Source organism: Euprymna scolopes, chromosome 16 (assembly GCF_053919585.1).
Source record: "Euprymna scolopes isolate OS-2025 chromosome 16, ASM5391958v1, whole genome shotgun sequence".
In the NCBI taxonomy this organism is placed as follows: Eukaryota; Metazoa; Mollusca; class Cephalopoda; order Sepiida; family Sepiolidae; genus Euprymna; species Euprymna scolopes.
The window spans coordinates 20,884,631-21,155,600 of record NC_136497.1 but is presented as its reverse complement, the minus strand read 5'-3'; the positions used below and the strand labels follow the sequence as shown (position 1 = coordinate 21,155,600).

Here is a 270,970-nt window from a genome sequence, read left to right as displayed (position 1 = left end):
GGAAACGAGCTTAGTCTTGGCAGCATTGGACGTTACTATCCATTTTTGACCCCATTTCACTGCAGACAGAGGGCCTTCTTCTAGGATTTCCGCCATTGCCCTGGATATGTGTGCATTTGTTACTAGAAAGTACTTCATTTAAACTCCTCGGCTTAAAGTAAACAGGAGTTAGAACAAATACATCGAGAGCATTGTCAAGGCTGCTGCAAAAACTGAGCTCTCTCTCTGCCGCGCTAGAAAGTTAATGTGTGCCTGTTATAGAACGTGGTGTCATCAGCAAATATACCCGTTTCAGATACTATTTTATCAGGGAGGTCATTTATGAATATCAGGAATAATAAAGGTCCAAGGATCGACCCCAGAGGTACACCCACACTAAATCACCGTCGCCCTCCCTGCTGTTCCTGTTGTGAAGTAAAACAGAACCAATATTAACATCATTCATTCATTTTTAATATATCAGATTATTATTGTTGGCATTCGTTTCCCTAGTATCTTTCTAGTTAGATTTCTTTCTAGAAAGAGATCGAGAATTTATTGGAGGACAAAGTGAAGGTTACTAACATTCCTAAGTGAAAGTGTCTTTGTGGAACGAACTGGATTCGAACTCATAAAGCCCAAGTTATCAAACGTTGCCGTTAACTACTTACTCGCCGTCACTTCCCTGTTATTGTATTCGTTAGTAATTATAACTTTTAAGTGATAGACGTTCAAAATTGGCAAAATTGAAACTTGATAGGCGAATACATTCATACGTTTAACTGCGTTATTTTTTTTTTTAGTTTTAATATCCATGTGTCATTAGATTAGATGATAACGATTCTAGCTAATGGAACCCATCATATTTTCATTTCTTTTTTACCATTTGAAATCGTTACTGTATATTGGGTATAATATGATAATCAATAGAGAATTGACTCTAAAAAAATAAATACAAAATCTGCACGAATTAAAATATATTTAAGCGTATTTTACGATCGGGCAACGCCGAGCGGCCTTCTAGTATAAAACAAATATATATTATAAAAATTATTATACAAAAACATACGTATCTAACTTGAGGAATCCACGTGAAACGGGTGCAAGATTGTAAGGAGTTCGGGTAAGCCTCGTGTTTATTCTGACCTAAACCCGCTCCAGCTCTCAAACAAAGAAACTCCCCTGAACATCATGTATGTTTTTAGACTGATTTTGATTCCTTGAATACATTTTTCTCTTCATCTTTTGCTGCATTTTTAAGGCGATTACCTTGTAAAAATTCGCTGTATGAAACTGATGTGTGTTAAGGGATGGTGATCCTTTCCCAACCTGACAATATGGTCTCACTAATGGAACTACTGACTCGAACCAAAACGGCATTTACTCTAAGCAGGCTGAACCAACTTCCTCCGAAGCAAGAAGTTCCATGGGAATATAAAATTCTCAAACGGTCCCCAGTCACATGTATATCCCCCATCAGAGGAAGTTTTGGGGGTTCTTGTAGGAAGGTATTGAGATCTTCCTTCATACGGCGGTGGTATTCCCAAGTGGCCACCCATCTGGTACTGACCAAATTCAACGTTGCTTAACTTCGGTGATCTAATGATGGCCGGTATGTCAACGTAATTGTGCCGTATACCACTAATGGAATTTCATTATTATCATAAACAATGGAACTGATGTTTTATAAACACACGTTCAAATATTTTGGTCATTGAACAGGACTAATTTTTAGGATCTTTCCAAGCTGTTCTTCAACCAAGCTGTTCTTCAACCAAGCTGTTCCTCACGCTTTCAAATTTCCGGAAACTTTTATTCTATAGGAACCGTTTTCGATATGTACAAAAACAAGACGCGGCGTTAAAGCAGCTTGTAATACTTGAAATGTGATCTTTCGGATGGCAAACATTTTTAATGAGTTACAAAAAATCAATACTTGTTGCGTAGATTGTTTTCTTCGTGTAATAATTAGTCACTTATTACATCATGACGAGCTCGTCTAATCAGTTAGAGGGTGGAGTCAGATGTTGCCAAAGTCTAGAAGCAAGTAAATATTTCGGTATCAACCAGTGAAACATTAACAATCCGTTAGAGTCTTCTGTTTATTCTATATTGAAATCCTCACCCTTAAACACAATATAGCGTATTTCAAGAGCATCATTACGTATTTAAATCAAAATGCAATTTATGCTAACATATTCACATTTATTTCATTAAAATACAAACAATTTATTCTGCCATTGCAAAAAGATGTTTTAAAACTTTAAATATTCTGCTATTAAGAACTTTTAAGCTACAACATTATTTATGAGGGATGTCAATGTATTTCATGGGTGAAAATAAAAGTATGTGTGTATGAGTGTGTGTGGGTGTGTGTGCACATTATCAATGAAGCCACGCAATAAGCAATTATATATATATATATCTACAATTATAACAAATGTGACTTGATCAACTTGGCAATTTCACTATATACATTGATAACATTGTACATGCTAAAATATACTTCAGTTTTGGGATTTACTGATCTGTTTAAATTTTTCTAATTCGTCTTAATTTTTTTTATTTTATTAAGTTACTTGTATCCTATTAACTATTTAAATAATATTTCTTTTAATTTGTCTGTTTGTCTACCTGCCCGTTTCACATTTCTAGGAAATACTGAACCGATCTAGCTGAAAATTTTACGGACCTTTATTATGATAAGGTGCATTGATCTCAGTATTGTGATGTCCGTTCGATGCATAATTAGGGGTTAATAAAGATGAAAACGAATTAGTATGTAATGAAAAGATTAACACATATTTAATCATATTCAATCATAATCAATCATATTCAAAATTAATCAATCATAAGCAATCATAATCAAACATAATCAAACATATTCAAACATATTCAATCATCTATTTTGCATAAAGATTTCATTTGAAGTCAACGGGCTTTAAATTTTGTCCGTTTTTAACTGGCTAAAAGTTCTAGTATATGTGTGTGTGTGTGTGTGTGTGTGTGTGTGTATAGGTATGTATGTATATATATATACATATATATATATGATAAAACAATCATTTGAAAATAAATGTTTAAGTTTCAACTGCACTTCTCGCGGTTAACGTTGGTCGAATTGATTTGGTCATTGCTAATAGAGTCAGAGATGGCTTCGTTTCCGGTTCGAATCTATCGACCGGTGTTAATCGTGACACCCTGCACTAATGAAATAGTAATGTCTGTAGGCATTTAATGATGCAACTTATGTCTCCGATAGTAGCTTCCTACTTCAAAGGAACTGTACCTTGTTTGGGAGGGATGAAAATTGAATATATATATTATTTTTTTTATTATTTTAATAAATAATATATATATATATATATATATATATATATATATATATATATGCGTGCGTGCGCGCGCATAACATGAGTTAAGTGATTCCAACCAGTGAAAAAATGTATATTTAAATAAGTGGAGTAACCAACAATTGTAATCTTCTTTTATTATTTGAAATTTTCATTTTTTTATAATATCGAAAAAAATTATTTGAAAAAATTATTTTCAAGAAAAAAGGAAGACTATAAAAAGGAGAGAGGACGATTAAGAAGACGATCACGTTACAGACGTGGATGACGTTCGAGAACACGTTCGAGAAGATGATCATATGAGAGACGTCACAGCCGTAACAAGAAGTCACACGTAGGGGAAAAATGAGGGAAATAAATGACGTTGTACAACAGAAAAGGCGAGTTGAAGTTCTTTCCTATTCTCTGTCTACGTTGTGAATGAGGCTACAACGTTTTGGGCAACGTTACAGTTGAAGAGATTCATAAAAAACATGAAATTCTCTCAAAACAAAAGCTTCAAGTACATACAAAGCAAGTGCTCGAAATGCTAGTTGTTGTTGTTGTTATTATTATTATTATTATTATTATTATTATTATTATTATTATTATGTTATATTTATTATAAGTCACTTTGTGTGATAGAAAGAAAGTTAATTGTCTATTGACTCCAAAACGGCTTAGCCGATTTTTTTAACAATTTCATACAAATATACTTGATGTGTCTGAGAGTGTTCTTAGATAGGTTTTGTATTGGAATACCTCGGAGAAGTATCGAAAATCGATAATCGAAAAACTCTGATTAAACATTCCTATTTTAACCAAGTTAACACCTTATACAACCTAACATCACAAGTGCATTTAATAAGTTTTATAACAGCACAAGTAGAAAAGTCCAGCGTATAAAATCAACAATATGTTCTTTAATAAAACAGGGCCACGTTATAAATGCATGTTTCTGTTTAGAGCCAAACTGAATAATGATAATTTTTTATTGTATTTTAAACTTTAATTCAATCCATTATGTAAAAATAATTTCATAAAATCAATGGTAGGTTCTTTAATAAGACAGAGGCGCATTCGAAATGAATGTTTCTGTTTAGAACACAATTAAATCATGATTCTTAACTTTTGCATTTTAAACTTTAATTCAAGCCATCTATAATATAAATCTCACCTGTCTGTTTTAATGTACGTACGTACGTACGTATGTACGTATGTATGTATTTATGTATGTATGTATGTAGTTATGCCTAAAACTTTCGACAGAGGCGACTGGTTTTCACGAGAACGGTATCTTGAAGATCGGCGTCTCGGACGACAAATATCGAAAAATTGGCTATAAACATTAATTTCTTTAACCTCAACCGGGCAGTTTTCTACAAGGAGGGATCGATTTTTTTGCGAGCCATTTTTCAATTCATCGTATCGGTAGGATTGACTTTGCTTAATTTTTACGTTCTGAACTTCCGGTCTCGTCATGGAGTAGCAATAAGACGTTAGATTTTCTATCACTTTCTTCTTCCGCCTTCGCGTCACGAGTTCGAGCCTGCCTGCCTACTACCACTTTTTTTTTTTTTTTGCTTAACACACTCATCACAACACCCCGGCAACGCCGGGAACCCAAGCTAGTATATTATATAAACTTCACCTGTCTGTTTAAATGTATGTATGTATGTATGTATGTATGTATGTATGCATGCAGTATGTATGTATGCATATGTATGTATGTATGTATGTATGTATGACTGCCTAAAACTTTCAACATAGGCGATGGATTTTCACGAGATCATATCGTTTTGAAACTCGCATCTTCGGACAACAAATATCGAAAAATTGGCTCAAAACATCAATTCCTTTACCCTCAACTGGGCAGTTTTCTCAAGGAGGTTTTTTTTTTTCGCCAATATTTTCGAAAGTCATCCCCTCTTTTCGATTGACTAGCTTTTATTTAAACCTTCGCCACTTCCGGTTTGACGATGGACGGAATGGCAAAGACGTCAAGTTTTTTCACGTTCTTTTCCTCCTTTGCTGTACGGGTTCGAGCCTGCCTGCCTTTTTTTTTTTTTTTTTTTGCTCAACACACACCTCCAAACACCCAGGCAACACCGGAAACCAGGCTAGTTATATATAAAATAATTTTATAAAATTATCAGTAGTTTCTCTACAATGCAATGTAGACTACAATGTATTATGAAATATCACTGCAGGAGGCATCTCAAGCTTTCTCCAAGTGCACCGCGGTGGGTCCCCGACTAGATTGAAAAGTGGGCGGTTTCATGATTTCGATGATAATAAAAATATTGGATGATTATAACATTCATTGATCCTCATTTAATCCTGGACAATGTCAGATCTTCCTGGTAGTAATTTCTTCTTCTTCTAATAATAATAATAATAATAATAATAATAATAATAATAATAATAATAATAATAATAATAATAAAAACAAAATGGTTTATTATTTCTAGTTATGCAAGAAGAGTGCCTAATATATATATTACATTTTATAAATTTTCGAATGACACCAAATGACAATAAATATGATAATGTTTGTGACCCAACGGATCACGGATATTCTAGTATTTTATACAATTTCTGATGTATGAGAAGGACAAACTGCTTAAAATACATTTTTGACAAGGAATCACTTATGTTATCGATAATGAAGAATAAGCATTGTCTTTCTTTATTAGATGTTTTTACACGTTGAAGAAAAAAAAATCCTTTCTTATATCTTGAACTCTTGCGTATTTGGACACCTTCCATTGAAAACTTGGTAAAAAGAGCTAAGAAAATGTTAGTGTCAAAATCCGAGAAGACATTTTCTGGCGTTGTCTTATCTTGTGATTTCACTTTTTGATAAATAATACATGCCTGTAGTGATCCAAGGAGTTCTATTATCATAAAAAATTACTCATTTTAAAATTGATTGTGTCTTCTGATATATTTTACTCGTCCATGGAATCAGCAGCTCTATCCTCAATTCACTCGACTTCTTTTAAAAGATCTAACATACGGATATTCCTGCCTGGCACAAGAAATGTATATATCTATAAAAGTGAGAATGTGTGTGTGTGTGTGTGTGTGTGTGTGTGTGTGTGGACACTTCTCAGCCTATATACTTAACGATTTTTTTATCTACAGACTTGAAATTTGGTATATAGGGTATTCAGACATGTGGAAATTTTTTAAATCGGTTTTCATCTGGAAAAAAAGTGATGCTAAGCGGTCAAAATTGAAAAATTGGCACGTAGGGGGGTCGTCGGATTTTTATCTGTTTGTTAACTGTTTCATGACTGCGCATCCTCGAATAGTTCACATTATGTTAAGAATGAGAAGATTTGAAAACATTTTTCAAGTATCCTGCACAAGCTTGCCTAATGGTTATCGTACTTTATTCACTGTCTTTAGGTTTCAGTCTCATCTCCCGTACTTTTTTTTTCCTTGCAAGAAGTGAACTGGTTAGAAAAAAAAATACTTGTATGACCATGTCTCTGTTTCATTTTTTTTTTTTTTTTTTTTTTTCATTTTTTAAGGAATTTAACCTCACGTTTAATACCGGACAATGCCGGGTACACTTTCTAATATATTTATAAAAGTGAGAATATGTGCGTGACGACACTTCTCAACCTATATACTCAACGGATTTTTGATCTACAGAATTGAAATTTGGTATATAGGATATTCAGACATGTGGGAAACTTCTTAATCGGTTTTCGTCCGAAAAAACGGGCTGCTAAGGAGGCAAAATTGAAAAATTGTTACGTGGGGGTCGTCGGATTTTTATATGTTTGCTAACTGTTTCAGAAATGCCCATGCGTGAATGGTCCACATAACAAGTTCATTATGTTAAAAATAAGTACAATTTGAAAACACTTTTAAAGATCATGTCAAACCGGCCTAATGGCTGTCGTACTAGATTCCCTGTCTTTAGATTTTGGTTTCGATCTCAGCCCGAGTTTGTTTGTTTTTTTGTTTTTTCTTTTTTTTACTCCCAAAAAGTTAACTGCTTAGAAAATACCTAATACTTGCATGCACATGTCTTGGTTTCTGTATGAATTGAAATATAATATTTATACGTATTTTATGACCGGGCAACAACAAACAGCCTGCTAGTAAAGGAATATTTTTGTTTACTGATCATTTTATTTTCGGTACTTGTGATATGTCATTTTACATGAAGGTAAACCCCAGATAAAAATGCTATCCATGGAATCGTTAATAAAGTTCACAATCCATTTTGCAATCCAACCATATTTGGTACAAATAAACTTCAGTCTATTCTTGAATTATCCACCAACTTTTAGCCATAAATATCCAACATTTTTTATCAGTTCAGTGACATGCTCCAAATATGCACTGCTTAGATCAATATTGAGCACTATCTGGTGGCCAATAAACTATTTTTTGACATTTTACAGCGGAAGGCGTGTTGTGAGAAATGAATAGACGTATTAACAGAATAGGTCAACTTTCCACACTTCCAACGACTTATTTCAACGGGAAAACTTTGATGATAGTATCATCAGTAATGTGTGATCCTGAACGGACTTCATATTATCATGCTGTGTATCTGTGATATTACCACAAGGTGTCTATCAAAAACATGTCTCCACTATTCTCAAACTGAAGAGTGTCACAACAGCCGGAATGAAGACGATGTCAAGTGAAGACTGTGCCAAAGTTATTAACGATTTTGAATCTCGTTGTTCGATGATAACATCGAACAACGATTAAACAAAGATTGTTGAAGCTTCATGACGCAACATTAATGGGCGAGTCAACATTGCACTGAAATTTATTTGAACTAGCGGGACCTGTGGCAATTCCACAGAGGCATCTTTCATATGTAATATATTGCTGCTGGGCATTTTGTGGATGTCCAGCGTGAATGGAGATCCCGCGATATTATTGTTGCCCTTTAAAAGTATTTATCTAAGTAATCTGGTTAATGTAGTATCAGAATATATTTGCTTATTACGGTTTATTTCCAATGTTCTTATAAAAGTGACATATTTCCATTGTATGAAATGGAAACTCCACGATATTATTATACCATCTTTAAACAGAACAGATACTACCCTTGAATCCAAGTCATAAAACCAAGAAGTGATATTTTAGTTTCACATACGGCCGCAAAACGACATCATTTATATTTATTTATTTATCATTTTTACATCGTATCTTTTTTATTTATTAAAAAGGATATTAGGAGGTAATAATATACTATGAATATTAAATTAGTGTATCTATATATTAATTTAATGTTCATATTTTATCACCTTCTATCCTACTATTTAATGAATAGGATCTCATGATTGAATGAATCATAACTTGGCAACTGTGACACACGTACGTACGTTAAAAATACTACGGTATTAATAGATCAAGAAAACATGGTTGCATTGCAGAAAAGAATAAAACTGTATCAACAATTAAATGGCTGGCATTTGGAGGGAGATTCATCCTGTATAATCATTAAAATAATTAACTACAGAGTCAAAATTATTTACACGCCTATTTTTTTTTTTTTAATATACATGTTTAAAAGAAAAGTGCGCTTGTCCTTCTATAAACTTCACTGTTTAAGCAGTTCTTTAATATAGTTCATATTAAAGAATGCGCGTACAACTAAACTACTCAGAATTTAATTAATATTATATTTCTCTTTGTGTGTCTGTCCCTTCAACTTTTCTCGGAAACTACTAACGCAATTTGGCTGAAACTTTGTATAGCTCTTTGCTATGACAAGGAGCAACGATCTAATTATTATGGTATTCTTTTGATGCACAGTTAGCGATTAGTAACCACAATACCACATTTATATTAGAAGTAGTGTCGGAAACTACCGGATCGATGTGGCTGAAATTGTGTACAGACCTTTGTTATAATAAGGTGCAGCGAAGTAAGTACTATGGTATTCGTTTGATGCAAAGTTAAGGATTCATACAGACTAGTCACTCAAAATACCACATTTACGCTAGAGGTATGGTCGGAAACAATAGGGTCAATCTGACTGAAATTGTGTATGGACATTTGTTATGATAAGGTGCAGCGAACTAAATATTATAGTATCTGTTCGATGCGCAGTTAAGGATTAATAGGGATTAATAGGTATTAGTATTTAATGCAATAATGGTCACAAATTTAACCATATTCAGCCATCAATTTGGCATAAAGCACTCATTTTAAACCAACGGACTATAACTTTTGTTCGTCTTTGATAAGTGTGTAAGTATATATATTAAAAAGATTAAAATAGTTGTTATAATCTAGTTGTATTAGTTCTGCTGATTGTTTAGCGAATCAAACTTGTTTACAGTCCACGGCGTTTGTCTCTCAGGGTTGTTTGGTTTTCATTATTGCCCGTAGCTATTCATGAGACCTGTAAGATTGCAAAATTCATCTCTGTAATGGTTGTGTAAAGTGGGGAATGCGTCATTCCAGCTCGTTAATGATCAAAAATGGTTGCTCCAATGTCCTTGCTATATATAACCATCAGAGGAGATCACCAATGGTTGCTTCCTATTCAAGGGAGATTACCCCTGATTACTTCCTGTTCAGGGGATATCGTCCTTGGTTACTTCTTGTTCAGGGAAGATCACCTTCGGTAACTTCCTGTTCAGAGGAAATCATCCTTGGTTACTTCCTGTTCAGAGGACAGACAACTCATATCTATATAACCTTAAAATACCGAGGACAGCTAGAATCAGCTATTGCATACGACATTCTGGGTATGTTTGACTCAAAACACCCTAATAAATGGTGGTTGCACATACGGCCAAGCAACGTTGTTATCCTCGATTCATGGATTTGCGAGTCTTCGCCTGAAACATCTTTGCTTGCAAAACGTGAAAGGACAGTAGCAACATGGTAGTGTCAGATCTATACGGTGTGGAACTCTATTTCAAGGTCACTCATAGCGAACATATCTGGAACTCAGCTGCCTTAGAGCTTCAAACCGACTAACAGGCCACTGGTGAATATCAAGGAAGAATCGATATTAGGATCTCTCGTTCACTGGTCGTGTCAGATGAATGCTTGACGTGTCCGTCGTGGGTGGCCCTGTCAAGAACTAAAGTTTCGGATAACACAACTTGGCACTACTCCGTTGCTACCTTGTAATCAAGATAGTAGGTTTGAATAAGCCAAATACCTGTTAAAATTATTAACTTGAAGCTATTTGCGAATGATTACAGAATTCGGTGGTTTATTTTTGTTTTAAACATATCTGATGTAATTTCAACGATGCAAATGTGAGTTTAGTTTTTTTCCCATGGCTTTTAGCTAAACTATTCGCGTGGAAATGTTTTTTGTGTGCGTCTGTAAAAAGAAAAAAGTGCTTGTAGAGAAGCAGGCTTTAGTACGTCAATCTTGCAGTTGTGAAAAAAAAAGGTTTTTGATTGCACGTGGATATTCTGTGAGTAGTGTGAAACCCGTTGTAAGCGTGGAACGGTCTTGTTGTGCGTAGTGAGGGTCAGATGGGAAAAATGGCCATCAATTGTGTGCGATCATCGCTATTTATGGCATGTTGTTTGTATTCAATGGACATGGCTGATGGGACACGACTTTTACCACGAAAACCAGAACAACCAGTTTCAAAAAGAAAAAAAAAAAAGGAAATAGAAGAAAATGGGAAAATTTACGAACGCGAGCCTGAATAATTTATACATAATTAAAACATAAAAAAAAAGAATAAGATTTTAGTGGCGTGGTTTCTGTTGGTCTTGAAACAGGGACTTTTTTCGATGGGTCTACTTTACATCCAAGACCACGGACACCCAGTTTGCTAACACCGAAAAAATAACACCCCACTCGACCCTTTCATTAGACCTCCCCCATGCAAATAGTGCACTGATAAAATGAGTCAATTCTCTACGCGGATAATGATGCCGGATACCCAACTGATTGTCTACATCGTTACGGCCATGGTGATTGTAAGTAAATCAATTGTTTTCATATAAATGAGTTTCAGAAAAATGTTTTTACAATGGAATTGACAGAAAAAGTCTGTCTACCGATTTAATCATAATTTTTAATAACATTTTGACCTGTCTGTTATATTCAAGTTTAAAATAGCATTTTTGTTTGTCTGTCATTTTTAAGGTTTAAAGTAATATTTTTAGTTTGTCATTCATCGTTATTTTCGTAGCTGGCGCTCGACCGAACTTCAATTTTTGCCACCCATGCACTAGTGTAAAACATTCTTATCAAACACTCATCTAGCTGCAACAACTGTCACTAATTTCTCTTACTCTCTGTCTATGTAAAAGTAAGCGAAAATTCCATGAACAAAGTTTCTTTCTTAGAACTGCCCGTCTGTGGAACACAATACCGCAGGACAGCTTCTTAGCTGATTATAACATGGTCACTCACTTTCCATCATTAATAATTTTCACAACGTTGTTTACCGGTCATATGACACCCATTTACTCTTATCCTCCAGTGGCATTTGGGTCTTGATAAGTGGTAATCTTACTGTAAAAAAATAAACAAAAGCAATATAATTTTTTATTGTCTGTCACGATTAAAGTCACAAAATAACATGTTTTTTGGTCTGTCACTTATAAACTAAAAAAGTATTTTTATCGGTCTGTAACTCGCCAGGTTGCAATGTCAGTCTTTTCATCAGTGTTCATAAATCTATAGTAAAAATGTTTGTTGTCAGTTTACGCTTAAGTTAGTCTGTCATGCGTAAGTTTGATATATGATGTTAGTTGGTTTGTCATGCTTAAATTAAAAATACCATTTTCATTGGTCTGTCATACTTCAGTTTAAAATACCATTTCCGTTAGTCTGTCATGCTTAATTTTTAATATCATTTTCATTGGTTTGTCATGCTTAAGTTTAAAATATTTTCATTACTCTGCCATGCTTAAGTTTAAAATATCATTTTCATTGGTCTGACATGCTTACATTTGAAATATCATTTTCATTGGTCTGTCATACTTTAGTATGAAATATCATTTTCGTTGATCTTAACTTTTAAATATCATTTTAATTCGTCTGAGGTGCTTACGTTTTAAATATTTTCGTTTGTGTGTCATTCTGAAGTTTTAAATATCATTTTTGTTTGTTTGTCATACTTAAGTTTGAGATGCTATTATTGTTACTCAGTTATGCTTAATTTCAAAATATCATTTTCGTTAGTCTGTCATACTTAAGTTTGAAATATCATTTTTGTTGCTTCGTCATGCATAACTTTTAAACATCATTTTCGTTGGTCTATCATACTAAAGTTTTCAATAGCATTATCGTTGGTCTTTCATACTTACATTTTCATTATCATTTTCGTTAGTTTCTCATGCTTAAGTTTATATCATTTTCATTAGTCTGAGATGCTTAAGTTAAAATATCATTTTCGTTAATCTGTCATGCCTAAGTTTTAAATATTATTATTGTTGGTCTGTTATGGTTAAGTTAAAAATATCATGTTCGCTAGTATGTTATGCTTAAATTTCAAATATCATTTTCATTGATCTCTCATGCTTACGTTTAAAATATCATTCTAGTTAGTCTGTCATGCTTAAGTTTAAAATATAATTTTTGTTGGTCTGTCTTGCTTAAGTTTAAAATATCATTCTTGTTAGTCTGTCATGATTAAGTTTAAAATATAATTCTAATTAGTCTGTCATGCTTAAGTTTAAAATACCATTCTCGTTGGTCCGTCATGCTTAAGTTTGAAATATCATTTCGTTGGTCAGTCATACTTAAGTTTGAAATATAATTTTCATTGGTCGGTCATACTTATGTTTGAAATATTATTCTCGTTGGTCTGTCATACTTAAGTTTAAAATATTATTCTCGTTGGTCTGTCAGGCTTAACTTTTCAATATCATTTTGTTGGTTTATTACGCTTACGTTTAAAATACAGTTTTCGTTGGTCTCTCACTTTCATTTTCATCGCTAAACGCACAGTTCGAATGGACGCATCGTAACCACAGATTGAATGGACGCATCTTAAGAAGCTGCTCTCTTGTTTTCTCTTTTGTTTTGCTTTTAATGATTGTCGGCGCGCAAACACCAAACATTCTGGAAACTAAACTCAAAATTAGCGTTTCAACATGATTAATTTGATTAATCGAATCAGGTTTCCCGTCCGGCCAGAAATGAGGTCGGCAATTAATTAAGCATACATAACGAATAATGAATCTTTACATGGGAAAATGGGAATTTGCGTCAAGCGGAAGATTATGTTAGAAAGTATTTTACCTTCATTTCAAGTTAATCTCTATTCTAATAAAATTGTGTGCCAATTTCTCATGAGCCTATATATGCGTTTCTCGCATTTCCGCGACTTATAAATTATTATTATTATTATTAGTAGTAGTAGTAGTAGTAGTAGTAGTAGTAGTAGGAGGAGGAGGAGGAGGAGGAGGAGTCACACAAGTTATCATCAAAGATTTCCCTTTCAGTACAACTTGTGGTTTTCATCTGGAGTCTGCTTGACAACATCTCCTCAGATTTCCAGTGTTCTTCACCGCTTTCGATAACCTTTACAGATGAATTAGCGTTTTCGCAACGGCCGCTTACCATTGCATCTCATTGGTAGCGACCATTATTCTTCACTGGAATTTGGGTGGTAATAAGCCACCCCTAAGGTCACAGTCCTCTTTGTAATCATCCAGCAGATTTTTGGCTAGTGTTTTCTCTCCTCAATCTTTCCATTATTATTATTATTATTATTATTATTATTATTATTATTGGCTCACAAGGCGCTTTCACACAGGCCATAAATGATTTCTCCTTGAGAACAACCTTTTGTATTCCCTGGAAGCTGAGTGACAACAAGTCTCCTCAGATTTCCAGTTCTGCCCACCTCTTTCGATAATATTTGCAGATGAATTTGCATTATCGCAACAGCCGATTACCATTGATTTCTCATTAGCAGCGGTCTCCACTGGAGTTTGAGTCGCAATAAGCCTCTCCAAGGTACCAGTTCTCTTGGCATCTGTCCAGCGTGGGGGGGGGTCTGCTCAGCGCTCTCTCCTCAGTCTTACCATGCTCCATTTTTTTTTTTACTATTTTGCCATATTTGTTCAAAATTTTCTGTATATATTTATTTAGCAGTTGTGCATGGCGCTGAAATCAAATTTAGATATGTTAAGGCCATGAGGACTTTGGGGGCTAAATGGGGGGAGGCAAATGATGGACTTAGTTATTTCTTTTTTTTTTTTTTTTTTGCATAGTGCAGAACTCAAATTTACATATGTTAAGGCCTAAAACTGTACCGTTTGTTCATTTTCACCAGGATTTGACATCCCCTGAGGACTTTGGGAGCTAAATGGAGGGTAGGGTAGATGCTGAATTTAGTCATTTTTTATTCCTTGTTTACTGTGCAAGCACGTGGCATGTGTGCTTCACTTGTTCCTTTTTGGTTTCAAAGTCTTAAAATTCTATCCAGTAAGACAATGGCAGCTACTTTATACTAGACTATTTGGTGTTGGCCGAAAGTCTCAATTTACTTACCTCCCTACAACAGCAGAATTAGATATAAGGCCACCTTTATGTGGTGAAAATCCAACTCCCCACAAAGTACGTTTCCAGGCTTTTTGTACATGCATTCTAAATAGTCGTATACTCTTGAAAATTCAGTATGTTATTTCTATACATCTTATGAAATGACTGACCAATTTTATGATTTTAGGTTCAAGTAAACAGCTATAGCAGGAATTGGAATACACCCTTCTAAAGCCTGATTGTCACATCTAGTGAATTTCAAAATGCAATCTGGACACGAGAACATTTTAGAAGAACAATATGCAATAAATTTCTGTTTTAAACTTGGAAAAGTGATACAGAAATATATAGAATTCTTCAGACTGATTTTGGGCCATCTTGCATGAATGGAGCATCAGTTTTTAAAAAAACGTAAGAGATTCAAGGAAGGCCGGGAGTCTGTGCGGGATGATACGAGGCGTGGGAAAGATAAGGAAGTTAGACCACTAGACTTGATTGGCGAATTAAAGAATTTCATGGATAAGGACCGTCGTGTATCTACAAAAAGAATAAGTGCACAGTTTGTTGTCAGTGTGGGAACTGTGCACACAATTATTCACACAGAACTATAGATGGGGAAAATTAGCGTGGAGTTTTTCGCAAGAATTATTAGAGAAGATCAGAAAGAAATACGTTGTTATGACTGAAGGATGGACATCAAGACAGTTCCTCACCCTCCCTATAATCCAGCCCTTGCTCCCTGTGACTTTTGCTTATTCCCTAAGCTTAAGGAAAACCTTAGAGGCTGTTGTTGTGAGACAATTGAGGACATGAAAAAAGTTGTGACGACAGTCCTTCTAGACGTTGTTCGAACGGCACAGCAAGTGCATTGCAGCCGGAGGAGATAACTTCGAAGGGGACTAAAGTTTTATGCGTGTACTCCCAATAAAAGCGCCTATACGAAAAAGGTCTGGAAAATTATAGAAGGCACCTCGTATGACTCTGTATTGGGACAATATTCAAAATTACTTCAGTCTAGAAGGATTTCTCATTCACTGGCTGAGATCAGAAAAAATAAAGTGTAAGTACAGAACAGGTACTTCACTTTTCTCCTAGGCTAATAAGCTTGCCCGGAAATTTCTCAACTATAATCTTAGTTTGGACCTTTTTAGCGAGACACTGAAAGTTAAATTTAATTATTGGTCATTAAATTATGAATTGAATCGATTTTTTTTTTTGTAAAACTATAAGTAATTTTGTTAAACGAATAACATTTAATCTCATTTTATAAAATTATTGAACGTTCAAAAATAACCATTTCATCTCATTTTGTAAAATTATTGAACGTTCAAAAATAGCCATTTAATCTCATTTTATAAAATTATTGAACGTTCAAAAATAACCATTTAATCGCATTTTATAAAATTATTGAACGTTTAAAATCTTTTAATAAATTCCAAAACTAGAAATAACTTCCAATGTGACTGTTTAGATGCTTGTAAATGCCTTTCAAATTTCTGAGAGTCACGAAATAATAATTTTTTTGTTTTTGGAATTATTAAAAATATAATGGCTAAATTGTTTACGAAGAAATCCAAATTATTTTCGTAAGTGCATTTTTTTTAAATAGCATTTAAAAGTTTTATTTTACCATATTTTATTGTTTAATTTCAATAAATAATCGATTAAGATAAAGTCGAATATCATAAGGATGTGTACGCTATATACTAGCGAAGGAATACACACGTATAGAGATATATGCGATGATGATGATGATGATGATGATGATGATGATGATGATGATGAAGAAGAAGAAGAAGGAACACACACGTATAGAGATATGCGATGATGATGATCATTGTCATATCGTTTCGCTCCATCCCAGGATCCATCGCCGTGCAGTCCGAGGCATTCTACAGGGTCACATCGGAGCATGTGTTGCTTAGGGGGCAGTCTGAGGATGTGTGAAATAGTCTGTACGTCGGTGCCGCAGGGACACCAACCGTCCTGTACATATATCCATATGTGCAGGTTGTGTCGTGCTTTGGTAACCTTCGCACGAACCGGGTTGAGTTTTACCACTTTTCCCGGTGGATTTCAAAACCTGCTGGGAGACTTTCTTTTGGTGCCGGAAAAGCCCCGTTGTTGTTGTCTGTAATTTATTCTACCAACGCATGCAGAAGGACACTGATCTTATTCGTTCGAGGCCTGTGATAGTGGCAAAGCTTTTGCGAGATGATAGTCGCTGTGGCACCTTTTGGTGCCCAAATAAGGGGATGGCAATTGTCGTTGTTCTGCTTGTCACACCCTGCCTTCGCTATCGCCTTTTGACAGATTTGCGATAGAGCGATTCCTGACATCCTATAGACAGATAGCAGGTTGGTCGATTTTAGGTTGCCGGTAATCGTCCTGCATGACTTGTTGAGCCATGTGATACGGAAGAGATATAGAATAACTCTTAAATAAATAGCCATAAGTTAAGAGCCACCTGTACGGAATAAGTAAACGGGCCGTATAGGACATTACTAATCATGTGACGAATGCAGAGATGAGGGACTAGACACTGCTTATGGCTTGGAGTGCGAGAAATAAGAAAACAAAAAGAAAGTAAATACCACGTTCTCTTTCTATCTCTCTCTTTATCTTTCCCCCTCTCTCTCTTACACTCTTTCCTCGTCTCAAGAGATGAGGAAATCTCTCCTCCCTCTCTCTCATCCACCCTCCCTCATCCGCTCTTTCCTCTCTCTTCCTCTCCCTTCCCTCCCTCTTTCTATGTTGTGTAGCAGTGAATATTCTTGGCTCACTTCACTACGCTATTTTTGAAAATAGGACTTTATTATTTATAATTTATTTCAGTATAAATAATCCATTAGTAATAAATAATCAAAATAATGATGTATAAGTTACGTAAATACGAGAAACAGGCACACACATACAAACACACGAGAAGTTGTCTTATAACTGTATTAATATAGAAATTATTAATACATTCCAAAATGATTTTAATATTTGCTATCATGGTTGTTTCTTATTCCAATATGATTTTAAGACAAAAGTGTCGGATAAACACTATTTATGGCTAAAGTCAAATATTATGGTTCTATTGAGAGGGGATGGTGGTTCAGCAGTTAACGACACACACTGATGACCTGGATGTCCCTGAGTTCGAATCCAGTTCGTTCCACAAAAATCATTGCTCAAGTTCTGATTATGAGTTCCATAAGGAACGAAGGGACACGGTAACATCAAGTATGTTATCGGACTTTACTAAAATGAAGGGTGACGGTAGTTCAGTGGTTAACGACACGAACTAGTGACCTGGGTGTCCTAGGTTCGTTCCTCAAAATCACTTTCACTTTGGATGTTGGCAACCTTCACGTGGTCCCTCCCGTAAGTATCTGATGTGTTTCTAGAAATAATTTTGAACAGAAAAATATCGAGGGAAAGCATTGCCAACAATAGAATGTTCGGATTCATACAACATGATGATGATTCTATCATGCTCCCAAACTGAAGGGAAACTAATCTGCTGAGTTAATCAACGTGAATTTCCATAAGGCTTTTTCTTATATATATTTTATCGCGCAAAATATATGTTAAAATACATTTATCAGTTTTCAAATAGAATTATGTTGCGAAAAATGTAATTGTTTAAATTAGTTGTAATGTGTAGTTAACTCAACGAGTGGGCCACTTCTTACTGTTTCTGACTTTCGCGCTGTGTATTGTGTTAGCTTTATTCTTGTTTTATGTTGTAATTGTCGTCTTTTCTCTCGCTCTCCCTTTCTTTAGCTATCTTTTCTCTCCCATCTCTCTCTCTCTCTCTCTCTCTCTCTCTCTCTCTCTCTTCCGATGCCTCCGTTCAGTCTCGAAACAAAGGATACCCTCTGTAGGGGCAGCTGCGGATGTAATTGTGAAGCAAGAGTTGCGCAACCACACCTCTTCTGAATCAGCACTGTTTAAGTCCAGTGGCAAGGAGAAGTCATAGACTGGAAACAATGCCGAAATAAGCGGAGAGCACATTCAGCACCTGGAAATCCTAAATGGACACCCATTTAGTACTGATCAGGTTCAACGTTGCTTAAAAATGTTCATTAACAGTCAAAAATAATAGAACTCAAAATTAGAATCATCAATTCTAATACAAAAGGAAATATAACCACAAGGCGTATTATTATTGAACCCATATTTTGTAAGGGAAAGACAGAAATTTGAGGGAGAGTGATGTTTTTGACCACCTAATGCCAAACACTCTCTAATATTGGTTAATTTCTCTGTTAGCATTAAGAAGAATGGGTATCTTTTTTTCAATGTTGCTTTTTTAATTGCTTATATCTATTTTACAGAGGGTGTGCATGCATACCATAAACACATATACAAAATAGATAGCAAAACAATAAGTCTCCTTATTTCTGAATGATCCTTATGCATAATGTAGAAGTAAAAAGACTTTTTTCAAAAGTAAAGAGACTTAGTATTTTAGCTATACAATAAGAATGCCTTTGTCGCAGTTTGTGAATTTTACAAGTTCATCAAAATAGAATAAATAGTGGTTATCATCCAACTGGCCATTCATACATTGGTAAGCGTATGTGTTTTGATGTAAGGACAGTGAAATTCTACGCGAATATGTGTTGTGTCAGGCCCGACAAATTAAGTCACGCAAACCAACTTCTAACGCATATATATAGAGCTGTATTTTCTCCTCTTTGATGAGTTTCGAAGTGTCATGGCACAAAGAGATTCTTTTTCCTTTTTCCCCTCTTCCTTCCTTGTTGATTTGATGATATAATAAAGTTCTATGCAACTTTTATTGCCCATCTTTTATCATATATATATATATATATATATATATATTATATTTATTATATATATATATATATATAAACCACAAAAATAGATCAAGGAACAATAATAGAATAAATAATACGTAAAATAGTAATAATAACAGAACTAATGAGTTGTACTATAATATATATATATATATGTGTAAGTGTGTGTTGTTGTTGTTGAAATATTTGGCCAATATTATTGTTTATTTAGGAAAAAGTAAAAGGGTTGTACGTAGGTAGGGCAAATAGGGTTAATATCTTTCAATAACTTGGCCAAAAAGATGACCCTCCATTATCTAAATGCATATGATTTCTAAAAAGTAGCAATAGGATACTTGCACTTGAATTTAGCGTTCTGAAGAGGGTTTCAACTCCCGCGTAAAACACCCCAATAATAAGTAGCGTGTCTGCTACGTCTTAATAAAAAATAACTATTATAAAGCTTCATAAAAGAGATATGTTGTTGAATCAAGGAGATGAAGTGCCAATTAGCTATAGATATTTCACACAGTTTAGTAACAATTAAGAGAATGTACTATGACAAAAAGGTTCTGATAAGCAATCATTAGTTATTATAAAAATGTTATGAGCTGACTATAACAATATAACCTCACAAATACCATTCTAACTCATTAAATAAGTGTAATTAATATTGAATTTATAATTAGGTAAATAGTTTAATAAATAATTTTTGTCAACCATCCGTCTCGGGAGAGGATAGTGCAACGATGGAGCTACGTAGCCTGGGCAGTGTAATGTGGAAGGATAGCCCGTGCATCAGTTCTCACTCACCACGAAGCCAGAGGATCCATGCAATTTGGCTCTAACTGCGTCGCAGGAGTTGCCGGTGATGACAATATAAAGTCATGCCATCTTAGGGACTACGTCTCCAAATTTTCTGCTGGGGGTGGGGGTACTCCCTTATCCTTTCATCTGCTAAGGTAATCCCACAAGGCAGCGGAAGGTTTTGAGTCAGAAATGCCTTCTCCTATGTGAGCTACCATTTAAAGTTGACGAGCCCGAGCTGCCCAGAAGGCGACAAATAAATAATAAAGCTACATTAATTATATAGAATATATGCTTGTTAAAGGCTGATCATATTTAGCAAATAATTAAATAAATAGGAAAACAAATAAAAAGTCCGTAGAAAATAAGTTTAATTGAATAGAATTTCACTGAAATCAGTTTTACTATTATGATAACATGCACAAGTATATGTTAATATATATATATATATATATATATATATATATATATATATATATATATATATATATATATATATATAAGCATTTTTGAAGTTTTCAATACCGTTTTGTTTGTTTTGTGGTTTCATTTCCGCGATTGTGAGCTTACATATATATGTTTATATATTTTACAATTATGGTTATGGAATACGCTTACTTATTTAATACGCTTATTTATTTATTTATTTATTTATTTATTTATTTATTTAATACGCTTACTTATTTACTTATTTAATGCGCTTACTTATTTATTTATTTAATACGCTTACTTATTTAATTTTAATTTTATTTTTACATACTTTTATATGTGGCGATTGGATCTCTCCGGTGTATGCTTCTGCAATAATATGATTATTTGAATTATGGATGTTAACAATAAAACTATTATTTCAATCACACGATTTAAATAATGAATATTGGTCAATGAATGAAATAGCTAGGTTTGGGATACTATTCTGAATTTACTAGTGAATACAGTTAATATAAATTAAATAAATAAGCAACAGCTAAACGCTATGAATGGATAAATATAATGTAATGAGGAGATGATGTTGTATAGTTAATTTTAAGTAAACGAAGAAAAGTTCCGTCTAATTTTTATGACTATTTTTGTTGCTGAAATATCTTTAATTATATATTATCTAAGTTATTATGTATTGAAGTCTTTGTAAGCGTAGTTATCGCTCTTTATATATCTGTTTATATCTGATGTGTGTTCGCCTATCAACCCTCTGGATCTGTATAATATAGTGAGTTTATGAGTGTCTTATCATATTAACATTCTTGATAGGTTTAATTTGTGGGTTGGCCATGTCGTGTGTATGTATGTGAGATTTTAAACAGCGATTTGGTTTGCGTGTGTTTTATCGTTTGTATGTTTAAATATACAATCTGTTATGCATGTGTATTATTTGCGTTCATATGATCGCTCTGATATAGAAGTTATTATGAACGAAGAGTAGCTTTAAATTTTAATATTTGTGGTTAACAAAACAAATGGCGCGTCTTTCCAGTGTTATGATTTTAAGCCAAATAAATGTGTTTGCATGTCGCGTAAAAACTGCTGCTGATTGTGAATATTCCGGTTATCAGATTCTTCAACATCAGACAAATCTACTACGGACATCTCCAGTCGACATATCTTTACTTTTATATAAAAGGAACTTTGTTTCTGTGTGTGTGTGTGGGCGTATTCGTTCCCTATGGATTCGAAAACGGCTGGGCCGATTTTATTAAAATTTTACATGAAGATACTTGGTCGTGTTCTTAGGTAGATTTTGTATCGAACCGCGTACGATAAGTATCAAAATTCGATAATCCAAAATCTGATTAAAAAAAGAAGTCCGATTTTGATCCAAATCAACACTTTTATATAATCTTACATCACAAGTGCATTTGAGAAGTTTCATCACCGCACAAGCAGCAAGGTCAAACCTATAAAATCAACTGTAGATTCTCTTTTAATACACGGGTGCGTTTCTTTTTAGAGCACAATTAAACCATGATACTTGACTTTTGTACGTATAACTTTAAGTGATGTAAAAATAATTTGATTTTTCTTTGATAAGACAGCGGCTCGTTCGAAATGAATGTTGATACTCGATTTTTGCATTTTAAACTTGTGAAGTGAAGCCATTATTTATAGATAAATTTTTAAAAATAAACAGTAGATTCTCTACAGAGCAATGTAGACTACAATGTATAGTGGACTAAGTTACTGTTGGGAGGCATTTAGTTTACTCTCTGTACACCGCGGTGGGTCCCCAGCTAGAGCAGCCAATCAATCCATTTGATTAAAAAATGGGCGATTTTACCGATTTCGATGACAATAAAAGTATGGGAGGGTGGAACATTTGTTGATTATCATTCAATCCCGGACAACGTCGGGTCTTCTTTCTAGTTTTCTAATAAATATGTTATAAATAGGCTCATCCAAACTTTAGTGAATATTCTTTAATTGTAAATTTGAAATTCCAAGTACTAATCTTAATAAAATTTAACGATTATACAGCTTCCTAAAAGAGATAAATTGTTGAATCAAAGAGATGAAGTGCCAATTAGCTGTAGACATTTCAGACAGTTTAGTAACAATTAAGAGAATGTACTATAACATTTTAAGAAAAGGTTCTGATAAGCAATAATTAGTTATTATAAAAATGTTATCAGGTTAATACAACAATATAACCTCACAAATACCATTCTAACTCATTAAATAAGTGTAATTGATATTAAATTTATAATTAGGTAAATAGTTTAATAAATAATTTTTGTCGACCGTCCATCTCGAGAGACGATAGTGCAACGATGGAACTACGTAGCAGTAGGTGATATGGGAGGATAGCTGTTGTCCGTGCATCAGTCCTCACTCACCACGAAACCAGAGGATCAAAGGGAAAGACAGTGTCAATACAACTTGGCTCTAACTGCGTCGCCGGAGTTGCCGGTGATAACAATATAAAGTCAAATAAATTCAGTATTCTTAAGACCATTCTCTCATTGGATCGGACGTATTTTTTTTTGGGGGGGGGTGGTATTATTCTTTCTTTCTATTTCCCCCTCTATTGTTTTGCTCTCTCCGCTCATCCATTTACCATTCCCTCCAACTCCATCTTTCTCATCTGTTGTCGATCCCCCCCCTCTCTCTCTCTCTCTCTCTCTCTCTCTCTCTCTCTCTCTCTCTTGGTTTAATGTGTTGAAAATTTTCAAGTTCATTTACCTAAGCTATTCATTTCAAATGAAATACTGCAGTTTCATATTTATTGCCCCTGGACAACACAGAGTAAAACAAAACTCAATGGCATTATTGATCCTGGAGACTTTTATTTCCCTACCCCACCAGCTTTTACTGTAAAATGAAGAAAAATGGTGTCTAGAAGGAAAATAGTCAAAAGAGATTTTAATGTGATACAGTAATTAGCATATATTGCTCTCGGACAACTCCTAATAAAAGAAATAAGAGATGATATATATTTGGAGAAAGCGGCGTATTCTGTGGGAGGATCAGCTTTTAATGCTTTCAAGGTTTTGAATTTTCTATCTTAAGTATCCCTTTTATTTTGCCTACTTGTGGCAATCATAAAAAGATGTCTGTTGCTTCTGATGAGTTGTATGATGGCACAATGGACTATTGTTTCTATTAGCTCAACAAAAAATGTGTAGGGCATTTTTGGAAAAATGCAGGCATCCGCTTATAAATAAAATAACAAATAATAATAAGAAGAAATGATTGTAAATTGGTTCTTTTCCTTGGCCATTAAAATGTAACTCACATGTATACATATCTATCTATCTATCTATCTATCTCTATCTATCTACCTATCTATCTCTCTCTCTCTCTCTCTCTCTATATATATATATATATATATATATATATATATATAATTTATGGATCCACATAAACTTTCATAAGGAGATATATTTCATGCATCGATTTTCAGTATTAGCTCCAACAGTGCTCATATACGTGAGTAAAGCTACACAGTAAGTTATGAATATATATATGGCGATATATTCTCATAATTTACCATACATATATGTGTGTGTGTGTGTGTGTGTGTGTGTGTGTGTGTGTGTGTGTGTGTGTGTGTGTGTGTGTGTGTGTGTGTGTGCGTGTGTGTGTAAAAATGAGATGGAATCGTGAAGGAGATTTCAAATTCAAAAACTACGAAGATATGCTAAATATGATTAAAAGGAGAAAACACATTTTTTCTGTTGTAGAAATAGTTTCCTTTTGCTGTTTTCTTTCCATTCTATTTTCCCTTTTCGGAAATCTTTTTCTACAATTGTATTTTTTTTATATAAAAAAGATAAGATCCTTCGTTATATTATTATTATTACAAAGTTATTTTAATATTAAAACCGGAAGATCAAAATCTCACCGTACCAGTTAATTTGATTATTCGATTGACTTTTTTTTTAAATCAGAATTTGCACAAATTTCTTTTTGAATTTACATCTTAACATAGTAAAGTGTTTTTTCCGTAACAAATTAGTTTTCTGTATGAGAACAAATTCCAGCCCTAAAATTCAATGCTTTTTATATTTTTTATCTTCAACTTTGCGTTAAATCCGGAAACTTTATTAATGTTTATCGTATATAACACTCATTTGTTTTATGACAATGTGCAAAGTGTAGTATCTGTTCTGATGATACTACATTCTATTTGTATCATTGTTCAATGAAGAGGAAATCTTTCTAGATTGAGATACTCTTATTTTTGTCTTTATCCAGATTGCCCCTTTTGGGGAGCTCTATTTTACCCTGACTAAAAACAGACCTTGTGTCTAACTCTGTCCTCATAGGGAGACAAGTAAATAGGAAAAATCCAGTAAAATGCAGATAACAAACAGATGGTTATAAGTAATATTTTCCCCATCACGTGCTACGATATTAGCCGTAGTGTATCCGTTATACACTAGCATTGAGTGTTCGGATAGAGAAATTATAGATGAAATACTCGCGAAATGTAATATTATATACAAAATACAAGAATATTTAAGTACAAAATATAACGTGTAAATATCATAATACAAGTGAAATACATATGATCCACAGACTAAAACAGAAAAGTTGCAGTTTTAATTAATTTTAATTTATTTTAAGCTACAAGAAAAGAAACCTTATTTAATCAAATAAATACATTTCGAGAAGTTTTAATTTTATTTGAAATACAAATCGATCCACTTAAGAGTAGTCTAGTCTCGTGTCATAACCAAAAACGTTATGGAGGAAACGCGATAGGAATCTAATGTGTAAATTTTACGTATTACACCCTCCGTCTGCTCATATCATATTAATCACTATCGGCAATTATGCGTTTAATTATAAAAAAACTTTATGAAGTTACTCATTCAGATTTTGAATAATGCACAAACATCAACAAGCTTCGTCATTAGAATATGTATAACGATACATCATCTACAATTCTTTGTTTTCACTGCATATTTAATAACTACAGTGTATTATTTTTCACTTCCGTTTGTCACACATGCGATTTTAAGTTCTTGGTCCAGTTACTGAGTAAAGAGAAAGATTGTCTATTTATAATGATCTGCTTCCTTTTAAATTTAACAATTTTAGTCGCAGTCCGCTCTTAGGAGCCTCACTACAGACTGGTATCTTCTTTCCTACTACTTTTTTAATTGGTTTGACTAGAATTTTTGGTCGCCCTCTATTCTTTTTCAACCAATCTACACCCGATTGACAAAACAGCAATCCTTCCTTCTTTCTCAGAAACATTGCTCATGGAATGTGAGGATTAAAGGACAAAATAAGGAAAGAGAGAGGACATTTTGGTGATCGTCTCATCAGTAGAAGATGTGAGCTTGAATGAGCTTCACACTCTTCAGATTTTTATTTGTGAGGATTAGGTTATCTAAAAAATATTTAGCAAAACAATTCCAAAACTATTTCTGGACTTTACCAAGGGAGGAGTGTGTCAGAGTTATTGATAAATTTGCACATTGTATTCCCATTGTGTCTGTCATTGAATGATGATAAACAAAGACTGTTGGACATTCATGTCTGAAACTTGGTGGACAAATCACACATATACTGAAGACTATTGTTATTTCTTTTATGGAAATCGCTCCAGACAAAGCATTAAATCACTTGATGTAAAGAGTAAAAAACAAAAACAAAAAAAAAGCACCTTTTCAAGATCAAAAACTTACCAACACTCCACTTTAGGGACTATTTTACCATATTTGTCCAAAATTTTCTGTGTATGTCTACTTTTTGTAAATCAGAATTTGCACAAATTTCTTTTTGAATTTACATCTTAATATAGAAAGTGTTTTTTCCGTAACAAATTAGTTTTATGTATGAGAACAAATTCCAGCCGTAAAATTCAATGCTTTTTGTAGTTTTTTATCTTCAGCTTTGCGTTAAATCCGGAAACTTTCTTAAAGTTTATCGTATATAACACTCATTTGTTTTATGGCAATGGACAAAGTGTAGTATCTGTTCTGATGATACTACATTCTATTTGTATCATTGTTCAATGAAGGGGAAATCTTTCTAGATTGAGATACTCTTATTTTTGTCTTTATCCAGATTGCCCCTTTTGGGGAGCTCTATTTTACCCTGACTAAAAACAGACCTTGTGTCTAACTCTGTCCTCATAGGGAGACAAGTAAATAGGAACAATCCAATAAAATGCAGATAACAAGCAGATGGTTATAGGTTAGATTTTTCTCCGTACCCACATGCTACGATATTAGCCGTAATGTATCCGTTATACACTAGCATTGGGTGTACGGGTAGAGAAATTAAAGACGAAATACTCGCGAAATGTAATTTTATATACAAAATACAAGAATATTCAAGTACAAAATATAACGTGTAAATATCATAATACAACTGAAATACATATGATCAACAGACTAAAACAGAAAATATATTTAAGCGTATTTTAAGACCGGGAAACGCCCAGCGGCTCCCGCTACTCTAAGAATAATTTTAAACCAACAACGGTTAAAATAAAGAGAACCAGGGAAAATCGACATTTACGTGAAGATGTTGCCCTGCTTGAACTTTATAGAGTGAGATAATTTCTTAGAGCCTTCTATTATTTTCATTTGCTGCTGTTGATGTGGTATGAACCACTTTCAGGCTCACTCCTTTCTTGATTGAAAATGCGCCGAGAGAATCTCTTGAATATCTGGTTGCTTTTATTTATTTGTGCTGTAAGAATTTCTCAGGGTCGAATCCTGCGTCTTGACGAAACTTTTAAAACAAGATTCAACGGTCAGTCGCGGATATTACCTATCATGGTATCATAGTAGTTAATTAATCAGCAAATATGGTTCCCATGCGGCTAGATAACGCATCCTCGATTCGTCTAGTATTGTTTTCGTTTTATCTTTCACTTCCTGTTAAAGTTAACTTTTAATGGTAAATTATTGTCATTTCTTGTCAAGGTCAATTTTAACGGCAGGTTATTGTTACTTCCTGTCAAGATCAAGTTGTAACGGCAGGTTTTGTAACTTCCTGCTAAGGTCAAGTTCTAAAGGTAGATTATTGTCACTTCCTGTCAAGATCAAGTTTCAACGGCATATGCTTGTCATTTCCTGTTAAAGTCAAGTTTCAATGGTAGATCATTGTCACTTCCTGTTAAAGTCAAGTTTTAACGGCAGATTATGTAACTTCCTGTTAAGGTCAAGAATGTTGTATTTATTTTACAGTTAATCAATCAATTGCGATATGAAAATAACTTTTTTTTTATAGTCGTAACTCAACAAATATCTGGATTTGCAAATGTGGGAAATCATTAAAATATTATATACTCTGGCTCCAGATCGTTAATCACGATGGGATGGGAATACTGAGTCTCTTAACTGTTCCCTCAGTATTACTACCTTTCATAGTTGTTGTCTCGCCACATTATGATCAAATAATTATCTGGCTTGCTTTGGGTAGGATTGAAACCGCTATCCTCAAATAACACTCACCTGGAACCGTAAAGGTTAACCACCTGAAGAAGGCCAGAGGAATAGTTGGGCAAAACGTGGTAAAACAACAACAACAACAACTATGAAGATGATGATAACAGTTCATAAATATGCAAATTACTCATCTTAAAGGATTCTAATAATAAAATAAATTATTTAATGTTTTGAGACATATAAATCTTTTAATGTTATTATTTAAATGGAAATAACTTTGATTTTTTCTTACGCTGACTAGAGTTATGTAGTTATATGAATTTATTTTATAATTTCAGTTCACTCGTGTTCATCATGTTGGTGTTTATTATGTCTTTTTTTTATTTTGTTGCAACTTCCACGTGAAGGGTCAGCGTTCATAGTGTATGTGAGTTGGTTTCATCATTCGAAGATTGTTCTAAAAATTTCAGCTGTTTCATCATTGCTGTCCTTTATCTAGTCTAAGAGTCCTTAGAGCAACAGCAGTCGCACTCTGCTAAAATGCCACAGAATATTACGCTCCAGCATGGTCTCGGAGTAACACGCAAAATCAATTGACAAAACACTCCGAGAAACCATGCATCCCTTCAGGATGTCTGAAAGTTAACCCCAACACAATGGCTACTATTAGCAAACTCAATCGCACTACCCAACATAAGAACGGCAGAGACCACAAAAATAGATTTCAAACGTCTTGGAGAACATCAGGGACTTACCAATCCAGCAAATTTTAAAAGGTGGCCCAGATAGCTCCAGACTCAAGTCACGAAAGCCCTTCCACAACTCAAAAATAAAAAAGTTCGGCCCAGTTGAAACATGGAAAGAGAAATGGAGAAACAATACTCCCTATCAGATTTTACGACAAATAGTAGGAAGCAGTGAGTAGCCGTAAACCGGATCAGAACAAGACAGGTCTGCAGTTACAAACACAAATCGAAACAAATAGACTCTCCAATATGCTCAAAGTGCAATGAAGCCCCCAGGGCAAACCACCTGGTCTTACACTGTCCAGTCACTCGACTGGAAGAAGGCTATGCGACAGCCCATCTATTTTAAGACAATTCTTCAAACTGGCTACAAAATTGCTGTATAGAGGTCTAACCCATACGGTACTACTAATAATAATTTTCCTCTTAATTTAAATTTCTCCAAGTCTTTTCCCATGTATTTCGGGATTGTTTCTAGCAATTATTGATATTATGTTGACTTTTTTCGAATTCCATATCTAGTTATTAGTCTGTAGTTGACTGGGGTCGTACCAATTTCGGTGTCTTTTGTATTAACAAAGTTCTTCATTTGCTTATCCATTCTGGTGTGTCTGTTTAGTTAATGGTCTTTGCGTTAATATTTCATGTAGGGTCGTATATTTTAAAACCGGTATAAATTATTCCAGCGTGGTCGGGTGCTTTCCAGTTTGCCATTTTTCCTAGTGTTATCTTGGGTGTTTCTTCAGTAATTTCAGTTTCTATTCCTTCTTCAAATTTATAAATTTCTTCTTTCGTATCTTTTTTCAGCCATTCAATATTTCTATTTTAGCTTTGTTGCGTTTTTTTTTCTAATATCTTGCTCCAGAATTGTTTTATTTCTGTTGGGTTTAGTTTGTCTGTTCTTTTTCACCCGTGTATGTTTTAATAAAACTGGCTTTCATTATTTTTAAACGTCTTATTTTGTTTCTATTGTTCGAATTTGTATATGTATCGTCACAGTCTTCTCTCATGTGCTGCTATACGTTGTTTTAGTTCTTCATGTTTCTTATTTAATCCTTTTTTTATGAATCATATTTAACCTCTGCCATTGTTTTCTGTTCTCTTTCCTCCTATTTACCGTTTTACTTTCTTTTTTTTTTAGGGGGGGGGGCTACCAAAAAGAAGGGTGGACCTGAAAATTAACCCTTGTTCGTTCGTCTGTCTGCACTTTTCCCAAAAACTACGACTTGGAATTAAAAAAAAAATTGGACAAAAATTAAACATGAGTAAAAAATTAGAGAACGGATTTTCCAGGCTGACTTTCGGGTTAAAAGTGCTAAAATTTACACTTTTGTGCTTATTAAAAAAAAATTAATGCCTTGGATTTTTATAAAACTTTCTAAAAAGTTGTAACCAACTTTTTTGTAACCAACTGATGTGTGTGTGTGTGTGTGTGTGTGTGTGTGTGTGTGTGTGTGTGTGTGTGTGGTCACGAATAGGCTCCTATTTGGTTGACTATTTTAAAAAAACTGATTACATATAATGACAGATGTACCGAGGATCAGGAATGGGTATGTTTGATCAGGCAGAACGGTGGTTCATAAAAATTGTGGGTGTCTGCGTTCGCGCCTGGCCCCAAAGAATGGAAATAAAAAATGAAAAAAAAAAACGTGTACAAGGGTTTTTGATATATATGTACATAAGAATACTTTGATAAGTATGTTTCAACTTAAATAGGGATGGTATAATAAAATTGTGATGTCTGCATTCGCGCCTGTACTCCATGGAAATATGGAACAAACTTTAACAAAGACTTTTCATATCTATTTGAGTAAGTATACTTTGATAATTATGTTTCAGTTTGAAGAAATAGGGTATAATAAAATTATTGAGTGTTCGTTCGCGCCTGACCTCCATAGAATGTAAATATGTCACAAAGTTTAACAAGGTTTCTTAAAACGGGTGAGGGTCCACAATAACACCTTAACTTTAATCTTAATTCACGTTAGCTTTTATTTATTTTTTTGAGTTGAATCATATTGTGTCGAATAAATTCACATTCTTATTAAAGTGAAAGCCCCCCCCCCCCAAAGTCGGAACTTTAGACAATTCTCGACACAAATTTTGCATAACTCTATTTATTTCCTTCTCCACTTGCACGTGGCACTCTTTCCAAAATAGATAAATAGATAAATAATAAAAAATAAGAACGTTACTTGTTATCGTGTAAAAAGTAGGAAAATCATTTACATAACCTTTTTATTTTTATTTATATATCTGTTTAAGCTTTTCTTGTCAGTGTACTAGAAGGAATTCAGTTGATTACAACCTTTTCTATGTGTTCTTTACATTACAATAGTACAAACCTGAACCACACGGCGCAATACTACACCGTTCAATACTGTAAAACTGAAACGAAGCTGTTCTGCTTGAAAAGGGCGCCATTTTCTTCTTATTCATATTTATATCGATTCTTTGCTTTAAAAAGCTAGAGTAATTACGTATTTACTTTTTAATATCCCATTTTGCTGTTTCGGATTATTTTACTAAAGTAAGTAAAGCTTCATTATTTTTCAAAACTGTTTTTGTTTCTTTGTTTTTCGATATTTCGTCGATATTATTTAGTAAGAATGTTTAGCAGAAAAGCCAACAAACGACTACCCGAAAAAATAAATATACACGAAATAAATGTTACCACAGTCAATAAAAGTTAATTGAATGTTTGTTTTTTTTAAGTAGTTTTTAATGCTCGTTACTTGAAATAATTTCAGCGAACCGAAATTAAAACGAAATTTGAGGCGATAACTACTTAACTGAATTTTTATATAAATTACACATGCCATAATCAAATATTCCTCAAGCACAAAATAACGGAAAACATTAAAATATGTTTAAAAATATTCCTTACGTTGACGGAACTCTCTTAAATTGTTAACACAGAATGCTCAGGTGCCCCTCCTTCAAATTGAAAACGGGACCCTCCATTTCAAAGTCACTGCCATTTTGATTTTTTTTTAACCGGTTCGTGAATTAAAAAAAAAAATTTTTACAAAATACAAACCAATGAACTTTTCTACCATAAAAGTAACTTTTATTGACTATGGTAACATATATTTCTTGTATATTTATATTATTATATATATAACATTTTCTCTTTGTAAGGAAACATTATTTTGTTGGTCACTCTTGGCTACAAATGGAAACAAAGTTGATATAAAAAAATATATATTTTCGCGAAAGTTATCTTTATTTCATCATATTTTGCTTAGGGTAAAATTTTTGAGTATCAAAACCTATCTCTTTACAGCCCCTCCTTTTCATAACCTATGATACTTTCATCAATCACAGTTCATTTTCTGCGTATATATACATATATACATATATATATATATATATATATATATATATATATATATTATACTTCGCTATAACTCTTAAGTGTACCCCAGGGGCTCTTTAAGGCTAATTTTATTGATCTATCTATCTATCTATCTATCTATCTATCTATCTATATATATATATATATATATAATTTATGGATCTACATAAAATTTCATAAAGAGAATATTTTATGCATCGATTTTCAGTATTGGTTCCAACAGTCCTCAATACGTGAGTAGAGCTACGTAGTAAGGTGTGAAAATATATGGCAATATATTTTCATAATTTACCATATATATATGTGTGTGTGTGTGTGTGTGTGTGTGTGTGTGTGTGTGTGTGCGTGCGGATGTGTGTGTATGTGCGTGTGTGTAAAAATGAGATGGAATCGTGAAGGAGATTTCAAATTCAAAAACTACGAAGATATGCTAAAAAGGGGAAAACGCATTTTTTCTGTTGTAGAAATATTTCCCTTAAAAATAAAAATCAATCGCTAACTTTTTGCTCTTTTCCTTCCATTCTATTTTCCCTTTTCGAACATCTTTCTCTACAATTGTATTTTTTATATAAAAAAAACAAGATTCTTCGTTATATTATTATTATTATTATTATTATTATTATTATTATTATTATTATTATTATTATTATTACAAAGTTATTTTAATATTAAAACCGGAAGATCAAAATCTCACCGTACGTGTTAATTTGATTATTCGATTGACTTTTTGTAAATCAGAATTTGCACAAATTTCTTTTTGAATTTACATCTTAACATAGTAAAGTGTTTTTTCCGTAACAAATTAGTTTTATGTATGAGAACAAATTCCAGCCGTAAAATTCAATGCTTTTTATATTTTTTATCTTCAACTTTGCGTTAAATCCGGAAACTTTATTAATGTTTATCGTATATAACACTCATTTGTTTTATGATAATGTGCAAAGTGTAGTATCTGTTCTGATGATACTACATTCTATTTGTATCATTGTTCAATGAAGGGGAAATCTTTCTAGATTGAGATACTCTTATTTTTGTCTTTATCCAGATTGCCCCTTTTGGGGAGCTCTATTTTACCCTGACTAAAAACAGACCTTGTGTCTAACTCTGTCCTCATAAGGAGACAAGTAAATAGGAAAAATCCAGTAAAATGCAGATAACAAACAGATGGTTATAAGTAATATTTTCCCCATCACGTGCTACGATATTAGCCGTAGTGTATCCGTTATACACTAGCATTGAGTGTTCGGATAGAGAAATTATAGATGAAATACTCGCGAAATGTAATATTATATACAAAATACAAGAATATTTAAGTACAAAATATAACGTGTAAATATCATAATACAAGTGAAATACATATGATCCACAGACTAAAACAGAAAAGTTGCAGTTTTAATTAATTTTAATTTATTTTAAGCTACAAGAAAAGAAACCTTATTTAATCAAATAAATACATTTCGAGAAGTTTTAATTTTATTTGAAATACAAATCGATCCACTTAAGAGTAGTCTAGTCTCGTGTCATAACCAAAAACGTTATGGAGGAAACGCGATAGGAATCTAATGTGTAAATTTTACGTATTACACCCTCCGTCTGCTCATATCATATTAATCACTATCGGCAATTATGCGTTTAATTATAAAAAACTTTATAAAGTTACTCATTCAGATTTTGAATAATGCACAAACATCAACAAGCTTCGTCATTAGAATATGTATAACGATACATCATCTACAATTCTTTGTTTTCACTGCATATTTAATAACTACAGTGTATTATTTTTCACTTCCGTTTGTCACACATGTGATTTTAAGTTCTTGGTCCAGTTACTGAGTAAAGAGAAAGATTGTCTATTTATAATGATCTGCTTCCTTTTAAATTTAACAATTTTTGTCGCAGTCCGCTCTTAGGAGCCTCACTACAGACTGGTATCTTCTTTCCTACTACTTTTTTAATTGGTTTGACTAGAATTTTTGGTCGCCCTCTATTCTTTTTCAACCAATCTACACCCTATTGACAAAACAGCAATCCTTCCTTCTTTCTCAGAAACATTGCTCATGGAATGTGAGGATTAAAGGACAAAATAAGGAAAGAGAGAGGACATTTTGGTGATCGTCTCATCAGTAGAAGATGTGAGCTTGAATGAGCTTCACACTCTTCAGATTTTTATTTGTGAGGATTAGTTTATCTAAAAAATATTTAGCAAAACAATTCCAAAACTATTTCTGGACTTTACCAAGGAAGGAGTGTGTCAGAGTTATTGATAAATTTGCACATTGTATTCCCATTGTGTCTGTCATTGAATAATGATAAACAAAGACTGTTGGACATTCATGTCTGAAACTTGGTGGACAAATCACACATATACTGAAGACTATTGTTATTTCTTTTATGGAAATCGCTCCAGACAAAGCATTAAATCACTTGATGTAAAGAGTAAAAAACAAAAACAAAAAAAAAACACCTTTTCAAGATCAAAAACTTACCAACATTCCACTTTAGGGACTATTTTACCATATTTGTCCAAAATTTTCTGTGTATGTCTATTTACCAGTTTTGCATGGTGTTGAACTCGAAAGATACTACGTGAAGGCTACCAACATCCCTAAGTGAAAGCATTTTTGTAGAACAAACTGGATTCAAACTTGTCACTAAAAAAATTTTTCAAGCATATTTAAATCCCAAAACTAAAATACGTTTTAGCATATACTAGTAAGGAGACACGGTTGGCAGTCTATGCACATTATGACGGTGTTGAAAAAGAATCGCGCTTTTTCTAAATATTCAATTAACTCAGTATGAAAGGAGGTGAGAGAAATGAGAAATATATATAGATAAAGATATAGATAGGTAGAAATATATATATATATATATATATATATATATATATATATATATATATATATATATATAAATGCACTTTCGTAAATAATTGAATTCATTCAAAACGTATCGCAAAAACAAAAGCAAACAACATCTAAGTAAATCGCGATATATCCAAACAGTCGTGCGAGATGGGTGAGCGGTAAGCGTGGGGTCCCGATTTCGGGTCTCGCTAGATGCAGCCACTCAATGGGTCGTAGACGACGAAACACGTGTCGGTGGATAATTATATTTTAAAAATGATATATATGCCGCACCCCATGTGGGGGTACTAAATTGGTTAAAGGGAAAATTATTCCCAACTCGCATTTAGGTAAAAACGTACTTTCGTAAATAATTGAATTCATTCAAAACGTATCGCAAAAGCAAAAACAAACCAATATCTCTCTCTCTTTCTGTTTGTCTGTCTGTCTGTCTGTCTCTCTCTCTCTCTCTCTCTCTCTCTCTCTCTCTCTCTCTCTATATATATATATATATATATATATATATATATATATATATATATATATATATATATATATATATATATAGCATAACATGCCTTCCTTCGGTGACCTATTCCACAATACATTGTAATCTACAGTGCAATGTAGAGAGCCTACTGCTAATTTTATAAAATCATTTTTATATAATCACTGGAATTAATGTTTCAAATGAAAAAAGTCAATAATCATGGTTCAATTGTGCTCTAAACAGAAAAATTCATTATTCATATCAAAGTACTTACTGCTTATTTTCTCTGCCGGGACTATCTGTTTGTGCGATTATAAAACTTCTTAAAGGCACTTGTGATGTTAGGCTGTATATAGGTGTTAACTTTGTTTACAATTAGACTGTTCCTTCTTTAATTGGATGTTTTCCATAATCAATTTTCTATCTTGATACAAAACCTATCTAAAAGACTCTCAGTCACATGAAGTATATTTGTGTGGATTTTTAAAAAAATTTGGCCAGCCGTTTCGGAATCCACAGGAATAAACTCTCTCTCTCTCTCTCTCTATCTATCTATCTATCTATCTATCTCTATCACTATCTCTCTTACACACACAGACTCAGACACACAACATGTCCTATATATATATATATGCTTTGAATCGACCTGTTACGCACACCATTTGAAAAGGGAAAATTTTCCGAAATTAATAATGGAATACGTCGCATGGACTTACAAGTAAGACATTTTACCATACAACTGAATATATATATATATATATATATATATATATATATATATATATATATATATATAAATATATATATATGTATGTACTTATTGATTTGTAAATCGCCACTTGTTCTCGTCTCCTCTTACCAACAGCGACTATAATTCATTCCTCGCATTGTGACAGCCTTCTAAATCTCTTTTACATATATATATATATATATATATATATATATATATATATATATAGAGAGAGAGAGAGAGAGAGAGAGAGAGAGAGAGAGAGAGAGAAAGAGAGAGAGAGAGAGATTTTGTGCTATTAAAGTATACGTGCAAAAGCTTTAGGGAAGAAGTGTTGATCACCTCATATTTAAGATAACCATTTTCTTCGTGTATTGGGTCTGTTTTCACAGATATCAATGACCATGGCTCATCAGTCCCCTCTACATTCAGACCGTTTCACCATGATGTCCTTTGTAATATAATATCTAATAGTAAGTTGCAATTACTTGTTATATGTGCAGTGCTCATACAGAGTGGGTAGATCTAACGATTGTACCCTAATTAGTAACATTTCCCTAAGAATGAAGAGTTGGCCAATCCTGGAAAAAAAACATCAAGTTATTAAGAGTTTATTCATCAACTGCCTGTAGTGACTTCACGTATCCTGATTCGAGGTGGGGGTACTAAGTGGATATTCGACCTAGCCTAAGGGCCTCCAATTGTATAGCAGAGGAAAGGAGGTGCATTATTGCTCCTGCTGGTGGAATTGTTTCCACCCCGTCACCCTATACAACGCCTAGTATTCTCAAATGGTCACTCATCTGGTATTAACCAGGCTCATCGTTGCTTAACTTCGGTGATCTGGCAAGAACCAGTGCATCAAGGTGAATATGCCGTATACTACTACTACTACTACTAATAATAATAATAATAATACTAATACTACTACTAATAATAATAATAATAGGACTATCATGTGCTTACCCACTATGTGGAAAATACTAACAGCACAACTGAGGGAACAAATCTATCGCTCGTTGTATAATCGGGAACTTCTCCCCGAGGAACAGAAAGGATGCCAGAAAGGAAAAATAGGAACGCATGATTTGCTATATATAGACCAAAACATCCTAAAGGAGGCAAAAAGAAGAAGAAATTAGCCATGGCATGGATCGACTACAAAAAGGCGTACGACTGGATCCCTCAAGCATGGATAATAGAATGCTTAAAAATGTATAAAATAAGCAGGATAATCAACGTGATTGAAAATGCAATGAAAACATGGAGACTGAAACTGACTACTGATGGACAACATATAACAAAAATCGACCTACAAAGAGATATCTTCTAAGGAGATTCACTATCACCATTATTGTTCATCATAGCCATGATGCCCCTGAATATTATACTAGGAAAGTGCCAAGCCGGATACAAGTTCTTTAACACAGAGGAAAAAATGAACCACCTAATGTACATGGACGATCTGAAACTCGCAAGAACCAAAAATGAACTAGAGACATTAATAAATACCACCAGGATCTTCAGCCAGGATATCCAAATGGAGTTTGGTATGAAAAAGTGCACACTACTAGTTATAAGAAAGGGAAACTTAGAGACGACAGAAGGCATGGGACCACCCAACCAAACGGAAATGAGGGCACTAGGGCAACAAGACGCCTATAATTACCTAGAAGTACTGGAAGCAGACACCATCAAAGCAACAGAAATGAAAGAGAGAATTGGAAAGGAATACCTCAGAAGAACAAGAAAACTTCTCGATACCAAATTATACAGCAGAAATCTAATAAAAGACATAAATTCATGGACAGTATCACTATTAAGATAGTCTGTACCGTTCATAGGATGGGCTAAAGAAGAACTGAGACAACTAGATCAGGAGACCAGGAAACTCATGACCATGCACAATGCAATACATTCGAAGGACGATGTTGACCGACTCTATGTGAAAAGGAAAGATGGCAGAAGGGGACTGGTTAATATAGGAGACTGTGTGAATGACAGCAAAAAAAGAACTAGAAAAATACTGAATACAAAACACTGAAAGAATAATCATAGCAGCGAGAGACACGGAAAAGATCAGTAAAAAAGAAAACGGAGAGACAAAGGATAAAACAGGAAAAGAAATGTGGAAAGAGAAACAACTACACAGAAGATTCATAAGGATGACAAATGATGAAAATAACGAAAACACTTGGACATAGATGCGAAAAGGACACATAAGCCGAGAAACTGAATCACTAATAACTGCAGCACAAGACAACTCGAAAAGAACAAACTACATCAAAACAAAGATCGACAAAACACAAGAAAACAGAAAATGCAAACTCTGTGGACGAAGAAACGAGACGATAAACCATATAATAAGTGAATGCAGCAAACTGGCCCAAAACGAATACAAGAAGAGACACGACGAAGTGGGAAGGGTAGTACACTGAGAATTATGCAAACAACTGCATTTCGAACGCACAGTCAAGTGGCACAAACATAAACCGGTAACAGTACTTGAAAACGAGAATCACAACGTCCTATGGGGCATGGACATACAAACTGATAAACCCATTCAAGCAAGAATATTTCATAATAATTAACAAGAAAGAAAAATCCTGTCAAATCGTAGACTTTGCTGTTTCAGCTGACCATAGGATGAATATCAAAGAAAAGGAGATACGGTGCAAATACACAGAGCTAGCCAGAGAGCTGAAAGGAATATGGAAGATGAAGAAAATCACAATAATACCTATAATAGTAGGAGCACTAGGAAAAATCCTCAAAAACTTTGAAAAAAGAATAGGAGAAATTGGAATCAAAGGAATGATTGGAGAAATACAACGAACAACAATCATGAAAATAGCTGAAACATTATTAAGAAAAATTATTCAATGTGGAAACTAACACACAGGAACAAAAAGTGAGGGCCAGACAAACTGCTGCAAAGGCAAAACATGAAACACAACATGGAACCGCACATGCATAAGTTCTCTAGCCCAACCCTACTCCCATTGCCACATCACTGCCCCCCCAAAAGCAAGACTAAATGACCAAGCAGAGTCAAGGAGGAAGGAAAGACCGATAAACTGACCAGACCTCAGCCGAATAAGTGCAAAGAGTACATGGACCGTGGGGAGGCTTATTGCCACTCAAATCCCCAAAAAGATCGATAGCTGCTGCCAAAGAGAAATCAATGGAAAGCAGCTATCGTGTTAATGAAAATTTATTTACAAATGTTATCGAAAAATGTGGAGAGTACTGGAAAGCTGGGGAGACTTGTTGTCACTCAGCTTCCAGGAAAGGCCACAGGTAGTTTCCAGGGAAAGGTCTCTGATGACCTGTGCGAAAGCTCCCTGTGAGCCAATAATAATAGATTTATTATTTCCAACGTTTTAACTATTTAACGATTATTTTTAATGTGATGTACAATGAAGGATGCCATCAAATGAAAAGTGATTGGTAAAAGTACACGTTGAATTCAAAAGTTTATGATACTAAAGTTGACCTTCTTTTTCAGTTTTGAAAGACAATGGATACTCTCTGTAGAAATACCTGTTCGATGTGTCTATAGTGAAGCAAGTGTGAAATAATTAGCAATCGCAGCTTACATCAACCTGCTTTCTCTTTATTCCAGAGAGAAAAAAAAAGAAAAAAAATTCAGGCCGACCGGAAACAATGGAATCTGAAAGGATTCGCTTTGAATGATTTTTGCATTTCCTTTGGATGTACTGGAAGTGAAAACGCGACAAAAATGCGTAAATGGGATCGTAAAAGATTTTTAAGATCAAAGAATTCCTCGGTACTATTTAAATACATAAATAATTTCGTCCTTGGCAAAAAAGATTTTACGATTCAAAAGAGAATTGGATTTTACTTACAAATGTAGAGGGGAAGGATGCGTATTCAATCGCGTCTGATATATATATATATATATATATATATATATATATATACATATATATATATATATATATATATATATATATATATATATATATATATATATATATATATATGAGGGAGGGTGAGAAGGAGGTAGAGGAAACGAGGCGTCATCTTTACCACTCTCATTATACACTCTGCTTTGAAGGCTTCGTCGGTATAATTTTCTTTTTGTATATATATATAACGTTCATTTAACTTAACTTCCTTGAAAAGTAGTAAACATGATAATTTTAAGAAAGGTTTTAGCAGTTTATCCATTTTTATTAAACTACTTTAATTAATTACTATTTATATTAACAAAACTATTGCGTATATATATATATATATATATATATATATATATATATATATATATATATATATATATATATATATATAGGAAATTTATTACTGTGAGTCCAGAATGAGTTTACAAATTGTTTCAGCAAGAGGAAAATCCTCAAAGAGGAAAAATCCAACTAGCATCGTCAGAATTCATAGATGGACTAATAATAATTACTATTTATATTAACAAAACTATTGCGTATATATATATATATATATATATATATATATATATATATATATATATATATATATATATATATATATATGAATTCTGACCATGCTAATTGGATTTTTCCTCGTTGAGGATTTTCCTCTAGCTGAAACAATTTGTAAACTCATTCTGGACTCACAGTAATAAATTTCCTATATACTGCTCTGACTACACATTGAGCACTCTAGTCCGAGACTACACATTGAGCACTCTAGTCTAGAGAGAGAGGGAGAGAGAGAGATATAGAGAAAGACAGCTGAGAAAGCAACAGACCAAGTTATATGTTCATCAATATTTCGTCCTAATTTCAAGACTTTCTCCGAATGATTAAATTGAAGAGAATAAAATACTAGTACAGTGTTTGAAAATTTCCGTTGTGAAAATTATGTTTTTGTTCTATTTCAGAACGAAAAAGTTGTTGGCATATCAGTATGTGTATAGTGTGGATTGTGTGAGATTTTTTAACATCATATAGCCGTTTAGATATTTTAAAATATATGGTGCAATTTTTTTTTGTAATAAATATCGCCGTCATAAGTCAAACGTGGATGTGTAAATAGAACTAAAATTAGTGTGCCCTTGTTTTGTTTTTTATTGACTGATTATATATATGTGTGTGTGTGTGTGTGTGTGTGTGTGTGTGTGTGTGTGTGTGTGTGTGTGTGTGTGTGTGTGTGTGTGTGTGTGTGTGGATTAAACAGCATTCCGTGCGAAATTCCTTGCAGATTTTCGAGTTCGACATAGCAATTCCTGAATTCGGCGATGCCACTGAAGATGATCAGACGTTACATTGATGTCAACGTTGTAAAAATAATGCTCAAAATGAGAACAGTAGTCCGGAGAATCCAAATATACGAAGACCGCCATATTATTTTGAACTAAAGCAAAGTACATGTCCTTAGTTCGAACCTTGACACGACAGGTTGTTCGTCTCTCGAACTATTTCTTCCGGTTATTTCAAATAGAGGCGTTCTTATTCTTGCAGATGTCCTCACTCACTGCTATTCAAGTAATATTCTATTATGACCTGACGGACATCTTTACATTATGAGAAAATGATTTGTCACAGACGATAAAATTCACATAATTATTTATATTTGGAACAACTTGTAAGTTGATTTTCATAAGAAACTTTTGATCTTGATAAGCTAATGAGAATGTCTAGAAGAATGTTTTCTTACATTAAAAAACAATGAGATGAAATTATGCACGACTTGAAACATATTTTTAGATGTAAGTGTTGTGCATATTTATCTGATATATTTAATGGAGATAAGCGAGGTTGTTCTTCAAATTTTACTTTGTTTTTGCAATCACTTCGTATGTACATATGTATATGTGCATATATATATATATATATATATATATATATATATATATATATATATATATACGAGCAAACAGTTAATAAAACATGTTAAAAAAACACTTTGAAAAAGAGTTAAAAACATATTTAATCTGAAAAGGAAACACTTGATAAGTGGATAGTCCTTAATTCGCGGAGTTTCCTTTTCATCAGAGGGTAGGAATTAGCAAAATGCAGGATCGGATTTTGCATGCAAAAGTATTTGATGAAACAACGAGTCTAAGATCTTCTTTTTTTGTTATCAAGTAAGATCTTTGACTTACTTGTTGTTTCATCAAATACTTTTGTATGCAAAATCCGATCCTGCATTTTGCTAATTCCTACCCTCTGATGAGAAGGAAAGTATTTCTTCGAAACTCCGCGAATTAAGGACTATCCACTTATCAAGTGTCTCCTTTTCAGATTAAATATGTTTTTAACTCTTTTTCAAAGTGTTTTTTAACATGTTTTATTAACTGTTTGCTCGTATTATAAGCTCTATCTCCTATTTGGTTTTATCGAACTTTTACATCTGGCTGAGATAACTTTATAAATATTAATTCTTTAATATTTATATTATACTTTAATTTTACCATCTTGGAACATTTTGGTAAATTTAATTGTAATTTTTATTTTATATATATGTGTGTGTGTGTGTGTGTGTGTGTGTGTGTGTGTGTGTGTGTGTGTGTGCATATTTATAGATTTATGTATGTTTCATTAAATACTTTGCAAGCAAAATCTGATTCCGTATTTTTCTAATTTCTACCCACTGATGAGAAGGAAAGTATTTCTTTCGAAACTCTGCAGATTAAGGACAATCCACTTAATTTGTGTCTCTTTTTTGAAAATTAAATATGTTTTTAACTCTTGTTAAAGTGTTTTTAACATGTGTTATAAATTCTTTGTTCTTGTGTATATATGTATATGTGTATATGTATATATAAACGTATATAGGTATATGAATATATGCATATGTATATATAAGTATATAGGTATATACAAGTGTATATATATATATTTATATGTATATATGCATGTATAAATATATATGTATGTATGTGTATATGTACGTATCTATGTATCTGCGAATGATACAGTTACCAGTTACCTTGCATTTGCTTGTCGTTGGATGCTGAGAGAGTGATACTTGTGTCGTACAAGCATTTATTATTGAGATCATTTTGTTCAGATATCTCTTCTTTACAAGTCCTGTGGCGATAGAAGCAAAGCGACGTGTACAGACCTAACAAGTTGGAAGTATGTAGTCACAAATTTGAACACAGACGACTTATCTTAACATCTCTGTTAGTTTTGAGGGGAAGGAATAAGTTTAGGTGGGTCTTTTTGTGACTGAACTGCTTTTGTAAGGGACAGCGCTGCTCACCCAGATCATAGAAGATGTCTAGAAAAGGTGACTTAAAAATCAACTGTTTCTATTTTTAGCTGGTCAGTTACCCGCGGCTGACGGTTGTTGATTTCTGCAGGGGAAGCAAAATAAAAAAAAATATATGATTTATTCTAAAAAGAAACTACACTGAATACTGCTACCTGGGGCGTAAGGGCACTTGATATGAAAGAGTCTGTTAATCCAGAGCGAAGAACAGCTATTGTTACCAAAGTATTAATTAGATACAACGTGGATATTGCTGCTCTATCTGAAACCCGTTTTAGTGATGAAGATCAATTTACTGAAAAAGGTGCAGAGTATACATTTTTCTGGAAAGGCAAACCCAATGTAGTAAAAAAGGAAGGAGGAATTGGTTTTGTTGTCAGGACAAAGATCACATCTCGGTTAGAAAAACCTTGTTGAATTAGTGATAGAATCATATTGCTGAGGGTGCCTTTATCTTGTGATCGTTACGTGTCAGTTATCTCAGTATATGCCTCTAGTTTGGATAGTATGCAGGGTATCCAAATGGGGTTTATCAAGACCTAGGAAATTGTATCAAAGGGAGACCAAAAGCAGATAAGATTTTGTTGCTTGGAGACTTTAATGCACGGTTGGAAGTGATCATGACACCTCAACATAATCTTGCAGTATGTAACATCTTCTATAAGAAAAACCTATTCACAAAGTAACTTGGATACACCGTATATCAAAACATGGTCATATTCTTGATTATTTCATCATACACAAGCGTGATCTTCAGGATATGTGTTCGTGCTAAGCTTAAATTGTGTATAAGGAAAAACGTCAGAGCCAATCGAGTAAAAGTGCATAAACGCATCGATGTCTCCAAGTTACAAAACAAGGAAGCAAGTGAAACTCTTATGGCCTCATTTATTAATATCTCATTTGACGGAACTTGGGAACGATTCAAGTCGCAAGTATATAGCAAAGGAGCTGAAATTTTTGGCTTTACGAAAACCAAACATGTGTTCTTTGGTTTGGTGAAAATGATTCTAAAATCAGCAATCTTTTGGAAGAGAAGAAAAAGGCTCACGAGACAAGTTTGTGTTCTAATGGATCAGCTAAACAAATGCAGAAAAAGTGTATAAAGAAACAAAATTAAAAGTACGGCGTGAGACATTCCGTATACAGAACAAGTAGCGGGCCAAGTTGTCTGCAGACATCCAGACAGATTATGACCGCAAAAATTCAAAAGTATTACAAAATCAGACAAGCTTTTGGACCGCAGCCTTCAACATTGATACTTGTGAAATCCAAAGATGGTTCTGCTCTTTTCAGCAATAAGAACCCAAGTTTGCCCAGCTGGGCAAACTTGGGTCCTTGTACCGGAAAAATATCCAGTAAACGTTGTTTAGTAAATCGTTAGGTTTTGCATTTTTTTTTTTTTTTTTGCATATCCATACACCAAACATGGATATAAATATCACTAAAACATCCGCGGGGTCATAAGCTTAATTTCGGTACCTTACTTGTCTGTGTGGGTTTTCGGTAGGCTGATATAAACCACGTCACACACACAGACACACACAGACACACACACACACACACACACACACACATACAAACGCATATTAAATTGAACTTACTAATGGGAGATAATAACTTCCGGTGAATACCGGAAAAATATCCAGTAAATAAAACGTTTAGTAAATCGTTATTTTTTTGGCATTTCCATACACCAAACATGGATATAAATATCACTAAAACATCCGCTGGGTCATAAGCTCCATTTAGGTACCTTACTTGCCTGGGTGGATTGCCTGTAGGCTGAGATAAACCGCGTCACACACACAGAAATTAGGAAAATTTATAATAAGATGTGGAGGGAATCATGGAACAATGGACAGAATATTTTCCAGATCTTCTGATAATTCATCCGAAGTAAATAATATAGTTATTGATAATCTCTCTCAAAAGGAGGTTGTTGATGAGATGATGACTGACCCCGGCATTGATAAGACCAAACGAATATTAAAGAACATTAGCACCCGGACTTGATGGTATATCTGTTGAATTATTACTATTGGAGGTTATAGCGTTATCAACGCAGTCCATACACTCATCTCTGCTGTTTGGCATCGTAATGCTGTCCTTCAAGATTGAATTCATGCAATATTGGCCCAATTTATAAAAGGAAGGGGTCAGACTCTGACTGTGGTGATTATCTTGCTTGAAGCAGTGGGAAAGGTTTTAGCGAAGATGTTGTTAAATCGTTTACTGAAATGGATTTGTCCCTCTAATCATCACAGAGAATCTATGTGGTCTTAGATCTAACCGCTGCACAATAGACATGATATTCTCTACGTGACAGCTAATGAAAAAATGTATAGAGCAGCGAGTGTCGTTATATCAAGTTTTTGTCGATCTTACAAAAAGCTTTTGATACTATCAATCGCAATGCACTCTGGGAGATTCTTAGGAAACTAGTTGCTTGAAGCTACACCATAATATGAAAGCACTGAGTGAACTTTAATGGATCTCTCTCTGATCCAATTTCAGTTGAAAACAGTGTGAAACAAGGTGATATACTTGCTCCTACATTATTTTCCATATATTTTGCTGTGATGCTGGGGCATGCTTATAACAATTGCGATATTGAGGTGAAATTATGGTTTCGCACATCAGGTAAACCTTAGATGTCTCGACGCAGAGGGTAGGAATTAGCAAAATGCGGAATATGGCTTCTGGACTGTGTCAAGTACACTTATCTGAAATAAAAAGGTAAACTCACTAAAAAACCTAAGATACGGAACAATCTTCCTTTTCAGTGTGCCATTCGACCCTCCGTATTTTATAAAGTGCATTGCGTGCTATGCAAGCTGAATTCCACTGTAAAGTTTACCTTTTTTCCGTGTATTTGATCCTTGATACACGAAAGTACACAACGAAAAAAACATTTTCGAAGGGTGGTAACAATGTAAACCGTGAACACACACACACACACACACACACACATAAGCCTGAATAGTCCTAGAGTTGATGAAACGCGGAATATTCAGTGTAGCTTAATCGCCATATATATTTTATAACTTACTAACTAGCTCTACCTACGTATTTAGCACTTTTGAAGTAAATACTTAAAGTTTACGCTTAAATTTATACTTTCGTATATTAATTTTATGTGAGTAAATGAAGTAGTTATATATATATATATATATATATATATATATATATATATATATATAGTGTAATATAATAATTCTTCAAATTCCAAGTATCAAGTTTTCTTAGTTGGTCATTTATTACTTTTCAAAAGGTAGCCATGAAAATATTGCTTCGTATAGTGACTAAGAAGTCTGCAAAATTATGTATTTTTATGCATATTTAATCACGCACTCATCAGATGTTTACCTTAATATATATATACGTAAAACTTTTGAATTAGACTGGCCGCCGTGCCATTATTAATTGTTGAGTGTTTACGTTTTTAATAGTTTAACCATATATTATTAAAGAAGAAAAATTTAACAAAGAAACCAAAATACACATCTAAATTTTTTCTTTATGCCTTTTTTTTCTTTTTAGCTCTAATTCAATTTGTTTCAAACATAAATTTGAAAATAGGGGTAAATATGGAGTCGCCTACAAAAAAACAACTATCGAAGAAACATCGTTTTAAAACGTGATCTAAAGACCATAAAGCGATGTAGAAAAATTAGTATGGAGGAAAATAGAAAAGGAAATAATCTCAACGAACACCCATGAGTTCCAAATTATGGGTATGTTCTTTTGTTTACACAGAGAAGGTTGGCGCAAATTAATAGATACCGGCTCGAGAATTTTTAAGTGAATTCTCGAGCGTGATCTGTGCAAGATCACGCCTGTATGTTGGCCATTTTTTGTGCTTACGTATCGAAGGGGAACATGTTAGGAAATTCTAAACCCCAAACACTGAATGGTATTCGCTACGTAGTCAGCCTTACACTGACTGTTAAAACCATAAACCACCATATTGTATTTAGTGGTAGGGATACCATCCTTTCGAAAGAAGTGGAAAGCATTTCTCGTCTCAAACACCGTTCGAACCTTGGTGACAAAATAGGGACGTAAAACGGCTGTAGAAATTTTATGTGAAAACCGGCTGTTAACACCAATCTACGGAAGCTCTACATATACGGAACATTTTTGAGGACCCACAAAAGTTCCACCTGTAAACGCCAGGATTTTATCCTTTACACATTTTTAAAATACATATAAAGGCTAACCATTGGCCAAAAGCATCTGAGTGATGCTTTGGAGTTCCGCATCTAGTTTAATATTAGAGCAGATCAACAGAGCCCGATGGACTAAGGTTTTAATCAGATTTATTTTTCTAATTTTAGGGGAGAATGAAACCCAGCTAACGTATTGTTCTGTAAACGTAGGTTGTCTATATACGTTAGTAATACAACTCATACCAGATTTTTCAACGACAACATCTAAGAATTGTAATGCGCCATTAACCCCACTCTCCATAGTAAACGTCAATGTAGGGTGAAGTAATTTTAATTGTTCTAACAACCCCTCAGCTTCCGTACAAGAAAAACACTTGACAAAAATGTCATCCACATAACGGAAATAGCAGATTGGTTTCAGAAAATAAACAAAAAGTAGTTGCTCCTAAAATACAACAAAAATATTGGCTAATATTGGACCCAAGGAACTTTCCATTACTACACCATCAACTTGACAATACATATTTCTGTCAAAACTTAGATCAACTGACTTAGTAGCTAAACTCATGAACTCAACAAACATATGCTCAGGAAATGAAGGTTTTACTAGGGAACTACGATAATGAAAACTATCGGCACAAATCCCGATAGTTTCATCGAAAAGCACATTGGTGTGCAAACTGGATATGCCATGGACAAATATATATTCACGTTATCATTAACATCATGAATAAATTCTGCAAACCGAATCGATATAATATGGTGGTTTATCGTTTAATGGTCAGTGCGAGGCTGATTACATGGGGCACACCATTCAGCGTTTGGAGGTTAGAATTCCCAACATGTCTCCCCCTTCAATATACGGGCGTGTACAGGTTCATAAGTCGGCCATCGTTAAACATTTATTGCAGTGCTGGATCTGTACTAGAGGATACACAGATGAAACTTTATCTTACAAAGAGCACGCTTGAGAATTCGCTTAAAAATTCTCGAGGAGATATCTATTAATTTGCGCCAACAGTCTCTGTATAAACAAAGAAATATACCCATAATTTGGAACACATGGGTGGTTGTTGAGATTATTTCCTTTTCTCCTTTCCTCATGCAAATTTTTTTCTACCCTCGCTAATAATTTATGATCTTTAGACCACGTTTTAAAACGATGTTTTACTCCCACCCCCGTTGCCGACGTTCATTTTGAAAAGTGTCGGCCGAAAGACGCCTCCATAGAGTCCTTCTTCCATTCCACCTCTTATTTACCCTTTTTGTCTAATTTATGGTTTTTAAAGGAGAAAAGAAAAAATTAGAAGTGTATTTTGGTTTTCTTTCTTTGTTAAACTTTTCTTCTTTAATAATATATGGTTATGCTATTAATAAAATCAAACTATCAACAATTAATAATGGCACTGCGCCCAGTGTTATTCAAATGTTTTATAAAATTATGTACCCATAAAAATTGTTTTATATATACGTACAACATATATATATATATATATATATATATATATATATATATATATATATATATCACTGATAAACGATTACAGATCAAATTAAATCCTCTCAAGGATCAGGATTAACGAGATGGCTATACTGACAGCTTAATGATGAAGAAGATTACGAGAGGATTGAAAAAGTTCACTCTACTCACTCAAGTCAAAAGCTGATTCGAAAAGCAGCTGAACGTATCTCCATTTGTCAGAAAATGGAAATAAAAGACAAAATAGGGAATGGGAGTTACACGGCTGTCGAGAGTTAACTGATGTTTATGTTGAATACTTTGGGGTGAAAAGAAATACTCCCCCATACCACCTATTAAAAGAACAACAGGCGTAGAAAGCAATTTTTCCTCCTTTGTCAGCTACGATACTACCGAATACAAACCCATAGAACTGACTTGTTCTCCAGGTGGCATTCACCCAGGATGAGTTGAGTAGTCTCCTCCCATAAAGCACACGGTGTCCCGGATGAAAGCAGATCATGCTCGACGGTCCGCAGCGGCCGAGATAGTGATGGACAACTCACGCTGAGACCAGCGGAAACACCATAGATCTGTTTGCCGGAGCTAAGTTCGACGTTTGGTTTGATGGTGTGCAACGACATCTTCTGCTGGCCTCCCGGGCGTCTTCGTTGACTTTAGAATGGTTCTGAAAAACCGAAGAAAGCAAAAAGAGAATAATAACGCTGCGGTTACATTAACAACTTTTGGGGTGATCGCATAGGTCGACCCAACAGCTGATATATAAGGATATCGTTCAAAGAGAAAACCATGCTAATAACCTTTAAGTCAGATGTTAGGGTTGACAATCTCAAAAGTAACGCCAAATTCTAATAATACATATTTCCATTTAGTTTTTGTATCATTGAATTGAAATATGTACAAAAGAAAATAGTTTTCTCGACCTTCATATTAACTAATAATCAAACGTCTCTTGGGAAAATAAGCTGACGTTTTCGAAATATGAATAGTTGTGAGAATTTAATCACTTGGGATAAACGATTTTCTCATGGGGTACAAGTCTTGTATAGATTTATTTCGAGGAATATACAAACTGCTCGAGAAAAATTTGATACTTTTTTGCAATAGAAATAAAATGTCATATCTTGGCCAATAATTGATGAATTCTCAAAATTTAAACGTCTTTTGCCGAAAACAGCTCACTCGGCGTTCATCACATTATGGAGATTTTAGGGCGAATCCAGAAGGAACCTCAGCCTGGCGCATGCAACCTTCATGGGGTCTTTCGATTAACGTCTGACCAGCTTGATATTGGCAATGAGCGTGTCCTTGGTATTGCAGGCGGTACACTGGTATCTTTCTCAACTAATATGATCACCAATTGAGTTACAATCAGTCGAGTAAGGGCACCAGATCTTGGGTCATGTGAAGTCGTGAAATTTCTCAAACAGCCATAGTTTTCCCTAAAATGCGATACAGAGCTGAGTCCACAATTATAGCTTTCCAGCAGTCACCCTCTCCACCTAATGTTAAGAATAGTGGACAGAACTCAATATAGCTATCATATGAACAAAGTTTGAGTCTATTTTCTGAAGATGCGAGGCAGCATGATGTGGTGATGATTATCACGGACGAGACTTTCTCAGAACTGTACACTAGTCACCTCTTGTTCTGCACGTTAAGAAAATTGTCTTGAAAAAAAAAAACGGAATCTTCGATTTGATGGGGTTTTGATCATATTGACCGAATTTCTTAGCATTTGTAAGGTGATCCTCTTTGGCTTGGTCGTAAGTAATTACTCGTTACAACTCTTGTGCGAGGAATATCGAAGACCCTTATTAACTGATTTTTCATAATCGCCACTCCACCATCATCTCTCTCGCCAAGGACAGCATTGCTGGATTCTATCACACTCTTCTCGCAGTGAGTATGCAGAACATCTGCCATGACCCTTCTTGCTAACCACTGAATCTACACCCCGTCACAATTCTCTAACTTATATCTTAAGATCTTCACGATATTCAAGTAGAACTGAACTGCAGCTAAGATTTTCAATATGTTTTTAATCCAGCATGAATCATCCAATATTCTTGTGCCCATCAGTCCTTTATGATCCCCAGATGCCAAACCCACCGATAGTACACAGAAACATCCCTTGCATTTCTATCGTTATTAACTTCTTTAAATGAAATGACAGAATATATTTAAAAATTCTATCAAATTTGTCACGAGCACCTTGTAGAAGATAATTTGCTTGATTAAATTCAGAAAGCAAACAGCGAGGCAGTTTAATGATTTAGATTATCATAAATAGCTTTCACCATGAGAGGCCGCTTAGGATAATTATGGCTTGCAAAAGTCTAAAAGAAATGAAATCTAATTATTCACGAAATCGAGACTATGTTAAGTGAGTTCCCATACTCCAAAAGTCATGCAATCTTGAGCGATATACAAGCCATTCTCCCCAGGGGAGCTACACATGGGAGAAGTCCATTAACAAAGTTATGTCAAGTATTATGATAATGATTGACGTAGATGATCTTTAATCGGATTTTATCTTAAAACTCGTTATCTTAAAAGTGAAACTATAGTACCGAACAGCCACTTGTTATTGTGAGTTTATTACTAATAACTGTTCTTCTCGTCATTTAAAAGAATTATAATTTGATCTCAATACCACTCCTACTTACAAATGCAAGGCAGTGTAACAAATAACTTAGAGCTTATCGAGATTTATTGTCTTTATTTTAATCGCGTATTAACGATTATTGATGCAATTAGGATTTCTATTATTTGCTTTTAATTGAATATTTCTAGTCGAATAAATATCTTCTATATTTCTAGTATTTGGATTATTCGGTCTATCATTCTCATCTTGGTTGTTATTTACTCAACGTTTCGACCGATGTAATCTCCTACCTCCTTCGGTGCATAATTTTGAACTTAGTAATATTTATGTTGAACTCGGGAATATACACGGAATTTCCAATTTCGGGAGTATATTGTTCTTCTTCCGTTAACCATAACCGGGTAGAAATAGTAATACTCTGTATTTCATTCATAATAATTTGTTAATTATTAATTAGATTTTATTTCCTCTATTTATTCTGGAATCATACGAAAAATTTAAAAACATGTACTTGCTTGATTCTCGCTAAACACTCAGTATTATAAGATGGCACGCTCTCCTACATCTCAGTGCAGTAGCCTATGCAAATGACTCCTTCATGTCACCCTCGACTACTGCCGGTTTATTTTTTATTCAATTTAAAACGAACTCCGTATTTATGTGTAATATTTATTGACAAACACTGTTTACTGTATTACTATGTTTTTTATTTTTTCTGGGCTGTTTATTTTTTTATATTTATCGTACATTCCTAGTGTATCTCATTAATATCAACGCATTTTAGGATAAAAAAAAAATAGAAAATCTTAGAAATCTATAATATAAATCTCACCTGTCTGCTTAAATGTATGTATTTATTTTTGTTTGTGTGTCTGCCTAAAACTTTCGACAGGAGCGTCGGATTTTCACCAGATCGGTATCGTTTTGAAGCACGATCCTTCAAACGACAAATATCGAAAAAATGGCTAAAAATATTAATTTCTTCACCCTCAACTGGGCAGTTTCTACAGGGAGGGATCGGTCTTTACCGATATTTTCGAAAGTTATCCCCCGCTTTTCGATTGACTAGTCTTAATTTAAACCTTCGCCACTTCCGGTTTGGCGATGGACGCAACGACACTTTTTTCACGTTCTTTTCCTCCTTCACGGCACGGGTTCGTGCCTGCCTGCCTCCAACAATTTCTGCTTTTTTTTATTTGCTCAACACCCCCCCCCCAAACCCGGGAAACGCCAGACACTCAGGCTAGTCTAAAATAAATCCTACCAGCTGGCATACTTCTTTCTTAGCACTGGCTTAATTTTGACTGTGTAGATGGTCTCCAAGTCAGGAACAGTTTGGAAATTCTTTTGATAGACATTATATTTTAGATAACTCAATTAATACGAATCTGGAGGATAACGCGCCAATAAATGTGATCAAGATCTATGAGACGATCACCAAAATGTACTCACTGTCATTCCAACGAGTTATTTGAAGTACAGATAGTATCCCGATTCTATTGAAAACACTGTTCATCCCTTATAATCACTCTTTGTCTTCTGTTTCGTCTGACCAACCTTCTTAACGACTAGTAGGTAGCGTTCAGAGTTAATCAACGCCGAGGTTCAACTTTAAACATTACATCATTGAACGACAATATGAGAAAGAATTAAAAATTTCATGACTGAAACTCCGTGAGGAGACCAGACTTAAATAAAGTTCACTTCTATCAAACATTGCAGAAAAGTATTGTGAATTTAATCTACCATGTCAGGATAAAAACTACTACCAGGACAGTAGCAGAAACTCGCCATGAATCAAGCGAACAACAGAAGATGTGTTTGAAAGAAACAGCTTACCTTAGGCTTGTATATAATGATGTTTATCAGCGCTGTTTTCATTTGTGAATTAATCCTTTTCGGATAAAGTTAATGTCAAGAGAGAAAACGCGCCTTTCTAAGGCTTTCCTCATCTAAGTTTTTTGTATAGGATGGTGTTTTTTTTTTGGGGGGGACGGTGATTTCACTACATATCTTAGTTTTTTTTTTGGGGGGGGGTTCACACGTAAACTTTATATAGTCATATTTTGGGGGTATTTCATCTTACAGATAATATCGAGTCATCAGGAGAGAAAACACACCGTTTCGGGACCTTTAAAATAAGTCAGAAAAGGAGGACATCCTGTATGGTTTATTTCAAATATCTTATTTCAGTTCAATAAATAAAACAATTTCAATATTATATAAAAAGAAATATGATTTTTGTAAACTTTTTTGTATAAGATTTTCATCGAGCAAGAAAAGGACGAATAATAAAAGAAAGCCAATAACTTATATATATTTCAATTTTCCATTGTTATTTTTAATCATTTCTTCTACGGAAAAAGAAATCTGAAGAATATTTGTATCTAAATTTCTTTCAATCAGTTTCATACCCTTAAATAAATTTTCATTGTTTTAATGTTTCTTATTACATATTATTTTTTATTTAACAATTACATAAGTTAATATTGTTATTAACAACAATAGAATTAGTGCAATTATTACTGTTACTACTATTATTTATTTATTTCATATTTTCAATGAAACAATAACTAAGTTTTATGCCGTTTCTTCTGATAATTTAATATTGCTAATTGTTTTCTTCGAAATGTTTCTTCTCCTTCTTCTCCTTCTTCTTCTTCTTCTTCTTCTTATTCTTATTCTTCTTCTTATTATTATTATACACTAGGAGTTTTCACACATGCCACCATCATACTGAGAATAAAATGTGGTGGTACTTGAAGTCTGAGTGATAATAAGTATCTTTAGGTTTCATGTACCCTCCACCTCTTCCTATACCCTTTATCGCAACAGTCATTTATTATTTATTTCTCCTTAACAGCGACCATTTGTATTAACTGAAATTTAAGTTGCAATAAGCCCCCCAAAGCACCGATGTTTTTTCGCACCTATCCAATGGAGGTCTGGTTATCGCTTTCCCCCCATCCTCCTTGGCCTTCGAGGACTATTCGGTGTGACGCCAATTAATGCCTAAACTTTTGGGGGCGGGGGTTAACTTACAATTATATAGTTTCAGTTTTCTTATTACATGTAGTATTTCTTCATGTTTCATTTCTGTAACAGTTTTTATATGTCCGGTTAGCGCCTATAGTTCATATGTATTAGTTTTCCTCAATATTTCAGCTGTTTTCATTATTGTTATCCGTTGTGTCTTCTCGGTCATCCATCATCAGCTTTTTTTTTTTCAAAGTTTTTCGGGATTATACCTAGTGCTCCTACGATTTTTGTGTTATCTTGATTTTCTTCATCTTCCATATCTCAGCTCTCTGGCCAGTTCCGTTTATCCATCGCCTTGATATTCATCCTGTGGTGTGCTGGAACGGCGAAATCTGTAATCTAGCAGGACTTTTCCTTCTTATTAACTCTTTATTTATTATTATTCTTATTATTATTAGTAATTATTATTATTATTTAATATTATTATTATTATTATTAATATTATTATTATTATTATTAGTAGTAGTAGTAGTAGTAGTAGTAGTAGTAATTATTCTACAAATAAGAAAATGGCAGTACCAAATTATACCATTTGAAAATTTAAATGTTTCAGATCCATATTTGATATGATTCATGATAAACATATATCATTAAAACAAGATTCTTTGACTTTCAATTTGTTTTTTGAAAATTGCTTAATCTTTAAACTTGGGCATTTCAATATCATGTAATGAATATCGATCAAAATAATTAGAATAAGAATTATAGACGACGTAAACAAATTCTTGATGAGCCGTTCTCCTTAAGTAATCCAATTTACCAAATTCCCACTAACGATTACTACGATATTGCCCCATTGACTACTGTACACTCTTTAACCCTTATCCTCGAGTGGCCTCTGGGCCTTGATAAGTAGTGAATCCTATGTAAAAAATAAGGTTTAATAGCATTATATGCTGATATTAGTTTCGTAAAGGCACATAGAAGTGGTGCAAAACTCTTCTATTTTGGGAGTAGATTGTTCTCGTTCCGTCAAATTATTAAATTAATTTTATCAATCCTGACATTCGTTATTACCTGCAACTCCGGTGAAAATTCTAATCCAATAAAGAAGTGAAATATTAGTTTATGGTTTTGTCATGTGATGCTCGTCTTTTATATGTCGTTGCTTGTCCCTTTCCTATCTTATATTAATTTTCCTTTTCACAGTTCTATTGGTATTGGTCTATTCAATTATTTAATGTATGCTTTAATATTTCATTATTTCGTTTGCAGACAGTGAAGATTTGCTGGGCAAGTCATAATGAAACACTCGGCCAGTTAAGCTTTGATTGTCCACATGGTAAGTAGTCACATCTACATTATTCAAGCATATAAATATCACAAATTAATTCATTATCATGTTATTCTTCGAATATTATTGACGTAAAATTTATCTATTTGCATTTCCTTTTTTCTTTTTCACGAAACTTGCTGTAGCAATATGACTTTTTTAATCGGTCAAATTTCCAAACCCATTTGATCTGAATATCCATCCGGGCATTTGTGTAGGGAAATCATACTTAAAAATTACAAATGGCGCAAATGTTTTGTGATGTTCGTCCAGCTTTTATGACTACTGACACAGGCAAACAATGACAGATTCTTCTTAGAGTGCACCCATCTTTGTTTGTGTTTTCCACAGAGCCAAAGTGTTAATACAATTAAACACGTGAGTTTTGTTGATGATGACCTTTGGTTCGACTTCTTGTGTTTGAGAACCTATGTTTAAAGATGTCATGCCGAACAACGTAAAAGTGATGCCTTCCGATTACATACCTGTGGACAAGTAGTAATATATATTTAAACTTCGTATTATTTCATTACCACGATAGCACTTTCTCGCAGTAAGTTACTTACGTATAAGCGATGCAGTCCACTATATTAAGATAAAGTGATCCCCTATATTAAGGTTAAGCAATCCACTCTATTAATATCAAGAAGTTCACTATATTAACATGAAGCCGATTACTATATGAAGATAAAATGGTCTACAATATTAAGATCAAGCAGTTCACCACGGTAAGATATAGTGGTCCACTATATTAAGATAAAGTGGTCCATTATATTAAGATCAAGCAATTCACTAAAATAAGTTCAAGCAGTGAGCTGTATTTAGATCAGGTAGGCCACTATATTAAGATAAAGTGGTTCACTATATTACAATTAAGAAGTCTACTATATTAAAATCAAGCAGTTCATTACATTAAAAGAACGCAGTCCACTATATTAAGGTATAGCGATTCAAAAATTAGGAACAAGCAGGCCACTATATTAAAATCAAACAGTTCACTAAAGTAAGATTAAGTAGTCCATTAATATATTAAGATCAAAAAGTTAACTAAATTAAGTTCAAGCAGTACATTATATTAAAATATAGTGATCTATTATAATGAGATCGGGTGGGTAATCTTTTGTATAACGAATTTAATCGTATTAATCAAGGACACACAACATTATATTAATCTACCTGGCCATGTACTTGCAGAGCACCAAAAGGAAATTCTTAATTTTGGATCTAATTGGCACCTTTCCAATAGATTCACCAATCAAAATAAAATGCAGAAATAGAATTACTATATGAAAATATAACAAAACTAGAAACAGAAAATAAAATTATTACACAACCCGACTTACGCAATGTACTAAAAACAGAAGAGATAAAAATTCGACAATTAATAATTGGCCATTATTTTCTAATAAAAGCTGCTAATGATCTCCGCAACTATCATATCATTACAAAAAAGGAGAATAAAACATACATATTTGTAGTATTTTATGAATATGACAATCCTATAAACTTCAAACAATTCTTGATGGCCACACTAATTTTTTTAAAAATACAACAATACTACTAATATATTAAATACATACATTAAACGACAAATCACTGCCAGCAACGCACAAATTAATAATTAACAACTTCCCAAAATAATTAGACCCGGCTATTTATATGGGAAACCCGCTTATTTATACGGGACAGTTAAAATATATCAACATAATTTTGATCTCCGATCAATCATATCAAAAGAATTATTAAAAATCCAAAAGACAAAACAACCGAACTATAAAATCATTGCCCCCTTTAACATAGAAAGCTTATTTACTAATGTTCCTGTCAAAAAAGCAAAAAACAAAACAAAAAATTTAAAAAAAACACAATTCATATAATAATCAATAATATATATACTAGCAGAGAGACCGACGTTTCCCGGGATTGAATAAGAATCCACAAATATTCCGCACTTCCAATACTTTTATTGTCATCGAAATCAGTGAGATCGTCCATTTTTCAATCAAATCAATTGGTTGCCTGCTCTAGTCGGGGACACACCGCGGTGCACCAGGTAAACGCTTTAGATACCTCCAGGCAGTAACTTAATCCACAATACCATGCAGTCTACATTGCACTGCAGCGAACCCATGGTTGATTTTATAAAAATCATTTTTGTATAATGGATTTAATTAAAGTTTATGTGGCAAAAGTCAAATATCATGGTTTAATTGTGTTCAAAGCAGAAACATTCATTTAGAACGCGACCCTTTCGTATCAAAGAACTTACTGTTGATTTTATATGCTGGGCCCGTTTATTTGTGCGGTGATAAAACTTCTTAAATGCATTTGTGATGTTAGGCTGTATGCTAACGTTGATCAAAATTGGACTGTTTTTTCTTTAATCAGATACTTTCGATCATCAATTTTCTTGATTATTTATCGGAGGCATTCCGATACAAAACCTATCTAAGAATACTGTCGGGCGCATAAGGTACATTTGTGTAAAATAAAAAAAAAGATCTGTCCAGCCGTTTTAGAGGCCATAGGGAAAAACCCACTCACACACACATACACACACTTAAAGTGTAATTTATATATATTTGGAAATAACTCGTCTCTTCTTCCACTTAAAATTTTTAAAAACTACTAAAAATGTTACTATGAATTTGCACTACTAAGAGAACCTTTTAATACACGGTGTTCAATAATTAACGTTTCAAATTTTTGGGGCCCATATTTATAAAATATATTAAACAATACAGATCACCAAAACTTAAATGCATACAATAGTATTACTAGATTCAAAATATCCAAACTTTATACAATGTAATCGCCATGTGCATCAATAACTTGCTGCAAACGCTTGGTGAATGCGCTACACGAGTCACGAATGATTCCTCATTTAATTTTTTTTACAGATTTTTTCGAAAAATTTATATGCTGGGAGGCTAAGACTATACTCTCCAATAATCTTTATATCACCAATTGATTTAAAACGTTATAGTGCTCTCCACATAAACATTCGGTTCATATTTAAGGTCTTTGTAATGTCTCCTGCAGATTTTCTGGATTTGAATAACTTTACAATGGCAATTCGTTTCGCTAAATTATGTGGCGTATTATCAAAAGTAATCTTTAAGTTATACTTTATCCATATACCAATGAAAAAGATTTTAAAAAATCATGAAAATTCACTAAATATATTTAATCATAGAAAGTTGTGACAATAAATATTGAACACCTTATATTCAGTGAAACATGTACACTCAAATTGTTGAAGTTTCTATGGGTTCGGTTCTTTAGCGATTTCTACACAATTGATCTTAAAAATAAGATATTTAGTAACACTATTATACCCTTTATTTATGTAAGCTACCTCGATATTATTCTTGTGCAAGCCGAAAATAAAAAAATAAAATACAAAAACGTTTCTGAATTTTTGAGACGAGGATTGGTTATTCGTATTATTTGGATTCATCGGACTACTAGTGTGATTTTGTCCGCAAGGACCCGTGACGCAATGGTTAAAGTACTTAGAAAAATCAATTGTAAAAGTGATATTCTTCTGGAGGTTGAAGGTTCAATCCTCAGTGTGGGCGACCTAAAAATACAATTGCGAACCTCTATCCAATCATGGGTGACGGAATAAGAGCATGCTACCTCTGTGGAGTAAATAAATGATTCCGCTCAAAATTCCGTCCAAATTCCCGAGTTTGACAGAAACATTCCCTAGTTCGATAAGATACACCTGAAGAAGGTCGGAGGTTATAACCACCGAAACGTTATGACAATCACACTCAGGATGAGAACAGTAGTTCGATAAATCCAAATAATACAAATACAAAAACACTAGGGACTTTTCCAAAATAATTCACTAAATAATAAAATCCCATTAATTAATGTTCTTAATGCTCTCACATTTATAAAATAGACATTTATAACAAAAACTACTAAACCGTGTAAAACTGATCTCTTTCGCTAAAAACCATTACTCCTTGAACTAAAAAATATCAAACAAGTTCTTATCAATAACAGATTCCCAAATTATATCATCGATGAAGAAATAAACTTAATATTTAAAAACTTAAAAATTGCCCATTTTTTTTCTTTTTTTTCTTTTTTTTTAAATTTCCTTTCCTTGCTCGATGATGATACGACGAAGTACCGAAAACGTTCATGACACCTATTGAACTTACATTATATTTTCGGATTTTTGTACAAAAAAAGATAAGTTGACAATTCGAAAAATTAAAAAGATATCATTAAACAGGATTTTTCTGTTATTTCTAACAATATTTGCTCTCTATATATACTAGCAGTTCAGTTCGACTTTACTCGGGCCCTATATACTGTTCATAACTTGATGTGCATTGAAAATTTTGACTCATGTCCAGGTAACCTACATCTAAAATTTAAAGTAAGTTTGGTAGAGGCTGCAAAAGTCAACTCTTCAACTTTACCATCTTGGCAGCCGAATTTTGGTCCCAAAACTGATTAAAATACTTGCCGCATGTCTGAATACTCTTTATGAAAAATATCAAATGTTTTAAACTTAAAATTTACTGAATAGTTTGCTAGAGACCGAAAAGGTCAAATCTTTTTAACTTTGACACCTTGGCAGCCAAACGATTAAAAAGTTTGTCCTATATCTCAATACACGTTATGTAAAATTTCAAATGTTTAGACCAAAAATTGGCTGAGTAATTTGATAGAGACTGCAGAGGTCAAATTTTTTAAAACTTTGACCCTTTAACATTTATTGTTTTGGGCTCAAATCAAATTAAAAAGTTTGATCCATATCCAAGTAACGTACATCTACAATTTCAAGTGTTTAGACCCAAAATTGGCAAAGGAGTTTGGTAGAGATTTCAAAGGCCAAATCGTTGAACGTTGATACGTTGACAGCTAAATTTCTACCCGGAAACCGATTAAAAAGATTTTCCCAAATCGCAATACCCCTTATGTCAAATCGCGAGTCTGTAGACTGAACATTGACAGAATAGTTTGGTAGGAAAATATAAACACACAGAGACAGACAATTTCACTATATATATATATATATATATATATATATATATATATATATATATATATATAAAAGTGAAAGTGTCTGTCTGTCTCTGTGTGTGTCTGTGTGTGTACATTTCCATACGCAATAACTCTGTTACTTTTTAGTCTACAGACTCGAAATTTGATATACAGAGTACTGAGATTTGGGAAAATCGATGTGACCGAATTTCAGCCAGAAATTTGGCGAGTAAGGGGTCAAAGTTCAACGATTTGACTTTTGAGAAATCTACCAAACTCCTCCGACAATTTTTGATCTACACACTTGAAATTTTATATATAGGTTACTTGGACATGGATCTAACTTAATAACTTGATTTGAGCCCAAAACAATAAAAAAATTTTGGCGGAGGGGGGGTTATAATAGGGGTCAAAGTTTTTAAAGAATTGACCGCTTTTTTTTTTTTTGCTCAACATATACCTGCAAATACCCGGGCAACGCCGGGCTGAAATGCTGGTATATCTATAAAAGTTAAAGTGTATGTCTGTCTGTGTGTGTACATTTCTTTACGCAATAACTTTGTCAATTTTTAGTCTACAGACTCGAAATTTGATATACAGGGTACTGAGATTTGGAAAAATCGATGTGATTGGTTTGCGGCCAGAAATTTTGCGAGTAAGAGGTCAAAGTTCAACGATTGGACCTTTGAGAACTCTACCAAACTCTCCCGACAATTCTTGGTCTACACACTTGAAATTTTAGATATAGGTTCCTTGGACATGGATCTAACTTAATAACTTGATTTGAGCCCAAAACAATAAAATTTAAGGGGTCATAATAGGGGTCAAAAATTTGTAAAAAAATGACCTTTTTGTTTGTTTTTTGTTTTTTTGCTCAGCATACACCTCAAAACTACCGGGCAACGCTATATATATATATATATATATATATATATATATATATATATATATATATATATATATATATATATATCCAAGCACGTCTGATTGAACACGACTTTTTCCGATTTTTAAATTTTCTTTTTGGATATCTTTTCAATTCGCCAAGCGGTCTTTTTTTTTTATTTGAGCTGCATGTTGTATTTTGTGGCGTCAAAAAGTTATTATTCAGCTATATTCTTCTCAAACGCTTTTGGGCGCCATAATATGCAACATGCAAGCTGAAATAAAAAAGACCGCTCGGCGAATTAAAAAGATATAAAAATAATCGGGAAAAAATAACTCTGTCGTGTTCAATCAGACTTGCTTAAATAATTTCTTGCTGCCAATATATATATATATATATATTGGCAGCAAGAAATATATATATATATATATATATATATATATTGGCAGCAAGAAATTATTTAAGCAAGTCTGATTGAACACGACAGAGTTATTTTTTTTCCGATTATTTTTATATCTTTTTAATTCGCCGAGCGGTCTTTTTTATTTCAGCTTGCATGTTGCATATTATGGCGCCCAAAAGCGTTTGAGAAGAATATAGCTGAATAATAACTTTTTGACGCTACAAAATACAACATGCAGCTGAAAAAAAAAAGACCACTTGGCGAATTGAAAAGATATCCAAAAAGAAAATTTAAAAATCGGAAAAAAGAATAACTCTGTCGTGTTCAATCAGACGTGTTTGGATATATATATATATATATATATATATATATATATATATATATATATATATATATATATATTGAGACTTAATCATCGTGTAATTATAAGGTCGATTGGATGGTTGATATATTAAAATATAGCGACAGTCATATATTTGTTATTATTCATTTATATAACAAATAAAGTTTTATAACAATGAACATAAAAGGAAATTCTTAATTTTGGATCTAATTGGCACCTTTCCAATAGATTCACCTATCAAAACAAAAATGCAGAAATAGAATTACTATATGAAAATATAACAAAACTAGAAACAGAAAATAGAATTATTACACAACCCGACTTATGCAATGTACTAAAAACAGAAGAGATAAAAATTCGACAATTAATAATTGGCCATTATTTTCTAATAAAAGCTGCTAATGATCTCCGCAACTATCATATCATTACAAAAAAGGAGAATAAAACATACATGTTTGCAGTATTTTATGAATATGACAATCCCATAAACTTCAAACAATTCTTGATGGCCACACTAAATTTAAAAAAAATACATTCTTTAGGTAAAAAGAGAGACATATTATCAAATAGGAAAAGAAAACAACTGAAAATAAGAATGATCAATTTAGGAAATAGGGTAAAGTTTGTTACTGTATGGCAAACTACGGTTATATTTTTTGTATAAATTTTTTAGAAAAAAAAATCTTCCATTGTTTGACTGGCTTCACTGTTTACATCAAATTAAAGCCGCCTGATTTCTATTGCTGCATCATGTTCAACTGTAAATGAAAAAATAATAAATAAATCATTGTTTCGTATTTTAATAAATTTTCACACTTGTAAACTTGGATCACTTTTGATTTGTTTCAGGCTGGTTCGCCAAATTCGGAAATTGCTATTTAATTTGGTCGGAACAAGTTACGTGGGAAGAAGCAAATGAATTCTGCATCCGGTAAGATCTCGTGATCATGGATGAAATCCCAATGATTATTGTCAACACTTTTTTACGTCACAAATTTTAGGCAGAAAATGATTATCTATTAAAGTGCAAATATAACAACACAATGTTCCAAAGTTTATCCTTTTAAGAAATTCATAGATTTAAATTATAGCGTCCTTCAACTTTTCAGTCAGAGTAAAAAATCGACCACTACAGGAATAAAACCCACGGATATTTGTCATCAAAGTCAGACATCTTAATAACGAAAGGTGAAAAGAGCCTATTATACATGCACGCACGCACACAACACACACACATACACACACACACACATGTGAAAATTTGAGGGGGGGGTATAAAATTTAATTATGGCTAAATACAGACGAATTAACATAATGATTAAAAAAATAAAAAACATGAAACTAACCAGGTTTTGTTCCTCGTTCAACAGACCTAAATCGAGAAAAATACGATTAAAAAATAATACTCATGAATATGGCGGGTGAGAGAAAAAAACAAAACAAAAAAAAAAAACGAAAAATTAACCGGGAAAAGAAATAGGTAAAAGTTAAATTAAGTCCTAAAAGATTTTCTTTTTGCTATCAAAGAGAAGGTCTAAAGGACTTAATAATTTTCTCCCCGCCATAATAATTCTATTATTTATCTATTCATTCAAATGTAGTTGCAGCGCGTACTACGTTGGGCGGACTCGCAAAGATTGGATTTTCGTTTTAAACAACACGTACCAGATTCGTTACGCAAATTTTTCACCTTCCGATGTTCTGAGTAATACGTATCGTTCTTCGATTTGCGAGCACCTTATAAATAACCATGCGTGTGCCATAAATTTCAGTGCTGACATGTTTACGAGTCGCACTCACCTTTCATCTTAAAATTCTAGAAACTATTTTTATTAAGTCCTTAAGACCTTCTCTTTGCAAGCAAAAAGAAAATCTCTTAGGACTTAATTTAATTTCCATGTAATTTTTCCCCAGCTTATTTTTCATTTTATTTTTTATTTTCTCACTCTCCAGCCATATTCATGGCGATTTTTTAAAAATCGTATTAATCGTATTAATTGCGAAAAAAATTCGTTTTATTTTTCGTTATTTTTTCTTAGCGATTGTTGTACTATTTTGCTTTGCACTACTATGGTTTATTTTCATATATTTTCTATACAAATAATAATAATAATAATAATAATAATAATAATAATAATAATAATAATCATATTTCTCGAAAAATATCGAATTTAATTTTGACTGTTAGTCACATACGTAAAAAGGCTTTTTTACCTTCACACTCTGTTCCTATTTACTTGCCTCCCCACGAGGACAGACTTAGACACAAGGTCGGTTTTTAATGTGTGGAAAATCCAGCTTCCGTAAAGGCGATACTCTTGATAGGAACAAAAATTAACATTGCCTCAGTCCAGAAGGATTTCTCCTCTACTAATCGAGGAGAAAAACAGTGAAGTGTAGTTCGCTCTCTGTTTCTCTTTCTCTCTTTCCATCAATCTATCCTTCTCTATACCTCCCTAACTCTCTATCTTTCTCTTTCTATCACCCTCTCCATCTCTCTTTGAGCCCCTTTCTCTCTCTCTCTTTCTCTCTCACTCCCTCTATATCTGTGCCCCTCTTCCTCTTTCTCTCTCTTTCTCTCTTCCTCTGTCTCTCTTCCTTTATGTCTCTAACTCTCTCTCTTCTCTCCCTCTCTGTCTCTCTCTCAATTCCTCTATCTCTCTATTTCTCTGTATTTCACACTTTTTCTCTCTTTCCCTCTCTCTTTTTCTTTTTCCATCTCGATCTCTCTATCTTTCTCTCTATCTATTCCTCTCTAATCCCTCATCCTATTTTAGTCTCTTAAATTACAGTAAATAAGGTATTGTCAAAACATGAATAAATCCTATTTTAGTCACCTAAATTATTTACAGTGATTAAGACATTGTCAAAACATGAATAAATCCTATTTTAGTCACCTAAATTATTTACAGCGATTAAGACATTGTCAAAACATAAATAAATCCTATTTTAGTCACCTAAAGTATTTACAGTGATTAAGACATTGTCAAAACATTAATAAATCCTATTTTAGTCACCTAAATTATTTATAGTGATTAAGACATTGTCAAAACATGGGTAAATTCTATTTTAGTCATCTGCTATACTTACTGTGAGCAAGGCATTGTCAAAACATGAAACAATCCTATTTTAGTCACCTAAATTACTTACAGTGAATAAGGTATTGCAAAACCTGGATAAATCCTATTTTAGTCACTTAAATTACTTACAGTGAAAATAAAAAGTTATTTAAAAATTACTGCTAATAAAAACCGCACTAGGAGGAACTGGTAAAACCTTTCTAATTAAATTGATTTTGGTAGCCATTCGATCACAAAATAATATAGCTTTAGTTCTTGCTTTACCGCAGAATAGCTTTGACCTTACAACCAGATAGAAGAATTGTTCATTCAGCTTTGAAATTACTATTAAACATTCAATTTTTAAAAACTCCCATGTTCAATACCTCCAAAAAATCCAGCATCGGAAAAATATTGCAGAAATGCAAACTTTTTTTTTTAATTTTTTTTTTTTACACAGTGATCACCACTTATCAAGGCCCGGAAGCCACTCAGGGATAAGGGTTATTGCAAGTACATTACGTTAGTGTGGAGATTTGATGAAGTGTTTACTTAAGGGGGCGATTCATCAGGAACTTGTTAACGTTGGACTTGAACACATCCAAGTTGTAGTACGGTGGGAAGCAGGCAGACGGAACAGAGTTCCACAGGCGTGCAGTTCTAAGAAAGAAGCTTTGTTCATGGAATCCGCGTTTTGATTTAGGCACAGATATAGAGTGGGGGAAATTTTTCACAGTGGATTCAGCTAGACGGGTGTTTTTCGTGAAAGATTGGCGAGGGGGGACCAGAGATTGGAGTTCAGACGAGCACCTGCCATGGAAATAACGATAAAACAAGGATAGGCTCGCAACGTCTCTTCTGTGGGAGAGAGGTTGCAGGGTAGAGAAAAGGGCATCCCCCACTAAGCCACGAAGTCTATTTTGAACTCTGTCAAGGCAGGATAGGCTGTTTTTAGCAGCTCCTGCTCAGATATGGCAACAGTATTCCATCCTTGGACGTACTTGGCTTTTATATAGATAGAGAATTGAATCAGTAGTGAGATATCTTCTGAAGCGGTAGAAGGATCCCACCATATTATTTAGGATGAATGCACACTGGCACACAAAAAATCACTTGAGTGATATCATGAAAATAAGCGATTATTTTTCGCTCCAAAATTTATTTTGCTCAAAATTATGTTGGATCCATAAGTTTCTTTAGCGCACGCTTTCAATAGGAATACTTTTATCATTCTCAGGCATATTGCGTTATAAAAATGATGTTTTTAATTATATGTCTATATATCTATAAAAGTGAAAGTGTCGGTCTGATTGTGTGTGTATCTGTGTATCTGTGTGTCTGTGTGTGTACATTTTCCTACGTAATAACTCTGTCAATTTTAAGTCTACAGACTTGAAATTTGATATACATGGTACTGAGATTTGGAAAAACCAATCACATCGATTTATATATATATCACGGTCACATGGTGGCTAATTACGAGTTAGGTGCGCGGACATTTTTTATGTACATATATACATATTTAAAATTTTAAATTTACTACTCTGAGCATTTTAGAATATTTCGATTATTTTGCCTTAATATACAACGCTTCAAGTATTGAAATCTATTAATATTATTTTCGCTTTGTAAGACCTTAGTGTTTTCAAGAATGATTCTTCGGAATTCAGAATGATGACAGCCATGTTTTCCCAAATGTTGTGTCATTAAACTAGAGGTGGGGGGAGGGTAGTCTCCACGTGTTTGTAGTATAGCCTATATATGTAGTAGTAGTAGTAGTAGTATTAGTAGTAGTAGAGATACACTCTGCTAATGGGCAGTTAAATTGGTAAACTACATTGTATTTTTTCTGACAAGTCATTTGTCTTCGAAATGTTTTTGATTACGAGGCTAGTCGTCTGTAGTTTTTTTATAACAGAGAATTAATTTAATTTAATTTAATTTTTTTTTTTTTTTGTTATCGTTGGGAACTACGTATCGACGGATTATTTTTTTGTTGTTGTTATCGTTGGGAACTACGTATCGACGGATTATTTTTTAGAATACTTTCATCAGCTTTGAAGTTCTTGTGTAGCTGGTTACTATAATATATATATAAATAGGTTGATAATGTTCTTGTTTGATACTATTAGTTTGATTCAAGTTGTTGATAGTTTTATTTGTTTGGAAATTGGTTATTAACTAAAAGCTGTTTTATATTTTTTAATTCGTTACAGAATATGTTTTTGTTTGAGGAAATCACTTCCGCACGATGTATAATTTTTTTTTTTATTATAGCAGTTTTATAGTTCAAATGCAGGAATTTAACGGATGCAGATTTTTTTAAAAAATTGAGGTAATAAATTCATCGGTACTAGAATCAATGAGAACGTGTAAAAACGAGATTTTATTAGCAACACTTAGTTCGTATGTGAAGTTAAGGACGGAATTATTTTGAAACGTACCTTTTAAATCTTCTATTTCTTTAATGCTATCAGCAAGAATTAATATATCATCAACATACCGAACATAAATGGAAAGTTTCTCTATTGAATTAATTATTTTGTTTTCCAGATTGGCCATATAAAAGTTATTAAATGTTGGTCCCAGTATGGAACCCATAGCTACGCCACCCACCTGTGTGTGTATATTTCGACTGCACTCGTAATTAAAACTATTTATCTGAGGCTTTTTTGCCTTAATATATAATGCTTCAAGTATTTTTAATCTATTAATATTATTTTCGATTTTCAAGACCTTAGCATTCTTAACCATGATTCTTCGGGATTCAGAATGATGGCAGCCATGTTTTCCTAAATGTTGCGATATTGAACTAGAGTCGCGACAACGGGTTTGTAGTATAGCCTATGTAATTAGTAGTATTAGAGATACACTATCCTAATGGGCAGTTAAATTAGTAAACTACATTGTTTTTTTCTAACAAGTTATTTTTATGCGAAATGTTGTTTTTGATTACGAGGTTAGTCGTCTGCAATTTTTTTATAATAGATAATGAATTTTATTTATTTATTTATTTTTGTTATAATTGGGAACTACGTATCGACGTATTATATTTTTTAGAATACTTTCTTTAGTTTTGGAGTTCTTGTGTAGCTGGTTACGGTAATATATATGAACAGGTTGAGAATTTTCTTCTTGGATATTATTAGTTTGATTCAAGTTGCTGATAGTTTTATTTGTTTATCTACAAGAGAGTTTGGGAATTGGTTATTGGCTAAAACCTGTTTTATATTTTTTTTTAATTCGTTAAAGAATATTTTTTGTTTGAGGAAATCACCTTCGCACGATGTATAAGATCTTTTTATTATAGCGGTTTTATAATGGAACGGATATTCACTTTCAAAATTTTAAATGCAGGAATTAACGGATGTAAGCTTTTTAAAAACGGAGGAGATAAATTCATCGCTACTAGAATCAATGAAAATGTCTAAAAAACAAGATTTTATTATCAGCACTTAGTTCGTATGTGAAGTTAAGGACGGAATTATTTTGAAACGTACCTTTTAAATCTTCTATTTCTTTTATGCTGTCAAAAATTAATATCACCAACATACCGAACATTAATGGAAGGTTTCTTTATTGAATTAAATATTTTGTTTTCCAGATTGGCCATGTGAAAGTTACTAACCGTTGGTCCCAATACGGAACCCATAGCTACGCCATCCACCTGTGTGTATATATTTCCCAGATGATCATAAAATGGAACCTTAGTTGTGCACATTATTAATAGTTTTTTTTTTAGGATTGTTGAACTCATTTTAAGTGAAGGAATGGTTGGATTATTATATATATTTTTTCAATGATAATGTAAATTGTTTCATTTACTGGTACATTTGTAAAAAGATTTTCGATATATAGAGAGGCGGTGATTTTATTGCTGATTTTAGTGGCTTGAAGAATCTGCATAAGTTTTTCTGTGAATTTTACGCTGTATCGGCAAGTTAAATACGGTGTTATTAGTTCATCGGTTTTTGTAGTTAAATTATATATTGGGGTTGTCACCTGTGAGATTATGGAATGAAGTGGGAAAATAGGTTTATGGGTTTTTACATTGCCATATAACTATCCGGGTTTACAATCTCCAATTATTAGGAGGAGTTTTAGATTGTCTATTACAGCATTATTCGTTGTGATAAGTTTATTTACTTGAGTTTTTAAATCATTAACAGAGCTTTTTTTTTAACTTTCTTAAATTTCCAAGGATCGTCAAAAATGGACTGAAGTTTGCAAGAATATTCAATTTTATTAAGTACTGTATACATGTTGGTTTTATCTCCTTTTCAAACAATTAAGTTTGGATGGTTTCTTAGTTCATTTGTACCATTTTTTAAGTTATCGGTTAAAATAGTATAAGACTTTTGGAATCTATTTTTCATGGCCTCATCCTTAAGTATATCTTTAATTCCTGGATGTGTAGTGATTTTCTGTTCTTTTTCTAAGGTAAAAAGATTTTCATATAAAAGTTCGATTTCGGCCTTTTTATTTTGGTGGTTGTAAGTGCTAAATAAATGAAAATTGGGTCCGAGTGCTAGAAATTCTTTTTGATGCTCAGTTAGTTCTTGGTTGGAAAGATTAATATAACTTTGCGTTTGTTGAGGGAGTAATATATTATCTTAATATAGGGCATTAAGTTTCTTTTGTAAAGTTGTCCTGTGTGTGAGTTCAAATTGATTTAGGATTTCCGAGAGACTGTGTTCGATACAGGTAAATTGATCAGCGGTAATCATATTTTTAATTGGTTTTCTAGATCGACGACTTCAGGGTTATATTTGTTGATAGTTTTGTGAGCAATGGCAATTTGCCGCTTGATTAAGTTAACTCTGAAATTCCAAGTGTTGGTTTCATTTTGAGCGGCTGCGTCGTGCAGTTTAAATTGGGTATATTAAGGAAGCATGTTCTCATTAAGACAAGTGTAATTAAAAAGCACGGAATTCTTCTGTCAACAACTTGGATTAAACTAATAATATCTTACAAGAAAATTCTAAACATATTTATATATATTATCGTAACCAGCTGCACAAGAACTCCAACAACTGCTGAAACTATTCTAAAAAATATAATCCGCCGATACGTAGTTCCAGATGATAACAAAAAAAAATTAAATTAATTATCTGTTATAAAAACTGCAGACGACTAGCCTCGTAATCGAAAACAACATTTCGCATAAAATAACTTGTTAGAAAAAAAATGTAGTTTAGCAATTTAACTGTCCATTAGAGGAATGTATCTCTAATACTACTACATACATAGGCTATACTACACATACGTTGTCGAGAAGACTAACTCTCTACCTCTCCGACTCTAGTTCAATATCACAACATCTGAGAAAACATGGCTGCCATCATTCTGCATTCCGAAGAATCATGGTTGAAAACACTAAGCTCTTACAAAGTGAAAATAATATGAATAGATTAAAAATACTTGAAGCGTTGCATATTAAGACAAAGAAGCTTTAGGTAAATAGTGTTAATTATGAGTGCAGTCGAAATAATCCTAGGGTAGTAAATTTTAAATTTTAAATATGTATGTATGTACATAAAAAAAAATTGTCCGCCTACCTAACTCGTAATATGCCACAATCTGACGGTGACAAATCTTTTTTTATATATCTATATAATTAAAAACATAATTTTTATAACGCAATATGCCTGAGAATGATGAAAGTATTCCTATCGAAAGCGCTCGCTGAAGAAACTTATGGATCGAATTTAAACAATTTTGAGAAAAAAGCAAAAAAAGAAAAAAAAAATTCAGAGATTTGAGAAAGTAAAAAAGAGTTCCGTGTTTTTAATAACACTAGTCTCAATATATATCAATATATATATATATATATATATATATATATATATATATATATATATATATATATATATATATATATTGAGATATATATATTGAGATATATATATTGAGACATATATATATTATTGTCTCAATATATATATATATATATATATATATATATATATATATATATATATTGAGACAAGTGTTATCCGTACATGTATCTTGATATCTATATGTATGTGTATGTGCGGGTATGATTGGGTCTATGCATATATCCTTATGTGTGTTTATGTATATGTTTCTATGTGTGCGTGTATGGATGTATGTCCTCATGGGTCATGTGTATATACATGAATATATATTTGTATATCTATATCTATGTGCACATGTATGTGTAGCGTGCATCTGGGTGTTAGTGTCTGTATATATATATATATATATATATATATATATATATATGTATGTATGTATGCATGGGTGAACGTATGTATACAGATATAGCTGTATCTGAGTTTATATGCATGTATGTGTTTGTATTTATATATATGCCTATATCCACAATATATTAACACCAAAAATAAAGTTAAGCAAACCACTGTCCAAAGCACCATGTAGGAGCCCACCCCATATATATATATATATATATATATATATATATATTCGTCCTAAACACTATTCGAACTTAAGTTGCAAAATAGCAACGTGGAATGGCTGTAGAAATTTTATGTGGAAACTCTTATATATATATATATATATATATATATATATATATATATATATATATATATATATATATACTAGCAAAGATACCTTTGCGGATACCCAAGAGTACAGAAAAATCCTGACTTTAGCATTTGACTTTGACCTTTAAAGGTAGTATTCACCATTTCTAGGTCAGAGACCATTATCATGTCAGGTTTTTTCATGACCAGTTCAGTGGTGTGGGCTGTAGGAGATATATATATATATATATATATATATATATATATATATATATATATATATATATATATGCAATGACCTTGACCTTTGACCTTAACCTTGAAAAATTATGTGCACTATTCCTTAGTTTGAGAGCATCATCATGGCAGATTTTGTCATGATCGGTATAGTGGTTTGGGATGTAAGAGAGTACTCATACACATACACATACACACACACACACACACACGGATGCTACTGCTTTATATATATATATATATATATATATATATATATATATATATATATGTGTGTGTGTGTGTGTGGAGGGGGTGAGGACACTTCTCAACCTATATACTCAACGATTTTTTATCTACAGAATCGAATTGTATATATAGAGTATTCAGATATGTGGAAAACTTTTTGATCAGTTTTCATTTGGAGGATAGGGCTGCTAAGTTGTCAAAATTGAAAAATTGCACCGTGGGAATGATTGGATTTTTACCTGTTTATTATTTGTTTATTATCTGTTTGTATTATATTAAAAATAAGTAGGTTTTAAAAGTTTTTTTAAGGATAGTGTCAAGCTGGCCTAATGGTTGTCTTACTTTTTTTAGGTTTCGGTTTCGATCTTAGCTTGAGCATTTTTTTTTTTTTACTTACAGGAAGTGAACTTTTTAGAAAAACATAATAATTGCATGGCCATATCACAGTTTCATTTTTGTTTTTTCATTTTTTTAAGAAATTTAACGTTATGTTATGTTAAATACCAGGAAACGCTGGGTATTTCTAGTATAAAATTAATTTCACACGCGCGCGCGCACACACACACACACACGTGTGTGTTCTTGTATGTGTATGTCTGCGTGCATATATATGTGTATGCTTGTGTGTATATATGTATATGTATATGTGTATACATGTAGTTAGATGCACAGATGTATACATACACACATATATATATACACATATAAATATACATATGTAAATATACATACATATGCATGAACATATATATATATATATATATATATATATATATATATATATATACATACGTATATATTTTCTTATAATTGCCAGTACTGGATATGACCTTAAACTATATCCGATGGTGAGGCCCCAGCTTGCGGGCTTTGGGGAGTGTGGAGATATCCTTTAATTGCCATTGCTCCCAGGTCCACTCTGACCCGGAGTTGTAATACATGTTAGGACCCCAACTATGGGTTAAATAGAAACCAACTTAATATATATATATATATATATATATATATATATATATATATATATATATATTCTTTTAAAGAAATTTTCTTCAAAATCACTAGATTCGGCATTAAATAACCTGAAAAGAGTTGATATGCCGTAAAATAAAAAACAAAAACAAACAACAAACATCTTAGAATTGCCGGTGTCAAATGAGCTAATCACATCTTTATTTAGATATAATGTAAAATACTAATTAACAACCTCATCCAATCTTAGAGAAGTATTTTATTTTTATAGAATATCAGATTTCCGTACAAAATCATTACGTTTTGGCGTTAACTGTCTTCTCGCATGATTATAGCAAAAACATCTGTTCAAAGTGATACGGATCTTGTTACGAAATGTAGAGTATTGTTTTAAGAAATAATTAAATAATCTGATGCGAGAAGGTGCAAAATTGCTGGCAACAAATTATCCAAATGAATGACACAAGAAAACGTTCGATTGACATTTAACATATCTTTTTATTATCAGTTAAATCTTCGACTACGTTTGGAAACTATTGGAATATCGCAGTTGAATTTCCTGTGGACACGCTAACCATCGCTGATATGACCAATGACATTTTTTTTTACTCTTTTCCACCCCAAATAACGAATGGGGCTACTCTTTTGGACTATATCTACAGAACACTGTGTAAGACGTTGAGCAGCAAGATGTTTGTTTACATTACATTTAAATTATTGCATGTCACTAAAATCAGAAAAACAGAAAACCGAGAGAGAATCCCAAAGTCAAGCAGTTCGAGGGGAGAAAATATTAGAGTAAATATCTTACCGGTATCTAGAGACCTCTGAAGCGAAGGTGTGGGATGTTGATGTTTGTCAGGTTAGTCGGGATGTGTACGTCGAGGAGGCACAATTACAATGAGTTCATTAGAGTATATTTCATGAAAATACTTGTAAAATTTGCAATGTTGCGACGATGGAATAGATTTTCTCAATCGAATCTTTATAAAAACTAAAAAAATGAAAAATGAAAAGTAAAACGATTTTTAAGAAAATATCGATTATTAAGAAAAACCCGCAAGTATTAAAAACAAAAAAAATATATTTATTGAATTTTAAAATAGTACACAATATCAATATTTACTTTAATAATTTTAATCAAACACATATTTTAAGTAAAATAATCGAAAAAGAGGTCAAATTTGAAGGGCAAATTAGTTTTATAAAAGCACCCCCTCAAAAAAAAAAAAAAAAAAAAAAAAACGAGAAAGTTAGAGATAGGTAGATATATCGATATGAAGGAAATAGAGATAGATAGAGAGAGAGAAAGAGAGAGAGAGAAAGAGAGAGATAGTAGATGAATAGCTAGAATATAGGTAAAGATAGATAAAAAGATAGAGAGAGGGGGGTGGAGAATGCGCAAAATATAGGATTAGAGGAATCGATAGATAGATAGATAGATAGATAGATAGATAGATAGATAGATAGATAGATAAATAGAAGTAGAGATGGAGATCGATAAATAGAGAGATGTGTATAAAGAGAGTGGGTGGAGAGTGAGTAAAATGTAGGGTGAGACGAAGAGAAATATATCTGTTATGGACTTAGGCAACGTGTGTGGAGCTAAATGAACTTGCTGACTTTCCTACATTAAACAGTACATACATAAAACGTGGTACATAAACATGATAACAGATTAATAGAAACAACAACAAACACATTCATAAAACAGAACTTTCCATTGTATAAAACTAAAATCAACTTGGAACTCTTTAATATTTTATTATATGAGTTTTTCGAGTGCTCTAACGAGCATCCTTTCTACCGGTGTAATAACGAAAATTTCCAATTCAGTGTTTTTATTTCCTTCCGAATATTTCTCTAGCCATTCTCAAAAAATCAGTACTAATAACCGAATTCATCAAAAATATAAGTAATTCTAATGTAAATGCAATAAACTATCGATCAAACACAGTCAAAATATTTTTAATTGTTTTAAATGAAAACAAGCAAAGTATATTTATAAGCAGTAAATGTACTAATCAGTAAAATAAGTGATTTTTTTCGCATGCGTTTTTGTTGATATTTTCTTATATGTTTTTATTAATGTTTTCTGAAATGTTTTTATTAATGTTTTCTGAAATGTTTTTATTAATGTTTTCTGAAATGTTTTTATTAATGTTTTCTGAAATGTTTTTATTAATGTTTTCTTTCTTGAAATGTTCCTGTAAACTTGTATCGATTATTTCTTTATCAAGAAACGGAGCCGAACTTATAAATCCGGTCGATGAAGTGGAGCAAGAGTTCATTAAGCAAACAATCACATCGTTAAGTCGAAAGAAATGGTCGTGGACAGGTAAGTTAACTTCGCATGAAATTTTGCTTCATTTTATAATTTGCCCTAAAACAGCTGTAAACAATTTTAATACTTTTGTATATTCTTTATTTTGGAATATGATTTGAAAGTTCTTGTTTTTGCTCGTATTTATACTGTAGATTTTTTTATAAGCCAGATGGAAAAAAATTTAAACAGATGATCATTCCCTTTTTTTTTTTTTTTTTTTACCAATGTATTTTGAATTGTAGGTGTACACATCAGTGGACGCGCAGATTCCGGATTTTATGGCCTCTGGGGTTTGAACCAACCTGATAACTCTAAAGGTCAATGTGTTGCTATTAGTCACAATGATGAATTCACATTCAAACCTTGTAAAAGTTTGGCTGCTGTAGCTTGTCAAGCACCTGCGTGTCTCTCGGGTATGTTTAAGTGTTTTCATTGTTTTGGTGAATTTTTAGCAAACTGTTTACACACACGTACACACACGCGCGCGCACACACACATACACACACACACGCATATATATTATTTATAATTTATATATATATAAATATAAATATATTATTTATATATATATATATATATATATATATATATATATAATTATTTTATACTTACAGACACTAGTGTTTTATGCTTTCGCAAACATCGGTGCAGGAAGTGACGATTGCCGCTGGTCGCCACGAAGCCACCTTAGACCCCATTAGCAAGGAACTTAACTCCTCATCCATCGTCAACCGACACAATGAAGGGAAATTTTAGCATTAATAAAGCTTAATGTTGATTCGAACAATCTATAGTGATCGAGCGACAGAAGGTCTGCTGACCGACTTTTTTATTTCCCAGGCAGTGCTCAACTTTTAAGAATTTATTCTTCAAAAGGCGAAATTATTATAAATAATTACTTTTTATACCTACAGGCACTATTGGTTCATGCTTTCGCAACCATCAGTGCAGGCAGTGACAATTGCCGTTAATCGAAGGATTCGAACCCTGTCATGAAGCCATTTTAGAATCCATTAGCAAGGAACTTAACTCCTAGTGCACCGTCAACTTCAACAGAATGAAGGAAAATTTTAATATTAATAAAGCTCAACGTTAATTCAGACGATCTATAGTGATCGAGCGACAGGAAGTCGCCATCTTGCAACAAGGCCAGCTGACCGATTTTTTTATTTCCTATATATTGCTTAACTTTTAAAACTTATTTCTTAAAAGGGTGAAATAATGATAAATTATAAATAATTATTTTTTTGTATCTACAGATACTATATAGTTATAACAACTTGTATCTTCTAATGTATAAAGTAGGCGATGTTATAAAAGTTGGAACTAGATAGCATTTAAGCTGAGAGATCCAACTTTGATTATAGCTATCCAACTTTCATTTGTCACCTTAAATGAGACATAAGCTAAATGACTCTTATTAGTTGGGTAGCTATAATCAAAGTTTGATTATAGCTACCCAACTTTCATTTGTCGTCGTCGTCGTCGTCGTCGTTGTTGTTGTTGTTCGTGGTGGTGACGGTAGTGATGGTGAGCACCAATGAATCAGATGATTATTGTTGGCATTGAGAGTGTTTCGGTGAAACGAACTAAACTCGAAATTAGCATACTAGACTATCAGTTCGTGTTGCAAACCAATTAGTCACCACCACCTGCCTGTTATTGGTATAGCACGTTGTTGAAACAAAAGCAACGTACTTTACAACAGACGAAGGCACTTTGCTGCAATTTAATAAATGCATAGTCAATATGATCAGGAAGTTTTCTAATGAACTAATTCTTTAATAGTCACCTTAAATGAAACATAAACTAAATTACTCTTATTCTTAAAGTAAGAATTATTTATGTTATATGCTTTTTGTGAATCCCGAGCAACACCGGATCGGTACAGTTAGTATGGATTTTAAAAAAATCGTAGCTGATGCTTGAAATATTTTACCCCTATTTTTTCATTTTCTAACGCTTTTTTTTTAATGTTTTGTTGCGTTTTATTTTTTCTTGTAGGTTATTTTCGGTGCGCAAACGGAAAGTGTCTGCATACGGATTGGGTGTGCGATGATCAAAATGATTGTGGTGATGGATCAGACGAACAATACTGTGGTACGTATCACTTGTTTAACGATAAATAGCCTTCTTGAGATGTGGGCTATTTTTGTTTAAGACAAGTAGTAGTATCGCATGTGTTAAACCTCTATGCCACTACTTTTTAGCCAGTCTGAGAAATTGTTTTCAGGTAAATGGGCTGTCGTAAACTCCTTCCAGTCAGGTGACTGGAGATTATAAGATCAGGTTGTCTATGTCCTGGTGGGCCTCCCTTGCACTTTGGACAGATTGGGAACTATTTGTCTCCACCTGTGTTTGTTTACTGCAATCCTACAGTGTCTTGTTCTGATCTAGTTTACAAATACCCACTACTTCCTACTATTTGTAGCAAAACCTGGGAGGCGCAAAGTTGGGTCGTCAATGATGCGCCCTTCTTTGGGAGTATGGTTTCTCCATTTCTCTTTCATATCTCGACTGGGTCGAAATGATTGATTTTTGAGTTGTAGTTGGGCTTTCGGGACTTGAGTCTGGAGGTATCCGAGACATATTTTAAAATGTGTTGGATTGGTAAGTCCCTGGTGTCCTCCTTGGCGTTTTGAATCCATTTTTGTTGTCTCTTCCCTTCTTATGTGGGTTGGTGCGATTGAGTTTTCTACTGGTAGCCATTGTGTTTGAGTTGAGATCATAAATCCTGAGGTAGTTTTTTGTCAATTGATCTCTCTTAGAAGAGAAGACAAATGTTGTTGCAAACAAAATGGCCGTATCAATCCAAAGAAGCTTTGAATTGTAAAGCTTGCAGACGCAAGAGTTTCCGGTAGATAGTCGATCCGAAAGAAGTCTTCAATTGTAGAAGCTTACAAATGAAGAGAAGAGTTCCTTCCCGTGTGGAGACAAAACGTTACGTGCAGGCATTCTGAACGCGGTATATTTTATGAAGTGATTCCGGTTTCTGATTGGTTGATAACGGAACATGGTTCCAATCTGACTGTTCAGTTCTTATCACCCTGTCGATAAATAAAACCTTCAGTTTTTTTGTAATCATATCCTCATAAGAATGTTAAAATATTGCTACAGTTCTTACCAAAAAGAAATGTTTATTCATAAATCTACGATATATTTGTTTCACAAATATTTTATGAAAGTTCTTTCTAAACTTTTACGATTTAAGAACCTTTATTACCCCCAAAGCATAATGGGCTACTGCGATAGGGACCAGAGTAATAATGAAAGCATGAGTAGTTACTTATGCAGTAAGATGTTTGTTCATATTACATTTACATTAATGTATTTATGTAAAGTCAGAGAAACAGAGAGTAGGAAGGGAATTCCAAAAGCTGCAGTTAGAAGAAAGAATCTATTAGAGCACAAAATTTTCCGGCATATAGGAACCCTTACAGTAAAGGGGCTAGATTTTTCTGTTAGTTGAGTGCGGCAGGGCTATTTACGTTGCGTAGGGTACAAATATAGTACAGTCTGTAGTGTAATAGGAACAAAAATTGATGATCATATTTAATGCTGCCAACTTTAATAATTACAAGAAACCTTATCAACCAATAGGTGGAACGGATACATCGAGGGCATTGCCAAAGCTGCTGCAAAGAAGTGGGGGCTCTCTCTACCGTGCTAGAAAGTTACTTACGCCTGAAAGTATTCTGTATCTCTACAAGGCCACCATTCGTTGATATATGGAGTATTGTTGACACATTTGGGCTGGTGCATCTGCTACTAATCTCTCACTCTTAGACGGGATCCAAAAAAGAGTCGCCAACCTAATAGGTCCCGCACTGTCAGTTAGACTTCAACCGCTGTCCCATCGACAAAATGTTTCATCCCTCTGTCTGTTTTGCGAGTATTTTAATACAGGGTGACACCAGAAAACTCTAATTAGGCCCCGTTTCTTAGTGTTTTGTTCGAATGAAATGAAAATTTGGTCATAACTAGTTTATTATATTCAAAACCTCACATCAAAACACTAGGGTCTTTGGCCTTTTTTTCTCTGTTCTACAGCATATGTTCTAGATGGCCTCCATTTAGGTTTTTTTTTCAGTCACCCTGTAGTAGATGCTCCGACGAACTACAAGCCCTTGTGTTCCCTTTACGTAAATACCCCTGACAAACCCGACAAGCAGCAAAATTCCACCCATACACGGTAGAGATACCCAGATGCCAGAAGGCCTTCTACTCTAATAGATTCTTCCATAGGACTGCTAGACTTTGGAATCCCCTTCCGATCTCCTGCTTTCCATACTGACATGCAGAAGTTCCAGTGTAATGTAAACAGTAAACAGACACCATGCTGCTCAACTCCCTACATTAGTATTCTAGCAAACTATACCTCAGATAGTAGCCACCTACATCAAATGTGCCACTGTGCCTTGTTTGGGGTGAAAATGTAAAAAAAAAATCGAGTACATTCAATGAAAGTACTTGTAAAACAAGATTATGGGTGAAATGCTGTGACGGTGCGACTGAACTGAAGCTAATCAGGTTACTAGAATTGACGACCATTTTTTACCCTAAAACATTTGTTCGTGTAACAGTTAGAAACGTGGACTGTATTCTCAGTATGCGGTGTTTACGTTTCAATAGTAGAGAGTAAACTTGACTTTAAATCCTTGGTTGAGAATTTACTAACATCCGCTGCAAGACGTGGCACAAAGGCTAGATCAAAAAGCAAGGAACTCTTTCAGGGCTACAATTTAGTTGTGCATAAAATAACCGAGTACAAACCTGTGGCCACTTCCCGGTAGCAGTATATCAGATGATCGGCAACAGACCTCTCTTCCTGAAAGCGGAAGCAGTGGGAAGAAGCACCTGTTAACATTGAGCCGAAACATAACTCATTCCGATAAAGAAGGCTTCGATTACGGTAGAAGCTGCCCCTAGGTTGCCAGAATAATCATAAAGCGAACCCAAGTTGGTATGAAAAGGCGGCAGTATAACTAATCTAGAAGAAGACAATTCCAGTCTTATTTGCTTGTTCCCAGTCGTCCTGGACTTATGCTACCACTGGATTTAAGCAATTCCGGTTCAAGAGACTTGCTGTAGTGGATTGAGCTATATTGATGGCAACAGCTCCTTGATAGAAAGAAAACCAACAGTATATATTAATTTAACAATGATAAGTAATACAGAATGATGTACAATAGAAAATAGTAACTTATACAGAACAATGGGCTATTACGAATATGTACTTTCGCGGGAAGTTACCTCAGTAAACATTAGGTACCAATGTTGCACGCTAGCTGCTAAAAACATGGCTCTTTTCGTAGCGGAAGGAATGGCTTTTGTCTGAGAACTGCCTGCTGGAGATTGTGGCACAATGTCGTCAGCTAACTGGGGTAACTGGAAAAAAGGAGTGCTATCTCCAACAGTTTTCTGTAGGTCCTGTTGCAATTCAATGAAATCATAGTGCAAGATGAAAGGGTAATTAGGAAATGGATGAAAACACATTGGATGAGAATGTGTTTGAGTTTATATAGGCGGAATTCGATGACCCTAAGGGAGCATCGATTGGGTTACCGTTTAGCCAGTTCATGGGAACCATTAAGACAAGTAAGAAAATTACTGACTAAACAATGAATGCCTTATTAATATCATTTTTTTTTTTTCAAAGTTTCAGTTTTTATAGGATTGCAGCAATATCTGCATCTTAAACATTCGTCTGGCTGAAAACACTATCAATAGTTTCCTCCACTCTTTATCTGTGCCTGGACCTAAACATAGAGTCCATGAACTACACACCTGTCGAACTGTCTTCTGTTTTCCTGCTTTCCAGCTGACTACAATATGGTCGTCTTCAAGTCCAATGTAAACAAGTTCTTGATGAGCCGCTCCCTTTAAGTAATCCAATTTACCAAATTTTCACTACTAACGATTACTATGATATTGTCCCATTGACTACTGTACACTCTTTAACCCTTATCCTCGAGTGACATCTTGGCCTTGATAAGTGGTGACTCCTATGTATTTTTTTTTAAATATCCACATATTAATTAAAATATTGTTTGATCACAGCTACTTCAGTTCTCAAGTTTATTAATTTGTTTTTTTCCCCCCAAAATTGTAGATTTAGTGTTTCTATGTATTTCTTAATTTTACTTAGACTATATCGATTAAAACTATAAATGCATCGTAGAAAAATATACCAGTCGGGTCATCCGATGAGTTCAGATTAAAGTATCTAAATGAGGTGAAAAGTCAGTTAAATATAAAAAATAAGATGAAATCTAAAATTAGGACGAATGAAGGAAAGTTTCTATAGTTGACAGAATTGGGAAATAGAATAGGCACAATAAAGAAAGAAAAATATTGCTTTAAGGAGCAGTGGGATAAGGTAGACACGAATACCTCACCCAAGAGTGTCCGAGATAGTTTACTGTTGTGTCTAGGAAATATTCAATTTAATTTAAAAATCAGACTTAAGGTGGGTACAAATACTCCGGATTAGAGAGTACATTGAAGTAATGGCAACTAAAGGGCTGCCTCAACTCCCCTTTCTGATGTATTTTGAGGTCATACCGAACAGAGTAAATGATTCGCTTTTACTTCTTTTTTTACAGATGAAAAATGTCGGTATTTTTTTCGACAAGATAGTGGTCGGCTTTTTGGCTCTGCGGAGCAATACACCAGCAACACTGACTGCCTTTGGACTATTGAAGTACAGCTTGGAACTCACGTTAAACTTATAGTAAGTGCACATGGGAAACACGTTTTTATGGTTGGGATAAATTAGCTTTTTATATGACTAAAATGATATTTTAATGCAACTAGAGAGATTCGTTTGGTGCTACAATGTTAAATCATTATCATTTTTATTCGTAATTAATTTTCACGTTATATTTATTTACTTGTATTTCTCTATTTCTTCCTTTTTTCTTCTCCATCGCCACCGTCTCTTCCCCCCCTCTCTCTCTCTCTCTCTCTCTCTCTTTAGGTATTGAATGTGTGTGTATATATAATTGAAACATATTTTATTGGTTTGAAAATATAAGTTTTTTTTTTACCAATTGGCATAAAATTTTAACTATAGAATAGTATTATAATCTTAAAAAAGGTCTACAAATTTTCATGTAGTTTCGTTCCATAGAATCAAAGATATGAGCATTTCAATATTCAGATTGGCTACCACTATAAATATATCCACACACACACACACACACACACACACACATATATATATATATATATATATATATATATATATATATATATATATATATATATATATATATACACACCTCCTTTTTGCAATTTTATGTTCAAAATCTCATCGACGATTAATCAGAATTTAACAAAGGAATGCTTGTTGGGAAGGTAATAACATTAATTGTGCTATGTGAAATTTGCCTTTATGGTCGCATATTTTTTAAATTGTATTTTCACCCCAAACAAGGAACAGTGTCACTTTTATGTAGGGGACTATTATCTGGTGGATAATTACAGGGACACTATGTAGGGAGTTTAGCAGCAAGATGACTGTTGCGCTTGAATTTCTGCATGTCAGTACAGTCGGGGAAACAGGAACCCGGAAGTGAATTCTCAAGTCTAGCAGTTCTGGGGAAGAAACTATTGGAGTAGAAGGCTTTCTGGTATCCGGGAATCTCTAATGTGTAGGCATGGAATTATAACTAAGGCAATCAACTAGCGTCTATGCAACGTTCAGGACTTCTAAATTACCTATTGTACTCGTCCGAATTCGGCGTTTAATAGTTCTTAATTTCCTTCATTCCCGTCGAAATTGTATGGTGGTCCTGAGATAGAGGCAAGTGGAGCAAAAGTTGGCCTGGTTCGAATCTCAAGATCAGCAAGAATTGTTATCTTACACTAATGATTGCGTAAGCATGGAACACTTGTTTCTGTAGGTAAAAATGAATATTTTCTTATATATATATATATATATATATATATATATATATATATATAATCAACCAACTTTAATGATCGTAAATGTTTTCTATTGACCTTAAACTCTACACGTGTATTGATTATCATTTATAATACAACGGTTGGTTTAAGTTACTAACTAAAACGCATCTGATGTTTATAAAGCAGATGGGAAATTTAAATTACTTTTATTTTAATATAAAAATTTTACTCTGCTTTGCTACAACTCTCCCTTTTGAGAGTCCAATTAAAATCTTGCGTGACTTATATATTTTTTCTCTCTTGTAAACTTAGTTTTATTAGAATATATTTTATTAGTCCCCGACAAAAGGAGGTGGACCTGTAAATTCACCCTTGTCCATTCGTCTGTTCGTCCGTTCGTCTGTTCGTCCGTTTGCCCGTCTGCACTTTTCTTAATAACTACGCCTTGGAATATTTGGAAATTTTGCACAAACATTATGATTTGAATAAAATAGTAAGAGAACGAATTTTCTGGGAAAATTCCGGTTGCTCCTCTAGAGGTGCTTTTTGGGTTAAGATGGCTAAAATTGACACTTTTGTGTTTATTAAAAAAATTGATGCCTTGGATTTTTATGGAACTTTCTGAAAAGTTGTAACTGACTCATTTCTATATGATTTTATTTGTCTATACTTCGCGATAACTTTTGGGTGTGTCCTAGGGGCTCTATTACGGCTAATAAAAGCACTCCATTTGTGGGACTGTTGTACCATATTTGTCCAAAATGTTCTGTGTATGTCTGTTTAGCAGTTTTACATGGTGCTGAACTGGGGACTTTTAGGGCTAAATGGAAAGGGGGCAAATGATGGACAGTCGTTTCTTTTTTTTTTTTTTTTTGCGTGGTGCAGAACTCAAATTTACACATGTTAAGGCCGAAAACTGCACCGTTTGTTCATTTTCACCATGATTTGACGTCCCCAGGGGACTTTTGGGATTGAATCGGGGAAGGGGCAAGTGCTGAACTTAGTCATTTTTTTATGCCTCGTTCACTGTGCACTCACGGGAGACCATGCATGTTTCACTTGTTTTTTTTATGATGTTTTTATGTGTATAAACTTTGTTCTCGCCCTTTATCTCGAATATTTTTCAAAAAATTATAATGTAAAATGGCAACATAAACTCTCTCTCTCTTTCTCTCTCTCTCTCTCTCTCTCTCTCTCTCTCTCTCTCTCTCTCGCACGCGCACATATATATGTTGTTTTGGTAGAATATGTTTTTTCAATCATATTTTACTCTTTGCGTATACAAATCCTTTTTGCTTAGAAGCTCAATATATGTTAAATATAACAACAGAGCATATATAAAAGAATGACAATGTAGTTACATTCTAAGATGCAAATATTTATTTCATGCAAAACAGCCCCATCGTGCATGTTAAGATATCAGATATGTTTCGTTATTCAGAAACAAACGGTTATTAATATGTAAATACCGTCCCTTTTGATGATATAATACTATATATATATATATATATATATATATATATATATATATATATATATATATATATATCATCAAAAGAGACTGTACACGCTGCCTTTCTCTATATATACTTATAATTAATCGTTATTGAGCATTTTACATTTTGACTCTTGAAAAAAGCCCGCAACAAACGGGCGAAACGTCGTCGAGTCTTTCCACCTCTGTTTTTATCATATCCTTGGATTTTGTATCCTATTTTATTCATACCGTCAGTCTTAGAGCCATTTCTATAAGAAAAAGCTGCGAAAATATATACTAGCACACTAATCGCAGCCCACTCCAACACGAACAGGAGAAACTTTTTATTGAAATGCATTGACGAGAAAGTTATACCCAAGAGTACTAATAAATCCCTACAACTCTCATCATATTTTCCCCACACGTCGAGCAATTCGTTTCTAATCCCAAAGAACAAAGCCACTTACTTAAAAACCATGGCTAATTCACTGGTGGATAATCTACACGCAAATCACTCTTATTTTAGGAACACTATATCTAACATCAAACGACGGATCAAACCCTTTATTTTTACACATAAAAAATGAATAATAAATTATCCAACCTAATCACTAATAATAAGTGGTGCTCCATTGGACGACCTGAACTCATCCAAAATCGTACAGATCGATCATTATCGAACGCTGAAATGGAAGTCTTGAGTTTCGGACTAAAATTTGCAGCAAGATTTTACCCCGAAATAGCAACTAATATGATTGCCCGAAACTACAAACATGAAGACACAGATTTTATGAAAGGCTTCGTTCGTTTGATTTTGAAAATGCAACAATTCTAACAAGCATACACAATATATCTACACGTCGTTTGTTGGAACCCGCCCTCATCTCCAACTCTCCCAATGTAATCAAACAAATGGAAAGGATTCTTTTTTAATTTCTCTGCACGTATGTAAAATAATTATCCATGAAAATAATTTAGACACCGGTTATTTTTTTAAGCACATATTGTATATACCAATGTAAATATGTATGCTATACTTCCCCCCGCCTCCCTCGATATATACTCTTAATTAATCTTCTCGACGGAACACATTTTACATTTTTACTTTTGAAAAAGCCCGCATTAAACGGACGAAACGTCGTCGAGTTTTTAGGTCTTTCCACCTCCATTTTTATCATATATATATATATATATATTTGTACTTTTTACTTTTTTTCATCTAGTTTGATTCGATTGATATCGAAGAGAATGCAGATTATCTGGAAGTATTTTCTGGTGCATCGACACTGAAGGATAGTGTTTTAATCCGCCGACTCACAGGAAAACACAAAGACGTGACGATATACAGTCAAAACAATTTCATCATGATCCGCCTCTATTCCGATCATAGCATCACATCATCTGGTTTTCAAGTTGAATGGACAAACGGTAAGATTATGACCCGCACACTTTTCTAACAAACCGTTCATCCAACTATCTGATAGGCATTTAATAACCAAACCTTGTAATAAAAACGTCTTGTGTTCTACGGCATGCGTTCCAAAAGTAATGTGTACTATTTTTTTCATTCTGCCTAATTGGATCAGAGAGGATTGCAAATTGCATTGTTATGATGATTGAACTTATGCACTCATGATCTGAAAGTTTTTCTCTCTATGTTAGATATCGACGGTGTGAGACTCTAAGAAAACACTATCATAGATGTGTGTCATTTATTGAGATTGTCGGATTGACTTCCTCATCTTGGTTGTTATAGTCACAACGTTTCGGCCGTTTTGACCCCCGACCTTCATCAGGTGTTTTGTATCGAACTCGAGAACCGTTTGTTAGGAGTCTCGAACCCAACCCTTTATTATTATTACGGGGGTACCGTGTTCGGAAACCAGCTAGGCTCTGGGACATAGTTGCTGATTCTCTGTTTTGAATGTTACTTTTCATTGCTTTCGTTCAGGATTGAACTCAGCACCTTTGGGTAACTGTAAACTTTGATACAACGTCTAGGACCACTCGGCCACATGGTTCCCAGTTCGATACAAAACACCTGATGAAGGCTGGAAGGCAAAACGGCCGAAATGTTGTGAATATAACAACCAAGATGAGGAAATCAGTCCGACAATCTCAATAAATGAAAACACCTCATATTAAAAATACAGACAATTACTATAGATGTGTGTCATAAGTAAAAATGCGTCATTAAACTCCACACAGAAAAAATCGGACCGGTCAACATTCATCGGCGTCTGTTGAATGCGTACGGAGTCGATCCAGTTGATGTAAGCAGAGTTAGCAGATGAACTCGTCGATTTTAGAGTGGCGACAGAGCTGTGAGTGACAAAGCTCGTTCCAGACGCCCATACATAGCCACCAACCTATCGCTGGCAAAAAAGTGCAAGTGCATTGAGAATGGTGGTGACTATGTAGAAAATAGAACACAGAAGGTCGCCCGTTTTAATGGTACCACTCCCATCTTCGTAACTCTTCAACTTTTTTAGTTAAAAATAGGATGCATTACTTTTGGAACGTCTCTCTTACTTTATTCAAGCAGCCATTTTTCAACTGAAAAGATCCAACTTTTGATCCTGAAGGTAGAAAGTCCGACTCTAACACTTACACAACAACTCCTTCAAAAGCTGCATACTCCCAGCTTCCGACTTCAGATTTAACACCTACGTTTACTTCCATTTCTAATCATAAAAACCATTGTTTCCACAAAAAAGCAATTTATTATTTCAACTAATGAAAATAAATTGGATAATAAACTGGAAATATAACGAAATGTAATAAATGTTGTCCTTGTGTCATACACGTAGCAACTAAGTTGCCCTGTTTATTTCAGAAACATTAAAGTTTTCAAGATCATACATTGTTTTCTCTACAGATATCAAAGGACTTGGACCACGAACAATCCATTTACAAGCAGACAACAACGTAAAGACTCTTCTCTCCCCTCTTTACCCAGTACTCTTAGCCAACAATGTCCAATGTTGGCATATCGAGGCTGTTACAGCTCCAGTAATTACGATAGAAGTAAGTATTCAATACATTTCATTCGAATGATAATATTTTCAATTTATCTGTATCATTTGGACTGCTATTGCAATCGTTGAATTCAATATGTATTACGTGTACAGAATATAATCACCCGAAAAAAATCGAATTTAAGAACTTTTATCGTTATAATAGATATAAGTTATTTCCCTTTATAAGAATTCTTCCTTGATGAAAAAGGAACGTATCAGAGTCCTGTAAAACACAACTAATAAAAGCATAAAATGAACACCACGTGATATTTCTTTACTCATTGCTTATTTCCTTGTTCCAATATAGTTAGTTATTAGCAACATCCGTTATATTTAAAAGCAGACGATAAACAAAAGTGTTATTAAAGAGCTTCTACCGATAAATACTAACATTAACAAACTAATAATTTTGGTCTTAAACACAGATAAATCTAATTTGATAATACATATTACCTGATAACTAGATATGTGGGATGACGATGGCTAAGTGATTAGCGACACGGAATGAAAAACTGTGTGTGCCAAGTTCGACTCCAATTCGTTCCATCGAAACACTTTCATCAAACTCACGCGTGACCTAGTGTCTAACCTTTAAGAAAAAGGGTAAATAAAATAGATCAAATTATTAGTATCTAAGCTACTTAAATAACGATTTGGCTGTATTATCTGGATTTATCAGACAAATGTTTTCATCTTGAGTGTGATTTTCGCAACGTTTCGGTCGATGGAACCTCCGACCTTCTTCAGGTGTATCGTTGAACTCGGAAATGTTTCTACCGAACTCGGGAATTTAGACGGAATTTCAAACGCATTCCTTTATTTACTTCACGGAGGTAGAATGCTCTTGTTCCGTCAGACATGGCTGAATAGAGGTCCTAAGTATCCGATCATTGTGGACGGGACGAGAGCACGTGGATAAAAAAGGTCCTGTTCGAAATTCAGTGCAGATTCCCGAGTTCAACAAAAAGATTACCGTGTTCGATACGATACACCTGAAAAAAAAGTCGGAGGTTACGTTGTGAAAAAATAACCAAGGTGAGAACAATAGTCCAAACAATCCAAATAATACAAAAAATAATGAATCCTCATCTAAAAAAAATCCGAGATATAACATCAAACATTTATTATTTTTTTATAAATGGTTGTAATTTCTTCGTATCGAATCTGTCTGCAGATTATGTTCCTGGAATTGGAAGAGGGGAAATCAGGCCACTTGGAGATCAGTTACAACACACTCACCAACGTCATAGCCAATTTGACGCTTTCAAAAGTGCCAATGGCTCTGATCTCAAATAGTAAACATGTTTATATTTGTCTTCATACGACGACACACTCAACGAAAGGTGGATTTGGAATTCAGTTTCAAGAAGGTAAGTAAAATATATTATCTTATCATGATATAGATATCCAACTGATTCCCAGTTAGAAATGAAACATGCCTGAAGATGTGTAGCCAAATTACTTGTATAAATAAAATATATACTAACTAATACACTAAATAAATAGCCCTAGTGAGCACTTTTATATAAATGCAGTAAGGATTCGCTGGATTAATGCTTATGAACAAAACTGCACTGAAATTATGATTATTATAATCACTCAGTTTTTGAACAAGTTACTATGTGTGTCTACAACACTCTCCAGATTTCCAGCACTCTCCGCATCTTTTGATAAACGTTTCAAATAAATTTGCGCTATTGCAGCTGCAATTTACCATTAATTTATCGATGGCTATGACTGCTGGTTTTATGTGGAATTTGTATTGCAATAAACTTCCCCAAGTTACCAGTACCCTCCGAATCCCTTCTATAATGATATTATAGGTATTATCTTTTCTCATTGTTTCCATCCTTCTTGACCCTTCATGGTCATATTTGGTGCTCTAGCTATGTCTACTGCAAACATATGTGCGCGTACCTTTGTTTTGAGGCTTAGGTTACTTTCTTGAAATATATTAAAATGCTGTCCCTTTTATGGAACCCTTATTATGCATGTGAGCCTTCACGCAAAATTTCGACCCATAATAGTTTATTATTATTTACTCACTAGTAGTTACACAGGCCATCATCAAAGATTTCTCTTTAAGAACAACTTGTGGTATTCTCTGGGAGTGACTAAAAGTCTCCTCAGATTTCCAGTGCTCTCCAGCTTTTTCGATAACCTTTGCAAAAGAATTTGCGTTATTGCAATAGCCGCTTACCATTAATTTCTCGTTGGCAGCGACCATTGATCTTCACTGGAATTTGGGTGGCAATAAGCCTCCCTATTGTCCTAGACCTCTTTGCGCATCCAGCGGGTGTCTGGCTAATGCTTTCCCTCTTCGGTCTTTCCATCCTCTTTAATTATTCTCACTTATTTGGTGGGGCGCCAGTTTATTTTGACACCCACCCGCTCAAATAATAGGGTGGAGCAGGTTCCCTACATTTATACAGTTGCATTTTTTATGATTTTATGTGATGTTTCTTTCACATCTGTAGCAGTTTCTCCATGTCCGATTTGTGTATTTAGCTCGCATGTGTTAGTCTCTGCATTCAAGAGTTTTCCTTAATATTTCAGCCATTTTTATTATTGTTATACGTTATACCTTCTCAGTCATCCCTCTGATTCGAGTTTCTCTCATTCTTTTTCAAAGATTTTTGGTATTTTTCCTAATGCACCTACTATTAGTGTTGCTATCTTGACTTTTTTTATGTTCCGTATTTCTTTGAGCTCTCTGGTCAGTTCCGTGTATTTGCTTCGTTTCTCTGTCTTTTTGATCTTCACTCTCTCGTCTGCAAAAATCTGGCAGGACTCTTCCTTCTTGTTAACTCTTATGACATCCGGTCTTCTTACTTGGACAGGTTTATCCGTTTGTATATCCATATCCCATAGGATTTTGTGGTTTTCATTTTCAAGTATTGCTGTCGGTTAGTGCTTGTACTATTTTTCAGGGTATTTAATGCCTACATATTTCCCATTGTATGGCCTTCCCCACTTGATCGTGTCTATTTTTATATTATTTTTTGGTTAATTATTATTATTATTATTATTATTATTATTATTATTATTATTATTATTATTATTATTATTATGTTCGTTAACTTCACAGCGTTGTGATCTTTTACAGCGTTTTTTTTGTTTGTTTTTTGTTTGTTTTTTTCTTTTTTTGTTTTTTTGTTTGTTTGTTTTTTTTTTGTTTGTTTTTTTTTGTTTGTTTTTTGTTTGTTTTGTTTTTTGTTTTTTTACTCAATGGCAGGCTTTTTCACCAAAGCTAGTGAGCATAGTCAAAAGGTCAATTAGATAGAAAAAAACTGACATAGGATGTTTGATGTGCTAAGCAGAACTGACTTATTGAATATCGTGATGTTGTACTTGATTTCGAAGGGTTTCAACTGTTTCTCAAGATCATCTGGAATTGAGCCAAGCACACCTATGATGATTGGTACTATGGAAGTTTCCTTATTCCACAACCTAGAAATCTCCTCCCTCACTTTCTGATAGTCCCGTAGTTTCTCATTCTTTTTACATGTTAAGTTTATGTCGTTTGGGCAAGCCACATCAATAATTTGGCGTTCATTGGTCTTTTGTTCACAATATCTGGTTTCCTGTGAGTCATCTCTCCGTCAAACTGAACCATGATATCCCAGAGAATCTTAACGTCCCTATTTTCCACTACCGTATTCTAGGTGGTGTTGTAACCACTTGTCCGTCACTTGGATTCTAATATTTTCGCACAAACTCCAATGCAGATTGGAACATATTTTATCATGGCGTCATTTGTACTCTTGTTTAGCAAGTGTAGAATACGCACTTACAATGTGTGAAACTATTTCAAGAGTTCTACGAAACAAGCTGCCCTTATAAAAACAGCCATTCCCAAAAATGTTTCTATTGATGGCATTTATATTTAGTGCCTGTTCCTAAGCATCAAATATAATTTTCTGTCTCTCTTTTCAAGTCACCTTTAAACAAAATATTCCACGTGTCTTGAGATTTCAGTGCCGTAGTATCTCGCTTAAACTGACCATGAAGTTTCACTCTTACCAACCCAGTCAACTTTTCAACTTCGATTCTTTCCTTGTACTTCTGCTTACGTTCCAGTAATTCTTTATCTAGTTCTTCCTCTTCCACCACTGCTGCAAGTAACACTTCATGACCTTTAGTCAAGTAGTGGTGCACATAGTAGTAGTAGTAGTATTGACCGTAAAAATAATATAGAATCAGTATTAAAATATCCATCTCATATTATATCTTTTGGGTTCTTCATATTAAATTCGATGCAATATTTTATTCATATTCATATTATTGTCATTATTATTATTAGTAGTAGTAGTAGTAGTAGCAGTAGTAGTAGTAGTAGTAGTAGTTGCACTATAATTCTGATCCTACAATACATCTGAAATGCTGATAATGATTCCTGCAAAATTTGTTGCAATTTTGTCGCCTACAAGCCTACAAGTGTTGATTGTTTTTAGTATCAGAAATAGCCGCATTAGTAATATTAATCTTTGCTCTTCCTATGTTGCACCTACAACCCCAAAGATGCTTCATGCCAAATGTGATTCGATTCGGTCTTGTACTTGACCAATTGTTGAATAATTCGTACTGACATTTCCTATCGGTCACATTATACCTTGATAGTTTCGTTTTAATAGCCCTCTTGAATGTGGGAGAACTGCTGGAAAAGTTGGAAGTAAAATCATTTGAAGTAAGCCTTTATCTCCCTCCCCCCCTCTCTCTCTCTCTCTTTCTCTCTCTCTTTCTGTCCCTCTCTTTCCCTTCTCTCTCACTCACTCTCACTCTCTCCCTCACTTTCTCTCATTCACTTGTTCGCTCTTCCTCTTTCTGCGAAAACTCAATTGTACTTCGAAATCAATTCGAACATTTGTTGTTTGAAAGTTGTTATTTCATTTCGGGTTTTGTATACAGCCGACACAGTGAGTGGAGAGAAAGAGAGAATCATACTTACAGCCGGTTACAAACCGATAGTAATACGTTAGTGCGACTATTTCTTTGTTGATGACTCTATATCCGCCAGACAGCGCGTTTTTGCAGTAAAATCAAACGGAAAAAGAACACAATTTAAAACTAGATAAAATTGTGACATCATGCAGTCACCTGCTCGTTGTGTGCCGTGGTCTTCTTCTCCTTTCTTCTTATGACCTTGTCGTTGTCTCTCACATTGGTTAGTGTTTAGGTTGTGCACAAGGGTTCACAAGTGCACATAAAATACACAACACAACTACAAAGGGAAACACATAATCCGATACTTCTTGTACATATTGAATAGGTTCAGGGTGCACGTGTTACGCCGTTGTGGGAGGAACTACCCTCAAAGCGCTAAGGATAACATCTGAATATACAGTCGAGTCGTCATCGGCTCACCTCGATCTCCAAAAACTCTCTCGACCTAGTCCAAACCACGATCTGCCTTTGACCTGCGTCCAACTGCCACTGTCGTCCAATTCGTCAAACTGGTTACTCCTAACTGTCGTCAACTGAACTCGTAAAACCCCTTGCCAATCCTAAATATATAGCAAGTCCTTTTATTCCTGTCATCTGTCACATTTTAATTAAAACCGCACCTAAAAAACGTCAATACACTCCAAAATACATTGACCCATCCCCGGTCTAGTCTTTGTCCTAAAATAACTGCTCTACATTGTTTTAAAATACCATTTCAGTCACTCCAGCGCTTGGGAGCAGAAGAATGTCGATAGTATTACAAAATATTTGACATTCAATATCTTACATAGCAGACAATACAAAGAATTCATTAATTGTAAATTTTATAAGTAATACAAAGTGTCAAGCTGAACATCATAGCTGTTACAAAAATAGCGTCCGTGTAATAGAATTTAAAATAAGCACACATGGATAGTTTTCTTTTTACATAGGCATCACCACTTATCAAGGCCCAGAGGCCACTCAAGGATAAGGGTTAAAGAGTGTACAGTAGTCAATTGGACGATATAGTAATCTTTAGTAATGAAAATTCGGTAAATTCGTTAACTTAAGTCAAGAACTTGTTTACATTGGACTTGAAGACAACCATATTATAGTCAGCTGGAAAGCACGCAAATGGAAGACAGTTTCACAGGCGTGTAGTTTTAAGAAAGAAACTTTGTTCATGAAATCTACGTTTAGGTTTAGGCACAGATAAAGAGCGCGGGAAACTATTGATAGTGTTTTCAGATAGACGAGTGTTTCTTGTGAAAGTTTGGCGAGGGAGGACCATAGATTGGAGCTCAGATTTTGGACTAGATATTGTTACATTTAGGAGACATTTTTATGTAAATTTTTCGACAACGTTTTATGTAAGGTGACAGTAACTAAAATGAAGAAGGTCTCCAGAACATTCTTGAAACTATTCATTCAGGACCCCGGGTAAAGCAGGCAATTCAGGGGTAAGTAGCACCGTTTCTGAATGTAATTGTTCTGATATGATTATTTATCCAAGTCAAATAATATGTAATAATATCTTATTTGCTATTTAATGAATGAGTTGGTTACGTTTAAGATTAATAAAATAACTTTACTTACCTTGCAATTAATTCATGTTCTTCTATTTCTCTTCTTTCTAGGTTGTGACATTACAATGGTGTCACCATTTAGCAACATTACGTCCCCAGGTTACAATTTCTTAAATCCAAGTGAAAGCCGCTACCCGAACGATATTAAATGCGAGTGGAAATTGACTACGAAGGAGCCAAACGATCCGCCCATCCATATTTTTTTCACTGATTTTGCTTTAGAACAAGCTGATTTTGTCCAGGTTCGTAATACTCTTTTAATATAAGTTGACCTTATTAATTTTCACTATTAAAAAATGCAATATTTTTTTTTTGTTCTTGACACTAAAAAAACATTCCATTATATTTGAAATGGAAAACGACAGACCCTGTGTGTTACCCATGTTTCCAACGTTAAAATTTTCTACGTGTGAAAGAGAAAGAGAGAACGGGAACATTTCCGTTGTTTATATATATTTGTGGCATGACGTCATCTTATAGTGAGATTGAAATACAGTTCGGACGAACACTAAAAAAAAGCAAAGAGTTTGAATAGCTACCTCTTTATTTTTCCGCTTCGTTAGAGTTCGCTCTCGATTCCACTTCACAAAAGCATGTTAATTTTCACATGAACGTGTTAACAAAATATTTTCAACTAATGCGAATCGTTTAAAACTCCAAAACAATTCTGTTTCAAAAAAAAAAAAAAAAAAAAAAAACGAAGCCAATGAAAATAGTGACTTAGTCAACAAAATAAGATTTCTCCAGGTTTCTTAAGTCGGTGCATCGAAGAACACAAGAATATATGCTATACACGCCTCCTCCGTGCTGAGGCAGAAAGGAATCTTCAATGACGAATTGCTACTCACGTACTAACAAGAACAAGGTAAACCAACACACATACATAATGTCACACTGCGTATCACATTGCTAACCCTAACCCACATTGCTATTACACATATTATTCACGCTATGAAACTATTGACATGCATATCTATGTAATTTGAGATTACTTCCTCAAATTTCTTCGCCAATGAACGAGAGCATGCTACCTACATATATGTAATAAAAAAATTCCGTTCGAAATTCCATACAGATTCTTCAGTTCGACATCAAGATTCCCAGATTCAACAAGTACGCACCTGAAAAAGGTCGGAGGTTACATCGGTTAAAAATGTGTAAGAATAGCAACCAAGATGGAAATAGTAGTCCGAATTATCCAAATAATACAAATTATCAAAAGTAATCTTTAAAATGCCGATAATTAAAGGCCTTTATTCGGAACATTAGAAAATTTCAACAGATATCCTAGAACTGCTCGCCTGTGGAACACTGCTCCACTGCCCTGCTTCCTGGTCGACTACAGTATGATAGCCTACAAGTCTAATGAAAATAAATTCTTGTTGAACCGTTCCCTTAAATAATTAAATTTTACCCGACTTAAACCATTAACGATTACTACACTACCACCTTACATTCATTAACCTATATCCTCGAGTAGCCTTCGGATCTAGATAAGTGGTAACTTTCTTGTAAAAAATATAGTATGCTTTTTTCTGCAATATACAAATAAAAAAAACACGTTTTTGGGTGTCGGGAAAAGGTATTGTGGAAGCGTTTGAATGCCAATTTTTAAAAAAAAACTTTAAAAATAAACGATGAGCAATAATTCATCGTAGAATTGTGATTTGTCTTTTGTAATTTTTAATTAATTTTACTTCTTATGCAGGTAACAGATGGTAATGGAATGCTGGGGACGCACAGTGGCCACCATATGCCACCAATGTCAACTTCAGTCAATGGTTTGCTGGTGCTTAAATTTCAAGCAAGCATTATTTTACACAACCGAGGGTTCAGTGCTACCGTCACTCAAGGTAAGCGGGAATGCTTCAGCATGTTACATTTTCACAGATAATTTAATTGCTCGTCGCCAATAGTTTTTTTTTTTTTTCACAATTTAATCAATTATAAATTATGCCTACTTAATTGATTCTCCCGTCAATTTTAAGGCATGAGGTTCACACAATAATTACGTTATCTGATAATACACACAGATGTTATGTTTATAGTGAAGGTTGTGGTAGAACCATCCACACAACTGCTAATCTCAGTCGGTGCAATTGAATTCCACGGACAGAGCAGACGGTAGACATCAAGTTTTATATCAGTTTTCTTTCTCTTAAATGCATGTTTTAACGAAAACTGAGAGTGCATCTCTCTCACATGTTTTAAGCGTGTCTTCATCTACAAATTTGGGCATGTCTTCATCCCGGCGCAGTACATCCAGCGCCTAGCACTCCCAAATGGTCACCCATCTGGTACTGGCCAGGCCCAACGTTGTTTAACTTCGGTGACCTAACGAGAACCGGTGTGTCAACGTTATTATGTTGTATAATATGGCCGATCAAAACAATTAAAACAGAATTATTTTCAAGCATAATGCAATTTTAGTACAATTATTTATTTTATTGTAACACGAATTTTATGTGATACTAGCCTGGGTGCCCGGTTTTTGGAGGTGTGTGTTTAGCAAAAAAAAAAAAAAAGTGGTAGTAAGCAGGCTCGAACCCGTACCGCTAAGGAGGAAAAGAACGTAAAAAGAAGGTGACATCTTTGCTGTTGCGCCCATTGAAAAGAGGGGATGACTTTCTAAAACATCGGCGAAAAAATCAACCCCTCCCTGTAGAAAAGTGTCCAGTTGAGGGTAAAGAATGACTGTTTTTAGCCAATTTTTCGATATTTGTCGTCCGAAGGGGCGAGCTTCAACAAGATACCGATCTCGTGAAAACCCGCCACCTTTGTCGAAAGTTTTAGGTAGACATGCATACATGCATACATACATACACTAAAACAGACAGGTGAGATTTATATTAAAGAGGATGATATATAAGAAAAAGCTTCAGAGAAACAAACGTTGATTAAATATTGATTATTTAGTAGAACAATTTTAATTTGTCCTATCAGATAAGACTATCTACAGATACCGACTTTCTTACCTAACATTTATGTTATTGGTTTTTTTTTGTTTGTTTTGTTTTGTTTCTTTCTCTTTGCAAAAAGTCATGTTCTACAAAACCAAAACCAAAAACAACAATGTTCTTCTACAAAACAACCCAACTCCATCAATAAATACTTGAAGGTATAATAACCAAAATAAACAAAATACTGGATTCAGTATTGAATAACACGAAAAGAGTTGATATGCCGTAAAGAAACCACACCAAACCAAATAAAATGTTACTTTATTTTAATTTATAACTTAAAAATAAAAATAAAAATCTTAATATAAGTTTTGGGACTGAGGGCTATAAGTACATAAGGTTCCGCGTTCAGTTCCGGATAATGCCGGCTTGGTAGCTTTTTGCTAGTCCCTAATAAGCATTACACATAATGTTATGTGTTAATAACATCTGTTTTTATATACAATTGGTGCGTACAGGGATAGTGACATGTGTATTAATATTAAAATAATAAAAGAATGCTTCGTATTTTAAAACAATATTTGAGAACGTGACGTCATATATTTTTTTAAATGTGTAGTAAATTTGATTACAAAATTTTAACACAGCGAATCCTTTATAATACTATTTCAAACGTTTCAACTACTAGTAACCTCTCGTGTGCACTTTAAATGACGCCTTATTGTACTCAGATATGTTGGATTTTAAAGCTTCCCTAGTAATTAATTCTAACCATTACATAATACGTACGAGTTCTAAAAAAACTTTATTTTTACTCTTTTTTTTGTACAAAGAACTCTTTTTGTAAACTCTTACGATTGTATGTTACGTCTAAGTTTACGACGTTTCTTTTTTTAACAATTTCCCACCAAAAATGGAGCAACTCTGCAATTAGTTATTCAACACTACAGTGAGATATATCCGACTTGTTTTGCTACCTTTTCTCCAGTTATTTATGTTGATGATTGGCAAGCGTCATTTTATGGCGACTCTAAACGATCTTTAGTTTTACGAAGTAATTAAAATCAGATCATCATCATCATCAGCAGCAGCAGCAGCAGAACAGCAGCAGCAGGAGGATCTGTTTTCTTCGTCCTTTACAGACTATGATTTATCGTGTCTTTCCATACTTTGTCTTTCCATACTCTGTTTAGCTAATTCACCTGGAAATCCAGAGACACACGTTTTCACATCATTTTATCAAAGGTGTACCTCTTTTATGCACCCTTCCACCATTCTTTCTAGACATTCTTTTCTCACACCGATTGCTTATCTCTTTGTATAGTCCTAACATTTTCCATGTAACTATGAGCGCGAATTTCAGCTTTACTAATGTGATCCGTTAACCTCACACCACACATTGTTCATTTCATGTAATATTGAAATCAGTTGGTTCTAATGTTCCTATTAACTTGCCTCCCCACGAGGGCATAGTTAGACACAAGCTCGGCTTTTAATGTGGGGGAAAATACAGCTCCACAAAAGGGAGCACTCTGGATAGGAACAAAAATTAATATTGTCTTGATCATGAAGGATTTCTCCTTCACTGACTGAGGACAGAAAAGATAAAGTGTGGCATCAGAACAGATACTACACTGTGATCTTGTCCCGATATTGTTCTTACCATTTCACATATTCAAGATAATACGACAGTACTTGTTGTAAAGTACTAATAATATTGGCTTTCATCCGATATGTTACGTCCTATGTCTAGTGGGTACTTATTTTGCCTTTTTGGTTCAACTATGAATAAAATAGTGCAAATGAAATGCATTAATATGTTAAAAACTTCATTTATAAACCAGCACCATATCGTATTGAATTCGAAGATTCTATTATTGGCATTGGTTTCCCCGATACTTTTCTATTCAGAATTCTTTCTGGAAAAACATAGGGTACTTACGAGAAGGACTACGTGAAGCTTGCCAACGCCCAAAGTGAAAGTGATTTTTGTAAAACGAACTGGATTCGAACTCAGGTTGCCAGTCCGCGTCGTTAATCATTGAACCATCGTAACTTCTCATACTCAAGATATTATGACACTACTTGTGGTAAAGTACTATTTCACCCGATATGATATGTGGCTTCAAGTGAAAATTAGTTTGTTTTTGTTGAAGCCACCCACTCGCGAGCTTTGTGGTGCTGTAATGTTTTATAATACATCTTCATAGCATATATCATATGCTAAGTAATCACAAGTATTCATCTGTGAGTTTCTTTATCATTAATTTTGCTTCTGTTGGATTTTTCTGTGATCGAGTATTTCGCAATAGAACAGTTTATTTCCAAACCTATTTCGTTGCTTTCGTATGCGATTATTCATCGATCTATTATTGTTTATTTTTTTTTTTTTACATAGGCATCACCACATTATCAAGGCCAAGAGGCCACTCAAGGATAAGGGTTAAAGAATGTACAGTAGAAATTGAACAATATAGTAATCATTAGTAATGAAAATTTGGTAAATTTGATAACTTATATGGAACGGCTCATCAAGAACTTATTTACGTTAGACTTGAAGACAACCATATTATAGTCAGCCGGAAAGCAGGAAAACGGAAGACAATTCCACAGGCGTGCAGTTCTAAGAAAGAAGCGTTGTTCATGGAATCTACGTTTAGGTTTAGGCACAGATAAAGAGTGGGGGGAATTATTGATAGTGTTTACAGCTAGACGAGTGTTTCTTGTGAAAGTTTGGCAAGGGGGGACCATAGATTGAAGCTCAGTCGAACACTTTCCATGAAAATAACGATACATCATAGACAAACTCGCAACATCTCTTCTGTGAGATAGAGGTTGCAAGGAAGAGAAAAGGACATCTCCTACGAGGCTATGAAGTCTATTTTGAACTCTATCAAGGCAGGACAAGTCCTTTCTAGCAGCTCCTGCCCAGATGTGGCAACAGTATTCCATCCTTGGACGTACCTGGCTCTTATATAGATAGAGAATAGCATCAGCAGTGAGATATCTACCGGATCGATAGAAAGATCCCACCATTTTTCCAGCGGCCTTGGCAACAGACTTGATTTACGTGTTCCATTTAAGATCAGGAGTAATGGTCAAGCCAAGAAGCTTGTCAAAACTTGAGGCCTCCTGAAGACGAGAGCCATTCATTTCAATTGATGCCAGATGTGGATCAGAATGTTGATGATGTAAAGAGAGAAGCTTGGTTTTAGATGCATTAAAAATAACCAGCCACTCCTTACCCCATTGTACTACGTGCTCAAGATCAGAGGAGAGAGAATTGGAGAGAACTTGGTCGTTTACTGTCTTAGATGTGCTACCATAAATGGTAGTGTCGTCAGCATAAATGTCTACAAATGATGTAAGGATGTGATTTGGACGATAATTAATGTAGATCAGGAAAAGAGTTGGGCCCAGGATGGACCCCTGAGGGACACCGGCATTAATACTGTGAGCTTCTGATTTTTGCCCCTCAACTACTACTCTTATGAACCTATCAGAAAGAAATGATTTAATAATTGAGAAGACATTTCCAGCTATACCAAAGCTAGAGATCTTGTGAAGTAAACCTTTATGCCATACCCTATCAAAGGCCTTTGATATGTCAAGAGCAATTGCCCTACAAAGGTTGCCTCCGTCGAGAGATTTATTATTGATTGAACATTCGATTTAATCAAAAACTAATCTAAAGTGTCCAGATTGCATTTTTGAAATTCATCAGCTGTGACAATCAGTCTTTAGTAGGATGTATTCCAATTTCTGTTGTGGCTGTTCATTTGAATCTGAAATCATAAAACTTAGTCAGTCATCTCATAAGATGTATAGCAATAACATACTGAATTTTCAAGAGTATGCGATAATGTTAAATGCCTGTACAAAAAAGTCTGGAAACTTATTTACAGCACCTCGTATATAGACAATTAGAAATCACATTCAGGTATGAAATTCGCCACAAAGTCGTCAAACGTAGAGGCTATCAGGGAAGAGGAATCTGTCCTACAGAACACAATGCTGCAATATCAGTTGAAGAATTAGAAATGAAGATATACTAAAACTATTCAACTATTCTTCGTCATTTTCAACACTTTCGAACGTCCATCAACCTTGAAAAATGGGTGCGCATGAATTTTCTGGAGACAGTTGTAAATCGCGAGTTAAAATCTACAGAGAATTCATAATTCACCCATTTTCCAAGCCAATGAGCTTCCAGTCAGAAAGAGATAATCTTATATTCGATACATGTTTTGTCGTTACATGTTTCAATCCATATCCATCATCTTGGTCGTTTATTTATTCATACATATTTTGGTATTTTCGACAATCTTCCGGTGCATTCTGGCGTCGTTGGTAAACTCGAGAATTTCTAAATGAACCATTTCATTTCCATATCATCTATAGTATTAGGTTATTATGTTTTTGTACTTAACTCAAAAATAATTGCTTGAGTATCCAAACACCAAAGGACGTGGAATGATAACAGTCTATTACATTTAGATTAAATAAAAGGTTAAAGTGAAAGGTTACTTGCTACAACAGATTTGGAGAATTTGGCAATGATATTAATTACGATACTAATGATAGTTTGTGGTATATGTGTGTTTGGAGTCAGGAGGAATACACTGAACAAAATCTAGGTCAATTTTGGAATTTAGTGAAGAATGCGTTGTTATAATTCAACTATGTTGTGACAATATTGTGAGTTATTTGTTGATTTAGTTGTGAAGTTATCAAAACAAACAATTCGGATAGATACTAATCGGGGAATCGAAAACGTCAGATCGCATTTAATCACTAGGTAAAGAACAGGTCTTCAGTGTTTGCTGTTAGTAAGAATATCACTCCCGACCCGCACGGTACATAAAATAGAACAGCGCGAGGATAAGATGGCGTCAACCTTATAGCATAAAATAAGCGAATGAAAATCCCTTCTGTGTTTTCAGAGTTTTCTTGTGTGTGTGTGTGTGTGTGTGTGTGTGTGTGTGTGTGTGTGTGTGTGTGTGTGTGTGTGTGTGTGTGTAAACATATCCGCAAAGAATCGATATGCCAACCTATTAATAAAAAAATCACGCGAAATGTTATGAAGTGTACAACGGCTAAAGCGTTATGAACATGAGGTCAACCAACATGTGATTAACGTTCCAAAGCTTGAAAATAACGATTTGAAATTCATCATATTTTAATTTAATTAATTCGATGATCTATAGCTTTCTGTACAATCTGATAATATTTCCTTTCCTTGTAGACTGTCCGATGCTGGAAGGAGATGGTCTGTTAATCGAGACAATATCAACAGTTAACAGATTCGCAGGTTCAAAAATGTTTTCTCGGCAAGTGCGAGTCTCATGCGACGAAGGTTATGAATTCCAAGAATCATATTTTAACATGAAAGTTGTCCCCATGAAATGCCTTTTAGGTGGCAACTGGAACATTACTTGGATACCTCGATGTTCACGTAAGTTTCTGGATCCTTCCATGGATTTGCACAAAACGAATGTCTTCTCCCATTTTTTGATCATCATCACCATATTTTTCTCCTCCTCCTCCTCCTCCTCCTCCTCCTCCTCTCCTTCTTCTTCTTCTTCTTCTTCTTCTTCTTCTTATTATTATTATTATTATTATCTAAATAATAATTTACTTTTCTGTACATACAGTGTCACAAAAAAGCATCATCATTGCAAACATTAATGAGGAACGAATTAGCTCCGTTATTGTTACTCTTCATCAGTTAAAAATCATTAACACCATTTCCTCTGCAAAAATGTAAAAAAAAAAAGCATGGCTGTCTGTTTACGGCTTCAAATATGTTATTTTATTTTATAATTTAAAAAATAGTCATGTTGAGAGGAGACTGTAATTTTTTTTATTATAGTTTCTTTTTAAAATAAAAAAAAATGCAAGTGAATTGACATCTGTTCCTTCACAATTTATATAAAAATTATTCAGAAAAAACGAAACAAAACAATCTGCTGTATGTTGAACTTTCATTGAAAAAAAATCTGTTTTTTTTAATCAATTCTTTTTAGCTTTAAAAGTTTTTAAAAAATTGCTAAAATATTGTTTCAGATTTGTCGTTATTTATTTTATTTTATTCTTTATTCATTTTGTTTATAATATGTTTTCAAAATATCAACTAGCGTGAAATTTTCACGAATTCTGCTATTATTTATTATTGTTATTTTTATTTTGATTCCGTCCCTTTTACGCTGACTTTTCCGTTGTTGTCATCTTCTCTCCTCACAACAATAAAGTTCGACATGAAATCGATTTAGCATGAGAGTCAGGGGATCAAACTCCATCTAGAAAAGTACTCTGGAAAAGTACAGAAAATAGCCAAAACAGATCGTCAGAATTTGTTGAAGAGGTACCTGGGATAGAACTTGAACACGGCATCGCTATCGCCACAGATCACGAAGCTATGAATGGGCTACATCATATCTAATCCCGCCAAAGAAAGAAAATGATCGTTCAAGACTGCCTCGAACTTACTAGAATTTTTACGTTGATTAATTACGGTGATCTTACGAGAACCGGTGTGTCAATATTATGATGTGAATCGATTCATACCTTTTCCAATTAGTATTAGTGTGTTAATGAGTATGATAGAGTCGATAGAAATTGAACCCGGCATCGCCATCACCACAGATCACGAAGTTATTATGTCATTTACACACACTTATATAAAACATAAGTTTATTTTACAACTCAATACATGGACCTTGAATATGCGCATACCTTGGTTAGTAGTAAATTAATATCAATGTTCAAAACTAAAAATATGAAAATATAAAATATGTGACAACTGCGTGATAATTTTGCTTTCAGACATGCATACATAAAATTTCTATTTTTCCTTATTCATTTTAATATCTAAAATGTCATGTTGTTAAAGAAGTTTTTGTAAATGTTCGGAAACTCGCTACAAAAAAATGCGATTTTACTACATGAAAGAAAAGAGTATTTCATTAATCTTCTTATCTCTCTTTCTTTATTGAGAAAGAAACTTTGTTTACATTCCTTCAATCGCTAATTCAAGATATATGTACACAATAAGAAACATTGACTTATCCATCGATTTGTCCCGATTTCTCTTTTTATTTCCAGTCTCTGATAGATGAATCCGTCCGGTTATTTATCTTCAGACACTAACCAATGAGATTGAAATATTTTATTTCGCACCAACTCTGTAAACTGTAAATTTGATCAGTTACTCAAGCCAACAAAAGTAATATTGCATTGAGTAGTTTATTTACTCCGTGAACTGGTGATGAATATAACGAAATGATTTTCTTTTATGTTAAAATGTATATTATCCATATTTTATCATGTCTTATTTCTTATTTGAATTTTCCTCATTATTTTACTGGATAATGATAACAAACGTTTTATTTCGCCCCAGATGTATGATGGCACTTCCGTCTGATGGTTAATAAAGAGCGGTAATATATAAGCGTTATAAAAAATAAACTTACTTTTAAATGAATTATGTCAACGCTGTTTCCATAATTTTGTAATGTGTATTCTTATTTACAGCTGTTTCATGCGGAAGTCCTCCAGCTTTGCCAAACGGATTCGTGTTGGTATCAAACGGCGTCTCGTACAAATCTCATGTCACATATCATTGTGACAATGGTTTCAGCTTGGAAGGAGCAAACACCACTTGTCAAGCTAATGGAACATGGTCTCAACTTCCAACGTGCACAAGTAAGTACAGACACAATAACGTTATGCAATGTTTCATGTTCTATTTAGAAGGAAGTTGAAATTTGGTAAGTTTGTATAACACCAAACTGAAGATGTCAAAGTTTCGGTTTCAAATCATTGCACCCGCTTAATTTGTTGGGGATTTTTTTTATTTACTATTAAAGCAATATGATCCATTTCTGTGGTTGGCAAGCTAATATCTATCAAAAACTTATTTTGATCTCAAAACCTCTTGCGTTTCTAAAAGATTAGCTTTGTTTTATTTTGAACTTTAAACTTGAAGTATTTACAATTATTTATTTCAACTATTTAAATTTATTTACATTTCATTGTTTCGATTCTTATTTTATATCTATCTGGCCCAGCTATGCAAATTGCGTAGTTAAACCAGCTAACGTACCTGAGTCTTTCCATCGCAAAGGTCTAATCTATTACAAAAACAGTTAAGATTTCTGATATATTTCAAAATGGAAAGCACTGCAATGAATTTATTACGCTTTAAAATTGTGACTGATAGACAGACAGACAGACTGACAGACGGACGAAAGTTGTATTTATAAGATACAATTAAAACCTAAAACAATGCTCAAGTAAAAGTAGAATTTAGATTTCAATATTTTTTAATTTAAATAACCGATTCATTTATCATATATTTGTCTACTCTTATGAAATCGCTACAGTATTTTTTCTTAATGCATGCATGATATCAACGGAAATGAGAATCTCTTTTTTTTTTCGTACAATAACACCTCAGCATCTTGGAGAGAATTGAGAAAATATTTTAGACTTTGAAGTGGAGATTCACTTTGCTAGATAAATTGAACGCAAAATGATCACACAGAGTTTGGCCACATATCGTAAAACAGAATGAGTTACGATTTCTATTGATATTGCAAAAATTGCAACCATTTTGAAAATTCAAAAATGCTTACTCGCTTTTCCCTACACTATATAGTCAAATATTAGATCATCAATAACGCTTTCCGATCAGGAAGTTGTTGATCATTTTACATTATATTTATATAGTAAAATTGAAATCCCACTCAGAAGTTTCAAATATTTATTTAAATTTTTGTTTTGATTTTTACAAATATTTCCATGCAAATGGAAATAAAGAGAATATCGTGGGGACGAAGTGTAAAATGTTACGTTAACTGTCGATAAAAATGTTATTACGTATTTTCCCAGAGAATACTACCTTATCTTACCATCTGTTTTACTATATTTATATATATATATATATATATATATATATATATATATATATATATATATATATATATATATATATATAACATCAATTCATGTAACAATTTAATTCGATCAGTAAATAATAGAGGAAAAATCGCTGATTGCTTTTTAATTAATTACTTTCTGAATAGAGAAGTATTTGCGGTTATTTCCACGGTGCGAAAATAAAACACATATAAAACTGAATTTAAAGTAAGGAAATAAGAAATAAAGTAATTTCTTTTAACGTATTATTTAACTATTAAGGTTGAAAAGTTCTTACATGAGGATATCTGTTTCTATTTAATAGGAGAATAATGTAATAATCAGAATCATTCAAATATTCCAATGATTAAAATAATTTAAATAGTTTAAATAATATAAATGATTTAAATATTCAAATAATTTAAATATTTAAAATAATTAAAAATATTTCAAACAATCAAAATGATTCAAATGATTCAAATAATTAAAATAATTCAAATGATTAAAACAATCTCAATGATAAAAATAAAATAATTCAAATAATTCAAATAATAAATATATAATAAATAAATAATTGAAATAATCTCAATACTTGAAATAATTAAAATTATTTTAATAAATTAAATAATTTAAATAATTCAAATAATTTTAATAGTTAAAATAATCAAAAGTATTAAAATAAATTAAATAATTTTACTAATCAAAATAATTCAAATAATACAAATAATTTAAATAATTTAAATAATTCAAATAATTCAAATAATTCAAATAATTTAAATTATTCAAATAATTCAAATAATTCAAATAATTCAAATAATTTAAATTATTCAAATAATTCAAATAATTCAAATAATTTAAATAATCTAAATAATTCAAATAATTCAAATAATTTAAATAGTTAAAATAATCAAAATTATTAAAATAATCCAAATAATTCAAATATTTTTAATAATCTAAATAATTCCAATAATTCAAAAAATTTTAATAATTTTAATAATCAAAATAATTCAAATATTTCAAATAGTTAATATAATCAAAATTATTAAAATAGTTAAAATAATCCAAAAAATGAAAAGAATTTAAAGAATTTAAGTAATTGTAATATTTCCAATAATTTAAATAATTTAAATAATTCAAATATTAAAATGATTTAAATGATTTAATAATTCAAATAATTTGAATAATTTAAATAATTAAAATAATCAGAATAATTTAAATAATCCAAATGATTTAACTAATTCAAATGATCCCAATAATTACAATAATTAGAATAATATGATTTATTCAAATAAGTTAAATAATCCAAATAATTAAATAATCCAAATAAAAAAAAATAATCCAAATACAAAAATAATGCAAATAATAAAATAATCAAATAATAAAATAACCAAATAATAAAAATAATCCAAATAATAAAAATAATCCAAATAATCAAATGATGCAAATAATAAAAATAATCCAAATAATAAAAATAATCCAAATAATCAAATAATCCAAATATTAAAAATAATCCAAATGGTAAAAATAATCCAAATAATAAAATAATCCAAATAATGAAAATAATCCAAATAATAAAAATAATCCAAATAATAAAAATAATCAAAATAATAAAATAATCCAAATAATAAAAATAATCCAAATAATAAAAATAATCGAAATAATAAAATAATCCAAATAATAAAAATAATCCAAATAAAAAATAATCCAAATAATAAAATAATCCAAATAATAAAATAATGCAAATAATAAAATAATCCAAATAATAAAATAATCCAAATAATGAAATAATCCAAATAATTAAATAATCCAAATAAAACATAATCCAAATAATAAAATAATCCAAATAATAAAAATAATCCAAATAATAAACATAATCCAAATAATAAAATAATCCAAATAATAAAAATAATCAAAATAATAAAATAATCCAAATAATAAACTAATCCAAATAATAAAATAATCCAAATAATAAAAATAATCCAAATAATCAAATAAACCAAATAATAAAAATAATGCAAATAATAAAAAAAATGTAAATAATAAAATAATCAAAAAAATAAAATGATCCAAATAATAAAAAAATGCAATTAATAAAATAATCCAAATAATAAAATACTCCAAATAATAAAATAATGCAAATAATAAAATAATCCAAAAAATAAAAATAATGTAAATAAGAAAATAATCAAAAAAATAAAAATAATGCAAATAATAAAATAATCTCAACAATAAAAATAATGCAAATAATAAAAAAAATCGAAATAATAAAAATAATGCTAATAATAAAAACAATCCAAATAATAAAAATAATGCAAATAATAAAATAATTCAAAAAATAAACATAATCCAAATAATAAAAAAATCCAAATAATAAAATAATAAAAATAATAAAAATAATCCAAATAAAAAAAATACTCCAAATAATAAAAATAATCCAAATAATAAAAATAATCCAAATAATAAAAATAATCCAAATAATAAAATAATCCAAATAATAAAAATAATCCAAATAATAAAAAAATCTAAATAATTAAAATAATCCAAATAATAAAAATAATCCAAATAATAAAAATAATGCAAATAATAAAAATAATGCAAATAATAAAATAATCCAAATAATAAGAATAATCCAAATAATAAAAATAATGCAAATAATAAAAATAATCCAAATAAAAAATAATGCAAATAATAAAATAATGCAAATAATAAAAATAATCCAAAAAATAAAAATAATGCAAATAATAAAAATAATGCAAATAATAAAAATAATCCAAATAATAAAAATAATCCAAATAATAAAAATAATTCAAATAATAACAATAATTCAAATAATAAAAATAATCCAAGGAATAAAAATAATCCAAATAATAAAAATAATCCAAATAATAAAATAATCCAAATAATAAAAATAATCCAAATAATAAACAATAATGCAAATAATAAAAATAATCCAAGTAATAAAATAATCCAAATAATAAAAATAATCCAAATAATAAAATAATCCAAATAATAAAAATAATCCAAATAATAAAATAATCCAAATAATAAAAATAATCTCAATAATAAAAATAATCCCAATAATAAAATAATAACAATAATAAAAATAATCCAAATAATATAAATAATCACAATAATAAAAATAATGAAAATAATAAAAATAATAAAAATAATCCAAATAATAAAAAAAATCCAAATAATAAAATAAACCAAATAATAAAAATAATCCAAATAATGAAAATAATCCAAATAATAAAATCATCCAAATAATAAAAATAATCCAAATAATAAAATAATCCAAATAATAAAAATAATCCAAATAATAAAAATAATCCAAATAATAAAAATAATGCAAATAATAAAAATAATGCAAATAATAAAAATTATCCAAATAATAAAATAATCCAAATAATAAAAATAATCCAAATAATAAAAATAATCCAAATAATAAAATAATCAAAATAATAAAATAATCCAAATAATAAAAATCATCTAAATAATAAATTAATCCAAATAATAAAAAATAACTCAAATAATAAAAATAATCCAAAAAATAAAATAATCAAATAATAAAAATAATGCAAATAATAATAATAATGCAAATAATAAAATAATCCAAATGATAAAAATAATCAAAATAATAAAAATAATCCAAATAATAAAATAATCAAAATAATAAAAATAATTCAAATAATAAAATAATCCAAATAATAGAAATAATCCAAATAATTAAATAATCCAAATAATAAAAATAATCCAAATAATAAAATAATCCAAATACTAAAATAATAAAAATACTAAAAATAATACAAATAATAGAAATACTCCAAATAATTAAATAATCCAAATAATAAAAATAATCCAAATAATAAAAATAATCCAAATAATAAAAATAATCCAAATAATAAAAATAATCCAAATAATAAAAATAATGCAAATTATAAAATAATCCAAATAATAAAAATAATCCAAATAATAAAAAAATCTAAATAATTAAAATAATCCAAATAATAAAAATAATCCAAATAATAAAATAATCCAAATAATAAAAATAATGCAAATAATAAAAATAATGCAAATAATAAAATAATCCAAATAATAAAAATAATCCAAATAATAAAAATAATGCAAATAATAAAAATAATCCAAATAATAAAAATAATGCAAATAATAAAATAATGCAAATAATAAAAATAATCCAAAAAATAAAAATAATGCAAATAATAAAAATAATGCAAATAATAAAAATAATCCAAATAATAAAAATAATCCAAACACCAAAAATAATTCAAATAATAAAAATAATTCAAAAAATAAAATAATCCAAGTAATAAAAATAATCCAAATAATAAAAATAATCCAAATAATAAAATAATGCAAATAATAAAAATAATCCAAATAATATAAATAATCCAAATAATAAAATAATCCAAATAATAAAAATAATCCAAATAATAAAATAATCAAAATAATAAAAATAATCCAAATAATAAAATAATCCAAATAATAAAAATAATCCAAATAATAAAAACAATCCAAATAATAAAATAATCAAAATAATAAAAACAATCCAAATAATATAAATAATCCAAATAATAAAAATAATGAAAATAATAAAAATAATCCAAATAATAAAAATAATCGAAATAATAAAAATAATCCAAATAATAAAATAAACCAAATAATAAAAATAATCCAAATAATGAAAATAATCCAAATAATAAAATAATCCAAATAATAAAAATAATCCAAATAATAAAATAATCCAAATAATAAAATAATAAAAAGAATAAAAATAATGCAAATAATAAAAAATAATGCAAATAATAAAAATAATCCAAATAATAAAATAATCCAAATGATAAAAATAATCCAAATAATAAAAATAATCCAAATAATACAAATAGTCCAAATAATAAAAATAATCCAAATAATAAAAATAATCCAAATAATAAAAATAATGCAAATAATAAAAATAATCTAAATAATAAAAATAATCCAAATAATAAAAATAATCCAAATAATAAAAATAATGCAAATAATAAAAATAATGCAAATAATAAAAATTATCCAAATAATAAAATAATCCAAATAATAAAAACAATCCAAATAATAAAAATAATCCAAATAATAAAAATAATCTAAATAATAAAAATAATCCAAATAATAAAATAATCCAAATAATAAAATAATCCAAATAATAAAAATAATCTAAATAATAAATTAATCCAAATAATAAAAATAACTCAAATAATAAAAATAATCCAAATAATAAAATAATCAAATAATAAAAATAATGCAAATAATAAAAATAATGCAAATAATAAAATAATCCAAATGATAAAAATAATGCAAATAATAAAAATAATGCAAATAATAAAAATTATCCAAATAATAAAATAATCCAAATAATAAAAATAATCCAAATAATAAAAATAATCCAAATAATACAAATAATCTAAATAATAAAAATAATCCAAATAATAAAATAATCCAAATAATAAAATAATCCAAATAATAAAAAAAATCTAAATAATAAATTAATCCAAATAATAAAAATAACTCAAATAATAAAAATAATCCAAATAATAAAATAATCAAAATAATAATAATAATTCAAATAATAAAATAATCCAAATAATAAAAATAATCCAAATAATTAAATAATCCAAATAATAAAAATAATCCAAATAATAAAAATAATCCAAATAATAAAATAATCCAAATAATAAAAGTAATCCAAATAAAAAAATAATCCAAAGAATAAAAATTATCAAAATAATAACATAATCCAAATAATAAAATAATCCAAATAATAAAAATAATCCAAATAATAAAAATAATTCAAATAATAAAAATAATCCAAATAATAAAAATAATCACAATAATAAAAATAATCCAAATAATAAAAATAATCCAAATAATAAAATAATCCAAATAATAAAAATAATCCAAATAATGAAAATAATCCAAATAATAAAAATAATCCAAATAATAAAAATAATGCAAATAATAAAAATAATCTAAATAATAAAAATAATCCAAATAATAAAATAATCCAAATAATAAAAATAATGCAAATAATAAAAATAATGCAAATAATAAAAATTATCCAAATAATAAAATAATCCAAATAATAAAAATAATCCAAATAATAAAAATAATCCAAATAATACAAATAATCTCAATAATAAAAATAATCCAAATAATAAAATAATCCAAATAATAAAATAATCCAAATAATAAAAATAATCTAAATAATAAATTAATCCAAATAATAAAAATAACTCAAATAATAAAAATAATCCAAATAATAAAATAATCAAATAATAAAAATAATGCAAATAATAAAAATAATGCAAATAATAAAATAAACCAAATGATAAAAATAATCAAAATAATAAAAATAATCCAAATAATTAAATAATCCAAATAATAAAAATAATCCAAATAATGAAAATAATCCAAATAATAAAATAATCCAAATAATAAAAATAATGCAAATAATAAAAATAATCCAAATAATAAAAATAATCCAAATAATAAAATAATCCAAATAATAAAAAAAATGCAAAAAAAAAAATAATCCAAATAATAAAAATAATCCAAATAATAAAAATAATCCAAATAATAAAAATAATCCAAATAATAAAAAAATCCAAATAATAAAAATAATGATAATAATAAAAATAATCCAAATAATAAAATAATCCAAATAATAAAAATAATCCAAATAATAAAAATAATGCAAATAATAAAAATAATCCAAATAATAAAATAATCCAAATAATAAAAATAATCCAAATAATAAAAATAATCCAAATAATAAAAATAATCCAAATAATAAAAATAATCCAAATAATAAAAGTAATCCAAATAATCAAAATAATAAAAATAATCCAAATAATAAAAATAATCCAAATAATAAAATAATCCAAATAATAAAAATAATCCAAATAATAAAAATAATCCAAATAATAAAAATAATCCAAATAATAAAAGTAATCCAAATAATCAAAATAATAAAAATAATCCAAATAATAAAAAAATCCAAATAATAAAATAATCCAAATAATAAAAATAATCAAAATAATGAAAATAATCCAAATAATAAAATAATCCAAATAATAAAAATAATGCAAATAATAAAAATAATCCAAATAATAAAAATAATCCAAATAATAAAATAATCCAAATAATAAAAATAATGCAAATAATAAAAATTATCCAAATAATAAAATAATCCAAATAATAAAAATAATGCAAATAATAAAAATAATCCAAATAATAAAAATAATGCAAATAATAAAATAATCCAAATAATAAAAATAATCCAAATAATAAAAATAATCCAAATAATAAAAATAATCCAAATAATAAAAATAATCCAAATAATAAAAGTAATCCAAATAATCAAAATAATAAAAATAATCCAAAAAATAAAAATAATCCAAATAATAAAATAATCCAAATAATAAAAATAATCCAAATAAAAAAAATAATCCAAATAATAAAAATAATCAAAATAATAAAAATAATCCAAATAATAAAAATAATCCAAATAATAAAAATAATCCAAATAATAAAAATAATCCAAATAATAAAAATAATCAAAATAATAAAAATAATCCAAATAATAAAAATAATCCAAATAATAAAAATAATCCAAATAATAAAAATAATCCAAATAATAACAATAATGCAAATAATAAAAGTAATCCAAATAATAAAAATTATCCAAATAATAAAATAATCCAAATTATAAAAATAATCCAAATAATAAAAATAATCCAAATAATAAAAATAATCCAAATAATAAAAATAATCCAAATAATAAAAATAATCCAAATAATAACAATAATGCAAATAATAAAAGTAATCCAAATAATAAAAATTATCCAAATAATAAAATAATCCAAATAATAAAAATAATGCAAATAATAAAAATAATGCAAATAATAAAATAATCCAAATGATAAAAATAATCCAAATATAAAATTAATCCAAATAATAAAAATAATGCAAATAATAAAAATAATGCAAATAATAAAAATAATCCAAATGATAAAAATAATCCAAATAATAAAAATAATGCAAATAATAAAAATAATGCAAATAATAAAAATAATGCAAATAATAAAATAATCCAAATAATAAAAATAATCCAAATAATAAAAATAATCCAAATAATAAAAGTAATACAAATAATAAAATAATCCAAATAATAAAAATAATCCAAATAATAAAAATAATCCAAATAATAAAATAATCAAAATAATAAAAATAATGCAAATAATAAAAATAATCCAAATAATAAAAATAATCCAAATAATAAACATAATCCAAATAATAAAATAATCAAAATAATCCAAATAATAAAAATAATCCAAATAATAAAATAATCCAGATAATAAAAATAATCCAAATAATAAAAATAATCCAAATAATAAAAATAATCCAAATAATAAAAATAATCCAAATAATAAAATAATCCAAATGATAAAAATAATATAAATAATAAAAATAATCCAAATAATAAAAATAATCCAAATAATAAAAATAATCCAAATAATAAAAATAATGCAAATAATAAAATAATCCAAATGATAAAAATAATCCAAATAATAAAAATAATCCAAATAATAAAAATAATCACAATAATAAAAATAATCCAAATAATAAAAATAATCCAAATAATAAAAAATAATCCAAATAATAAAAATAATCCAAATAATAAAAATAATCCAAATAATAAAAATAATCCAAATAATAAAATAATCCAAATAATTAAAATAATGCAAATAATAAAAATAATGCAAATAATAAAATAATCCAAATGATAAAAATAATCCAAATAATAAAAATAATGCAAATAATAAAAATAATGCAAATAATAAAAATAATGCAAATAATAAAATAATCCAAATAATAAAAATAATCCAAATAATAAAAATAATAAAAATAATAAAAATAATCCAAATAATAAAAATAATCCAAATAATAAAAGTAATCCAAATAATAAAATAATCCAAATAATAAAAATAATCCAAATAATAAAAATAATCCAAATAATAAAAATAATCCAAATAATAAAAATAATCCAAATAATAAAAATAATCCAAATAATAAAAATAATCCAAATAATAAAAATAATCCAAATAATAAAATAATCCAAATAATAAAAATAATCCAAATAATGAAAATAATCCAAATAATAAAATAATCCAAATAATCCAAATAATAAAATAATCCAAATAATTAAATAATCCAAATAATAAAAATAATGCAAATAATAAAAATAATCCAAATAATAAAAATAATCCAAATAATAAAAATAATCCAAATAATAAAATAATCCAAATAATAAAAATAATCCAAATAATGAAAATAATCCAAATAATAAAATAATCCAAATAATAAAAATAATGCAAATAATAAAAATAATCCAAATAATAAAAATAATCCAAATTATAAAAATAATGCAAATAATAAAAATAATCCAAATAATAAAAATAATGCAAATAATAAAAATAATGCAAATAATAAAAATAATCAGAATGAAACTCATATGCTAAATTTCTTTTAATTGAATTCTATTATTTGTTTCAATATGGCTTTTTTATTGTGAATTGCTTTCTTACAGAAATGATGTGCCTAAAGCTGATGCCGACTTCAATGCTCAACATGCTGGAGAGCGACGCTAATAATTATGGTTCCATCGTGACCTTCTCCTGCCAGAAAGGTTTTCATTTGATTGGCGCGGAAACCATTATTTGTAATGCATCTTCTTCGTGGTCGTCACCGCCGCCGGTCTGTGAAAGTATGTACAAAAAAAAATATCGGTTATCATCGACGTTTCTCTCTCTTTTTTTTTTTTTTTTTTTTGAATTTAAACCATTTATTCATATATTCAAATGGTGTTCTGTCTAATACAGGCAGTGACATGTATGACTTCCCATCTGTCTATCTCCTTCGAGCCATTCATGAATTCATTGTTGCTCATCATTCAGAAACTTATTCACGCTGTTTCTCGAAAGTGTTTGATGCATAGCTGTAGCTTTCTCTTGCAGTTATACAAACAGTAGGCTGTAGTTCTTTCTGTCCGACCAGTGCTCATACTGGGCGATTGTCCTGACCATTGTAACCAAAGGAATATTCTGCTCAGCACAACGAGATATGAGACCATGATTCCTGATTGCTTATGTATTACGTCAGTCACCTTCTTTCCACGAATTCACCTCACCTTGATCGGAGAGCTCTAGTGGGTTCTCGGCTTGCCCAAGGGCTTCCTAGAGACTAACGGAGTGAAGGAGGTGCCTTACTTTTCTTTTGACAGTAGCGCCATTCAGCTGCACTATATAGCGCCTAGTATTCATAAATGGGTTACCCATCTGGTACTGGCCAGGCTCATTGTAACTTAACTTCAGTGATCTGACAAGAACGGTGTGTTAACCTGATTATCCCGTATTACTCAACTATTTATAAACATTTTAAATTCAAAAGTTTGTCTTAAATAAGAAAATCATAAATATTATTTATTTATAGTCACTGGATTATTTTATGCCAGTTATGGGATAAGCTTATCCAGGCATTTAAAGAACAATGGATTTACTAAGAGTTACTCATATAATTACGTCTAAACGTCGTGGGGCTATTCATGGAAGTGATGGCCTCAGAATCATGACGTATACTTCTATAACATACCTTTATGAATACATTTTTTTGTTAATTATTTTATCTATTTCCTCTCATCCTTTTTCTTCTATATCATTATTATACTCACTAGGAGCATTCACACATGTCATCTTCAAAGATTTATCAATACATTTTGTGTTAATTATTTTATTTATCTTCTTTTGGGGAGGTTAGACACATGGTTTTTATGACATTCTTTTTACATAACTATAATTAGTAAGTCATTTTATTATTATTATTATTATTATTATTATTATTATTATTATTATTATTATTATTATTATTATTATTATTATTATTATTTCTTATGTAGAATTCCAGAGATTTATTATCTTACTATCTAATTTACATAGTTTTTTGTGGTATATACAAATATATCACGGACCACAGGCTTTCATAAAAACTGACCTCGGTTCAACCACTCCGTAAACATAAAAAAGGGCATGTAGCAATCCTGTTCTGTTTTGCACTAACTGCTGTTACACTTAAGACAGAAGTGACCTTCCAATGCGGTTTTTCTATAGGTGGATAAATCCTCTCCAACTTCTACTACGCTGATGACATCACTCTTGTTAATAAATGCATGCATAAGCTTCAAGTTTTTGTTAATGTATTAGCAAAAGATTGCAAAGGAGTAAGGATTAGAAATAAACCTAGAGAAAACAGAATGTATGTCTACAGCTAAATCACAGTTTAATCTACATATGACTATTCACAGTAAACCCATCAAAAAGATCACCCAATTAATATATTTAAAGACATAAACTGCCTTTCTCCAGTAATCACGGAACGACATTGAAACACAGAATCGGGCTGGCTGGGTCGGGCGGCTTTCCAACAATACAGCACCATTCGAAAATCAGAAAAGGGTGCCGATAACAGTTAATGTAAAAGTTTACTTAATTAAAGTCCGCCCAGTAGTTTTATATGGCCTTTATTGCATCACATGGACAAAACAACTAGCCAATCGCATTGAGGTGTTTCAAAATCACGCAATGCGTTGCATTACAGGACATCGCCTGATCGAAAAAAAATTAAAAAAATATCCACCCTTCGTCAAACTACTTTCCTACCCTCTCTATTTGATAAAATCAAAAGTAAAACTCTTAAACCTTTTGGCCATGGCGATCAAGCACTAGCTTGTCGAAGTTATGCTTTGGGAGTATGTTAGAAGGCAAAAGAGGCAAAAGAAAGCCAAGGAGAAAGTCGAGAGGAAATTATTTTGATTGGACATCTCTTAACAGTTGGGCGTCCATCAACCAACTTGCCCTGGATCGGAAGGAATGGCAAAAAAATAAGTCACGTGAGTTCGCAATCTGCACCAAGCGGAAGATGCAACTCATGATGATGAAAAACATATCTATGTAAATTAAATGACCACGCTGAGAAAAAAGAGAGTCACTCTTTCTCTAAATATTCACAAAAACATTAGGTAATACTAGAGAGTACTTTAGTCGATAGAGAGTGAGAGGGGCGAAAGAAATGCATTAATAATCCAAAGAGAGGTTGGTGAATTGTTCAGTTATTTATAAATTACTAGCGGGATCTGTGGAAATTGCACAGGGGACTCATTCATGTGTAATAGATTGATGCTGGCATTCTATAGTTGTTCAGTGTAAATGGAGACGCTCTGATATAATTATAGCTTTTTTGTTAAAACTGTAAACGTATCTAAGCTAGCACGAACACCAGGCAAAGCCCAGTCATAAAGTACGCTTAAATATGATATGTTAATTCTTGCAGATTTTGTATATATTATTATAGAGTTAATGTTCTGTCGATTTTTATATATTATAAAGTTGCGATTTCAAAAAAAAAAAAAGTATATCCATATGACTTGGATGCATTAGCTTCTATTGAAATCGAAATTATAACTAATATATATATATACATTTATATATATATATATATATATATATATATATATAACTGGAATTCCTTCAGCCATAATCGAAACTGAAACCAAACCTTATAAAGAATTCTTGATAAAATTATTTATAAAAAAATAGTTTACAGTAGTGCCATCAGTTATAATCGAAGCCGAAACCAAAAATTCTTGATAAATTAGTCATAAAAGAAAATAGATGACTTAAGCGCCATCAGCTACAATCGAAACTGAAACCAAAACTTATGAAGAATTCTTAGTAAAATTATTTATGACAAGAAATGGAAGTACATAACAATTAAACGACCCGGATGTAAGCATGACACAGAAAATAACACACACGCTATCTTATTAATATATAGATGATTAACTATAACAAATCAAACGGAGTTTTTTTTTTTAAAACATAACCCAATTCCAGACTTAAGATATATTTTGGCATTTATTTTGTGATATAAAAGTGTGTAAAAAAGTTTTACTGAAACGAACTTTTACTGACACAGTTTTAGTGTATTAGTGTTGTGTTGTTGTATCAAAAAGGGGATCGTGTGTGATCGTCTAGTGGTCAGTCTATCAAATGATATGTTTATATGCCGATGTGTGCGTGTGTGTTACATGTATTTTCGGACATACTTTCTGCGTCGTCGATGTTAGTCTATCTGGATTCATCTCGTGTCTTGGAGGGAAACTGGTACCTGTTTGGACGAAGATTCAATCACTCCAAAACGATGGATTGGTTTTATAGTTTATTCACTTTCCAGATTCTCGCAGAAGGATGGAAAGCGAATTTCTGGCTTGCATGGTTTCTCTTGGTCTCATTTCTACACACATCAGCCCCCCCCCCCCAGTGAAGGGGAGGAGACGTCTGTGAAGCCGTCCGTCGCCTTCTAAGTCCAAACCAAATCTCCTCGATTCAGCTAACCTGATCACGTGACTCACACGCAATCCGGTCAGATGATCCTGACTTCCAGTCAACGTGTCTACAATATAATTTACCACCCCCCTCTCTCTCTCTCTCTATCCATTCTCTAACATTAGTAGATTGCGAATGTATGATGCTGAAAAAATATTCTTTAAATCATTTTAAATTAAAATAATTCTTGTTTTATCTTTGCAGCCAAAAAGTGTTCTTTGCCAAGTATTGCCAACGCTGACGTTAAATCATCGGGTCCGGTTTATTATAGTCAGTCCGTTAATGTCTCTTGCCATCCCGGCTATTTCATTCGAGGAACTCAGTTCAAATTCGGGCAACAACTCACCTGCAATCACGATGGTCATTTTGACGACATCCCTCACTGTGACGGTAACTATGGAAACCATAATATTTATTCAATACTGATCCAATAAAAACATTGCATTTCAGAAAAAAAAATTAACCCAAATAATTACATTTGTTTGGGGATAAACATACGTTGCGAACAAGGAGATAACAGTTACTATATTATATAAGCTATTCTATCTTCTATTTCTCATAGATCTTTCTATGCTCGTTCAGCCTACTCTTTCCTTGTCACTTTTGTATCAAGAGAAATGGGATGTGCTCAAATCAATAGCTTTGTCAAACGTCCGCCACCGAAACAAATATATATATATATATATATATATATATATATATATATATATATATATATATATATATTCTTTCTTATATATCATTATAGAGGTCGTCATTTAAAAACTAAAACAAAAGTATTTCGATGCTATCAGTTAGAATTGAAATCGAAGACAAAACTTTAGCATTCAAAGCTGGTGACGTTACCACTGTAACCACGGTGGAATCCCAATTCAAACAGATCACTTAATCAGGCCACGCCCCTTCTTTGAGCTGATGAAGTGGTCTCTTTGAATTAGGATTCCACTGAAACATGTATGCAACCAATAATGTAACCAATAATGTTTGTGTAATAAACATACTATATACCAGCTCTGTCTTTCATTGAGCACTCTTGAAAATCACGCGGGTTTCATTGGATGCACATCTAGGAAACCAATTTATACAACCATTATACACACACACACGCGCACACACACACGCACACACGCACACACACATGTATATATATATATATATATATATATATATATATATATATATATACATGCATTTTTAATGTTTGATTTAACGATTAAGTGAAGAGGGTTTTTTTTTACATGGAGTTCACCACTTATCAAGGCCCAATGGCCACTCAGGGATAAGGGTTATTGTGTGTACAGTAATCAAAGGGATAGTGTAGCAATAGTATTGGAGAATTGGTAAGGTGTCATTACTTAGGGGGGGGGCGGTTCATCAGGAATTTGTTTGTGTTGGACTTAAAGACATCCAGGTTGAAGTCGGGAGGGAAACAGGCAAGCGGGTTTTTTTTCATATGCGATATATATATATATATATATATATATATATATATATATATATATATATATATATATATATATATATATATATATGAGGTGATGCGTTGAGGATAATGTCTACAGTAGATGAGCGAAGGTAGACTCAAGGAACGCATTAATGTTTATCATTTATTTGGTGAGAAAATAATGAGAAATCGAAAATAATATAATCAACGTACAAACAAACAACAACAAAAAAAAAGGAAGTGTAGCGAATGGTTTTAGCTGAAGTGTGTGCGATTTAATAGAAATCCATCCATTATTTGAAGGTGTTTTTAATCGACTCAGTAGTTTTTTTTTACACGAATGGGTTTTGATTAATGTAAACTGTACACAGAGATATACAAAATAAATAGAACCTATAATGATGTCTAAATGTCATTCATGTTTCTGCAATAGATATAAAGGAATGATTTATTTTTTTACAGATGAAAACGAATGTTTGAAAATGCCGTGTCATTTGAATCAGGTGTGTGTCAATACAGTTGGCAGTTATAAATGTAACTGCAACAGCGGATTCAAAAAGGAAGGAGATATTTGTGTCGGTAAGTATAACGTTATAAATTTTGGAATGAAATATCAGTAAACTGAATTAAATATCAGTAAAATACATATAACCGGCGTTGCCAGGCTGAAACATATTGGTGTGCGGAGGGTTTAGTCATGTACTATTTAGGATACAGCAAATATCCAAACTTCTCACGATTTTCCCGTTAAATTAAACGGGAAATGACTCTTATGTTTTAAAGGGGAAATAACTCTTACAACTTGAATAAATAAACTTACTTCCGTTTTTAAAGGCAATCGGAGTCGTCGAATAATAATTGAAAATGGATTAAATTAAAAATAAATTAAACTAATTAACTTTGAATTATATTAGAACAATTAAAACAATTTTATTAGAAGAAACAATTATTAAAATGCAAATAACTATCAAAATAGATTTTTTTATGTATTATGTAAATGAGGTTACTTTAGGAATGTAGATTTTCTTTTGAATAAATAGTATATATATATATATATATATATATATATATATATATATATATATATATAAATTCCCGTTCACATACACCTTTCAAGATAAAGCTAGAACCCAGAACTAGATAGAATCGAGCAATTGCATCGACAACGGACAACGCCAGATCCAAAGTTTATATATCTATCTATAATCTCCTCTTAATGTCTAATATATATATATATATATATATATATATATATATATATATATATATATATATATATATATATATATATATATATATATAAGTCATGCTGGAATGGAAGTGTGTAAACGTCTGTTTTCAGTATGAAATTTAATTTGTGAAACTGTACCTTTTGTACATATTAATGAAATTGTGAACAAACAGACAAACAGACAGGAATAGGACTTTATTATAATACGTAAGCTACACTGGGTGATCAGAATTCGCCCATATTCTAATTTGTTTCATATTCTTAATCAATTATTATGAATTAAATATGTAAACACGTGATTCAAATATAATAATATCGAAAAAAATAAACTTTTTTTTTATCTAATTAAACGCTTTATAAGAATTTCGGTAATTTTATAAAATTACTTCCGTCTCCAATCAGTTGGTGTTTTTAAGATTAGGCTTCGTGTTATAAACGATTCTCAGAAAATAGCATAAAACCATAAAAAACACCTGATTGGAATTGGAGTTGATTCTATAAACTTTATGAAACTTCAAGTCACGTGATCATGTATGCCTCGTTGTGCATGAGTGTTTATTAATTAAAACTCAACTTCAAAATCATCAGTTTAATACGTTAGGAACATGAACGTGCGCAAATAATCACCTAACAGCATATTTCATTTCCAAAAATTGTCCTTATAGATAATCAATTTTTTATTCGGTCCATTATTTTCAATCTTCTCATAATATACTTCAACATTCAACTGACAGTCCACACATCTTTTTAACCTTTATTCTCGAGTAGCTTTTGGACTTTATAGGTGATTAGTACAAAAATATTACAGGGCAATAAACAAGAGGAAAGCTGTCTCAATCGATAAAGCTTTAAACAAAAAAGAAGAAGAACGTCTTAATCTGGAAAGTTCTGACAAAGAAAAATCGTATCAATCTGTATAGAAAGAAGGCATAAAAGAAAGCGTCTCATCATGATTATAAAGTGACGGAGGATGAAGTATTTATTTACTGTTTGCTTTCCTGTTTACCCGAAGCACTTGAAATGGTGTCGTCCGACAGTTTATTACTCGCTAACTTTTTCATGACTGAATAAATATTGATATAGATACAAAAGTAAGACACGTTAGACTTTATTATAGAGTGCATGATAGTCAGTTCATATATTTTAAGTATTCCATTTTCATTACAGATATAAATGAATGCGCAGACAGAAATGCTGGTTGCCATCAAACCTGCATCAATACCCAAGGCAGTTATTACTGCGCATGTTCCGAAGGATTTTGGCTTTACCCACGAAACCTCACGGAAATTTCGCGAATGTCAATTCTGATACCATCCAATATTCAATCGATTGGATACATTCCCCAACATGATTGTATAAGTAAGTATATGTTTCTATCCCAAGTTTTCTCAACCTTTTTATTTTCGTGGAAACCTTCCAATATTAGCGACGTCCCCAGGAACCACTACATGAGGCAATAAATTACAATCTTATTTATTTCTCTTTCATAATGCAAGCAATGTTTTTAATTAGCTTAGTTAAAATATATATAGATATATATTTCTTAAATTTATTGGCAATTTTGAAATAAGTTAACATATTTTTCTAACCACTAGTTAAAACACATAACTGATCATTTTTCCAGTTTATTTATAACTACAAGTTCCGCCCGGCTTTGCTCGGGCATTATATATTCTTCATAACTTACCCCACGTGTGAATATACTTTATGTAAGATTTCAAATGTCTAGACCTAAAATTGTCTCAGTAATTTCGTAGAAACCGCAGACGTCAATTTTTTAAAAACTTTGACCCAAATTTTGACCTCTTAACATTTATTATTTTGGTCTCAAATCATAATACAAAGTTTTACCCATGTCCAAGTTACCTACATCTAAATTTTAAAGTGTTTGGACCTAAAATTGGCGGAGAAATTTGATAGAATCTGCAAAGGTCAACTCTTTCAACTTTGACCTTTTGGCAGTCAAATTTTCGCCCCAAAACTGATAAAAATGCTTGCAGCATGTCTGAATACCCGTTATGTATAAATTTCAAATATTTAGACCCAAAATTGGCTGAGTAGTTTGCTAGACACCGCAAACATCAAATCTTTTCATCTTTGACCCCCTTGGCAGCTCAAAGTTTCGACCCAAACCGATTAAAAAGCTTGCTCTATTTCTGAATACCCGTTATGTAAAATTTCAAATGTTTAGACCAAAAATTGAGTAATTTGGTAGAGACCGCAGATGTCAATTTTTTTTAACTTTGACCCCAATTTGGACCGCTTAACATTTATTTTTTGGGCTCAAATCAAATTAAAAAGTTTGATCCATGCCCAAGTAACCTACATTTAAAATTTCAAGTATTAGCGCAGGAGTTTGGTAGAGTTTTCTAAGGTCAAATCATTGAACTCTGAGCCCTGGACAATCAAATTTCTGGCCGAAAACCGATTAAAAAGATTTTCCCAAATCTCAATACCCTTTATGTCAAATCTCGAGTCTGTAGACTGAAAATTGACATAGCAGTTTGGTAGTAAAATGTACAGACACACACACACACACACACACACATTTTCACTTTTATAAATATAGATTAATTAATTTTATAAGAAAATTACTTTCGAATAAAAATAAGTGAAAATGCATGCGTCAATTACAAAGAGATGAAGAGTTACAGAAAAAAAGTCAAAGACAAGGGGATGCACGTGTGTATAAAAGAGAGAGAAAGAGAGAGAGGGAGAGAGAGAGCGACAGGCGGATAGTTCCACTACAAGTAGATAGATTATGCGTACCTGCCCCTATAGAGAACAATACCTCGAATTCTTCTGCTCTGCTTAAAGCGTCGCCAGACAATCAAAAGACAGCAAATCCCCGCTCTGAAGTCACGTTGTTTCGAAACTTCATAGCGGAGTTCCCCGGATGCCGGCGGGCTTTCTACTCTTATTGTTTTCATTTTTCAAACTGCTAGTCTTTTGAATTACCTTCTTGCTTCCTGTTTTTCCTCACTGTATCAACATGCAGAAGTTTAAATATAATATAAATAAAACATTTCGCAGCCCAATTCCTCACTTTATGTCTCAGTCACATTGTATCTCGTTTGAGCTAAGCGAACGTTTAAAAAAATGTATATAAAACGGGATGCAATAATATGATCCTTTATAGAACGAATAATACAATTTATTTGTTGTACATAAACATTTACAAGTCTTTTAGGAACGAAGCTTGCTTTAAATTATGAGGCTTGTTTTATAATCAAATATCAATCGAAAATAAAGTAGACTTAACAGAATAATAACATATGCATAAATCAATTATGTCAACCGGATTATACTTTCTTATACCAAGAAATCAACTTTAATATCGGACAATAAAAAGCAAAAAAATAAAATAAACATTTTGCTTTAACAAAGAAAATGTCAATTTTGAAAGTTCAGATTGAAATAAATTTTATTTTAACAAACACATTTTCATGTTTTTTTTAAAACACACACACACGCACACACATATATATTTGTGTGTGTGTATGTGTGTGTTTGATGATTCAAATAATTTTCAAACCATGTCGCAAATACAGAGTATGTACAAAGTTATTAAAGTCGTTTACAGCTGTTTCCATGCAATGTTTATTTTAAGTCATGTCATACGGCATAAAAAAATAAAAAAGAAATCTAATCTTATATGAACCGAATCCTGTGGATACTGAGAAAATAAACCCCAACAATATCCGAAAAAGTTCAATGTCCACTAAAACAAAGTAGAAAAATCACAAGAATAGATAAATTATAAAATATGTCGGTAAAATACTATATTATTTAGATGCCATTGTATATATTTTGTAACCAATGAGAAACCTATCCATTTATAACTGTGACCGAGCAGCCCTATTTAGGGATAGCGCTGCTCACCCATTGTATGGGATGGTGTAAGAAAAGGTATGCTAAAAATTGCCTATCGGAACCAAGCTTATTAGCTTACTGCGGCTAACGGCGATTCACTACAGCAGGAATAACAAATAAGAAATTTACAGGAACTAAGATGAACCCGAACATAAGCTGTTGGAACGTCAGAACTCTTCTTGATCTGGAAAAAATGCACGTTCAGAGCGACAAACGGCACTGATTATGAATGAGCTACAAAGTTTAACCATCGATATAGCAGCTTTGTCTGAAACGCATCTGTCAAGCGAGAACCAATGAATGTAAGGTGGTATTTTAGCAATCGTAAATGGTTTAAATTGGAAAATTTTGATTATTTATGGGGACTGCTCAACAAGAACTTGTTTATATTGGAGTTGAAGGCTACCAATTGCATTCAATCAGGAAGCAAGATAGCGGAACAGTATTCCAAACGCAGGCAGTTCTTAGAAAAAAAAGCTTTGTTCATGGAATCTGTATTTAGATTTAAGCACAGATAGAGTGTGGGGGGAATCATGCATAGTGGCTGTAGTTAGTTGAGTGGGATATCCATATTTATTATACCGTTTTTTATTTATTTATTTATGTGAACCACGACACAATGTATGCGATACAATATATACGGCACAATCATGTTGACACACCGGTTCTCGCCAGATCACCGAAGTTAAGCAACGATGAACCTGCTCACTACCAGATGGGTGACCATTTGAGAGGGTTAGGCGCTGTATGTACCGCGCCGAGTCGTATAAATTTCCAGGTTGGTATCTGGAGGGCGCATTTAACTCATGAGGAGAGATGCGCCCCGAATCAAGACGGAAAGCAAAGGGAGACTACCGCCTTTACTTGTCTTTCCGAGGTTACAACTGTTCTACAAGTTGGAGAGCCGTGGTCGCTAACGCTGTTAAAACAGCAGGGTCGCTGCATGAATCACGAAAGAACCCTTTTTGGTGGTTTATATTTTTTTGCTGTTTAATTGTGAACCTCGCTTTTTTTTTTGTAATTGTGATTATAATTTATTTATTTATTTTACATAGGAGTCACCCAGAGGCAATTCAAGCATAAGGTTTAGTGAGTGTACGGTAGTCAATGGTACAATATCGTAGTAATCGTTAGTAGTAGGAATTTGGTAAATTGGATTACTTAATGGGATGGCAGATCAAGAATTTTTTTAAGTTGGACTTGAAGACGACCATATTGTTGTCGGCTGGAAAGCAGGGAACCGATAGAGAGTTCCACTGGCGTGCAGTTCTAAGAAAGAAGCTTTATTCATGGAATCTACGTTTAGGTTTAGGCACAGATAAAGAGTGGGGGAAATTATTGATAGTGGTTTCAACTAGACGAGTGTTTTTCGTGAAAGTTTGGCAAGAGGGGGGGCATAGTTGCGTGCAAGACACAAAAAGGATCGCATGCCATATTTGCTCTTTTTTTTAAATTTCTGAATCCAAGAAAAAAAAACAACGAATGTCGATCTATTGATTAATATAATTGTTATGTTTTTTGTTTGTTTGTTTGTTTTTTTTCATACGCTTCTTAGCATTGATTAATATATTTTATTTGTTGTTATTTTGCAGAGGTCCTGTGTCCCGCGCCGGCCGTGCATGCTAATTCACTGTTGATGACTTCCGCAAAAAGTTTTTACTACGGATCAGTGGCAGAGTACACGTGCGAAATAGGTTATCGCCTCGTCGGACGGCACAGACTGACCTGCTTAGCCAGTGGTCAATGGGATTATGAAGCACCTTCATGTGAACGTGAGTCAAGCAGAATCTTTTTTTACAAGAGAGTCAGCACTTATCTAGGCCTGAAGGCCACTCGAAGATAAGGGTTCATGAATATACAGTGGTCAGTGTTATGATCGGTAGTGGTGGAAATTTAGAAGAATTTGATTATTTAAGGGAACAACTCAACAAGAACTTTGTACTTAAAGATGACCATGTTGTAGCTAGCTGGGAAGTAGATGAGCGAAACAGGGTTCCAAATAATTTGTAACATTAGATAAGGAATTCTTTTGACCTTAATAGATTGTCGGTTAATATAAACAGCTGTTGTCTTGTTGACACGTTGTGGGTAGTCGGCTCAATTAGCTGTGATGTCTGTCTGTGGAATAGTTGTCGTAGTAATGTTGATATATTTCTTTTCTCTTTTTTTTAGTTGTAATAAGTGAAGCAGTTTTGAAAAATAAATTCCATTATTTTCTGTGAGCTGCGTATTATTTTGTTGCTGCTTTACAGCAAGTTCATCTAGATTGTTGTGCCTTCCTGGCTATTCGTGTATCAGTTGTGGAAGAGCCTAAAAAGTACGTCTGTTGACTTCAATGTTCAACACTCACGAGGCTGGATCCATCTGGCTCCTTTTCCTACTTCGTCTTCCTGCAAACGTTGGTTAAACTTACAATTTAACTTCCAATGGAGATTTCTTTTTACTTTTTTTTACGGTTGTTTATGTTTTGTTTTGCTTTGCGGCATATAAACTAGCGATGGGATGATTCTAACATGTTTCCCGATTCCGATACAATTACCGATTCCGTACGAAATTCCCGATTCCGATACAATTATCGATTTCAATTCTTTATAAATCTCTAAATATTTAACAATAAAGTTATCATTTTTTCTAGATTACCGTAAAAAAAAAAAACATGTTAAATAAATGTATGACATTTTCTCCAACGTAAAAATACATTTGTGGGGTGGGGGAGATCTTTAGTGGTAGTTTGAGATCAATAAATATTTATTATTTAATTATTACTACCAGCAGTAGAATGTTTTGCTTCAAACAAAATCAAATAGAAAAAAATAATTAAAGGAATCGTTTTTGGCATCGAAAAATATGCACAAATTTTTACGGTACCGATTCCGATACTCTAAAAAGTTCCGATTTTTCCGATTCCTTATTTGGATTCCGATTAATCGTCCTCACATTAATATCAAATCCGGTAATTTTGGTAAAAGTTTTTATGCTTCAAGTTAAATATCTTCAAATATTTAATTGTGATTAATGGTTTGATTGTTTTGTAGAGGAAAATGTTTTTGTTTTTGACTATGGAGAACATGACTCAGTTTTGCAAAGTAAAAAGAAAAAAAACATTATTCAGGAAACAGTTCCACAAAACGATACCCGAGTTCAACACAATGCACTTGAAAAAGGTCGGGGGTTACATCGGCCGAAACATTGTAAGAATAACATCCAAGATGAGAACAGTAATCCGAATAATCCAAATGACTTTTTGCATTTCTGTCAATTTGACGGCCGTTGTTTTTTTTTTTTTTTTTTTTTTTTTGTTGTTGTTGTTGTTGTTGTTGTTGTTTCTTAAATATTACTTGATTCATTGCAGTGTGTTATTTTGTTTTACTTCAACTATTTCTCAGAAATCAAGAAGCCCCCTTCTAAGCGTAATATTTGATCTCTGTATGAGATACGTAAATTTCGGAATCTTTAATCAAAATTCTCATCTACCTCTTAAATGTTCGAAATAGAATAGAGGTAAAAAACATTGCCTTTGCTCTCCAAAATTGACCAGTAAAATATTTCATATGAGGGTCGTTCCAAAAGTAATACCTCCTATTTTTTCAAACTCAAAACAGCTACGAAGACGGGAATAGTACAGTTAAAACGAGTGATCATTTGCGTTCCAGAATTTATTTTGACATAGTTACCACCATTTTCAATGCACTTTTGCCAGCCTCTTTTGATGCGTCGATTATAAAGTTCGGAATACGCTTGGTCACTCACATCTCTGTCGCCACTTTGAAATTGACGAACCCATCCCCTAATTGAGTTGACATTAACTGCATCGACTTCGTAAACGTTTAATAACCGCCGTTGAATGTTGATCGCTCGATTTTTTCTACATGAAGCGAATTCGTCTCTTCTTCTGGCGCATGTCCATGACAGGAGTTGTTTTCTTAAGGTTTTACGCCGTCAATATCTGCAACAGAAAGATGAAACTTTCGAGTCATGAATGCATAAGTTCAGTCATCATAACAATGCAATTTTGAGTCCCCTCTGATCCATTCAGGCGTAATAAAAAAAATAGGGGGTATTATTTTTTGACACTTAAGAATTGTATCTACTAGGTAATTCAAACTCTCCGCTACTAGGTTGGGTTTTTTTTCTGCGTGTGTGTGTGTGTGTGTGTGTGTGTGTGTGTGTGTGTGTGTGTGTGTGTGTGTGTGTGTGTGTGTGCGTGTACATGTGTAACAGTTCAAACAGTTCGTGAGTCGGAACGAGGAAGACCATTTGACCGTCCTAAAGATAATGTGCTGGGAGCTTGTTTAAAGTGAAGCTGATTTGCGCAAAGCCAGTCTCACTCTCTCTCCTCCCAACCAGTTTTATCCAGCGGCAGGACAGGATCGAGACAGATAGAGGCCAGTAGGACGCAGGAGCTCTAGGAATTGTCCTCTTACATACAGCGCCTGGTATTCTCAATTAGTTACCTACCTGATACTGACCAAGTTAAACCTTGCTTCGGTCATCTAACGAGAAATGATGTGTAAACATGATTGTGTGTGTGTGTGTGTGTGTGTGTGTGTGTGTGTGTGTGTGTGTGTGTAAATATATTCGTGGGTATGTGTAGCAATTATATAAAAATAGCGTTAAACAAGCCGGCATGATTATACGTATGTGTATTTTCAATGTCATATTGGAATCTTTTACTACTAAATGTGTACTTTTGTTACTTATTCATCATTACCGTCTTTTGTAATATATCAGTTCTTCATCAATATGAAGGGAGACGAAAAGCAACGCTACTGTAAAAGAGGTATTGTGTTGATTTAAACATTAAAATAAGATTTACGTTTTGTATTTTTTCTGTTGAAACATTTTCCAACTTTTTCTTTTTCTTTTCAGTGGAATACTGTTCCAACGTGAAAACGGTGGTGAAGGGCAGATCAAATCTGCAATCGATCGAACCGTCAACGGATTTGGTTCCCTATGGAAGTAAAGTGACCATCTCTTGCAATTATACTTATTCATATGTACTCATCAGAAGAGAACTTTTCTGTACTTATGATCACAAGAAAAGGGTATACCGTCTGTTGGGTGACGCACCCGAATGTCCAGGTAATAACATTAAAAAATGCTTATAAACTTTTTGAGAACGACGTCTCTTTTTAGAAACAGAAATCAAATACAAAACTTTATAGATCGACTAACTGTACACACACGGTGTTGTCTGGGAGTAATTATAATTTTTCTTTTGTTTTTTTCCATGATCCCCACCCCCACCCCCACCGTCTTTTTTTAATCTCATAATTTTTTTTTTTTTTGCAAAAATATTTACATTTTTGCAAAGTAAATTCAAGGAATAAATATATACTATTTAAAACAAATCGATTGAACCCTTTAAACCTCATAAATACTTTCGATGCCGTTTGTTAACAAAATTAATTTTCTTGTGATTTTGATATTTAAATTTATTTAATTATATTATGTTTTCATTTGCCAGTGTGTGTACAAACGGATTTACACGTGCATCGTTGTCGTCGTCGGAAACTTAGGTTATTGATTGTCTCTAGATGCAATCACTTGGACGCCGATGTTTAGGTTTTAATACAGGACCATTACTATTACATCGTCGATTGGACAACACTACACAGATGTAAGATCTAGACTCAATTTATTCCATTACGTATAATAATAGAAATTGTGTATCGGATAACAGCAACTGGTAAGTTGACAAGTAAATCACGAAGTGTTCACCTTCCAACTGTCAGCGCCAACTGACTCCAGCCAGTTTCCCTCTTGTTAAACACCCGGGACCCACAATCACGTGTTCGAGCAACGTCACGTACAAGAGATGAACAGCCACAGAAAAAGTCAAAGACACTGATATGTGTGAGTGTGTGTGTGCGCGCGTATGTGTGTGTGCACGTATGTGTGTGTGTGTGCAGGCTTGCTTGTGCGAGAAAAAGATAGAGGGAGGAAGAGAGAGAGTAAGAGAGAGAGAATGAGTGAGAGAGAGAGAGAACGGCAGACGGATAGCCTTGTTATACGTAGATTCGTTTGTTTTTTTTTTAATTTTCTTCCTTTGAAGATTGTAACGTTGGGTATAGGGCAGCCAAACCAGCTGCTAACATTGCCCTACTTTTTATTTAAACCAACCGAGAGCACTTTTTAGTATCCTCGTTTTTCCCTTAAGTGCAATTGTCTGGATCTCTTTTGCACTTGGTTCACCAGGAATATTAATAAAGTAGGACTTCAGGTTCTTCATAAGCCCTGTGGCACCTATAATAACTGGTATGATTGATATCTCCCTAAGATTCCAGTTTCTTTTCATATCATACATGAGACCTTGATATTTGGTCTGTTTCTCCCTTTCAGCTCTGTTCATGCCTCCATCATTAGAAACACTCACTTCAACTACGGTTGCAACTCTCTCTAACTTATTCTATATAACTATGGCAGGCTTGTCAGCAATATTTTAAAGGTAGGTGGCTGTAGGGAGTACATGGTCATAATATATGGTATATTAGTAATTTCACACTGTCTTATATACCATACATTACGATAATGTAATCCCTACAGTCACCTAACTTGAAAATGATGCTTTGTCTGTTCTAGGGTCACTTCTGACTTTTAAGGAGTCACTTAAACTCTTTTATTCAAGTAATTGGTCTCTTTATGTAACATTAGAAAATGATTCTTTATAAAACTAAAATCAATAATGTTTCTTGTCTAGAAAGATCGATAAATCGAAGTGAAAACAATTTATTTTAATATCGACAGGCAACCTCGTAGAGAGAGAGAGAGAGAGAGAGAGAGAGAGAGAGAGAGAGAGAGAGGGGTTAAGTGAGGAATAAAAGAATGAGTAAACTGACTGAATGATGTTTTAGACGAGGACAGGAAAGCATTTACGAAACCGAAATGCATTCTGATGAATTTAATTTCGTAATTAAACTATTTTTCAAGTAGGTTTTTAGAAGTTTCGTTTTATTTTACAGAATAGCATTTTTATTTCAACAAATAGTTAATTAACCAGGAATAATAAAAAAAAATCAATGTGTAATTATCAAAGTTATGTTGATGCAAGAAGTACACATAGTCTTATAATTTTGAAGGTAAAAAAAGATAATATTGTAATATCATTTCGGCATTTGTAAAATGACGTTAGACAAAAAAGTAAAACTTTTGCAAGCTTAAAATTTGAATTTTGGCAATACTAATCTGAACAGAAGACACGTGATATGTTTATTTCAATGATTAATTAAATTGCAAATAGTTTATTTTAGATTTATACATTAGTTGCGAAATGGTAAATGCTTATATTTTCCGATAAACTTATATTGATATAATTGATATATTATTTTATTAACCACTAATATCATTTTACACACGCACAATGCCGAGTAACCATGTTAGTTCAGTGCAGTGGCGTAGCGACTGTTTTTGCCCCCCCCCCTCCTACGCTGGCTGTTAATAATCCGCTAATCTTCAAAATTCCAGAATATCTTCAAAATATGTATTTTCATGGAATTACAATCAAGGTTCTAATGTCCGTTTAAAAACACAATTAAACATATAAAGCATAAAAACATCTTACGGCCTTAAAACTCATTTTGGTCTAAAATTACATATTTTTTGTTAGCTTTTTATTGTTTTAATTTTTTCTATTTTGTATATTTACCCCCTTAAAATGCCACCCTCTGAAACGTGCCGCCCGGGGCGGCTCGCTCTTCTCGCTCTCCCCTCCTTTGCTACGCCACTGGTTCAATATGTATAATAATACATTCAATCACAGGTTTACATATGTTATCGCCTTTCACGTCCATTTTAAAAATAAGATATTTCTATCGCCAAAGATTTTATACCATTAAAAACAATAACAAAAAAAGTCGCTTCTACAGAATTGGAACAAGAATTCATAATCGATAAATGGAGTTTTCAGATAAAAAAAAAAACAATGGTAGGTTCCAAATTATGCAGTCGAAATTACCTCAATATTGCTGCATTATTAAGCAAAACAACTTTAATCGTGTTAGCAGGTAAAAAATTGCCGCCATCTTATTTAAATCAAAACAGAAAATTACCCCCTCCCCTTTTAAACTGTCCTGTGTCTTATGATCGTTTTCATCAAATTCTATTTTTTATTTTCTTAATAAATAATTTTTTACCTCATTAATTTTCGTAATTTTTTTATATAATCCTCTTTAAAATGCGAGGAATACATAGATACCATTGTTTTCATGTGAAATTCAGTTTTCATGTGAAATTCAGATTTCGTCCCAATAGTGTAGAAGCGCCCCAAAAATGACTATGGATTAATGCATGAATTGTTTCAAACTCAAATTCTGTGGTTCTGTCGACTTAGCTAGATTAGAAACTGATTCTTCGCTTTATTTTATATTTTTTTGTGTAATTTTAATGCATCTAATTATTTTATATTTTTTGTGTAATTTTAATGCATCTAATTATTTTATATTTTGATTTCATTGCTAATGGCAATTGGATTTGTTGTTTAAATCGCATGTTGTTTTCTTTCGTTGCAGTTGTTGATTGTGGTATTCCCGCTCTGCATCCATCTGTGGTCATGCCATCTAATTTGACTACGACACAAAACACAATCTTTCTCTTTGTTTGCAAACCGGGTTTTGTGCGAAGGGGTGTCAGTCCAGATAATAACACGTTCGTCCGTTGTAATGATGAAGGAATGTGGGGTTTTGGCAGTCTTTATTGTGAAGGTTAGTTATTTATTTCACACACACACACACACACACACACACACACGCACACATATGTATATATATATATACCGTAATTTGGGGTCTGGGGTAATTGTGCCAACTAGCTAAAAGTGTCTTTTGGCAACCACGCATATAAAGAGCAAATTTTTTTTTAGTTGGCGCAATTATCCCCGGATTTGGCGCAAATATCCCAAAGTACGGTATATATATATTTTTGTGTGTGTGTGTGTTCATGCACCTTTCTTTTTGGCTACAGATATTTACTTAAATAATTTGAACAATGTTTATCTACATTTTTTTTAGCGATTGAATTGCTTGAACAGTCTTTAGTGAGAACTGACTGATAAATTCACAATCGTTACAGCAATTTGTATATTTACTTGAGTAAATTTCGAGGAAGAATTATGTAATTTGGAATGGCATGATTATTGGTATTAAGATCGCAATTACAGACAATCTGGTGCATTAAAAATTAAATGTATATTTTAATGTTTTCGATATTCGAGTAAATCGAACGTACACATATCCAAGACAATGGCTTACTTAATCTTTCGAAACATATTTTTATTTAGTAGAATAGGGCTATAATTGATTCTATTCAATGCACGTAGGCAACGGTTTTTTGCCTTAAAAACTTACAAGAAATATTTGTGTAAATGAGATTTAGAAGGCTGTCACAATGCGAGGAATGAATTATAGTCGCTGTTGGTAAGAGGAGACGAGAACAAGTGGCGATTTACAAATCAGTTAGTACATACATATATATATATATTTTATATATATATTTATTCAGTTGTATGGTAAAATGTCTTACTTGTAAGTCTATGCGACGTATTCCATTATTAATTTCGGAAAAATTTTCCCTTTTCAAATGGTGTGCGTAACAGGTCGATTCAAAGCATGCTGGATGAAGGGCCGGAAGAAATATTTATACCTAGCGATTGCAATGGTTGATAGCATTTTTTGTAGTTTAAATGTTCAAGCTTTTCAGTGTAACATTCACAGGACATATGCATTTAAATAAATATGTATAGGATACTGCCAAGTTTGCTGCAAAGTGGATGGGGTCCCTCTACCATAGTAAAAAAATTTTCACAGTTTTCTTTTAAGTTTATAAACCTACTATTTGTCCATGCATGGAGCATCGTTGCCACATCTGAGTTGGTGCAGCAACCACTAATCTCTCCCAATTAGACAGAGTGCAAAAAGGAGTTTCTAACATGTGCTGTCTACCTGAAAAGTGACATTTCCTGTACTTGTTTGAAAGTATTTCCACAGAATGTGCTCCGGAGATCTTACTGCACTTGTAACCCGTAAGGTAAATACTCCCAACCAGCATAATTACCAGCAAAATCTAATTTTTCACGGCAGAGGTTATAAGATGCAGAAAAAGTCTATTCGGATAGCTTCTTTCCTCGAACCGCTTGCATTTGAAAATCCATCCCTGTTCCCTTTATCTCCGACTGCATCAACCTGCGAAAATTTCACTGTAATGTGAATAAACGTCTTGCTGCACAACTCCCTATTTTGAGTGTCATCATAAATATGGTCCTTAAATTACATTAGCCCATTATGTCTCACTAGCAATATTACTTGTTTGGTGAGAAATAACATTTTAGTATCAGTCCTCGCTTGCAAGGCAAATAGGACTTCGCATACCATAGAGCATCTGGTTTTCTCAAATAAGGTACTACATGTTTATTATTCTATTTTTAATATTTTTTATTTAATTTAATTTTATTTTATTTGTGAACAATATCCGAGCAGTCTCGAAGGAATCCTGAAAGGCAGCTAGCAATATACAATATTCTCCAGTCGAGGACAAGGTCCTCGATATGACCTTAAACTATATCAAGTGGTGAGGCCCCAGCTTGTGGGCTTTGGGGAGTGTGGAGCCACCCTTTAATTACCATTGCTCCCAGGTCCACTCTGACCCGGAGTGGTAGTACCTGTTAGGGTCCCAACTATTGGTTAAATAGAAACCGACTTGAAAACAACAAATATATTCTATCAAAAGAATTTTCTTCAAAATCTTTGGATTCGGCATTAAATAACTTGAAAAGGGTTGATATGCCGTAAAACAAAACCAACCAACCAACCAACGAGACGAAAACTAATCTGGCGCATATTCACATAGATCACTAAACATGTTTATTTTTATTTGGGGCACTGCTGTAGTCATCGTAAAAACATAGAAAGAGTCTAAGATGAGGTAAAAAAGACAACTGGCATAGTACTTTTTTTTTCTATTCTTCCGTTTAAAAAAAAGTTCTGCGAACTGACAATCTAAAATGAGAGTAACTTTTTAAAAAAACCCAAAATTTGTTGAAGTAGCCGTTCAAAGTAAAGTAGAAAGTGCAGGTAGTTAATCTATTTTAACCCTTAAATGCCCTTTCTTACTCTACCCCCAAATTATTGTGATAAAAAATGAAGACGTTTATTATTTTCTCTCTCTTTTTTTCTCCAGAACTAAAATGTCCGGATCCTGGGACTCCTCCTGACGGATCCCAACTTCCAGCGAATTACAAACTTGGAGATAGTGTAGCTTTCAATTGCTCAAAACCAGGATATTTACCGATGCCGGTTTCGCAGCTGACCTGTATTCAAAAAGGAGAAAATGTTATGTGGGACGGAGAATTACCCGTTTGCAAAGGTAACGGAAGACTAAGACCACAATCGTGCGATATATCATCATTATCATAATTATTATTGCTATCATCATTATCATAATTATTTATTATCATCATTATCATAATTATTATTACTATCATCATTATCAAGATTATTTATTATCATCATTATCATAATTATTATTACTATCATCATTATCAAGATTATTATCATCATTATCATAATTATTATTACTATCATCATTATCAAGATCATTTATTATCATCATTATCATAATTATTATTACTATCATCATTATCAAGATCATTTATTATCATCATTATCATAATTATTATTACTATCATCATTATCAAGATCATTTATTATCATCATTATCATAATTATTATTACTATCATCATTATCAAGATTATTTATCATCATTATCATAATTATTATGACTATCATCATTATCAAGATTATTTATCATCATTATCATAATTATTATGACTATCATCATTATCAAGATTATTTATCATCATTATCATAATTATTATTGCTATCATCATTATCAAGATTATTTATTATCATCATTATCATCACTATCATCATTATTATAATTCTCATTATTACCATCATTATCATCGTATTATTCTATCATTCTTAACCATCATATTATGATTATTATCATTATGATCATTACATTACGGTCATTATCATTATGGTCATTATCATTATGATCATTACATTATGATTATTTTCGTTATTATTTTTATCATTATCATCGAGGTCATCGTTATTTTCTTTCGTTATTCTTTACAAAAACTGAGTTTTACCGCATTCTTTGTTTATATTTCTATGTCGTTCCAACAATGCTCCTGCTTAGTATCCCCTGAACATTTTGAATACTGAAGTAATGAAACAACTTCCTTATTCCCCTGATTTTACTTCATGTGACTTTTTTATTTTCGCTGTTTTCTACATTTTGAAAGTGTTGAAGGCAGCCATAACGATAGAACTAAAAGGCGTCCAAGGAGATTCCATCTAGCAGTTTTTAGAATTCTGGTATAAAAGGGATATTTGTGCAGTTTACGAACCATGTTATTATTTTAGATAAGAGTTTTAAGTTAAATTTAATTTTTACGGTAAATTTTGCTTATTAAACTGCTAGGTGGATGCATACAATAATTAAAAAGCCACCTCCCATGTTAAGAATAGCTTTCTAAATAAGTGTTATTGCTTCAGCACGTTCCGTAGACTGCATAAGTACCTAAAAAGATGGGAAATTGCATGTGGATGAAGAGAAAACCATTTTGTTAATTGGAATTGAAATTGAAATCAATTTCTTGTGACACTAAATCTCACGTTAGGGTTAGGCTAAGGGTTAGAGTATCTTAGGTATCTTTTATAAATTCTATGAAAAATTTAATATGTTTTTTTTTTTAATTTTCTGATTTGTTATACTCCCGTTCATTCTTTTGCGGACTGTTACCCTCATATTTATAGGTATCGTTGTTTCACCACATTTCGGCCAACTTATCCTCTGGCCTTTTCAGGTGATTAACTGTCGAGATAGGAATATTGAGTCTTGTAACTGCATCCTCAGTAATTACTGCTTTCCATAGTTGTTGTCTCGCTACGTTTTGGCCAACTGATCTTCTGGCCGGGTTTGAGTAGGATTGAAATCGCTATGTTCAGACAATGCTCAACTGGAACCAAAGCGACTCAACGCCTCTATCCACTGCGCCTCTGAAACGTTGTGAAAGATGAGGATAACAGTCCGCAAAAAAATAAATACACAAATTATGAAGCCTCATCTCAAGGAATTCGAAAAAATAAAAAAATATACTTTCATTTCTATAATCGACTTAGTTTTTTGCATTTCCATTTTCCAATAAATTTTAAAATAAAACTAATCCGCTTTTATAATGTCCGTTAATAAACCTTTCGTTCTGTGGTTTAATTTCAGATGTAACGAGTCCCATTTTTGACATATGTCCGACGCAGCCCATCGAAGTTGAAATGTACCATTCAGCCAGAGTGCCGGAAATGCAGGCTTCTGATAACTCAGGCCTTTTACGGGCTATTTATTCCAACAACTTTGTCGATGGACAGATAATATCTCGAGACATTGATGCCACCTTCATTGCGGAGGATTTATCTGGAAATAAAGCAACGTGTACAGTTATAATAAAGGCCATAGGTAAAACATTGTTTATTTCTACTTTGAAAAGAAATTCACGCTTCATCTCAATGGTATACAAGATTTTAATGGCGACATGTCTTTAAGCCAACGCTTAATTTCTCCAAAAATTGTTTACATTTTTTTTTTTTTTTTTTTTTTTTTTTACATTTTCACCCCAAACAAGGCAAATTGCCACTTTGGTGTAGGGGGCTACTATCAGGGGCAACAACTACTGGGGTACTATGTAGGGATTTGGGCAGCAAGGTGTCGGTTCACGTTACACTTGAACTTCTGCACGTCAGTACTGTTGGGGAAGCAGGGACCTGGAATGGAATTCCAGAATCTTGCGGTTCTGGGGAAGAAACTATTGGAGTAAAAAGATCTTTTACATCTAGGGACCTCTACAGTGTGGGGGTGGGGTCTAGTAGCCTGTCGGGTTTGTCGAGGGTGCTCGCGTCGTGGGGGCACAAGTGATTGCAGTTCGTCAGAGCATTCACCACTAAAATACTTGTAGAAAAGGCAGAGGGATGCAACATTTCGTCGATGGGACAGAGGCTGAAGCTTAGATGCCAGTTCAGGGCCTATCAGGTTTGCGACTCTCTTTTGAACCTTGTCAAGGAGCGAGAGACTAGTAGCAGATGCACCAGCCCAGATGTGGCAGCAATACTCCATACATGGGCGAATGGTGGCCTTATAGAGGTACAGGATACTTTCGGGTGTTAGTAGTTTTCTAGCACGGTAGAGAGAGCCTACCTTTCTTGCAGCGGCCCTGGCAATGCCTTCAATGTAATTGTTCCAACTCATGTTTCCTGTGAACGTTAGGCCAAGGAGTTTGAAAGATGGACTCTCAGATAAAGAGTCGTTGGCCATTGCTATGGGTGGTAGAGAGGGTTTCTTGTAATTATTGAATGAAACTAGTTTAGTCTTGGCAGCATTGAACGCGACCAACCACTTTTGTCCCCATTCCACTACAGATTGGAGGTCTTCCTCTAGTGTTTCTGCCATTTCTTTAGAAATGTGTTCATTCGTCTTCCTGTCGTGTCTGCCATAGAGTGTAGTGTCATCAGCATATATACCCATCTCAGAGGCAATGTTGTCGGGGAGGTCATTTATGAATATCAGGAACAATAGAGGTCCAAGGATAGAACCCTGGGGCACTCCCGCATTTATATCATATTGTTTAGATGTGCAACCGTCGAGGACTACCTGGATTTTTCTCTTATCTAAGAAGGATTTAATTATGTTAAGTATTCTACCAGTGATACCGTATGATCTGATTTTACTGAGGAGACCCTCATGCCATACCCTGTCAAAAGCCTTAGATATATCTAGAGCTACCGCTCTGCCTTCCCCCGCTTTGTCCAGTGAATGGTATATACGTTCAGAGATCACAGTGAGGATGTCTGCTGTGGAACGGGCTTGTCTAAATCCATATTGTTTGTCAGTCAGTAGTTTAGCATCTGTAAGATGATGGACTAGAGCATGGTTAATTATGGTCTCAAATATTTTGGCAAAAAGTGGGAGGAGGCTAATGGGGCGATAACTTGATGGGTCTGTCCTTTCGCCAGAATTCTTGAATACTGGTACAACAGAAGCAGTTTTCCAACAGCCCGGAAAGCAAGCTTCATTAAGACATTTGTTGTAGAGTTTGGAGAGAACTGGAGCTACTTCGGCTGAGCACTTTTTTAATAGCACAGCTGGGATAAGATCGGCTCCACATGCTTTTGAGGTGTCAAGGTTTTTTATGATAGCATGCACCTGAGCAGGGGTGGTTTTCAGATCGTCTAGTGTGGCGTCTGTCCGCATAGGAAAGTCAGGTAGGGGGTAGTTGGAAGGGTCCAGTGTGGAGTTTGAGGCAAACCGACTGGCAAGCATGTTAGCCTTGTCGGTTGCTGAGGAGACAACCTCGTGATTGTTGGTTAGTGGGGGAATTGTTGATTGCCCATTATTTACTACACTGTTGTAGATTTTCCAGAAGTCTCGAGTTCCTAGTTTTTGTGCTTCGATGCGCTTTTTAGTGGTTTTCGTAAATTCTCTCTTAGCTGTCGCTATTTCTTTCTTAACGTTATTTCTAGCTTCTATATACTTCAGTCTGTTTGAACTGGACTTATGTCGGTAAATCTGCGGTATGCATGCTGCTTTTGAGTAATGGCAGTTGCACAAGTCGACGTAAACCATTGGGGAGAGTGGGGCTTACTATAAAATTTCCGCATGGGAACATGCGCTTCGATTGCAGTTTTGAACCAGTCAGTGGTCTCGTTTGCACATTGTTCAGCAGGGAGAGAGAAAATATTTTTCCATGGAGCATCTCTAATTAGTTCCCTGATGGCTTCCCAGTCAGCCTTATTATAATATCTCGTTGTTTTGAGCACTGGCTCTTCAGTTTTGGGTCTAGAGTTTAGGGCGATTTCAACCATTATCACTGCATGATCAGCGTTCCCGAGTGGGCTGTGGGCCTTCGTTATGCAGTCATCGGGAACTGTGGTCAAAAACAGATCTAGAAGTGATGCGTGTTGTTCTTCCTGGTCAGGGAAACGGGTTGGAAACGTAACAATTTGTGATAGGGAGTGAGATATAGCGAAGCTATGGGTTGTGCTGCCCGCTGCATCTGTGTGAGTAGAGAATCCAAGCCAGTTTTTGTGGTGGACATTAAAGTCACCAAACACATGTATTTGTGCGCTAGTGTCGAGGGACAGTGCCGTGTCTATGCTGTCAGATACTTTGTTTATTATGGAGCAGTCCTGAGTCGAGGGAGAGCGGTAGAGAAAATAATAGTAGCTAATACTGTGTTGCACGTTTAGTCTAAAGCACATAAAGGCTTGATCATCTGTTTCTAGGTTTGTTTCTCTAGTCAAGGGAAGGGTATTACGAATGTAAACTCCAAGTCCGTGCATATGTCTGTCAGAGTCCTTACGGCAGAGTGGGAGATATCCAGGCATGTTAAAGTGGTTAGAGGGAATGGAGGAGTGTAGGTTAGTCTCACTTAGTGCTAAGATATCCGGGGTATTTGTTAAGAGAAATGCTTCAACATCAGCTAAGTTAGTTCTAAGCCCACGGATATTTGTGAATGAGAGCCTCAAGGGAGGAGGCAAGTTGAATTTGTTTGTCCCTAATCCTGGTTTAAGCTTATTTTTAGATTGTACTGTCGTCATATTTTTTTTTAAGAGTTTCGGTAAGGGGGAGCTAAACAAGAGGTTATGCGGAGCTTCAGACATGCATCACAAGTAGACCATCAGCTGATCTTTCTCCAATTAGGATTGTGGCCTCAGGAAAGCCCACCGGGGATGAGTGCAGGGTCCCTTTCCATGCGCGTCATGGCACTGCAAACAACCCGATATTATTCAACTGTTGATGGAGCAGCCGCTCTAAGCGCTACCAAAGAGTTAGGGTGCCTGTACTACCAGTCGGGAACAGCAGCCAGGAACTGTCAATCCGGTACCCTCAACCCTTTAGAAGAAGGTCAACCCAATCTAATCGCTCAGGCATATCTTATACTCAAGCACTCCCAAATGTTCAGTTTTAGGGGTGGGGCATGCTGGGAATGGGGAAGAACGGCGTTCATTGCCCTAGCCAGGAAACAAGATCTACCGCTGGGTGTTTCTGTCGAATCACTGAGATAGTGTCTCTGCGCTTGACTAATAGGCAAAGAAGGAGTATGGAAGCCGGGCGATAGACAGAGCCTATCTACTCCTTAAGCAATTTAGGTTTGCAAACCGGTGAATTTGTTTGAGTCACCAGCTCTAGGAAGGTTGTCATCCAAGACTGAAGAGGCCTCTCTCCCCTTTGGTTTAGTTTCAGAGTTTTCCTTCTCCTAGACGGATGATCTGGGAAGCCCTACTGGGTCCGTCAGCCCTGAGAGGGTTTTCTCCGCGCCTAGGTTCTAATCCAGGTATTTCTGCGACCCCGCGTTGTTAGTGCTACTGGGTTAGTTTGTGGGGGATTATATCTCTACTGATTAGTTACACTCCTCAAAGTGATTTAGGGACATGCTATTTACTTGTTAATGGATAAAGGGGGTGGGTGAAGTTCATGCAGTGTAAGCGTCTATGTTTGTAAGAGGGCTTGTTAGGGAGGAGATAATGTGATTTTAGTCTTACCCTTTTTTTATTTTATTAATGTTAGCTTAGGTCTAGTATAGTGTTACAGTATGAGTAGGTATTAAGAATTGAGCTACGAGTTGTGCCCGAGCTATTTTAGATGATAGGAGGGTTAAGATGTAAGTGCAATATAGCATGGATAAGACAGCAAGTTTTGAGTCATGCGTAATTAGGTGAATAGATATATATATGGGCAGGTTTTCAGTAGGTGCGAATAGAGTTGAAGTTGTAGGTATTTTTTAGTAAGAGTCATGGGGCGTTTTGCATAACAAGGAGTGTCGTTTCAATAACGTAATTAATCGTTGCAAAACTCGAGGAGACAGTTGTGTAGTGCATATCGCTTTGTTTCTGGGTACTTTGGCTGTTAAGTACCTGCCTTTGTGTGCATAGGCTGTTAAGTCCCTTACTGGATAGAAATGAGCTGTAATGCATGCCTTAGAGGTAGAAATGTATAGATGTTTAGTGATGGCTATTAAAACAGTTTGCATGTGAGGGATTAGGGGCTGGAAGTTAGCGATTCCACTACAGATGCGGAGCAATGTGGGAGTTTAGTGGCGGATAGGTTGGAAGGAGTAGATTGTTAGCGTTCAAGAGAAGAGGGGTTATTTATTTACAGATGGATTTCCATTAGGATTTTTAAGTTACAGGTAAGGTTTAGTTTGAAGAAGGGAGGAATTTTTTTTTTTTTTATGCATGCAGGTAAGACAAACGCAATCGTCTTGGAGGTAAAATGTATAAGATTTCGTAGCTAGCTATTAGGTTTTTCCCTCCCAGTTATAGGGACAGCTAGTTCGTTGGGATTTGGAATTGTAGTCATTAAGGTCAGGCGCAGAGTGTTGCATCTATTCAGAAAATTAGCCCTAGTATCACAGTATTATGTATATTGCAGTTACAAATATAGTGCCAGTCAAATTATGAGCCACGTGCAGTGGTTTGGTATGGTATGGGAATCATGGAGGACACTTAAATACAAGCAAGCGTACGGTGATTGCATATATTAAGTATACTACTTAATAAAGTTCTTCTGTCTTCTATAGTAGAAAGAAAGGTGGTCCTAGCTCTTCTATATTCTTGCATAGGCTATTCGTTATCGAGTAGAGTTCTTCTGACCATAAAAACGGCTCGCGTGGAACTAAGTGTTAGAGACCATTTTTACGCATATGTAATTAAAATGCATTAAATAAATACATTTAAAGAGAAGGTATACACAGTTGGTAAAAGCAAAAAGAGAAATAAATAAACAAAGTGAATAAATAAATAAAAAATAAAGTAATAGAAGAAACGACTCGCATGGAAGCAAAGAGTTAAAGACAATATATGCGCATATAGTTAAATACATTAGTCAAAATTAAGAAAAAAAAAGCAGTTGCCATTTTGGTAATATTAGGATTTGTTAAATTAACTTAGCTTATATTGTTTGCCCATCTTCAAAATTGTCGCGTCTGTCAGCGAGCGTAACCCTGTTCTTAGTGTGACGGCTTCACTTCCTTTCCCCGGATTTTATATCTATTTATAGTTTATAGTGCGCACATGTGTATGGTAATTTTACTTTTTTCTTTTTTTCTTTTATTCTTTATTTTTTTTTTTTAGGTTAAACTTCTGTCTTCTATAGTAGAAAGAAAGGTGGTCCTAGCTCTTCTATATTCTTGCATAGGCTATTCGTTATCGAGTAGAGTTCTTCTGACCATAAAAACGGCTCGCGTGGAACTAAGTGTTAGAGACCATTTTTACGCATATGTAATTAAAATGCATTAAATAAATACATTTAAAGAGAAGGTATACACAGTTGGTAAAAGCAAAAAGAGAAATAAATAAACAAAGTGAATAAATAAATAAAAAATAAAGTAATAGAAGAAACGACTCGCATGGAAGCAAAGAGTTAAAGACAATATATGCGCATATAGTTAAAATACATTAGTCAAAATTAAGAAAAAAAAAAAAAAAGCAGTTGCCATTTTGGTAATATTAGGATTTGTTAAATTAACTTAGCTTATATTGTTTGCCCATCTTCAAAATTGTCGCGTCTGTCAGCGAGCGTACCCCTGTTAGTGTGACGGCTTCACTTCCTTTCCCCGGATTAATCTCACATCAATTTAAAGTTAATACAATTACACGGTGTTCCCTGTGTTGTACATTTTTAATGTTATAAAAGGATTTAGTTTTAGTTTTTATTGTTTGATTCTAATAATTGTCAATAGAAAAGTTCGATTAAAAGTAAAAACGAGTAGTAAAGTAAAACAAATATAACAGTAATGTGTATATAAAACATATACATAGAAAAATATACGTAGAAACATATACATAGAAACATATACATATAAAAATATACGTAGGAACATATACATAGAAACATATACATATAAAAATATACGTAGGAACATATACGTAGGAACATATACGCAGAAAACTATACGTATAAACATATACGTAGAAAAATATGCGTAGAAATATATACGTAGAAACATATACGATGAAACATATACGTAGGAGCATATACGTAGGAACATATATGTAGAAACACATATGTAGCAACATATACATAGAAACATATACGTAGAAACATATATGTAGAAACATATACATAGGAATATATACGTAGAAACATATACGTAGAAACATATACGTAGATACATATACGTCGGAATATATACGTAGAAACATATACGTAGAAAAATATACGTAGGAATATATACATAGAAACATATACGTAGAAACATATACGTAGAAACATATACGTAAGAACATATACATAGAAACATATAGATAGAAAAATATACGTAGAAACATATACGTAGAAAAATATACGTAGGAATATATACATAGAAACATATGTATAGAAACATATACGTAGAAACATATACGTAGAAACATATACGTAAGAACATATACATAGAAACATATACATAGAAAAATATACGTAGAAACATATACATAGAAAAATATACGTAGAAACATACGTAGAAATATATACATAGAAACATATAGTGTAGAAACACATACATAGACACATATAAATAGAAAAATATACGTAGAAACATATACGTAGAAATATATACATAGAAAAATATACGTAGAAACATATACGTAGAAACATATATATAGAAACATATGCATAGAAAAATATACGTAGAAACATATACGTAGAAACATAGAAAAATATACGTAGAAACATATACATAGAAACATATACATAGAAAAATATACGTAGAAACATATACAGAGAAACATATACATAGAAAAATATACGTAGAAACATATACGTAGAAACATAGAAAAATATACGTAGAAACATATACATAGAAACATATACATAGAAACATATACATATAAAAATATACGTAGAAACATATACGTAGGAATATATACATAGAAACATATGTATAGAATCATATACTTAGGAAAATATACGTAGAAACATATACGTTGGAACATATATGTTGAAACATATACGCAGAAACATATACGTAGAAACATATACGTAGGAATATATACATAGAAACATATGTATAGAATAATATACGTAGAAAAATATACGTAGAAACATATACGTTGGAACATATACATATATGTATGTAGAAACATATACGCAGAAACATATACGTAGAAACATATACGTATAAACATATATGTAGAAACATATACGTAGAAACATATACGTATAAACATATACATAGAAACATATACGTAGGAATATATACGTAGAAACATATGCGTAGAAATATATACCTAGAAACATATACGCAGAAACATATACGTAGAAAAATATATGTAGACACATATGCGTATAAACATGTATAGAAGCATATACATAGGAACATATATATGGAAACATATACATAGAAACATATACGTAGAAATATATACGTAGAAACATATACGTAGAAACATATACATAGAAACATATACGTAGAAACATATATGTAGGAATATATACGTAGAAACATATACGTAGAAACATATACATAGAAACATGTACATAGAAACATATATGTAGGAATATATACGTAGAAACATATATGTAGAAACATATACGTAGAAACATATACGTAGAAACATATATGTAGAAACATATACGTAGAAACATATACGTAGAAACATATACATAGAAACATATACGTAGAAACATATATGTAGGAATATATACGTAGAAACATATACGTAGAAACATATACGTAGAAACATATACATAGAAACATATATGTAGGAATATATACGTAGAAACATATACATAGAAAAATATACGTAGAAACATATACGTAGAAACATATACGTCGGAGCATATACGTAGAAACATATGTATAGAAACATATGTATAGAAACATATACGTAGAAACATATACATAGAAACATATACATAGAAACATATACGTAGAAACATATACGTAGAAACATATATGTAGAAACATATACGTAGAAACATATACATAGAAACATATACGTAGAAACATATACGTAGAAACATATACATAGAAACATATACATAGAAACATATGTATAGAAACATATGTATAGAAACATATACGTAGAAACATATACGTAGAAACATATATGTAGAAACATATACGTAGGAATATATACGTAGAAACATATACGTAGAAACATATACGTTGAAACATATACGTAGGAATATATACGTAGAAACATATACGTAGAAAATTATACGTAGGAATATATACATAGAAACATATACGTAGAAACATATACGTAGAAACATATACGTAAGAACATATACATAGAAACATATACATAGAAAAATATACGTAGAAACATATACGTAGAAAAATATACGTAGGAATATATACATAGAAACATATACGTAGAAACATATACGTAGAAACATATACGTAAGAACATATACATAGAAACATATACATAGAAAAATATACGTAGAAACATATACATAGAAAAATATACGTAGAAACATACGTAGAAATATATACATAGAAACATATACGTAGAAACACATACATAGACACATATAAATAGAAAAATATACGTAGAAACATATACGTAGAAATATATACATAGAAAAATATACGTAGAAACATATACGTAGAAATATATATATAGAAACATATGCATAGAAAAATATACGTAGAAACATATACGTAGAAACATAGAAAAATATACGTAGAAACATATACATAGAAACATATACATAGAAAAATATACGTAGAAACATATACAGAGAAACATATACATAGAAAAATATACGTAGAAACATATACGTAGAAACATAGAAAAATATACGTAGAAACATATACGTAGAAACATATACATAGAAAAATATACGTAGAAACATATACAGAGAAACATATACATAGAAAAATATACGTAGAAACATATACGTAGAAACATAGAAAAATATACGTAGAAACATATACATAGAAACATATACATAGAAACATATACATATAAAAATATACGTAGAAACATATACGTAGGAATATATACATAGAAACATATGTATAGAATCATATACTTAGGAAAATATACGTAGAAACATATACGTTGGAACATATATGTTGAAACATATACGCAGAAACATATACGTAGAAACATATACGTAAGAATATATACATAGAAACATATACGTAGAAACATATACGTAGAAACATATACGTAGGAATATATACACAGAAACATATGTATAGAATCATATACGTAGGAAAATATACGTAGAAACATATACGTTGGAATATATACATATATGTATGTAGAAACATATACGCAGAAACATATACGTAGAAACATATACGTATAAACATATATGTAGAAACATATACGTAGAAACATATACGTATAAACATATACATAGAAACATATACGTAGGAATATATACGTAGAAACATATGCGTAGAAATATATACCTAGAAACATATACGCAGAAACATATACGTAGAAACATATATGTAGACACATATGCGTATAAACATATGTATAGAAGCATATATATAGGAACATATATATGGAAACATATACATAGAAACATATACGTAGAAATATATACGTAGAAACATATACGTAGAAACATATACATAGAAACATATACGTAGAAACATATATGTAGGAATATATACGTAGAAACATATACGTAGAAACATATACATAGAAACATATACATAGAAACATATATGTAGGAATATATACGTAGAAACATATATGTAGAAACATATACGTAGAAACATATACTTAGAAACATATATGTAGAAACATATACGTAGAAACATATACGTAGAAACATATACATAGAAACATATACGTAGAAACATATATGTAGGAATATATACGTAGAAACATATACGTAGAAACATATACGTTGAAACATATACATAGAAACATATACGTAGAATCATATATGTAGGAATATATACGTAGAAACATATACGTAGAAACATATACGTCGGAGCATATACGTAGAAACATATGTATAGAAACATATGTATAGAAACATATACGTGGAAACATATACATAGAAACATATACATAGAAACATATACGTAGAAACATATACGTAGAAACATATATGTAGAAACATATACGTAGAAACATATACATAGAAACATATACATAGAAACATATACGTAGAAACATATACATAGAAACATATACATAGAAACATATGTATAGAAACATATACGTAGAAACATATACGTAGAAACATATATGTAGAAACATATACGTAGAAACATATATGTCGAAACATATACATAGAAACATATACGTAGAAACATATACGTAGAAACATATACATAGAAACATATACATAGAAACATATGTATAGAAACATATGTATAGAAACATATGTATAGAAATATATACGTAGAAACATATACGTAGAAACATATATGTAGAAACATATACGTAGAAACATATACGTAGAAACATATACATAGAAACATATACGTAGAAACATATGTATAGAAACATATACGTAGAAACATATACGTAGAAACATATGTATAGAAACATATACGTAGAAACATATACGTAGAAACATATGTATAGAAACATATGTATAGAAACATATACATAGAAACATATACGTAGGAACATATACGTAGAAACATATGTATAGAAACATATGGATAGAAACATATGTATAGAAACATATATGTAGGAACATATATGTAGAAACACGCGAAGTCGTCACAACATTTTCTTAAAATTGAGAAGACATTGAAAAAGGGAAGAAAAGAGAAAAGGAAATGAAAAATATTCAATATCAGTAATATTTTTAGCTGTAAAAATTCATTTGTATAAACTGTCATCATTGTCATAATCTTCCTAGTCGGATTTTTTCGTTTGTGTTTAAATAAACTAAAACCTAAAATATTGTTGGCATTGTTAAGAGAACATGTATCATCATCAGCCTCCTCCTTCTCCTCCTCGTCATCATCATCATCATCATCATCATCATCATCATCATCATCATACACCAAACCTAAACAAATTGCAATGAATTATCAGAACGAGTTTTCTCTCATCAAAATCCAGATTTAAGTTTTATGTAAAAGAATTCAAAATGAACTTAAAACTTAATGTAGAAAAATCAAAATTAGAACAGATTCATTAATAACAGCCATTTTAATGATTTTGCAAGTTTTTATAGCAAGATATTGAGTGATACTCAATAAAGACGATAAAAAAATAAAGAAGGTTCACAATATTCTTCCGGTATTTCGGTATAAACTGTTATTCGTAGCTAATTAGGTTATCTTCGTAATATTTTTAAAACTTTTAGAAACAGGCGAACATATACAGCGCTGGTTTCAGTATAGAACGCAGACGCTCAGCTTCAATATCAATTTCACTATGTTAAATGGTAATATAGATACTAAAAGCAGCATTGTAATCGTTCGGCTGTTTTGGTAATTTTCCCGAAATTACACGAAGATACCCGAGTCGGTAATGGATAATGCAAATACCATAGTTTCTATAAGGCGGTTATGTAAATCTTAGCGTGACACAGTATTATTAAGGACTGAATTGACTACACAGCTGTAATCCTATAGTGGGATTAATTTTATATATATATATATATATATATATATATATATATATATATATATATATATATATATATATATATATATTTACTTGATAAGTCATCGTCCTATCGAAATACAATATCGGATTAAAATTTAAAAAAAAAAACAGCTGCGTATCAAAGGAAATTATCTGAAAGCAAAGAGGCTTGTTCCTTCAACTAATTTTAATAATTTGTTTTTGCTTTACTTTTAATTGTAGCATTTCTTCCCGTGGAAATTACGTGTCCAAATTACATTGAAAAGTCGTTGGCGGCATTTGGAGAAAGTATAGAGCTGACTCCGATGGTTTCTTCTCAAAACAGTGTAAGAACGACCGTGACTCCGGAACGAATTATTCCAACCCTTCAGGATATTAACCGACACTTTCATGTTCAGGCTGAAGCGATTGGTAAAACTGGTGATTCTGTTAACTGCTCTTTCTATGTCCATGTTACACGTAGGTACTCCTTACTTACCTCCCCTTGTTTTTTTTTACATTTATTGTGCTAATTGAATGTGGAGATTTCTTTTAAAATTTGGACGTTTTAAAACCAGAAAGATTTACTAAAAAAACAGTAGTTTTAGTTCAACAGTTCCGAAAACTATTAATGTAGATTAGCGATCTTAAAAACAAAATCCAAATGATTAAAAAGTTCAGTTTAGTAATGTTACTTTAAATCTTGTTCCCATACGATGATCTGTCAAACCAGAATGTTCCACTCGAAGATCTGCCATTCTTCGATAAAATCGAAGGTGATGAATTTTTAACCAATCATTTTTTATGGAAATCGCTCCAGGCAAGTTATGAAGCCCTTTGCTGTAAAGGGCTAAAAATATACTACTTCAAAGTCAAAAACAATAAGCGTAGACTTTGACATAGAAGAGTAATACTTCCTATTTTGTCAAAAACATCGCGCATAGAATGTGAGGTCTAAATGATAAAATAAAAAAGTGAGAGTTGCGAAGCTGTCAAAAGTAACCATAAGATTTACTACTTTCGTACTCTCCTACTAAGTGAGTTTTTGGTGTGCTGTACATGATTGTAGGTGGTAGTAGGACTGAGTGTGAGAGTGAAAACTCCCTATACTTCTTTATGTATGAAAAGCTTAAAAAGAATGTCGAACCGGACTAAATATTAAAATCGAACAATGTAAACTAAACAAAAATGTTGTTTCTAACAATTTGACGAATATGTGACAACATTACTGAAACGGTCTATGTATGTGGGTTTTGTTACCAAATCTGTTGAACACTCATATCGGAGACGAGGACTAGTCTGAATTTGTAAGTAAGATTTTAGTTTTAACAAATAAAAATTCGCTCGCAATTTGTTAAAACCTTCATTGTTGTTTTTATTATTATTTCTTCATATAATCCTATAAGAATCAATAAGACGAATTGGCATGATTTTTTATTTGGTCCATTGCTACCATATAATAAAACTGTACAGAAATTATCATTTTTTATTATACGATTATTCTGCTTATGCGTACGGTTATCATGAAGCAATGCATATTTATTAGAGCCACGTGATCTCTTGAATTTAATATGGTCAAAAAATGATAACTAAATGCTGAATTGTCGGACAGATGTTTTAGAGAAAGAATGTTTCAACGGAACTGAATATTTTATTTTTGCTATTTTTAATATCCATTTAGTGTTTAAAACATTCCACGAGGAAGGATTAAGGTTAATTCATTGCATCTTAAATGTAATAACTTTTTTTTTAAATATGCACACATAGGAATAAATGAATGGGACAGCTTCCGTACATTTATATCTGATCTACCTCTGCATTCCATGTTTAGAAAGGATGTGTCCTCTATAGTATCAGACTTGACCGAATGGTTAATTGTAGGCATAGACCAATTCATACCATCCAAAATATTCCAACAAAAACCTAACAGCCAGCCATGGTTCTTCCCAGAATGTGCTACTGCCATCACGCACAGAAATCACTTTTTCCATAGCTACCAACGTAATAGATGTACTGAGACTAAAGCTGCTTTCAGGACTGCCAACAACCACTGTAAAAGAGACATAAAAAATGCAAGAGAGTCATATGCTCAGTCCGTTTAATCAAAAGTAGCTGAACAATGTCTTGGTTCCCACCAGTTTTGGCTAATAGCAAACAGGGTCCTGAACGGAAGCGTGCGTTCTATCCCAACCATCATCAATGGACCTGAGGTCCTCTCATCAGCATCGGACAAGGCCAAACTATTTGCCAAGAACTTTGCAGCTAATTCTACCCTATGCGACGAAGGCCATTAACTCCCCATATTTCCTCCTATAACAGAAAACACACTATGCAACATACAAATGTCTGTGCGTGAGGTCGCCAAGCTAATCAAGAATCTTGATTCCAGTAAAGCAACTGGCCCTGACGGCATTCCAATTATAGTGCTGAAAAAGCTTCAACCAAAACTTGCCCCCATACTTACAAAACTGTTTAAGCGTTACCTTAAAGAGAAGTGCTTCCCAACACCCGGGAAAACCTCATCAGTATGCCCTGTATTTAAGTATTCAGGTGATAAGTCATCTCCCTCTCAGTACAGACCAATAAGTCTACTGTGTGTCATGAGTAAGTTGCTGGAATCCATATTAAATAAAGAAGTAGTCAACCACCTCAGCAGAAATAACCTTCTTAGTGTCATGCAATATGGTTTCCGTACTGCTAGATCTACAGCAGATGTGCTAACGGTTATATCTCATAGGATTAGTGAATCTCTTGACAAAGACTTCCTTTCTAGAGCAATTGCTCTTGACATATCGAAGGCCTTCGATAAAGTATGGCATAAGGGCCTACTTCACAAGATTTCCAGCTACGGTATAACTGGAAATGTTTTCTCAATTATTAAATAATTTCTATCTATGGCAACACATCAAAGGCCGTAAATGACAAAGTTCTCTCTGATTCTCTCTCCTCGGATCTTAAGCGCATGGTACACTGGGGAAAGAGGTAGCTGGTTACTTTTAATGCATCTAAAACCAAGCTTCTATCTTTACATCATCAACGCTCTGATCCCCATCTGACATCAATTGAAATGAATAGCTCTCGTCTTGAGGAAGCTCCATGTTTTGATAAGCTTCTGGGTTTGACCTTTACTCCTGATCTGAAATGGAACACGTACATCAAGTCTGTTGCCAAGGTCGCTGGAAAAATGGTAGGATCCTTCTACCGCCCCAGAAGATATCTCATTGCTGATGCAATTCTCTATCTATACAAAAGCCAAGTACGTCCAAGGATGGAGTACTGCTGCCATATCTGGGTAGGGGCTGCTAAAAACAGCATATCCTGCCTTGATAGAATACAAAATAGACTTTGTAACTTAGTGAGGGATTCCCTTTTCTCTTCCCTGTAACCTCTCTCCCACAGAAGAGACGTAGCGAGCCTGTCTTTGTTTTATCGTTATTTCCATGGCACGTGCTCGTCTGCACTCCAATCTCTGCCCCCTCGCCAATCTTTCACGAAAAACACCCGTCTAGCTGAAAGATTGTCAGTAATTTTCCCCACTCTTTATCTGTGCCTAAATCAAAACGTAGACTCCATGAACAAAGCTTCTTTCTTAGAAGTGCACGTCTGTGGAACTCTGTTCCGTTTGCCTGTTTCCCACCTGACTACAACTTGGATGTCTTCAAGTCCAACATAAACAAGTTCTTGATAAAGACACTTTATCAAATCTCCATTACTAAGGATTACTACGATATTATCCCATTGATTACTGTACACGCAATAACCCTTATCCCCGAGTGGCTTCCGGGCCTTGATAAGTGGTGAATAACATGTAAAAAAATGATTCTCTTACAATTTTAATGGTGAGATCGATGTGATGTAATGGTGAGATCGATATGATTTAATAATAAGATCGATGTAATTTAATGGTGAGATCGATGTGATTTAATGGTGAGATCGATGTGATTTAATGGTAAGATCAATGTGATTTAATGGCGAGATCGATGTGATTTAATGAGGAGATCAATGTGATTTAATGGCGAGATCGACGTAATTTCATGGTGAGATCGATATGATTTAATGGTAAGATCGATGTTATTTAATAATGAGATCGATCTGATTTAATGGTGAGATCGATGTGATTTAGTGGTAAGATCGATGTGATTTAATGGTGGGATCGGTGGGATCGGTGGGATTTAATGATGTGATCGATAAAATTTTATGATGAGATCGATGTGATTTAATGGTGAGCGATTTCCATTAAACAAACGAAAACCCAAGTTTCGGTGCTTATGCATCTATGTTACCGCGCTATTTTTTAAATAGTATTACGTAGAAATATTGATTTATTTTCCTGTGATAAAACAAGAATTTAACAAAAAAAAATAGTCCATAACAGTTCACTAACAACTACTATCCATAAGGTACGTTTTACACATATGACGTTTCTTTTCTCATTTGCAGCAAACCAGTGTTTTGCCTCCACATTTCGTGCACCATTAAACGGGATACATACGTGCACTGAGATGAACGCTGATGGCGAAGTGATCTGCAATATTGAGTGTAACGAAGGGTTCTTCTTACCTGATGGACTTACAAGGACAGGTGTCGTTTGTAGAGGACGGAATGAATGGTCCAGGCCATCGATGGACTGTGTCAGTAAGTAAACATCTATTTACATTCTTTTATCTGATATGGAAAATCTGTTTTTCTCAATCCGTTCTATTTTTGTTCAGTTCTTTAAGGTCCTTCGTGCTCATTACTTACTGTATTTTCTCGTCGATGAAAATCAAATTAATTTTCCAAACAGAAGATATTCGCATCAATTTTACGTTCCCTGACGTAAATTAAAAACAATATATAATGATTCTAAACCTAATGTACTAAGTGAGTATTTGGTGTGCTGTACGTGATTGCAAGTGGTAGCAGGCCTAAGTTTGAGAGTGAAAACTCCCTAGACTTCCTTTATGTATGAAAAATTTTAACAAAATATTGACCAGGACTAAATATTAAAATCGAGCGATGTAAACTAAACAAAAATGTTGTTTTCTAACAAGTTGACGAATATGTAACGAAATCACTGACACTGTCTAGAATTTTTTATTCCAATTTCGTTTAACAATCCGTTGCATTATTTTGATTCTATAAAATATCTAAATTTGAGGCTTAAGCTTAAAACATCTTAAGACGAAATTGAAATTCAGGACATTTTTTTATCTAATGACTATGAATCAAGTTCTATGCAAATCTGAAATATTCGTACCTTTACTTATAAGTGAAGGAAATATACATTTAATTAAATGTAATATTTATTTAATGTAGTAGAGCACGTTCTCAGATAAAAGATGGCTGAGTGATATTTGTTGGATATGGATGATAGGAATAGGAAGGTGAAGGGGAAATCTTCAGGAAATTGTATGAGTTCATTAAAACATACGCTTGGAGTACTGTTAATATTAGAACTGTAGAGTGGTTGCAGTGGATTGCCATGATATCATATTCGGTTTAACCTCTGCTTCGAACGGCTTTTAGAAGTAGATATCAGAACTTACATATCTCTGGCCAGGTCTTCATCCCTCTTCCTCTTAAGTTAATCTTTATCACTTTTTCCCATATTTTTTCTTGCAAATTGATAGTGTCCATTCAGATGATATATATATACTAACCCAATCAATATGTATTCTTGCAATGTGGCTAAACCAACGAAGCCTCCATCATATATACACCTACCTATACTGCACAAATAAAAGATACGTCTACAATCATCAGATCTAAACCTGCTTTTAAAATTCACATTACACAACGATCGTATTTTCATATCATCTCTCTCCATACAGCATATCGACAACTTTTACTTGTCAGGTTTCACTCCTAATAACTTCACCACACAAATATACTTTCCCCACATTTGAGTTCTCATTCATATCCAGTGTCTAACACACCGTGAACCTAAACTGGTCATCATCTCGTAATTCCATTGTATTTTTTGTGTACATAATGCTTACAAGTACCATAAAAAATCGAGTTCTTTATGTTTGTGCTGGTGGGAGTCGTGTAGTAAAAAGTCAATAAGCTATGGAAGTGGGGTCCCAGGCGACTATTTCGATCAATAAGTTTACTTTAGTGTGTGAAAACAACAGGTGTCGAGTAAGATCACTGGATAGTCAATAAACACTAAACAGATAGATAATCGACAGTATTATGGTGTATCACAGAAGAAAGAGGGGATAGGGAAACTATATTGAGTATCTGATATAAATTATGGTGTATATGCGAGCCAAGAAAGAAAGAGAACTGACCAGAAATAGGTTTGAGTATAGAAAGAACCAATGTGCCTTCTGTATAAAGCATGTGCGAAGTAAGGATCGCGGTTGAGTGAAGTGAGTAGGAAGAGGACAGTTAATTAGGAATTTGCAAATATCGTTGTATTTCAACAGTTACAGCACAACAACAATTCTGGAGTTTATGAAATTGTTCTTACATGAGAAACAACTTCTATAGTATTTGAACCGAATGTTGCGTCCATTACAATAAAATCGAACGTATCTCTTTATTTAGTTATCGTGTCTCTTAGCCGTGCCCTTTTGCTTGTGTACCGTCGTTCCTTGCCTCTGGAAACAAAATCTTTCTCAACACATAATAACAGATGCAACTCTCTATGCTTTGGGGGGGGTCAATTGGGTTTTATTCAGCCACAATGATTTTTACCACGGTCAAAGTAGCATCGCCGTTTCTTGTTACATTAAAATGTGGACGTGGGTCTTTATTTTACTATGATCTTAGTCGCCATTTACTTTTATTTTGTCGCCTCCATGACAACTCTCTTCGATCCATTTTCTCTGGAATCCAGATACAGACTTTTTTATCTGCTCTCACTGCCACCCAGAACCAGATTCTCTGTGATCTCGTTTCAATCTTCCACCAAAATCTCGTTCCACGAATCGTTGTGATGCGGCAATCCGACGACTTCACGCCATATCAACGACTGCTCTGCCTGTTCGACCCATCTCTCTAGTTTTGTTATGATAATTTTGATAAACAAACAACCTGCCTGTGCTAATATCTTCTAAGCTGAAAGACAATGAGTTCCAATTCTTGATTCTATAAATCGCACTGGCCACAACAGACAGTCTATCTACATCAGGATCATTATACAACAGTTTGTGGGTGATTGAGAAAAGGGTAAAAGGGATCACTTATATGGGAATAGAGAGATGCGAGGTTTTTTTTTACAAAGGAGTCATCACTTATCAAGACCCGGGGGCCACTCGAGGATAAGGGTTAATGGGTATACATTATTAATGGGGTTATAGCGTAGTAATCATAAGTAGTGAAAATTTTGTGAATTGGATTACTTAGGTGGGCGGTTCATCAAGAACTTGTTTACATTGGACTTGAAGACAATCAAATTGTAGTCAGCTGGAAAGCAGGCAAACGGAAGAGAGTTCCACAAGCGTGCAGTTCTAAGAAAGAAAGCTTTGTTCATGGAATCTACTTAACCCACTTAGAGTGATCCATAAACAATATAGAAATAGGACGCATTACTTTTGGAATGCCTCCTATAGAGCTTATAACGTTATCTAACTAGGAAACTCCATAAACAATAAATAAAAAAGAGGCATTACTTTTGGAATGCCGCTCATATATTTTATAAATTAACCTGCTTAGGAAGGTCTATAAACAATGAAAAAATAGGAATGGAATTTCTCTCACCTAGGAAGATCCATAAAGAATTTTAAAAAATAGGAGACGTTACTTTTGGAATGCCTCTCATATAGTTGATAACTTAACCTATTTAGGAAAAACCATAAACAATAGAAGAATAGGAGACATTATGTTTGGAATGCCTCTCATATAGCTGATAACGTCATTTGGATTGTGAGACATATACGGTCACCGTAACTTGATCTTTTTACCTGATTTTTGGAATCAGCAGTTTTCCATATGATTTTTGGAATATGACATCTATTGTCAGTGTCGTACATCATAAAGATTTTTTATGTATTAAAAAGTTAAAAGAAAAATACCCTACCCTCCCTATATAAGAATGACTTTCTAAATAATAACGTTATTATTTCTGCACGCTCCGTATTCTGTATATCAGTTTTTTATTTAATAAATTGTTAGGTGAAAGTACAGAATAGTTAAAAGAAAAATGCCCCCACTTCCCAATATTAAGAATGGCTTTCTAAAAAAGCGTTATTATTTGACTTTCTAAATAATAACGTTTTTATTTCAGTAAGGTCCGTATTCCATAATAGTAAAATATTATCCTTCTATATTAAGAATTATTTAATTGTTAGGTGAAAGTACAGAAGAGCAAAAAAAAATACTCTCTCCTCCCAATATTAAGAATGGCTTTCTAAATAATAACAGTTTTATTTAAACACTGTCTGTATTCCATAATAGTAAAATATTAAGAATATCCACATATTAATAATTATCAACTTGTTAGGTTAAAGTACAGAAGAGTTTAAAAAATCCTCTCCCCGCCCAATAATAAGAATGGATTTCTAAATAATGACATTTTTATTTCAGCACCGTCCGTATTTCGTAATAGTAAAATATTATCCTTAGCATTACTTAATCTATTTTTATGATTTTTAGAATGTGACAAATAAGTCCTCAACGTACATTTGATCCATTTACCTGATGTTTTGAATCAGCAGTTTTTCTATGTGACTTTTGGAATATGACATCTATTGTCAGTGTCGTATATCATAAAGATTTTTTATACATTTTTTTTTAAGGAGAAGATAATGATTTGGGGGGAAATTACGCTATATAATACGATTACTTGGTCTTTTGGCTAAGCTTGTGCCTAATTTTGTTGTGTGTTATTTTTGTTTTTTATGATTTTATTATTGTAAACTCAATTTTTTGACATCAATAAAATAAATAAATAAGATCAAAGTGTAGTATCTGTTCTTTGCAATCAATCGATCTCATATTCCCTCCATAAACAAAGTTATTATATCATATTTTAACTAATACTAAAGAAACTGGCCAGTCAAGTTATAGAGAAATGACGTCATTTCCGGTATAATGACTCTGCAGTTTTCAATTTATATTAAAATACATTGTCTCCTTTTTAAAACACTAAGAACTAAATTTGTGTACTTCTTTTCGATACATATTTTCATTCATAATTTTTTTCTACCTTATCGTTTCTCGTGATTCTTGAATAGTTCACTATTTGACACACAAAAATCACATAAGTAGCTTTTTTCTCCTACTTACAAAAAAAAAAAAAGCAGTTGACCCACACAGAATTCGCTAGGTCTTGTGCAGATGACATATATAACATAATTGTATTTTCCTTTTAAATAAATAGAAAAAAAGTTTTAATATGAATATCAATACACAAAAATCCCAAATTTATAGGAGTATAGGTTGAAAAATATTCCGAATATTGAACTCTATATTATATTCTATTTTTAATAACATGCTCCAGTAATCCACCAAATAAACTGATGAATCATAATTAAATATTGATTTTGTAAGTCGTAACGTATCGACAAAAAAAAAGTCGGGATATAAGGCTAGATTCACTTCATTATATAATAAAGGAAAGAAGACTTTAATGTCCACCACAAAAACTGGCTTGGATTCTCTAATCACAGATGCAGCGGGCAGCACAACTCATAGCTTCACTATATCTCACTCCCTATCACAAATTGTTACTTTTCCAACCCATTTCCCTGACCAGGAAGAACAACACGCATCACTTCTAGATTTGTTTTTGACCACAGTTCCCGATGATTGCATAACGAAGGCCCACAGCCCACTCGGGAACGCTGGTCATGCAGAGATAATGATTGAAATCGCCCTAAACTCTAGACCCAAAACTGAAGAGCCAGTGCTCAAAACAACGAGATATTATAAAAAGGCTGACTGGGAAGCCATCAGGGAACTAATCAGGGATACCCCATGGGGAAATATTTTTTCTCTCCCTGCTGAACAGTGTGCAAACGAGACCACTGACTGGTTCGAAACTGCAATCGAAGCGCATGTTCCCATGCGGAAATTTTATAGTAAGCCCCACTCTCCCCAATGGTTTACTTCGACTTGCGCAACTGCAATTGCTCAAAAGCAGCATGCATACCGCAGATTTAACTGACATAAGTCCAGTTTAAACAGACTGAAGTATATAGAAGCTAGAAATAACGTTAAGAAAGAAATAGCGACAGCTAAGAGAGAATTTACGAAAACCACTAAAAAAAAACGCATCGAAGCACAAAAACTAGGAACTCGAGACTTCTGGAAAATCTACAACAATGTAGAAAATAATGGGCAATCAACAATTCCCCCACTAACCAACAATCATGAGGTTGTCTCCTCAGCAACCGAGAAGGCTAACATGCTTGCAAGTCGGTTTGCCTCAAATTCCACACTGGACCCTTCCAACCACCCCCTACCTGATTTTCCTATGCGGACAGACGCCACGCTAGACGATCTAAAAATCACCCCTGCTCAGGTGCAAGCCATCATAAAAAACCTTGACAATTCAAAAGCATGTGGAGCCGATCTCATCCCAGCTGTGCTATTAAAAAAATTCTCAGCCGAAGTAGCTCTAGTTCTCTCCAAACTTTACAACAAATGCCTTAATGAAGCTTGCTTTCCGGGTTGTTGGAAAACTGCTTCTGTTGTACCAGTATTCAAGAATTCTAGCGAAAGGACTAACCCATCAAGTTATCGCCCCATTACCCTCCTCCCACTTTTTGCCAAAATATTTGAGACCTTAATTAACCATGCTCTAGTCCATCACCTTACAGATGCTAAACTTCTGACTCACCAACAATATGGATTTAGACAAGCCCGTTCCACAAAAGACATCCTAACTGCAATCTCTTAACGTATATACCATTCACTGGACAAAGCGGAGGATGGCAGAGCAGTAGCTCTAGATATATCTAAGGGTTTTGATAGGGTATGGCATGAGGGTCTCCTCAGGAAAATTAGATCATACGGTATCACTGGTAGAATACTTAACATAATTAAATCCTTCTTAGATAAGAGAAAAATCCAGGTTGTCCTCAACGGTCGTACATCTAAACAATATGATATAAATGCAGGAGTGCCCCCAGGACCTTGGACCTCTATTGTTCCTGATATTCATAAATGACCTTCCCGACAAAATTGCCTCTGAGATGGGTATATATGCTGATGACACTACACTCTATGGCAGGCACGACAGGAAGACGAATGAACACATTTCTAAAATGGCAAAAACACTAGAGAATAATCTGCAATCTGTAGTGGAATGGGGACAAAAATGGTTGGTCACGTTCAATGCCACCAAGACTAAACTAGTTTCATTCAATAATTACAAGAAACCCTCTCTACCACCTATAGCAATGGCCAACGACTCTTTATCTGAGGGTACATCTTTCAAACTCCTTGGCGTAACGTTCACAGGAAACATGAGTTGGAACAATTACATTGAAGGCATTGCCAGGGCCGCTGCAAGAAAGGTTGGCTCTCTCTACCGTGTTAGACAACTACTAACACCCGAAAGTATCCTGCACCTCTATAAGGCCACCATTCGCCCATGTATGGAGTATTGCTGTCACATTTGGGCTGGTGCATCGGCTACCAGTCTCTCGCTCCTTGACAAGGTTCAAAAGAGAGTCGCAAACCTGATAGGCCCTGAACTGGCATCTAAGCTTCAGCCTCTGTCCCATCAACGAAATGTTGCATCCCTCTGCCTGTTCTACAAGTATTTTAGTGGTGAATGCTCTGACGAACTGCAATCACTTGTGCCCCCGCGACGTGAGCACCCTCAACAAACCCGACAGGCTGCTAAATCCCACCCCCACACTGTAGAGGTCCCTAGATGTAAAAGATCTTTCTACTCCAATAGCTTCTTCCCCAGAACCGCTAGACTCTGGAATTCCATTCCAGGTCCCTGCTTCCCCAACAGTACTGACGTTCAAAAGTTCAAGTGTAACGTGAACGGACATCTTGCTGCCCAAATTCCTACATAGTACCCCAGTAGTTGCTGCCCCTGATAGTAGTCCCCTACACCAAAGTAGCAATTTGCCTTGTTTGGGGTGAAAATGTAATAAAAAAAAATTTTTTTTTTAAAAACGATTTGGGGGGGGGGGAAGAAAGTGTTGTTTTCAGCGTTAACACCCGGAATAATGATTTATTTAATGGTGAAACGTTTATTGTTACTTTTTAGGAGGTTCGGAACGCTCCAATTACCTTCGTTTTACTATGTTATACGACACAAGAGAAATGACATCATGTTACCATGGAATTAAGCAAGATTTTTCCACCAATTTCCCGATCATCCGGAGTCAAATCAGCAGTTATTGTTATGGCAGGGATACGCAACATATCAAAGTGGATAACTTGAATGTGACACAAGGACAATTGTTTCAGGTAAAGGATTCTCTTATTCATTTTATTTCAGAAAATATTTTTTCAAGTAGTAGGTGGTTGCAATTAGGTTTAAATGTATTTGTTCAGTTCTTAACCATGGTGTCTATAGCTTTTTCTAATCATCCTATCTTATGTTTTCCACTGTTAGTCATATTGCAGAACTCAGAGAATTCCTTTTTGAGCCAAACTTTCCGGTAAAATATGATTATTAATGTGGACCTTTTGAATATTAATACGAACATAACATTATTCTTATCTGGATCGTAACACACACACACACACATATATATATATATATATATATTTCCAATTTTGAGTTATAGTAAGCTACTTTTTGTTGATACTATTGTTTACGCAGATAATGCAAATAAACGAATATATATATATATATATATATATATATATATATATATATATATATATATATATATATATATATATATATATTATTTTTTAAAAACAGTAATCTACGGACACACGTGTTTCGGAGCCCTACTCCTCTCCAGCGTAGCTTGACTGTTGGTAAGATTTGAACCTTGGACCTTATGTATTTCAGTCCAGCACCCTAATCCACTGCGCTATGTTCCCATAGCTTCTTTTTTATCGTTTATCTGTTTAAGTGGTTTTTATTTTGATTTTTTAAACGATAGTAATGTTTATCTCTCCACCTTGGAGAACCGGTGTTTTTCTTAGAAAGTCGCCCAATTTTATTTGGACGTATTATATATATATATATATATATATATATGTGTGTGTGTGTGTGTGTGTGTGTGTGTGTGTGTGTGTGTGTACATGTATTTATATATTTATAGCTATACATGTACATATGAATGTATATGTACATGCGTGTATATACATATATATCTGCATATATGTGTATGCATATATATATCTACGTATATAAATGTATATATGCATATATATATGTATATGTATATATATGCGTATGTATGTGTAAATGTATATGCATACATATATGTGCGTTTATATAGATAATCAGGATAGTGCTGTTTTAGTTACTTACAAAAAGTTTATTCTGAACAAATTCGATGTTTTGAAAAATATTTTCCTTACAAGACTTAAAATGAACATTGCCTCCGAACAGCTGTAAACAACTTTGTGCTTTTATGTTATTTGGAATATTATTTGAAAATGATTCTACTCTTCAAAAATACACATATATCTATATACATGCAGACACACGTACACATACACAAATATGCTCACGCATATATACATATATATATATGTATATATATATGTATATATATATATATATATATATATATGTTTTAATGGAAATTTATTTCCAATTTTGAGTTATAGTAAGCTACTTTTTGTTGATACTATTGTTTACGCAGATAATGCAAATAAACGAATAATTTATTTCATACGCGAGGCTGGGAATGAACAACCCATAATACAAAATGAAAAATACTATAATCATTTTTCACTTTATTGTATAATTTTCTTGTTCCCAGCCTTGCGGACTAAATAAATAGTTTGTTTAGTTTCACATGTTGAAGATATTAGCTTCCTTCGGTTTTCACTTTTATAATTGACAATATTCACCATGAAAATATTTCGCCATCGTTTCCACATCTTTTGAACAGGTTTGGGCTCAACTAACGCTGTCCCTTGCAACTGAACCGTTAGGAAAACCATTGGAAGAATGTTTAGCCGAAATCTATGGACAATTAGAAAAGCCGTCATTTCGAGCGATGTTTAATTTCACATCAGACCGATGCCATATACTTAACATGAAATTGAATGTAGATACGTCGCCAAGCACGTGTCCAGTTGAAAGATATTTAGCTATCCCTTACATTGGTGATCCTGTTTGCTGTAAGTTTTTTTTTCTTTTTCTTTTTTTTTATTATTCTAAATTGTTGAGCACAGAAGCACACTTCCATCGCGCAAGGCTCATCTTTTAACTGTGATGTAATTCTGTTAATCATCTAAAGAAACTCAAGTGGCCAGGAGTCAACAACTCCAGAAGCCACCACTGCAATTGGAGTTAAAATAAGTATGTCTGCAAGCATGTTTTCTTAATTTCAAATCGGGTATCGTTTTACGATTAACTTAAATAGCAGACTGTTGTGGGGTACAAATCACCTCTATTTGAGAACTAAGTTAAATCAACCAGTCCTATGAATACCACTGGTTTCAGAGACTAAATGGAGACATTCATACCATGTTTATACGCATACTACGAACACGTTCCTCTCATACCACTTTAGTGGCTCCTGTATTCTTTATGATAAATACATATTATATTTTATACACTTTACACTACTTGTGGTTTCTTTCATTTGTGACCCCTAGCAAGGGTTTAAAATACATACCGTTGAAAAAATTAAAAGTTGTTTCTTTTTCAATTTATCTAAGTGATATAATAATTTTAAGACTTATCTAAGTAACATCTATATCATGTTTTGCTAGTTCGTACATTACACCTTGAAAAAGGTCGAATACAATTTTAGAAGGTCAAACTATTTAAAAAAATGCCAAATTCACGTAATTTGGCTTTAAAATGCCAATCTGGAAACCCTGGACGAGAATATAAGAGTGATCTCCCTTTGATGTAGCCTCGTTTTCGAATATTATTATAATACATATGATCAGTGTTGTAATCGTGTGAGAAAGGAACTCATAGCAATTCTGACGTGCAGCTGTTCTTCACCAAAGAAAGGAGACAACAAAACGCTAAATATAAAAAAGAAAACATTCAAAATAAACAGAAGAAAAAAAAGAATACATATAAGACGAACAAATTGTACTGGGCTAAAGAAGTGAAATAAAGGGTTTCTCTAACAATGTGATTTTATTATTTGTATTGAACTATATAGCACAATATTACTTTCTGAATATTTATCTATGTATTAATACAATAGTGTGTGTTTTATTTTGTGTGTCACGCTTACATCTTTTTTCTTACGAGTAACTGTCGTTTAATTGTTCTGACCTTTCACTTCTTGTAGTAAATAATTTTACCATGAATTCTTCATAAGTTTTGGTTTCGGTTTCGATTATAACTAAAGGAACTCAAGTTATATATTTATATATATACATATATTTTTATTCGTGAGATTTGGTTTCGGTTTCAAGTCAAGCTGATGCACCCAAGTCATATAGGTATATTTTTTATTTTTGAAATCACAACTTTATAATTTATAAGAATCGATAGAAAATTGACTCTATAATAATATATACGTAATCTCCATGAATTAAATATCATATTTAAGTATATTTTAAGACCGGGCTACGCCAGGCGTCCCTGCTAGCTTGGATTAATACTTTTACAGTTTTAACAAAAGAGCTACAATATTATCAGGGCGTCTCTATTTTCACTGAACATCCACAGAAGGTGATGGTGCTGAACAGTTCATTATGAAGAGAGAGTAAATTTACATAAACATATAGTAAACTGAACCCCTACCTAAAAATTTAACAAGGTACAAGTAATCGCAACGAAGAAAAGATTTTATAATATGAACAATGTTATGCTTAATCCATATTGATTCGGATATTTAAAAAGAAATTAAAAAAGCAAATTTTTTAACGGTGAGGGAAATGTCAGATACATATTCGCCGATTATGTATAAATAATATTAATTATTAATATTAAATATTAATAATAGGTATAATACATATTTTCAAAATGAAAATCTCTCTTACATCAAGTTTATTATATTGCAAAGTTTTAAATGTCATTTCGAATATGTTACCGTTTCTTTTTTTTTTTGCTTTCTTTTTTTATTTTATTTTTATTATTATTATTTTATTTATTTATTTTTTTTTTTTTTGCTTTCTTTTTTATTTAGTGCCTTGTACTACGGGGACGTGGTTTAATGGAATTCAGTGCGAATTGTGTCCTGTTGGTACGTACCAAGACACCCCAGGACAATCGGATTGTAAGAAATGTCCAAGCAAAATGACCACACACAGAAATGGATCGTCCGTGATTGAAGAATGTGTTGGTAAGAATACGAAACACGACAAATCTAATGTCCAATATAAAAATTACATCCACTTTATTTTTTTTTTATTACAGTGTTTTCTTTAATAAATACACTAGATCAGGGGGTCTCCAAAGAACGGCCCATGGGCCAGATATGTCCCGCCAAAGTTTTTAATCCAAACCCGCAAAGCTCTCATGAAAAACGTAAACATTATTTAGGGAAAAAATGAAAATGTGTGAAAATAGTATGGTGTTTTTCTTTTTTATCTTCTGCTTAAAATAATGAGGTTTTGGAGCACCAGTTTCCCTAAAAAGCAAATCTAATCAGCAAAACCAGCATGCCCTCTTGTATAAGTATGCCGCGTCCCCTTCTTCATCTTGACTGTCCATTGTAGGCCCTCGTTTTCACTTGTCCTCTGTGCCTGCGCATTGCATCCAATACAAGTTTTCCTTTTTAAAAAATGGTTAGTTTTTACTCAATAAAGTTGATAAATGATTTCAATTGTACATTTGTAACGGACCCCCTCCTCCTCACATATAATAATGTCAGAAATGCACCAATTTCATGTTTCATATTAACTAAATTGTACTAAATAATACTCATGAAAAAATATAGTTTAAATGATTTTCGAATGTTAATTTTTTCACGAAAATTCTGCATTGACTCAGATTTTGAAAACAAATAGCTTCTTAACCGTGTTTTATAGTTATTCATCCATTGTTATTTGGCCAATTTATTTTTTTAATTTTGGCCCACGTAGCCCTAAAAAGTCAGCAATACGACCCCCCCCCCACCATTCGAAAACTTTAGAGATCCCTTCACTAGACCACAGTTGACACGTTGGTCAGTATTTCTTTTATATACCTGTAAACTGTGGATCTTGATTGCGTGTTATCTTGCTTGTTTGTCACCATGCACACTGGATGATGTCATAAATAGGCATGCATGCGTGATGACGGCATAAAGAGCTTTGTCCCATGTGAACAATTAATACTAGTTTGAAGGAGGTTATTGATCTCCCCCCACCACGGCAGGAAGATGTAACACAAAGACCGGATCGTGAGATTGAAAAGACAGCGTCCTAGAGGAAGAGCACTCTAACCTCCACAAATGGTCTGAGCAGCCCCTTCCGTATTCCTCAGTAGAGGAATATCATGTGATCAGCAATAAACTAGCACCTTCTCAAAGAGAGAAGGTAAAGACTGGGATGGTGGACCTTTTAAAACTGCAAAGAACCAGTAACTTATGGCAGTCAACAAGGAAAAGACATTTCAATAATTGCCAATACTTTGTTGAGTTTGGTGCAGAGTAAAAAAAACTCGGTTGCGCCTAAACCTAAATGTAGATTTCATTAACAAAGTTTCTTTCTTAGAACTGCACGCCTGTGGAACTGTCTTCCGTTTGCCTGCTTTCCAGCTTATAATATGGTTGTCTTCAAGTCCAACGTAAACAAGTTCTTGATGAGTCGTTCCATTTAAGTTAATAAATTTATCGAATTTCCATTACAAAGGATTACTATATTGTCCAATTGACTACTGTACACTCTTTAATCCTTACCCTCGAGTGTCCTCTGGACTTTGATAAGTGGTGATGCCTATGTAAAAAAAATGGAAACATAAATGATAACAAGAAAGACGGAAAGAGAATATAGGAATGTAGCGAAATTAATGCAAACCGTGACTTACACAAGCGACGGCACATCTGTCTATCCTGTCTGGTGATGGAATCAAAAAAGAAAAGAGAAAAGAAAAAACTTTCGTTTATAGACAGTTTATTATTATACATATTTACTGAGTCTTCTTTATGAAGGAGTCTGCTGTGACTCAAAAAACACTTAATAATTTCAGGCTCACAATATCCCTTATGATGTACTATTAAGCTTTAGTGATGTATTTTACAACATTTTTACCCCGGAAAAAGATTATTACTAAAAATTCTTCATTTATTTTATATTTATAACTGAAATCTTGCTTTGATTATCTTTACAGCTATTTGCGGCCCTGGATATACGATCCGAAACACCTTCAACAGTGTAGCATGTGTCCCATGTCCAGTGAATACTTATTGGTCATCGGGAAGTGATTGTATTCCGTGTCCTTCAGGGTCATCAACTATGAATAAAATGGCACAAACCAAATGCGTTGGTCAGTATCTATTTCATCTCACACTTATCGTTCACAAGTTTTTGACCTTGAAGTAGTATTTGTTTTAGTTCCTTACATTAAGTGGCTTCATGTCTTGTCTTTGAGCGATTTCCATTTTAAAAAAGTTTAAAAACATGTTTAATTCTTAAAAATGATCATCTGCTGGAAAACCCATTTATGTCACATAAAAAATTAAACAAAAAAAACATTGTTGACTAATATGAAATTCATAATAATTAAAACTAATGAAGCAGAAGGTAATCTTTTATTATTTTTCATAACTTTATATTTTATCCTTTAGTCCTCACATTCATGAGTAATGTTTCTGACAAATGGAGAAGATTTGCTGTCTTATGAGTCGGCTGCTGTTTTGAGTTTAGTGATAATGTTCTCATAGTATATACCATTATTCAATTGCCAAACCTTCCATCAAATAAACACTTATCGTCGAGTAGTTCTTTTTTGGCCTTGATATGTGGTGGTGACTCGTCAGTAAAACCCAAAATACAGCTATGTCGTTTCACTATTACTCTGATATTTGCATATGAATTGTTGTAGGCTTGCAGGCCTGTATATAATCCAGTCAAACACAGGGGTATAATTAATAAAGGTCTATTTACAAAAATATGTTACAGAAGTACAGATCATGATTCTGGGGCTATAACTGCTAGAGGAAGATGTGACACGACGTTAGAAGGTGAGAATAGTCAAGCCAGCGCCCTGAAGGGAAGAGCACTCTGACTTTTTAAAAAGCAATAATTTTACTCCACTCCAAAGAGGGGACACGAAGCCTTCGGTTGATGAATCTCCTAGAACTAACCAGAACGAATGCCTCAGCCTGCAAGATAAAAGGCAACAAAAATGACCTTATTTCTGTTGGACTGATTATTGAGATAAGAACTTCGACTGGCATGTGTTCGTGATTGTGATCAAAGGAATATCATGAATCACAGTATTTATTTTCTTCCCAATGCTGGAAAATGTGACACAAGGGCGGAATAGTCAAGCTAGTACCCCTAAAGGAGGAATACTCTGGCCTTTAAAAAATTACCTAGACAGCTCCGTCAAAATTTCCCAAAAGCACCTCAGGCAGTAACCAATAAATTTACTCAACTTCAAAGAGGGGTCAAGATTTGGAAAGGTGGACCTCCTTGGACTACCCAGAATGAATGTCTCAACTTACAAAATTAAAGATCACTAAAATGACTCAGTTTCTGCCAGACTGTGAAAATTGGAACCTCAACTGACATATGTCTGTAATCTCAATCTGATGCAAAATGAATGATGCAAATGGCTGCCACGATATTTAGTCGTAACTATATTTGTGTCTGCGTAAGTTTATTTCTTCCTGAAATAAGTAGATCAGCTTACACCATCACATAAATTGATTTCTTTCTTCTCATAGCAATTTGACCCTTTTCATTATGACATCCGAAATTCTTTTGCAATTAATAATTTTTTTATTTTTTTATTTTTTATTTATTTATTTATTTGTTTGTTTGTTTGTTTGTTTGTTTGTTTGTTTTAGGCGAATGTAAGCCGGGTACTTACTCTGCCACCGGTTTTGAGAATTGTAAGAAGTGTCCAGTTGGTTATTTCCAGCCACATTCCCGCGAAAGCACTTGTCTTGAATGCGGCACAGAACAAACAACTTTGAATGAAGGATCGACAAACTACACACACTGCATCAACGCTTGTAAGTTTCATCTTTTAAGTTTACAAAGCAAAATTTGCAAATAGTGGTGGAAAGTGAACTCGGAATACCGTGTTCAAATTCTACTGAGGGTATTGCATCACTAATACCAATAGGAAAAGTATGAATTCCACCATAAAAGGGTATTTGATTTAATCTCTTTATTTGAAGAATCCTTTTTCTTGTTAAGTTTTCTTTCGACACAGATGTTTATATCGTCTGCTTGTCTAGTGGTCATTACTTCATGCAGAATTGAAGATCGTCTGCACCTCTGTTTGAAAGAAACAAAGAGTTTTCGTTAATTGGAATTAATCAACACAGATGATTATGAAAATGGCATCTGTATTCATAATCTTATCAGCTCAGGTTGTGTTACAAGGGGAAAAAATTAGTTTTCTCATGTAAAGATTTTTTAAGACTTCATTTTGTTCAATGCACACCAACATGATTCTAATCGGTTTCTAACTAATAACATGTCCTGTCTTTGTTGATAATGTCACGTGACTCGTGTGTTTATTACTTCCGCTTTCTATGTTCAGATGCATGCCAAACGTAACTTATTGACCTCTTAACAACCGTCCAATATACAACACAGTAGACAAGACGTTTAAAAGGAACCTATGCTGGAAATATGGTTGCGCCATTCTACCGCTCATGAAGATATCTTACTCCCAACGCAATCTTCTAGCTGTGGAAGAACCAAATACGTCCTAAAATAAAGTATTGTTGCCACATCTGGGGGGGGGGCGCAGTCGTTCGAAGCACCCTATCCTATATTGATAGAATTCAAAACGGATTTCGAAATCTAGTAGCTGATGTCCTTTTCTTCTCCCTGTATCCTTTTTCCCCACAGAAGAGACATTGCGAATCTGACTCCACTCTATAATTATTTTCATGGCAGGTGTTTGTCTGAGCTTCAATCAGTCTCCCCGCCAAACATTTACAAAAAACGCCCATCTAGCTACAACTCTATCAACAATTTCCTCCACTCTCTAAACTGCCTAAATCTAAATGCAAATTCCATGACCAAAGCTTCATTCCTAGAACTGCTTTGCTGTGGAACTTTGTTCCGCTAGCCTGCCTTCCTGCCAACTACAGCATAATCGTTTTCAAGTCCAATGTAAACAATTTTTTATTAAGCCAACCCCTTAAATAGTTAATTTCTACCCAATTTCCTCCGCTAATGATCACTATGCTGTTGTCTCAGTGAGCACTGCAGTCTCAAAAGATCCTTATCCTTAAATAAACACTGATTTCAAGAGCCGTGGCATGCTAAGAAAGTATGCAATATTCATTGTGTGCCTAATCAGACATAAAACAGCATGGCTGAGTGAACTTGTTTCAATAACAACATAATAATGCAACACTATGTCAACTAGGTTTCACCACCAATTTCTCCATCAGGATCCCTGAATTTTGAAAAGAACTTCCAGGGGATGCAGCAAAATGCGTCAATAACAAGTAGTTCAAGGTAAAATTGGTGTTAGACTACTGTCCTTCTTTTATGTATATTTCTACAACCTTTTCCGTTTTTCCCGACTTGGCATCCAAAGAATGCTTAATTATTTTATTATTTTTTGCGAAATTTTGCAGCCTGTTTGCCATGAGTGATTCACGGTTGTTAGAAATGCTTTGCATAACAACTCTAATTTACTTTTATTCTCCAATACCAATTTACATTCTAAAGGGAGGTAATAGACCATAATTTTACACTTGTTCAAAATGGACTTTTATTATATTTGAAACGTAAAATACAATATCTTTTTAATTGCTTACAGTTGATGTTATGTTTCAGTAATAAATAACTGAAAAAAAATTTATTTTTTCATAAAACAGAAAAACTAATTCATCTTAAAGTATAGCTGGGAGTTATATCCATTGTGGATAATTGACTCCAGTACAAAAAACTTCTACACTCACAAACCCTACATAATTGTAAATCTAAAAGAGTTGAAAGCGAACCTTGGGTTGACTTTCAGTGCCTCGTAACTCTTGCGTCTCTTATTTTGTCCTTTAGTCCTCACATTCCATGAGCAACGTTTCTGACAAAAGGGGAAAGAATTTTTTGTTTTTTGGGTTATAAATTCATTTAACAGAAATCGTTAGCTAGTTTTTGACCTTGAAGTAGTATATTTTTTTCTTGCTTCCTATCATCTGAATTCCGACTAAAGTAGGGAAGAAAATGCTCAGTCAACATATTAATGTACTTGGTCGGATTAATTCGACCTTGCAAGCGAACTATAAGCCCTGGACCATTGGTATTAATAATGCCCCACACCAAAACTGAACCTCCACCACCTTGCAGCGTTGAAACTGAGCACCTAGGATTAAATTCTTCGTCTTTCCTCGTACGGACTGCCTACCATCACTGCCTAGCCTATTGAACTTGCTTTCGTCTCTAAAAAGCACTTTTGACTAATATGAAGAGTCATGATCTTCATTGCATCTGATGAAGTCCAGACAGCACTTTCTGTTTTTTACAGAAATCATTGGCTTGCGTCTTGCAACATATTCTCACAAATTAAATTCCTTTAATCTGTTCTTGACAATAGAAAGAGAGCACTTTTTACAAAATTGCACTGTTGTTGGATTTGGGTAACCATTTCAAATCTGTTTCTTAGGCTGCAGATCTTGATAGCATTGTCTTCCCTGTTAGAAGTAACTCTAGTACGACCAGATGTAAGGACATCATGAACACTGCCGGTGTTTTGGTGCTTTTGCACAGTCCTCATACCGTTTTCTCATCACATTTCAATCTGCGGCCAATTTCTCGATTGGATAAACCAGAAAGGTGGAGATTAATGAACTCCTGACGATCACTAAGAGAAAGTCGTGGGATATAGACTAACTGTTACGTTGTATAACCTGAAACAACAACAATTACGATTAGAGATTCTTTGTTGCCTGTTGGTGGATAATTTAAGTTGATTTAGGGGCGATAATTTAAGCTAGTTTTAAGCAAATTTGTTGCTGCGGACTTTCTATTTGCCTCCTCAATTCAAAGTTATTTTTTTTTAATTGACGTGAACACAAGAATATTTCAGTTAAAAGCCGAATATGAACATGTAAAATTATAGAGGAATAAAAGGCGAATCAAATGAGGTATAGGTTGTTAAAACAGTTACATTAAATTTAGCTTAAATTTGCAGTTTTTGAAAAAATGACAAGTGCGAACTTTCTTTTTTCCGGCACTATATATATATATATATATATATATATATATATTCTTGTTGCGAGGTGGTGAGATAAGACACATACATTGTTTTGTTTCCTCCCTCTCCTGGTTGGTTACCACGCTGCAGACAAATATATCTTCCGTGGAAAGAAAACGCTCATGACAACCAATTTATATTTTATATCGTACATTCGCTTTTTCATTTTTATGGTTGTCTTTTCTTCTTAGAGTGGTCGTTGTTTCTCTTTGCTAATTACGTCTCTCTAACTTCTCAGCCGAACGCTTCACGACTGACAATTGCAATTCTAAAACTCCCAAACTGAAAACTAACCTGTAACTCGTCTGTTTTACAATATATGAAATTCCTTTCTTTGTTAATTGACTCTCTGGCATTACATAACGAAGTCACCCTTTGTTATTGTTAAAACTTAAATCTATTTTTTTTTTTTTTTTTTGCTTTTTACAAAGGAGTCCCCACTTATCAAGGCCCGGAATCCACCCGAATATAATGAGTGTACGGTAGTCAATGGGAAAATATCGCAGTAATCGTTAATAGTGGAAATTTGGTAAATTGGATTACTTAAGGGGATGGTTTATCAAGAACTTGTTCACGTTGGACTTGAAGACGACCATACTGAAGTTAATTGGAAAACAGGAAAACATAACACAGTACCGCAGGCGTGCAGTTCTAAAAAAGAAGCTTTGTTCATGGAATCTACATTTAGGTTTAGGCACAGATAAAGAGTGTGGGAAATTATTGATAGTCGTTTCAGCTAGACGAGTGCTTTTCGTGGAAGTCAGCCCATAGATTTGAGCTCATACGAGCACTTGCCATGAAAATAACGATAAAGCACATACAGGCTCGCAACGTCTCTTATTTGTTTATGTTTCTAAAAATCCAAAGTTCTTTTATAAATATTTAACATAATATTTATTATTCTAAAATACATAATCCGTTTCAATAACATTCCTTTTTTGTTAACGAAACATTCTCTCTGAATATTTCGTATTTCATAACTTTTACATCTCTATAACGATAATGATCTTCTCTCTTAGGTAACTCGATGACGCCCGGAAGTTCAATATACAACATTTGTACCCTACATGATTGTAATCTTAAAATAATCGAAGAATCTCTTATTAGCATGGCCTTCAAACAATATAATATGACGTTTTAATAGACGTTAAATGTATGTTAATGACTGATGTTTAATCTTTCGTGCCCACATGATATAAGGAAACACACAATCATTGTTGCAACGTGTGTGAGAATCAAATATTCTCAACACGTGTGCAACTATTCATAAATTTAATATCAAATATTTTACTACGGTAGAACCCCGGGATACGGCATGAAAAATTAGTAACAACATACAGTACAGTATATGATACACATGTATATAATCAAATCCATATATTGATGAAAGTGAAATTGTCTGTGTGTGTACATTTCCCTACCAAACTACTCTGTTAATTTTCAGTCTACACATTCGAGATTTGACACGAGGGGTATTGAGATTTGTGTAAATCTTTTTAATCGGTTTTCAGACATTTGAAATTTTACATAAAGTGTGTTCAGACATAGGGCAAGCTTTTTAATCGGTTCTTAGCCGAAAATTTTGCTGCTAACGGGTCAAATTTCAAAAGATTTTACCTTTGCGGTCTCTAGCAAATTATTTAGACAATTTTGGGTTTTAAACATTATAAAATTTACATAAAGGGTATTCAGACATGCAGCAAGCTTTTTAATTATGTTTGGGGCAAAAATTTGGCTGCCAAGAGGTCAAATTTGAAAGAATTGATCTTTGCAGATTACTAAACTCCTCCGCCAATTTTGGGTCAAAACACTTAAAATTTTAGATGTAGGTTAACTGGAAATGAGTCAAACGTTTTAATATATATATATATACATATGCACATAAAGTTATGAACAGTACAAAGGGCCCGAGCAAAGCCGAGCGAAACTGCTAGTAACATTATATATAACACCGTAATCAGAGTCTGGAAAAACATAATTTTCCACTAAAAAAACGTATTCTAGCCACCATATTCTGGGGTTCTATTGTATATCAAATTTAGAAAATTTACATCACTGGCAATAATATTTATTTTACTCATGTTTGCGTCAAGCAAGGAATATTGCCACTTGGACGTAAGGGGCTACTATTTTGCACCATATTTAAAGGGGACAATGCAAGAAGGTGAGTTATTTAGCTCTCTTGCACTACAAGAATTTAAAAGAGGCTCACTCTTACCTACAAAAAGTGCCTGAGCAGCCGCATCGGCATTCTCCAGTGAGCGCGCCTCAGGCGATTAGCAATAAACTAACCCCTTCTCAAATAGAAAACGCAAAGCCTGGGAGGGCAGACCTCCTAGAACTGCACAGAACTTAACTCCTACCACAAAATCAACAGGCACTGGATCATTACAGGAATGGTCTAATATCTGTTGATTTTTTTTGTGGCTGAGGATAAAAATCCCTAGCCATCATATTGCATTTAAACTTTTGCACGTTAGTACAGTCAGGGAAGTGAGAAGGGAATTCTAACGTTCATCAGTCTGAGAGAAGAAGTTACTAAAATAGAAGGCCCTGCAGCATCCAGGGACCGCCACAATGAAGGGGTGGAATTCTGCTGCTATACGTGTTTGTCGGGGCTGTTTAGGTCTAGGAGGTACGAGTCTATTCTACGAGCAAAAAAACTGATACAAATGTCTGATTTGATACCAAGAAACAAAGATGAAATATGTTTTCTTTTGCAGATGGTTACTACTGCTCGAACGAAGTGAAGTGTAAAAATCGAGGTCGTTGTGAAGTGATCAATCACAAAGCCTTTTGTCATTGCCTTGAAGGTAAGAGACCAAAATCCATATGGAGCTCTTTTTTCTTCTATTCTAATACAAGCAATTATAGAATTCATCTTATAGATGATCTGAGCTTGATGATTAATGATGACAAATCATCCAACTCACTTCAACAGCAACCCAAGCTTTTCTTAAGATAAAATGTCTGCTCGACCAAATTTCTTTTTTTATTATTACGTCATTCCATTTCTCTCACATATGATGCGTGTAAAGTGACAAGCAACCTTAACAACGTTTTAGTAATATATCAATTAGTGATGGGACGATCCAATATTTTCCTAATTCTAGTACAATTACTGATTCTGTTCTAAATTCCCAATTCTGATACAATTACCGATTCTGATTCTTTAAAAATCTCTGAATACTTAGTTAGAGAATTTTTGTTGTTTTAACTTTTGAATTGGCTTAAAAAACATGCAGTTTGTAAATATGTTTTCACATACGTAAAAATACACTTGGGATGAGGATGATCTATAGATTTTAGTTTTACTTGCAGTCTAAAAGTAATAAATATTCATCATTATTTTATTAATATAAGCAATAGAAAATTAAATTAAAAAACACACAAACAGACAAAACAATAATTAATAAGATCGTTTTGGGCATTGGAAAACAGGCACAAAATTTTCCGATTCTGATACTAGTTGTGATACCCTAAAAAGTTCCGATTTTTTTCTGATTCCCGATTCCGATTAATCGTCCCAACACTAATATCGATATACCAATTATTACGAGTGAAATATTTTTTTACACCAGAGTCGTGTCTTTTAAAATTTCAAAAGTCTGAGTTAAGCATTTGGGTTAGCGACTCCAGAGCCATGTTTGCAAATGAGTATTACTTGGCTCGTGTGAAAGTGACTGTAAAAAAAATATGCTTCACCGATGTTCACACTAATTGTGACTTTTGCATGTGGCCCCTCACTCGACAACATCATTGACCTTAACATTGTTCCTGTAGTCTTCTCTTTCTTCTTCTCTTCTGGCAGCCGTCATCTCTCACATTGGCAGCCGTTGAGAAGATGTGCAAATATGTTCACAAGTATAAAAAATAAAATAAAACAAACACACAATACAAACACCGACACATTCTGCAAACATTACATTTAAATTTCAACATGTTAGTACAATCAGGGAAGCAGGAAACAGAGAATGAATTCCAAAGGCAGTATAACTCTAACCCTAACTCAATCAAATGAGGTTTGTGTTATTTTTAATTTCAGTTCGATTATTTTTTTTTACAAAACAAATGGCTGCATATTATTGCTTTTTCTTTTGTTTAGAAACACAAATGAACCATAATACTTGATTTTTGTTTTTAAAATTCCATTCAGGCCAGAAAAATCCATTTTAAAAAGGACACGCGATATCTGCCATAATTTTTGCTTACAGTCCTATTATTCAATTTTGAACCCTTTCCATAAAATTGAACCAAAGTTTCATCTTAATTGACAAGAATCACATTGCCTACCACACAATGTTTTATTTAATTTGAAAATACAAAAAGCATAAATATGTCTGACCCACCTGACCAGCAGCAAAACTGAAGAGGTCACTAAATGCTAAAAGTTTTTCTATTCTTATGGTTTCTTTCCTCAGATTGCTTACCTTTGGAATTCTCTCTCTGCTCCCAGGTATAGCAATATGCACAAATGTAAATGTAATATGAACAAGCATTTTGCTGCCTAACTTCTAATGCAGATTGATTACCTAAATCTGGTCCCTATCATAATAGTCCCCTTATGTTTCAGTGCCAATATGTCTTGTTTGGGGTGACAAAAGAAAAACAAGAAAATCTAATTTTATTTTACAAATGGTAAATTAAAAATTAAAAACATTTTTTTTTTGTATTTTTCTAAATAAATTTGAACAATAGTCCACCATTCCATGAGTGATCTTTCTGGAAAAGGGGAAAGAACTGCTGATTTTAGGTCAAAATCTATTCTATCTAACACTTATGGTGGGCAAGTTTTTAACCTTAAAGTATTATTTTTTAGCTCCTTACATCAAGTGGCTTCATACCTTGTTTGGAGCGATTTGTATAAAATATAAGCTAAAAGATATCAACTGAACTTCCAGTCCCTTCTCTGATAATTACTACATTGAAAGGCAAAATATGTTAAGTATAATAATATCAGGTAACATATTATTCTTCTCTCTGGCTACGGTGCCATATGCAATTATGAATCATTTTATTGTGAAACGAAAAATAATGATTTCGATTTTCCATGGGGGGGGGGATCTCCATTTCTACAGATTTTATCTATCATTTCTTATAAGCAAAAAAACATTTCAAGTTTTTTTTCTACACTTTTCAGGATTTAAAGGACCAAGGTGTGATAAGAAGATGAACCCTTGCGACTCTCAGCCTTGCTTTAATGGCGGGAAATGCATACCTCATCCAGTATTCTTCTCTCATAGATGTGAATGTCCAGGCAGTAAGTCAATTTTAATTAATCTAAAAGCATCATCACCATCGTTTCTATTGTTGTTGGCTTGCAGGCCGGTAATTATCAAAACAAACACAGTGGTATAGCTAACAAAAAATCTATTAGCAAAAGTATGTTACAGAAGTATGTGTCATGATTCTGAAGCCATAAGTGCTACGAAACGCTACCCAATATATTAAGTTATGTATATGTTATTTTCAGGAAATGTTCCAGAAAACAAAAAATTAGGCACAAGACCACTCAAAAATTAGGGAGGGGGGGGGCTTTGGTCATCCTTGTCACATGTAACAATATTAATAGTCTTTGGATAAATCCATTATTCTATAAATAGGTATATCAGCCTACCTCATAATAACTATTTAATCCTTCCAAAAGAGAGAGAGAGAGAGAGAGAGAGAGAGAGAGAGAGAGAGTGTGTGTGTGTGTGTGTGTGTGTGTGTGTGTGTGTGTGTGTGTGTGTGTGTGTGTGTGTGTGTGTTGTATATAATAAAAGAGGTGCAATTTACTTCGCTGGATGAAACTACCATAAGTTGACAATAACAGATGGCACTTATAAAATATTATGTTTACGCTATTATCCATTACATTATCTAGCTATGGAACGCAATTACATACACATTATTTCATAATATTAAAATATTACTTTTAGTCCGAGGAGCGTCATGTTCATCATCGTCCTATCCTCCAGAGGAAGTAGCTCAAATTTTACCCTCACTTTATCAAGTCTTCTTACGACTCTATTCTACATCGAGTGCTTTTATACTTTTTTCTACTATTTCTGGGTGTTAGCCGTCATTACCTGACTACAGATTTCCTACACAATCGCATATTCTTGCCCTCGACATCCGACACAAATAATGATTTCTCCCTTTAAAATGTCCGGCTCAGCTGATTGGATGAGAAGTATATATTCTACAATTCCCCTATTCGGTCATTCCATCAATAAATGAATAGTTCTCAACTATAAAACACACCGCCATGTTTCGGTACGTAAACAATATTCTTATGTTTAATTTATATAATTCACGGAATTATTCCACTTAGAAACTCTTAACTTTTATTGTTTATTTGTGAAAATATTACACTCCAAAAATAACTCATTGACGATCCTATTAGATTTAATGAACATCAACGGACACCCAAAATCATAAACAACTATGCAAAACTACTTCTGCTTATAGTCACTTGAGGGAGGGACAGTTAGAGATAGAGAGATAGAGAGTGGCAGTGAGAGATAGATAGATAGATAGAGAGAGAGAGAGAGAGAGAGAGAGAGAGAGAGAGAGAGAGAGAGAGAGAAATAAGCCGTTTTACAGTATTATTTGTGTCAATCAGGCGTTATAACTGTTAATTCACACCCAATTTTCGTTTCTTTCTTGTGGGAGGGGTCATTATTTACATCGTGTTTGCTTATTTTCATTTTTGAGAACATCCCATTCAGCGAGGCTATCGCTCCTTTCGTCAACCCCGCATGCGCGTTTAGCCGTCTTCCTTGAATTGTTTAAAATAGAATAAAACATGTCTTATACCAGCGATATCCTCGTAAGCTACGGGTTGAACGTTCACTCCCAGTCATCGGATCGTACTCTTTTTTTCCATTTGGAATGTTTTAACATTTATGCAGGGTTCTCCGTTTTTACAGTTTTGTTTTATCCAGTTAACATACGTATACTTATTTATTTTCCTTTATTTTTATATTCTCTTTTCTTGCATTTTTACGTGCGCGTATTTTATTTTTATTAAATTGAATTTTTCAGTTTCTTCGACATTTTCTTCGAGGAAAATTCATGCAACAACTTTGTTTTAAAACCTTTAATTTACTGTAATAAACATTTTAAAACCAACTAGTTTAGTTTCTGATTTGTAGGGGACTAGGATATATAAATACCCCAATCCCGTTACAAAAGAATAATGAAACGAATGAGGAATTGAAGGAAACAAAGACTCAATTAATGGATAAGATAAACGTCGTTTATTTGCTGTTGAAAGAAATGAACGTTTTAGTTATAACATATCCGCGCGTATGTAACCAATGTTCGTTGCAGGACTGGTGTTGTAGCAAGAAAAGGAAACGTGTTTTCATCTCAAGTTCGGGTCACTATTGTTTGTTTATGCGTGGGAAGAGAAATAAACGTTGTAGGAAAATTGAGAATGGTAGCCCAGCGTGTGTATGCATTGATAAGGAATGAACTTTTGTAGGGTAGTATAATTAAACAAAGCGTACTTATCTTTTCAGACGACGGGGGTGGTAAGTGGGCGGCCGGTCGTGCTACTTCGGTGATATGTGTCCAGGCTTTTAACTTGAGAGCGGCGACTACATTTATCAACAACTAGCAGCGCGGCGTCTTCGCCTCCTGTGTTTTTCTTCTTTTTTTTAGGTCGGGTGGAAGAATGTCCGTGCGTTCACTGACGCAGCTGGGCGAATCTCTTTTCTTTTCTTTCTGGTCCCCTCATTTTATAGTCGTAAACCGGCTCCCAGCGGCTGTGATATTTTAGGCCTTTATTTTCGGCGCGGAGCTCTGCCATTGGTTGATAATTCTTTTATGGTTTCTTATTTTTCTTTTTCCAAACGGAAGCGATGCGTGGAGCCATGTGCACACGACGATTTTTTATTTTGTCTCTTATGCTGGAGACGTTAGCATCCAGTTGGCATGTTCCCACAGATTACATAAATTTAAACTGATGAATGGTGCGTAAAAAACAATGCGCACAAATAAAATGAAAGAAAACAAACATTGTTCTTTGAGTATTTTGTTATATTTTATTTTAGTACTTCTGCAGTTTACGACCCGCGCTACCTAACAATTCAATAAAAAAGATATAGTAAAACCTTGAATTTAACTTTAAAATACTATTGAAAAATTAGCGCGTGTCGTAAAGGGCTTTAAAAAAACAAATGAAAGAATGAGTGTGTACAGGGTCCACTTTCTTGGTGTCTTACCGTTTTTTCTTGTTTTTATCAAAATGAAAAGAAAAACCTTCATTTGTTTTCGGGGTGTTTCGTGTTTTGCTTGTTTTTGTGTTTATTTTTATTATATATATTTTTTTCTTTAATTACGGTGATAAGTGACATAATTGCAACCAACTATTGCGGTAATTAATGAAATGTATAATAAATGATAAATACACGGAAGAAGCTTCGTTTCATTTCCATAGCATAGGCTTCCATGTTTTCGTTCTTACATAAAGTTCTACTTTTTAATAAAACTTTGAGACGAATTATTTTTAGTTGCAGAGACCGGTAAGTGACCAGTCAACATTACCACAGCTTTTAACGGCTTGATCGATGTTTTTTGTTTTTTGTTTTCTTTTGTTTTTTACCATACCTGTGGGAAACAACAACGACGACAACAACAACAACTTATGTCCAAGTGGCAATATATCTTGTTTTGAGATGGGAGACACTCTTCCACCGGGCAACGCCGGTTACAGGGTACTACTAGTATATATATATATATATATATATATATATATATATATATATATATATATATATATATATATATATATATATATAATAAGAATTACAATTAAGTTTACAAAGAAAATCCAAAAAAAAAGGCTTAATATTTATAAAGTAATTCTAACCAGATGTAAAAGCTCAATAAAAACAAATAAAAAATAGAGCATATAATAAGAACAAAGAATTAATAAAACATGTTAAAAAGACTTTTAAAAGAGTTCAAAACATATTTAATTTTCAAAAATGAGACAAAATTTAATTTGTGTCTCCTTTTTGAAAATTAAATATGCTTTAACTCTTGTAAAAGTATTTTTAACATGTTTTATTAATTGTGTTTGTGTGTGTGTGTGTGTGTGTGTGTGTGTGTGTTCGCTACGTGGACGATATACTTATTGAGGCGGAAAATAATGAACAGATATACAAACTAAAAGACCTCTTAAAAAAGCCCTCAATCCTTAAGTTCACAGCAGAATTGAATAATAACAAAAAACTCCATTTTGACGTCCTTATAGATATATCCAATAATACTTTTAAATGTATAGAAATAAACAACAAACATAAATTCCAGCATTCTAAACTTTAAAAGCAAGTGCTCACAACGGTACAAGGTAGCTATAATTAAATAATATTGATTCGTGCAAAATTGATCTCATCTACTAGAAAAGCATTACTTGTCGAAATAACAATATAGAAAGCAGGTACTCAACAATAACTAGTTTCCCAACTATATTGTTTATGAACAAATAAAACTAACGCCACAATCCCTACAAAACCCTAACAATAATATTAGCCACTACCACAATGCCAACTTTTAATATATTTTACCAAAACCAAATGCAACCAAATTTTAATTAAAGAAAATGCACTTAAAAGCGGCGTCCATTGATAATTAACTCATGTTAATAGCAAATTTATTATTTACTATAAGAAGTTTAGAACTCAAAAACTCGTTTTCAAAAACAATTCCTCCCCGGCTATAAAAACATTAGAGCAAACTAATGTTGTGTATGAGCTCAAACGCCTCCTACAAGAATATAACTGTCAGTACAGCTGCTTTCCCAACTGTACTGACATGCAGAAGCTCAAGTGCAACGTGAACCAACATCTTGCTGCCCAAATCCCTACATTGTACCCCAGTAGTTGTTTCCCCTGATAGTAGCCCCCTACACCAAAGTGGCAATGCGCCTTGTTTGGGGTGAAAATGTAATAAAAAAAATTTTTAAATAAAAAAATAACTGTCAAAATAAACATTGGGATAACACATACATTGGACCTACAACGACAACATTATCCCGCCGACTCACTATGCATTTAAACAACACCAGCGCCATATACCAACATTTAATAAAATAACTGTCCTCCTCCAATCTTAGACAAATCCTTGTTGATAATACAAAAATTGTACAACACGCCAACAATTTTAAAATGTTAAAAACTTTTGAAGCATCCTACATTAGAACCAATCATCCTACTATAAATAGCATTGCATTCGAGAAAAGCAACAACGTTTTAAAATCTCTGACGTAAACGATGGGCTTTGCCAATCTTGGCCCATGGACTCGTTGATTTTAATATTCAGATTTTTAATCGACTAAGATTTAAACCGATTTTTAATCGACTTTTTAAATACTTTTAGCCTCCCATCACTCGATGCAATTTATTGTATATTTTACTTTTTCACTTTTTTACTTTCCATTTTTGCTCCTTTTTAACTTTCACCTCATCAAAACCTGAAGATGATTCAGAGTCGAATCGAAAATGCTCGTGATAATTATAGAACTTTCATCAATATTTTCGATTTTTATATAAAACAGATTATATGGAAAATCGAAAAGTAATAATAAAAAAAGAATCATAAAGCAAAACATTTCCATTTAATAATGTCTGCTAGAATATATATATATGTGTGTGTGTGTGTGTGTATGTGTGTGTGTGTGTGTGTGTGTGTGTGTGTGTGTGGAAATATGTTTCTTCAATTATGTTTCACCTTTTATTCATACCAATCTTTCAATTTATGAAACTTGATGTAATTACAGAGCACACACACACACACACACACATATATATATATATATATATATATATATATATATATATATATATATATATATATATATAGTAACTTGTGACAGTTTAAAATTAAATAAACTTTCTTTGGTCATCAAATTATTAAGGAAAAACATGTGGACTGTGAATAAAACGTTTTAGAACATGGTACTTCGAAGTCCAATACTTCTCATCAGAAGAGAAGTGCTAAATTATATATAGAAAAAAACTGACATAAGAAAAATAGTGTAGAAAAAAGTAATTATTCTAGTAAAAAAAGATATAACGTAGGTGTATAGAGGCTGAATAGATAATAATGAATAGAAATAAACAGAAAGAAATGTGAAAAAGCATAGAAAAAGTATACAGAAAGATATATATATTGAAATAATATAGAAATATATATTGTAATAATATAGAAATATGCTAAATCTTTACTTATTTCCCACTTTAACAATCACTTTTAAAATGACGACTTTTATAAGTTTTCGATTATGTTGAAAACGAATATCGCATTTAAAATTTTTGAAACAAATAGTTCTCCGGATATTAAGCAATGTAATTCCTTATGTTATAAGTGTGGCCATTGTTGTACGAGTAAATGCGTGTATATTTTGTTAAAATAAGAAACTACATTGCTTAATATCCGGAAAATTATTTTTTTATGGAAAATTTAAATGCGATATTTGTGTCCCGCATACCCGAAAACTTAGAAAAGTCGTCATTTTAAAGGTGATTGTAAAGTAAATAATAAGTAAAAATTTATCAGAAATATAAATAACTAGCAGGGAGACCCGACGTTGCCGGGGATTGACTGATGAGCAACGAATATTTCACACTCCTATATTTATATTGTAATCGAATTTCGTGAAATCGCCCAGAAGGAAGCTTCACATGCGTTCATGCAGTAACTAAGTCCAAAATATACATTATTTTAAATTGCACTCTAGAGAAACTATTGTTTTTTTTTTATAAAATTATTTTATATAAACTTCTTTCCAGTTGACGAAAAAAAAAAAACATTAAGAAATTTACGGGTGAGATTTAAACCTACAGACCACGTCATGCAAAAAAAAACAAAAAAAAAAACATAAATTTTCAAGTCTTATAAAGTTCTTTGCAATTACTGAAAAAAAAGTAATTTAGTTTGAACCTACAAACCACATCATGCAAAAAAAAAAAAAATAAATAAATAAAACATGCTTACTTACTCACCCTAGAATTTTCACAGCCCATTGTTCTATCATTGCTGCAAAGCGACAACATAGAAAAAATGGCTTTATCGATGATAGATAAATTAAAATAACGGTTTCGATTATCGATTATCGGCGGTATTCCAAGACAAAGTTTAACTAAGATCACTCCCAGACTTATACACTAAAGTTCTGTAAATTTTAAAGAAAACCTGTTCAGCCATTTCGGAGTCTATAAGGAACAAACTCACACACACATACACATAAAAAGTTGCATTTATATAATTGTAGAGATAATAGAGAAAAATAAAAATAAAGATTCAATAAAAATACAATAAAAATAAAAGATAAAAATAAAGAAAAAATTATTTATTTATTTTTTATTTATCTTTTTTATATCTTTTTTTATTTATTTATTTTGTTTAAGGTCAACAACGTTTTCTAATTTTGACACAATAACACGTTGTTCCCCCACTCCCCACCCCCAGTTTCAGCAATGAAACTCGTGAACTTCACACATGTTTCATACGTTTCCCTGTTTTCTTTTAGATTATTCTATAATGAATTATTCAACAACCTCATTAACTTAACAAGTGAATTATCCCAATTAATGCGAACTCATAAATCATGATGATGACGATGATGATGATGACACACTTTTCCTTTGCTAATTTCATTACAGCTAAGACGGTAACATTTGAACGACTTCCTGAGCTCCAGGGCGGCCTCAATTTCTTGAGTTCCCACGTATTAAATTCTGAAGAGGAATGCATAGAATTCTGCGAGAAAAAGGAATGGTGCCAGATGACGACGTTTGTGAATAATCTGTGCATCGTCTACGATGACCAATCGCAGTCTTTGACTGCGTCAAATATGGGAGCTGTCACCTTCAAAAAGAACACCCTCATAGATCCGTGTAAGAAATTTGATGCACGTGTTTGGCATGAAGAAATGAAACGAAAAAAATGGCTATCTTTTGCATGTTGGCATGAAAAAGCAAATTTGTGTGATAACTACTCAAGTGAAACAAAGCATGGTTTTTATGTTTGCATGATCCCAATGAGATTATACTGCATTTAACAACATCGTAAAATGCAGACACAACCTTTATAAAATTAATCATCTGTTTGTACATATATTAAAGTGGATGATTAAAAATAGTGTTCAAAACGGTATATTTTACAAAAGGTTAAATTAACCAGAAAAATGGAAAATTTCATTAAAAGTACAAAAAAGTAAATAGACTCAGGAATTTTTCTAAATTTAAAAAATTAGGATTGATAATTTATATTATTTTGATTATTCGAACTACTGTTCTTATCTTGAATGTTATTTTCACAATATTTCGGTCGATATAACCTGTGACCTTCTTCAGGTGTATCTTATCGAACTCTGGAATGTTTCTGTTGAACTCGGGAATCAACACAGGATTTTGAATGGAGACCTTTATTTAATTTACGAGTGCAACATGCTGTTGTTTATCAGTTTCAAGTATTTCACAATTGTATTTGTAGTATTTGCATTAACAATTGACCCCTCAACCTCCAGGAGTATGTCACTTTAGAACTGTATTTTATCTAGTGCTTATTCAGTTATGCCACAGGTCCTTGTGTAACGTGACACTCTTCTAAAGGTCGAAGGTTCAATTCTTAGTGCAGGCGATATGAAGAATATAATTGCGAATTACTTAAGACTTCTACCCAGTCATACGTGATAGAACGAGATCATGCAACTCCTGTGGAATAAATAAAAAATGGTTCTGTTTGAAATTCTTGATTTTGATAGAGAGATTCCTGAGTTCGACAAGATGCACCTAAAGGAGGTCGGAAGTTACATCAACCGAAACGTAGTGAAAATAACAGTCAAGATTAGAACTGTAGTCCGAAGAATGTAAATAATAGAAATTGGATTATGTGTCATGATATGTCGTCATGGACAGGAAGTCCAAACTGATACTTGGTAAAGAACCGAGAAAGATCTCTATTTTGAGCCAGTGGATTGATTTTATTCAGTCACTAGAAGAAGGCCACCAAGTTTGATAACTCCAACTTTAACATTGCTGCTGTCTTCTATTGTCAGGTGTAAATCAAAACAACAACAACAAAAAACAAAACAAAGAAAACGGGTTATTAACACAAGTCTCTTAGAATTTCAGTAGATGCTCCCATCTTTGTTAAACAGTTTGCGACCTGTTCCTGTCCCGTGATCCATTCAATTTGGATTTCTTCCTTTACCAACATTTCCTTTACTCTGGCCACATCAATTCTCAAACGTCTGTCACTTACAACATTTGATGATTTTAAAGTCTCTACCAAAGATGCGTTGTCTGTTTTGCAAAGTACTTCAAGCGACTTAGGTAGTCTGAAAATTTCTTGCAGCATAGCAGCCATCAATACACCTGCATCAGCAGCTTCACTGAGTGCAAGAGTCTTGGATGCCAATGGGCTCTTTGTTACTCGGTTGTTTTTTGATAACCAGCATATAGGAGCCAGCCTATTCATCTTACCAGAAACAAAGATGATAAATTTACCCTGTGAGGAACCGCTATCCTTTATAGTTTTGTCTTTTATAGTAAATGCTACCATCTGCATAATGTTTTATATTAAATCGCAGTGTTCTCTGAAATTGTCCACTTGATTCAGCCTCCATGAACCTTTTTCTCGCAGAACGTAAGGCATTTAAATTTATTCTAACCATATCATTAGTTGTTGAAGCGTCTAATGTGGATAACTGGTCTATCAAAACTGACGGTATATTTATGTTGGATTCAAAAACAAGCTCATTTGGGCTATGTCCAGAATGATTCTAAAGACCATTTTTGGTACTAACAACCCAAGCCAAAGCTAATTCTGGTTCACATTTCTCATCTTCCAATGTTTTCTCCATTGCTTCAACCAATATTAGATTGTAACGTTCCACAGTGCCATTATTTAATGGACTTTCAGCTGCTGTCGTGCAGGTTTCAATATTCAATTTTTCATTCATCTCTCTGTAATCATCATTATTTAATTCTCTCCCATTTTTACTCAAGAAGCGTTTAGGAACTACAAAATATGCTATCCACATTAAAAATATATTGCAAATAATTTCTGCACTCTTCTTGATTTTAATCAGCCTGACAGCAGAGTACCTAGTGGATGTATCAATTAGGTGTAAAATCCAGCCTTGGTTATGTCTGAATTCTTTTAAGTTCATACATACGATGTCATTAAATCGGTTTCTACGAACCAATCTCACAACCAGAAGAAGAGTCGATTTTCTAAACCTTAAACAAACTGAACACGAATCACAGACATTCTTAATAAGAGCCAGAATCTACTTATCTTTAAAGGCCCTACTGCCTCTCACCAATGATACCAATTTCTCTTTTGGTGCATGAGCAAACTGTTTATGTAATTTCTCAGCCTTCGTTCTTTTCTCCATTCTAGAGCATTTTTTAAAGCTTTACAATGTGACACAAAGTTTGGTGACCTACAAAAGTATATTTGTCAATGGAAGACTATGATGTCCAGAAGTTGTCTTTTTCAATTTTATATGTCTGTTTAAAATCTTAGAGCTGTCACTTTTAAAATCTAGTACCATGCCAGTAGTTTTCATTGATTTATGACTTAGTAACAAGGGTAAATCATTTTTGACAATGTCAGCCTCTATGTATGCTCTGACACCTTTTATGCCTCCTATAGTTACCGGAAATTTAACTGCTTTAATTAGCTTTACTTCCTCTCCATCACCAAAACAAAATGTCCTGTTGGCTTTAAAAGTCTTCACTAACCGCTTATCTCGGTCATTTAATGTACCAAGAAATACATTAAACCAAAGTTCTCCAGTGACAGTTCAAGAACATCCAGAATCTTTAACAAGATTGGACATTTTTAAACTAGAATCATTTATAACAGGACTCGGAATTAATTAATGAGATGTGCACATGGTTTGAATCCACAACAGTGTTAATATTTCAAGGACTAAAACTAGTACAGTCTCTGGCAAAATGCCTAATAGAACCACATTTGAAACAACGTATTGTCCTACCTTGTCTGTCTGTTGAATTTGTTTTGTTTCCTCGATTTCAATTTCTTCCTTGCTAGCAAGAATTGTTTTGCATTCCAATGAAGAAATATCAGAAAACACTTTTTTTTAAGTATCTTTCATTGCTGCATGAAGTTAAACTTTTACATGTTGTCCTTGCTTATTTTTTGTTTCTTCCGATACATGCGCTGCGTATAAAACAAGAAATGCTTCCTGCAGAGAAATTCCGTATTAATGTAATTTCTGGTACAAAAATTCATAACGCACGAAAAAGTCGTCTATGTTTATTCCAGCAGCTTTTTTGTAAGAGTAAAATTCTTGGAATGACATGTATGCTATCGTGTTTTCATTCCTTAAATACATCTCGTCCAACTTGTCCGTAATTATTTTTAATTCCTCAATTCGGCCGATATTTGTGATGTCTAAGTGTCGAACATATTCTTGTATGTTTTGTGGTAATGACAAAAATACTGCTTGGCCCTGTTTTTCCTTAGATAAATCCGTGAAGACCATATTGTTTCCACTCGGTGTACATTTCTTCACTCTGCAAAATAGGTGGCTGGTTTGTAAATGACGCCATCTTTCTTTAACTTGTGTTTCAACGTAAGTTGAACAGATATATCTGCCACACGAAAGAACTTCGCTCTGCTACCAATGTTAGTTCGTTTAGTACTTCCCACTACGTAGGATAAAACGTTAGACTGCTGGCTGGACACCATATTGAACACCCACTCGAGACACGGGATATAACTAAATATAGAGAAGGCCACCAAGTTCAATAACTGCAACTTGAACATCTGCTACTTTATCTTCACTATAACTTAGACGGCAGAACAATAAAAAATAAGAGAATGAAAGGATAAAACGTTACTATCCAATGAGGTAACTACTTTGGTATTAACGAGAGAAGAAAATCTGTTTCAGTTGACAAGAAAATTGTAGGCAGGCCAAAAGGGGTTCTCCAATGAAACGTTACGAATGACTTATTAACGTTATTATGCAAAATTACAATTTATTTTTTACGAAAGGCGCAGATGATATAATTGAAATTTATTATTTAATTAGAAGTACAAATGAACTGTAGAAGAGTAGGCTGGTTAAAAATGCTTACCCAACGCAAAGGCTCCCCTCTCTCCTTTCTCCAATCTGTCTTAATGACGTGCTTACCTTCTTTTATGTCCTACTTTTAAAAAAAACCCCAAAAAACTACCTTTCCCATGATGCACTATCTTTCCCATCATGCACTCCAAGTCCATAAATGAGTCGGCCATTTTGTCTCTCTTCTCTCACATGGAGCAACACAGGTAAGCCCTTCATTTTGCTTGCAGATACACCACAGTCAGAAATTATTTTTTATTCATCAATTTAAAGCCTTCAAAATTACTTTCTTGTTTTGTAACGAATATCAGTTATTTTATTCTATCGTTATTTGGAAATGACTTCAATAATGCATGACAACGCGGATTGTAATTGTTTTTTATTGAATCATATCACATATACGGTTTATAAAAAAATTAACTATAATTGTTTTACGTTATAATAATACGATGTTCTGCACAGTATATTTTATTACTTTTTTCTAATGTATATCAAATCAAATTAATTCTAATTCTTTTATTACTGGAATCCTTTGAGATGAGTAATTTGTATATTTTAGTTATTTGCAGACTGTTATCGTTATCTTTATAGTTGCTGTTTCACAATGTTTCGGTCAACTATTCTTCTGGCCTTCTTCAAGTGGTTAACCACAATGAGATATGAATGCTGAGTCCGTAGTAATTACTGCCTTCCAAATTGTGGTTATCTCACCACGTTTTAGCCAACTAAGCGTCTGGCTGGTTTTTGGGTAGAATCGAAACTACTATCTTCAGACAAGGGGACTGTAGCGCAGTGGATAGAGGCGTTGAATCTCCACTATTCCAGGTGAGCATTGTCTAAAGAGTGGTTTCGATTCCACCCAAAGCCAACCAGAGGATTAAAACGTGGTGAGACGACAACTATGGAAGGCAGTAATTACTGAGGATACTGTTAAAAGTCTCGGCATTTCTATCCTGTCACAGTTAACTACCTGACCAAGGTTAGAGGAATACTTGGCCGAAACGTTGTGAAACAACAACTAACCTGTCCACTGACTTTCAGTTCTGAATATTTAACAGACTTTGATTACACTTCAATTATGTGAGGGACATTCTGGTGATCGTCTCATTAGTAGGAGGTGTGATCTTGAATGGGCTTCATACTGATCGGCCATAACTCGCCTTCCCCACAAGTATTTAGCTGTAAAATTATCTCAAAGACAATATCTATGGAAATAATCCCCCAGACTCTTCCCCAAACTGATGAGGGGTCATCACAGCCAAAATCAGTCGTATTCATGTTTTATCACAATGCAGAGGTATATATTCAAAACGTATGATAAAACAAGAATTGTTGAATATTTATAACTTAAACTTGGTGGACAAGTCATCATGAACCTAAGTTTATTTATATCTCATATAAAGAAAGGATTGTAAATTGAATTACAAGTTCTACAGGTGGACAGCATTTTTTGGGGGTGGGGTGATATTAATATCTGTAATAAAACTGTTAGTCTGATGCAATAAAACATGTCTAAAAGAAGGTATGTTGCCTAAATCTAATGTGATGAATGAACATCATTTTTGTATATAATTAAAATCATTGTTTTAGAATTCACAAATTTATAACCATTAATGAAAAGAAAATGTTTTTATCAAAAATGTTTTTGTTTTAATAACGATTCAGGGTTTTCTGGAACAAAATGTGAAAGGAAGTTGAATCCAGATTGTAACAGCAGTATCTGTGGTATTCGTGGGATTTGTCAGGAGTTACCGCAGGGATACATGTGCCATTGTCCGTCTGGAGTATTTCTTGGTATGAAGTAAGTAATTCTACATTTATATCTATATTATATCCCTATATATATATATATATATATATATATATATATATATATATATATATATATATATATATATACTAGCATTTCAGCCCGGCGTTGCCCGGGTGTTTGGAGGTGTATGTTGAGCAAACAAAAAACAAAAAAAGCAGAAAAGCGGTCAATTTTTTTTTTAACTTTGACCCCTATTATGACCCAAAACAATAAATAGGGCAAGCTTTTTAATCGGTTTGGGTCGAAAATGTTTAGTTGCCAATATATAAATATATGCATGTATGTTTGCATGTCTGCCTAAAACTTTCGACAGAGACGACGGATTTTACAAAGATCAGTATCGTTTTGAAGTTCGACCTTTCAGATGACAAATATCGAAAAATTGGCTAAAAACATTAATATCTTCACCTTCAACTGGGCATTTGTCTACAGGGGGGGTCGCTTTTTTCGCTGATATTTTTAAAAGTCATCCTCTCCTTTCGATTGTCTAGCCTTAATTTAAATTATGTCACTTCCGATTTGGCGGTAGTCGTAACAGCAAAGGCGTCAGTTTTTTTTTATGTTCTTTTCCTCCTTTGTGGTATGGGTTCGAGCCTGCCTTCCTACTACCACTTTTTTTTTTTTTTTTTTTTTTTGCTCACGATACACATCCAAACACCCGGGAAACGCCGGGCTGAAATGCTAGTATATATATATGTTTAATAATAACATACTTGTTGGAATACCCGTTCCAGGACAGGTAATCATAAGAAAACAGTTAGAAATCTTGATGAGATAAAAGGGCAGATCTCAAAATAGTGTTTAAAAAAGTGAATGATAATAAGTGTATGAAAATGGAGATGACATCCCTGAAATTATGGGATTAGAAATGTTTTATTTTGTGGAGTTATTTGTGCTGGAATTTTGAAGATGAGGGTTGATTATTTGGATTATTTGAACTATTTGGATTATAGTTGTAATCGGATATGCATCATCATGTACTGATTGCAACAATGTCGACACTTCTACAGAACTTACTTTTAAATTTGAAGTTTCTGAGAAACGACCCAGAAGAAGGCCGATGATGAGATGAGCAGACGGCCCATAGAATATTAAACCGACTTTCAACCTGATCAAATCTGTGAGCATGCTAAGTGAAAGCAAAAATCCACTATTGCAGATTCTGCCGTGCAATGAAAAGGAAGAAGAGTGAAAATGGGAAAGGTGAAAGAAAATTATTAAACTGATATGTATCATGTCTTCAAGGTTATCCACTGTCATCTTGATACTATTAATGATCTTCCCAATGATATCCTTAATGATACTGATGATTACTTCGATGTTAACAATAATGTTCTTGATGTTGTCTTTGCTGTTATCAATAATGTGTTCGATGTTATCCACGATATCCCCACTGTTGATCTCACCACCATTAGCAATATTCTTTGTTATTAATGATATCTTGGTTTTGTATGATGTGGTTATTATTATCCTTAACGATATTCTTATGATATCAACAATGTTTTCGATAACCATGACATTCTCCATTTATTGATGATGTCCTCTCATGCTATTATTGATGTCCTCCATGTTATTATTGCTGTCCTCCATGTTAGTGATGATGTCCTCCATGTTATTATTGCTGTCCTCCATGTTATTATTGCTGTCCTCCATGTTATTATTGCTGTCCTCCATGTTATTATTGCTGTCCTCCATGTTATTATTGCTGTCCTCCATGTAATTATTGATGTTTTCCATGCTATTATTGATGTCCTCCATGTTATTATTGATGTCCTCCATGTTATTATTGCTGTCCTCCATGTAATTATTGATGTCTTCCATGCTATTATTGATGTCCTCCATGTTATTATTGATGTCCTCCATGTTATTATTGCTGTCCTCCATGTTATTATTGCTGTCTTCCATGCTATTATTGCTGTCCTCCATGTTATTATTGCTGTCCTCCATGTTATTATTGCTGTCCTCCATGTTATTATTGCTGTCCTCCATGCTATTATTGATGTCCTCCATGTTATTATTGATGACCTCCATGTTAGTGATGATGTCCTTTCTATGTTATCCATAATGTCTTCCATGTCATCAACATATTCAATGATGTTTTTAATGTTATCAAAGATGTCCTCAACTTTTTCTCATTAAATTTAAGCAATCGACTATTGAGACTATTTTGCTCTAAGTTGTAAATCTTTAACATATTTTCATTTCTGTTTCGTTCTAGATGTTATGAATCTAACAATTGCTTAAAGAACAACTGCAAAAATGATGCTACTTGTTATTCAAACTTTGCCACAATTGATTCGCAGTGCCGTTGCCAACATAATGGCTTTAAAGGACAATACTGCGATGAAGACATCAGTAAGTACCAAAGAAATTACTACATTGTTTTTTCTTGTAAATTATTTGCTTTGTAGCACACAAGATGATGTTATCCAGTCTATATGAAATAGCATCAGTGTTTCGTCTCTTGATACAAGGTGATCACCCCAACTCTAAAAGAAATACTACCGATTAAAATCAGTAATAAAATTCACAATTCTTTCTGTAATTCCACAATCTCTATATCTATAAAAGTGAAAGTGTCTGTCTGTGTGTGTCTGTCTGTCTGTGTACATTTCCCTACACAATAACTCTGTCAATTTTCAGTCTACAGACTCCAAACTTGATATACAGGGTACTGAGATTTGGGAAAATCGATGTGATCCGTTTTCGGCCAGAAATTTAGCTGTTAAGGGGTCAAAGTTCAACGATTTGACCTTTGAGAACTCTACCAAACTCCTCCGCCAATTTTGGGTATAAACACTTGAAATTTTAGATATAGGTTCCTTGGACATGGATCTAACTTAATAATTTGATTTGAGCCCAATACAATAAATGTTAAGAGGTCATAATAGGGGTCAAAGTTTTTTTTTTTAATTGACCTCTGCGGTCTCTACCAAGTTATTCAGACAATTTTTGGTCTAAACATTTGAAATTTTACATAAAGGGTATTCAGAGATAGGACAAGCTTTTTAATCGGTTTGGTTCGAAAATTTGAGCTACCAATATATAAATGTATGTATGTATGTTTGTATGTATGTCTAAAACTTTCGACAGAGGCGACGAATTTTCACAAGATCAGTATCGTTTTGAAGCTAGACCCTTCAGACGACAAATACCGAAAAATTAGCTAAATACATTAATTTCTTCACCCTCAACTGGGCACTTTTCTACAGGGAGGAGTCGTTTTTTTCACCGATATTTTCGAAAGTCATCCACTTTTTTCGATTGTCTAGCCTTAATTTAAACCTACATCACTTCCGATTTTGTCGTAACAGCAAAGACATCACGTTTTTTCCCCGTTCTTTTCCTCCTTCACGGTACGGGTTCGAGCCTGCCTTCCTACTACCACTTTTTTTTTTTTTTTTTTTGCTCAACACACACCTCCAAACACCCAGGCAATGCCGGGCACCCATGCTAGTATTTGATACAAATTTTAGGGAAAATTGTGGCTTACCATTAAAGTGTCTGCGCGTGTGCGCATCATATGGAATCAAACTGTCGTGCAGGGAGGGTAGAAAGAATTAAGATATGGTACCAAACACGTCACTGAGATAACTAGCCTGCACTCAGTGCAAATTGATTGTGCGCCCTGTCACATTAACAACTTATGGCCAGCAATACAATTGCAACCACCATTGGATGACGAGAGCAAATCAGATTCTGAGACCAGTGAGCCAGTGCTCTGGTTTACGCAAGCATCAGCAGGCAGTGATTCGGATATTAGCAGCCTTCCGGTGGATGTAGTAATTCTTGACCCTCAGACTGCAGACGAAAGCATATGTAAGGATGAAGCCTGTCTTGTTCCTCTTCGAAGGAGTACTCGGCAAAGACGATCGCCCCTCCCTACCCTGTCTGCGATCATAAGCTTAAGAGGGAGTGTAGGGAAAATTGTAGCTTACCATTAAAGTATCTGTACATCATATCGAGGGGAGGAACCAAAGAATCAAGATGGCGGCTCCCACAGCTTTTATAACTAAGCAGTCTTGCAAAGTGAGGGGAAATCTTGTGGCTTGTGTTCAAAATCTCGGCAGGAGACTGCATAAAATGAGGTCGTGGGATGTATGCAGACGAGCGGTGAAGAGAATTCTTGAGACGGTTGTAGAAGAATACTTGGAGACTATTGTTGTGTGTTACTGAATCACTTTGCTCTATTGCCTTTTTTTTTTAATTACTTTTTTCCTTCCTTTTTTTTTGTGTGTTACACTAATAAACTTCAGTTCATGCTTAATGTGTCCACCATGTTTGATTCATGAATATTGAAAAGTATTTGCTTTACTGCCATTCAATAATATAAAGATACTTCAGTAGGTATGATCATGATTGGGCTTAACACACATCGGACCGTAATTTCATCCAAGGTTTTTATCTTTGTAGTTGATATTTAAAGTAGCTGAGTGGTCTTAGTTTCAGTAATTGAGTAATACAATCGAGTAAGTAGTCTTAAAAATGGTTGTCCGTAGCCATAGCTGGTCATGTGGTTAAGCGTTAAGCTTTCAGCATATCTTTTGATGCCTCTTCCAGACTGCTACACCCGTTCATATTTATGGCTTACACCAGCCAATCATATTCTTGTGAGGAGGAATCATATTCATTACATTAGTTATTTCAAAGATACTGTTTATGAAAACAATTCCCAGACTATCCCTGAACTGAACATGGCCATTAATACTCATCAGTGTTTCGCGAGGAGTAGGTAAAAATTATTGACCATTTTGCATGTAACATTTAGGTGTGCTTACAGCGTATTGTAATAAAAAGGTATTGTAGTAAAACGAAATTTATTAAACATCCATAACTTAAACTTGGACACGTCAGGCATTAACTAAAGTTTATTTGTACCAAATATGGTTAGGTTGCAAAAAAGCTTGTGGAGTTTATTAACGATCCCATGGATAGCATTTTTATTATATAGCATACTTGCACATAAAAGGGCTTGTGTCGAACTTGAATATGTTACAGTTCCATCCTAAGATGCCATCTTTCCAGGAATTATCTTCTTCTCTGAGAAAACAAATGGTTTATTGGAAAGCATTTTTAAAGTCAGTTTTAGTTTTACAATATAACACTTTTAAGACTTTTTTTTATTTTTTAAATCAACACTTTTCATAGAATGCTCCATTTTAAAGCCTCGTTTATTTTTTTTATATAAGATACCAATTTAAAAGTCATGTTTTTATTTGATTGCACTTTAAAACCAGCATATTTTATTAAATGACAAAAGAAATGTGCAGACATTAAAATTAGAAAATGGTTTAATCAGCATAGAGTGACAAAGTAGATAGCTAAAAGAGAAACGTGTAATTTGATCAATCAATTATAAATTACGACTCATTAGAACAAGTAAAACAGAATTCTTAAAACATCTCAGAACTAAAGCATAATTTATGTCTTTGTATTATTAAAGTATATAAAAAAGAAGCTTTAAGGCAACAAACGTTGATTAACTTATATTTATTATATGCAGAAATATATAAATGAAATTTCCAATTATAATGCGTTGTGCTTTGATAGATTTTTTTGATTTTTTTTTATTGTTTTCCTTTTGCTGATTGTTTTTTCTTTTTCTTTTTCTTTTTTTTATTTTTTGAAAGATGAATGTGCGTTAAATCCAGATGCTTGCCTTAATGGTGGCAAATGTGTGAACGCCATTGGTCATTATAAATGCGAATGCAGGGAAGGCTTCTCAGGCAAAAACTGTGAAATTTATTCCAATGTTTGCAAAGACAGTGATTGTCCAAACGGAGAATGCTATTATGATCACCGGATCTTAAATAAAACTTGCATTTGTTCAAAACGTGATCTGAAAGGTAAACACGCGTCATTTTCATTGGTTTTTTCATGTTTCATTTTCATTGGTTTATTTCATGTTTCATTTTCATTGGTCGATTTCATGTTTCATTTTCATTGGTCAATCTCATATATCATTTTCATTAGTTTATTTTATGTGTCATTATTATATTAAATGAGAATTTGCTAAGAATTTTAAAGCCATAAATTACTTTATATTCGACAGTTTTAATGCTTCCGAATTCCATTCAAACTTAGAAGAATCACAAAATAATAATTTTTTTTTCTTCAATTATTAAAAACGTTAAAACGGCTGACTTGTTTACGATGAAACAGAAATTCATTTTGGTGTATTTAATTTAGTGACTGAATTATTATTTTTTTAGATAAAATTAAAAAAGTGTTTTTTACAATATTGCAGTTTTTATTTTAATTTAATTGTAAATGAAAAAATAATGTGTGAGCTATGGTGAAGCAAGAAGTTTGAAAGTCACGTGTGAGGTAGAGTGGAGAAATGATATATGGAAAATAAACAGAAAGAAGGAGAAAGAAAAGCACATGCCTAGAAAAGAGTATTTCATATGTCAAAACAAGTAACTTGCAAAGGTTCAAAGTTCTTTAATGTAAGTAAATCTTCATTTAATAAAGATAAAAACTTTTTTTTTTTAATTTTCTTCCTTTGAAGATTGTAAGGTTGAGTATGAGGCAGCCAAACCAGCTGCCAACATTGCCCTGCTTTTTATTGAAACCAACTGAGAGCTCTTTTTAGTATCCTTGCTGTTCCCTTAAGTGCAATTGTCTGGATCTCTTTTGCATTTGGTTCACCAGGAATATTAGTTAGGTAGGACTTCAGGTTCTTCTTTATAAGCCCTGTGGCACCTATAATAACTGGTATGATTGATATCTCCTTAAGATTCCAGTTTCTTTTCATATCATACATGAGACCTTAGTATTTGGTCTGTTTCTCTTTTTCAACTCTATTCAAACCTCCATCATTAGGGACACTCACTTCAACCAAGGTTGCAACTCTCTCTCTGACTTATTCCATATAACTGTCAGGTTTGACAGCAGCATTTTCAAGGTAGGTGGCTGTAAGGATTACATGGTCATGATGTATGGTATATAAGTCATTGCCAACTGTTCTTTCAGGTTGATGTTTCCAAGACTTGCTGCTACATTGGATGTTTAATTTTTACAGCTGGTCCAGTGGAGGTATTTACATACTTCATCATGTCTTGCTGTATAGTAGCCGTCCCCCAAAAGAACCTTGCAACTTGATATCAGATGACTCACACTTTCTAATTCTGTATGGCAGAACCTGCATTTGTTGTCATTACTGATGGCTGCCATCTTCTTCAATGCATTGGTCATCAATACCTGGTCTTAAGCAACCATTATAACCCTTTCCTGATCGTGGTGGAGGGATCCCCTTTGTCTATGTATTCCTGAGAGAGTTCCCCAAAAAATACTTTGCACACTGATATTGGTCTCATTCTTTAAGGTTCATCCTTTGGAAGGTCTCAGTATATTTCTGCCGGCTCTTTCTTGCTATTTCTGTGGCAGGCTTGTTTGATACTTCATCCTCATCTGAAAGACACCCCTGACCAAAATGCTTGGACAGCTGGGTGACTGATGTTATTCCGCTGGCTCTTGTCTCTTGATGAGGGTTAAAAGTGAATTTGTCATTTCTCAATGTATACATGTGTGTAACAGTGTGAGAGAATTAGACATTGTGTATGTGCCACTTTCTGTCAGTGTGTGTATATGTATGATTGCGTGTGCATGAAATGGGAATTGTTAGTTCTCCCTCAGAAGAGAAACAGAAGCTGAGCATAATATCGTGTTATCACTATCCTAGTTTTTAGCTCAACTGATTGACTGCTAAAAATCCCTAACCTTGTATATGCTAGAGAGACTCTAAAGTGAATCCCAGATAATAACTTGATAATCACACGGACGCTTCTCATCTCAATCCACATCTGAGAGTATCCAGCACAAAAAAAAAATATTATCTAATCTAACAGGCAATATCAACCGACCTCCAACCTCTGTCCCATCGCTGCAATTTTGCATCTCTCTGCCTATTTTACTAGTAATTTAATGGAAGATGCTTTGATGAACTCATGCCCCCTCAATCTACATACACCTGACTTGTCAAGAAGTTTGTCCAAGCCCTTCATTGTTAGATTTCCTAGGTACCAGAAGCTTTCCACGCTAATAATTGACTTGGTAGACTTTGGAATTCTCTTCCCGTTTCCCCTTGCTTCCCTAATTATACCAACATGCAAAAGTTGTAATGGGAACAGATATCTCGCTGCTCAACTACTTACATAGTCCCTATATATATGAATAGTAGCCTTGCCTTGTTTTGCGCGAATACATAGACAAAGAAGGTTCCTTGGACTCTTGTCTTGCCTTGTTTGGAGCAAATAAAAGAGAGAGAGAGAGAGAGAGAGAGAGAGAGAGAGAGAGAGAGGAACAAACTAGGTTAAGTGTCCATCAATGTTTCGTCTTTATTCCAAGACTTCCTCTGGATGAATGAAATTAAGAAAACAAAACACCAGTACAAATATTTGAAATTATATTTTTCATGTAATGAAATGTATGACCCTTTTCTATTTCAGAACCAAAAAAGTCATCGGAAATTCAAAAAGTGGGGGAGGCATAGTGTTGTGAAAGAGAATAAGATTTTTTTTTATAACGTCATGTAGCCGTTAATATATTTAAAAGATATGATGCAATTCATATTCTTTTTGGAACAATATATATATATATATATATATATATATATATATATATATATATATATATATATATAATTTGATTAAATGAAATACTGAGGTGCAGTAAGAATACATGTTGTATAATACTGTAAACAAAAAGTCCAAACAAATATTAGTATCAGTATTTATAAGACGATCTCAAGCAGATAAAGAAAGCTCAATATACGCGATAGAGCAATGATATAAATGGAAATTTTAAGTTAAATTATGTAAAACTAGCAGGGGTACCCGGCGTTGCCCGAGTGTTTGTTTCCGGGACGGGGGGGGGTTAAAAATGTTATGGTAGGTAAGTAGGAAGGATCAAACCCGGAGTCATGAGTAAAAGTAGGAAAATAAAGTGTGAAAAAAAAAAAAAAAAACATCTGCAACGTTAACAATTCGGCCACCAAGAAAAATCCATTCCAGTTGTTTAGGAAAAAAAAAAAAAACGACTACGGTAGGTCGGCGCGAACGTGAAAATATAATGTGAATTGTCCAGCACGCTAACCACTACGCCACAGAGCACTGCAGCTTAGTTTAGTGATTTTAAATAACTTCACATGAAAGAACTACGAAGCCAAACCGGTGTGCTCTTCTCAACTGTTCCTTGTGACCGATCCCCAAACGGTGTTAAGTGGTGGCAGGGGGAGGAGGAATTTATTAGAGAGAAAATATTTTACCACTTCCATTGATCTTAACCGATTTTGGCCGTGACTTCTCAGCAGAAAAAGTATAGAAATCTAAGATTATCGAGGAATTTGAGAAATAATAAGCCTATAACACACCTCAGATATTGTTCTGCCGTTTGTGCATATTATATTTGGATGAAATATCTTGATTTTTAATCCTATTAATGTCAAAATCAGACGGGAAAAAATGAGTTCATTTTATTTATATAGAGAAGAGATTACAACAAAATTTATTGTTTGACAAAGCAGTACAAATAATTATTAAAGTTTTTTACTTAATGCATGGATTTTCAATGAATGGCTCATCCAATCGGAGGAAAAGTTATTAGCAAAATAGATGTGGGTAATTATAAATTTTGCTTTTTATCACATAAATTGAAAATTAAAGTTGAAATGATGGTGTAAAAAGGAAAAAAAAATTATTTCAACATTTATCAAACAATGGCTTTTGTTGTAATTCTACATAATTTAACTCAAAATTTCCATTTATATATATATATATATATATATATATATATATATATATATATATACATATATATATATAACGAATCTTGCTTTCCCGATTGCTGGAAAACCGCTTCTGTGGTACCAATCTTCAAGAATTCTGGTGAAAGAACTGACCAACTAAATTATTGCCCCATTAGCCTCCTCCCGCATTTCGCCAAAACATTTGAGTCCTTAGTTAATCAAGCCCTAGTCCAGCACCTAACAGCTGCTAAACTCCTGACTGACAGGCAATATGGATTCAGGCAAGCCCGTTCAACAGCAGATATCTTAACTGTAGTTTCTGAACATATATACTGTTCACTGGAGAAAACAGGGGAGAGTAGAGCGGTAGCCCTTGATATATCTAAGGCTTTTGACAGGGTATGGCACGATGGTCTTCTAAGGAAAATTAGATCATATGGAATCACTGGAAGAATACACACTGTAATTAAATCCTTCTTAAGTAAGAGAAAAATCAAAGTTGTCCTCGACGGTCGTACATCTAAACAATATGACATAAATGCGGGAGTACCTCAGGGGTCTATCCTTGGACCTCTATTATTCCTGATATTCATAAATGACCTCCCTGATAAAATTGTTTCGGAGATGAGTATATTTGCCAATGACACCACTCTCTATAACAGATATGAGGGAAAAACAAATGAACACATATCTAAGGAAATGGCAGAAACACTAGAGGATGACCTTCAATCTGTAATGAAATGGGGACGGAAATGGATGGTCACATTCAATGCTGCTAAGACTAAGCTTGTTTCCTTCAATAATTACAAGAAACCTTTTCTACCACCAATAGCAATGGCCAAGAACATGTTGCCTGAAACTACTTCTTTTAAATTCCTCGGCCTACCGTTTACAGGGAATATAAACTGGAATAGCTACATTGAGAGCATTGCCAAGGCTGCTGCAAAGAACGTGGGCTCTCTCTACCGTGCTAGAAAATTACTTATGCCTGAAAGTATCCTGTACCTCTATAAAGCCAAGATTCGCCCATGTATGGAGTACTGTTGTCACATTTGGGCTGGTGCATCTGCTGCTTGTCTCTCGCTCCTGGACAGGGTTCAAAAGAGAGTTGCCAACCTTATAGGTCCTGAACTGTCATCTAGGCTTCAGCCTCTGTCCCATCTACGAGATATTGCATCCCTCTGCCTGTTCTACAAATACTGTAATGATGAATGCTCTGACAAACTGCAAACACTTGTACCTCCTCGACATAACTACCCCCGACAAACTCGACAAGCAACTAAGTCCCACCCCTTTACAGTAGAGATCCCTAGGTGCAAGAAAGCCTTTAGTCCAATAGTTTCTTCCCCCAGAACTGCAAGTCTTTGGAACTACCTTCCGAGATTCTGCTTTCCCAACTGTACTGATATGCAGAAGTTCAAGTGTAATGTGAACAAACATCTTTCTACTCATCCCCCTTCATAAAGTCCCTGCAAATTATGTCTCTGATAGTAGCCCCTACTTCAAAGTGGCACTGTGCCTTGTTTGGGGTGAAAATTGAATAAAAAAAAAATAAAATAAAATTTTAAAAAAATATATATATACATATATATATATATATATATATATATATATATATATATATATATATATATATCAGGGAGACCCGACGTTGCCCAAGATTGAATGATGATCAACGAATCTTTCACACTCCTATATTTTTATTGTCATCGAAATCCATGAAATCGCCCGATAGGAAGCTTCACATGCCTCCATGCAGTAACTTAGTCCAAAATATGTTATTCTACATTGCACTCTAGATAACCTTCTGTTTCTTTCACAAAATTATTTTATATAAACTTCTTTCCAGTTAACAAAAAAGAAACATTAAGAAATTTACATGCGAGGTTTGAACCTGCAGACCACGTTACGCAAAAAAAAACAAAAAAAAAACATGCTATCAACTAACCCACAATTGAATTTTCATGGCCCATTATTCTATCATTGTTACTAAGTGACGACATGGAAAACTGGCTTAAAATAACGGTTTCGGTTATCGATTATTGGTAAATTATCGGGGGTATTCTGAGACAAAACTTAACTAAGATCACTCCTACAGTTACACACTAAAGTTCTGTAAATTTTAAAGGAAATCTGTTCAGTCATTTCGAAGTCTATACGGAACGAACTTACACATACACACAAAGTTGCATTTATATAATTGTAGATATATATAGCTGATTATGTTACAAATTGCAAAGATCTGATTTGCAACTTTTTGTCATTCTTTGTTATTTTTCAGATGAAAGTGGAATATGCTTAAATGAGGATCCATGTGAAAGATTTTTTTGTCAAAATGGCGGAACTTGTTTACAATTAGGAAATGGCGTTCCCGTTTGCAAATGTCCGTCAGCTTATGAGGGCAAACAGTGTCAGCGGAACAAAAACGACTGCAGTTCAAAACCGTGTGGAGAAGGCAACGTCTGCATTGATGGCATTGATTCTTTTACGTGTTCCTGCAAACCAGGCTTTACCGGTAAGTTGGTTTTCTTGTTTGCCAGCATTCAAATATCGGAGGAACAATGGCTTGCCAAACATGTGGTGTGACAAGAGTGAAGAGACTAAGCAACTATTCATATTACTGTTCTCATCTTGAGTGTTATTTATGCAATGTTTCGGTTGATACTACCTCCGACCTTCTTCAGGTGTATCTTGTCAACTCAGAAATCTGCACAGAATTTAAAATTGAACCATTTATTTAATCCATGGGGGTAGCTTGCTCTTGTTTCCTCAGCCATGACCGGGTAGAAGTCTTAAGCAATTAGTAATTGTATTCTTCGTATCATCCTTCAACCTCCATTGATAACTGAATTTTACCTAGTACTTCTTCAGAGTTGAGCAGCTTTTAGAAATTGAAGTTCAAACTAAACTATCTCTTATGTTTCTAAATTTTGAAGATGAGGATTTATAATTTTACAGAATTATACAGATAATTTGGACAGAAATATTCCCGAGTTCAACAAACGATTCATGAGTTCGACAAGATACACTGGAAGAAGGTTGGAGGTTACATTGGCCGAAATGTTATGCAAATAACATTTGACATGAGAACAGTAGTCCGAAGAATCAAAATACGGATTATCAATCCTCATCTCAAAAATTTATAAACATAACACTGATTTAGTCATAACAAAATTTTTAAAAGAGTTTCTTGAAAAAAGGGTGATATTTTGTGGACTTAGCTTATAAATTTCGTCTTTGTAATAGTTTTTATTGTTTCATGTAGTTTTTAGTATGTATAGGGTAGAAATAATAGAAATATGGGTCGAATAAGAGAAATAAGGTTTGGCCATGCCACAATCGACAATAATACATGCTGAAAGGTAGCTGTTGGAGCGGGTAGTTTCTATGAGTGTTCTGTACAGAACAGGGAAATAAAAAGAAACCAAATCTTTGTTATTTTATTATGAGCAGATCTGTTAAATAGTAGATTGCGATTGGTTATTTTTCAGCCAATCACAGGGCACATAAAAGGTGACTCCATTAGTATAATTTCCAATATGCTTTCTTTTAAATACAAATATGTAATATTTGGAAAGCAAGTGAAGTTTAGTCATTGTGAACATGATTTAAATAACTAGTAAACTCATGTCGTCATAAAAAACGACAGCATACTTTTTTCTGTTCAGTACTGTTTCAATCACATAAATTATTTCAATCCAATAAATTATTTCAATCACATAAATTATTTCAATCACATAAATTATTTCGAGTGTAATGAGTTTCATCAGGATTTTGGCATTAATCCCCCAACAACTTGAGGTCCTGGATATGACCTTAAACTATATCCAGTGGTGAGGCCCCAGCTTGCAGGCTTTGGGGAGTGTGGAGCTACCCTTTAATTGCCATTGCTCCCAGGTCCACTCTGACCCGGAGTGGTAGTACCTGTTAGGGTCCCAACTATGGGTTAAATAGAAACCAACGTGAAAACAACAAATATATTCTATTAAAAAAATTTTTCTTCAAAATCTTTGGATTCGGCATTGAATAGCCCAAAAAGGGTTGATATGCCGTAAAACAAAAACAACCAACCAACCAACCCAACAACTTGAGTTGGAACAATTATATTGAAAACATTGCCAGGTCCACTGCGAAAAAGGTAAGCTCTCTCTACCGTGCTAGAAAACTACCGACACCTGAAAGTATCCTGTACCTCTATAAGGCAACCCTTCGCCCATGTATGGAGTATTGTTGTCACATTTGGGCTGGTGCATCTGCTACTAGTCTCTCACTCCTAGACAAGGTTCAAAAGAGAGTTGCCAATCTGATAGGCCCTAAACTGTCATCTAGGCTTCAGCCTCTGTCCCATCAACGAAACGTTGCATCCCTCTGCCTGTTCTACAAGTATCTTAATGGTGAATGCTCTGACGAACTGCAGACACTTGTGCCCCCACGACGTAGACACCCTCGACAAACTCAACAGGCAGCTAAATCCCACCCCCACACAGTAGAGATCCCTAGATGTAAAAGATTTTTCTACTCCAGTAGTTTCTTCCCCAGAACCGCTAGACTCTGGAATTCCATTCCAGGTTCCTGCTTCCCTAACTGTACTGACATGCAGAAGTTCAAGTGTAACGTGAACCGACATCTTGCTGCCCAAATCCCAACATAGTGCCCCAGTAGTTGCTGCCCCTGATAGTAGCCCCCTACACCAAAGTGGCAATTTGCCTTGTTTGAGGTGAAAATATAATTTAATAAAAAAAAAACTCACTTTTACTTATATCATGTTTTAGAAGCAACCTTAGTAGAAGTTAGTATCGCCAGTGATGCTGAGTTAAACAGAGCTGAGAAAAAAAAAATAACGAAAGATCAAGATCTTATGTACAACATGAAAAGAAAATGAAATCTTAGGAAAATCTCTATCATTCCAATAATTATAAGAACAACCAGACTTATGAAAAAAGAATTTCAAAAACTACCTGGCATGTATACCCAGTGAACCAAGCGCAAAACAGATTTAAACAATTGCACTTAAAAGGACAGTTAGAATATTAAAAACATGTCTCGGTTAGAATTATGACATAGTTGATGCATGTCTGGCATCCGGTTGGATGCTCCACCCCCAGCTAGAACAACATGATAAGAAAATTGAAAAAAAGAGTTATAACAAGTTTCATAATGCACACAAAACACTGAAAAACAATTTTCTGAAAAAATATAAACAAGTTCAAGGACGATAACTCAAGTACATAATATTCTAGTTAAAGGAAATATGTGGATACAACGAAAGACGGACTTACTAAACATTTAAGAGATCTGGTCTCAAAAAACACCTCAACAGTACTGGTCTGGATAGCGAGGTGACTAGCTGCATGTTTTCTAATAAAAATGTTAAAACAGTTTTAGTCTGGTGGTGAGCAGATGTTATCATGAGGGCGACCAGATCAAAAAGGGAAAAGGAGGAAGTGAACTTCTGAGTTGCACATTTAATATTTGTGGCGAAAATGTACAAATCAGCCAATCGGTGACTACAATGTCGTCACATGATCTATAACTCAGTACATTAGGAATAACCAACGAAAACACACTTATGATAAAACGGAAGATTACATTTCATTATTTATCAATAGAAAATAAAATGAATCAGTATTATTTGGATCAGTCTGACTACTGTTCTCATCCTCGTTTCATAACGTTTCAGTTGATGTAGCCTCCGACCTTCTTCAGGTGCACCTTGTCAAACTATGGAATCTTCTTGTCGAACTTTGGAACCTTTCTGGCAAATTTGGGAATCTTTCTGTCAAACTCTGGAATCTTTATGGAATTTTGAATGAAATCCTTTATATTATACATGAGAGTAGTATGCTTTCATTCCGTCAGGCAAGAATGGGTATACGTCCTAAATAATTTGTGACTGTATTTTGAATGTCGCTTGCACTGAGGATTGAACCTTCAATTTCCAGATGAGTGAAACTTACAACTGGATTTTACCAAGTACTTTATCAATCACACCACGGTTCTTGCAACTGTGAATTACTTAGGACTTCTATCCAGTCATGGCTGATAGAACAGAGAAGGCTACGCCTATGGATTAAATAAAGGGTCCCATTTAATATTCCATACAGATTACCGAGTTTGATAGAAAGATTCCAGAGTTCGACAAGATGCACCTAAAAAAGGTTGAAGGTTTCATCGATCAAAACGTTGTGAAAATGACACTCAAGATGAGAATAATAGTCTGAATAATTCACATAATATGAATAGTCAATCCTGATCTCAAAAATTTAGAAACAAATTCAATCCGGTAACTAAGCAACTGCATCAGTTATGCAATGTTAGTGTTTGATGGTCGTCTTTTAAAAATATTCTTTGATTTGAATTCTTTTTTAGGAAAATTATGTGACGTGAACATTAATGAATGTGAATTCACCAGTGAAAATGCCAAACGTTGTCACGAAAACAATACGCGAAACTGCACGGATGAAATTGATGGGTTTAAGTGCACTTGTAAAACAGGATTCTCTGGCCAGTTCTGTGAGGTAAGTCGACTTTTATATACTTTCCATTTGCCCAAACACCCAACAAAAAATCTATAACACTGTAGATGTAAATTTGTTTATAAAAGTAAATGGTAGTTTGCTTGAAGCATTGCTGGTAAAGGCATATGTGGAAGTTTGAAAAGCCGAGAGCAATGTGGAAAGACCGGATTAGCAAAAGAAAGGAAGGGGAGGACAAACAAACAAACAAACAGACAAGTATGTTCGAGTAGAGAATTGTCTAATTATTTAGCCATCTACCACTCCTCTACTCGCTATATCAGTAAATCATGTTGCTGGCAAGTCCAGAGTAGATAAAGTCTGTTGGTGGTAATCCTAGAGGTACTGCAATACCAGGCCAACCCGTGACAAAGGTGAAGTAAGCCCCTAACTATTTGCCATGTTGCAAAAATCAGTAGTCCCCAAATTCATTTATATTTACTTTATTTACCAATAAAAAATATTTGACGTGAAGCGGTATTTGTTTGTTAGTAAATATAATGTAAATCTTGAGTTTGTTGATGAAAGCCGATTGATAATTTCTTGTTGATACACATTTTCCCCCAAGGAAGAGGTAATGCAGGGAGGACCGTTTCATGACAACAGAATAGGTACAACACTACTCTTTCTCCAAAGGAGGTGGCAATGCCTGGAAGGATAATACCATTATCACAGAAGAGATACTACACTATCCTCCTTTACTCAAAATAGGAGATGTTAATGCCTGGGAGGATGGTCACGTGATAACATAATAGCTACTACACTACCTGCCTCCTGAACTGAGCATTAAAAGATAGTACAATAGCAAAATTTATAGAACTTTGAGAACATTGAGCACTATTTTGTTAGACACATGTTGTTTCATTGGATGTACTTCTAGGAAACTAAACTCTACTGGCTATATATATATATATATATATATATATATATATATATATATATATACTGGCAGGCAGGCCGGCATAACTTGGTCATAAAATACACTTAAATAATATGATATTTTGATTAATGCAGATTTCCTATTTATTATTGGACCAAATATAAAGTGATGATTTTAAAAGTTAAAAAAAAATGACTCATACGCCACCACCGAGAATTGAAGCCAAAACGTTTAGTTTACGATTTACTTTTTCCTTTGATATTAATGCCTGAATTATGAAGACATGTTTGCTGCAAGGCTAAAAATTAAAACATGAACCAATAGCTATTACGTTACGCATGCGTATTCATAATTCGACCTTCACCTGGCAAAATCGATTTCTTTAATTTTCACACTTTTGCACCGATTTTCCCCGGCTAAAACCCAAATATAAAGTTTTGCATGTGTTCGAATACTCTGTATATTAAGTTCCATGTCTGTAGACCAAAAACTGACAGAGGAGTTTGGCAGGCAAAATTTTTTTAACGAATTTATATACATATACATAAATATATATAGAAAGAGGTTTGTGTTTACTATAACCTTTTTGATCATCCCATGAGAAAACCGAAAAACTAAATGAATGTTTAAAAGAATATGCAAATTAGCTAGATCTTTTCAACAGGAAGGTGTAGTCATCTTCCATCATGATAATGCTCGTCTTCACACAGCACTATTGACCAAAGATCTCCTAAGAGAATTTAGTTGGGAAATCTTGCCTCATCTAGTCACCTGACCTATCTCTTTCGGATTATCATTCATTTCGGAGATTACAAAACAATTTATGTGGCCTTAGGTTACCATCATGAGAGGAGATTAAATATGAGTTAGATTAATGTTTTATGTCAAAACCTGAAAAATTTCATAAGTTCGTTGACAGATGAAATCAAATTATTGAGACCAAAGGTCATTATTGCTATGAATAAATATTTTCAAAACCACAAGTTTTCATTTTCAAAAAGGAATTTTAAATCAGCAAAAGTTTTTTGTCATGACCTGATATATTACTACTTTCGTTTTTTGACAAAACAGGATACTTTTTTATACATGAAATAGAAAAACTAGAACCCCAATGGTGAAAAAGGCCCACAATTGATTTCAGTTTTATCGCCTGGAAAATGTTACGGGTATTTTATGTAAGAAAATGTTCATCAAAATAACCCTTTTACTAAAAAATCGACTGAATAATGAAAATGAGATTAGTCCAAGGGAAGTAACTCGTAATTGCTATAATTTTAATGGTTTTTAGTAAGAGACATGAGTTTGTAAGGACAAAGGATAAATGAAGACCTGGTTAGAGATAGGTTAGAAGTCAATTTCTACCAGCTGTTCAACACATGCAAACATGTAAAACGGATGTTAAAATGATGATGATGATGATGACGATGGACACCACAGAGAAAATTTTATAACTCATATTATTTGACTTTTGGCTAATGTTAACTTTATGGGAATACTGAAAAAAAAAAAAATTAAAAAAACAAAAACAATGCCGTATGGCACACTTTCAAATTATCTTATTTTTGTATAAATTCATTTAATTGAATGTTTTTCAAGAAAAATGTATGTTTAATTACAAAACATTAATTAATGGAGAATATTGAACATACTTCTTTCTTGTTGATACTTATTTCTATTCTGTTTTCCAAAATATTTCAATATGGCCATTTTATTCTGAGTGATGCATTTATGATCATCAAGTTTTTTTTTGTTTTTTTTTATTTAGTTTTTCTTTTCACAGATAAATTTGTGAAAAAATAGAATTACTAATTTTGAAACGTGAAGTTCATTTGGTAATTTTATTTTTCCACAAATTTATTTGTTCGATAATATTTCTTCATGACCATAATGCATCACTCAGCATAAAAAGGTAGTCTTTGAAATATTGGGAATAGTGGTGAAAAGAAAATGCTGCTTATCTAATATTGGACACAAATGAAAATCGCATTCTATGTAAAAAATGTTTGATGTACTTACATATCATGTAGAAATAAGTATCCTTACCAAAAATTAGGAAAAATTATTGAGTAGAATTTTCATTAAAAATAAAATTTAGTTTTAGTATTTTGTTAATCCATCACTGATTATTACTTGGTTAAATGACAAACTGACTTATCTCCCCTTGTTGTTTTACGAGATTGCCACTCTTATCAATGGAAGATTGGCAAAATACGGTAAAACTGGTTTTATTTTTAATTAAACTTCTACATAATCATTTTTCCCAATTCTAACACAACTACCGATTCCATATTAAATTTCCGATTCTGATACAATTACAATTTCTGATTCCAATTCTTTATAAATATTCAAATATTTTAGTTGTTATTTTTCCCGATTACTGTAAAAACACATGTTAACTGTGCTAACATTTTTTCAAATGTAAAAATACACTTGTGCGGGATGATCTATAAATTCTAGTTTTACTGGTAGTTTAAAATCAATATTTATTATTTTATCAATATTACCAGCAATGGAAAATTTTGCTTTAAACAAAATCAAATCAAAAAGACAATTAAAAGAATCATTTTGGCATCCAAAAATAAGCACAAATTTTTTCCTTTCCAATCCTGATTCCAATCTTACCAAAAGTTCTGATTTTTCCGATTCCCAATTCTGATTGCAATTAATCATCCCAACACAAGTGGAGAGTCTAATATTAATCTATATCTATAATATAAATCTCACCTGTTTGTTTAAAATGTATGTATGTATGTATGTATGTATGTATGTACATCTGCCTAAAACTTTCAACGAAGGTGATGGATTTTCACGAGATTAGTATCGTTTTGAAACTCGACCATTTGAACGACAAATATCGAAAAATTGGCTAAAAACATTAATCCCTTCACCCTCAACTGGACACTTTTCTACAGGGAGAAATCGCTTTTTTCGCCGATATTTTCGAAAGACTAGCCCTTATTTAAACATTCATCACTTCCAGTTTGACGATGGGCTCAACAGCAAAGACGTAAAGTCTTTTTTTTGTTTTTTTTACATTCTTTTCCTCTTTCGCGGTATGGGTTCGAGCCTGTCTGCCTACTACTACTTTCTTTTTTTTTTTTTTTTTTTTTTTGCTCAACACACATTTCCAAACACCCGGGCAATGCCGGGCAATGCCGGGCACCCAGGCTAGTATTAACTAAAGTACTAAAGCATCAATGCATAAAACTAGAACAAAATGAAAACACTGATGTCCTGCATGTAATCATTTTAATTAAATTGTGAAATTAAATTTCTTTGTTTTTTTTTTGTTTTTTTTGTATTTTTTTTTTTTCAGAATGATATAGATGACTGTGCACATGAACCTTGCATGCACGGGGCCATGTGCATTGATAAGGTGAATGGTTTTACTTGCAAATGCACAGACGGATGGATTGGGGAATTGTGCGAGGAAAATGTTGACTTTTGTGTGAAAAATCCTTGTAAAAATAAAGGAGTATGCCAAAGCGTCCATAACAACTTCTTCTGCAAGTTAGTATTGACCTCCATTTACTGTTTAATCTTAGCTCTTAGCAAATTCAGATGTTTATCTCCTATCTTCATCATATAATAAAAATGTGACATAAGGTTGGGAAAGTATGATTTGAAATGCCAAAGTTACTGGCAATAAACAAACTCTTTATCAAAGTGTGAGAAGGCCAGGCCCGGGAGGTTGGACCTCCTAGATCTGTACAGGCAGTCATAAAATAAATAAAAGTAGGCCTTTGTGTAGCATGATTTCTGTAGATGTTCTTCATAACTTTATATATACATATATATATATATGTATGCGTGTGTGTGCCCATCTATCTAGCTATCATATGAAAGGAAATTTGTCTGTGTGTGTGTGTGTGTGTGTGTGTGTGTGTGTGTGTGTGTGTGTGTGAGTTCATATAATCATGCGTGTGTGTGTGAGTTCATATAATCATATGTGTGTGTGTGTTTATATTTTGTTTTGATGTTTTTCTGAAACTTTCTATACTGACATATATTTACAAAATGAAATTTTTTGATTTTCAAAATCTAAACCATTTTTTCTTTTACAGATGTGCTCCTGGCACTTATGGGCAAACATGTGTCCATGTTCCTGACCTTTGTTCCATTCTTTTTAATATTTGTATGCATCAAGGAACGTGCAGTGTAAATAAGTTCCAGGCTTCTTGTTCGTGTTCAAATGGTAAACTATAGATTTGTTGCATTAATGCAAAACTGACTTCTTTCATTTATGATTGGATAGAAATGAGGACATTGAATAATTTAAAGGGAGACAATCATAAAGAATAGGTTCTTTCATTATTGCATCGAAATTTGAAAATTGAAAAACTGAATTCCAAGTGAAACCAATGGTATTTACTGAATTATCATGTCACAGTCACATGAACATATCCAAAAATTACGATAAGATGGGAAAATAATTGTTAATAAAAATAGTTTTTAAAGACAATTAGCAGAAAATTGAGTTTTGCAAAAAAAGAAGCTGGAGAGTTCTAATTAAGGGGGGTAAATATTTTGTGAAAACTGAAAATCTTGTGTTAATTTAGAAAAACTTAATTTTCGCTAACAAAATGGCAACAAACTTTTGTTTTTAAATTCTTTCCTTGTTGAGATTTGGGCAATAGTTACTCCAAATCATTGCTGAGAAATGTACCTTTCAGTTATCTTCAAAAAGGAACTTTTTGACCAAGTGTCAAACTGACTCACTGTAGTCGCTGCAAAGTGGCTTGAAGTCATGTAGGATATGATGTAGTGTTACAAAATTCAAGTAAATTAATCTCCATTTATAAAGTTTGGCCGTTTATCACACAAACAACGAGATTTAAAAGCCAAATTCATTGACAAAATACAAGAAATTCATCTCTCTAATATACTGAGCATGTCCATACGATGAATGTAATCATACTAATTTGCATACTACTTTGCAAAATTACATCTTAGTAGTTCATTATCTGTTAGTATTGCTTCCTAATTCAATGAATGTTTCCTTTTTATCATCACACATAGTTCGATTTCGAGGAGAATAGAGTGTATTGGCAAAGAAATTAAATTGAATGAAAGTGTGTTTGTGTTTTTAACATGATGCACCAATATTTAACAAAATCAAATATTGATGTGTCGCATGTAATGCTACTTAGGTATAATTTCGAAAATCTGGCTGACTTAATTTTGTATGTTAGATGTATTAGATATTAAGAAGGTTGTAATGTTCCTATTTACAATGCCTCCCCACGGGGCAGAGTTAGACACCAGGGTCGTTTTTTAACGTGGAGAAAAGGAACAAAAATAAAAATTGTCTCAGTCGTGAAGGATTTCTCCTCCACTGACAGAGAACAAGAAATTGAAATGCAGCATCTGAAGAACAGATACTACACTTTGATGGTATTTATTTGCTCCCCCACCGAGCAAATTAGGCACAAGGCCATTTTTAATGTGAGGAGTGAAGGGAGGGGGAAGGGAAAAAGGGGACCAGCTCCTGAGAGGTGGGAAATGGGAGCTGGTTAAAGGTCAGGCATGTGGGGTTGCCCCCACATCTGGTCTTTGCTAGTCATAGCTAGTCATAGCTAGTCATAGCTTGCAGTATCTGCCGGAACAGATGGTATTTATTTGCTCCCCCACTGAGCAAATTAGGCACAAGGCCGATTTTTAATGTGAGGAGTGAAGGGGAAATGGGGACCAACTCCCCGGGGAGTAGGGGAGTTGGATAATGACAATTGGTATGAAGGGTTGCCCCTACATTGACCAAGGTCTTATATGTGAGGTTGCCCACACATATGGTCTTTGCTTGCAGTATCTGCCGGAACAGATGGTATTTATTTGCTCCCCCACTGAGCAAATTAGGCACAAGGCCGTTTTTAATGTGAGGTAAAAACCAGCTCCCCTAAAAGTAGGCAAAAAGGGGGCACTCTGGTTACCAAAAATAATAATTGTCCCAGTATAGAGGGTTTCCCCTCCATTGACTGGTACAAATTATCTTAAGTGCAGCATCTGCCGGAACAGATGGTATTTATTTGCTCCCCCACCGAGCAAATTAGGCACAAGGCCAATTTTTAATGTGAGGAGTGAAGGGAGGGGGAAGGGAAAAAGGGGACCAGCTCCCGAGAGGCGGGAAATGGGAGCCGGCTAAAGGTCAGGCATGTGGGGTTGCCCCCACATCTGGTCTTTGCTAGTCTTAGCTAGTCATAGCTTGCAGTATCTGCCGGAACAGATACTACACTTTGATCTTGGCCTGAAGGCCAAGGAGTGTGTGTATAAGTTGTCTCCCTTTATTAGAACTACTCAATGGTGTTATGTGACAGATAATAAGGAGACGTGTCTCTATTTCTTTTGCATAGCTGGAGTCTGTATATATGTGTGTTTTGTATGTGTGTGGGCTTGTGTATCGTTTAATGGTTATGATGTTTCTCTTTACTTGTACATACATCTAGTGTTTAATAAACGTATGAGCTGTATAGATGGTCTAAAATGTGTGTGTTATATACTTGTGTGTATATAAAATGGTCATCTAAATAAAGTGCAATGTTCATACTTTAGGAAACTATTGTATATACATATTCAATTACACAGTTCAAAAACATATCTTTTTGTATTGTTCTTTTTCCCGGCGTTTTTTTTTTTTTTTTTTTTGTCATGAAGTCCTGTAGTCAAAGACACTTTCTTCCAAAGAACACCCATAACAATAAGTTATATTTTTATATAGCCTTTATTCATTTTCATGGATGATCCCTTTTCTTAAAGTCGGCTTGCTGTATCTCTACATTTTTCTGGTGTGTCTACTGAAATGCTTACGTAGACTTCTCTGTCCATTCTCTCTGACTCGTTAGCATGAAACTTTAACTCTTTTAACTGATTACATAATATTTTCAAACTATCTTGTTACATTAAAGACACAAATCGGATGATCCATCTTCGTCACATGTTTCACCAAGTTAACATTTCTGGGAACTATTTTAACGTAAATAAATAATTTTATCTTTAAATATTTATTTCTGCTTTGATAACATTCTTTCTCTTTCTATTCACAAATATCAATAATGATCACAATAATAATTGTTTAGCTAACTTGGTGTTGCCCGGACAAACCACACAACATTTCTTGTGATGGGTAGTCTATCATTCAGACGTGTATTAAGACAGTTAATAAGAGCCACAGATGAACACCACGTGCATTCTCTTAATTTGTGACTTTAGCATTTATCTCAATAACTCATGTTATTTGGCTTTTATAATTTTCGAGGTTGACTTTGATTATAAAAACGATGATGCAACAGTGAAATGATTTGGAATTTTTTCATTTTTTGTTAACGAAATTATTTGCTTATTTTCAGATTATTATGGAAAATCGTGTCAGTTATCTCGAAACATTTGCTTTGAGCAAAAAGGTCTTTGCAAAAATGGTGGGACTTGTATCAGCAAAGGAAGCGATTATGAATGTCAGTGTCAAAAAGGTAAAATTGGAAAACAATTTTTGCTTTTTTGTTTAGCCCTCAAAAGATGAAATTAATCTTTATCCTGCCGACCATAGAATTTACTTTCCAGTTTTTTTTGTTTTTTTTTTTTGTTTTTATTAAATATAATTTTATCTTAGCTTGGAGATTACATAAATAATGTTTAAAATTTATGTGAAACAATATACATGACCCCACCCCCACCAAAAAAAATCTAGTTAGGTTAGTGCAAATGTGTAATTAAAATCAAATTTAAAATAAAATTATGACTTTTACACTACTTTAAAAATTATGTTTCATTTAAGGAAAAATCGTGAAAAAAAAAGGTAAAAAAAACAAACTTTTAAATTTAATGTTGAATATTATTATAGTTTAAAATCATATTGTGGATGAAAACACAGTCATGCATAGACGCTAATAAATTGATAAAAATGAAAAAATAATAAAACAAAAGTAAATAAATGTTTTCATTCTGATGGATTCTTAATCATCATTTTTGTAGTACTTTGTCATTTTAAGTAACAACTGCTCGACTTAGTTTAGGGTGATATCAACCATTATCAAAAGATGATCAACATTCCCAGGTGAGCTATGAATATTCGTGGCCACCAGCATCAAGCTGAGTAGTCAAGAATAGATCAGGAAATGAGGCTTGCTGATCATCATGATCAGGAAGGTGTATTAGGAAAGTGACAGTTTGTAAAACGAAATTCCTAATACACAAACTATGCATGTTGACATCAGCTGTGTCTGTTTTGTTCAAGTATGCAAGCGAGTTATAATAGTTGATATTAAAATCACCAAACACACGTATTAAGGCACTCATATCTAATGAGAATACTGCATATCTATTATAGTATATGCATATAATTCTAGCATATATATTATAGCATATGTATATAATTCTAGCATCTATATTATAGCATATGTATATAATTCTAGCATCTATATTATAGCATATGTATATAATTCTAGCATCTATATTATAGCATATGTATATAATTCTAGCATCTATATTATAGCATATGTATATAATTCTAGCATCTATATTATAGCATATGTATATAATTCTAGCATCTATATTATAGCATATGTATATAATTCTAGCATCTATATTATAATATATGTATATAATTCTAGCATCTATATTATAGCATATGTATATAATTCTAGCATCTATATTATAGCATATGTATATAATTCTAGCATCTATATTATAGCATATGTATAAAATTGTAGCATCTATATTATAATATATGTATATAATTCTAGCATCTATATTATAATATATGTATATAATTCTAGCATCTATATTATAGCATATGTATATAATTCTAGCATCTATATTATAGTATATGTATATAATTCTAGCATCTATATTATAGCATATGTATATAATTCTAGCATCTATATTATAATATATGTATATAATTCTAGCATCTATATTATAGCATATGTATATAATTCTAGCATCTATATTATAGCATATGTATATAATTCTAGCATCTATATTATAGCATATGTATAAAATGCTAGCATCTATATTATAGCATATATATATAATTCTAGCATCTATATTATAATATATGTATATAATTCTAGCATCTATATTATAATATATGTATACAATTCTAGCATCTATATTATAGCATATGTATATAATTCTAGCATCTATATTATAGCATATGTATATAATTCTAGCATCTTTATTATAGCAAATGTATATAATTCTAGCATCTATATTATAGCATATGTATATAATTCTAGCATTTATATTATAGCATATGTATATAATTCTAGAATCTATATTATAGCATATGTATATAATTCTAGCATCTATTTTATAGCATATGTATATAATTCTAGCATCTATGTTATAGCATATTTATGTAATTCTAGAATCTATATTATAGTAAATGTATATACTTCTAGCATCTATATTATAGTATGTGTATATAATTCTAGCATCTATATTATAGCATATGTATATAATTCTAGAATCTATATTATAGTAAATGTTTATAATTATAGCATCTATATTATAGTAAAAGTATATGATTCTAGAATCTATATCATAGTATATGTATATAATTCTTGCATCTATATTACAGTATATGTATATTATTCTTGAATCTATATTATAGTATATGTATATAATTCTAGCAGAAAAACTCAAGAAGCTTGATAAACCTCTAACGTGTTCAACTTTACACTTCACAACATTTATTTAAATGTTTATTTTATATTATGTGCCCATACTGCCATTTGAACTGCTGATTTAAAGTGATCAGACTGGAGAAAGATACAGGTTATGGAGACTATCACTATAAAAATTCAAATTTTTATAAATTAATGCAAGTTTAGAGGTGGTAGTAGTAAAAGGGATCCTAGAATTCCAAAAATTCTGAGTGTGACTTCTACTCGTAGAATTCGAAAATACCCGACTCAACTCCTTATTTTAATCTTTTTCAATATTTAGATCGTCTATAGTTATTCTTTGTAGATAAAAAAGATGTTTCGACTCGGACACTAACTTTGCAATTTTTAGCATTCTTACGATTCTGATTCCAACTTTGACTCTTTCCAAAACCTCTGATTCCTTAAACATTGACTCTGAATTCACAACCCGACGGTAAATATTGACGTGGATTAATATAAACCTGGAGAAACGAATTCCAACAATAGAAATGAGTCAATCAGAAAGTTGTATCATTCAGATAAAATTCAATGCAATAATCGGAATGATGCTATGGTTCAAAATTACTTCATGATTGTTTTGGTTCATAAATCATATAAGAATCAAACAAAAATGAAGGAAGGAATAATGTCAAAAATAAAAGATGAATAATTGTAGATTTATTACGAAACTGAAGATGAAAATATCCATTTACCTTTGTTTTTTCTCCCCAGGATATATGGGTAAAGATTGTTCAGAAGATTTTGATGTATGTAAAGGGTTTGTATGTCCCCAAGACAGCATCTGCGTTCGTTCCAGTGATCTAAAGACGGCCACTTGCAAATGCAATGAAGGAAAAACTTATGCGAATGGAATCTGTAAAGGTAATTTTTGTTATATTTTTTATTGACTTTGAGAATATTTTAATAAACATTGTAAGTTTCAGATTTTCAATCATGACCACTAATTTGACTGTTGAGCTCAGCAGACTAGTTTTTTTTTATGGAAATCGCTCCATACAAGGTGTGAAACCACTTGATATAAGGAGCTCACAAGAATGAAAGATGATTATCGCAAAGATAGGAGATGCTTATTGACCTGAGTTTTGAAAAGACCAAGGTTATAGGTGAAAAGAAAACGTCAGCAAATAGAGAATTCCACAAGCCACGGTTCTTGGAAAATCTGTAGCTGATTTAAAAGTTTTTTTTAACTGCACTGGTTTGAAATAAATTTATGAGATTGAACTAAGTTTGTGTTGGATTTTTTCTTTTAACCCTTATATATATTGTTTTATTGCGTGATACTCCCATCAATTTCGATGTATGAGGTTCGCCACAACAACTAAGATGATGAGTGGTAAAGGCTTTATGTAGAACCAACCACACTTGTGGAATGGTTGTTACAAGACAAAGCAGACAGTAGACCTCAGGTTTTGCATCAAAGTTTTCCTTCTCTTAGATGCATGTCTTAACAAAAACTGAGGGTGCATCTCTCTCAGTGGATTAAACGCACCATCAGATACCAACCTAAGAATTTCTACATCTGGCACGGTACATACAGTGCCTAGCATTCCCAACTGGTCATCCATCTGATACTGGTCAGATTCATCGTTGCTTAACTTTGGTGATCTAGTAAGAACAAGCCTGTTAATGTGACTATGATGTATATGTTTTATTACTGTTCAGTTATAAGCACACCGGGATATGACATGCAAAATTGTCAATAGCTCTGCCACACTTCTCTCTTGGTATTGAAGGAGTGGCTCTGTTGTCCTAAGCATTCAAGTTTAAGATTGTTACATGGGCTTTGAATTTGTAAAACCACTTGTACAAAGATGTTTATGGTTAAAGAATAAATCTACAAATATTTTCCTTGTGATAAAACTATGAGCATCCATTTAATTATCACAAAATTTTCACACTGTTTTGATATTGACTTTTCCTTTAAACAGAGCTTGCATAGTCACTATTAAATTTGTCTACTCTTAAACTGTCCAAGTCATTTTGGAAATGATTTAAAGTTAATCGTTCTTGCTATGAGTCTTCTTCATAAACCGGAAATTTTAAAACAATTACACAATTATTAAATATGTGGCGCTTTTGGATAATTTGTCACTGGTTTGAGGGAGATAACTCTATTTTGCCAAGAGATCAATTCATACGAGAATTTGGAATGCTAAAACCAACACGAAACATTTAATATTACAAAAAAATTAATAATAAAAAAGAAGTTCATATTTAGGCTTGACGATGAATGCCCTGGAAAAGTCACTTCTGATTAATTATCAAAATACCCGGGAAAAGTCATTTTTAATTAATTGTAAGAAAAATTATTTGTTTTTCAACTACTTTATTTAATGTAAGAAAATAATATTACAAAAATACCCTTTATTTAATGTAACAAAGTTTTAACACTATAAAAGTGCCCTGGAAAAGTCACTTCTGATTAATTAGAAAAAAATGATTTGTTTTTCAACTACTTTATTCGATATAACATTACAATACTGCCCTGGAAAAGTCTCTTCTGATTAATTGTAAGAAAAAATGATTTGTTTTTCAACTACTTTATTAAATGTTTTATGGACATTTTTCATAAGTGGCACATTTTGGAAGGGAGGAGGGAGATTACCCTGTAGCTTGACATACAAAATTCTTGCATTAAATTATTCTTCGAGTTTTAGATCTATTGCTCTTTCTACTTCTTTGTAAAATCGGTTCTCTCTATCACTCGAAACACTTTCTCACACCTGAGGTTACTCCCTTTACCAGACCACATTGTATGGAGTATGGTTGTCATATTTGGCCTGATGATTCTCTGTCCCATTTAAGGGTTCTTGATAAGGTGCAGAAACGTTTATGCAATTTGATTGGCCTACCCTACTTTTTCTTCCTCACTACCACCTCTCTTTCACAGACGTGATGTTGCTAGTCTCAATGTTTTTTTTTTATATAAATAAATACTATTATGGCATGGTATTCTTCCAGAATTTATTGATCTATTCCCTGCTTTCTTTGTTCCAGCTCGTTTGATTCATTGATCTAGTGATCTTCACCAATTTATTGTTTCGATACCTCAGTGCAATACAACTTCTTACTCAAGTAGCTTCTTTCCAAGGACGTCAAGGTTGTGGAACTCTCTTCCTGCTCACTGTTTTCCTCCTAACTAGAACCTTGATTTTTTCAAGACTAAGTTCAATAGGCATCTTGTGTCTTTGAAATAATCAATTTTCGTTCTTGTTAGCTCCTTACATCAAGCGGCTTCACATCTTGTCTGAAATGATTTCTATTAAAAAAAATATTTTTTAAACAAAAAAAATAAAAATCTTTGTTGTCTTTTTTAAAAAATTACTCAATTATTAAATGTTATATTGACGTTTTCACGGGTGACACCTTTTTTACGGGTGGGGGGGGGGCATCATGCTGCAGTTTAACATGTACAATTCTTAGAGCAAATATATATTTTTTAATTTTTAAACTACAAAAACAATTATGTTTTATCTTTCAGATATTTCTCCAGATTTTGATTTATTCTTTGATAATGACATCAGTCGAAATGGAGCAACTCTCCAGCACACTCTGCCATTGCAAAGATCAGAATTGACTTTGTCATTTTATACATTGTTATTCCACCCCAACCAGATGAATGCCGTTATCTTTGCAATGTTTTATGTTGACAGGTAAAAAAATTTATTGGTATTTTTATTCTTTTTTTTTAATACTTGAACAATTCTTTGCTCCAACTTGTATGGAATGTCCATAGAAGAGAAAATGTTTCTAAAATAATCTTTTACTCAGAACCTTTATTAAAATGGGTTTTTTTTTTTACTGTTTATTTCATCCCAGACCAGGCATAGTACATAAGTTGAGACCAAATTTACAAGGATACTATGTAGGGAATTGAGCCGCAAGATGTCTGTTCACATTATACTTGAACTTCTGCATGTCAGTACAGTTGGGAAAGCATGGGCCTGGAAGGGAATTCCAAAGTATAGCTGTTCGAAGGAAGAAACTATTTGCATGGAAGGCTTTCCACCATCTACACCTATAGTGAAGGGGTGGGATTTCGCTGCTTGTTAGTTGGGAGTATTTATGCTGAAGGCATACAAGTGCTTTAAATTCATGAGTACAACAATAAAAAATTACCTCAATTGTTTTGTGCTATTTTATTACAAACTAGCAGGCCGCCTAGCGTTGCCCAGTCATAAAATATGCATATTATATTTTAATTAATACAAAAATTGAGTATTATGTCTTTTCTAAACAGTTCACTTCTTGTAATTAAAAAAAAAATACTCGAGCCGTGATCGAAATCAAAACCTAAAGACAGTAGGCCAGCTTGACACGATCTTTAAAAAGTGTTTTCAAACCTACTTATCCTTAACATAAGGAATCTGTCATGTGAACCATGCACGCATGAGCATTCATGAAACAGTTGATAAACACATAAAAATCTGATAACCCCACATATCAATTTTTCAATTTTGACCTTTTAGCAGCCCTTTTTTCAGATGAAACCGATTAAAAAGTTTTCCACATGTGTGAATACACTATATACCAAATTTCAAGTCTGTAGATCAAAACATGAGTATATAGGTTGAGAAGTGTCCTCTTACACATACTTTCTCACTTTAATAGATAGATATAATCTATCAGTTCTTAAAATGTTATATGATATATGACTAGCATACCAAATTAAATAAACTTTATTTTGTCAAGTAAAATTATTCAGTAATCTTTTTTGTTTTTAATGCATTAAATTTTTATTTATTAATGTTTTCTTTTGAGCAGGAATGATCAACTCGTTAGAATGATTGCTATCCACGAGGACCATGTCATCTTATGGAGTAACCACAGGTCTGTAAGCGAAAAGTTTCCAAGTCTAAAAACTGGTAAATCAGCCATGTGGCACCATGTCTGTCTGTCATGGGATTCAACAGGGAATCTAAAAATGTTTGTGGATGGAATTACAGAAATTAACAAAGCAATTAACATCATTCCAAAAAGTCAAGTCAGGTAAGAGAATTTTTTTTAATTGCTCAGAAAGTTTTGTGGTTAAACAATTGATTTGTTAACTATTCTAAACTTCCCCAAAATGAATTGTTAACTTTTCTGTATTTTCAATTAACAATTTCTGGGATGATATTCGGCACACTGCCGCCAAAACTCGCTACCCCAAATTCGACAGTCTCTGAAAAACTGGCAGCATCTCATTTGCATCTGAGATAATGAAAAATCTCATCACTTCATGAGATCGCTAGCATTAGAAGCAGTAGCCATTGTTTTTATTTTCTTCTTTTTTTGTCTGCTACTAGACACTACATGCTGCACAAAGTCAGAGGTTTGTACTAATTTTAAAGACATTTAATTACAGTTTTTACAAACGAATCATCTCTATTTTATTATATTAGCTATAATCTTCATATAAGTAAAGTAAAGTGAGACTTTCCCTTATTTAATTAATCAGAATAGCTTAATAAAAATACTAACAAAACAGTTTTGTCATTCATTTTTTTGTCATAAATTGGTCTATGTTGTAAAAAAAATAGAAAATGTCTTTTTCATTCACAATTAACATAAATTAATGAAAATAGATACCGAGGTAATTTATTACAACCGTAGACTTTATTTAAAACAAGTAAAAAACATTCATACACCTTTTATACAGACAGTACTTTTTGGTGGAAAATGTATAAGGCCGTGTGTGTATGTGTGCGTTTGTTGATCTCTGCGATTATGAATTGACTGAGACTAACATATTTTGTTTAATGTGATTACAAAGTTAATTCACTGATTGTACCATTCATTTGTTCATGATTTTTTACAAAGTTTAGGTTACCTCTGTAAAGCTATATTGGTCTCAGTAATTCTTTCATTACCGAGTCGGTTTGCATGTGTAATCTAACTCGGAAAATGCGAGGCACACCCATTAGTGTTGCATGCCACTAGGAAAAAACAAAGAGAAAAAGAGATGGAAGAGGAAGTTGATATCACCAACTATGGGCTGAAACATGCTATTGCTTGAAATAAGAGGTGATAACCGAATGTGTCTTAAACTGAAAGTGTTGTGCATTGTGTTTGTGTGTTCACTATGCATGAAACTACAAACTTGTTTTTAACGGCTGTGTCTCTTAAGACTTAAACTACAGATGCATCTTATGTCAATAATTTATCACATTTTCTATCATTAACACATTGTAATTACGATTTTTGTAAAACAAAAAAAAGAGAGTATTGAATAGATTGTGTTTTTATGCTGGTTTTATATGAAAACCAACATAAAAAACACAATCTATTCAATACTCTCTTTTTTATGTATTGACTTTTTATTTATCAGGAAAACTTGTTTGGCATTTTTTTTTTTTTAAAGTTACTCAAAAAGATTTAGAAAGAATATAAGTCTATTTTTATTAAATTAGTGTGATGGTGTAAATGTTGGAAAGAATAACGAGAAGACTTAGAAACAGTGAAATGAATAATATATTAACAGAAAATATAGAAACAATGTTAGTTGAGTGGGAACTCGGCTCAGCTGAAGGACAACATAAAGTTATGACTGTCTTTTTCTGAGTCTTGAGTTCAGACTGCTGAAAAGCAAAACCTGGTCACCGGAAGTGATGTCAGGAATAGTCCATTTTCAGAATCTGTAGGGGTGCCACCCCAATAATTAGCCATTACATTTTATGTTATCCCTATATATATAAAATTAACTCATTTTTCACCTCTGATTTTGACCTTAATAGGATTAAAAATCAAGACATTTCATGCAAATGTAATATGCACAAACTGCAGCACAATATCTGAAGTGTGTTATAGGTCTATTACCTCGATAATCGTAGATTCCTATATTGTTTCTACTGAGAGTTCACTGCCAAAATCAGTTGAAATCGATGGAAGTGGTAAAATCTTTTCTCTCTAATAAATTCCTCCTTCCCCGCCACCACTTAACACCATTGTGGGATCGTCCACAAGGGACAGTTATGAAAGAACACTGGTTTGGGTTTTCTTTACTTCGTAGTTGCTTAAAAAAAATTGGAATGGAAGCACAATGGACTTAACCAAATCGAAGGGTTATTTAGGCCAATTTTTTTTATTGTTTTTCGCTGTGTTTGTTTTTTTCCCTGATTTATACTTTTTGTTTTTCAGATTTTTTTAAAGAAGTTTTACGTTTGTTCGCTGTTTTTTTTTTTTTTTTTTTTTTGGGTTTTGTCGATTTCTTGAAGAAGTTTAACATCGTTTTTTTTATATTTAAACAGGGTTATTACTTCGTTTATTTTTTACTCTATCTCCCCTCCCTACACACACACCTCCAAGCAACCAAGCAACGCCGGGTACCCCGCTAGTTTGTATATAAATGTATTTCATATTATGAGACTCGAAATTGTCTGATTGTAATTAATTGCTGTCACAGATTTATAAAGCTGGGTCCTTTTTTTTACTCAAACTTACTCCTAACAAGGCATATTGCTACTTGCCTAGGAAAGATTAACAAGATGTTGGTTTACATTACATTGAAACTTCTGCATATCAGTACAGTCAGGGAAGCAGGTAGCAGGAAGGGAATTTCAAAGTCTAGCTGTTCAAGGGAAGAAGCTATTAGAGTAGAAAGCCTTTCGGCATTTAGAGACTTCAACAGTGAAGGGGTGTGATCTTGTTGCTAAACAGGTTTGTCGGAGATATGTACATGAAGGGGACACAAGTGCAATAAGTCAATCAGAGTAGATTCCATTAAAATACTTGTAAAACAGGCACAGGAATGCAACATTGCAACAGAGGTTGGAGTCGACAAATTGGAACCTATTAGATTGGAGACCCTTTTTTGGGCCCTATCCAAGAAGGAGAGACTAGTGGTAGATGCACCAATCCAGATATGGCAGCAAAACTCCATGCAAGGGCGAATGGTGGCCTTGTAGAGGTACAGGATACTCTCAGGTGTTAGTTTTCTAGCACAATAGAGGGAGCCCAGCTTCCTTGCAGCAGCTTTCACAATGTCCTCACTGTATTTGTTTTAATTCATATTTCATGTGAATGTTAACCGAGAAGTTTGAAAGAACATTTCTCAGATAGGGTGTTATTTGTCATGGATATTGGTGATTGGAGAGGCTTCTTGTAATTGTTAAAGGAGAACAGTTTAGTCTTACTAGCATTAAATGTTACCATCCATTTACGTCCTCATTCCACTATGGTCTGGAGGTCATTTTCTAATGATTCAGCTATTGTCTTAGATTTGTGTACATCCGTTCTTTCCTCATGCATGTTATAGAGCTTGGTATCATCAGCAAATATACCCATATCAGACACAATATTATCCTGGAGGTCGTTAATAAATATCAAGAATGAGTGGTTCAAGGATCGACCCCTGAGACACTCCTGCATTAATGTTATGCTGCGTGAATGAACATCTATTAATGGCAATCTGGATGGTCCTATTGTCTAAGAAGGATCCAATTATATTTAGTATTCGTTCAGTTATACTATATGATTTAATTTTAATTCATATATATATATATATATATATATATATATATTTTGTGTACAGAAAGTTGTTAGTTGAGACAGGTCATTGGTACCGTCGGTTTCAAGCCCGATAATAAGGCCCGTTTAAGGTATCCTTATCAAGCTCTCTTCAGCCAATATTCGACGAATATTGGCTGAAGAGAGCTTGATAAGGATACCTTAAACGGGCCTTATTATCGGGCTTGAAACCGACGGTACCAATGACCTGTCTCAACTAACAACTTTCTGTACACAAAATATAAGTACGCTCTTAAAATTTGGATTTTCCTTTTAATTGAGCACTCTGCTGGAATTCTTTTTCCAAAAAAAAACCAATCATATATATATATATATATATATATATATATAGTCATCCATATACAGTACTGTTTCGCTGTTTCACAGCTCATCAGTGCGGCTAGACAGGCAACTACCTCAAGCCAGGATTGAAACCTGACCGACTGTACGACAGTCAAGGCTCCTAACTATTGTGCTAATCAGTGGCTGATGTGCGAGTCGTGAATAAACGATGTTTTGACATCGTCCGAAATACCTATATATATATATATATATATATATATATATATATATATATAATACAAATCAGGTGCATTAACACAGTTTCGGTGCCTATGACAGTAATTTTATCCCTGACATCACCGGCAGTTTTAGTCATGCGATATTTCGTTTTTGATTCCTTACATTCAGCACGTGCCTGACAAAACGTAAGGGTTAGAAGTGCCAAATATCAGCTTGACGGTCAAAATGCGATCCAGGTTTGAGCCACCTGTTTTTCTAGCCACACTGAAAAGGTTTTCATTCAATATTTGCCATTTTAAGGTGCTGTTCAGTCTTGACAAACTATGGATACCCACTAAAGGGTGCCTACACATTAAATTTTTGTGGCAACAGTTATACAATCTCCAACCACACCTTTTTTGAGTCGGCACTTTTTAAAATTCTAGTTGCAAATATGTAAGCTGAGATAAGTGGAGAGCACATACAGCGCTTAGTATTCAAATGGTCACCCATCTGGTATTGGCCAGACTTATTGCTGCTTAATTTCAGTGATTTGGCAAGAACTGGTGTGTCAACGTAATTATAGCATGTACAGTTATTTTCATATTATTCTAATAATTGCTATCTCCTTGTTTTTAATTTACAGTATAGTCATCAAACTGGGTACCAATTTCTCCGGCTACATCAGTCAACTTTACCTTTGGAATCAAATTGTCCCTCGTGATAGCCTGATTATGGGAAAGCAAGATTTGTTCGATCCGCCACATGGGTATATTCAGAGTTGGGGTGATTACCAACTGAACAAAGGGATAGAAAGAAGGTACCCGAGCCATTCAATGAAACCAATTTGTGAAATGGGAGTGTATGCGCCTAACTGTATATTTAGACCAGGTAATTCATTCATTTGTATTTAACCCATATTGCTTGGACATGATTTTACATTTATATTTTAATTTACTTTTTTGCTTCTTATTTGAAACTGTTTTTTAATAAATTATTATTTTTAATAGGATTTAAAGCATTTCCTTTTATTTTCACTAAATATTTGATTCGTAGTAAATAAATAAAATAAAATCATTTCAATTGAAAAGAAAAAACACATAATTTTGCCTTATAATTTTATTAATAAAAGGATTAGAAAAGGTAAGAAACTATTTATTTACACACTAATTCTGAAATATAATAATAATAATAATAATAATAATAATAATGAAAATAATAACAATAAACATAATAATAAACATAATAATAATAATAATAATAAACATAATAATAATAATAATGAAAATAATAATAAACATAATAATAAAAATAATAATAATAAACATAATAATAAAAATAATAATAATAAACATAATAATAAAAATAATAATAATAATAATAAACATAATAATAATAATGAAAATAATAATAATATACATAATAATAATAATGAAAATAATAATAATAATAAACATAATAATAATGATAATAATAATAATAAAAATAATAGCAACAAAATAAATAACAGCGAAAACAAATACTACACTTAATACTAATAATAAATTAATAATAGATAATAACAACGAATTATTAATAAAATAAATCATTATAAATTAAATAAATAATAAAATATGTAATCATAAAAAAGATAATAATTAAATAAAGAATAATAAGCAAATATTAAATAAATTATAAAATAAAGAATGTTAATATTTAATAAATAAATCAATTATAAAATAAATATTATTCAAAAATTAATAAAATTTATTATAATAATAAAATAAAAAAAACATAAAAATATTTGCAAATGTTTGTTTTATAAATATGAAAATAAAATTTATTTTGTCTGATAATGTTATTAATAAAAAGATGAGAAAAAAGTAAGAAACTATTTATTTACACACAGATTTTGAAATAATAATTATAATAATAATGATAATAATAATAAAATTATAAAATAAATAGTAATAAAATAAATAAATAATAAAATAAATAATAATAAAATTATAAAATAAATAGCAATAAAATAAATAAATAATAAAATAAATTATAATAATAAGTAAATGATATAATAAATAATAGTAACATTTATAATAAACATAATAAAATAAAAAACTTATAAAAATATTTGCTAATGTTTGCTTTATAAATATGAAGATAAAATTTATTTTGCCTCATAAAATAAATAAATAATTAAAATAAATAATAATTATTGGTATTAAATAAATAATGATGAATTAATAAATAAATGATGAAATAAAGAATAATAGAAATATATTTTAAAATTATAAAATAAATAGCATTCAAAAATTAAAAATAAAATAAATAATAAAATAAATAATAATAATTATTAACAAAATAACGATAAATAAATTATAAATAAACAGTGAAATAAACAATAATAAACAATAATAAAATAAATCAATTATAAATAAATATTATTAAAAAATTAATAATAAAATAAATAATAATAAACTAACAATAATAATAAAAGTAACAAAATAAATAACAATGAAAACAAATAATAAATGAATACTAATAATAAATTAATAATAAAATAATAACAAAGAATTATTAATAAAATGAATAATGATAAAATAAATAAATAATAAAATAAATAATAATTATTATTAAATAAATAATGACAAATAAATAATAAATAAATAAAATAAATAATAATAATTATTATTAAATAAATAATAATAAGTAAATAATAAATAAATAATAAAATAAATCAATTATGAAATAAATAGTAATCAAAAATGAATAATAAAATAAATAAATAATAAAATAAATAATAATAATTATTATTAAATAAATAATGACAAATAAATAATAAATAAATAATAAAATAAATCAATTATAAAATAAATAGTAATCATAAATAATAAAATAAATAAATAATAAAATAATAATAAAATTATGATAAAATAAAATATAATGTAAATGATATGATAAATAATAGTAAAATTTATAAAAAAAACATAATAAGATAAAATAAGCTTATAGAAATATTTACAAATGTTTGTTTTATAAATATGAAGATAATTTTTTTTTCAGATAAAACAAAACCAAAGTTTGAGAATTGTCAACCAAAAGATGTTTTCTTCATCAATGATAAATGGATCGCCGAAGGTATTCCACTTACGGCACCAACTGGAAATGGAGTCATTACCAACAGCCTTCATGATGGTAGATATGGTCTTTTATATTGGAATTATATAGAATGACACAAAATAAAACATAAAATTTGGCGCTTAGTAAGGACATGAAAAATCGAAGATAAAGAAAAAATCTTTATAATTTATGCGCTCCATATGGAATGAAGTTATCATAAAAACAAAAATTGCTTAATTTGATCAATTAGTTTTTTTTTGTATTTTTTTACAGAGGAAAATAAAATTTTATTAACAGTGATCGCAGTGGAGCTATGTTGGCGATTCTAGCTATAAAAAAGGAGTGGGGGACGCCAGGGGAGATAACGTCATCTAATTCTCGAAGATTGTCGAAATTTGCCGAGATTATTTTTACAGTTATGAATAATTCTAAGTATTCTTTTGTTCTTTCTGTTTTAATTTTGCCGCTTTGACGTAAGGGGCTACTATTTGGGATTAAATTTACAGGGATACTATGTTGAGTGGCAAGATGTCTGTTCACATTAAATTTGAACTTCTGAATGTCAGTACAGTCATGGAAACAGAAGCCCAAGAAGAAATTCCAAAGTCTAGCAATTTACTAAAAGGATCTATTTAAAGTAGAAGGTTTTCTGGCATCTAGTGATCTCTATAGTGTAAGGGTGATATTTTGCTGAGTGTCAGGTTAGTTAGGGGATGCATGTGCTTTGATTTTGTCAGAGCACATTCCATTAAAATACTCATAAAACAAACACAGAGATGCAACATTTCGACGGTGGGACAGAGGTGAGAGTTTGGTTGCTAGTGCAGGACCTATTAGATGTAAGGTAATTATGTAGTTAATCAATAACCTTTGACAGTTAAGTATGAATTAAATTTAAAAAAAAACGTTTTTTTTTAAATAAAATTTATATTGGAAGTCATATCGACAGTTGACAGAAATATAAATCAATTAACACCTAACATGTTTTAAGTTTTACACACATAGATACGAAGAAGATAGACACGTCTACTTTTATTTACATGATGAGAACAAAGAGACTGATTACACGTAAATACTCATTTATATAAAGAAATAAAGGGGAAATTACTCCAAGTTACTCAACAGCTTAAATTGCAGGTCAACCAAACTCAGACAAGGAGAAGCAACTCTTCACATTGCAGAAGGGAGATAACTGTTGTAGTCTTCACAGTATTAAAAACATGACTTACATTGACAAATTTCCAATATTAGGTTGGTAACTTTTTTTTGAGTGAATAGTGGCTTTGTAGAGGTGCAGGATATTTTCAGGTGTGAGATTATTTTAGAATCTAGTAGGGAGTACCACTCCAGGTTTCTTTGAGAAGTAGCTGGAACGGTCAGAGGGGAAGAAAATAAAAGAACTTTTAAGAAGAGAAAGATTACACCAAGGTACATTGGCAAAGGCTATTGTTCCAACTTTTCACGCATAATATCAACTTGTATACTCTTAAAAATAAAAAGGAAAATATCATTGAAATTAAGTTTTATTAAAAGTTCTGTAAAAACGCCCTGGTCCCCAGCAGTGCTGTAAGTGCGGTTCAGCATTCGATGTAGAACTTTTATTCTTCTCTTGGTCTATGATGAGATTCGACTAAAATTTTGGGTTAAGAAAGGCTCTCTTAACTGCAAGGACATAAGGAACATCCTCTGTCAAAGAGCGGCCCAGAAAAGCCATTCTTTTGGCCTGCCTATGACTTACCAGATCCGACATTTCCAAATCTCTCTTGCTCGGACGTTGAATACAGACCTGTCTATGGACATATGAGTTCCTTCTCGTCTACAGTAGTGAGAAGAGCTAGGGTGTGAAAACCAAAATGTAGTCTGCAATGTGGGTTTTGTTTCTTTTCAGTCACCTTGTACTTCATTTTTTCAATTTGAAAATAACAAATCTTTTATTTTTGTTTTTAAATAAATAAGTATTACTTGTTGTTATTCTAAGTTCTGCTTCTCTCATTATTTAGATGGCGTCTACACATGGGGTGCCTATCCGAAAATTTATGTCTTAAAGGATGAGCAAGGCAACTATGACATCTGTCGATCAAAACTCTACGTCAAAGGTCAGTATTTTATCTATCCATGCATATACAATCCATGAATTATAATTGGGAAAACTTTGGAGTAGGTTGTATGCTTTTTAAATTTATAAATTACATTTTCTATATGAAAAACCTCTCAGAAATATGAAATGATACCGAAAAAAATTAAAGTACAAAAATATTCTTCAATACAAAATTTTTAAAAATTCAATTAAAAATAATTAAAATTTTATTTTTCATTCTAATTGACTTCTCTTTATTAGGGTTATATATACTTCTTTTTATTATTATACTTACTTTTATTATTATACTTACTTTTATTATTATTATTATTATTATTATTATACTCTTATTATTATTATAATTTTTATTATAATTAATTATTATTATTATACTCACTTTTATTATTATTAATTATTATTACTATTATTATTATACTTTTATTATTATTATTATTATTATTATTATTATTATTATTATTATTAATATTATTATTATACTCACACGTAATTAAACGCTTTTATGAAATAAGTGACAAGACATCTTTTTTATAACAAGGGCGACAGCCATTAGTCGCGTGCTCGCGTGTAATGAATGAATGCGTGAATGTAGGATTGACATGAAATTCTTAAAGATAAACTAAAATGACCGTCAAATGGGCTGAAATGACTTAAACAAATAAAAATTAAATGACTTAGAATGACTTTAATGAACTTAATGATGAATTGAATGACTTTAAGAATGACTTGAATGCTTAAAAAAATAACTGGAATCCTTCAAAAATAACTTTGATGATCTGGAGAATGACTTGAATGGCTTTGAGACTGACTGGTTGTAAAGTGGGTGATCATTTTACATTAAATTAATACAGAAAAGTGGTCCCCCACTTTATATCACAAAGTTACAAACATAAGTACAGCATGTAATAAGAACAGATACTACACTTTGAGATATTAAATCCTTTATTCATGTTAAAAATACAGTGAAAATCAACAATGAACAAAAAACTTAGGCACATGGCCAACTCAAAAGGGGGGGGGATTGTGGGGGTCATTGGTCATCCTTGTCACTCCAGAACTAAACAAAATCAAAAGTTTCTCCCAGCTAGTATCTTCTTTCACCATAATACCGCATTCACCCTTTCTTACTGGGAAACGTCCTACTTAACTCCCAATTTTTAAAACATTTTTTTATTGACATGTAAAAAACAAAAAAGATAACAATAAAAATGGTACAATAATTCATTTGTGTCAAGGGCCGGGGGGAAGAAAAAACAAAAGGTGATTAGTAGGACCCTCTCAACCCCGTCTAGTTCATAGACTGCCCGTTCCACTAGGTTTGTAAAAGGAATCTCGCTTCTGTGGGTCAGTCTCTAAGTGGGGATGCCCTCTAGATGGGGGTGAATGGAGAAAAGAAAATTTTGTGGGTAAGGATGGGGGTTAGTTTGTATTTCTTTCTCTCCAACATGGGTGAAATTTAGAGGAAGGGGTGAAAACAAAAATTACAAGTAGGAGGAGGTGGGGATCTTGGAGACTGCTAGCTGAGAGACTACTTGTTTAATTTTACTTTACGGAATTGCATGTTCCACACCTAGGCGGGGAACACGTATTCAAATTTGGCTCCTCTTCATACACACAGACTTGCTACAAGTATCCATCTTCTGTCAAATGCCGCACGATGCAGCCTTCTTCCATCACATCTGATCTTCACCCGTAGTTGGTGTTTAAAGAAAGCGATCAGATCCTGATCAGAAAAAGACAACACCCCCCGGCAACCTTGCAGACATGACGTCCAAATCATCATTCTCGCCACGGCCAGGATCCCAATCCAGCCTCACGTTGTCCATGACACTGGATACAGTAATTGGGCGAGGATGCCCAGGATCGATGCGAGCCGTCACCTCTCTGACATACGACCAGTACCGGCGGAGTTCATGGCAATCGAAAAAAAGCGTGATCAGTCATTTCTACGGCCATTGTCTCACAACGGGGACAATCAGGCGACTCCAAAAACCCGGAACTGCATTGTATGTTGTTGAGTGGAAGTGCATTTTGGGCCACTCGCCAGATCAGAGAGAACTCCAAATTGTTCAAATGACTCGAACCTGATCTGGATCTCACTCTGCTGCCAACCCAAACGTGCACATAGCGGGTCGGCGGCGGCCCCCTTCACTAGATTCCTGTGGAATTCCCTATGGGTAGCAGTCACAAGGTTGCTGGACCTTGATAGTTGTTTTAGCGTGGCTCGGTACTCTTTCATGTAGGCAGATTCTCCCCGCGGCCTGCGACGGCTCTCGATAGAAGGGTCGAGAACGAGGTCGGGGAAGTCAGCAGTAACCACAAAATGAATGAAAATACTTGAAACATAATATACAATGGGTCTAAATTGGCAGATGTCTGCTATAAACTTAGTATTAAACTTCCTCCTTTAGAGGAAAACGGTTCAACCTACATTTAGTGCCGCTTCTCTTCAGTATGTTATAAAATTAGTGCACAGTGACAGGAAGTGGGTTTTAAACTGAGAATTATCATTTCCGGCTCCTTTTATAATAATTAAAACAATAAAAACGATTACATACTCGATAGGAAATCAACTTTTAGTTTCAATTAACTAAACAGATTTCCTGATCAAGCTTCTTTTTTTTTTTTTTACTATTAAGCTATTCTGATCAATTGTACAAAAGAAAATCTTACTCTATTTTATACATAAAAATTTTACAAAATAAGTCTTTTGCTTTGTTCCAATATATTTTTCACATTTTTCCCTTGTAAAAGAAATTATCATATCATTTTTTCCTATGATATTGAACCCACATTTTATGCGAAATTATATTGGAAAAAAAAAGTTAAATTTACAAATATTTTAATTTTAATATAAACTGTATAGATTTGAAAATACCCAAAAATAATTTGATAAAAAATAATTTCTTAAATTAAGAAAATATTTTTTTTAATTGGTTTACTTGGTAAAACTTTAAATAAAAGTTTGAGCGTATTTCTTGTAACATTTGTAACATGTCAATAATTGAAAATCGATTTCAGAAAATGATTTCTATTTGTGTATTTCTATGAAGTATTGACTTTAATTTTATTGACATTTATATTTTTCATGAATAAAATATTTTAATTTAAGAGTTGATTCTAAATGATCTTAACTGTATTTCTATGAAGTATCGACATCACTTCACAATGATTTTAATAGTCGAGTAAATAGGAATTTATTGAAATATACTTCCATTTCATTTAACTATTTACTTATATACATATATCTACATGGTTGCCTACAAATAAAAGATTATTATTTCCATTTGTATCTTTCATGACTTAAATATATTTTATTGGTACTTGTACAGTTTAGTCAAGACATTAAAAAATGAAAATATCGAAAAAAAAGTTTAAATTGTATGTATCCGTTATGGGACGAAGTTCTCTGAAAAAAAATTTCACTTAATTTCATCAAGTAGTTTTTATTTTTTATTATTTTTTTTTTTTTTTACAGCGAAAAAAAAATTTGTTATGATACCGAGCAAAATGTTCGATTTTTAGGAAGAAAAGCTAGTATTAGAGATGGGGAGGGGTGTCAGCGTTTTAACTGGAGTTATCTCCCTTTGTCATTTCTAAAATTCAAACAATTTTTTTTTTTAATCCAAGATGGCCGCCTTCAACGCGCTCTCATAAAAACGTGTTTTTCTGCTGTAAAAAAAAAAGACTACTTGATGAAATTAAGTGAATTTTTTTTCCGGAGAACTTCATTTTATAACGGATACATACGATTTAAACTTTTTTCGATATTTTCATTTTTTAATGTCTTGACTAAACTGTACAAGTACCATTTTATTCTCTACTTTGTTATCTCCCCTTCAAGGTCGAAACGACTGCCAATATAGATCACAAGCAGAAGTTGAACTTTGTACCGACGAAGCTGGAATATGTGGTGTTAACTGTGGACCTCAGTCTGTACCTTGCCGACAGCTGCCCAAAGTGATTACATGCGGCAAATTGGGACAATTCAATTACGAAAATCCGTTTGAACCATTCCTTGTTCCTTCTTGTGGATGTGAGTAAAAGAAATATCATATTTCTTTTCTGTTTTTGTTTTCTCATTTTTTTATTCTTTTAGATTGAGGAATATCAAAACAATAAAAAATATCTGACTTAAAAATTTTATTTTTAATCTTCTTATGTATTTTAATTTGTACGCTTATATTCTTTATGTTATTCGTTATAATGGTAACAGTGTTCGATAATGGACTGGATATGACCTTAAACTATACCCGATGATGAGGCCCCAGCTTGAGGGCTTTGGGGAGTATGGAGCCACCCTTAAAATGCCATTGCTCCCAGGTTCACTCTGACCCAGAGTGGTAGTACCTATTAGGGTCACAACTATGAGTTAAATAGAAACCGACTTGAAAAATACAAATATATGCTATTAAAAAATTTTTCTTCAGAACCACTGGATTTGGCATTAAATAATCTGAAAAGGGTTGATATGCCGTAAAACTAAAACAACCAACCAACAACAGTGTTCGATAATGGGCTGGGAGACAGGGGTTCAATCCTTGTTTGAGTCATACCAAAGACTTAACAAAAAAAGTGATACTTCTTTTGTTATGGATTTGCTGCAACCAGGTGTTCAAAATGCACTTTTCAGTCTATATAATTGTTAAATCTACTTTTGTGACTGGTCCACGATATATACACACTGACAGCGAGTGAAACACAACATAGTGGATCTATAAGAAAATACACTGTTTCTATTTTACACCGACAGTCAGCCTGAAATTTAAAGTTATTACTGGTGTTTTGACATCTCTCAAGGCGCGTGAGGTGGGTGTGGATGTTGGCTGTGAAGAAATGTGTCGGGCTTGCTTCTCTCTGACCGACTGCCCTGCTTTCTCTTTGCGACGATTTATATAAACATTCTTTTTCCATTAAAATGTTTAATATTTCATATTGTCTATAGTTTCAATTCTTTGACCGATATTCTCTCACATACTTCTGGGTTAAATTATACATTTCAATAGACAATCGTGGATAGTCCTACATTCCACACATGGAATCTATTTGCATGTTTGCAACCAATCTAATGTTTCCCTTCCCGGGGTCGCCTATCACTATCCAACACCTTGCTCAATACTCAGCATTATAAAGGGAGGATCAGGAGCAAATAAAGTAATCCTGGGAATGGAATAGCGCCATCTTATATACCTCAGAGAAACAGCTAATAAAAAGGAGCATTCAGATCGCTGTTGACTATAGTCGCTCATTTAGCTTTTATTTGCCATTTTACATTATTTATCTAATTTATAAAACTCACTATGTCTGTCTGTCTGTCTCCATATTTTCAAACTCTATCTCTTCCGAAACTAAAAGTCGTAGAACGGCTCTAGGGGCCTCAAATGATTGGATATTTTTATGTATCATTCTTTTATGGGTCTTTAGCCGATTAAAATAGTTTTTAAGGGGTCAAAATTGAAAAAAGCGTTATACATTTTGTACATTAATCTTAGTTTATTTTTAATCAGTTCATATGCATGTCACGTTGGTACAGTGGTAACATTACTAGCTTTGAATGTTGGAGTTTTGCTTTGGGTTTCGATTCTAGCTAATGGCACCAAATACTTTTTTTCTTTTGAAATCACGATTCTATAATAATATATACAAAATCTGGACAAAATAAAATATTATATTTAAGCATATTTTACGACCAGGCAAATCCGACCACCCCCACTAGTATATATATATATATATATATATATATATATATATATATATTTATTTATTTATTTCGCTGTAATCCTCATCAGTCTAATAAGTTTCATCACAAGAATATTCATCTGTCCACGACTTCTATTTTATCCAAACCAGTTTCTATGATGAATGTTCTGTCGCCTCATCAAAACAGATTGCTTCGGACAATATGCCTCTACACATACTAGTAGGTCCTCAACTGAGCTTCAATTTTTGGTTCCTCCTTGTAAAACTTTTACAGCAAGAACTCGTCCAGCTACCACCACTGCAAATAACTTTTCTTTCTTCCTCTCTGTGCCTAACGTTAAACCAAAATTTCCATGAACAGAGTTTATTTCCAAGAACTTCACATTTGTGGAATGTTGCCGCAAGATTGTTTCCCTGATGGCTACAATAACCACATCTCTCCTGAGTCAACATTGTTAAATACTAGTGGCAAGTAAAGTGTTTGTACAGAACGACTGAAAACAAATGCCAAGATAAGCAGAGAGCACATACAGCGCCTAGAATTCCCAAATGGTTACCCATTTAACACTAACCAAGTTCAACGTTGCTTAACTTTGGTGATCTGATGAGAACCGGTGTGTCAGTGCGATTATGTCATGATGATTGCAACGTCTTGTCAGACGAGTGCCACTCCCTCAGACATTTAAAATCCATGAGCCCAAATGCCTGAGGGAGTATCTAAACAAAGATGATGTTACAAAGTCTTAGCTTTGTACGACAGCTAAGTCTCTCTCTCGGTTCAAAATGTTGAGATCCAGCAACAAGCAAGAGCAAGATAGCCAGCAACAAATTAAACTGCAGACCAGCTTAATGCGGGTACTGGTCTCCCGCTTTATGGTTTTTTAAATCAGAGATTTCCTTCTCCTAGAAAGGTTGCCTTCACCACGGCTTACGGGAGCCCTCTCCACCCCAATACACATATACACACACACAAATATACACGGTGCTAGTTGGCCGTTGACCCAGAAAAAGAGTTCATTCGCCCTTTGGAAGGTCTTGTTTTTAATCCTTCAGGGAGACTAGCCGCCCTCCTCACCAAACAAGTCTGGTGGGGGAACCAGTTTAGTCGCCGGTGACCCGACCATGAGGCAGGTAGTACTGGGTTACATGATACCAGTAGCATATGACATGACCTGACACATGTCATACATACATACATACATACATACATACATGCATACATTTAAAAAGACAGGTGAGATTTATATTATAGAAGATAACAGTTAAGAAACCGACAAACTATTAGACTATCGATGTCTGTGTCTCTGATAAATGGTAACTCATTAGTTAAAAGAAAATAAGATTTGGGTGTCATCAGCTAAATAGAACCTAAACCAAAAACATATAGTGTTCCAGCCGTAGTCGATAAGTTTGAAAAGTTTGCTAGAAATGACGTTAAAATTTGAGGTGGTGACAAACAAATTCAAACTTTTAGTATAATTATATAGTGCTTGTTAAGATAGAGTCGACAAATCGATTTTTTAAAATATGTCGTTTCAAGCAAAAACAATATTACGTACTTAATTATCATGTCGAAAATAGTAATATATCCAAAAATTACGAAAATTTATCAAGTAGAACAACTGCTATTGTGTTTTCAGTAAAATAAAGTTTATCATTATAGACAACAAATATTGCCGCTGTTATATATATATATATATATATATATATATATATATATATATATATATATATATATATATATATATATATATATATATATATATATGAAAGACATTTACTGCAGGTTGACAGTTAAGGACACTTCCGGTAAGATGGCATTCTGGAAATAAAAGGTGTTTTAAACTACACGGAGTCAATCTCTTTCCTCATATCTCTTCCACAGGACATCCTGTTCTCTACTCGCTCATAATTATACCAGGAAAGACTACTATTAAAAGGTCAACAAATTGTTGTCCCAACCAATATGTGAGCAGAAATGCGCAGGATTTTATATCAGACACATCTTGATATTGAGAAAACCAAATCCAATGCTAGGCAGTCTCTTTTTTGGCCAAACATGAACAAAGAAATAGAGGACATGATAAAAAATTGCGATTCATGTCAATGCTATAGCAATCGACAAAGTTCAGAGCCAGAAATATGGCATGACATTCCTGACCAACCATGGCATAAGGTTGGTACAGACCTCTTCAGGCTGCAGGGGAAAGATTACCTTATGGTAGTGGATTACCACTCAAAATTTTGTGTATTCAGCCATCTCACTGATACAACTGCATCAACAGTAATAACCTGTACAAAACATATCTTCTCGAGCCATGATATACCCAAACAGGTAATATCCGATAATGGGCCCCCAATTTAAGTCTCAACAATACAAGGAATTTGCCACAAAATGGGATTTTTTGCATGTAACTAGCAGTCCAGAATACCCACAATCTAATGGTCTAGTCGAGAAAACCATCCAAACAGTGAAGAAAACACTGCACAAATGTTTCCAGACTGGAGACGATCCATATCTTGCTCTACTAACCTTACATACAACACCTGGCAAAAATAACTCTACTTCACCGGCGCCAACTGAGAACACTTCTTCCAAGCATGAGAAATAATGGTTATGATCTTTGCAGATAATCCTCAACTAACGTGCAGAAGGTAAAACAACATATCAGCAATAAGCATGTGCTGCCTTCACTAAAGATAGGAGGATCACATCAGAGTACGTGATGGGAAAACTTGGTCCAGGATAAGCAAAGTGATTGAACATTGCTCTCAACCAAGGTCATACTTGGTACTGATGGGTAATGGCAGAACTATACATCAAAACCGCCAAGATCTACTGCTAGTACCTCGTTCAAAGGTACCAACAGCACAACCTTACCCTGACACAATATTTGGTTTACCCAAGCAAGTTCATCAACCAAGAGCAGGAGCACCAAACCCAGCAACTCCAGAGTTAGGAGTTCGATCAAGGTCAGGACGACCAATACATCAACCCAGATGGATGCAAGATTATATATGTTAAGTGAACTTGCATTTCAATAGCAAAGGACCTTGGGAGGGGGGATGTTATATATGTATATATATATACATATATATACGAAAGACATTTACTGTGGGTTGACAGTTGAAGACACTTCCGGTAGCTGGGGCTTCCGGTAAGATGGCATTCTGGAAATAAAAGGTGTTTTAAACTACTCAGAGTCAATCTCTTTCCTCATATCTCTTCCACAGGACATCCTGATCTCTACTCACTCATAATGATATTAAATAAGTATCTGCACGGTGAGACAAACTTATTTTATTGTCACACTCACAAATAGATAAACTTTGCTTATATAAATCACATACATAATTATGTATGTAGACAACAGCCGCCATGAACAAGTAATCTAAAATATTCGTTTTGAGTTATGTTTTCTGTGTGTGAACTCTTACTTTCTACTTTATTACATCTAAAAAGAATTTTACCCAATTTTCTGTAAAAATTACTTTTAAGTTTAAATTAATATCTACTCAATGAGTTTTCGTAATTTTTGGATATATTACTATTTTCGGCATGACAATAAAGTATGTAATATTGTTTTTTTGCTTAAAACGACATATTTAAAAAATGGATCTGTCGACTCTATTTTAACAAGCACCAATAATATATTTGATTTATGTTTTTTGCAATAAACAATTATTTTCTCCAAATCATGATTTGTCATTGAATATTGATTTTTTTACTCTAATTAGTATCGATGTTTAAATTTTTAAGTTAAATAGTTTGTATTCAATGTTTTTAGTTTACATTTGAATTGTTTTTTTTATTCATTTTTATTTTTCAGTGAAAAGTCCAGCCACGTCTGATATCTCCGTTACATTTTTATACCATTTTCTCACACGATGCCAAGACAGTTTTTCCACCCAACTTGCAAAATACGTTATCCAACAAATCCAGGCAACCAGCAAAGAATGGCCGGGATTATGTAATGATCAGATCAATGATATCTGTTCAAATGTTAATGTCAACATTGTCTGCCAGAGTGGAAGACCACTTGCAAATGGAAACGTGTTCATCAAAGGAGCAAGGTATCATGGGTTTTCCTTTCTTTCTTCTTTTCTTTCCATCATCATTGTCACCACCACAACTACCACCACCATCAGCATCATCATCAGCATTGGTTTAAAGTCCGTTTTACATACTGAACTCTTTTGAATGGTTTTTAGAAACTGACTTTCAAAATAACCTATCTCTGCTAGGCCTTTATTCATCCATCTTTCTCTCAAATGAATCCTTTGTCATTTATTTCCATGTTTTATCTGGACTTCTTTTGCATACTGACCTTGCTCCCTCAACTGTTCTACATCTACTAACACCATTCTTTCACTGTGGTCATAATATCATCCTCAAACCTCACTGGCCAGGTTTCATTTCCATACATCATCACTCTGTGTACACATTCAACGATAGATTTTTGCCTTAATCGACACTGGCAATCCTGAGCTAGTTAGTAAAGTCAGAAGTTCCCTAAATGTACTCCATTTATTCTTAACTCTTTAAATAACACAAGCATCTGATTCCCCTATGGGCTCCTATCGTATCACCATGGTAACAAAACTTCTGAACAAGCTCTATCCTCACCATCGAAATATACTTTCTTTGCAGTTGAATTCCCATTGCAATCATTTTTCACATTTTTCAAAAAAGAAAACAGCATATTTTGCGCTAAATTATTTTTATTCATTAATTGTTTTCCTATTTTATAAAAAAAAAGGATATGAGACAGCTTAACGTGTGTGGGTTTTTCTACTTTATCTATATTTAAAAATATATATGAGACAGCTTCACGTGTGTGTGTTTTTCTATTTTATCTATATTTAAAAATATATATGAGACAGCTTCACGTGTGTGTGTTTTTCTATTTTATCTATATTTAAAAATATATGAAACAGCTTCACGTGTGTGTGTTTTTCTATCTTATCTATATTTAAAAATATATGAAACCGCTTCACGTGTGTGTTTTTCTATTTTATCTATATTTAAAAAGAATATATGAGACAGCTTCACGTGTGTGTGTTTTTTCTATTTTATCTATATTTAAAAATATATGAGACAGCTTCACGTGTGTGTGTGTTTTTCTATTTTATCTATATTTAAAAATATATGAGACAGCTTCACGTGTGTATGTTTTTCTACTTTATCTATATTTAAAAATATATATGAGACAGCTTCACGTGTGTGTGTTTTTCTATTTTATCTATATTTAAAAATATATATGAGACAGCTTCACGTGTGTGTGTTTTTCTATTTTATCTATATTTAAAAATATATGAGACAGCTTCACGTGTGTGTTTTTCTATTTTATCTATATTTTAAAATATATGAGACAGCTTCACGTGTGTGTGTTTTTCTATTTTATCTATATTAAAAATATATGAAACAGCTTCACGTGTGTGTGTTTTTCTATCTTATCTATATTTAAAAATATATGAAACCGCTTCACGTGTGTGTTTTTCTATTTTATCTATATTTAAAAAGAATATATGAGACAGCTTCACGTGTGTGTGTTTTTTCTATTTTATCTATATTTAAAAATATATGAGACAGCTTCACGTGTGTGTGTGTTTTTCTATTTTATCTATATTTAAAAAGAATATATGAGACAGCTTCACGTGTGTATGTTTTTCTACTTTATCTATATTTAAAAATATATATGAGACAGCTTCACGTGTGTGTGTTTTTCTATTTTATCTATATTTAAAAATATATATGAGACAGCTTCACGTGTGTGTGTTTTTCTATTTTATCTATATTTAAAAATATATGAAACAGCTTCACGTGTTTGTGTTTTTCTATCTTATCTATATTTAAAAATATATGAAACCGCTTCACGTGTGTGTGTTTTTCTATTTTATCTATATTTAAAAATATATGAGACAGCTTCACGTGTGTGTGTTTTTCTATTTTATCTATATTTAAAAAGAATATATGAGACAGCTTCACGTGTGTGTGTTTTTTTATTTTATCGATATTTAAAAAGAGTATATGAGACAGCTTCACGTGTGTGTTTTTCTATTTTATCTATATTTAAAAATATATATGAGACAGCTTCACGTGTGTGTGTTTTTCTATTTTATCTATATTAAAAAATATATGAGACAGCTTCACGTGTGTGTTTTTCTATTTTATCTATATTTTAAAATATATGAGACAGCTTCACGTGTGTGTGTTTTTCTATTTTATTTATATTAAAAATATATGAAACAGCTTCACGTGTGTGTTTTTCTATTTTATCTATATTTAAAAATATATGAAACCGCTACACGTGTGTGTGTTTTTCTATTTTATCTATATTTAAAAAGAATATATGAGACAGCTTCACGTGTGTGTGTTTTTTCTATTTTATCTATATTTAAAAATATATGAGACAGCTTCACGTGTGTGTGTGTTTTTCTATTTTATCTATATTTAAAAAGAATATATGAGACAGCTTCACGTGTGTGTTTTTCTATTTTATCTATATTTAAAAAGAGTATATGAGACAGCTTCACGTGTGTGTTTTTCTATTTTATCTATATTTAAAAATATATATGAGACAGCTTCACGTGTGTGTGTTTTTCTATTTTATCTATATTTAAAAATATATGAGACAGCTTCACGTGTGTGTTTTTCTATTTTATCTATATTTAAAAATATATGAGACAGCTTCACGTGTGTGTGTTTTTCTATTTTATCTATATTAAAAATATATAAAACAGCTTCACGTGTGTGTTTTTCTATTTTATCTATATTTAAAAATATATGAAACAGCTTCACGTGTGTGTTTTTCTATTTTATCTATATTTTAAAAGAATATATGAGACAGCTTCACGTGTGTGTTTTTCTATTTTATCTATATTTAAAAATATATGAGACAGCTTCACGTGTGTGAGTTTTTCTATTTTATCTATATTTTAAAATATATGAAACAGCTTCACGTGTGTTTGTTTTTCTATTTTATCTTTATTTAAAAAGAATACATGAGACAGCTTCACGTGTGTGTGTTTTTCTATTTTATCTATATTTAAAAAGAATATATGAGACAGCTTCACGTGTGTGTGTTTTTTCTATTTTATCTATATTTAAAAATATATGAAACCGCTTCACGTGTGTGTGTTTTTCTATTTTATCTATATTTAAAAAGAATATATGAGACAGCTTCACGTGTGTGTGTTTTTTCTATTTTATCTATATTTAAAAATATATGAAACCGCTTCACGTGTGTGTGTTTTTCTATTTCATCTATATTTAAAAAGAATATATGAGACAGCTTCACGTGTGTGTGTTTTTTCTATTTTATCTATATTTAAAAATATATGAGACAGCTTCACGTGTGTGTGTTTTTCTATTTTATCTATATTTAAAAAGAATACATCAGACAGCTTCACGTGTGTGTGTTTTTCTATTTTATCTATATTTAAAAACATATGAGACAGCTTCACGTGTGTGTGTTTTTCTATTTTATCTATATTTAAAAATATATGAGACAGCTTCACGTGTGTGTGTTTTTCTATTTTATCTATATTAAAAATATATGAAACAGCTTCACGTGTGTGTGTTTTTCTATTTTATCTATATTTAAAAAGAATATATGAGACAGCTTCACGTGTGTGTGTTTTTCTATTTTATCTATATTTAAAAAGAGTATATGAGACATTCACCCCCTTTTCCTCACATACGCTTCTTCTCTAATAACATTCATCACATTATCAGCCATCTTGTTTTGTCTTTATCAGTGTGCTTGCTGAGTTGGCACTTCTAGCTGTTAACTTAAATATATATAAGTTATTATTCCAAAACCAACAAATGTACTTATTTCACACTCATAATATTTTATTCGTATGTTAATATAGTACGTCTTACACATGTTTCTTTTATTAACAGAAAATCATCAAACAACTCATCCGAAACAAATGTATACTCCTCTGGAAAAACGTTATATATATATATATATATATATATATATATATATATATATATATATATATATATGTATATATATATATATATTATTCTAAGGGAAAAAGATCAAAGAAACTCTCCAACTGTTTTTTCAGAGGAGTATACATTTGTTTCTGATGACGAGCACTGTTAAAGTAAATACTGAAAATTTACGCATAAAATTATAACTTCGTATAGCCGCCAATAGCGTAATGGTTAGAAGCCTTGACTGCCATATAAACGGTCGGGTTTCAATCCTGGCTTGAGGTAGTTGCCTGTCTAGCCGCACTGATGAGCTGTGAAACAGCGAAACAGTACTGTATGTGGATGACTATAGTGCTCGTCACCTTGAGTTGAGCATATTGAGAAGTGAAAAACGAATTACCATTAGCATATAAGCGACGCTCTTTGTGTAAACAAATCGAGCGGAGGTATTTCGGACGATATCAAAACATCGTTAAACTCACTACTCGTTCAAGCAGCCGCCAATAGCGTAATGGTTAGAAGCCTTGACTGCCGTATAAACGGTCGGGTTTCAATCCTGGCTTGAGGTAGTTGCCTGTCTAGCCACACTGATGAGCTGTGAAACAGCGAAACAGTACTGTATGTGGATGACTATATATATATATATATATATATATTATTTAATCACATAAATTAATATACAAAGTTATAATTTTATGCATAAATTTTCAGTATTTACTTAAACAGTGCTCGATACATAGGTGGAGCTAGATAGTAAGTTATGAAAATATATATGGCGATTAAGCTACACAGAATATTCCGCGTTTCATTCTCGCGAGAATTCGCCAGGCTTATGCCTGACGAATTTTCACGAGAATTGACAAATCACGATTCTGACGAATTACTATATATATATATATATATTCTTAATATTATTTCATGTACCTACATAAACTTTTACAAGAGGATATAATATTTTATGTATCAATCTTTAATATTAACTGCAAAAGTGCTTAATTCATGAGTAGAGCCAGGTAGTAAGATGAAAGTACATACTTTCCGCATTTCATCCTCAAGAGGATTCGTCAAGATATTGCATGAAATTGATGTTACCAAGTGTTTTTATATACTCACGTGGTGTTAAGTTTGCTAGTTAGCCAACCAGATTCTTCGTTATTCCCTCAGTCATATATGTTTTCATAATTTACTGTATGTAAGACTTGAAAAGCAACAACCCAAAAGTATTTACATTATTTCAAGTTAAAAAAAAAAAAGCGAATCAAAAATGAAAAGAATTTCATACAATGCTGGATAAGTACAGTTATTTTTTTATTTTTTCATTGTTTGTTTGATTTGTAGATCAAAATTGAAGAGTCCTTACAACCTTCAAACTCTTGATTCTGAAGATGTGGTGAAAAAGTTGTTTTATTCGCAAAATGAAATGAATTTTTTGGTGAGTATATGATTGAAAGAAGTTATGTTTCAATGTGAAAAAATGTTGGTTTAAAATGTTTGAATTTGAAAAAAAAATGATGCTTTAAACTCTTTTAATTTGAAAAATTGTTTTTTTTTAAATGTTTGCATTTGTAAAAATGTTGCTATAACATGTTTGCATTTGAAAAAATGTTGCTTTAAAATGTTTGATTTGAAAAAATGCTGTTTTAAACTGTTTAAATCTGAAAATGTTTTAAAATGTATAAATTTGAAAAATGTTGCTTTAAAATGTTTACCTTTTAAAATGTTTGAATGTGAAAACAAAATGTTGTTTTAGAATGTTTGAATTTGTAAAATGTTGCTTCAAAATGTTTTAATTTGAAAAATGTTCCTTTAACATGTTTGAATTTGAAATGATGTTGTTTTAAAATGTTTAAGTATAATGTGAATTTTTTTATCTGATACTGTTTGCTACCGATTTCGAGTCGGCTATTCCTCTATATTACCAAAAAGAATTTAAAAGAATCTTCTTCGTAAAATATAATCTAATTACGAAATTAAATCTACCTTAGTGTATTTCTGTTACATGGAAACAAGTCAGCCATTTTAATACGTTGTTAATGGTTACAAAAAAATGAATTATTTCGTGATCTTTGGAAATTTGAAAGAACTGAAACTGTTGAAATGTAAGTTATTTCTCGTTTTAAAATTCTTAGCAAATCCTCATGTATTAAAAGATAGAAAGCAATTTATATCAAGTCTTTAAAAGTGAGAATGTGTGTACATGTGAGGACAATTCTCAACCTATATACTCAACGAATTTTTGATCTAAAGACTTGAAATTTAGCATATAGGGTATTCAGACATGTGGAAAACTTTTTAATCGGTTTTTATCTGGACAAAAAGGGCTGCTAAGGAGTCAAAATTGAAAAATTGGTACGTGAGGATCGTCGGATTTTATCTGTTTTTCAACTGCTTCACAACTGCGCATGTGTGAATCATTCACATGATAGATTCTTTATGTTCAGAATAAGTAGGTTTAAAAACACATTTTAAAGATCGTGTCAAGCTGGCCCAATGGTTATCGTACATTACTCAATGTCATTACGTTTTGTTTCAATCTCAGCTCGAGTATTTTTTTTATTTTTACTTACAAGAAGTGAACTGTTTAGAAAAAACATAATACTTGCATGCACATGTCTCAGTTTCTGTATGAATTAAAATATAATATTATGCGTATTTTACGACGCCGAGCAGCTTTCTAGTAATCTTATAAAATTAAATATTCTATTAATTCTCATTAAAACAAAATTACCTTAAGAAGAATTTGTGATAGTTTTATAACAATTTAATTCAATTAATAATTTAATGACTAAAAGATACCTTAATAATTAAATTTAACTTTCAAAAATCTATTAATAAAATAATAATGAGCTAGCTCCTAGATCAAGTGGTTTCAAGCCTTGTCTGGAACGATTTCCATTCTTAAAAAATCGTAAAAAACAAAGATCAAAGTTAACAAAAGCGAAATAGAAATAAAAGCAAACAGGCACCCGGATAATAGCAGGTGGATGTAATAATTTTCTAATAATTACCCCATCTAGCATTTAGATTAAATGCTTTTCCATGTAAATAGCCGAATTTGTTTGTTCATCGCAAATACAGTAAACAAATAAATAAAATCTATTAAAACCCATACATTTCAACTACTGGGGCTTGGCTTTGACGCAGACTATCGCTTCAATCACTGGGGTTGTGGTTTCTAATTTTGTTAATTTCAGCCAGTCTGATGAATCATGAGATGAAGAAACACATTTATCAAATTAAAAGACTGCCGATGCAAGTTTAAGGTTTTTGCAGCTAGAACGATATGTGATTGTTTCAACCATTTTGAATAATTATTCATCATTTCTTTCATGCAGACAGTGTCAAATGCACAACTTGAAACGCTTCTTATCAAGTCTGAGAAATCCTGTCCTGATGGATCTGGATTAGTCCATGATTTTTGTGGTGAGTAAATGGATCTTATCATAAAAGTTAAAATTTGTCATGTGAAAACAAGAAAAAAAAATGTTTGACTTTAAATAATATAACATTGCATAACTCATTTTACTTGAGAAATTGTCCGTCTCTCGCAGATATGGGCTAATAGTAGGTGTAATATTATTCAGATTGGTGACCATTGTAAAAAAAAAAAAAGGCGCTATATAGGGTGGCAGAGTAGAAGTAATTCCACTATCAGGAGAAGTAAGATGCCTTTTCCTTCCGCTAGCCAGTGGGAGACCCTTGAACAAGATCGAGTACCCACTAAGTCACAGCAGGCAAGGTAACTGTTGAGCAGCTTGAATGTTTCTCTCAGAATAAGTCAACTCTTCGTTGTTTCAGGCAAATGATACTGATTGAGGCACAATGGCTAAGACTGCTCATTCTTTTATGAGAACTGAACCTTATAACAAGTAATTGATACACTAATAAGGGAAAACCATATTTGCTGTTTTAGGAATCTTCGAAGAAACAAGGCGTTTATTTATCTGTGCCTAAATCAAAACATAGATTCCATGAACAAAGCGTCTTTCTTAGAAGTGCACACCTGTGGAACTCTCTTCCGTTTGTCTGTTTCCCACCTGACTACAACTTGGATGTCTTCAAGTCCAACATAAACAAATTCCTGATAAACGTCCCCCTTAAGTAAGACACTTCATCAAAACTCCATTACTAACGATTACTATGATATTATCCCATTGATTACTGTACACGCAATAACCCTTATCCCGGAGTGGCTTCCGGGCCTTGATAAGTGGTGACTACCATGTAAAAAAATAAAGAAAAGAAAAAAAAGCCGTATATCAGCACTTGCAGAGACCTAAGACTAGACAGCAAAACGAAAGCCTTAAAAAGATATTGAATAAAATCATCAGGTAAGATTATAAAGTAGCAAATGGACACAGTCAATCTTGACAATAGGGATCAGTGGAAACTTGGCATGAGGACAGCCAGACAGCGTCAAACCTCTTATCAAAAAGAACATAGAGGATAAAGGTGGCTACAGGGTTGATCTTAGTTTAAAAAAATTTTTTTTTTTATTACATTTTCACCCCAAACAAAGCATATTGCCACTTTGTTGTAGGGGGCTACTATCAGGGTCATAGGCATCAGAGGTACTGTGTAGGGAGTTGGGCAGCAAGATGTCGGTTAATGTTGCACTTGAACTTCTGCATGTCAGTATAGTTAAGGAAGCAGGGACCCGACAGGGAATTCCAAAGTCTAGCTATCCTGGGGAAGAAACTACTGGAGTAGAAGGCTCTCTTACATCTAGAGATCTCTACTGTGAAGGGGTGGGATTTAGCTGCTTGTCGGGTTTGTCGGGAGTATTTACGTCGAGGGGGCACAAGTGCTTGCAGTTCGTAAGAGCATTCACCATTAAAGTACTTGTAGAAAAGGCAGAGGGATGCAACATTTCGTCAATGGACAGGGGCTGAAGTTTAGATGACAGTTCAGGACCTATCAGATTGGCGACTCTCTTTTGAACCTTGTCTAGGAGCGAGAGACTAGTGGCAGATGCACCAGCCCAAATATGACAGCAATACTCCATACATGGGCGAATGGTGGCCCTATAAAGATATAGGATACTTTCGGGCATTAGTATCTTTCTAGCACAGTAGAGAGAACCTACCTTCTTCGCAGCGGTCCTGGCGATACTCTCAATGTAATTGTATCAACTCATGTTTCCTGAGAGCGTTAGGCCGAGGAGTTTAAAGGATGTACTTTCAGATAAAGAGCCATTGGCCATCGCTATTGGTGGTAAAGAAGGTGTCTTGTAATTATTGAAGGAAATGAGTTTAGTCTTGGCAACATTGAATGTGACCATCAATTTATGTCCCTATTCCACTACAGATCGGAGGTCATCCTCTAGTACTTCTGCCATTTCTTTAGATATGTGTTCATTTGTTTTTCTGTCGTGCCTGTTATAGAGTGTGATGTCATCAGCATATATATCCATTTCACAGGCAATTTTGTCAGGTATGTCATTTATGAATATTAGGAATAACAGAGGTCCCAGAATAAAACTCTGAGGCACTCCCGCATTTATATTGTATTGTTTAGATGTACGACCATCGAGGACAACCTGGATTTTTCTCTTATCTAAGAAGGATTTAATTATGTCATGTATTCTTCCAGTGATAACATATGATCTAATTTTCCTGAGAAGACCTTCATGCCATACCCTGTCAAAAGCCTTAGATATATCTAGAGCTACCATTCTACCCTCCCCCGTTTTGTCCAGTGACTGGTATATACATTCTGAGATTACAGTTAGGATGTCTGCTGTTGAACGGGCTTGTCTAAATCCATATTGTTGGTCAGTCAGAAGTTTAGCATTTGTAAGGTGATGGACTAGAGCTTGGTTAATTATTGCGGGGCCTTATGCAAAATGAATTGCGTGGGTGCCTTGTATGAGGAGAGATTTGGATAACTGAAAATTAAGATTTGGAAAAAAAAATGAATCAACATGGGGCCACATAGGTTGCAGTAGCCTGAAGCCAACTCTACCTGGATAGTGAGCGAGCGTGTGAGTGATAAACATTTATTAACACATTAAATACATCTCACATGGCGCAGTGGTTAGAGTACATGGAAAAATCAGTTGTAAAAGCGACCTTCTCCTGAAGGTTGAAGATTCAATTTTCAGTGTGGGTGACCAAAAATACATTTGCAAATTACTCAGGACCTCTATCCAGTCGTGGCTGATGGAATGAGAACATGCTACCCCCTTTAATTAAAGAAAAGGTTTCATTCGAAATTCCGTCCAAATTCCCGAGTTCAACAGACACATTCTTGAGTTTGACAAGATACACCTGACGAAGGTCGGAGGTTACATCGACTGAAACGTTGTGAAAATGATACTCAAGATGAGAACAGTAGTCCGAAGAATCCAAATAATATGAATAACCAATCCACATCTCAAAAACTCAGAAACGTCTTATTTTTTATTCCGCCCAAATGGATTAGATAAGATTTCAAATTGCATTGTCATCATGACTGAACTTATGCATTCATGATCTGAAAGTTTCATCTCTCTATTGCAAATATTGATGGTGTGAGACTTTTAGCAAACAGCTCCTGTCATGGACATGCATCAGAAGCATAGATGCGTCCTTGGAATCCTCCATGCAGAAAATAACTTAAACGATCAACATTGATCAGCACCTGTTGAATGTATATGAAGTAATTAATTTCAGCACAGTAAGGAGATGGGTTTGTTGATTTCAAAGTGGCAACAAAGGTATGAGTGACAAAGTGCACTACAGCCGTTTACGATCAAGGCACCAAAAGAGGCTGGTGCATTGAGAATAGTGGTGACTACGAAGAAAAATGCATTTTAGAACACAATAGGTCGCTCGTTTTAATGGTACTGCTCCGGTCTTCGTAGCTCTTCAACATTTTAGTTTTAGTTTTTGAGTTGAAAAATAGGACGCCTTACATTTGGAACGACCATCATATATTATTGTCATACGCTCTATCTGAATCTACCAAATTGTTCGTTTGTGTGTGTGTGTATATATACATATATATATATATATATATATATATATATATATATATATATATATATATATTGTAAAGTATGAAAATATATTATATTTATGGCAGTTAAGCTAGATAGAGGGCTTCTCAATTGATCCCCTCGGGCATGATGAAACTAAGACGACTCTGTGTAGCTTAACTGCCGAAAATGATGTTATGCCCATATAAACAGAAAATACACCGGAAATATGATTATCTAAGGTTAGTACAGTTAATAAAATAATTATACTCTAAGAGTTATAGATCATTTGTAGCGATGATTCTGGATTATGTTGGCAGTACATAGCATATAATGCTAAACTGTAAAAAGAAATTGTGAATGAGTAGGAGTATCTCTAGGTTAATGTGACCTTTTGTTTGTTTTCATGTATATTCTTAGCACTGATGAATGCCCTACTGATATAAAAATAGGAAAAACATATATGCTTAAATTTATATATGAAAATAGCAGTAAAGGGGCCAAAACAATTGTATTCTTGTATAGTAAATAAATTGAAGCTTTTGGGGGTAAGTATAAAAATGAGTGTTTCTTCCTAGTGAAGAAGTACAATATCAAAGCATATATATATATATATATATATATATATATATATATAATCTATATGTGTGTGTGTTATATGCAATTTGACTACATGGGTTAGTAATAACTAGGACTAGGACAACAGCAAATTCTTTTCATTGCTTTGACTCTTGAGTGTGTATTCGTTGATATCTTATATGCTTTTATATAGAGCGATGTGGTTCTCGATTGATTAACTGTGTTTAACTGTGTCGGATATATACCCGAGATTCAAAACAATGAAAGGATTATGCTGTTGCATAGCCCTAGTAATAACAGAATAATGTTAATAAGTGAATCCTGTTTGTGAGGCATGAAACTTTTGAAAAATTAGTTTTTTGATGCATTGATGAGCTTGCCAAGTTGTGCAAAATTATAAATAGAAATATACAAATTAAATTCAGTAAAACCCAAATATACTAAAATAATGTCTGCGTAAGTTTATTTTTTGCTATATTTCAGAAGTTTATTCTTTCTTGATCAGGCAATGTGTTCTATAAACGATATTACATTCTTAGAGAAAGCATATTTTTTTTTTTAAATAATTATTTGCCAATAAATTTCAAATGCAGAAATATATACATAAAAAATATTCGGATTCTATATTTCGAAATTGTATTACTTTGAAAATCTCTATGTCTTCATACTTAAATAATTCTGCATTTTTTTTACATTTTAGTTGTGTGTGGTTTGGGTATGTATTCCGACTCCATAAAAAAAACGTGTGAATTTTGTCCGTTTGGTCAATACCAGGAAAATACAGGCCAGTTAGGCTGCAATGACTGCCCATTTAATACTACAACTCTCTATAAAGGTTCAGCTGATGCAAACGATTGTGTTGGTGAGTATTTTTCACATTTTTCTATTACTTTTTGAAGTGGTCATATGTATATACAACATCAGTTTTATTAGCTCTTTTTTTACATCTGTTTATTTATGTAAATACTTGTGTGTGTGTGTGTGTGTGTGTGTGTGTGTGTGTGTGTGTGTGTGTGTGTGTGTTGAGATAGATTTAGGTTGAGTTTCAAACCATATTTGTATCCATTTTTATATTCATTATTTTTATATAAAACTCCTTTAATGTCACAATCGGATTCTTTGATTCAGCTAGAGTTCAAAACATAGGCTTAGATATTTTGCACATATATACAAATATATTTGAAAATAATATCTGTTTACATAAAGTTAATGCTTAGTTAATATATGTGTGTATTTGTGTGTGTGTGTGTGTGAATTGAGCTCAAATATATATTTGTATCCGTTTTTATATACATATCTATATATCTATAAAAGTGAACGTGTCTGTTTGTCTGTGTGTACATTTTCCTTTGCAATAACTCTGTTAATTTTCAGTCTACAGATTCGAAATTTGATATATAGGGTACTGAGATTTGGGAAAATTGATGCGATCGGTTTTCGGCCAGAAATTTCGCTGTTAAGGGGTCAAAGTTCAACGATTTGACCTTTGAGAACTCCACCAAACTCCTCCGACAATTTGGGGTCTAAACACTTGAAATTTTAGATATAGGTTCCTTAGACATGGATCTAACTTAATAACTTGATTTGAGCCCAAAACAATAAATGTTAAGGGGTCATAATAGGGGTCCAATTTAAAAAAATTGACTTTTTTTTGTGATTTTTTAAATTTTTTGCTCAGCATACACCTCCAAACACCCGGGCAACGCCAGGCACCCATGCTAGTATATATATATATATATATATATATATATATATATATATATAACTCCTTTGAAGTCACAATCGGGTTCTTATATTAAGATTGGTTTCAAAACACATGTTTATATATTTTGTACCCATTGAAAATGGTAATATCGGTTTATACAAAGATAATGGCTTAGCTATAATAAGGGACTTAGAAGAAGTAACATGTAAAAATTTCAAATGCATTATATGTAAGGAAATGAAAATATAGGCATGAAAATCGACATATTGGCAAATATAAAATCATGCACAGATAATGCACACCTAAGATATATATATATATATATATATATATATATATATATATATATATATATATATATATTGGGACAATTAATCGGAAGCAGAATCGGGAATTGAAGAAATCAAACTTTTGGGGGGTATCGGAATCGGTATCGGAATCAGTATTGGAGAAATTTGGGCCTATATTCCGATACCAAAAACGATCCCTTTAATTATCTTTTTTATTTGATTTTGTTTTTAAAAAAATCTTCCATTGCTGATAGTAATAATACAATAATAATATTATTGATTTAAACTTCCAGTAAAACTAAAATCTATAGATCACATTTTTACATTTAAATATATGCTTATATACATTTTTACATTTACATATATGCATATATACATTTTTACATTTACATATATGCATATATACATTTTTACATTTACATATATGCATATATACATTTGTACATTTAAATATATGCATATATACATTTTTACATTTAAATATATGCATATATACATTTTTACATTTAAATATATGCATATATACATTTTTACATTTACATATATGTATATATACATTTTTACATTTACATATATGCATATATACATTTTTACCTTTGAGAAAATATATGCACCCTTAATGGGTTTTTTACGGTAATTGGGACATAATAATGATTTTATAGTTAAATATTTAGAGATTTATAAAGAATCGGAATTGCACTGTAGAGAACCTTCTGTTGATTTCATAAAATTATTTTTATATAATGGCTTGCATTACAGTGTAAACTACAAAAGTCAATTATCATTGTTCAATTGTGCTTCAAACAGAAACATCCATTTCGAAAACGCCCCAGTCTCATCAAAGAACCTAATGTTGATTTTATACGCCAGGCCTTTCTGCGTGAGTGATGATAAAACTTTTAAAATGCACTTGTGAGATTAGGTGGTGTAAGGATGTCAACTTTGGTCAAAATCAGAGTGTTTCTTTTTAAATCGGATTCTATTTTTGTTTATTTGCCTCCTCACGAAGCAGAGAGACGCAAAAAGGGGCACTATGGTTAATAACAAAAATAAAAAATGTATCAGTTATGAAGGATTTCTCTTCTATTCACTGAGACTAAAAAATGAAGTGTAGTATCAGAACAGATACTACACTTTGATCTTGGCCCGAAGGCCAAGAAAGAAAAAAGGCAACCTTTCTTTTTTTGACGAAATTAATTATTAATGATTCCAAAAATAATCTTCGATATAAATTACAACAAAGTTATTTCTTGTGTTCTGAAATGGTAAATCGTGAAAGTGAAGTCAGAATGAAAATTCCTTTGTGGCTACTCAGATTGTTCATCTACAAAATTTTGCCCAAAACGCTTTTCGGTGCTTTCCCGGAAATTTTCATAAAAATGAGTTTTTTTTTTTTTTTTTTAATGGCTTAGCTATAATAAGGGACTCAGAAAAGGTAACATGTAAAAATTTCAAATGCATTATATGTAAGGAAATGAAAATATAGGCATGAAAATCGACATATTGGCAAATATAAAATCATGCACAGATAATGCACACCTAAGATATATATATATATATATATATATATATATATATATATATATATATATATATATATATATATATATATATTGGGACAATTAATCGGAAGCAGAATCGGGAATTGAAGAAATCAAACTTTTGGGGGGTATCGAAATCGGTATCGAAATCGGTATTGGAGAAAATTGGGCCTATATTCCGATACCAAAAACGATCCCTTTGATTATCTTTTGTATTTGATTTTGTTTTTAAAAAATCTTCCATTGCTGATAGTAATAATACAATAATAATATTATTGATCTAAACTTCCAGTAAAACTAAAATCTATAGATCACATTTTTACATTTAAATATATGCATATATACATTTTTACATTTGAGAAAATATATGCATATATACATTTTTACCTTTGAGATAATATATGCACTCTTAATGGGTTTTTTATGGTAATTGGGACATAATAATGATTTTATAGTTAAATATTAAGAGTTTTATAAAGAATCGGAATTGCACTGTAGAGAGCATTCTGTTGATTTCATAAAATTATTTTTTTATAATGGCTTGCATTACAAGTGTAAACTACAAAAGTCAATTATCATTGTTCAATTGTGCTTCAAACAGAAACATCCATTTCGAAAACGCCCCAGTCTCATCAAAGAACCTAATGTTGATTTTATACGCTGGGCTCTTCTGCGTGAGTGATGATAAAACTTTTAAAATGCACTTGTGAGATTAGGCGGTGTAAGGATGTCAACTTTGGTCAAAATCGAAGTGTTTCTTTTTTAATCGGATTCTATTTTTGTTTATTTGCCTCCTCACGAGGCAGAGAGACGCAAAAAGGGGCACTATGGTTAATAACAAAAACAAAAAATGTATCAGTTATGAAGGATTTCTCTTCTATTAACTGAGACTAAGAAATGAAGTGTAGTATCAGAACAGATACTACACTTTGATCTTGGCCCGAAGGCCAAGAAAGAAAAAAGGCAACCTTTCTTTTTTTGACGAAATTAATTATTAATGATTCCAAAAATAATCTTCAATATAAATTACAACAAAGTTATTTCTTGTTCTGAAATGGTAAATCGTGAAAGTGAAGTCAGAATGAAAATTCCTTTGTGGCTACTCAGATTGTTCGTCTACAAAATTTTGCCCAAAACGCTTTTCGGTGCTTTCCCGGAAATTTTCATAAAAATGAGTTTTTTTTTTTTCTTTTTTTTTTTCTTTTTTTTTTTTACATTGGGAATTCTTAAAGAATGTAAATTTTCTCATTACGTAAATTCTCTGTAATTGATTGTGAATTCACATGTGTCTGTACCATTTTAAAACTCTTTTTCACTTTGAGAGACCCGGTTCTCTCTTTAGGACTACAATACCTTCCAAGCGATTAATAATTATTTTAATCAACATGCATAAGATTTTTAAAAATTTGTCCATTTTTTTAAAATTCTATTTACTTTTTCTTTTCTAGCCTTATGCCCTGTTGGACATTTCTATGATAAGATGACTGCAAAATGTAATGAATGTCCAAAAGGATTCTACCAAGATACGAACGGAAAAGCTTACTGTATACCGTGTCCACTTGGTTCGTCAACTTTCAGCAGTGGATCAGTTTCAGAAAGCCAATGTATAGGTAAATTCAGATTTGTTCGTTTCTTTTTTTAATCTTCTTCACCTAAAAAAAAAGTGTATTATCATTTGAACATAAGGGGTTACTATTTAATATTGTGTCTAATGGAGGACTGTGGGGGGTTGAGCAGAGAGATATCTGTTCACATTACATTTAAACTTCAGCAGATTAGTATAATCAAGGAAGCAGAAACGAGGAAGAGAATTCCAAAGCTTAGCAGTCCGTGGGAAGAAACTGTTAGTATAGAAGGCTTTCCGGCATCTAGGGACCTCAATAGTGAAAGGGTGGGATTTTTCTGCTTGTCGGGTTAGTCAGGCGTATGATAAATGTAAAAAATAGAAAAAAGTTAATTGAAAAAAGGCTTTGAATTTGATGGTGTAAAAAGTTCGTGGTGAGGAATGGGGAACAGCTAAGAAACATCTAAAAAAGAAAAGATTTAATCAAATATAATGCCTATTGGGGTGTGTTAGTATGGTCCCTCCCGACTCTGATCTAAGTATTAGATCGCCTACTGTTTTCTGGGAACCAAAAACAAGCAGGTCGGTCGAGATTGAAGTGATTTTCTAGAGGATGAGGAGAAAAAAATATTAGGGAGAGAAAATGGAGGTGGAAGGTGAGTAAAGACCGGAGACAAAAGAAAGGGATGCATGGGTTGGCAATCTTGCAATTTCTCTTGTACCAAAAACAAAATCAGGAATGGGATCTCTTTTGTACCAGCAACCAAGAGTCTTTTTAAGAACTATACTATTCTACAGGATGGGTTCCAAAGTACCCAGGACTGCGTGTGCCATGTCATAGAGGGAACATGAATTCAAACCTGGCTCTTCGGTGGATGTATAAACTAGTGTTATGCACACACCTCTTATTGAAATCCACTCGAGTCAACCTCCTCCAATTGCATCTAATTTTCACTTTAAGCAGATGTGTAAGAAAAAAAAATGTAAGGAAAAATTAAAGATGGCGCCCGACTCTCTCTTTAACACGGTAAGATATCCTCAACACGGCACAAGAAGCAACAGCCACACGATTCCCCAGCCAACTCAATCGTCACTCCCCCACGTCTTTCCCCTCACCCGCTTTTATCGTCGTTCTAGGCCGGCTAAATTTGCATATTCCGAGAATTCGTGTGACTTTGCGAGACATCATACTTTACAAAAGACGGCGGTCGCCATCTTGGTCCCTCTTTTCTATTTTTGGTCGGTAACGCTGAGCTGGTCTCGAGGTAAGTCTTTTTCCCCTCATCCGTCTCTCCCACGTACCCACACAACACGCAAACACGCGGGCGCTTATCTCCTGGATGCACGTTACACTCCCCCCTGATCTGATGATCACATAGAGAGCACTGGGGGGGTGGCCTTTTAGTGCGTGTGCTTCTGCGAAGAGGTACATTCACTGTTTCAGATTCGGGCTCTGGATCTGGTTCCGCCTCATCAGATGAAGTATCGCTATCAGTCTCTGGAAGGGGCTCACTGAATCCGTGCATCGGCAGCTCATCGCTAGACGCTTCACTGCTTTCTTCTGTAGTTGTATGACGCACCTCGGTAGCTGGGCGAAGATCTCGCACATGTCGTGGGGTTCCATCGACCAAAACAGACTGCTGGCTAATCACTCCAGATATGTGTCCTCGCTTAAACTTGTCGGTGCACCGATTTCCTGGAGGCCGCACCCACACTGGATCTCCCACTTCATATCTGTTATATGTTCCCTTGTCGGTTGGCTGCGTAGTGTTGATTCCCTTCACTCCGACTTGGTACGTGTAAATAGCATTCGCAGGTGCGGTTGAAGGGGACGTCCCGTCCTTTGGCGTAATGTTGTACCAATATGTTGCTTCCGCAATAGTACATCGCTTCCTGGCAGCAATTCTCTTGATGCTGCGATGGCTTCTTTCAGCAATGCCATTTCCTGATGGCACATGCGCACATCGCAACCGTAGACGGACGCCCCACTCATCTAACAACTGCCGGACTTGCTGGCTACAAAACGCTGCATCATTGTCAGTCAGGAGCTCTTCCGGCGCACCTCGCTCAAAAAAAATGGATGATAGGTGGCGAACAACATTTGCTGAATCCTGTCTGGTCATCTGCCACCACACCGCAAATCTCGTAGGCCCGCAATCAATGAGAGTTAGAAAGGGCTTGCCACTGTAATGGGTAATATCCATGGCCAGCCGCTGCCACACACTCTCAACTTCCAAGCGACCCTTCTGCCATCGCTCTGGTGCAGGATCAATAGACTGGCAAGCCTCACAATTTCTGACGATCTGTCTGACATCCATCTTGGTCACTGCTGGGTATGCACGCCTCACAAAATAAAGGGTCCTCTTGATACCCGGATGTCCGCTCTGTGCATGAATTTTTTGTATTTGACATGGGTCGATTGCAACTGCACAAGATCGAGCAGTAATCTCCATTCCCATCTTCGCGGCTTCATACCATTTGTGAGGTACACGGGTCAGTTGGTCAGCACGATTACAATGTGATGGCACCAGAGTGACGCTCAGTGATAGCCCATACTCAGATACCAGGTTTTTTAGCGTGTCTAGCCTTCTCCGTATTAACATTTCGCTTGCTGCCTTGGTACGGATTCGTGTCCGTCCTGAAAGTGTGTCAGACACCCAGTGGTAGACACAGAGAGAATCTGTGTACAAGGTCAACTTCTTAGACTGCCACTGCAGGGCCAGATTTACCCCCTTTACAACAGCGTCCAGCTCTGCCAGGTTGATATGCTGAGAATCTGTTACGGACCGCAGCCAACACGCATCCTCGAACACGTTTCCTCCTTGCTCCAACGATACTCCCAACGCCAAAGAACTGGCATCAACCCACACACCTACGTTGTCTCCGTTAACACACCACCGCCCACAGGCAGGGTCCTTCTTGTTCACTCTCTCCAGTGTCTCTTTAATCATCAGAGTTAGTAGGACATCATCGGATATGTCATCCCAACCCATGGTTGTTAAATTTGCTCTGCGTTTAATCACACCAACAGCTGCGCGGAGCCAGCCAGAGACTGGTAAGTGACCAACAAGTTTTCCCCACCAAGAAAAAACGGTCCGCCTTGTAACGAGGTTGGGGATGCTTGGAATTTCACTGCCACGCCTCCATTGTAGGGTGCCATCCTCTTCATAAACATCCAATCCCAATACACGTGCTCCTTCCCTTAAACGTTCGGGATTCTTGCATTCCAGACCAAACTGAGCCAACTTTTCTTTGACACACGACGCAGACTGTACATCTTCATTGACGTATACGTCATCAATGTAAGCTGACGTTGAGTCCCTCATGGGATTTTCTTGGGACAATACTGTGTTGACAATAGTCTTCATGATCTGTGGTGCCACATTTAGGCCGAAGCCAAGGCGTGTAAGGCAGTACCTCTGCCCCTGGAACCAAACTGTCTGGAACGGCCACAACGTCTCATCAATTCGCACCTGTAAATAGGCTTTTCGTAAATCCAATATTGAGACATTAGTGCCTTTCTGACGCCATTCCCTCAACTTACTGGCGCATATGTCAGCATCGGCAGTGTAGGCTTCAATATGCTTGTTAAGCTCCCTATAGTCCAGCACGGGCCGTACTTTCGACTTGTTATGCTGGACTACTGCCATCAAGGGTATTAGACCCTTCGGAGGCTCAAGCTTGTCCTCAGGGTAGGGGATTAACCAGCCATCTTGGATCCACGCCTTTAGTTCCCTTTCGTATTCTGCTCGGGCCTCACTGGGTATAGGGTACTCTGCAACCCCATTCTTGAGTTTAGTCGGTGCCATTCCCTCGGTCCACTTCCAAGATGCAATCCAGGCCCTCTTGCGCGAGTCGTAGTCCACTGTAAAATCCGGCCGATCGATATGGAGCGCTGCACACACTGGGGCCTCTAAGAATTGCACCTTTCCATCCCGATGAATTGCGACTCCCCCCAGCGCCTTGATGGCATCGTATCCGAGCAACAGGTCAAACCCCAGGAGATTTCCTTGGGTCACGAGCACATTGATCTTAGTGGCTGCACCGGTGTCCGTGTAGATCTTGACAGTTCCAGCTCCACAGCATGTCTGGGTCTCGCCTCCTATCGTGGTGACTTTGATCTTCCTCTTAGTCCAACTTGGACACAGCCTGGTGCTCATTATAGTATGCGAACAGCCTGAGTCGAGAAGTGCTGAGCAGGGTATCCTGTTTACGTAGACGGTTATTACTGGTTGTGCCTTGTTCAAATTTTGCTCGGGGAGCAGGGCGGCGCTGACGTCCTCTCCCCTGATACGTTTCCCGCACAGTTTTGGGCTAGATGCCCCAAACCGCCACACTTAAAACAGCGCACACGCCCCCTGTTGGTGCAATTTCTTGCAAAATGTCCGCGTCGGCCGCAGCGAAAACATTTCCCATTGCTTGCAGGGTTCTGATTCGGAATCTCCCGAGCGCCAATCTGGCCTGTCTGTGTCGCCATCACGACTGGTTCCCCCAGGTCCTCCTCATCTTTGATGATGGCTCGAGCACGTTCCATCAAGTGTTCCATGGTCGTTGTTGAAACGCTGGTTGAGGCTCTCAGTAGCTGCTTCACCCGAGTGGGAAGGCCCGCCACAAACGCGTACGCGAGCGTCCGCTCCGACACCCCTCCACCGAACAGAACTGCGAGTTTCTTTAACTCAGCGAAGAAAACGTCCACGCTTTCCTCCGGTAGAAGTTTTCGGGAAGCAAATTTTTCATAGGCCGTACAAGGATCCATGGCAAATGCCTTGTACAGCGCAGCTTTAATTGCGGTGACATCTCCCTTTTCGGCAGCACTGAGTTGCTGATATACACTCAAGGCACCCCCAGCCAATCTCAGGGGAATTACAGTGTGTACCCTTTTCACCTCACAAAGGTCGCACGTCAGCTCGACCCTTTCAACCCAGTCGACGATGGATGTGGACCCGTCAAACTCGGGTATGAGCTTTAAGTCAAATTTCGACTCGGTCATAGTCCTAGAGGCCAAATGGCCGAGATAGCTTGTAAGAAAAAAAAATGTAAGGAAAAATTAAAGATGGCGCCCGACTCTCTCTTTAACACGGTAAGATATCCTCAACACGGCACAAGAAGCAACAGCCACACGATTCCCCAGCCAACTCAATCGTCACTCCCCCACGTCTTTCCCCTCACCCGCTTTTATCATCGTTCTAGGCCGGCTAAATTTGCATATTCCGAGAATTCGTGTGACTTTGCGAGACATCATACTTTACAAAAGACGGCGGTCGCCATCTTGGTCCCTCTTTTCTATTTTTGGTCGGTAACGCTGAGCTGGTCTCGAGGTAAGTCTTTTTCCCCTCATCCGTCTCTCCCACGTACCCACACAACACGCAAACACGCGGGCGCTTATCTCCTGGATGCACGTTACAAGATGCTTATAGTAAACAATCAAATCACGATCTGGAACAGATGTACCCTCATAGACTTTTTTCTCGCTACTGCTAGAATAGCTAGAAAAAACATTCTTTTCTCCCCAGACAGCGGTGGATCAATGTTGTCTATAACATATGTAGTATCAAGGAAAAGCAAGCGCTTGGCATTGATGTGAACCATTACTTCTTTGACATACTCCATGAGTCCCCGAAGTCGGCAGCAATAGAAAAAGGCATGCTTGGCCATTTCAATTTCATAGTCATTTCAGCATGGCCACCAAAGAGCAATGCTTTTGTCTTTTTTGTGAAGTTTGGCAAAGAGGGATAGTCCCCGGCACAGCTCTAAATGCAACTTGGCATTCGGCAAAGAACTTTGATTCCCTCCTCAGCCTATGATGGCCTTCAACCAAGGAGTCAGGTTGTAGGTTGGGAAAAGCGCGTTCAACCGCAGAGACCCACGGAATGTTCTCCTCTAGCGAACGACCTAGAAAAACCAACTTCTCGACGTGTCTATGACATTTAAAATTGGGCAGTCCTAGGCTCCCCCGCTTAAACTTGGAGTACAAACCTCCCTGCAAACATAGTGCATTCTCTTCTCCCAAAGAAGCAAGGAGAGGAGCTCTGTAAAAACCTGAAGGCATTTTGCAAGCAGGAGCAGTATAGACAATCGGTAAAGAATGAGTAGGAAGATGTAAGTGGTGCACACCTCCACTTAACTCTTCAAGGACAATCTCCTTCGAATCCAAGTCTCCACCAATGATTCGACCTTTGTTTGTACTTCTGAGCAGTTCTTATTCAGCTATAAACTCAGTCCAAACAAGACACTGAGAACACAGACCAGGCCATTGGTCCAGTTGAATATGCCCGGAAGTGCGAATTCACTGCTCCAGGCTCCCAACTGCAGGCTGACAGATTTACTGCAATTGAAAACTGTGACTTCTTCCTAGTGAGCAAGCACTTTGATCACTGCTTTGATGTCTGTGAGGCTTGACACTCACACAGTGATGTCATTGATGAAAACGGAAACCCTGGCAGCACGCATGCCAGGGAGAGCTATTCTGTGCAGGACTGATCTCGCTACCTCATCCCTTAACTTGTGAAGGAGGGGTTCCAATACCAGGATATAAAGCAGAGGAAACAATGGGTAGCACTGACAAACTGATTGAGACAGTGAATGACTCCAAAAGCCTACCATAGGCTTGTGGTACAGAGCAGAGACCCACTTACAAAAATCAGGATTAAAACTGGTGGCCTCTAAAACAGATCTCAGGAAACAACGATCGACTCTATCAAAAGCCTTGAACTGATCTAAATTGATTAGTGTGGTTTTGGTGTCATCTATTCCCTCTATTATCATGCGGATCAAGTGCAAATTGTTTTGAATTGATCTCCCCTTCACAGCTTAGATCTGATTCATTTTGTTCCATTAAGTGATGACAACCTGCAAGTAATTCACAAGAACTTTTGTCAAAATCTTTAACTCTGTGTTTAGCAGAGTCAAAGGCCTGTAGTCGTCCTCCTCACCATGCCATTGACCTTTCCTCAGCAATGTGATCACCTGCCCGGGAATGGAGCTCCGAGCAAACCAATGGTTGAACACATCCTTCAGAGTAGGGATCAACATGGGCGACATTCTCAAGTAGAATACGTGGGGAAGACCATCAAGTCTTCGAGATTTATTGTAGCCAACGTGCTTCAACACAGTAATAATCTCACGCTCCATGATTGGACCCTCACAGCTAGCCGCTTGAGCTGCCATGAGGCAGGGCGTGTTGGTCAAATGGCTGCAAAACTCCTCGACCCTGAGTCTGGATAGTTGGGTGAAGCACTTTGATAAATACTCCTGAAATCCCTTGCAGATCTCCCGTGTCGATGTGAGGACATGTCCTTTCAGGTTATTTACTTTCCAAATGTACCCATCCAAACGAACCATGATATAAAACAGCCTTATGCTAAACAGTGTCAATATTCACGGCTTTGTTGGAAACTTTCATTAACCTAGCCCTAACTACTTGACCTTTGTATCGCTTGCTAGCCAAGTGGTTGAGGTCATGCTTAGCTAGTGCTTTTTCTAGGCCCCCCCCCCCCGAGCCACCACCCGGGTCAGCCTGTTGTCTGCATGCTTCTTTGCCTTAGCTCTATCTTGAGGAAGGCGTTAGCTGTATTGGACACAGAAGTATCTAATCTTAGCTTTAATTCTAGCCCAACATTTACTTCTTGTTATGGCCTCCACTAGTGCCTGCTAAATTATTTCTATAACCTTCTGCCAGAAGTTTTCAAGCTCCAATAAGGTGCTATTAAACTTCTAGTATCTAGCTAGTTTAGGCCTAGCACTTAGGTTCAAATGGGCCATAACCAATTTATGATCTGAATGTCCTAAATAGTGAAACATGGGTTAAGATTGAAAGTCTACATTATCTCTCCTAACTAACATCCATCCAAGTATGTGCTTGGATGGAAAGGCACACTATCATACAGTCCACATCTCCCACCCCAGGTGATCCAGACGAAATCTGTCAACAAAGTCACATGAAGCCATCAGGTTTGACAGACTGCTATCACACCAATCTGACTCGCTACTTCCCCTGACCTTATCTTTCTTGGGATCAAGGATGGCATTCCAATCACCCATTAGCACTATCCACTCTGGATCCTCAAGGAACACTTCCAATTGTCGATAAAAAAAAACCTCTCGACTACAGAATTTGGCGCAACAATCTGAAACAACAACATCAACTACGACCGCGCATTCATCCACATCCTCATTGACAACATTCACCGACACTATTAGGGTGCGTCTCATCAGCAAGGAGATACCACGACTATAGGTATTGCCATATGCTGAGTAGACATCAAAATCGTTTGCCAGTACCTGACAATCCCCATCTGAAAATGGGAAAATTACTGCCTACAACTTCTTCCTTTGACTGCATTAATTCCATAAACATCCTGAATAGATCGTGTTGCTGTATTAGATGGAACACAGGTGAGAATTTTACAGAAAAATATGAATGATGCTTTAATAATCTGAAACAAAAAAGTTATAAATCATATTGATATCTTTAAGTAATAACAATATGCATAAAATAAATTACAATCGTTTAAAATTGAAATTGCTCTGACCTGATATTTAATTTTTCATTTATGATATTCCCTACTTTTAAGTTTGAATTTTATTCTCTTGCAGATCTCTGCAAATCTGGCTTTGAAGAAGTCGATGGCAGATGTGATTATTGCCAAAAAGGTACATACCGACAATGGAACATTCATGATGTTTGCATGCCTTGTCCAACTGGATCGACGACAGTAGTTTCAGGAGGCAACAAAATTACAGACTGCACAATTGGTAAATATTGCTTCATGATTCTAATGCGTTTGCCAAATTTAAATATTTTCAAAACTTGTATAAAATGGTACATGAAAATGATTCTTATAACATTATGTTTTTACGATCAGGTTAAAAAGCTCAGATATGAAATTCATA

At 33.2% G+C, this 270,970-nt stretch overlaps 2 protein-coding genes and 2 pseudogenes across 2 annotated transcripts in view; 2 read left to right on the top strand and 2 right to left on the bottom strand.

Annotated features, from left to right (window-relative positions):
- The first annotated feature begins 50,454 nt into the window (after nt 1-50,454).
- Nucleotides 50,455-171,046, top strand: LOC145296308 (CUB and sushi domain-containing protein 2-like). Its single transcript, XM_080142508.1, has 29 exons — nt 50,455-50,586; nt 56,118-56,184; nt 63,667-63,748; nt 76,060-76,157; nt 76,388-76,558; nt 78,150-78,245; nt 82,751-82,878; nt 86,757-86,961; nt 88,412-88,560; nt 89,728-89,923; nt 95,117-95,307; nt 96,774-96,918; nt 103,211-103,420; nt 105,499-105,669; nt 116,525-116,701; nt 120,579-120,764; nt 122,281-122,397; nt 124,217-124,408; nt 128,515-128,694; nt 131,792-132,004; nt 135,430-135,621; nt 138,092-138,277; nt 140,202-140,435; nt 152,765-153,001; nt 156,962-157,156; nt 164,682-164,884; nt 166,498-166,729; nt 168,709-168,864; nt 170,835-171,046. Exons 1-29 carry the CDS (start codon nt 50,455-50,457, stop codon nt 171,044-171,046), a joined length of 4,953 nt encoding a protein of 1,650 aa, XP_079998634.1.
- A 23,573-nt stretch (nt 171,047-194,619) lies between these two features.
- The window catches only part of LOC145296307 (uncharacterized), a 153,724-nt gene continuing 77,373 nt past the window's right edge, over nt 194,620-270,970 (top strand). Inside the window, exons 1-21 of the mRNA XM_080142507.1 lie at nt 194,620-194,794; nt 197,025-197,161; nt 200,437-200,700; nt 206,836-207,069; nt 210,924-211,072; nt 215,266-215,459; nt 216,014-216,144; nt 219,290-219,409; nt 222,320-222,469; nt 225,090-225,261; nt 226,373-226,597; nt 231,243-231,487; nt 233,639-233,770; nt 235,696-235,791; nt 239,635-239,826; nt 245,321-245,564; nt 250,780-250,873; nt 252,777-252,864; nt 257,679-257,840; nt 261,963-262,124; nt 270,674-270,832. Of these exons, the coding sequence (XP_079998633.1) occupies nt 194,757-194,794; nt 197,025-197,161; nt 200,437-200,700; nt 206,836-207,069; nt 210,924-211,072; nt 215,266-215,459; nt 216,014-216,144; nt 219,290-219,409; nt 222,320-222,469; nt 225,090-225,261; nt 226,373-226,597; nt 231,243-231,487; nt 233,639-233,770; nt 235,696-235,791; nt 239,635-239,826; nt 245,321-245,564; nt 250,780-250,873; nt 252,777-252,864; nt 257,679-257,840; nt 261,963-262,124; nt 270,674-270,832 (3,388 nt within the window). The 5' untranslated portion in view covers nt 194,620-194,756. The remainder of the gene's footprint in view (nt 194,795-197,024; nt 197,162-200,436; nt 200,701-206,835; nt 207,070-210,923; nt 211,073-215,265; nt 215,460-216,013; nt 216,145-219,289; nt 219,410-222,319; nt 222,470-225,089; nt 225,262-226,372; nt 226,598-231,242; nt 231,488-233,638; nt 233,771-235,695; nt 235,792-239,634; nt 239,827-245,320; nt 245,565-250,779; nt 250,874-252,776; nt 252,865-257,678; nt 257,841-261,962; nt 262,125-270,673; nt 270,833-270,970) is intronic.
- On the bottom strand, nt 259,961-260,138 carry LOC145296467 (U2 spliceosomal RNA; annotated as a pseudogene).
- LOC145296481 (U2 spliceosomal RNA) lies at nt 261,296-261,473 on the bottom strand (annotated as a pseudogene).

Bases quoted from the DNA above. Each gene is read 5' to 3' on its own strand.
- LOC145296308 (XM_080142508.1), top strand. From the start codon at position 50,455: ATGGAGATTTTAGGGCGAATCCAGAAGGAACCTCAGCCTGGCGCATGC. The intron at 86,962-88,411 runs GTAAGATTATGA...TTTTCTCTACAG, and splicing joins TCAAGTTGAATGGACAAACG to ATATCAAAGGACTTGGACCA. The intron at 128,695-131,791 runs GTGAGTCAAGCA...TTTTCTTTTCAG, and splicing joins TGAAGCACCTTCATGTGAAC to TGGAATACTGTTCCAACGTG.